Source organism: Anser cygnoides, chromosome 6 (genome assembly GCF_040182565.1).
Source record: "Anser cygnoides isolate HZ-2024a breed goose chromosome 6, Taihu_goose_T2T_genome, whole genome shotgun sequence".
Taxonomy (NCBI): domain Eukaryota; kingdom Metazoa; phylum Chordata; class Aves; order Anseriformes; family Anatidae; genus Anser; species Anser cygnoides.
The window spans coordinates 32,127,503-32,360,021 of record NC_089878.1 but is presented as its reverse complement, the minus strand read 5'-3'; the positions used below and the strand labels follow the sequence as shown (position 1 = coordinate 32,360,021).

Genomic DNA, 232,519 nt, shown 5'->3' with positions numbered 1-232,519 from the left:
AACTCCTCAGTCTAAAAGCAGACCTGACACTGACAGCTGAGCTCTTATTTATGTATTGCACCACTGTTACGACCTGTTAAAATGTTCAATTGCGGCTGTAAAGGGTGGTTTTAAATGCTTTGGATTGTACAAATCTGCTAGTAGCTTTTACTTTTGGATGATGGATTTGTTTTAAACCCTCCTGATATCGGACAATTTCAGGCTTTACTGCAGAAGGTTTTAGAGTACCTGAGAGCTGGACAGAATCCCTTTTTAAATTGAAATGAGTCTCATAGTTCTTAGGTTTTACCACTTACTGTCTTCAGGTCACTGCAGCAGCAGTATGGACATCTCTAGCTACGATGTTGATGCTGTAATCTCTAAAAGATATCGGTAAAGGCAGATTATTGAAGAGCAATTTCAACTGTAACTTGAACCAGTTCTCTACTTTCATTGTAGCCTTGCAAAGAGATTGAACGCCACTGAGAAATCTGTACCATAAGGAAAAAAAAACAACACATATTAGCTGATAGTATCATTCATAATTTTTATTTTGAATACAGGAATCTACAATGATTGGAATTTCTTAACAAAAACTGTAATAGCAACTACTGTTAGAAATCCTGAAGCCCTGAAGCATTGCTCCATATTTGTCATAACTGTGTATTTAACAGCACAGCCCTAGGTGGAAAACAACATTCACCTGATACATTTGTCCATTTCAGTCAAAAGAAGATTTAAGAATCAAATCAACCTCAATGTCTTGGGTTTCACTATTACACGCAATACCTTAGATTAAGAAAGTATATGGAAAAAAAGACAGGTTGTGTGTAGCCACATGCTAAGAATACTAAGATAGATAAATGTTGAACTATTTTATGACACTTTCCATTCTATTTTCATACACAGATGAACTCACACATTGTTCTGATCTCCTTAAGGTACCAGCTTACTTGTCCTCATAGATATATCAGAGCTGTCGAGAGGTTCTTTGATCACAACACATTACTAGGTACAGCACCCTCTTGAGGTCTAAGTACCAGACTTTGTTCTGAGGGGGTCTTCACCATAGCTACCATTCTGACTAATGCTTACTCAGGATGCTGCTGGTTTCTGCGGAGGTCCATGTGCCTCTACTTCACTTGAGAGCAAGTCAACAAGTAATGTGGGAGGGCCTGAACACTGTTGCAAATGACAAAGATGCCAGGATTGCTTTCATCATCTACTAAGCTGTCATACATCTTAGTGGCATGTCCCTCCACTGCTGGTGGTATAATGTAAGACTGCCTGCCTCCAGTATATAAGCCTGTTAACACATCAGCCTCAAACACATACATTTTAGAGTCTTTTTCCCAATCCCCTCCATCCTCAATGAGGCTTCTTGGGTTCCTTTTAAAGTAGATGCCAGCTCCGTATCTTTGATCTGGAAAAGAAAAAATATTTCAAGAAAAAAGTCATTAACAATTGGTTCTTTTGGGGTGGTAGTACTAAAAGACTGCTTTTTTTATTCAGTATTACATTTAATGTTTTTGCTCAGTGTGTCAGCCTCTTGGAAGTAAATTTACATTAAGTGGCTTTTGAGGCTAGTGCTGAATTCCCGTTGAAATTGCAAGCAATGACAGCTGGTGGTCATTGTGATTTACTATTACTCCAGTGATGACTATTCTGATTTAACTGGTAAGCCAGTAATAGAAACGTGAAGGTATAATGTATTTATATAAAAAACTTATGTCACCATGTAGTAGGATTCTGATACGCACCAAAGAAGGTAAGATTTTAATAATGTAAGCTGCAAAAAAGCTTTGGAATTTATAAGGAGAGTACTGCATAAAAATGCTACTATGTTGTTGTGGAAAAATGCAGAGAAATAAATGAGAGCTTCATATTTATTATTTTGAAAGTGTGAATACATGCTATTTTCGTTGCATAGATAAGGAAAGGCAAATACAGGTTTATTTAGTTTATTGCCTGAAATCCCAGTTCTGCATTTGACAAGCAAAAGTGTCACATGCTACTGCCCTTCATCTGTTGCAGGGCGAGGCACTAAAAGCTTATTCTTTCTATTTCTGAAGTCATCCTGAACACCATCTATTAGAACATTTCATATAAACCATGACAACGAGCTTTCTGTTTGAGAGTTTTTACATACTTTCTTCCTACGTGTCCTCTGCTCTAGTTTGCCTGGCACTCTGCTCAGTCACTGCCTGCTTCCTCCGATCGCACCTGCCTTGGGCAGGGCATCAGACCAGGCCGTCAGCAGTACCTCCCAGCCTCAATTCAGTGATAGTTTTGAACATGTTCTAAAGCATCAAGCTGATAACTGCCTGTTTGCAGCAAGTAAACATAGACTTGGACCTTTACAGAGTGATACAACAAAATAAAACTTGGACGTGGTGTTACATGTGGATTAACAATTCTGTCAGCAGCGGCTGGGCTAGACAAGAATCCAAGTTTATCCTCCCAGAGCTTTACTGACTACAGTATCAGGAAGGGAAAACACAAAAATCTTGGCTATATATATAAAAAAAGAAGCTCATAAGACTCTAGTAAGAAGCATTCCTTGTGTAAAACAGCCATTCTTTCTGATTTCAATCCAAATTCAACAGTAAGTCACTGTTCATTTTGATCAAAGGTGCCATAGCAAGTTACATTACCTGTTGGTGGAGAATATATTCTATGAAATCCTGTCTGGCATACCAAGGTACAGAACTCCGCAGGAACACGTTGATACAACTTGTGGGATACGTTGGAGGAACCTCCTTTTTCTTCTATATTTTTTTTCATTTGTTGGAACGCAGCAGACAGGAGAGGATTACGGATTTTTTCAATCTGTAACATAAGTCTAGTGTAAGCAAACAGAGCGGTATCCATGACATGCATAAGAGCTCTTGTTCAGGCTACGTTCTTCAACGTAAGAACTTTAGATTTAAGTTATATGCACTGACCATGTAGCAGCCATGCTGTCATCCAATGCCTCGCACTGAAATCAGCAGGAATGTATCTTACCGTACTGATTTCCTGAAGTTACGTTGTGCTGAGCAGACTGAGTATCAACTATACGTGAAAATAAGCTTTGCGGGTGCTTACAGCCTAATCTTGTAAACAACTGCAAGTGTCCTGGCAGGCACGGAGAACCTCAGCTCTCATTGATCAGAACTGTACAGCTGATGTAAATTGGACTCTCGGGGAAAAGAGGTCCATTGATAAGACAGCCTTTATATTAGCTTGTGTCTTGAAAGCACAGCTGCATGCATGCAGCATGAGGAGCACCACAAAGAACTTCAGGCGGGTTGGGACCCCTGAAGACCTCACTGGCAGAGCAGACCAGACCAGTAGGCTACTCACAGACTTAGGGCAACGGTGAATACCAGGGGCCTGTGCGGCCTCTTCTCCAGTAACTGGTTTATGCCAGGCGTGTGACAGCTCAGCTAAAGACAAGCATGTGCTGAAGCACGATCAAAGTTCTGCTCTACTAAAGCCATTTAACTGCTTTTGTGTTGAGACTTGACAAATTAATTAGTTCCGCAGATCAAAAAGAACTTGCTTTCACCTGGTTGCTACCTGCTATTATTTCAACGTTGAATACTTTCCTCATGTTGAAAGGCAGTTAGTTAGGCTTGTGGCAGTCTGCTTTCCAGTTACCTGCTGTTATCATTAGACAACTGTTTACAAATTTACATACTTCCCTGTGTTGCACAACCTCATGCTCCTTCCATTAAGTAAAGCAGTCATAATCAAGCAAGATCCCAACTTAAGGAAACTACTCATTAAATCATAACTCTGCCAAATTCAATTGCTTTTTTTTGATGTCAAGATCACAAGAAGAAAACAGAGATACTGCACTAAGGTGTCCTGGAATACTGTACTTACATAACATTCCAATCTCATATTTCTCTACAGTCCTTTTGAGGAACATCTGAAGCATGAAATATGAGACAGAACATACAGAACAGCTAAAAGGACTTCACAAAACTTAACCATGCTTTTTTTCAGTGATTATTTGCAGTATGTTCAAAATACTTTTTATAGGGAGTACAACTACATCTATTTTAAGGATTAGGCCAAGTTGATCTTAATTTTAAAGGCAATATATTGAAATAGTTCAAGTTTTTAAAGCATCTATTAAACAAGTTACTTCAAATATATTACTGAGATTTAATTTTGCCATGAATACCCTCTTTACCTTAAGAACATGAAGCCCAGCCTTTTCAAATTGTTTCTGTCTGTCCTTAAACTCCTGAAGGTGTGGTTCTACCTGTGAAATCTGGAAGCATTTAGTAGCATTTGTCTTGTGAAGGTGTCCTTCTGAAAGCTGATCTGCTTTTGGTTGGCCTGGAAACAAATAAGGAAGTAAAATTTTTATATATGATAATATCTGAAGCAAAGGAAAAGAAGGATCTGATGCATTATTTTGGTAGTTTAGTTAAGAACAAAGAATATAGTCTCCAAAGCAATGTCAGAGGCTAGTATCGAAAGGAAATTTATATATATATAATATATATTCATACTATTTCTCTGTGTTTGTTAAGAAAAAAGAAACAGAAAAAGAAAATCAAAAATAATGTATCTTTTCCATTACATCTCTTTACAGCCAAATTTTCATACAGTGGTATCTCTATTAAATTACTATACAAACACAAGGAAAAATGGATCACTCAGTAGCTTTTTGTAATTCCACTAATTCTGTCGACTGTTAATGAAAGTCAAGCATGCAGCCCAGTGGTACAGCTATAGCTAGCAAAAGAGCTCAGCAAAAGTACGTGTTAATTAAGCGTGAATTTTGTAAGTCTCCCGTGGTCAGGCTTTAAAGTTAAGCTGTTCTGAAGGAAGCCAGCATGACAGCTGGCTGTGCAGCCACGGCCAGCCCCTGGAGAAACCGTGCCCTGCTGGGAACACTGCCAAGCGAGTGACTGAAGGCAGTAAGCTAACAAATGGTCTTTCAAGGGCTCGTACGACAGCAGTACAGTAATATCAGTAATTAAAGCAATGTTCAGTCAATGTGTGCACTGAATATACATCTGTCCGCTCTCAGCAATGCCCAGGTATACGTTGCTTCATACTTGACCCTATTTATGTGCTTATTTACTTAATCATTTATGTACTTTACGCACCCATTAACTGCAGTAGCTCCTCTTGTTTGGCTGTAGTCTTCTCTTGCATACGAAGCAGCAATTTCTCAGTTGCAAGCACTGCATCAATCACAGCATCAGGGGGGCCATGAAATTCCAGGCTCGCTTTCCCACCTCTAACTTTTTCTGATACACGCACGCTAGAATGCTGCTCTCGAGATAGTTCTGCAAACTCCTTTTTACCAAGGCTAAAGATGAAGTTGTTCTCAATACTGGCACAGCGACTCTCCTGAGCTCGTACTATGCGTTGGACCCACAATTCTGCTGCTTTCAGTGCAATGTGTGTGCTCCCCTTAAGTTCGATAGCCGGTTTGTTATTGGGAGTCTTCTTTATGCTTTGACTGTCTGACTCTGTACCTGGAACACAAATGGTTTATGTAAGCGCATTGCAAGAGTGACAAACTTTCAAGTACTGTTACAAACTCCGATATATAAACCAAGACATGCAGTGCAAAAAACATTCTACTATTCTGATACACTCAAAAAAAGAGATCAGATACCAGAACTTTTACAGGAAAAATAAAAACAAACAAAAAAGCACACGCAGATTTGTTGTGTCTTCCTCTAGATGATTTCCAGTAAGTTTGGCACTGGCTGTCATTTTTCATTGTTTAAAAATTTTCTAAGGGAGCATCTAGTTTCGTTCTTATCAATGTCAAAATGGCAAATCTTGTAAGCGAAACGGACAAGTAATGCCAAAATTAACAAAGACAACATATCCTTCTGAAATTTTGCTCTGGAAAACAAAGTTATCTGATACATTTTAGATTTTTTCTAAGCAGGAAGTAAATCAGTGTCATTATATATTTTATTCATGCATATCCTACACGGTTACATTTCAAGTAACAGCATGTTTTCTCTTTTCAAACTTTTCCTACAGTGGATATAATCACTTTAGTTATTATTTAGGGCTTCTCTGCGTAGGCTTGGCACATGGGTGACTTGTACCCTGAAAATATATAACTATTCCCAAGCCTAAGGGAACAACTTCACTTCCCTGAACTGAAAATACAGCCATAAGCTCCATCATGTGTAGTCATCAACTCCCCTGCCTGCCAGCAAGGTCCCAGCCAAAAGTTAAACTACGATGGAACCCAGTAGCAATAACACAAAGGACGTGCTTCTTGGCGCTGAGACTTATCACATTTGCTGAACACGATGAAGGTGTGGGACGCAGTTATATGTGCTGCCTAAAATGTAGGCAACAAGGGCCAGCCTACGTTTTATTGCATTTCTTTTTAAATTTAGCCAGAAGTAAATATCTGGGAAAAGAAAAAAATCTGGAAAAATCTATAAAAACAAACGATTTCCAATGCTAAAACCCCAGAAGAAGGAGACTGGTAAAAAGCCATAGAAAACCTTCCATTTAAAGCTGTCTTAGCAATACCATTTTGGCTATGTTTGCTCTCAAAATAACTAAAAAAAATGAGTATGTGTAACAAACATCCCAAGCAAATCCAAGAAATGTAGTCAGACTCAGCAGACCTGACAATCGCTACTTTAAGGTGTCCACCTCAGATACTTTCATATCCTCTACATGAATCCCTGCAAACACGGAGAGGAGACGCTGAATGGAGCCTGCCCAAATGTATCTGAAAGTATCTGTCAGAGCAGGAAGGAGTGGCGGTCATCGCTTAAAGATGCGGCTGGAGGCTGATGATAGCCATCTACAAATTTGTGTCTAGCTTGGTAAACACGTTTGAAACGACATCCCTCATTCAGTTTTTATGATATGCACTGGGTTCCTGGCATGGTGGAAACTGTGATGAAAAATGACTACTTTGAAGAAAATATGTAACTATCACAGATAGGTTCTTCAAATTTAAGGAAACTTCAAATCTAAGGAAACATCATTTTGAACATAATTATCTCCCATCTTGAATCTAACTTCAGAAGACAAAACACTGCAGTTTGAGGAGTTTGAGGAGTTAACTTGGCACTTGTAGTTCCTTTGTATAGTAACCTAATAATAGTAAAAAGCAGACTAAATTATTAATCTAGTAAGTCTTCATATAACTTTTACAAAATATGGTTTCAGAATAAGTGTAACCTTCTCCCTTGATCATTACACCCCTTTTAGGGTTTACCGAACACTAGAACTATCAACAAGCAAAGTTCTCCTGCATTTTTTCCTTTGCCCATGACACATACACAAATACAAAGTTATGTTTAAAGAAATGTGATTTCAGATCCTCAAACCTGGACCGCTCATTCACTCGCAATGCCCCTTCTGTTCATTACTTACTCGGATGATTGCTTCCATAGTTATACAGCTTTTCTTTCTCTCTTCTTGCTACTGAATTAAGTTTTCTCTGGAAAGCCTTGAAAGAGAAAAGTTCAGGAGCAGTTTGTAACCTCTGTTATCAAACATGCAATTAGTCTCTTCAAAACTCTGTTCGGTAAGCAGTTTACAGTTCTAATTACTCAACAAATTCTGACAGCATGTTAACAGATTATTTATCAGCTTTTGCCAAAATTTTACTCCTGGCTATCAAATGCATTTCTCCTCTTCTAAGTCTCCTAAGGTAAGACACCTTACACATCGAATGGCACCTTTCCCAATACCTTGTGGCTGTGGCACATGCAAAACTCAGTAGATGAAGGTGTCCATTACTCGCAATTTAATGTGGATGAATCTTTACTAAGTTTTAAAGCTATCTCCCTACCTTTACCCCAAAGCTCCTCTTCATGATCTCACTTGGAAAGCCTCAGAAGCACTGCTCTGCTAGGCAGTGGATTTGGCATCTGGTAAATTGCTATCAGATCACAGGGTGATGACTTTTGGATTAGTGAAGAAAAAATAAAGGTTTGTAAAGATTAACACCCGTTGATGAAAGACAAATAGTTTGATAGGGAAACTGCCACTCACCAATACTGTAAGTAGTATGGAATTCAAATTATTTTAACTTCTAGTCATCTATAGAAGTATTTTTTACAGTTATTTTGGGTTCACCTTACTGGTAGTTAACAACAAATTTATTACCTGATAGGAAGCACTGTCATCTGGGCAAAGGACAAACTGCACATCTAACATCTTCTCAGGGTATTTTCTGGCAAAATTTGAGACCTCTTCAATCATGATCTCTGCCACTGTTTCCTCAGGCAGCATTACTGACCAAATCCCCTTTGCCGGAAAAGAAACTGAGGGCTGTTTCAGATCCTGAATGTAACACAAGCATTTGGTAACTGCTTCTTTTAATTGCTGCAGGAAAAAGAAGTGTTTTACTCCTCGCATCACTCAACATGAAAATCTTCAATTAAAACCCAGTTTAACCGATCATCACCTCACACAGTAACACCACGTGTCTGTACTGTTGCCATACAACGTGCAGCACATGATTGCAGGGTAGGTTATACCCTTTTGTTATTATGAGCTCCTTGTAAGATGAAGAATGCCAAAGCTGAGACCGAAGTTCCTCTTGAAGAGCTGGACCCGCTTTCTGCACCATTGGTGATGAAAATGGAGAGTAAAACTTGCCATCCAAATACACAGAGCTAACAATGGCTACAGTCTGGAAGAAAAGAGTTCAAAGTTTCAGTATACCTTGAGTTTTGTACTTGCAAGTTTTGCTACTACAGAGAGCATTCTTTCCAGGAACAGTTCCTTGAAAAAATCCCAGCTGCAGCAGATCAGCTGTTTGAAAGGTTCTCTCACTACTGCTAAGCACAGTGATGGAACACATCAAAGCATACACCTGCTAGCGGCAGTGAAGATATATATTTTTATTCAGAAGCCAATAGTGTGCATAAGGCTTGTTCAATTCATCTGACCATGGTCAACAGTTATTACTGCAGCCATAGAAGTGATCCACAGGCACCTCATCAAATGCAAATCTGCAGCCCGCTATCTCTGAGCAGGAGAGAGCTATGGCTACGTCTGTTACCCCCCTCTCACACCGATGCTCACAGCTTAAGCGTAGCCAGCACTGGTAGCCAAACTACTGGGGTCAGTGCACGCTGAGGAACTGCAAAGCTATGGTTGCTTCTGTTTCCTGTGGAAACAGCACATCCCCATCACAGGTCTGATATATTTCAAATTAAATATGTGAAATGCTAACGATGCGTTTACAGAACACTGGTAACAGCAGTAACTATGCTGATGTTTATTGATGGAGATTATCCAAAAATGCAAGACTTTGGAGCATATTTTCCTAGTAGCTTTGAAATTTTTTAAGGTACAGTATTTGCTAAAAGCAAATGCCTTTCTTGTGATAAAGCTTTCAGTCCAACAGCTCTGTTGGAATACTATGACTAAGCTCACATATTTTGTGTCAGGTTTTCTAATGAAAAATGTTAAACGATTCAATTTTAATGATGCACCACTGAAAGGTGAGGCGCACACCAACTGTTTAAGTTATTTTCAGCTGACAGCTATGATGATATAAATTATAGGGAAAAAGACAAGGCAAAGAGTAGACTTCTAGGGAATGCATGATAAAATGTGAACTCCTATGATGTTACAATAAAAAGAGAAAACATAAGGATATATTATTATTAATCATCCAATATTTAGCTGCTTACTATTATCCCATAGTAGCATGTATACAAAAAAAAAGAAATAAAAGCTTTCTAACCCATTTAAAAAACTAGCTCCTTGCAGATATAGCTTATTTATCTTTCATAAATTTTCATCAAGATGAGGAGACAGCTATTTTGTGGACCAGTACAACGTGTTCTGTACTCTTCGACTCCAAAGCCCGTAGGGACTCGGAGGCAACTCCACGTTCAATATATTGCAGGATGGACTTACCTTTTGCTCTTCAATGCGTCCTCTTAAGATACGCAAGCGAGAGTTTCGAACTATGATGACAGGTACAGGATGGCTTGGCAAAGCTGGAGCAGTTTCCTGAAGCGAACTGCTATCACCCAGAAACTTTTCACAGGCCTTTTTCATTTCTGCTACTGTTTTCTCACAAATGTTCACCAGACGGACTTCCTTGAGACTTCCTGGTGGACTTGTCTTAAAAAATCCCTTTATAGCCATTACAATCACTTGAGCACACAAATTGAGTGGGAAGCCGAAAATACCTGAACTCACTGCTGGGATAGCCACAGACTTTATACCATTTTCTGGAGCATTAGCGTATTTCAGGACATTCACAATAGCTTCCTCAAGCAGGAAACAACATTCTGCCTTTTCAGGCATGTACCACCTTGGACCAACTGCATGAATAATTTTCTTACATGGAAGCTTCCCTCCACCTGTCACTGCTATTTTGCCAGCTGCGAGTTTTCCGTACTTTTTAATATAAATACTGCTTTCCTCTTTTATTTCTGGCCCTCCAGCACTTGAAAGAGCAAAAGCAAGGCCTCCTTCATGTCCTAGGTATTCATTGGCTGCATTCACCAAAGCATCGGCTTTGTGTTTTGTAAGATCATCCTTACAAACTGATATGTGAATTCCCTGCTTTAGTATTGTTCTGTATACTTCAGCAGTGGATTTTACACTTTCAAAGGTGAATGTACAAGCAAACTTTTTCTCAATGAGATTACTTAGGCAGTGCTCTCTTTTCTTAAGAACTTCATAAGCATCTTTGTTGATGGGGATCGTCAAGCTGTCCTCATCCATTCTTGGCTCTAGGATACAGAATAATAGAAAGTGAAATCCAAGAAACCACTGACAAAACTTTTATGTGTGTGTGTGTGTGTGTGTTTTAGACCTCCGAATTTCACCTTACTGTCACTGCTTACTAATATTTTTTGTTATAGTCTGATCTTTTCTCTCCCTTTTTCAGAGGCTTAGTAAGCACAACTAAGCAAAGAAATCAAGGCTTTGTGTGAAAATACATAGACTGATGACTTTGTCTTATGGGAGGGATTGCATTAATATGCTATGGAGAAAACTATGAAGTAAACTCCAGTTGGGCACTAACTCCTTTCCTCGGAGTAGTTTTGTTCACTATTCTGTCCAAATCAGCCACCCCATCTAGTAGCTCCACAGTTCCTCAAGACCTTCTCCTACCTTCTCCAATCTTTCCTTCTGATCCCTTACAAATCACAGCAGTGTAAGTTTCAGGGAAGTGAAAGCTCAGCTGCGCTCTGTCAGCTCAACACATCTGGATTCTGAAAAACAATCAGCATTATGCTGTCTGCTGTTTCCTGTAGGTCTGTGAATGCTTTCAGTTACACTTCTCAACCAACAGGCAGCCCCCGTCCCATAACTGAATACAGGTGGACAGGAGAGCAGCCAGCTGCTGATCACTGTCCTCAGACAGACCACGCACCCTCCACCCCCCGAAGCTCCCTGTCTTCGTGGTACCTTCTTCTGACCTGGCAATAGCAAGCCCTGGTGAAATACAGCCTGAGCCCCCAAACAGCTTGCTTTTTTTGTTCAGCCCCCAGAATCCTCTCAGCGGAGGGACTACCAGTAGGTCCCTTGGGCAAATACCTTTTCCTTGGAAGTGACTTACTGCTTTTCTTTCCCTATCTTTCCTCCAGAGGCACTGAAAGATGACAATAACAATACCACTGAGCCCGTGGTGACCTGAGGGTTTAGATTTGCCTTATTGTTTAACCAAGAATGAAGCCTGGTTAAGATATGTCTCCTCTTGCTACTTGTTCTCTCTTTCTTTCCTACTGCCTATTATCCCCACCATTAGGTTAGCACAACCACTGTCAGGGACATATTCTTAAATAATTCAGTAGCATAATCTGCATTAAAAACAAAACAAAACAAGCAAACAACAAAAAAAACAACACACACATAAAACTTAAACTTATTTAAAGCATCAACCTTAAAGACAGATGCAGCAGCATGACTGAATGGGCCGCGAATAAATGGTGAGGAGAAAGGACCAGACAAGTGTGAGAGAAACACCTCTGAAACAGACATCAAAGGGCTTTGCTAACTGTCCGCAGTGCCACTGTGCTGCATTTACCACTAAGACTCCAGTTGAAAAAGCAAATGAGAAAAGCCTTGCCATAATCAAGGCTTCAAAACGCCTGCAAAAGCAGAAAACACTTCTCCCCTCTGAGCTTGTTTTGAAGGCTGGCCTTCTCTGCCACCTTCAGGGCACTCGTGGCATTTTGTTACTGATCTCCAATAAGGTCCAAGGGTCTGTACAGCACCTCAGGCCCTTGCAGAGTCTCTGACCCACAGCCACGCTGCCAGAGGAAGACTCATCAGCCTGTTCGTTCTGTCATCAAGTGGTCTGCACTTACATCCCGAGAGCAAGTTCTTTCTTTGGTAGAAACTTAGGAATTCAGAAGGGCTTTTTAAACCACTTTTTTTAGGAAACAAAATTAAGGTAACAGAGTGGGTAAGTGTTTATGTTGTTCCTAGGGCTATATAGTCTCCTGATCGCAGGTGTCAACAGAACTACATGCAGTAGCAATTTCAATTAGCGTAAATCAATTTGTATGAGTTTAATTAAACTTTCATTGGAGTATGCTACTTGTAAAAATAGTTTAACAGCATGCACACCAATTCATCAGGGCACTTCTGAGCTCTGCTTGATGAAAGAGATGCAAGCAAATCCTGCTGAAGTAATGAACAGTAACGCTGACTCACAACTATGACCTATTTATACATTTAGGATTGCTTTTAGCTGTCCCATGCCAAAGTTTTCCAGCCTGCTGGCTATAGCTGCAGTTTTCAAATGAAATGCAGGAATACGCTTTCCAGATGGCTAAGCGCGAGGCTTACCTGAACTCTGAGTGTCTTCTGGGGTCTGTGACAGATTACTTTATTGTAAAAACATGAAAGAGAAAACACACGTTACTATTGAATGCACTGGGTTCTTGCAGAAACAGTTCTGTTACAAGCCAAACCAGCACCACCAGCTTTACAAAAAATATATAGAAAGCCTCCTAACACCTAAAACGCCGCTCAGAGATGAGCTTACGATGAGCGGCCCGCCGCAGCTGAAGCATCCACACCTTTGCCTAGCACAAGCTGAGAGCTGTGGGTGACAAGAAGCCAACTCCAGCTCTTCACGAGTCCAGAGGACAGCGTTACTTGCCCGGAGGACAGAAGCACTTGCCCAGCACTTGCTTGGCGAGCCCGACGGGGAAGTGCTCCTCAGGCTCCCGGCGCTGGAAACGGGGCCGGGGCTGCCGCCGCCCGCTTTTTAGGCCCGGGACGGGAGAAGACGGCCGGGAGGCGGCTGCCGCGCCTCGCTTTTACCTCAAGTCGCGGCGGTCCCGGCTGCGCCCCGGGGTCGCTCAGCGGCAGCGCCCGGTCCCGGTCCCGGTCCCGGTCCCGGCCCCGCTCCCTTGGCTCCGGTCCCGGCCCCGGAGGCGGCGGCGGCTCCCCAGCACCTCGGAACCGGGGAAGGGCGGCCCCGAGCGGCGGAGCGGGAAGCGAAAGCGAAAGCCGGCAGCGGGAACCATGGCGGCGGCGGCGCCGCTGCTGGTGAAGCTGTGCCCGGCGCCCGACGACGGCGAGAAGGCGAAGCTGAAGCTCCAGAGCTACTTCCAGTCAGGGAAGCGCTCAGGGGGCGGCGAGTGCGAGCTGCAGGCGGGCCCCGAGCCCGGCACCTACCTGGTGTACTTCCAGCGGGAGCAAGGTAGGGGCTGGGGGGCGTGAAATGGCCGCCCCCGGGCACCATCTTGTGCCCGCTGTGCCGGGGTGGGTGGGCGAGGGCTCCGCGCGGCCACACGGGGTTCGTTGCCCAAACGTCCCTCTGCCCGCAGATAAGAAGAGCGTGGAGTCCCGCACGGACCATGTCGTGGAAATGGGTGCCAAGTGCCTGAAGATCAGCATCCAGCCCGAGAAGGGGGGCCTGAGTGGGGGCCAGTCGACGTCGCAAGCCTCCGCCAGCTGCTCCCAGCCATACCACATCTCCCCACCGCCACAGGGGCCCGGGGCAATGCAGGCGGCTGAAGGCCAGCGAGACACCGCAGCAGAGGTCGTGACCAAAAAGGTAGGCTAGAAAGAGGTGTATAAAGCAGCATCACAGCCTGCCCTGCTTGTAGTCCTGTGACTCCTTTGGGAAAGGCCAAACAGTGCTGCTTCCTGTCACACTTCAGTGTTTCATACCACATAGACGTTAGTCATGCTGTCTTAGTCAATAAAACTGGAGTAGAGAGCAACTTTTGATGGTTTTGGTACTGCTGCTCCATAAACGGTGCCGTGGCAGGTTTCAGGGGGTAGCATGCACCAAAGACTGTTGCCAAAAGGTGGAAGAATTGCATGAGGTTTGGATCTCTTCCTGATACACAGACCACCAGCGCTACTTCAGCATGTTTTGCTCCCTCAAACAGCTCTAATTGCTTCCATCCCATACCTCAGTCTTACAAAAATCTGCTCTGATGAGACATTTCCGACACTTTGAACTAGAAGTCATGCGGAAAAGCCCCAACTGTGCGTTAGGGGCATGGTATAAGCTGTAGGGCCAGTCTATGTCTTACATGACGCTGATGCTGCTCTACTGAGACATTGACACCTGGCCCAGAGAGCTCGTCTTGTTCTGCATCGTAGCATAGATGCAGCTCTGGGGTATAGCATGTGCTGACTTAATGGTTATTTGATATCTGTAGCAGTTTAATGCAAATTCTCTTATCCTTCTTTCTGTGCGAAGTAGAGATGTGAACATGTTTGTTCAGAATCCTGCTTTGTGCCTTAATCCTGAGTTACTGAAGCATTTCTTTTGGAAATTTTTTTTTAAGGAGTGAAAATGACTGGAAAGTCTAATGTAATAAAAAAGAACAACATAATATAACGTTTGTGCTGTTGAAATGTGTTGCCTGTCAAACTAAGTAGCAAAGTTCCTTGTTCTTTGTTCCTGTAAAACTGATGACATTAACAAACTTCAGTTTTGCTGCTGATTTAGAAGCAGATTGCTTTACTTAGATGTAGTGTCTGTATACATGACATAAAAGAAACACTGTGCAAATTTCTCTATGCTAATCTGGCCCTATGGAATTGTGTCAAGGTTTTCATTACTCAAACTATAGAAGCACCAAGCTGAGAACCTTAGGGAAAAAAAATAATATCTTCTTGTCTTCTCTTTAGATTTTTCTTACAGTATCTGCGATTTTGAATACCAGTATGTTCACTGAACAGCAAAGGGAGAAAATTGCTCTTATATGTCCAAACCTAAAAAGAGAAAGAAATCCTGATATCAACGGCTATGAGAAATTAACAGGAGATTACACAGATATTGAAAAAGCTTATCATTACTTTAAAGATATCCTTGCAGGCTATGACCAACACCATGATTTTTCACGTACTGGGAGTAAGAATGGTTTAGAAGATGGGAATGGTGTGAAAAATGGAGAAATGAATGAGCTTACAGTTCCATCAGCGAATGAGCTTACAGTTCCATCAGCTCTCTATGAATATTTCTGTCATATCTGCAAAGATCAAATTAAAGAACTGGATGAATGTTTTGGTGTGCATGTAAGAAGTAAAGACTGTAACAATGGGAACACATCAGTATGCTTCACTTCTAATAAAAGTTCTGCATCAATACAAAAAGCTAAGGATTTTTTTACCAGTGCTTTTCAGAAAAATATCAAAGATGTGAAGCAGGAAAAAATTTCCCTAACAAACAGTTACCAGTTAAATGAGACAATAATGAAATTAAATAATAGGTTTAGTAATCTTCTTGCCAAACAGGAAGAGGATCAATTGCTCCTCCGTGGTCCAACAAATGAAATTTTCAATGCCAAAAAATTTCTAGCAGAGGAAATGCAGAACAGCCAAACTGAAAAGAATGTGGATATATCATGTGAATTTTATACCTACAGGAACGAAGTTGCAGTTGATGCTTCTGTGTTCAATCTGTTGGAAACAGTATTAAGAAAAGAAATTGAGGACATTAAAGAAAATTTTGATACTGTAATGGAAAAGAAACACAGTTCAGATAGCCAGAAGATGCTCATAATATTTAGGCCTAGGACCAAAATTTCTGATTGGTCTTCACATGCTACTGAAACTTTCATCAATGCATTTCAAAATGCCTTTGCAATGTTAAGAGAAAAACTCATCAGCTGTAAACTTTCAGAATATCAGGAACAAAGGTTAAATATGCTTGATGGAAAACAATTGGAAAACCTGCACGTAAAACTTAAGAAGAAGGAAGACAAATTAATTTTATATGGTTTACCAAACCATCTAGATGCTGCTGAAAAGCACATTATGAAGCTTCTTAATGCTGGAGGCTGTGCAGAAACTAAAACCAGGACCCCACTCAGCAACCAAGAAACTACAGGAGTGTCTGAGAAGAAATACGGTGACAGGCAAAAGGGTAGTTTTTCTTCCAAAGAGCAGGCTAAGGCAAAGACAGAAGAAGACACCGATGGTGTATGTCCTATTTGCATGGAGAGCATGAAGGATAAAGAAATACTGACAAAGTGCAAGCATGCATTTTGCAAAGGTTGCATCAAAAAGGCCATGACTTACAAGCAAACTTGTCCTGTTTGTAATACTGTCTACGGGCTCATGCAAGGAAATCAACCAGAGGGAGAAATGTCATTTCAATTTGTTTCTTCATGTCTTCCTGGGTATTCCAGTTGTGGTACTATTGTGATTCGCTATGATATGAAAGGCGGGATTCAAACTGTAAGTATATTTAAAGGTCCCTAAAATACACTTTCCCCCCAGCAAAGCCAATGTTGAGTGTAAAATTCTGTACTTTTCCATCTTTTTTATTTGTTCTCTACAAATGTATGGAGCGGTATCATGTAAGTAGAATCTGGTATGTTTAATGAGGCTTTTCTGAGACATTCTCTTAGCAAATGACAACGATTGACAAAACTGAAGAGCAGGTTGGCTTCTAAGTTTTCCAGCTGAGAAACCAGCTTATGCTCCATGTTTGGAGTCATGACTAGGAATGAAAATGGTATGAATGAAGAAGTCAGGGGTGGGGTGACAAGTATTTGGGAAATCAAAGAGGAGAAAAATAACAACAATAGCGATGTGATGGATGCATGAGTGATGAAAAGTAAATGAGAATGAAACGTATATGAAAGAAATTGTACAATGAGAAAAAAAACATTTAAAATCAGTCATGCTGTGTCATTCTGAATGGATCAAAGAGAGATAAAATGTACTGTGAAAGCTGGGAAGTGTGATTTCCACACTTTCAAAGAATTTATGGTAACACAATGCCTTTTTGTTTTGTTTTTCTACAAAACAGAAAGATCATCCAAACCCAGGGGAACCTTATCACGCGATTTCTCGGACAGCGTATTTACCTAATAATAAGGAAGGGCGAGAAATTCTGCAGCTCCTTCAAAGAGCCTTTCGGCAAAAATTGATTTTCACAGTGGGGCAGTCACACACTACTGGTTTACAAGGTGTTATCACGTGGAATGATATTCACCACAAAACCTCCATGTATGGTGGACCTACAAAGTAAGTAGTCTTCTCTTTAAGTAATTATAATGCTGGTCAGATGCGGCAGGATGGCTACCCTGTATACTTTCCACATTAGAGCTTTCAGATTTTTCATTGTGCTGCAAGCCACGGGCAAATCTGATGCGTCTGACCTGGTTTGTTACTAACAAGGTGGGTGTGGAAGGTTCTGTGGCTTCAGACTTGAACCACCTTTGTGGCCTTTGAGCGCTGCTAGTGCAAATGGTGATAGGAAAAGCACGGGCAGCACTGCATGCAGCAACAATAGTGCATCACAGGGACTATTTTGACAGTTGGAACAAGGATGAGTTTAGTCTTCTGTTGCCCCTTAGGCCACTCATTCGCCAGTCAGTTGTGTGAGGTACTTAATCAGCTAATACCTGCTATGATTAGAAACTATTTGCAGTACAGGACAGGAGGGCAATCTCTTGAGAGCAGCTAAGGCTTGGCTCCTGATCTCAGCCTCTTCTGCTACCAGCCGTTACCAGGAGGTGCTGGTCCAGTACGACAGCAGAAAGAAAGGCACTCAGACTCTGTAAAGTATCACTTGAAATTCTACTTGGAATTAAAGGTGTAAAGAAAGAGTTAATGGTGTAAAGAAAGAGATGGTAGTATAGAAAAGGTCATGCCCCTTTAAATACTTGAAACCCTGAGATGTGCAGCATCCAGGAGGCTTCTGATCAGGGCACAGCACACCACTCAGGCTCTGTCCCTAGAAAGGGTTGCTCCATTTTAGCCATTTGAGCTATAACAGGGTTTTCTTAGAAGAAAACAACCCTCTTCAGCATTTCTTGAGAACGTCTTGCTGCACTGCTGGATAAAAGCAAGGCCACGCAGGTGGTGTAATCGCTGGGTCTGAGTGGGAGCTGCCCTCAGGCTCCTCCGTTACGGTTTGCTGGCTGAGGTTGTCCTGCGGCTGAGGGATGCACATGGCACAACAGAAACTGAAGGCTGTGCTGTACGTGCAGCACTGGTACGTGGATCACTAATTCCTCAATCTGTAACGGCCTTCTGGTCAGGATCACGACCTTCCACCCCTCGAGGCACATACAGTTGTCCTTTCTTAAAGGTGTGCCTAATTACAGATAATATCAGTAAGCTGTTTGGTGCTACTTGAAAAATTGTTATTTTTCAATGTATTTATACGCAGTCGCTGTAAATAACACTACAAGAAAGATGACAAGTAAAGCAAATACTGACTGTGAGAATAAGTGTAGGGTAGCAGTGATGGGAGGGCTGGGACGACAAAGAAGTCTTGCCATCAGGCCATACCCCTTGTTCCATGTCCACTTCAACAATTATGGTGCAAATTTCACCACACAAATTTCACAGCTCTGAGTTGTGCAGCACTGACCGGGCCTCTAGTCAGGGCATGGCATACCACGCAGCCCCCATCCAGAGCTGGGATGATATTTTGGTCTGTGAAGCCATTACAGGATTTTCTTAGAAGAAGGCAACTCTGCTGAGCACTTCTGCTGTAAAACAGAAAGAATGTTCACATGAAATCTTGCTGCGCTTCTAGATAAAAGGCAAGGACACGCAGGTGGTGTAGTTGCTGGTAACAAGTGGGAGTTGCCTGCAGGCTCCTCTGTTACAATTAGCTGGCTAAGTTAATTCTGTGGCCAAGGCTTGTGCACAGCACAGCACAGCACAGCACAGGCTGGTCAAGGTTGCTGCACCTACAAACCAGCCTCCAACGCATTCTCAGTCGCGCAGGCAGTTACAGCCCTCCAGGGTGTTCTCTTGTGTTCCCAGGAAATTTTGAATCTTTCCAAGAGAGAATCACTTTGTAAATAAAAATATGATGCTTCTGGGTTATTTTAGTGCTGTTGCCTCTGAAAACAGACTTCGGAGCACAGCTGTCTGTTGAATGTGGCAGTCGTCACGGTGAGTAATATGAAAGCCCAGGAATGAATTGTCTCTAGAATGAAATAAACTAGATTAAACAATCCTGCACCCCTCACACATGTCTCAGGAAGAACTGTTTTTTGATGACATTTTCTGCCTTTAAGTCCTCCTGTCTTTAACCTTTTCTTGGAGGCCAATATTGACGGAATCATTCATCAGTGAGAGGCTTTGGTGTTTTGAATATTGCCACTAGAAACTGATGTGACCAGTAAGTTTTGGTGCTAAACAGTGCGTGGCTGGTACAGGCTAGCACTACAATAAGACCTACAAGGTAGAAAAGAATAGCTTGCATTGTCTCTTGCCTTTTCCTGTCAATCGTACAGTCTTCATATTTGTTTTGTTTGTTTGTTTAAGGTATAAAATACTAGCCTTTGGAAGTAATGTTTTATAGAGACACCTTGGTTAGAAAACTAGCAAGCGAAGCAAAATGCTTCTAACGAGATAAACAAAAATAATGCTGTCAAAGCTCAGAATATAGAAGAATTGGATGCTGGGTTTATTTTTCATTTTTTTCTATTCTTTTTGTCACCTGAGGTTTTATGTATATGAAATATATCTAGGTTTGTTTAAAACGTTTGAAAAAAAAAACAAGAACACGCACAGCTTACATGTACAATAGTCAACATCTTGGTTAAATACTGGTTATTTCTGTAGTAACATGCAAACTTGCTTGACAGAGCTCTGATCATGTTGTACTACAGAGAACAAAAATATTTTGCTTTCGCTTCTCAGGCTCTATCCGAGAGTTGAGAAGGAGGCTTGGAGCAGTCATTTTAAGCTTGTTGAAGCCTCTCAGGGTCAGGCGTCTTCCCGCAAGCTCTAAAGATCTGTGCCTAGAGTTACATATTCCCTCCTGGACCAGGATCATAAAAGAGCAAAGAGTATCAATTATGGCTTATCCCCCACTTTGCTGAATGCTCTCCCTTCTTATTGCTTGCTATGTATACCCTTTTGGTGACATGCTACTTAAAATTCAAAGGTGCTATTACCTTTGTGTTTTAATGCTCACTTGGAGACACTTCTGGTCTGTTTTTTAGAAAGATGCATATCCGAGTGCCCTATAATTTGCAAGGCCTGCCTTCTCGATAGGGTGAGAAGTGTGTGCATGAAATTTGTAAAGTATTTTAAGAGATTTTGATGTAAAGGTTCTGTAGAACTGTCAAGTGCTGCTTTGCACAAGTATCCCAAACAAGTCTTTTCTTCTTCTTCTAGTTTTGGTTACCCTGATCCTGATTATCTGAAGCGGGTTCGATCAGAATTGAAAGCAAGAGGAATTGAATAGAGAAACTTACCAGCTGGCATCTTTTAAGTGTAGTAACTGAACACGCAGCAGTTAATTCACTAATCGGGCTCTAAGAAGAAAGAAGTTAGTTTGTTCAACTGCTATACTTAAATCACTTGTATTTCACAGTCAGCTAAGACAAGTAATCTTTTCTGATCAAAACATATATGTTGTTTTCATGCGTTATTTGCTTCTTTGAACAATGCTTCCCTATATGTTTTCCTCTTTGCAGAATTTGGATCTCGTGAGTGCAGCATCTGTACTAGCATTTGTCAAATAGCAGTTTGTGTATCTTATTCTCATTTTACCAATGAATCTTGTCTGTAGTATTTCCTACAAGTCTTCAGTCTGACCTCCAAAGTGGCAAATCCATTACTAGCTTTTCTTTGACCACATACTTCTGCTTCATGTTTTTATATCAGTCGTCATGGATAGCATCATATAACCTGTGTGCTGGAGGATTTTTATGCAGCTGTTACAGTATCGGCTGTGTATGGCCATGATCTTTTGCTTCTTTTCCTTTTCAGGGTAGATATGGCATTAATGGTTTGGGTTTTAAACGTGAAATTGGCATGGATAATGTTGTGTGATAGGTTTTGTGGATGCTATCTTTTCACCTGTGTCCAGAAATGCTGAATGCTCAAAGTCTGGTTGGGACAAACAGAAACTGTTTGTGGTCATCTCTGGTAATGAGTTCCTGGCTCCATGCCCTTCATTGTATTTAAGCTTAAATACTGCTTTTAAGTCAGTTTTGCATGTAACCCTATACTTCCCATCGCTTCCAATACGATTTAAATGTTAATATAAAGATACTTTGTCACTACTTTGAGCTGTCCGAATAGCCTGCCAATTACCTCTGTGGTGGTAGAAAACAAATAGGTTTCACTTGATGTACCCTAATTTTAATGAGTTAAACTATTTGTGTAAGCTATTACATATAATAAATAAAATATATAGTTATCACATGATCATTTTTGCGTTCTTCTGTACAAGTTTTTCCTCCTGCTTTAGAGACATACATTTCTGTAATCTTTTTGATTTGGGAGTTTCCCAGCAACCTCTCCAAAGTGATTTGGATCCCACACATGCTCTTTTTAAAAAGTAAGTAAATTCCTTCCATGGTTAATAGGCAGCACTACTTTACCACCATGAATTTCAGATTTCCTAGCAGTGGGCACAGTTTGGTTCCCATGTGAGCTGAGATGATTTTCCCACTGTGTTTTTTTTTTGCTGTATTTAGTTTCACGTTTAATGCTGTTGCAAGCTTTCTCCATTTTCTGTGCCCTACGATACCAATATACCAGTTGCTTCTAAATGACCGTGTTTTCATGTGGATCTGCACACTGAAACCAGCTGTGAAGATCAAATCTCCCAGGTTTCTTCATTAGGCCCGTCTTTTCACTTTCGAGCCCAATAAGCCAGTTCATCAATTTTAGACCCCTGTCTGAAAATTCACCTGCCTCCATTTTATCTATGGCAAGTGTTGCGGGCTGATGGCCAACAGAGGAGTAAGAGCCCTGCCAGCTGTCAGGGAAAGTTGCCAAGCCTTTATCCTGTAATCAGAGCTGCACAAGACCTTTATCTTCTAAATCACACCTGTACAGTTGAGGAATAAATCTATCTGATTTAGTCAGATATTTTGCCTGGGCTCCGGCAAGGGAGGAGAACATGTACCCAGGCTACCTGTTGAGAGAGCAGCATGCTAGGAAACAAAAGATTATTTGCCCACCGAGAGACAAGGGAATTCCTTTGGGGTCCGCTCAGTGGTGTGTCTGACAATACCTATATGTATCTGACATCCATCTGTGCTTGTCATATTTAAGGACATTTGGTTTTTAGCCACTTCCTAGATGTATTCTCAGTGACGTTAGGGGAACGTGTTTCCATTCCCTACCCGCTGTTTCAGTGCCTCATATTTGGGCACAACAGTAAAATACACAGCAAGGAGCTTGCAGTTAAAAACTGTAAGCTCTGTGACTGGGTGCTGCAGCTTGAGTACTGTGTTCAGCTTTGGGCCCCTCACTACAAGGACACTGAGGCCCTGGAGCGTGTCCAGAGAAGGGCAACGAAGCTGGTGAAGGGCCTGGAGCACAAGTCCTGTGAGGGGCGGCTGAGGGAGCTGGGGGCGTTTGGTCTGGAGGAGGCTCAGGGGAGACCTTACGGATCTCTGCAACTGCCTGAAAGGAAGGTGTGGGGAGCTGGGGGTCGGCCTCTTCTCACAGGTAACCAGCGATAGGACTAGAGGGAATGGCCTCAGGTTGCGCCAGGGGAAGTTCAGGACGGAAATTAGGAGACATTTCTTCTCAGAAAGAGCAGTCAGGCACTGGGACGGGTTGCCCAGGGAGGTGGTGGAGTCACCGTTCCTGGGGGTGTTTAAGGAAAGGTCGGACGTGGTGCTTAGGGACATGGTTTAGTGGGTGACATTGGTAGCAGGGTGGTGGTTGGACCAGATGGTCTTGGAGGTCTCTTCCAACCCTAATGGTTCTGTGAATCTGTGGGTGTCGTGTGTGGGTCAGGAGGAGGAGAGGCCGCTGCCGCCTGGCACGGGGTTAGCAGTCTGTCCGAGGCAGAGTTACGGAAGCAGGGGATTTTACTTCGCAGGAGGAGGAAAACCTGCGGTACCCCATCCCCGTTACAAGCTCAGCCACCGAGCGGCTCGGGGCTCCCCGCACCCCCTCCGTGCGGCGAGGAGGGGCCGGGAGCCGCCCTTCTCCTCAGGGCCGTCTCGTCCCGTCCCCTCGCCGGCGGCGGGGCGGAGCCGGGCCCGGCTGCGTTTCCTCGCCGGAGAAATGAAACCGAAAGCGGCGGGGCCGAGGGAGGCGACGGCGGCGGGGCCGAGGGACGGGACGGGGCTGCGGGGCGGCCATGTCGGGGCCGCGGGCGGCCGCCTTCCCGCTGCTGGTGCGCGGCGACTGGGGCGCGGGCGAGCCGCCGGCCGCCCTGCGCAAGAAGCTGCTCCTCTACTTCCAGAGCCACAAGCGCTCGGGCGGCGGCGAGTGCGAGCTGCGGGATGGGCCCGGCCACCTCCTCGTCTGCTTCGCCCGCCCCGACGGTGAGGGGGGGGGGGGGGGGGGTCCTGAGGGGCGGTGGGGATGCGATGGCGGCCGCCTCTCACCTCCCCCCCCCCCCCCTCACCATCTCCTGTCGTGTTGGCAGTGAGGCAGCGGGTGCTCGACCGGCAGGGACATGAGCTGGACCTTGGGTCCCGGGGGAGGTTGTCGCTGCTCGTCACCGAGCCCCCGGCGGACGGCGACTTGCCGCAGGTGAGGTGGGACCGAGGGGGGGACACCCGGGGGGCTGCAGCCGCTGTCTGTCTCCCCCCCCCCCCCCTTAACCTCTCGTTCCGCCTGCAGGAGCCGGGCCCGGCCGAGGAGCCGGGGAGAGCTGCGGGACGCCGCGGGGGTAAGCGCCCACCGTGCTTTGTGCCCCGCCCCGGTTCGTGTTTGGAAGGGAGATGCAGTCACAAAGCGCTGCCCCGAACCGTTAGCTCCTCGCCGGGCCTAGGTGGAAGGGACTGGCGCTCCCTGCGGGCTTGGGTGCGGTTCTGGCCGAGATCCGCTCCTCCAGGCTGGAGTTGACTCGGCAGCACGGCCACCTCCGCGCGGGAAACGCTCCTTCGTGGAGCGATGCGCAGGGCGGGGGTGAGGGTCTGCTGTCTGTTCCCATTTATATTTCCCGTTTATGTCTGTTCCCATTTATATCTTCTCGCTTGGCTGCGTCCCTTGGTGTTTTAAAGCAAACGGCAGGTGGGGAGCTCACCGGGAGTCAGAAAAACCCTACCTAAGCGCCAGGTTTTTCAAGGCGCTTCCCTCCAGAGGAGGGTCGTCCTGCAGGTCCCACGTTCAGCAGCACCGTAGCTGTGGCTGCGTGCGCGGAGGCTGAGAGCGGTGTCATTTATCTCTAGTTAACGAGCCCAGCGCGTCTCTTCCCACCTGCAAGAATGAGGATGCTTCCGCGCGCCTTCAGCAGGAGAAAACAGGTAAGGATGCCACTTATCAAAAGACCAGCGTGTGCTTGCCTCGAGGGTTTTCATTGACCTTTATGCTGCAGCAGTGCCCCGGTCACCTGCGTGGCTGCTGGTGTTTGTCTGATCTAGTGCAGAAATCATTGTCTTAGGCTAAAAGATAAAGATACATAGATCTCCTTCTCCCAAGATGATCACTTCCTAAAGGGACTCACATAAAGGAAAAAATATATATATTTGAGTCTCTTTAAGAAACTCTCCTGCTTCACTGACTATCTCAGAAAGTTCAGCTCCTCAGGAAGCGCGCAGTGGACGCTGACCCCTTCAGGGTAAGGACGTCGCTGCCCAGACCTTCCCAGCCGCCACCATCGCCACCCGTGAGGCAGCATAAGGCCTCTCATCCCACCTAGGCGACCGGTGGCAGAACGTCATCGGCTGCGTACCCTGTGGCAGCCCGCAGGTATAGAGCCACGGTGACCCGCAGCCGTGGTGGGAACTGCCGATGGGGAGAAAGCGTGGGCAGAAGAGTGATGGTTCTCCTCGCCGTGGATTTTGAAGAAGCTTTCAGAGCCGTTATTTTGCTGTCCCTACCAGGGACAAATTTTCTCCTCATATGTTGGTAGGAAAACTCACAATAGTGATGCGCTGGGTTTGTTTGGGCTTCAAAGGATGTTGTGTAACAAAACTGAATTACTGGTTGTTTGTTCCCTTAATTTTTGCCTAAGGCATCAGGGTGTGATCTTTCATTTTAGAAACATGTGCAGATCTGGAAGCAGAAACGGACTCTAGGAATTCTGTCATAGTAGTAACCACTGCCCCTGGGGAAGAAATAGAAGACGAAGTAGTGGAAATGTACTTTGAAAATAAAAAGAAGTCTGGTGGGGGGCCCATCAAGTCCTGGGTCAGAAAGGATCAGCAAATGATCATCACCTTTCATGATAAGGAAGGTATGATTGAATCTTTTGGCTGTTATATTAATAATGCTCCCTTTTAAAAACAGACCTTTGCTGGTGGTGGATTTCTTTGTGGGCATTGCTATGATAAAATGTATTATTCTGGAGAGTGACAGGATGTAAAAGCAGTAGGTGTACCCGTCTGTCCAATTTAGATGCGGGTTTCTGACAGTGTTTGTAATAACCTGCAAGGAAAGAAGTGGTTCTCTAGACCTGTCCCAAGTGCTTGATCAAGGCTTACGGAGAACAATACAGGAAAGCTCATGTCAGGAGCACTGCAGAACAAGTCAGCTTTAGTTCTTGCTCAGGAAACAGGATAAAGCATACTGCATAAGTTAATTGCAGATCATATGAAAGAAAAGAAAAAGTATTTACTTATTAATTTCAGTTGCCAGAGGTTTGGGAGACTGGAAAGAAAACAGGCAGTAAATTCCAGGTATTTATAAGACAGAGGTGAATGCTTGCCTCTGTTTACAAAAGAAAAAAAAAAGAAGTTTAAAGTAGTCTCAATTTATCTGTAGTTTTCTTATGCTTTGCTCCAGGCTAAAGTAGTGTTGACTACTTGTTAGCAAGTGAAGGACATGTACAAAAAGACGAAACTGTTTCTGCAGAAGAAATAGTCATATCTGTTAAGTGCACAGATAAGCAGGATGAAAACCCCTTTCTTTATTTGCTATTATATCTAAAACAGATACCTAGAAAACAGTTTTTTTGCGCTTGAGGACAGTAGTAGAAAGGAGGTAGCACTCAAAAATAACTTCTCCCCCCCCTTTTTTTTGGCCTTGTTTCTGTTTCTTCTTTTCTTCATATGAGGAAAATACGGCTGGCCAAACTTTAGAGTGTAGCTTTTCAATATTGATCCGCTCTTGGGAGAAGGGAGGAAGATGAAAATCACATCTTTCTTGTTTGTTTCCATGTGGAACTAGATGCCCAAGAAGTCTTGCAAAGGGAACATCACTCAGTGAAGAAGATCAATCTGTTCGTGAAGCCTTGGCAAGTGGAGACTACCCAGGAGCCGTTCCGAGTGGAAAACTCTGAAGCACCCCTGCATTCCCCCTTAGTTGTGCTTGAAAATGTGCAGGAGACAGTAAAAAATTACATGCTGATTATGCTGGTAGAGAACATCAGTGGCTTGTCAGAGGAAGATGGGGACTTCAGTGTGGAAATGATACCTGAAATACAGGCTGCTGTAGTTGCTTTTACTGGAAGTACAGGTAAGGAGAAGTCCGGGTTGCAGATTTCTCTCACGAGCTACTTTTCTGTTTGTGGGAGGGAGTGGGAAATGAAGAATATTTTGTCATTGGCTTAAGGAAAAATCTGATCCTGCATCACTTTAAATGAGTAGCGGCTCTAGGAATGTCAACGATACCTTTTATCTGTAAGGTATAAAGGCCAGTGTAAATGAGAAGAGTGAACAGAATGGTAAGGTATAAAGGCCAGTGTAAATGAGAATTATGAACAGAATGGGTAGGGCTAAAAATAAACTATATGAAAGCAGCAAAAGTATATGGTGGGTCTTAAAATAGATCAATGGTAAAGGTTCCGCTTCCCAAAAGGTGATAACGTGTAATAAGTTTGCATGGGTTTAAGGGAAAATTGAAGAACTGCTTAGAACAGAGCCTTTTATGGTTATTAAATAGACTGCATCATGCTTGGGAAATCTTCTGTACTAAGAAATTGGAGGTTGGTAGAGACTTCAGGAAGCAGCAGCATCTTACAGCTGTTGAGATACCTGCTGTGGCTGTTGCAGGAGACAGGATACTGGGCTGGATGGACAGGTCCCTGCCAAGATTTCTGGGTGATACTGTTAACAAATCCCATCCCAGGACAGGGGCAACAGTAAGTGGTGTAAGCCAGTGCCATAACTGATGATGTAGAGAAAACAAAGCTTCATTTCCAGGGGAACTGAACTAAACTGACAGCAGGAAACTGGCTGCAGCATTCTGTCAGTGCTGCTGTGCTTGAGCACACTTAGGGACAAGGTGATTTCACGTGCGCTTGAGTTTGGCTGAGGAGGGGGGACAGGAAAGCAGAGAGAACTGTTTCTTCTGTGGAGGAAAAGCTGGAAGTCTCTTTAGAAGGTAGAATGTGATGAAAACAAGTTACATGCCAGTTTAAAGCAACCTTGTGGGAACGGTTGTAGTACTGGTAATGTATAAGAATGAAGTTGTTCAGAAAATTTAAAGTTGTGAAGGGATTAGTCAGTGGTATAACTGAACCAAATAAGCTTTTAAGCTTTGACAAGGCATGGAGTTTTCTACTGTAGAAGTTGGATAGAATTTGCCTCTCATTGTGATCTGGTCCCAGATTTTTGGTGTAGCCTGGAGGAAATAAGTAGATCCTTAAAAAACAGGTCTGTCAGGCAAACGTGCACCTAAAAGTGACTTGTCTGTCTCTTACCATGGTGATAGCAGGGTGGGGAAGGGCCAGAATAATAGGACGTATTTATCATAAAACTGAAAGAATCTGAATTAAAACTCTTGACTTCTGTCTGATTAATTGTGTATAAATGAACCTGATCTTATTTTCTTTCGGGGTTAAAGAGACCAAGTGCTACTCACTAGGAAAACTAGTGATGAATTCTGTCTGCAGTCATTGTACCTCAATAATTGCTATCAACCTTCTGGTGAGGAATAGGTGGCAGAAGCTGAGTGTGTGGAAACAAGTTAGCTTCGTGGGCACCACCGTTTTGACAGATGCTTCATAATTCAGTGCTGTGGTCAGTGCATACGGTGATAGTCTGCTCACATCAGAGCAGAGAATGAGCTACTGGTTTGATCTTGTTTCTTTCCTCCCTTCTCTTTCTAGATACAGAGGAAATTGTTAAGAAGCTAAACCAAAGCCAAAGAGTAAAGAAACAAAATATTACTGCACGTTGCCTTGACTTAACAAAAAGTGTTAGGGCTGAAAATATACCACCTCACACACCCAGTGACTACATAACTATCTACTTTGAAAGCAAAAAGAATGGAGGTGCACAAGTCGTGGATGTTCAGCAACTGCATGACGAAGGAGCAGCTATCATTACGTTCAGTGATCATAAAGGTAATGCAGAAATGCAAAAACCTTATTTCTTGCAGTCCTCTCACTTAACAATCAAAATGCAGATTTTCTGAAGGAATAGCGACTTCACCCTCATAAAACGGCAGATCTGCTGCTTTGTAAGCAGATCTCTGCCAACCAGAAGTGCAAACTAAAGTTTTGGACCAGCTGGGCATGATGTATAGAACTCTTCTTCTTACGCAGTTTGTTTTTCACCCAGGTCTCTCCCCTTACAGAATTCAACTTACAGTTTAAATTAATTTGAGGAAAACACAGCCCACACAGTGCAGAGCCTTCATCACCAGTTGCCCAGTGGCAGTGTGTGCTGTCTCCCTCATCTGAGGACAATTTATTTGATGTTTTTTTTGGCTAGACAACAAGTTATGTGGCTTGTCCAGCCAGTGCCAGAAACATGAGCTTCTGTGGAAGGTGGAGGAGAAGGGGGAAGGTGGAGCAGCTGCAGAGAAGAGGAGAGCTAAGGGAAGTGGAAGAAGATAGCTCCTCCATTTCCCCCCCCCAAAAAGTATCTGTGATTTCATACTACTGAGTAATAGCCCAGACAACTACTGAGTTGGCCACTTTGAGTAGAGTGTAACTGAGATGGGGACAAAAACAGCCCTGTGCTCTACTTACTTCCTCCTGGAGGTGGACATTGTTGGTTCTTAACTGGCTCTTCCTAGTTTAGTTTTTGTCATTTAAAACTAGTAACTCTTCAATAATTTGGAATTATTTTTATCTGGGAAGGTAGGAAAACTCATGTAAGACTCTTCTTACATATAAGCATTAATATGTAGTAAACTTTTTGTTAACTGTTGCTTTATTATTTTTCAAAGTTCCTTGGTTTTAGGTGCTAACGTTAATTTTTTTGTCTGTTTTGTTTGTTTTAGATGTAAACAATGTCTTGGCAAAGCAACATTTACTCAACAAAACACCAATCTCTGTCTATCCTTACTACGTGTCACTGGGAACAGCTCTATACGGAAAGGAAGGGCCGCCAATAAAGATGCCAGATCCAGTTACAGTGCCACTGGATCCCTATATCTGTCAGTTCTTATGGAGAAAAAATGGCCTAACTGAGGCGATAAGTTCTGAACTGGCAAATTATAACTGTGAGATAACATGGCCTAAACCCAGTTGTGCAGAACCAGAAGTTATCTTGAAGTTCTCTTCAGCTGCTTTGTCTGAGTCAAAGAGATCAGTGGCTCGATTGATCAGGACATGGAATGAAACGGTTTCCACAGCATTTTCACGTAGCATATCAAAGTATGTAGCAATTAAATATCAAGTAAGTGCAGAGGTGTGGGAAGCCATTAAAAACAGCTTTGTCCACGATGAACTTTTGTTAATCCCAGGTGTTTCCAAGGATTTCCTTGTCCTAGTAGGTGACAAAGATGTTCTAAAGGATGTTGAACAGGAACTGAAGTTGCTCATAGAAAAAGCCACCAGAGAAATTGAAAGACGAAAGAAAAGAACTGAAGAAATATTGTTGCTAAATCCAGGGGACTTTGCAATTTTACAGAGTACTGGTCTTGAAGAAAAAATTCACACGGAATTCCCAGCTCTGCATATAACTTACGATAGTACACAGAAGCTAATTAACCTGTGTGGAGTGCCTGAGGAAGTTTATAAAGTCAAAGGGGAAATACTGGTTAACATGCACAAAATGGCAAAGAAAACCATTAGTATCCATCCTTACATTTTCCAGTTTTTACGAAGTGTTGATAACGAAACCCTGTCACAGAGCCTGTTTATGTCAAAACAAATTAGTGCCTTTTATGAGCTTGACAAAGATGCTGTCATCTTGAAAGGGAATGGTGCTGAAACTCTTCTAAAAGCGGAGGAAGAAATAAAGAAGGAACTGGACTATAAAAGCATTGCTTTGGAGGATGAGTCAGTCCTTGAGAAGAAGGAATGGAAAATGCTCACCCAGCAGAACTGCTCCAATGAAGCTGTAGTGGTCACTAAGATAGGGAGTGAGATCGTTGTTGCTGGTTGTTCTCAAGCAGTAGCAAAAGCCTTTGAGGAACTCTTTGGCTTCATAGATGAAAACACACAAATAGAAAAGGTCATCGGAGGAAAGCCCACCGTAGTCATAATGTACTTTGAGAAAGAGAAGACCTCAGTTTGGGATGACTTAAAGAAAAAAGGTGTGAAAGTTGACTTTGGCGTGCTGGAGAAATGCAGAGTTATATCCTTGAGGGGGCCAAGAAGAGAAGTGCTGAAGGGAGCCACCCTAGTTGAGCAAATTCTGTCCAGCCTGCATTATAAGCGTGTGGTAATTAATGAGCCAGGAGCAAAGTCGTATTTCAAAGAAAGAGAACACTTTTTTGTTGCCTGTTTGAAGCAAGAGTTTAACTGTCTAATCAAGCTGGAAGAAGAGCCAGAAGAACATCAGGAAAAACAACAAAAACACAGTGATGTAGGCAAGCCCCATATGCAGGTGACCATGGGTGGAGTTTCAATAGCGGTTTATCAAGCTAACTTGTGCACTCATCATGTTGATGTTGTGGTGAACGCATCAAACGAAGACCTGAAACACATCGGTGGCCTTGCTGAGGCGCTGCTACAAGCAGCTGGTCCGGAGCTGCAAACGAGGTGTAATGAGCTGGTGAGGAATTATGGCCGATTGCAGCCTGGGCGTGCGGTTATCACAGGTGCTGGGAAACTCCCCTGCAAAAACATCATTCATGCTGTTGGGCCCCGGTGGAGTAGGGATGAAGCAGGAAAGTGCGTGTATTTATTGAAAGAGGCAGTTAAAAAGAGCCTACAACTAGCTGAAACGTATAATCATCGTTCTATAGCTTTCCCTTCTGTAAGTGGAGGGATCTTTGGCTTCCCGCTGCAGAAGTGTGCAGATTCAATTGTGTTATCCATCAAGGAAACCTTGGAAGAGTTCAGGGGGGAAAGCAGCTTGAAGGAGATTCATCTTGTGGATATCACAGAGGATAAGGTTCAGGCTTTCACCGAGGCACTGAAAAAAGTGTTTTCGGATTATGAACCTTCTTCCAGATCAGTGCATCAGCCCAAGACAGTTCGTCAGCCCACCAAAAGGAAAACTCAGACCAGCATGAGCTTCGCATCGGTAACAACTGAGGAAGGTCTTAGCATCATGCTGAAAAAAGGAAGCATTGAAGATGCTACAGTAAGTATTTTAAGTGATAGGCTGTTTGTCCAGTTTGAAGTAAAGCACATTTTAAAATATGGGAGGGAGGGGAGAACAAAACAAAATAAAACCCTTAGTCCATCATCTGTAATTAGCAACATAACATGCTTGATGTGTTACTGGAATCATCTATCACTGCAGATATTAATTGCTGTTAAGATGACTGTCGTTTATGATAGAGATGGCTGTGTAGCACTGTGTTCCCTCATCTGCTAACAGAGACACAGGGGATCCCGTGGTGTGGAGCAGTATAGTTTTGTAGAAACAACTGGGGTCAGCAGAAATTATTCTGGGCTACTCCTGACCCTACCTTGCTGTGCAGGAGCCACCTGCATGCTGCACTGACCTTCCTGGAAGTGCCGATTGCAGGAATGCAGTAAAGAAATGGTGCTTGCACAGAAACAAAACGGGGTGCTCAGCGCTGGTTAACATGAATACCCTGACAAGTGGCTTGGCTGCTGTCGGGTCCATCGTGTCCCCGAGGCAGCGCAGCCAGGCACATCTGATCCTGTGCCTGTACTGAGCCCTCTGCCCAGAGCCAGCCAGGCTTGCCCTGTGTCTGTAGGATATTGATCTGGGAAACTGCTGCCCACTATGTCTCTGGTGAAGGCTGGTATGCTGTGTATGGCTGCTGTTGCTTTCCCCGTGGAGAACTAACTTTTCTATTCATCCAGTTACTTCCAGCATTGAAGTGCTGTTAGGTGGCCTGGGAGCTACTCTACTGGCATCACCGATTCTGGAAGCAGCTTCTTGCAGAATCCTCTCTCTAGCGGCCAGCTGACCCTTTCAGGAGCGGATGCATCCCACTGCTTGTGCATACAGCTCCTCCAGTTGTCCAGAGCAGAATAAATATTTTAAAATGCATATAGAGGTCTTTCCCGAAGACCTGAATACAGTGCTTGACACGATGCCTTTTCTATTTCTCTCCCTTCTAAATGAGTGCTTTTCTCACTTCTCTTTTTCCTTACATTTCCTCCAGTCTTGTTCTTTCTCAGCTTCTCCTTTGCACCGACCAGTCATGTCAGCTGTGCTCCAGGCTCAGCAGACACGGGTTGAGCTGGAGCTTTGTCCTGCATTACCTCTGTGATGCTGGGACGAGGGCAACTTGAATGTAGTCTTCTGGTCTGTGAGTCTCTTAGAGACTAAACTTGCACGAATGTTTTTCAAATGGAGGTAGAGTTCCGCATTCTTGGTCTGCTGATTCTAATTTTTTCTTGTCAGGTTGAAACAAATTTCACTGTTAACTCATTTGTTGTACGGTTTCAGGCACGCTCATGGTGTTAGAACTGAGCGCAACTTTTCTGTTTTATTCCAAAGCTTTGTTCATTCCAATTGCTGCCCCAAAACTTTTCCTTGTAAATCAGCAGACAGGCTGTATTTAATTAATCGATGTAAAACTTTTTAACTTGGTACTTAAGAGCTGGAGTTTTTGCTTGTGTGTCTTTCAGACAGACGCTGTTGTCGTCAGTGTTGCCAAAGATCTACAGCTTAATAACGGGCCACTTGGCAAAGCTTTGCTAAGCAAGGCAGGGCCAATGCTTCAGGAGCACTTACGTGGAGAGGGCCTACAAAAAACAGCTGATGAAGGATCTGTGTTCACAACAAAAGGTTACAATCTAGATTGCAAACTTGTATTTCACGCTGTCGCACCTGGATGGTCACAGGCAACTGCATCTCCAAAGACGGTATAAGAGTTTTTATTTGCCTAAACTCTTAATTTGACTGGGCTTTGCAGTGGATTTAATGCAACCTCTCCTTTGAAATGGGGGAAATGAGTGAGTTTGGGTTATTCTTTTTTCTAGCTGTGTGGCTCATCCCTTGTTGTCTAATACATTCCTTTTGATGTATGTAATCGCTGTAGTTTAATACCAAGAGATAGCAAAAAAGGAAAGTGCTAAATTGCATATTCTGGAAAAAATGTCTTTCAGTAACTGAAAAAACTAATTGTGCTTTGCAGGTCTTGGGCAACATCATCACAGAATGCCTGCAGATGGCTGAGAAACTGTTTTTAAAGTCAATTACTTTCCCAGCAATTGGGACAGGGAACTTGGGATTCCCAAGGTCTGTTGTTGCTAAATTGCTGTTTGACAAAGTGTTTGAATTCAGTAGTAAAAACAAAGTAAATTCTCTTAAGGAGGTTCACTTTGTGTTGCATCCAAAAGACAAAGATAATATTCAGGTGAGTTACCATGTTTTTCTCTCTCTATTTCATGCTGTTTTATTTGGGTCTATCTGACGACACTTGGCTATCTGACGTTCTCCAAAGAATCTTCAGGCTGCTTGTTCTCATACTCAAAGAATAAAGAAGAGCACAGTTTGCTGACGGTCTCTCTACCCTATAGTGAAAGTTCTCTTAATGGTGCTTCTCCTGATAGTCACCTGCTTGTCTTGAACAGCCCTGCTTGTTTGCTGTCCTTTCTATTCCTTGGCAGTAATACAGATAAAAGTGTAGTTACTCTTTATCTTGTGAAGTCACATAGGGCTCACCTACGTGCAAATTTGCTGCAGCTTCTGCATAGGTGTCTTCACTCTGGGGGGAAAAAGTAGTGATTGCCATGGGTTTAACTAATGTCTTTCAGGAAGAATAATTATGCTAGGACTGTGTGCAGGTAAACTTCTCCAGTAGAAAACATACCAGTGTTCTGCATCCCTCTTTCTTCAGTATCACATTAGTGCAGATTTTCGATGTCTGTGCTCAAGTTGCTCATTTAACACATCAGTCTTTCAAAAGAGGGCAGTCACATTGTGAAGTAACGTCCAAGTAAATGTTTTGGTATCTGATGAGTTCTGCCACTTAGTGCAGTATCTAATGCTTTTTCAAAGGCTGAACTTGAATGCTACTGTGCCAAAGCCTGAGCTATTGTGCATAGAGAAGAATGGAATTAGCTGCAAGACCTGAGTTAGAGTGTAAATTAGTCCCTCGATGTAAGGATGCCATTTGTTGATGTATTGCTCTGGAATGGTAACTAGGGCTTTGACTTAGTTGTTTATCAATTCTGTCTGTTGCTCGCGTAGAATAACCTTGCTCTCTGAGAGCATCAGTGTGTCAAGACTTGCTGTCAGCATTGTGGCAGATGTTATGAAGTAATTTGCATTGAGCTCTTTCTAAATGTCTTTTTAACTTTATTTTACAAGCCCTTGTTTCTACTGTGTAACTTAAACTTCTACGGCAGTTGACTGTAATTTCCTTCTCTAGGAATTTTCAGACGAATTTCAGAACCGATATGGGAATAGCGTAGACAAGACTGTTCCAGATGAGACTAGTCAAGCCACAGGTAATGTTTTCCTTAAAGAAGTTGTGTCCATGGTGGCTTGTTTTATTTATTTATTTTGCCCTTAAATATTCCAGAGAATGTATTCATTATAGGTATTTAGATATTGGTGAGTATGTCACTCCCAAAAGCCAAGCAGCAGTCAAAGTGGCTGCTGTAAAAGCTGCATATAGTGTTTTCAGGATGAGTGTCTGTGATAGCTGAAACAGTGTCAGAGATGCTAAGGAAAAACGTACTTGGGATTCATTATCTGGATAAAGTGCCCCTACAATAAGGATAGCAGAAGGCACAAGTGAGGCTTCTTCCTTTTGCTGCTGCAGTCTCCTCTTGTGTCCTGGGAAGGCTGGTGAGTTCCTGTTGATGTGTCTTATAGGGGCCTCTTTGGAAACTCTCAAATCTTTTACGTTCAGATCAATAGCAAAACCAACCTGAAACTTCTTTGGTGCTATCCAGTCCAATCAGACTGCAGAGCATAGTAAAGGAGCATACGTTGGAAGCTCAGTCAAGCTTTTACAAATAATGCATAGGTAAAAAGTTCCTGTCATATAGTAGAGAACTTGCCTGAACACTTTGTGTGACAGAAGCAAAAGAGTGAGACTTGAAAAGTTTGTTGCTGAAATACTTCCATGTTTTGCAAAGGCTTTTACAGTAAGATGCTGCAAAGAAGAGTCTCAGGTGTGCAATGAAATATGTTTTTTCCGCGCTCTCAGCATAGATAGCAATGATGGGAGTAGGTGAAGGCTGATCTGAGACTCCCATGAGAAGGAATGATTTTCAGTTAACAATGCAGGCAGTTGTCTTCACAGGCAGCCTGGAGCCAAATTGTGATCTGTAAGGATTGTACCCATGAACAAGTCCCCCGTCTTTTACCTCATCGCTCCCTTCTGCTCAGTGTCTGTATCTCTTTCCTGCAGCTTTCTTTGGTCCCGTTTCAACCCCAGCACAGGATGTGTACGAAATGACAATTGGCTCCATCGTGTTCCAGGTAGCTGCTGGTGATATTACCAAGGAAAAGGGAGACGTCATTGTAAACGTAACAAACCAAAGTTTCAGCCTCAAAGCAGGTACTTTTGTTGGTATTACACGTGAAAATAGTACTTGTGGGCTGAATAAAGGGAGCAGGGAGCGTGGTTTCTTTTTCTTTTTTTTTTTTTTTGTCAGTGTTTCAAAACTTCTTGTTTCACAGTGTGGTTTCAGTTTTGCTTCTTAGGGTACAAAGGTCCTATTAGGAAGTGTCTGAAACTTTGTTGTTCTGTGCTACAGGAAAACATGCTAAAGACTAGCAGAAAATTGAAACTAATAACGTTAGTATTTCAATAGAATCTTTTTATAGAACGTCTCTTGGACTAAAGGAGAAGACTAACCTCACTGAGGTTTTGATCACAGTGAAGCTTTTTGGTACTCTAGACATTTTGAGTTGAAAAGCCTAACTTTTAGACAACAACGCTTCTCAGTTATAACCTGTACTGTTATCAGAAATGAGAGAGTAAGTGGTATCCAGTTCTGCCTTAGATAGGGCTTTAACAGGAGTAACAGAAGAATCATATGCCTCTTCTCATTTAAGGTGTTTCTAAAGCAATTCTGGAAGGTGCTGGGAAAGCAGTTGAAGATGAATGTGCTCAACTAGGTATGGTGCAATGTTTCTGACCTTTCTGAAGGGGTTCAAGCACGGCAGGGAGTTTGTTGGAAAGCATATGTAAAGAACTAGATCTATTGTCACATCTTCTTATTCCAATAAAGCTCTGAGTGACATAGACAAATCAAGTCTACAGAGAGCAGAGCCATGAGCAGGGGATGATGCTGGCAGAATTGCTAATAGAGGAAGTCATACCTCATTGGGAGCAACTCCCTACCTGCAGCTTCTTTCCTCTTCCCCGAGTGAGAAACTATATGTTTACTGTTGTCTTCACTAGCAACCCACTACCATATCCTCTGTGTGACCAAGAGGGAAAAACAGTGAATTTGGGTTCTTGCCTCAGAAGAGGCATTTATTTGTAGACCGAATTCAGCTAGTGAACAGCAAACCCAGTGAATGGGGAGTAAGGATGAAAATGTGGTTTGAAAGCCTGCAAAATAAGGGAAGTAGGAAAGAGTCTGGTGTGGAGGTCCACTCAGAAGACCAACCAAAACAAAAATTACGTGGAGGAGATGGGAGTTAAACCCCTGTTGTGCAGACCAAGAGGAAAATTCAGGCGAGGCAGCCTGAGGGTATGCCCATGAGGGCATGCTTCTTTGTGTAAATACTGAGTATAGTACCTAGTCTGTGTGAAGTTCTTCGCATCTGCAGAGCAAGTTTGACAAATAAAGGCACACAAAACTTATTTGCCTAACAAGGCAAGTGTTTCTTAAATATAAAGTGAATCCTAGAAAGTAAAAATAAAGAGAGGGGGCTTGATCGCATGTGGAAGGATACTTGAAGCTTATCCTGGGGCTTTGTCATGATTTATTTTCTTATCCTTTGTCATCGTTTGTTGTCTCCTAATGAGGATTGGTACACATCTACGTTGTAGATAATTGTTGATTGTTTACTTTCTCCTTCTTGTTTCAGCCTTGCAACCTAACAATGGTTGTATAACCACCCAAGCAGGAAGCCTGCCATGCAAAAAAATAATTCATGTTGTTGGCCAAGATAACATCAAGGTGCCAGTCTCCAAAGTGCTTCGGGAGTGTGAAATCCAGCAGTATGCCTCTGTCACCTTCCCAGCGATTGGAACAGGTTTGTGTCTCCCTTTTTGAACAGGTTCAGTGCGTGCGATTCTGTTGATCTCATGACTCAAGCAATGAGTTTGATTTGTCTGGAAGGGTTGTTGTTTGTTTTTAAAAACAAACAAACCAAAAAAAAATAGCCAAGAACAAGAGCATTCAGACATCAAAACCATCACTGGAATCTTATGAAGTCTTAAAGCTTCACTCTGCAGTCTGCTCATACACGAAAAGTATGAGTGATCTAGAGCTGATGCTTCCTTAGCTGATCCCTTGCTAACAGGGGTTCAAAGGTACGTCTATACTTTTATGGAGAACCATAAATATTTGTCACAGCAGCCTGATATGCGTGGGCAGCTCATCAGAGAACGCCCAGGGAACTGATTCTCCATTGGAGAAACCCATAGACGATAGAATTCCTTCTAGCTGATGCACAAGTGGGGCTGATACAGATGGAATGTGAACCTATCAAAAGTGGCAAATTGTCCTTTTTTGTTTCATATTGTTTTCAGTTAGTTCAGTAAAAATCCGCAGTTCTGCATCCTTTTACTGTAGGACCTCATGCATGAATGGACCTCTTGCATGAATAAAAATAGACCTGTTCTTGGAGCAAAGGGTTGCCTACTGGCCTATTGAGTGTCAGCCCTCTGGCCTTTCAGGTAGCCAAGCCACAACATCTGCATCATAACCTTATCAGTTGCCATGTCAATAATAGTAAACGTCAATTTTTTCCCTTGCTGGAAAGATGGTCTTGAACTTCCTCTTCCTGACAGATTGAAACCTTTTTTAAATTGCCAGCCCAAAGTTACTTGTGAGTTGTTTGTGATATAAGTGATTGTGGGTATGATCATAACTGTTCTTTTAAAGATCTTTTAGTCTGCTGTAAGTTATTAATTGTTTTTAAAGGCAAAATATTTATAACTTGTTCCAGGTCAGGCAGGCTGTCTTCCAGATGTAGCAGCTGATGAGATGATGAATGCAGTAATTGACTTTGCAAGGAGTAACACCGCTCCATCTGTGAAAACTATTAAAGTTGTCATCTTTCAGCCACATCTGCTGAGTGTGTTCCATACAAGCATGAAGAAAAGAGGAAGTCCTGGTAAAACTAAATCCAAATCATTTTTTTCCAAGTTAGCATGTAAGTAGATGTCACTCTTAAATAGAGGTTACAGATCAATCTTTAATGTTAACCATTCTCAGCTGGTACTAATTACAGTATTTGTATATTTCAATGTAGCACTCCTGAACTCTGAGAAACAGTCCCCAAAGGGAAAACACAAAGCAGTTTTGGAAAAGAAAATTGATCAGGCTGTTATTCAGATTTGTGGTGAAAATAAAAAACAAGTGGAAGAAACAGAAACCTGGTTGAAAAGTGCAATTTTAAAGGAACAGTTTCACACAGAAATCAAGGATGACTCTATCTTCGATTTTGGTGAAGCAGAGCATGAGGAACTGTGTGACCTACAGAAAAGTCGAAATATTGCTCTTTACTTGACAAACAACATTATTCAAATTTCGGGAGTTAGTAAAGACGTCTGGTTTGCTTATTCAAGTATTCAAGACATGATCCACAGGGTAAAAGCTGCTAAACAGGAAGAGGTCAAAGCAGAACTTTTAAAAAACTTAATTGAGTGGAAATATTTAGAAAACGATTCCTATGTGCCATTTGACAGGCTGACAAATATGCTCTTGGAAAATGCTTTTGAAGAAAAGAAAGAGATTTCAGTCATGATTCAAAAGAAAAAATACACAGTGAACACAGTTGGTAAATATGCTATAGATGACCAAGGACAACGTAAACCCATTATGCGTATTAATAAATCTGAAGGTAAGTAAAAGCATGTTGACAGGTTGATACTCAAACATGAAACCAGGTTGCATCTAGCCTAGTAAGAGAAAGAAATAAGAATATGTGAAATACTGCTAGGAGCTTTGTGCGGGTCAGCTTCTGGAGAATGTAGATAGGAATTAGTGGGAAATGAAAATAAAAGAATCATGCAGTTATTTGAAACTGTTAGAAATACAGATAATGCCATCAGAGTTTCTTAACAGGCTGACTAGCAATAATTAGATATGCTTGTAGCAGTTTTCATTCTAGATCTGAGCTAGTTCATTTCTGTTTTGAGATCTATCCTCTCTATTTACTTTCAGACATTTACATTACAAGGAGCTCCCTCGTGCACTCTCTGTCTCGTCCATACAGGACTTTTCCCAGTGGGTTACTTTTCCTCATCCTGCTGTCACTCAGTTTTCCAGGAGCACATTTTTAATTTTAACAGGAACAATTTATTTTCCATTCAACACTTGAAAATGAAAGTTGACAGGTTTAAGTAGCCATCCAATTCCCAGTGCCTTAATAATTCAGCCTGCACATTCTTTCAAGTATCTATTTATTTTTGTTTTATTACCAAAAAATGACACTCTTGAAAGGATGAGGCCCTCTTCATTTGATGGAACCTAATGTGCTGGATGTTCTTAGTGTATCCATCAATGTTAGTGTTTGACAACAGAGCTCAGTACTAGGCCTCTCATGAAATGATAGAGGGGAAGAATTCTGCCTTACAGACAGTATTTTCTTGGAGTTTTTAACTTAAAATCTCCCTTGTTCAGATGTTTTGCTCCTAGTTGAGAATTAACAGTACTTGTTTCCTTCCTAATGTGGGCAGAAAGCAATTAAAGAATGGATTGATTGATGTGTTGTGCCCATTCCCAAACCCTTTTAAGTACTCGGTATTTTTGAATTTGACCCATGTCCTTGAAAACTTGTTTTGCATGTAAGGCTACTGGTAAAAGATGCTGCAAATGGTTCCTCTTCAGTTGTGAAGGAGAACAGGTTCGTCTAGGAGCTACCCATTCAGGCACATCAACTGCCAATGCAATGACAACCTGGGAACTGAAACGCCCTACTCCTTTGGTTGGTTGGTTTTAAAAGAAATACTCTTGGGTGACAAAAGCCAACAGGCACTAGTGGTAAGCTAGGTGTACAAGTTTTCAGAGGGGGTTGTAGCAGAGCATATTTCTCGTTAAGCAGGGGATTTGGGTAATCGATTGTGTTTCTCCTGCAGGTCAAGAAACCACAGTGCTCCCTGAAATGTGGGATGATATGCAAAACCAGCAACTCAAGGTAGTGGAACTAAAACCAGAAACAAAGGAATACAAAGAGGTGGCAGAAAGGTTTCTGAAGACCATTCGGTCTCTAAAAATTGAAAAGGTAAAAGCATGTCATCGTTTCTAAGCATAAATACTTTGATAACAACTCATGAATAGCCACCAGTAAACAGTGGAAAAATAAATTCTGTTAGGATTTGTGGGACAAGACTCTATGGGAAGAGAAACAGTTTTATCTGCTTTCCTAATTGACTTATATGTTTTTAATTAATTGTCTGAAGAGGATGCACAAAACTTTAAGTACCTGCACAGGTATTTAATGTGATGTTTATGACCTTCAAATCTGTTGCAAAATATCTCCACTCTCAAGAAGAAGCTGCTTCTGACACTAAGACTTACGATGCTTGAAAACATGTCAAGTAGGGTGATTTTAATGGAAGTGCCTGTGTGTATGCTCTCTGTTCATGTAGCTACTACTCATTTCACTCTTCTGCTTATTCAAGTGTCAGAACAGCAATCAGAGGGGATTACTTACCCAGGAACAAGTGAAAAGCAATGTGCTAATGAAAGCTGTTATTGCTTAGGTCTACACAAATACTCTTCCTAAAAAACTTCGTGTCTCAGCAGTACTGACAGTTCGCTTCTGGTAGTATAGGAGCATGTGCCAGACTGCTTGCCAGTGTGTTAATCCTCAAGAGGGTACCCCTGATTTGAGCTGGCTTGATTATATGAAGCCAGTTTTGACATTATGTCGGTATCCAGTACATTTTTTGCAGTCAAACTATTAGCTTCAAGCATTAGCTACTCCTGAAGCGGCAAGGCTACATACCTCTGCATGTGTCACTTACATAGGCATCAACTACTCAGCAGTCAAGTTGCATGAGAGATTATTCAGGACATTTCCCCAAAGAATAAGAGATTAGTGGCAGTAATATAATCTGTTTTACCAATTTTAATCAGCATCAATTTGATGTTGCATCAAGTTAAGGTATTTGGAGCGAGTCTTAAGCAATTGCTTCTAAAGTTTCATTAGATCACTTTTGCTATAGTAGAGCAGAGCATTTTCTGCCTTAACCCACATGTGCTTGGCAGGTAGGTGTTTTTGCAGGTTTCTGGGTCATACACAAAACTATCCCATGTTATTTCCCTGTTGCGTTTTGGGTTGGGTTCTGCTGTCTGTAGTGCTGAAATCTGGAGCGATGTGGCTAACTTATTTTATAATGTAGCCTACACGTGTTGTAGCTAGGAGTAGAATCTTGGAACACTGAATCGTTGATACAATGATGCTTTTTATGACGACAAGCTAAAAAAAAAAGTCTTATTTTCAAAATGTCTTATTTTCAAACTTTGCAGATTGAAAGGATACAGAACCCATTTTTGTGGAAGGCCTACCAAATAAAAAAGCGTCAAATGGCTGAGAAAAATGTCAATGGAGATAATGAGAAGATTTTGTTTCATGGGACGAGTAAGGAGTCATTAATCTTAATTAACAACACTGGATTTAATCGGAGCTATGCTGGAATGCACGGTAATGTGAATTTCAAAACTGCTCATTTCCCTGAATAGGGCTAGGAATAACTCATGTCCTCTGTGTAGTCCTACCTTGTATGCAAAGTGTTTTGTTTTGTTAAATCTCCCTATTGCCATCATTACAGCCTGTGAATCTCTTGGCGGATAAGTGATTGTTATTAATGAAATACATTTTTTTTTCTGACTATAGCTGCAAACTTTGGAAATGGAACTTACTTTGCTGTTAATGCCAGCTATTCTGCCCAGGACACCTATTCTAAACCAGACGTGGATGGAAAGAAGTACATGTACATGGCTCGAGTACTTGTTGGAGAATATTCTCAAGGCAAAAGAGGATCAATTACTCCAGCACCAAAAAGTGCTAGCAACTCCGTGGATCTGTTTGATAGTTCAACTGATAACGTAAACAATCCATCCATGTTTATCATTTTTAATGACATTCAGGCTTACCCAGAATACCTTATCACTTTCACTAGATGAGCAGTTTGATTGCAGCAAAGTTTGTATGTCTCTTCATTTTATAAACCTGTCCTGCACATTAAATACATATATATAGATCAGTGAAAACAAATAGTTTTATCAAATTAATTTCTTAAAGCTTGTTTATATTTAAGCAACCTTTGGCAATTTTTGATAGCACTGCCATAGACTGCTTTTTTTCCAGCAGTTGAACGTATCTAACAGGAGTTCAATTTGACATGTAACCTAACAGTAGTTTTCAGTAGAAATCCTACACCTGTCCACCCCCTTTATGCTATCTTGGCCTTTCCCTGCAGCATTCTGGCCATCCTAGTTGCAATAAAGAGTGGGTAGTGCTGTTGGGGGATTGAAAGAGACATTCTTTCAACCACTGACTGCATGGTGTTGCATTTCTGATAGAGTATGAGAAGGTATCATAAATTATAATGCTGTCATTTACTGTGGATTTCAATAAAGGAACTAATTGTAGTTAACGGCTTGTGTTTGCCTAAAACAATCTCTCGAGATATTTAGCATTGGTTTTCAAAAGTTCACTTACAGGCAGCTACTTGGGGATTGAATTCTCTAATAGGCTGGTGCTTGGTTTTAATACGATAGCCCTCCCGGGCATGTCAGTAAGAGGTTCTGTAAACCTCACCCAACCCCTTCTGCAATTAGTTAATACCCAAATTAATTAGGTATAGCCTAAGAGAGCCATGAAAATAAGCATAAGGAAGGTGTTCCTGCTCTTGTACACTACCTGTAGTGCCCTTCCTGTGATCTTAAGGAGAAAAGAACAGGACAAAGAAAGGCAAGGGGTGTGTGTGTTGGAAGAGAGGAGGGGAGGTTTGTTTGTGTGTTTGTTTGTTTGGTTTAAGGCCTTTTTGATAAGGCTTGAGGAAATAGGTTATTTCAAAGAGGTAATCATTAACCAAGCCAAAGTTCAGAGTTTCATTGGGGGTGGGGTGGAAGCAGAGCAATATAATCTCTGTAGCATATTGATAGAATAAAAAAATACTTCTGACAGCATCGGGTGGCATGAGGTCTACTGAGAAAGCGGAGTGCTGCAGCACCTCCAACTTTTTAACAGTTCTTGGCTCTGCTGAATTCATCAGGTAACCTGTACTGTTCTCAGAAATGAGAGAGTAAGTGGTATCCAGTTCTGCCTTAGATAGGGCTTTAACAGGAGTAACAGAAGAATCATATGCCTCTTCTCATTTAAGGTGTCTCTAAAGCAATTCTGGAAGGTGCTGGCAAAGCAGTTGAAGATGAAAGCATTCAGGTATGGTGCAATGTTTCTGACCTTTCTGAAGGGGTTCAAGCACGGCAGGGAGTTTGTTGGAATGCTTTCTCAGTGCCTACTGCACATCCATCTGTCTTATGCGTTGTGTCACATCAGCTAGTATTTAATCAGTTAATGTGTTATTTGTCCAATATCTAAGGGGTGAAGGAAAAGACATTTCTCAAGAAGAGAGCATCTAAGCCTATGTAAAGAACTAGATTATCACATCCTCTTATTCCAGTAAAGCTTTGCGTGACATAGACAGATCAAGTCTACAGAGAGCAGAGCCACGAGCAGGGGACGGTGCTGGCAGAATTGCTAAGAGGAAGTCTATTAGAACTCCCAAAATGGGGGACCCCCCCGGGACTCCCCTCCCAGGCACAACACACAGCTGGGCTCCCCCAGTGCGCCCCAGTCGCCATCCCCATCTCGCCCCAGCTACATGCCCTGGAACTACTCTGAGCCACTGTAAGGGGTGTACGACTTTGCTGGGGACCGGGACATGGAAACCTTCCTGGACCTCAAAACGGAGCTAGGGCTCCTGGTGATCCTGTGGCCGGGTCCCTATATCTGTGCTGAGTGGGAGATGGTGAGCCCCGGCCCCGCAGCCCCCTTTCCCTTTCTGTGCTGCCCTGCAGGCCCCTGGCTTTGTGCTGTACCACACGCAGCTGCCCCACGATGTCCCGGCCCCAGCCCTGCTTTGTGTTCCTCCCCACGGCATCTGTGACCGCAGCTACGTGATGCTGCAGAAGGTGGGGTGCCTCTGGGGAGGGACGTGCTGGGCCAGGCCCTTGGGGCCAGGCTGAGAGCCCCACTGAGCCCCCGAGGGGCACCCCTCTGGCCCATTTATGTCCCCTTGGGGGCAGCAGGCAGCCCTGGGCTGGCTTTGGGGGGAGAAGGCAGGGGGATGCTGTGCTGGCAGCATTTGGGGCGGTGGGACTGGGGTGCGGGGAAGGCAGCGCTGACCCTGTGTCTGCAGGGGTAGCAGGGGACGCTGGAGTGGGACAGGTACCATGCTGCGTGTGACCAGCAGGGCAGGGATGTGCTGGATGTGCTCCTGGAGAACGTGGGCAGGCACAGCCCTGACCACCTTGCCCTCTGAGGCCAGACGGGGTCTGCACTAGGGAGGAAGGAGCCCAGACTCAGGGTGTTTTGCATTAATCCCACAACACAACCCAAATCGTTTCCCTCACACACTCACCACAGGGTTCAAGGCACCTCTTTATTGACAACGCAGGCAGAAGAGGTAGTTACTAACAACATGATACAGCCAAGATCCAGTGGCATTTAGGAGAGGAAAGGGTAAAGCACAGCCTAGGGGGTGCCTGCAGGCACGAGGGCTCAGGACCCCATCCGTCCTCTGGCCACAGGCAGCAGCTGCAAGGTAGCCATGAGAAAAGCAGGCAGCAGGACTGCGCGGCCGGGGCCAGGCCCCAAAAGAGCACCGGCCCTGTGCAGCAACCCAGCCAGGCCTCCCTGCTGTAACGTCCCCCGAGTCCCCACCTTGAGCAACACTCACGCTGTGGTGCCCACTCCTGCCAGAGCTGCTGCGGTGTGATGTGACCAGCTCAGTCCCTGACCAGCGCTGCTCCATGGCTCTCCTTCGGTGCAACGCCAGTGCTCAGCTGTGTTTCCACCACCTTGGTCCTTGGCAGATGGCAGCTGCCCACAGCCTTACGTGTGGCCAGCCCGGGCCCGCCGGTGGGTTTGCAGGCAGGCCGTGGAACAGAAGGAGAAGTCGAGGTAGTGGAAGGGAATCCGGCCCAGCAGGGACTCCCCGCAGTGCCAGCAGCGACTGCAGGGAAGAGCAGAGGTGGCCCTGAGTGAAGGGGATGCTTGCAAGAACAGCAGGGGGACAGATGAGGTACATTTAGTGGCTGAACTAGGGACTGAGACGTGAAGGAGCAGTCCTACAGCGCCAGCGTGCTCAGGCGCAGGGTTTACCTAGCGGCCTGGCCAGGGCATGCTCCGCGGAGGAAATGCTCTGTGGAAATATCACAAGGTACCTCAAGGCAGGCTGAACATGGTGGAATTTGGCCCCTTACGGGGTTGTTAAGCCCCCCCCCAGATCAGCACGTGCAAGGTTGGCTGCCCACAAGCCGATGGGGTGGCAAAGGGAAGGGACAGTGCAGGTGGGGTGAGAGAGGGGCAGAAGGGAGGCCGGGGGCCTGGCTTGCCAGAGATCTGGCTGCAGGTAGACCGAGCTGTCTTCTATAAAATATTTTAGGGGGCAGGGGAAGAAAGTGAGAGAGCTTTTATAAAAACACTACTGGGAATAGAGTGGACAGCAATAGCTTTAGACTGGAAATAGGAACTGGAACAAAAAGGGCAGGGCACAGCTGTGCTGACAGGGGGAGTTTGTCTGCAGTGATGACTAACATCATACTAAAAGCAAGGGCCAGGGCCTGGTTGGAGGGAGCACTTCTGGCCAGGACTGACAGCAACCACCCTCCTCCTGCCACCTCGTGGCATCCAAGCTGCCTGGGCCGTTACCTGATGTTGGAAATTGTTGTGCCACCGTCCTGATTCTGTTCAGCCAGCCTCCGCTCAGCAGCCAGGGCCCTCTGGGGAGCAGAGAAGATAGGTCAGACCCGCAAGAGCCGCTGCGTTGGATCCCACAGCATCAGCACAGCCCCAGCCAGGCTGGATCCCCTTCTCTGTGCCAGGCATCACCTTCTCCCTGTCGGACAGGGCTGCAAACCGCTGCTTCTCCCCCTCCTCCTGCTCCCAGCGCTGCCGCTCCTCCCGCTGCGCCTGCTCCCTCTGCTTCCGCTGGGCTTTCTGTGCCCGCTTTTTCTCCTGCTTTTTGGCCTCCATCTCCAGGGTCAGGGGCCCTGGCACCTGAGGACAGCACGGGTTGGGGTGAGTGTCAGCAGCTCCCACGGAGCTGGGAGCAAAAGCACGAGTGGGTAAGAACAGGACTCTTTGCTCTGGGTCCCCCAGAGGGTGAGGGCAGGCACGCACCTTGGCACGGCTGTAGTCGTACTTGTCTGGATGGTCCACCATGAATTTGCGGAAGGTGTTGCGGGTCGGTTTGTCAGCAGAGACACAGTAGGGGGTCCTCTCCTGACGGTCTCTGCAAAACCAGGGAGAGCGGCTCAGCCCTGCGATCTCCTTGCCCATTGCTCACTGGGCTGTGAGCACAGCGACTCGCTGAAGGTGTCCAACGGGTACAGCAGGCCAGCGTCTCGCAGCCAAGACGGGGAAGGCTGCATATCCCTACACCACAATCTTCCCCCGTCCTCTCCTCCTTTCATCTCAAAACATGCCGCAAAGGTCAATTTTAGCCCAGCCCTCTGAGCTGCCTAGAAATAAACCCAGATGTCCTGGCTGGGAGACACCAGGCTGCCCGACAAGGCTGGCATCAGCCTCTAGGGGCAGGGACAGGAGTAGCCGTGCTCCCCCAGCAGGGGCTGTGCCCATGGACCGCTGGGTGCCCTGCGGCCATACCTGAGCGCAGGGTCGGCCCCAGCTTCCAGCAGCAGGCGCACAGCCTCAGCCTTCCCCGCACGCGCGGCCACGTGAAGCAGGGTGAAGCCGTGCTCGTCCAAGGGCTGGTTGAGCAAGGAGCGAGGCAGATCCAGGTGCTGTGCATCCTTCCCGTCCTTGCCTTCCTCCAGGGAGCCCCTGTTCTCTGGCACGCCAAGGAGGTGCTGTAGTGTCCCCACATCCCCTGTCTTGCAGGCTGTGAACAGGGTATCGCGGAGCTGGGTCTGAGGGTCTCCTGTGAGGGAGGAACAGGAGAGGAGTTTGATGCTACAGGGCCGTTTGGCTGCCAGGGTAGAGCAGTGCTCAGGTCTGACCAGAAAACCAACACGTTGCTGTTTAACGTATCATCCCGACAGCTGGATTTGGGCACTGCAGGATCCCCACACCTTCAGCATCTGTGACAGGGCACCACGGCGATGTTGACAGCAGCCATGCTCTCTGCCGAGATGAGACCTACCCCGACCCCATACACCTGGCTTAGCCAAGCGCTGCCTGCCTCGCAAAGCAGGAGCCGGGGGAATGGACCTGGTGTCCCTGGGTACTTTCCCTTCTCCCATCAGCTTGTACTCTCTGCAGGGGACTGGCCAGCTGCTGACCTGCAACAGCTCAGGCCTGCTGTCAGCACAGACGCCTGCTGCTCTCAAATCCCATCCAAGCCGTGTTGTTTCTGCTGGGATGGTTGCTCTGCTCACTCGAAGGCAAGTGGCTGCGCTACAGCCGCCCCGGCACCCAGTGCGACAACTTGTTCTTTGTGCTGCTGCGAAGGCCCCGGCACACGGGGCAGGTGCCCAGCTCCAGACCCCCCTCACCTCCAGCCCAGGGAAGGGGCTCAGCCCCAGCCTCTTCCTGCAGCTCTGCCACCAGCTCCGGGCCTGGCTGCCCACCCTGGGTGTCAGAGCATCCCGTCTCTTCGGCGTGGGGCCCTGCACAGGGAGAGAGTGGTGAGGGAAAGGGCCATAGCCCGGCCTGCACCCCAGGCACAGTTCTCCCCCCTCACCATTCTCCACTTTCTTGTTCCTCTTCTTCCTCCGTTTGCGGTTTCGCTTGGGCATCACTTCGAACTCCCGGAGGTCTAAGGTCCCCAGAGTCACTTCCACAGTCTCCAGTTCCCCTGCAGGGCTCTCTTCCTCCTCTTCTTCCTCATCCTCTGGGGCTGAGGGGGGTGAAAGGACAAGGGCTGAAGCCCCACACAGAGCTTGAATCATTTGGGACTCCCAGCCAGGCACACCTTCCCCTTCTGCCCAGCACGAGGCCACTCTCCGCAGAGGACCCGTTGCAGGGATGCAAACCCGTTGGCCCTAACACCAGACTCCCCTGCTTGCTCAGAGCCACGTCATCCTTTGTAGCTCAACTCACCACTCGCGTCCTTTTGCAGGGGATCCGCTTCGGCTGTCCGCTGCCGCTTCTGCCACCCTTTCCGGGGGGACCCGACGATGTCCTCCAGTGGCGTGTCCTTCCCTGGGCAGTAAGGGTGCTCCTGTCATTGCCCAGGGACAGGGTGCACCCCGCGTCCCCGGGGACGGAGGGCAGGAGAGCTGGCACCTCCACCCCGTGGGGCAGCACCCCGTAACGCACACGGGGTCACGCGAGGGACCACGGCACCCCAGCTGCTCTGAGCACCGGGGCCGGGCCGACTCACCGTACACCTGCAGGCTGGCCAGCGTGGTGTGAACTCGCAGCACCTCCCGCAGGGTGGCCCTGCGGGTGCTGAGGGGGATGTGGCAGATGCGGGGGTCGCCCTGGCTGAGCGGGGGGTTCCTGCCGCCAAAGAGCAGCGCCCGGTTGTGACGGGGGGCCCGGAGAAAGATGCGCTGAGCCTCCTTCAGGTGATGTGCCCAGGCTGTCAGCAGGTCCTGAATGTCCTGTGTAGGAAGGGGAGGCACCGTGGGGTCGTAAGCACGCAGCGTGGGCATAGGCAGCTCTGGAACAGGCACAAACCCAGGACAGAGAAGCCCCAGTTGGGCCCTGACCCCCCTTGTGGAGCTCACAGCCCGCACACGACCTCCGGCAGTGGCGCAGCACCCTCACACAGAGCTGGCCACGACCACCTCTCTCCGCCAAAAGCTCAGGGCTGCAGTCCTCCCCCACCTTGAGCAGCGCGGCCTCGTTGTAACGCCGCAGGGAGGCTCCGGCCGACCTGGGTGCTGCCCCTGGGGTCTGGGCGTCCCGGAGGCTCTGGGCTGTGCCCCGCCGGGCTCGCACCGTGTAGCGGTGGAAGGTCTTGTGCTCCTGCACCTGGGGGCTGCAGAGAGGGGCAGAAATAAGCAATGGGACCTGTGCACAAAGAGGAGGAGAGCTGCTGCTCCCTGGGACCCTGGAAGATAAGTTGTTTTCCCCCTGGGGCCCCAAAGATTAACATTTCTCCCGCAGTGCAACTGGGGTTAGCCAGCCCTCGAGAGAAGAGGAGGAGCTGCTGGTGCCCAGGGTGTGGTAAGCACTGCGATGGAGGAGTAAGGAGGTGCTGGCCTTCAGGGAAGGGCCCCTTTAATGCCCGGACCCACTTGTCTCTGCCCAGAGGGGCAACCCCAGCCCTGTGCCCCTGTACTCACCCCCGGAACACAGCTCCTGCGAAGTGCCCGCCACCCATCATCAGCACAACCCAGCACGTGTTTGTGCTGAGGCTCTGCAGTGATGCTGTCAACTCCTCTGGCTCCTCACTGCCACCCTGAGACAGACACTCCTGCTAGCACCTATGGGATCACCTTGCTGTCCCCCAGGACAGAGGCCAGCCCCCCTGCTGGTACATGCATAACCCCAGACACACTCCTGGGAGCATCCTACAGCAAGCCTGGGGCTCTGACCTGGCACCAGAACCCACCCCTCCCATAAAGGGACACCAGGGACTTTCAGGCAGGTATCTACGCCCCAGAGCTCCCCCTCTTCTCTCCATTCCCTCTCCCAACGAGCAGGACTGTGACTTGCCTTCCCAGTGCTCAGCACGCAGCGGTAGGCAGAGATGAGCTGTCCGCTTGCGTTGCGGAGCAGCACCTTGTGGGAGCGGGGCAGCTGGGGGGTCCCGGGGCTGCTGCTGGCAGGGGGCTGCAGTTCTGACTCGCTGCTTGCATCAGAGCTCTCTGAATCAGACCCTGAGATGCTGGAAATATCACCTGCAAGGAAAAGAAGATAGGACAGCTGAGCCAGACAAAGATTAACAAACAGCCTCCCCAAAACTTTGGCTCTAAGAACCTGCCCACAGCCCTAACGTGTCTTGTGCGATACCCTACATATCACAAGGAGGCTGTGGGCAGGGGAAATAGGCGTCTGGGGCTCTGGACCCCCAGATATACACCAGCAGGGGCTCAGGTAGACCACCTCCTGGCCATGACAAGTCAGCAGGGCTCGGGAGCAGTGCTGGGCCCCCGGAAGCCCCCCGAAGACAGCACAGCAGAGCTGTGAACCAGCACAGCGAGCCGAAAGCTTCGCCCCTGGGCAGAACAGCCCCAGAGAGGCCACTGACGGGCTCTGGGCCCTGCTGGGGGGCATCTCCATTCCTTACCAGCGGTGGTTTTCTCCTCAAACACCTCCATCGGCAGCGCCCGGCGCCCCAGGAGCCGCTGCTTCAGGTTGAAGCGGTGCCAGTCGAGGCGGTAGTGCTCGATCTGTTGGGAAAAGAGGGGTCGGCCGGCAGGGTCCCGGTGCTCCGCAGCACCCACCCGCACCAGAGAACCGACACGTCCCACCAGCCCCGCGGGGCGCTCGGACCCCCCTCACCTGCTCCTCCCGGCTGCCGAAGCGCTGGGCGCAGGCTGAGCACCACATCCCCTCGGGCACCTCGGGCACCCCGCCGCCCTTCTCCTCGTCGGGGCTGGCAGCAGCTCGCCCTGAAAGAACCACAGAGGGGCTGTGCGGCGCCTCCAGGGGCTCCGGGACCCTTGACGGGCTGCCGGGCAGGAGCAGGACACCGGGGACCCCCGCAGGGAGCCCCACGCACCGTGCCCTGCCGCGGCGAAGCGGGTGACGAGGGACAGCCCGTGCAGGAGCGCGGCGTCCTGGGCTGCGAGGAAAACGGAGCGGCTGCGGGGCGCCGCCATCGCCCCGGGACCCCCTCAGGACCCCCTCAGGACCCCCTCAGGACCCCCCCGGGACCCCCCCGGGACCCCCTCGGGACCCCCTCGGGACCCCCTCGGGACCCCCCTGGGACCCTCCCGGGACGGTCCCTCCGGGGTCCCCCCCCACGCCGGTGACGGCCACGCTAAGCCCCGGCCTCCGCCCCGCTCCGCCGGCAGCGCCGCCCCGCTCCGTCACATCCTTCTCCTCCCCTACCGGCCGCCGCCGGGCTCGGCCCCCTCCGCCGCCATCCACTGGTCGGAGCGGCCGTCAGTCGCGGGGCGGGCCCGGGGAGGGGGCCGGTGGTGGTGGTGGAGGAGGTGGGGGGGGAGGTCCCGGCCATGGCCCAGCTGGAGACGCAGTACCAGCGGCTGGAGAGCTCCTCCACGGAGTCCCCGCCCGGCGGCGGAGACCTCCTGGTGCACGTCCCTGAGGGAGCCAAGTGTGAGGCGGGGGGAACGGGGGCACCGGGGGGAACGGGGGTGGGGGTTTGGGGCCGCAGGGGACGGGGGTGGGCGGCTGTGGGGCTGCTGTGGGGTCAGGGGGGACCGGGGGTAGGGGTTTGGGGTCAGGGGGGACCGGGGCTGTGCCGCTTTGCTCTCTCACCGTGTCTCTCTCCCCTCAGCTCCGTGGCACCACATAGAGAACCTGGACCTCTTCTTCTCTCGGATATCCTTTCCCAGCCCGTGCTGACAGAACGCTTGGCTTGGCGTGGTTTGGAGCCAGGGTGGGGGCTGCCCCGTCCCGCAGGACGCCCCGTGGCTCCATAGGGGCTGTAGGGTGGCAGACCCTCTGTCTGTGGGTGTTCGATGCGTTTTTGCTTGTCCCTGCGTTGTCCCGCACCTGAGAGCTTTCCTGAGGGCCAGCTGAGTTTGTGCCGTGTGCTGGGACATAATCCTTCTCTGAGGGCTGGGTGGGGGAAGAAGGGGTTTGGATTGGGGCCGGTCTTGTTGTCCAAGGGGAGCTTTAGCACGGCAGCGTGTGTTTCCATGCCAGTAGGGAACCAACTCCCTGCTGAGGAGGTCTGGGAGGCCTGTAGGTGATGGAGATTTGGCTGAGAGCCTGTGGTTGCCCGTGGGACAGCAGCCTCTCCGTCCTTGGTCAGAGGAAAGGGGTCTCCAGACTGTTCTCCTTGACTGTAGCGTTCACGTCTATAACCTGCATCAGAAGAATGGCTTCACCTGCATGCTCATCGGGGAGATCTTTGAGCTCATGTAAGTGCAGGCTGCCCCTCTGTTTGGACTGTAACAGCTGCTGGGGAATAGTTACTGCAGTTGGGTGGGCAGGAGGATTCCCTTTACAGTCATCTTGTCCACCCCTCGATAGAGTTATCCATGCCGAAACCTTCGGTTCATTTTGGGGAACTGTTGCTTGTGAGCTTTCCTGCTGCCGTGGCTGTGGGAGTGCGTGACCCTGCGTCTCCGTGACGTGTGACCCTGTGTCCTGCCTGCTTCACGTTTTGCGGGGGCAGAAGTGTGATTCCCTCACGGCTTCTCCCTTTCTCCACAGGCAGTTCATCTTCGTGGTGGCGTTCACCACCTTTCTTATCAGCTGCGTTGATTATGACATCCTCTTTGCCAACAAGGCAGTAAATCACAGCCAGCATCCAAGTGAGCCCATTAAGGTGACTCTGCCAGATGCCTTCCTGCCTCCAAATGTCTGCAGTGCAAGGTAGGCGCTAGCAAGGGCACGTTAGCCACTGCTCTTGCTTTTTCAGGTACTGAGATCTCCTTCCCTGGGCTCGACTCCCACTCTGTGCTCTTCCTGCTTGCAGAATCCAGGCAAACAGCTTCCTCATCTGCATCCTGGTGATAGCTGGAGTTTTCTGGATCCACCGGCTTGTCAAATTTATTTACAATATTTGCTGCTACTGGGAGATTCACTCTTTCTACATCAATGCCCTCAGAATCCCCATGGTAAGTAGCTGGGACAGGGGCAGCATGTGGTGCCGTTGAGGGAAGTGGGAGGCACGTGGTGAGAATCAGCTCACCTTCACTCCTCTCTGTGGTCAGCTTCTTCAGGAGACTTGTGCTGGGCTCTTGTCCCTCTGCTTCATCCCAGTCTACGTGACTGCATGGCTCCCCTTCCAGCTTCTTCTCCAGCAGCCAGCTTACTGCCTGCTAACCCCTCTGCCCAGCCTGCCACTCTGTGTTGGCACAAGCTTCTGCCATCTGCCACCCAGTATGTTTGTTCTTCTGCGATGGCCATTTCTGCGATGCCTTTCAGCAGAAGAGACATAAGTGAGGGTATTCTCAGACCTCCTCGGGAAGTAGAGAGCATCAGCTTCCTTGTTTACTGATGGGGAAACTGGGGCCTGGAGCTGCTTAGTTGCTGAAGACACCCTGATCAGTGTGTCAAACTTGGGCTTTGAGGCTTGCACGTACATCCTCGTCCAGAGTCCTTGCTCTGACAGACAACACTGAAGGGTGTTTTGAGGAGAGATCGTGTCTTGAGAAAGATGGGGTGGAGCCACGGGGCTTGGGTTGTCCCCAGCTTTTTCACAGGCTCCCTCTGGGATGCTGGTTGAGTTCCTTTCCCTGTCTGTGCCTTGCCGGTGACTCCAAACACAGGACTGTGAGCTCTGGGAGGACCCACACGAGACTGGGCCTGTGTTCCTGCCTCCCAGGCGGCTGGTGCGTGAGTGGCTGGAAAACAGCCACCTCCACTAAGTGAGGGGGAAAGGGCACTGGGGCAAGGCGTGGGGGTTGCTCACTGCTGCAGGCTGAAGCAGTGCAGGAAGAGGTGCCTGATGCCGGGATGTTGCACGTGGCTCATCCACGCCCCGGGGTGTGCGCTGGGACCCGCTGTTCGAGCGGGCGCAGCCTGCCCCTAACCTCGCTGCTTTCCCCTTCCAGTCCAACCTGCCCTACTACACCTGGCAGGAGGTGCAGGCCCGCATCGTGCAGATCCAGAAGGAGCACCAGATCTGCATCCACAAGAAGGAGCTGACAGAGCTGGACATCTACCACCGCATCCTCCGCTTCAAGAACTACATGGTGGCCATGGTGAACAAGTCGCTGCTGCCCATCCGCTTCCGCCTGCCCCTGCTGGGAGACACAGTCTTCTACACGCGGGGGCTCAAGTACAACTTCGAGCTCATCTTCTTCTGGGGGCCTGGCTCTCTCTTCGAGAACGAGTGGAGCCTGAAGGCCGAGTACAAGCGGGCTGGGAACCGCCTGGAGCTGGCCGAGAAGCTCAGCACTCGCATCCTCTGGATTGGCATCGCCAACTTCCTCCTCTGCCCTCTCATCCTCATCTGGCAGATCCTCTACGCCTTCTTCAGCTACACGGAGATCCTGAAGCGGGAGCCGGGCAGCCTGGGTGCCCGCTGCTGGTCTCTCTACGGCCGCTGTTACCTCCGTCACTTCAACGAGCTGGACCACGAACTGCACTCGCGCCTCAGCAAAGGCTACAAGCCAGCTTCCAAGTACATGAACTGCTTCATCTCCCCGCTCCTCACCATCGTGGCCAAGAACGTGGCCTTCTTTGCTGGCTCCATCCTGGCGGTGCTCATCGCGCTCACCATCTACGACGAAGACGTGCTGGCTGTCGAGCACGTCCTGACCACGGTCACCCTGCTCGGGGTGGGCATCACGGTGTGCAGGTGAGGTGGGTCCCCGCTGCCCCCGTGCTGCTGCTGGCGGCACGGTGGGGAGCAGCGAGGCTGACCCCGTGCGTTTTGGTGCGCTCCTAGGTTACAGGTGGACGTGGGTCTGTGTGAGTGAAGGGCACGGCTGGGGAGTCAGAGCGGGGCAGGCAGGAGAAGGGGGAACTGGGATGCAGTGGCTGTGGCGATGCCTTCAGGGACGATGTGATGATGTGGGGGTGTTGCTGGAGCTGGACAGTGACACCCCAGGGCTGGGCTGGCAGGAGGGTTTGGGTTGGAGTGAAGGCCACAGGTGAAGCTGCGATGTGGGCCAGTCGCCCTGCCATCCCAGGACGAGGTCTTCCAGGAACGCTGACGTTTTCCTGCCCTGCAGGTCCTTCATCCCCGACCAGCACCTGGTGTTTTGCCCAGAGCAGCTGCTGCGAGTCATCCTGGCGCACATCCACTACATGCCTGACCACTGGCAGGGCAATGCCCACCGCTATGAGACCAGGGACGAGTTTGCCCAGCTCTTCCAGTACAAAGCGGTGAGCCTGGCACGCGAGGGGCTGGGATGGAAACTCTCTCCCATCCCTGGGCTGGCAGAGGATGGAGGCAGCTTTCTCAGAGACGCCCCGCCCCGGAAGATGGGCTGGAGCTGGCTTTGGGGCTGGCAGGTTTCTCGACACCCTCAACCTCGTGCTGAGCCCGTCGTCTTTGTGCTCAGGTCTTCATCCTGGAGGAGCTCCTGAGCCCCATCATTACCCCCCTGATCCTCATCGTCTGCCTGCGGCCCAAGTCCTTGGACATCGTCGACTTTTTCCGCAACTTCACCGTGGAGGTGGTGGGTGTGGGCGACACCTGCTCCTTCGCCCAGATGGACGTGCGCCAGCATGGCCACCCGGCGGTAGGTCCCGCGGGCGGCGGGAGGGCAGTGTGGGCCCCACACATCGTATCTGGTCCTTTAGGCACAGAAAAGGCTGTAAATCAGCGCTCTCGGCAGCCCGCAGCCTGGCTGCCTGCGTGTGCCTCTGTGTCTGGGGTTGCCAGCACAGGTCCCCAGCCCCAGAAGGCTCCTGTGGCCCAGCTGTGACTATTAACCTGGTGTTTCGTGAACCAGGCTTTGCCATTTCTTCATGTCCTTGTCTGTCTGCATGGCTAGGAGTCCTTTGTCCTCTTGAGAGAGGAACAGGGATACTTGGACATCTGCAAAGTGTGAGAACTGCTTTTTAAAAGCTGGGCTGCTTTTGCCCAGGAGACAAGGAGCCTAGGGGAGATGGGAGATAGTTTCCCTTTGTACAAAACCTATGCGGGAGTGAAAGAGGATCGGTCTGTTTGCTGTGCCTGGGAATGTAGGTTACTCGTCAGGAAGGACTCCCTAGTGAGAGGGACAAGGGAGGGGTGGTCTCGCTGTGGCAGGCAGCTTTTAAGAAGTTATTTGTTGGCTGTAGTTGCTCTTGCTGCGGGTTGGAGCTCTGTTTTTTGTGACTGGCCCTCATCTCTCGAGTTCCCTTGCATATTCTGGGATGGAGGTAGAAGGTGGGCTGCAAGGGCTGAACTAACACAGGGCTTTTGGTACAGCGCTCGCCTTCTGCACGGAGCCGTGGCCCAGCTTGTGCTGGTTGCTGCGTGCTTTGCCCAGACCGGCCGCGGGATTCCTGGGCTTGGCACGGGTATAAAGCAGGTCCTGACCCTCGTTATCTCTCTGTGCTCCACAGTGGATGTCAGCAGGAAAGACGGAGGCCTCCATTTACCAGCAGGCGGAGGATGGCAAGACGGAGCTGTCCCTCATGCACTTCGCCATCACCAACCCCAAGTGGCAGCCACCCCGCGAGAGCACGGCCTTCATCGGCTTCCTCAAGGAGCGGGTGCACCGCGACAGCAGCGTGGCACTGGCCCAGCAGGCCGTGCTCCCCGAAAACGCCCTCTTCAGCTCCATCCAGTCCCTGCAGTCAGAGTCGGAGGTGCCTAGGATCGGGGGGGGGGACGTGGGGTGTTCTTAGGGTGCTTGCTGCGTGCTGACAAGCTGTAATAACCAGACCTTCTGGGCAAATTTTGCCCTTGGCTGTGCTGTAGCCAGAGATGCGAACGTGGTGGATCAGCACTCATTGGGACTGCTTCAGACTCTCCAGGGAAGGGCAGCTGGGTGTTGGGGGCCCTGTGAGGTGGGAGAAGGGGCTAAAGAGTGCTGTTGTCAGTTCTCGGTGGTGGGGATCAGGCCTCCAGGTCTGCGCAGGGCAGTGATTCTCTCTACGTTTTGACTCTGCAGCCTCACAGCCTGATTGCCAATGTGATCGCGGGCTCCTCGGCGCTGGGCTTCCACATGGGCCGTGACGGACAGGCTTCTCGCCACCTCTCCGAAGTGGCCTCGGCCCTGCGCTCCTTCTCCCCGCTCCAGTCTGCCCAGCAGCCCCCCAGTGGCTTCCAGACGGCAGGAAGGGACGGAGAGGGCACCCAGCCTCGGGGCGCCAGTGCCATGACGGCCTCTGGGTAAGGGCGTGTGGCAGCCTCGGCTGCCAGCTGCAGGCTGGAACGGGGTGGTAAGACCAAGCCAGACCTTGCAAATCCCTTCACCCCTTGTTGTCCTAGGTGCGTGGTCGCTGTGTGCGCTTGTAGCTTGGGACAGCAAGGGCCATCTTCACAAGGAGAGTTAGGCCCAGGTGCTTATGTTGTCCCCGAGAGGCGGCGCTGGGGCTCTGGTGTTCTCCTCTAGGAACCACAGTGTTGAGAAACCCCTGGTGGGGAAGAGGCAGCTCCGAGCATCCCTTCCTGGGGATGCAGGGTACGATGGAATAGGGCCTGCCCTGGTGCTGAATGCTGCTTGCTCTGGCAGTGAGAAGCTGATGAGCTCTGTGCCCTAGCACAGTGGCACGGTGTGATGGTGTTCCTGGAGCGGGGGACCTGGGGAGATGCTGCAGAGGTCCTGTTCCTATCCAGCACGGGAGTGGACGTCTGTGAGCCCAGTGTTAGAGCAGAGAGGGGTCTGGGGGGTGCTGGGGGCCACCTGGGCGGCAAACATCACTCGTGTTTCCCGTGGCAGTGCTGATGCGAGGACCGTGAGCTCGGGGAGCAGTGCCTGGGAGGGTCAGCTGCAGAGCATGATTCTCTCAGAGTATGCCTCCACCGAGATGAGTCTCCACGCGCTCTACATGCACGAGGTGAGCAGCCTGAAGCTGGGCTGGCCAGAGGGGTGCGGGCCCAGGGCCGGCAGGACTGGGGTGTCCTGCCTTGGGGGGTTGGAGTGAGCGGAGCTGCGTTGCTGGGAAGAGGGCGCGTGGGGGCATTTTGGGCTCTCCCCACATAGTTGACCTGCTCGTGTCTCGGCCCTGCAGCTCCACAAGCAGCACGCCCAGCTGGAGCCCGAGCGGCACACTTGGCACCGGCGGGAGAGTGACGAGAGCGGGGAGAGCACCCACGAGGAGCTGGATGCTCAGCGGGGTGCCCCCGTCCCCATCCCTCGCTCTGCCAGCTACCCCTTCTCCTCGCCGCGGCAGCCTGCCGAGGAGACGTCCACGCTGCAGACTGGCTTCCAGCGGCGCTACGGTGGCATCACAGGTACGAGAGCCAGAGCGGGAGGGCTGATCTGCAGGCCAAAGTCCCACAACCAGTGTCCTGTGCGGATTGGCACGAGCGACCTGCTTGCCCCAGAAGACTGACAGTCCCCCAGCTAGCTAACCTCCCTCCTCGCCTCTCCTGCAGACCCAGGCACAGTGCACAGAGCCCCGTCACACTTCTCCCGCCTCCCGCTAGGAGGCTGGGCTGAGGACGGGCAGGCAGCGAGACACCCGGAGCCCGTGCCAGAGGAGAGCTCGGAGGATGAGCTTCCACCGCAGATCCACAAGGTAGGGGTGAAGGCTGCTGCGGCTGAGAGGGGCAACGCGCACCTGGATGCCGGGTGGGGGTGCCGGCAGCTGGTCCCAGTAAGGGCCACATCCCTTCTCTGTCTTGCAGGTATAGCCTTGTAGACTGGGGATCTCGTGGGGGATGCAGACTGGGGGCCGTCTGGGCAGCAGGATGCGGCGTCAGCCTGGTGCTTCTCCTGTCCCGAGGGGACGGGGTGGTCGTGGGCTCCATTCTGTTGCCATCAATTGCCGAAGAGACAAAACTGCCGGGCCAGCGGCTTTGCGGTGGCGCCTTGTGTCCAGCCGTGTGTCAAGCCAACGCCACTCTGACTCTTGTGGGGTGAATGCGTGTGTGAGTACATACCTGTGTCTGTGTTCACATCTGTGTCGTCTGCGCCGGAGGATCGCTGCAGAGCCTGTGACAGCAGACGGGACGGGACGAGCAGTGACGGGCGTGGAGGTGGCGGCAGCGGCTGCTGTTGGCGGAGACGGGAGAAGGCACCAGCTCCAGCCGTCCACGGGGAGCTGCCTCCGAAATGAAGGCAGGGAGCTGGTGTCCCCTGGGGACAGCTGACTGCAGCAGGAGCCGTCGAAGGGGTCTAGCGCAGCCTGCAGCGGTGCTGGCACCACACCTGCCCTGCCTGCAGCCCGGGGAGGTGCCCGGCGCCTCGTTCCCCCTCCCAGAGAGGACCAACGTCGCACCCCTCCAGGTGGAGCAGGACAGCAGCGGGGCAGTCACCCACCCGTCTCTGTGTGCAGACGTGTGCTGCCCCAGCACCCTGCAGGAGGATGCCCCCAGCTGCTGCCATGCGTGTCGGGCTGGGATCTAGAGCTGGTGGGAACAGCTCCGGGGTGCGGGGATGCTGCAGCTCCTCCCTGGCTCCCGTGACAGCTGCCCTGGTGCAGGCACACAAGGAGGGGACCTTGGGGTGGCAGTCCTGGCTCTCTGCTGTCCTTCCCTGCCCTGTCCTGGGGGGCTAGGGTGGCACCTTCTGCCCTGCACAGCGCCCGTGGGATGTGGGCTGCTCACAGGCCCTCTCGCAGTGCCAAAGAGCCCCTGGCGTGGTGCAGCCCGGTGTTACCCAGGAGTGCACGCAGGCTGCTCGGAGCCCACGGTGGAGGTCTTGTGCTCTGTGTATCGATTCCTTTCCCCCTACGCCCGCTCTGTGATGGGTCTGTTTTCCTGATGCGGCCATTTCTGTGGTATCCGGCCTTCCCTCCTGCCCAAACAAAGGCTTCAGTGTGTCTCGCATCTCCCCCAGGGGCTCCTGGCTCCTTCCTTCCTTCCCGAGGCAAGCCTTTTGCTTGCAGCGTGGCTTCAGCTGCTTTGGAGACCACATGCAAAGCAGCTGGCTAGTGCCTCGGGTGGAAAGAAAGGGTGCCCTGAACCTAGAAGGGAGAGGCAAACCCTAACCCAGCCCTGGGGGGGTGGAGGAGGATGTCAGGATCCTGGCTGTGCAGCGTGACCTTGGCCAAGGCCTTCCCGAGATCATTCTGGTTTCCCTTGCCTCTCTTCCAGTGGCAGCTTGTGAGGATCCGCATCTCGGCTCCCCCACTGCCAGGCTTTGCTTCCACCCTCCCTCACCCCCCTCGCAGGGCTGCCTTGCTTTTGCCATGCCCGGCACCAGCGCTGCGGGCCCTCCTCTCCCATCCCTGGGGCGCACGGGGTGACCTTCCTTCCCCTGCCAGGTCATTGCCCCGTGCCCTTTGAGCCCGGGCCAGGCGCAGGGTGCTGAGCCAGCTGCTGCTCGCGCTGCTGAGGACAGGGCGGAGGCGGCGAGCGGGGCTCCTCCTTGAACCCTGGGCTTCCCTGCACCCCGGGGACTTGTGAGTGATGGGGATCTCCGCCAAGCTCGGGAGCAACCAGGGGTGGTTCTCACCAACCCAAGCTTTCCAGCTGCTGCCCGTGCCGCCTGGGCTCCCTCTGGGCACGGAGGGGACGGAGGGGACCAGCGGCAGCTGGTGGGTGGGCCGGCAGGGATTTCACGGGCTGAGCTTCTGGAGGAAGGGTGAGCACGGGTGTCCTTGAAGGCAAGCCCAGCCCCGAGGGCTGCGGGACGCCGCGTCTGGGTTTCCTGGCATGGTTGCCGCTGGTTTCTAGGCTGGGCAGGTGGAGGCTGGCTGCGTCTTCGGGGCGGGGGGGGGGAAAGTCCGTGCCTTTCCCCGGGCCAGCGGGAGGGAGAGGCCGGCCAGGAGTCCTCGCCGCATGTTGTGCTTGTGTCGTCCGTGTCCCGTGTGCATGGCGAGCCACTCTTCCTCAACCCGTGGGCACGGGGATGCCCGGGCGGCCCCGCGCCCTCGCTGTACAGCCGCCTAGCCATCGAATAAAGACGGGGTGTATCATCCGCCTCCGTGTCTCTGTTCGCGCCCCGAGGAGGCCGCACGAGCCGGTGCGGATGCGGGGGGTGGCGAGGTGGTCCGCGGGGGGCTGGTGGAGAGTCCCTGTCACCCTGCTGTGACAGCACGGGGGCTGCAAAGGGGGGGGTCCAGCCCCCCGTGGCAGGAGCACCAGGGCTTGTTTTGCCCAGGGACTGGCGATTCCCTCGGGGGGATGCTGGGCGGCGGCGGGGTCCGGGCTGGGGGGTCCCTTTGTGCGGGTGCTTTTGGGGTGGCAGGGGGCACGGGGAGCCTGGAGGTGTGCGGGGCCTCCCGTGGGAGCCAACAAGCGCGGGGCACGCAGCGGCTCGCTGCCAGCCCGAGCGGGCCGGGGGCCAGGCGGCGGCTGGAAGGAGCTAAATATAAATTTCTTTATTTATATCTATCCCCGTCTGCGCCGGGGGGGGGGGGGTGAGCGGCGCGCCCCGTCCTGCCCGACCTCCGCCTGGGGGCTATCTGCGGCCCCAGGGCCGGGCTGCCCGCGGCGATAAGGGGGAGGCCGGGCCGAGGGGAGGGGAAGAAGGGAGGGAAGGCGAGGGGAGGGGAGGGAGGGCCGGGCCCGGCGGGGCGGGGAGCGGCGGCGGGGCGGCGCCAGGGCCTGGCGGAGGCAGCGGCACCGGGAGGGACACCGGGAGGCGGCGGGGGCCGGGGGCAGGTGACCGGGGCCGGGCCGGGGGGGGGGCGGGCGGGGGTCGCGGGCTGGCAGCGGGGGGCCGGGAGCGGGCACGGCGTGGGGCAGGGGGCGGCACACAGCCCGGGTGTGATCCCCCGGGGCGCCCCGGCACCGCCAGCCCTGCCGGGGCTCCGTCCAGCCCCGGGCACACCGCGGGTCCCTCGCGGCATCCATCCGCACCCCTGAGACCCCCGTTCCCCGTCTCTCCGCAGCCCCCGAGCGGCGAGGATGGGGCTGCTGGGGGGCTACTGCGAGGGCAACAGCTCGGTGGCGCAGGCGTGGGTGCAGCAGGGCTTCCAGCCCTGCTTCTTCTTCACGCTGGTGCCCGCCGTGCTGCTCAGCGTCTGCCTGCTGCTGGGCGCCCTGCAGTACGCCTGCTACGTCCGCTTCGGCCGCGCCATGGAGCCCAAATACATCCCTCGCTCGCCCCTCTACCGGGGCCAGGTCCTGCTGTCCCTGCTGCTGGCCCTGCAGCCCTTCGGGGGGCTGCTGTGGCAAGTGGGGGGCCCCGGGAGGCTCTACGGGTACATGGTGCTGCACGCCTGCCTCTGGGCCCTCAGCTGGGGCTGCGCCGTGGCCCTCCTGCAGCTGGAGCACACGCGGGTGCTGGCGCACGACCGCACGCGGGGCCACGGCACCGTCCTCCTCCTCTTCTGGGCGCTGGCCTTCGCCGCCGAGAACCTGACGCTGGTGTGCTGGAGGAGCCCGCTGTGGTGGTGGGCGCTGGAGGACACCGGCCAGAAGGTAGGTGGGCAGGGAAGGGGGCCGGGGCACCTCGCTGGGGGGCTGCAGCGGCGCGGTGCTGGGGGCGGGTGTCGTGCACGGCACCGCCACGCTCCCGGCACGTGGCTGCTTCACGCCCGGGGCGTGCACGCTTCCACGTTGCACCTGCGCATCTCAGCCCTTGCTCCCGCTCCTCTCCGCCCCTGGTCCTCGCCTCTCCCGGCTCACGCCCATCTCGAATCCGGCCGGGCCGTGCTGAGGGCAGGCTGCGGCGCTGAGCCTTCTCCACCCAGGTGCAGTTCGGCCTCTGGCTGCTGCGTTACATCTGCACGTTCCTGCTCTTCGTCCTGGGCATGAAGGCGCCGGGGCTGCCCCACAAGCCCTACATGCTGCTGGTGAACGAGGAGGAGCGGGACGTGGAGAACAGCCAGGTGAGTCCCGGGGCACCCCTCTGCTGGGGAAGAGGCTGAGGACGGAACAGAGACCCGCCTCCCCCCGGGACCGGCATCTTCAGGAGCTGGGGGGAGCGTGGCTTCGGGCCGTGTGAGCTCCCTGCGTGCTGGGAGGACGGAGCGGGGACCCCAGGAGGTCGGGGCTGGTTTTCTTGCCGGTGACCCCTCTCTCTCTGCGCTCCCCCAGCCGCTGCTGCAGGACGCGGGCAGGAGCACCTCCACTTGGAAGGATTTTCGGAGGAAGCTGCGGCTGCTGGCGCAGTACATGTGGCCTAAAGGCAACCGCCTGCTGCAGGGGCTGGTGCTCTTCTGCATGGCGCTCATGGGCCTGGAGCGGGCCATCAACGTCTTCGTCCCCATCTACTACAAGAACATCGGTGAGGTGCCCGGGGATGGGTGTCCTGGCTCAGGGACGCCCTGTCCCCACAGCGAGGAGGCCTGGGAGAGCCAAGGCTGGGGGGCTGCGGTTGGCCCCTGAGAGCCTGCATGCTCTGGGAATGAGCCCCCCGTGTCCTGCCGGGTGGCAGGGGGCAGAGGAATTTCTCTGGGGACTTTTCCCAGTGCTCCTCTCCTGCCTGTGCTGGCTGCCCAGCCCCAGGACGCTGTGCCCGGAGATGTGCTTGCTGCCACATCCCGAAGGTGTGAGGTCTTTGAGTCCCCACCTCGGCCGTCACACTGCTCCTCTGGCACACCCCAGGGGATGTTGCATTTCGGGACGGCTGCCCGCTGCTTCACCAAGTGCTGGGGAGGGGGGACACAAGTGACCTGGGAGGGTGCAGGGACCTGGCAGGAGCAGCGTCCTGGGGCTGGAGCTGGGTGCTGGGGCTGGTTCCCGTGGGGCACCCAGCGGTGCTCCCTGCCCCGACACGTGCCGCCATCTCCCCAGTGAACGAGCTGACGGAGGGTGCTCCCTGGCACACCCTGGCCTGGACCGTCTGCATCTACGTGGGGCTGAAGTTCCTGCAGGGCGGAGGTGCTGGTAAGGACCCGGGGGAAGGACGGGGTGCTGGGGAGAGACGGCGTGGGGCACGTTCCCCCTGGCTGGGGACACCGCGGGGGGGACCCGATCCCCGCCGACCTCCCCGTTGGCCCCCCGCAGGCTCCACCGGCTTCGTGAGCAACCTGCGCACCTTCCTGTGGGTGTGGGTGCAGCAGTTCACCAACCAGCAGGTGCAGGTGCAGCTCTTCGCCCACCTGCACGGCTTGTCCCTGCGCTGGCACCTGGGCCGCCGCACCGGCGAGGTCCTGCGCAGCGTGGACCGCGGCACCAGCAGCATCAACAGCCTGCTCAGGTCAGAGCGAGCCCGCGGCAGCGGCTGGGCTCACCCCGCCGACCGGCCTCGTGCGATGTTCCCCCTGTCCCCCGCAGCTACATCGTCTTCAGCATTGTCCCCACCGTCACGGACATCGTCATCGGCATCGTTTATTTCACCTCCGTCTTCAGCGCCTGGTTCGGCCTCATCATCTTCGTGTGCATGAGCCTCTACCTGAGTGAGCGCGGTCGGGAAGCGGGGCGCTGAGCTGCCGGGGCTGCGGGCACCCGCCACCGACACAGCCCCTTCCCCCCGCAGCTCTGACCATCTTCATCACCGAGTGGAGGACCAAGTACCGGCGGGACATGAACACGCGGGACAACGAGGCCAAGTCCCGCGCCGTGGACTCGCTCCTCAACTTCGAGACGGTGACGGCGGAGGGGCGAGGGTGGGCGCCGAGCATCCCCCGCCTGGCGCTGGGCAGGGTGCTGAGCCCGGCTCTGCGTCCCGCAGGTGAAGTACTACAACGCCGAGAGCTACGAGGTGAACCGCTTCAACGACGCCATCGTCAAGTACCAGGTACGGGGCGCTCAGCACCGGCTTGGAGGCGAAGGAGCCAGGCCTTGCGGGCAGCTGGCGGGGCCTTGCCGTGGTTCGGAGGGGCTCAGGGAGGACCTCGCCTCTTGCAGCTGTCCGAGTGGAAGGTCAGCGCCTCGCTGGGCCTCCTCAACCAGACCCAGAACCTGGTCATCGGCCTGGGGCTGCTGGCGGGGTCGCTGCTCTGCGCCTACTTTGTCACCGAGAACAAGCTGCAGGTGAGGCTGGGGCCGCCCCTGCCTGGGGAGGGGGGTCCTGCTGCTGGGGGGTGACGGGCACATCTTCCCCCGGCCCTTCCAGGTGGGGGACTTTGTCCTCTTCGGCACCTACATCATCCAGCTCTACACACCGCTCAACTGGTTCGGGACCTACTACAGGTAGTGCTGCCCCATCCCCGGGAGCGCCTGGGTCAGGGTGTGCTCCCCAAACCCTTCCCTCTGCTCTTTGCCCCCCGCTTCCAGGATGATCCAGAACTCCTTCGTGGACATGGAGAACATGTTCGAGCTCTTCCACGAGGAGCAGGAGGTGGGGGCCTCCTTCCTGAGCCCGCTCCCTGGCACGGCCCCCGGTGCCGAGGCTGGCGCTGAGGCCACGTCTCTCTGCACGGCAGGTGAAGGACGCGGTGAACGCCGGAGACCTGCGCCTGGAGGCCGGGCGCATCGAGTTTGAGAACGTGCACTTCAGCTACGTGGACGGGTACGGGGTGCTGGGCCGGGGGGGATGAGCCCAGCAATGGGACCTGGCACGGGGACGTGGGGCTCGGGAGGTGGCCCTGAACCCTGCTCCCTCTCCCAGGAAGGAAATCCTGCAGGACGTCTCCTTCTCCGTGATGCCTGGGCAGACCCTGGCCCTGGTGAGAGCAGGACCGTGGGTGTGGGATGGGGGGACGAGGGGGTGGCAGGGATGGGGTGTGAAGGACTGGCCTCAAACCGGGACAGTCCTTCCTCGCTCAGCCCCTTGTGTCCAGCAGCGGCGGGGGGGGGGTGTCTCTGGTGTCCCCAAATCCTTTGAGCGCAGGTGGGACCTTCGGGCTCGGGGAAGAGCACCGTCATCCGCCTGCTCTTCCGCTTCTACGACGTGCGGGGTGGCTGCATCCGCATCGACGGGCAGGACATCTCCCAGGTGAGGTCCCTCTGAGCACTGCAGGGCTGAGGGCAGGGTGGGAAGGGGGCAGTGGGGCACGGGGGGGGGGCGAAGGTCTGGCTGAGCCCTCAGCCCCCCCCCCCACCTCCCCGCAACCTCCCCAGGTGAAGCAGGCGTCGCTGCGCACTCACATCGGGGTGGTGCCCCAGGACACGGTGCTCTTCAACGACACCATCGCCAACAACATCCGCTACGGGCGCATCCTGGCCACCGACGAGGAGGTGCAGGAGGCAGCCCGGGCTGCCGACATCCATGACCGCATCCTTTCCTTCCCCGACGGTGAGACCCCGCAGCCCCTTCCCCGCTTCCCCGCCCTTGCAGCTCACGGGGTGGGCGCTGCTGGCCGTGCTTTGCCTCTCCCCGCCGTCCCTCTGGGCCCTGTCCCTGTCTCGGAGGGGACCACCACAGTTCCTTCCTGCCCTCGTGCCTGCAGGGTACAACACCCAGGTGGGGGAGAGGGGGCTGAAGCTGAGCGGGGGGGAGAAGCAGCGCGTCGCCATCGCACGCACCATCCTGAAGGGCCCCCGCATCATCCTGCTGGACGAGGTAACGGCAAAGCCCCCCCCCCCCGCAGCAGCCCCTCTGCGGCGGGCTGCCTCCCATAGCCCCCTCCCTCTCCCCCAGGCCACCTCCGCGCTGGACACGGAGACTGAGAGGAACATCCAGGCCTCCCTGGCCAAGGTCTGCGCCCACCGCACCAGCATCGTCGTGGCACACAGGTAGGGACGGGCGGAAGGGGCTGATCCAGCTCACAAAGCCCTCCTGCAGTGGGGTGGCAGGATTTTGGAGGGCACGGGGAAGGGCAAGCCCCGCAGCCGCGCCGTGGCATCCTCCAGCAGCGCTTCCCGGGGCTCGGATGCTTTTCCTGGCCAGCTTGGGGCATCGCCAAGGGCCCTTGGGCTGGCTCAGGAGGAGCAGGGACTTCCCTCGCCCCCCCGGGACAGCAGCTCCTCGCGCCGTGCAAGCCCCTTTTTGCCAGATCGAGCCCTGCCGCAGCAAGGCCCTGCCTCTCCCCGCAGGCTCTCCACCGTGGTGGGCGCAGACCAGATCCTGGTGCTCAAGGACGGGCGGATTGCAGAGCGTGGGAGGTGAGCGAGGGGGCCGGAGGGGCTCGGCGCCGCCTGCCCACGGGGACCCCAGCTCTGGGGCCAGCTCGGGAGCCTGCAGCCCCCCCGCTGTCCCCGCAGGCACGAGGAGCTGCTGCAGAAGGGCGGCGTGTACGCCAGCATGTGGCTGCAGCAGCAGCAGGCCGGGGACGAGGGCGAGAGCAAGGAGCGGCGCACCGAGAAGCCCCCCGGCGGCAAGAAGGGGCCGTGAGCACGGCCGGGGGCTCCGCTGTGACTCCGAACCAGGGCTCGGGCACCCGTGGTGCCGGGGGACCCCCCGCTGCCAGCTGCGGCTCCGCGTGTGCGCCAGGAGCGGCAGGGACTGGCTTGGACACTCCGCTGCGTTTGTACGCGTTTGGTTTGCTGTTGTGTAGCTCCTTAAACCAGGTCCCTCCCAGCTCCGTGCCTGCGTGCTCTGGGCAGGGTGCCTGCAGGGCCCCCCGGGGCAGGGGGCTGCGCTGCGGGCAGGGAGGGGGATTGGGGGGGTCACCAGCAGCTCTGCCACGGGGCTCAGTCCAGCAGCCTGTCCCTGTCCCCATCCCGCCAGCACCAAGGGCTGCTCGCTGCTGAAGGAAGCAAGGAGCAGTGCAGCCGGTGCCCGCTTTGTCCCCCCCCGTGCTGCCACCCCCCCGTTGTGCCCCCATCCACCCCCCCCAAGCTCGCAGCTCCGAGCCCGCAGCCCCAGCACCAACCCGCTGCTCCCGCACAGCCACTCTGCACCTTGTGCTATGCCTTTATTTTCTCCCAAGCAGCACTTTGACACGTTTCAGCACTCCTCCAGCCCGCCCCCCCCCCCCCCAACCCAGCTCCAGCCCCGGGGAAGGCGCTGCTGCCGGGTGTCCGAGCCCCGCAGAGCCAGGCACATCCACACAGGCGGGAGCAGGTCCAGCAGGGAAACCTGAGAGAGCCGGCGAGAAAGCAGCACGGGGCAGCACCGACCTCCCCCAGGGGGCTGGCAGGACACGACCCCAACCCGGGGATCAGCTCCTGCCCGCAGGGATTGAGGGTGCCGTGCTCCAGCCCTAGCTGCGTGCTGCTGCTCCCGAGGAGGGGATGACCTGCAGCATGGCTAGAGAGGGGGGGGGAGCCCCCCCCGGCCAGCCCTGCCCTCTCCCCACACCCCCAGCGGTGACAGGACACCAGCTGCGGGCTCAGCACCCTCCGTGCACCGCTGCTCGCTTCAGCCAGCGTGCGCTCGGGCTCGCCCCCCCCCAGCCTGCACCTCCGCGGGAGCACCAGGGGTTTGCCGCACCCCCTGCACGCGGGGCTGAGATGTCCGTGTGTGTTTGGTGGCTGGCCGACAGCCCCCAGGGAGATGAGATGGTGCCAGGACGTCCAGGATGCCCTGACGGCATCCCCGCGGGGGGCCACGGCTGTCTGTCCCTCGTGCGTGCCCCAGCAGGACGCCGCCGCCTCCGCGGGCGCACGGGCGCGTGCCTACGACATGCTGCAGTTGGACGGCTTCGAGCCGTGCGCCTGGGAGGGGAAGGAGCGCGGGGTGAGGGAGGCAGGACGGGCGTCTTCCTCCGGCCTGCAAGGGGCATGGGCAGGGCTCGAGCCCCCAGGAGCAGAACCTGGAGGGTGTTCGGGGGGGGTGGTGTGTGTGTGTGGGGTCCCAGGATCGGCCGCGCTCACCTGCCGCTGCAGCTGCTGGTACTCGGCTTCGCTTGCCGACAGCGCCTGGGCCAGCGCCAGGTCCTCCTCCTCCTGCGTGCTGTGGGGGCAGCGGAGCAGCGTGGGCCTCGGGCCCCCCCCGGGGGGCTGCACCAAGCGGCGTGCCCCAGGACTCGCCGTGCTCATCGCTGACAGGCGGTCACGAGCGCATCCCACCCCCCGCCCCTCGCCATCCCCCCCCCAGCACCCGTGGCACAGAGCACAGCTCAGCGACGGCTCTGGACTCGTCCCTGTTCCCCCCCCCCAACCACGCAGGGCCATCGTCACCCCCCCAGCCCCAGCCCCGTGACTCAGGGTCCGGCACCGCGTCCCCGGCCGTACCTGGGCGGCTGCGCCGAGCCCTGTGCTGACTCCGCCAGGGACAGCTCCAGAGCCCGCTGCAGCGCTTCCTCCTCGCTCTGAAACAAAGCCCCCCCCGTCAGCAGCCGCGCTCTGCCCCTGCTGCCAGCGCAGGGAGCAGAAACCCCCCCAAACCCCCCCCAAAAAAGCCCAGGCCAGCCCACTCACCAGTCCGTTCTGCAGCACGGCAGCCGGCGGGGAGGTGCTGGGGGTCTGGGACGCGGCCGCTCTACAAACAGGGGAGAAGCCGGGTCACCGCCGGGGGAGCGCCGGCACAAGCGGGCACAGGGAGCGGGGAGCAGCTCCTGCGTCCCACGGGGAGCCAACGCCGAGTGGGGTCGCCACCAGACCTACCTGGCGGAGGGGCTGTCTGCGGGCCGGGCGGCTCCGCTGCTTGGCGGGGTCACTGCTTTGGAGGAGGACGCCTGGGCCCTAGCGAGCGCGGCATGCCTAGGGCAGAGGGCGGGCCTGTGAGCGAGCGCTCCGCCATCACGGGGCGCCCCCGGGCGCTGAGCACCCAGGGCGAGGATGCCGGGTGAGTGAGAGGCCTCCCCGGCACCCTCTTCCTCCCAGCCACCCCTGGCGGTGGGTAGTTAGCTGCAGGACACGGGGTGTGAGCACGCAGCAGTCCCAGAGAAGGGGCCAGGGGCAGGAGGAGCTTGGTTCCTTCTCTGTCACCCCACCAGCCCTGCCGTGCCCAAGCCCTCACCCAGCTTTGGAGAGCGAGTGCCCGGCCCCGCTGCAGTCGTGGTCCAGGGGGTGCCGGTGCTTCAGGCAGTAGTTCCTGTGGCACTGCTCGCAGATCACCTTCATCATCTCCTTCTGCTTGCAGCCGGGCTTCAAGCACTTGTTGGTGAAGATCTGCAAGCAGCGGTGGCGGCGGTGAGGAGGGACGCACGGGGCCGTCCCTTGCCAGCGGTGCCGCGTTTTGGGGGGCCCTGGGGCCCGTCTCCCGCTAGGGGCTTTCCACAGGCACTTTGTTAGCACGCGCTAACGCTTCGCTCCTTACGGACAAGGGTCGCTGCGAGCACGGAGCAGCACCAGGAGACTCGCAGAGCCCCACGGCAGCACCAGGGCCGGCTCTCCCTGGCGAGAAGGGCAGCAAATTGCCCCCCGCACCTCGAGCAGCGGCGGGCTGCTCACCTTTCCTCCAGCCCCACGGGGATGCCGTGCCGCCCCCCCCCCCCCCCCCAAAAGGGCTATCCCAGCCCCGAAATCGCCCCCGCGAAGCCCTCCCACCCCCGCCGCCCTCGGGCTCCCACCTTGCGCTTGCGCTGCGCGGGGTCGGCCTTGCAGTGGCGGTCGATGTGCTCGCCCACCACCACGTCGGGCATCTCCCCTCGCCTCGCGGGCACCGGCGTGTTGCAGAGCGGGCACACGGGGACCTGCACGTCCTGCGGGCGGCGCGAGAGAAGGCGTCGGGGCCGCGAAGCCGCGGGCGGGCGGGCACGTCCCGCCGCCTCGCCCCACGTTTGCGGGGTGTCGGGGTGTCGGGGAGGGGGGGGGAGCTGGGCACAGCCCCGCAGCCCTCCGGGTGTTCCTTTGGTCCGTGGTGGGGGGGTCGGGGGGAAGGAAGGACCCCTCCCTTCGTGCTCACCTTCTTGTAGGCGGAGGTGCAGGCGTGCTGGGCGTAGGCGACGTGGTCGGTGCAGAAGATCTGCTGGCAGGCGTCGCACTTGAGGGGCAGGAAATCTGGGGCGGGGGGCGAGGGACGGGGACGCTCAGCGGGCACCGCTCCCCCCCCCCCCCCTTCCCCTCCGTTCCCCCCCCTTCCCCTCCGCCCCTCCTTCCGCCCCCGGCCCTCACCCAGGCGCTGGCAGGGCCCCCAGGAGCAGTGCTCCCCCAGCTCCGGGAACTCCATGGCGGCCCCGAGCCGTTTCCGTGCCGGCGTCACGCGGGGCGGGGATGCGCCCGGCGCCACCCCCGCGCGGTCCTGCCCGTGTCCTCCTCCTCCTCCTCCTCCTCCTGCTGCCGTCGGTCACCCTTCGCCACCACCACCCCCCGCCAGGCTGCCGCACAGGGCACCGCTGGGTCCCCCCCCTGCAGCCCCCGGACCCCGCCTGGGGGAGGGGGGGGGTCCTGCCCAGGCTGGGGGTCGAGGTGCTGAGCGTCCCCAACCCATCCCCAACCCGCAGCCCGAGGGGTTTTGCCCCATGGAGAGGGCTTCTTCTTGCTTTAAATATCGGGGGGTTCCCCCCCCCCCGTCCCCCTTCCCCCCCTCCCCCCCTGTCCCCCCCCCTCATTCATTGCGCCCCAGCCCCAAAGTTCCCATCCTCTCCCTCGTAACTGAGCTCCCGGCATCTCTTCGAGGCGCTTCCCAGTCTTCAGGCGCCGTGCCGAGGCGGCTGACCCAGCGAGGAAGGGCTGAGGAGGCAAAGGGAGCTCGGCCAGCCGGCAGGGTGAGGGGGTCTGGGGGACAGGAGGGACACGCGAGGGGGGGGGGCGGCGGCAGGAAGAAACTGCAGCACGGAACGGGGCCAGGAGTGAATTTCATTGATTGCAAAAACTCCACAGCCACCCAGTAGCACAACTCAAATCAGACAGGGAAAAACAGGTATCGCCCGACGCCGTGCTCCAGCAGTGATATGCAAGATGCCAACAGGCTGCAGAAGGGGTCCCTCCGCTTCACAGCTGCTCCCGTCCCCTTGCTGCTCCGCCCTCCCCTCCGAAGACCCCTCGCCCTCCCCTAGCCCCTGAGAGCCGTGTCCGACGGTGCTCCCCATCCCTCCCCCCAAACTAAACCAATGGGAGTTAAAATTATTTACACTTTTAGCCATTTAAAAACCCAATAAAATAAGATTGCATATGTCCTACTGGGGATTTGGGTATTAGCAGCAGCTACAGCTAGCTCGGTACTCTGCGTGCAAAACGAAAGACAAACAGAAGACAGACCAAAATACTGCACCATTACTAGGAAGCGTTTGCTGGGGTTGGTGTTTCGATTGTGGCGTAAGGCTTCTAGGAGCCGGCTCCTCCCCAGCCGCGGGGCAGGGGCGTCTCCCGCTCAGCCAGCGAAGGCCGGGCTCTAGAAGGATGGAAAGGATTCGTTATTCCAGACACAGCACATTAACACTGACGCGTTTCCATCCCAGTCAACACAAACATCTAAAACCCGCTGCGCGTTCGCCACGTGAGCTCTTCCTTCTTTCCAGTGACGATGGAGATCAAGGGGACGCGTGAAGAAGACCTAAGACATAGACGCTGCTGTCATCACTGCCTCCTCCTCGTCTCCTTGCTTTGGCAGCTCAGCGAGTGCGGGAGAGGGGGAAGCCGGAGCCGGAGCAGCAGGAGACTCTTGAGCTTCCTGCTCCTCCCCAAGCCCCAGCTCTACATCCATTTGCTCCAGCTCCCTCTGATCCAGTAGCTCAAAGTCTTCCGCTTCCTCCTCGTCCTCCGGTGAAGCCGCTGTCTCCGTCTCCACCGCTTCGGTCTCTGACAGCTGCGCTTGGAAGCTCAGTTTCTCTTCAGGCTCAGTGGGGAGGAACTCGGAGAGGGAGGGCCCCTCGCTGGCCTCCGAGGACCGCAGCAGGGCAGAGAGGGTGTTCTGCACCGCCGTGGTAATGGCAGTGGTGACGATCTCCTCGCTCAGCGTGTCAATGCAGATGCCCAGGCCCGGCGCAGGGACAGTCTCTGGCTCCGCGTTGCCTCCTGCCACTTGCCCGCTCCCGTTGAAGTGCGTATTTACAAAATGGAGAGGAGACGCGAGGCGAAGGATGGAGAGGTCGGAGTCCGCAGCCTCCTTCTCTGCCGAGTCCAGCTCACGGGCAGCGTGGGCAAGCTCGGGACCCAGAGGCACACCAAATGCATCTTCATCGCTCTGTGGTCCCAGATCTCTGGAATGATATTCTTCCACGGAGGGAAACTCTGCCAGGTCCTTGGAAAACGACTCCTCTGGCTCACTGTGCAGACTCTGCTGATCCAGGTCTGGAAGGCACCAGCATTAACATCAGCATTAAGGCACGGGTCACCTTGTCTTGACCCAGAGCACTGACATCTCCCATCTACCTGCTCCCAGCTGACACATTAGGGCTTGTTTTTAAGCCTTCTCCCAGCTCTGGGAGCACAGCAGGAAGGCGTCTGCAGTTATTCCCTTCTCCTAGTGGCACAACTCACCTACAGCGTTCTCTTTTTTCAATCTGTTCTATGTGCTCTGTGCCGAGGGAAGACCAGCTTCCCCAGCTCACACTGCATCTAGAGCACTCCACTAAAACCCATGGGCTCAGGGAAATCCCCCTGCAAACAGCTGGGTTCTCTCCCTGTCCTCCCATTCAGAGGAACAGTTGTTCTGGGACAGGACACCCAGGGGAAGGGAGGCAGCAAACTGTCCCGTCATATACCTTCAGAAACGTCCGTCAGCTGTGGGGTGGTAGCCCTTGAGACAGAAAAGCCCCCGCTCTCCAGGATGGAAGCCTCCTCATCAGAGAGCTCAGAATCTGTGATCGACAGTGCCAGGGCAGTTTTCTTCACATCCACCTGCATGGGATGAAAGAGGGACATGTTCCTGGATGTGTGACTACCAGTGCAAACCAGAGCTTCCAGGCAGAAGGCTGGAAAGACTCTGCGCAGGGACAGTATGATAGCAGGAGGGATCTGGGCAAAGCGCTCACTGCATTGCCAGCGAGGGTCAATCTTAAATCACTGGCTTTCCTGCAGTAATTCATTGCCTGAAGCTTTGCCTGCTCTCAGTGAAGAGCCTGAAAGAGCCAGAACAAGATGGGATCATCCTGCAGGAGTATAAGAAGGCTTCAATCCTTCTCATGGCAACGTCAAAGAGCAAAATACCCCTTCCCTCTTACTTCCACACTAGGCCCAAAGAAGTCTTCTACACGTAGCAGTGGTTCAAGTATCTGCATTCCTTTGGAAGCTAAAGCTTCCCACCTCACAGCCCCAGCTCCATGCCCAAACTCCTGCAAAGGCAGACACTGGGCCCATTTCTGTGGTGCATGCATAGAAGGGTCCCACCCAGTCTGAGCTGAGAGCAGGGGACTGCGTAAGACTGCTCTAGCACTGCTCATCTTCTTCTTCTAGTAGTGAGCAGAAGGGAAGCCTCCTGCACGTGACACAGGGCAGCTGATTTCTTCAGGAGACTTCTGTCTTCTCTGAGCGTGAAGCATAAGCGTCAAGGCAATTCTGCAGGTCTGCAGGTGCCTGGAGCATTGATCCCCCCATCCTGCCTCACCAGCCCTGGAACACTAAATTCTCAACACCCGGATCGGAGACAGTGTCCTTCATCAGACCAGCACCCTTCTCCCTCGGGATTCTTCGAAGTGACTTGTTGCTCTGCTGGTTAATATTGTGGCTGCAGTTGGACCACACCTTGGTCCTCAACCTGCAGCAGCCCAGAGAGGAGGGGCTGGTTCCTGCATAGCTCTGCTGTGCTCTTACCACTGGGGAGAAGCCTGACAGCTCTGCCTCGCTCTCACTCTCCGTCTCTGCCGTTGGCTCATCACCTGCTGCAGGCTCACTCTTCCCTTGGCGCTCTATGAGGAAAAGAAGAAAGGCTTTCCATGAGACTGAAAGAATTTTTTATACATCACTCACCCACTACTTCTCCGTAAAACCATGCGGGTTTCCCAGAACCTAAGAGTTCCTAGAAACAATTAAAATTTGCTGCTCTAGTTTGCTGTTCCCAGGACAACAGGCACTTACCCGCCCAGTTACTCTCCCCCAGACCCACAAGTTTCAGCCTGTTTTCCCCTGCTCTGTTGGAGCCTTTCAACACAAACTGGTGTCAGACATTGCTCTCCCCTTGTCCCTTTGCTAGGGCTCCACCCTGGGAGCACAGCGCCAGGAGGAGTCAGAGGGAAGGTGAGTCCTTACTCTTCTTCTCATGCTTGTGGTGCAGCGTCTCTGCCTTCATACTGTAGTCCAGTTTCATCAGGACAGGCTCCAATCGCGTGTACATCCTCTGGATCAGCTCGTGATAGACCACCAATGGCCAGAGAAGAATGCTGAGCACTGCAAACACAGGACGCAGGGAGCGTGAAACAGACCAAGCACGACGCAGCAAATTCACGGGGCGCCAGCAACTCTGCATCGCGGGAAGCGCAGCTGAACGGGATCTGCTTTCCATCTGACTGCCTAAAATCCTCACCCTTGGCTATTCATTCCAAAGCAGCTTAATTAGACAGATTTTCTTAACCAATCCCTGTCCTCCTTCATGTTGCGATACAGATTTTTGTTGAGGTGAAGCAAAAGCCCTCCGCTTCAGCCACTGTGTCTCAGCCCAAACATGCAACAAAGGCCCTGAAATGGGGCATTTACAACTGAAAGTCGCTGAAACCTTTAGAAGGGGAGCAGCACAGAGCTCGTATATAGATGCGCTAGCAGCAGAGCACCCGAACCATCTTCAGAGTTAGCAGGGAATCATAATGCAGTTAAAAAAGCCTCATTTGCTAAGCATGCAGTTTCTTTAAAAACTCTCTCGATATGGGTTTGCCCACTCTCGGGAATGAGAAACTGCAGCTGCCTGCTTCTCTAGGACCTCACCAGCACAGCCCCGTGGGTAGAAGAAGAGGAAAGCGACGTTTTAATGGTGGCTCCCTCTCCTGCCTTTGCAGTTGTACTGCATGCGCACACCTAAAGCGAGACTTCCCAGAGCTCCCTGCTTGTATTGATTTGTCATCTAGCGCAGATGCCCGCAAGAAAACCACATGGACGCTTCTACCAGAGAATCAACAGCACGGTTAGGTCATGTTTCAGCTTAAGTCACGAGGGAGAGCTGCTTATACTCACAAATGATGTAGGAGATCATTATGCCTGGAACATAGTGTCCAACTACAGCCAGAATCAGGCAGCCTGAACAGACACTCATGCAGAACTGAAGGAAGAGAGGAACAAAGAGAAGTGACAAGAGGCAGAGATACATCTACGCAACCCGTGCAGGAAACCCAGCTAGAGCAAAGAGAGGGATGCTCCTTACAAAGTCAGCACACCAGCCCTCCCCTCCTGCCCCTGCCAAAAGCAGTTGAAACCGTTTGTTCTCTTGCCCAGCCTTGCACTGAGTACATTCAAACGCTGGTTGTCACAACTCAGACAGGCTGGCTGGGTTAAGCTGGAAGCATTAGAGGTTCAAGCGCAGAAAGACCGAGGTAACCCGAGACCCCAGTAAAATGATTCAAAACTTTCATCGGACGCTTCTTTCTGAACTAAATGGTGTTCCTCGAGGCTAGGGTGGGATATCACAAACTGGCATTTTAGAGCACATCTCCTCTGCAGAGTTCAGCATTTTCAGAAAAGCCCAAACTGTCCTGACAGAGCCGGAAAGCTGTTACGGAGTCACCAGATGACGTGCCACTGCTACGCAATAAACCAGCTGGCAAAAGCAGCAGCAGAACCCACACTCCCACCAGGCCAGGCTCTTCCTCCTCCGGAAAAAGTGGAAGCATAATGGTGCAGCCCTGCCGGCTTGTCCTGCGTTCTCCTGGGGACGGGGAGAAGGGAGAACAGGCACCCTGCACGCCAGGGTACGGGTTAAGATCCTGACTACATCCAGCAATAAAGAGGTTTGTTCATAACGGAGAGGCCCTACAAAAGCTAGGGCCCTCGAAGGGCTTTGCTTCCTACTGTCGTAGTCCCCTACCAGCTGTCGTTGGGACAGCGCTTTAACAGCAGAGCAATCAACAGAGACAAAAGCCCACTCCTGGCGCCCTGGACCCCAGCAATTCGACATAATCCTCGTGGCTCAGCTGTCCTATTTTTGTGCTAAGGTAACTCTTGTCTACAAACCTTTTCCAAACAGCACGTCACAGCCATCACGGCTCATGACCAGTTTCCATGCACTCGGGAGCACTGCTGCATGTGGGCTTGGCTAGCTACAGTCTGCCAAATGGGCAGGACCAGCTTACAGGGTTGAGTGGAGCCTACGAGAGGGGCAGAGCCTGGAGGCTCCCCTTTCTTCCTCCTACTCCCAGTCTAAGAGCTTTCTTTGCACACTAAGAAATAAAAATAAGCCTAGTTAGCCATTCACAGAAGGCACTGAGTTCTGCTCCAGTTTACAAACACTGGAAGCCAATCACTCGTTATTTAAGCTTCCCGTGGCACAGAGTCTGAAAGGAAGGAACAGCAAACGTTAAGCAGGGATAGCAATTGTAAAAACATTGATTTGACATTCCTCCACCTCCTAGGCAATGGAAAGAAAAGCCCCTGCACAGAAGAGTAGGTATCTCCAGCTTACCTTGGCAGGATTTTGCCTCTTGTACTGTAGCAGTTCCTGCAGGTACAGCCTGAAGGTGACCCAGCTCTCTGCCAGGCAGTGGCACAGCTCAGGGACACTGAGCAGGTGAGGCTGTGCCCCTGAAGTCACCCCCTCACTAGAGACAGACAAGAGCAAGAAGACAACCTTTGAACACGATCTGCTCGGTTTGGGGGTACAGCCGCACAGGGAAGTGGAGATCCCTACCCGAGGCTTGGCAATACCGACTGCATCTGCAGCTGAACTCTGGAAGACGCTTGATTTGTAGGCATGTTTTGCTTTTAACCAGGAAGAGAGCCAAGAGACAGCTGAGCCAAGCAGCAGACACCATGCCACAGCATTCCCATGCCACAGGCCCAAGACGCACGGCAGTTTTTGCTCCAAGCCACACAGACAGAAGCGCTGGAGGTGGAACCAGTTACGTGGCCTTCTCTGGCACCAGGTCCGAGGTGAGGGAAGTGCAGTGCTCGGACCTGTAACCGCGGCCAAGCATGGGCTGCAAGCTACGCTGCCACAGGCAGCACTTAGAGCCTGCAAAAGTCAGTCTCAGGGATTTCCTTCTCTCTGGAGGATTCTTAAAACAGTCCAGGATAGATCCAGGAAAGAAACCTGAGAGGTCCTAACATCAGAAGCACCTGAGCTTTATTGCCACTTCAAGAACATTAACTTTCCCCCCGACTCTCCAACTGTGGCTCCTGAGCTGCTAAACAGCCGCCAGCGCGGGAGAAACGCCTACCAAGGTTTCACGGAAGGAGCCATGCAGTCTACTGACAACAGCAAAGAGGGCAGGTGAGACCACCGCACCGAGTTAAGGCATCTCCACTCTCCCCTTTCACCACGGAGCACGTTACTGAGCTTACCTGTCCCCTCCTGGCTCCTCCGATGGCTGTGCTGTAGGGAGAACAGAGATCGGTCAGCCAAGTGAAAAATAAAACCTGACATTTTTACCACTCGAGCAGAGCACAGCTGGAAACGCGTCGCCTTTAGCCAGGGACGCACCCTGGGGACCTTCTCCGTGCTCTCAAGCAAGCAGGAATCACTGGCGTGCAGTTTGCACCGCGCAGGCTTCAGTGAAGTCTGAAGCCCCACACGCCTGGGCAGCGCCGTCCCCTTGGGATGCGGAGCCATCCCTGGAGACAACCGCAGCTGCCCAGCCCCTGTCATCCACACAGGACTGCCAGCACCACCCGAGCTGGGCAGCACGTCAGCTCCCTCCCCGGAGCTCCACGCGGAGCTGCCTTTCCCTCCGACCAGCCCACAGTCCCTGGCAGGATGCTGCGTACAAATGCCAGAGATCTCCCTGCTGCCTCTGCCCTTTCCCATGGAATTAAGTACCAAATAGCAGCCTCATGCATAATTATCTAATTTTAGGGCTCTTTTGTCTCCTGACAGCCCTCCGTGCCAGCAAGGCACGGATATAACTACCCTGCTAAGTCTGGGTAAGAAAGCTTCTCCCATTCCTCTCTGCGTCCTAGCCAGCAATGATCAAACAGGGGCTCCACGCAGCGCTGAAGGGAGGAGCGGTGCTTCAATGGCAGAGGTCACATGTGATTATGCTCTGCTTCTAGATGTACAGGGGGAAAAAAAAAATCCCAAATATTTCTGTGACAACTGGGACTCATAAGCCTGGCTGCCTGTGGATTTGGGTGTCCCGACGACGAGTGCCTAAGGACGTACAGGGCCCAGAGTTCTTCCAGCAGCAGAATCTTTACGAGGATCCCCGTAACAAGGCCTTGGTGATGTTGTGAAGGCCTCTCAAGGTCCACCCAACGAGGGCTTAAAAACGCGACATGAGCAAAAAGGGGTTTGGAGCCTCCCTGGAGCCACCAGCAGGCGACAGGCCCGAGAGCGGCGGCGACTTCCCCAAGGAAAGCGGGCCCCGTCGCCATTTTCCCAAGGCGGAGGACGCCGGGCCAAGTATGTCGGACTCCTCCTATCGCCGCAGGCACCGCACCAGTGCAGTGGAGCGGGAGGCCATCCGCAGAGGGGAGGAGGCAATTCTTTGAGAGCGTGACCCAGATTTCCAGTAATCGGGCCTGACAAGAGGGAGCCAACCGCCCTCGGCCCGGGCTGCCCAGCCCGTGCCTGCCCGGCGTGGCTGCCCAGTCAGCCAAAAAGCACCGCTCACAGCAGGCGTCTGGCCTCTGCGTGAGGAAAGAGTGTCGTGGATGCAGCTGCACCCCTATGGGGCACTCGCTTCTCTCTCACAACCGCCGCTGCTGTGCTCTGTTATTGCGCGCCGGAGTCTAAAGCTGCTTAATGGCAGCGCGCAGCAATCCAGCCGTATCTCAGAGCCTCATCTTTCATCTGCAATAAAGCACCAAAGAAATTGCATTTGGCATCCGCCCAGCTGCGACTGCTGGCTACGCCGGTTGTACCAGCTACCGAGCGAGGCGCGGGGATGCTCGCCGCGAGCAGGGTGGCACAGAGCTCCTCTCCTCTCGGACTGCCTGCCTCAGTCCGAGCCATCCAAAATATGCCAGCAGAGGGAGCGAAACGGTTCTCAGCCGCTTCCGAAGGCTTCAGAGAGACTTTTGGGAGCTGCAGAGCGTTCCAGCGGGCTGCAGAGCGCTCACGTGATTTAACCTCCCTGGCAAAACGCGGCCTGTCATTAAAGCCGGCAGCGCCTCGCTTCCTGCGAGAGCGTAACCTGCCCGCTGCCCAGCTGGAGGGACACTACGACCACCACAAATCCGGAGCTTGCTTAGGTGAGGCCTAACTCCAACCCGTGCCGCAACACCGCCTAGCTGCAGGACGATCGGGCCAGCGAGCACAACACCCAGCCGGCCTCCCCCCGTCAATAACCGGCTGCAACCTCGCTGTCAGCATTTCGCAGCGGGCCGCGGATTAATACGAACCGCTTGACACACACCAGACTCTGCTGGGAGAGAGCAGCCAGCCACGCAGGAGTTTAAGTTACACGGTGGTACTGACAAATCGTCGCCGACGGATTCCTTGGCTCTCGCAGGTTTTCAACGCTTCCCCAGGCAGCGTTCTTCACCCGTGTGCGCGCTTTAGCTAGAAAGCAGGGGCCCTTTTTAAGGAGTGCCAGCATCCAACTGCAACGCAGCCATCGCTGGAGCTCTTCTACGCTAAACTCTCACTGAACCACAGCTGCCGAACGACAAGGCTACGAAAACCATCCCTGCTTGATAGCTATTTCAGGAGAAAACAGGAGGTGCTTCCCAAGTCCCTGAACGATATTTAGGTGGAACCCCACACAGTGGTGACTACACATGGAGAAAATACCCTGCATTCAGGCTGAAAATATGCAGTCCTGTCCGACAGGACCTGTAAAGGTGGTGCACCTCAGTGCTATTAGCGTGCCCCCGATCACAAAGCGTGAGTAACTGCAAAATATATGCTGAGGTTTTAGCATTCCTTCAGAAGTGATGTTATAAGCAGTCACCTGAGAGACGCAGAACTGCCACAAGCTGAGGTTTGTGTATATACGTGCCAGTTCTTCAAGGTGTGGTACTGACCTACTTCCAAAATGCTCCTGGAAAGGCTTACAGGAAGCACTGAGGAGGAAAGCCACAACGCTACAGCCCTGCTTCAGTGGGAGTCACACAAAAACCCCTAAGTATTTAGCAGGGTCAATTCCACAGGAGGCCCCTCAGGAACGCAGAACACTGCCCCTTCCTTGTGGAGGCTGGGGAAACGTGGTCTAGTGGACTCTGCCGAAACTGGGGCCGTGACCTAGCCAGGTACGCCAGAAAGGTGTCCCCGTTCTTTGCTTTCAGCAGCTGGGAAGCTGCAAGGAGCCAGAAGGGAGTGAAGCGCAGGGAAAAGCACCACTGAGGAGCAGCTCAGCAGGATGTGCACTGACTTCTTACAGAGCTGGTGTCACAGGAACTCCTGGTGGAACTCCCGGCTTTGTGCGTTGCTTTTTTTATGTGCCTTTGTTGTTTTTGGTTTGTTGTTCTTTCCATTCCTCGCTGCTCTGTATCACACAAACGGATTTCAGTACGGATTTCCTATTCCCTCTGTGACAGCACAACTTTTATAGGCCTGGTGCTTTCTGGAGTGATTCTACCCCTACCTGCCTCAATAACACCATTCTGTACGGGACACCAAGCCTTTGCATTTCTGGCCACGTTTCAAGCGAGATGTTTTGGGTTGGCTTTAAACTATTCCCTTAAAAAAACAATGTGAATAAGCAGGAAATTAAATTGGCCATTCCAGTTTGGCTGCCTAGTTACCTCAACCACACAAAGCAAACAGTTTTGAGACTACAGCTGAAACGTATCTAATCTTATCAGGACTTCTGTGAAAGCACCCTTTAAGTCAGTACCCTTCTAGGTCAAATAAAGGGCACCTTACAAACACGCATATAGAGGGGCTTTCATTCAGAAACCCTCCCCAGAGCAGAGGGGCAAGGATGGAGGGCCCCAAGCTGCCTTTGAACAGCAGCAGTAGGCAGGTCTAAGTCCAGTTGTTTAAAAATAAACTCCGGTGAAGGAGGCACTCGAAGCAGACAGCAGCCTGCCGTGCCTATCGTCGCTTTGAGACTACTCCTCTCGTCGCTTTTGTGCCTGACGTTGGCAAAGACCCTTCAATAAAAGGGGGAGATAAGCCAGATTGGGCTCCCTGATTAGCCGGAGGCCAGGTGCCGCGCAGCACAGCACAATACGCCGACTGTCCCGGACCTCACCGCCCGCTCTGCTACCTGCCGCCAGGGGAAGCGGCTCTCAGCCGCTCTGCCTCTCTTAGGGCGCGAGCCCACGCTGCGCTTAACCAGCACCAGCGTAATTCAAGCCCTCCGTTTCCTTCCCCCAGCTCAGGGCTGAAGCGCTCGTTCTCCGTGACACCTGCAGGAGAGGAAGGATGCAGCAGAAACACTGCATCATCCCTGTCACCGGCCTCCCTGACACGCTAGCCTGGGCGCCCTTAGTCATGCTCACCAGGAACTACTGGCAGCGCTGCGAGCAATTCTGTCAGTCCTCAAGGGCTCGGCACGCTGCTTTCCACAGGCAAAGGCTTGCCCAGGGGGTGCCTGCTGGTACCCTGACACAAACAGGCAAGAGGCAGCAGCGGCAAAGCCTGCGGTTACAGCAGGAACAGGGCTCTAGGAGAGCCAGGAAAGGGCCGGCTGCGGCCACGAGACCTGTGTCGCTAGCTCCATTACCTACCTGAGAAGTCAAACAAGAACCTGGGCTTCCACCTCTCCAGCAAGAGGATGCCAAGGAGGGACATGCTGAGGAGAAAGAGGGGCCTCAGGGAAGTGGAGGAAAACAACCTAGAAATCAAACGAGAAACGGTTAGCTGGGGGAAGCGAGCAGATCCGGCTCAGCGCAGGGCCGAGCAGACACATCCGACTGCCACGGAGCGATGCAGCGAGCGCTGTATCACCCCCCCGCCCCCGGGCGCTGTCAAATGGCGCCTTTGCCCACGACCAGACAGCTGCCTGCCCGCCTGCCATCTCCTGGCACTCTCCTCCCCTGCTGCCGAGCTCCTCCTCCAGTTGTAAAACACGGCTACCGCTCCCTTGTACTAGTACGAGTCCCTCCAAATCCTCAAGGTGGAGGCTCCAGATAACGTAAACATGAACCGCCGTGGCAGGCGCTGCAGAAGGCTGCCCGGGAATCGGCCTCTTTTCTGGAAACGCGCGGCCCGTTTCTCCTCGCCAGGCCCAGCACCGCCCCCAGGTAGCACCAAAGCAGCCCCTGCACCTGCTCCGAGGGGCCCGCTCTTTCGCCACGAGCCTCTCCCCGTTTATTCGGGGCCCAGCACTTAACCGGCTTAGTCGCTCACTTGACTCTTATCGTAAAACCTTTCACGGCCCTCACCAACACGTCGGCCCGAGCCCAGCGCCAGCTCACACAGCGCTCACGCAGCCGTGCCATCCCAAAGAGCCCACCTCCCCACTTCCTAACGTTATCTGTAACATCTGACTTCACGAATTCAGCGGCGGAGGTCCCGGGCGGCCGTCCGCATTCCCCCTTTTCTCCGAGGGGAACGCCAGCGCTTCCCTCCAGCACCCAGCTGCTTTGAAGGCACCCCCAGAAACAACCACCAGGGAAACGCCTTCGCCCTCCGTCCAGCGACAAGAGCTCCTCTCCGGGAAGGAAGGGCAGCTCCACTGCTTCACCTTCCCCCTCTCCAACGAGCACGCGTCTAAAACTGACACCAAACACACCAAGAACTGGAGAGCGCGTGCAGTGCAACGAGGGCTGCGCTCCACAAGAAGCCACGGCCGGCTGCAGGGGGCTCAGGGCCACGCGTCCCACCGAGGACACCCACACGCCGTCCGGCGACACGCCGTGACCCGAACAACAAAGTTTTCGTCCTTTCTCGTGGGACAGCCGTTCTGTAGCCGACCACGTCAGCTCCGGAAGAACTTCCTCCCGTTCCTCTTTGTTCGTGGGTTTCAGATGAAGGACGCTGGCCGAATCCTCCACGGGACTGGAAATAATTCCTCCCCATCCACGGTTTTCAAACCTCTCTCCGCCGTCGCCTATTCCGTATTTCTCTCCCAACCCTCTGGCCCAACCCTTTAGCCATCGCCCGTTGACCACCCCTGCGGTCTCAGGGCGCTCGTCTCCCCCCTCCCGCTAACTTCAAAGCCCCCTCTCCCTCCTTCCAGTCGCCCGGCACCGGTTCAGCACCAGAAAACCGTACGGATGAGGGGGGCAGAGCAGAGGCAGCCCCTTCCGCGCAGCCCTCCAGCTCCGGCCTCGGCTCCTGCCCCCTGCCTGCCCCCCCCGCAGCCAGCCCCCGGCTCCTTCCCGGGCCGGCCGTGCCCGTTTTCACGGGGGTCCCGCCGAGGAGCGGGCTGAGCCGTCCTCCCCCTCCGCAGCCTCATCCCCGCTGCCTCCATCCGTCCGGCGGGGTGGACGGGCAACACCACCTGCGCTTCCAAAGCACCGTTTGGGGGGGGGGGGGGGGGGAACGAAGCGAAAACCAGCAGTTAATTTTAAAAATAAAGACCGAATTGAAGCAGAAACGGGCCTGCGGGGTGCCCCGGGGGGTATCCGGGAGGTGTCCCGGGGGTGCCTTGGGGGTATCCAGGGGTGGCCGGGGGGTACCCAGCGATATCGGGGGTGCCCCAAGGGTATCGGGGGGGGGGTCCCGGGGGTACCCGGGGATATCAGGGGGTGTCCTGGGGCTATCTGGGGGTATCCGGGGGTGCACCGGGGGTGTCTGGGGAGGGGGTCCCGGGGGCAACTGGGGGGGTCCCGGAGATATCCGGGGGTGTCCCGGGGGTACCCGGGGGGATCCTGGGGGTATCCGGGGGTGCCCCGGGGGTATCGGGGGGGGTCCTAGGGGTATCGGGGGTGCCCTGATGGTGTCCAGAGGTGCCCTGATGGTATCCGGGGGTGCCCTGCGGGTACCCGGGGGTGCCCCGGGGGTACCCATGGGTGTCCCGGTCCCGTCCCCGTGGTGTCCCGGTGCCCCCCACCGCCCCCCCACCCCCTTTCGCTCACCAGAGGCCCCCTCCGAGCGCGGCGGCGGTGAGCAGGCTGTGCAGCGGCCTCTCCCACACCAGCAGCCGCTGCGCCGCCGCCAGCGCCGCCTCCCAGCCCCGCAGCCGCTGCCGCAGCGCCGCCGCCAAGCGCGCCGCCGCCGCCGCCGCCGCTTCCTCCTCCTCCTCCTCCTCGGCCGCCGCCGCCACCGCCGCCGCTTCCTGCCCCTCGTCGGCCCGGGCGCTCGCCATGGCTGCGGGGGGGCAGCGGCGGGCGGGCGGCGGGACCGGGCGGCGCCGCCTCACCGGGACCGGCGGCCGCTGGCGCCGCGCGCATGCGCAGCCCCGGTAACGGCGGCGGCGGCGGCGGTGGGTGGGTGGGATGGGGTTGGGGGGGGGTGCGCATGCGCCGTGCGAGCGGCGGCGCGGAGCCGTGTGCGCAGGCGCGGGGGGGCGGAAGTGGAAGGGGAAGGGGAAGGGAGGAGGCGGCGGAGGGGTGAGGGCCCGGGATGGAGCTGGGCGGGCTGCTGCTGGACGAGGAGGGCGCCTTCTCCCTCAGCGGCTTCCAGGAGTTCACGGTGAGGCCTCGCGGCGGGACAGCGGGAGCCCTGCGGGGCCCTGGGCCCCTCACAGGGACGGGGGTGTCCGCCCGGTGATGTAGGCCTCGGGGGGGGGGGGGGGGGGTCGGGCCTCAGGGGGCGTTTGCCTCACGTTTGTGTTCGCCTCACGTCTCTCTTCCCCTCACGTCTCTCTTCTCGAGGCTTTCCTCAGCTTTCTCGTCTCTTTTTTTCCTCTTCCAGTTCCTGCCCCGGCACCAGCAGCTGAGCGAGAGGGTGCGCAAGCGGCTCTACTATGGCTGGGATAAGGACTGCGGCCTGGACAACCTCTCCAGCCCCGTGGCGGGTGAGCGCCGGGCGGGAGCGCTGAGGCAGCAGGCCTGGAGGTAGCCCAGGGGCCGGGAACAACAGGCACCCGCTTCCTCCCCTGTGCCAAGTCCCCCCCCGGCTGGCCTCCTCGCTGCAGGCAGCACAGCAGGAAGGGTGCCAGGGCCTCGCAGCCCTCCTTGTTTGTTTTATTGCTGTGGCAGCTCGCTGGCTTGCAGAGTCCTTCGGGTTGCTCGGCAATGAGGGCTGCGTCCCTGTCCCTAATCCCTGGCCCTTCGACACGTCCTCGCGCTCCCCGAAATACCGGGGCAGCAGAGGGATGAGGAGCGCCTGCTGTGTGGTTGGCTTTCCTCCTGTTGCTCCAGGAGTGCTTGAGGGAGCAGAAGGGTGGTGCTGGGTTGAGGCTCAGGTGATGGGGGAGAGGGGCCGTCGAGGGGAAGCAGTGGTTTGCTGGAGCAGTTTTGCAGTGGGGTCAAGTTGCTGTTTCTGTCAGCTGCGTGGGCACTGCCAGGAGTCACGGTGGCTGACACAGGCAGCGCCACAAGGGCACGAGGCCCTTCCCCGGGGCAGGACGGGACTGCTCTGCGGACGCTGCCAACGTTGGAAGTTCAAAGGGCGCATTCTCGGAAGGCGCTGTTAAGGGCTGTTAACTCTCGAGACCGCCTCTAGCCCAGGAAATGCCTCAGCTCCGGCAGCTAGGGAGGGGGGGGAGGAAGACGTGTGGGGAATATCAACGCGGGCTTACGGCCGTCCTCTGCTAGCTGCTGTCAAAAAGCAGGACGTGGGGGTACTGGGTCTATCGTGGTACAGCTGTGCTGCTGCTACGCGGGGAGTTTATGGCACAGCTCTTGAAATGAGGTAGGAGCAATCACGGGGAGAGCCCAGACGAGCAGGATGGGCTAGGAAAGGGCTGCAGCACTGGGGGCCAGTCGCAGGGGGATGCTGTGTGAGGAGAAAGGGGTAGAAAAGTGCTTTTTTTTTGCTTCTAGAAAAGAAAAAAAGCATAATCTCCCTCAGCATGGTATGGCTGTGGGATGGGGCAGCGCTCGGCTGATCTCTGGGGCATGACGCTTCAAAGGCAGGGAGCTGCTGGCGTCGGGGTTGGAGCTGCGTCTGCTTGGTGGTGGCTGCCAGCAGTCGCGGGGCTTGACCGAGCCGGGAAGGTCCCTTTCAGCCCCGTGGTTTTGTGCTCAGTGATTGTCACGGGCCCACAGCCATTCTCTCTGCTGCCGGAGCGGTACAGAAAGGAGAGGCGTGGTGCGGTGCTTCCCCTGGGAGCTGGAAATGCCAGGCTGCTGGAAGGAGCTCTGTTCCCGGCCGTTCCCGGCAGCAGAACGGAGCTGGAGCTGCCTGTCAGAGACGCCCCCTGCCAAGCGGCAGCCCGTGGTGCTGCTAGGGCTGCTCCCAGCTGGTCCTGTCGCAGCGGGAAGCCAGACAGGAGCTGCTGCTGCCGCCCGTCTGCCAGCAGCCGTCAATCTCCGGCCTTTTTGGTGCCGGAGCGCTGAGGCACACGGCCGCGAGCGGGGCAAAACAGGCTGAGAGGAGGAGCTGCGGCGAGGGGAGGCCGTGCGGAGTCCCTTTTGTGGAGAGCACGAGGGGCTGAGGCACGAAAACGTGCGTGGTGACACTGCCACGCACCTGCCCTGCGCGGATCCTTGGCGCAGAGCCGCCTGTCCTGGCTGCGCTGCTCCTGCAGGAGCCTGCTCGCTGTCACGGCCTTTGGTCTTGGCTGGTTGGTACCCGCGAAGCCACACGGGAAATGAGGCGTGCCTGAAGCACGCCGTCCTGCCTGGAGCGAGCTCTCACGTGGCAAACGGGAGGCAGCTGGGCGTGCAGGTACGCCACAGCCCCGCTTCCGTGCCCTGGTAGTCCCTTTGCGCTTGCGGATGCACCGTAAAGGAACCGCCGAGACTCGACGGGCTTGTGGGGGAAACGGGGAGGGGTGCAGGCGGGCTGAGCCATGCGGGGCTAACCCTCCGTGCTGTTTCTCTGTTCTAGATATCGCTGTGGAGCTGCTGCAGAAAGTGGCTCCCAGCCCCATCCGCAGGCTCCAGAAGAAATACGTGTCTCACGTGTCTCGGTAAGAAGCAAAACCCGTCCCTCGCCGTCCCGTGGCAGCGCTGGGAGCTCTGGTTTCGCCGTGACTTGCTTCTGGGGCCGGCGCTGGCTCTGTGCTTACACCCTTCTTGTACTTTTGCTGCGGCTGAGGGCAGCTGGCACAGAGCGGGCAAGGCTGGGACGTGCCGCAGCCACGTGCGCTGTCACCTGCCCGTGTGCTGCACCTCCCCGTGCGGCTGCGTGGGGAGGGAGCGGTCGAGTCGTGCCGCGGTGGCTGGGACCTCTGCAGCCTGTAAATAACTTCTGGGATGGGTCCTGCCTTGTCCCCACAGGGAAGCTTGCATCTCGCCCTGCTCCATGATGCTGGCGCTGGTTTATATTGAGAGACTCCGGCACCGGAACCCCGAATACCTCCAGCAGATCTCGTCTTCAGACCTCTTCCTGATCTCCATGGTGAGCGGCGCGGGCCGGGGCGTCAGTGGGTTGGAGGGAGGCCCGCGGGAGCGGACTGAAATCCTGTCCTTCGTGCCGTTTTTAGATGGTTGCCAGCAAGTACCTGTACGACGAGGGGGAGGAGGAGGAGGTGTTCAACGACGAGTGGGGAGCAGCAGGGAAGGTGGACGTCCAGACCATGAACACGCTGGAGATGAACTTCCTGAGTGCCATCGTAAGTGGGGCCGTTGCCGCGGCCCCTCGGTCTCACGGAGAGGGGGCAGGAGGTGTCGAGCGGACCCTGGGTTTCTGCTCCTCCCTCAGCCCCGCGAGGGGCTGGAGAAGGATGTCTCCAGGTGCTGGGCGGCCTGGTCTGACTGCGCTGACCTGTCGCTGCCATCCCCACAGGACTGGAGCCTCTACACAGACCCCCGGGAGCTGTTTGAAGTGCTGAGCTGGCTGGAAGGACGGTAGGTGTAGCCCCGAGCCTGCGGTAGGCTCTGCGGCTCCCTTCCGCAGCCGTGCTGCCTTGAGCGGGGTCTTCCCCAAGCCCACCTGGGCCGAAGCTCCTTCGGTGAGGAAGGTCCGTGCCACCTCCGTCGTTGCCTTTTTTCCCCCTGCAGCGTGGCAGAGAAGCAGGGCATGTGGCGCGGCTGGTTCACCTACACGGACCTGTGTGTCCTCATGGAGCAGTCCGCGTGGCAGCAAGCCTTGGGCCACTTCTACCAGCAAGTGCTGAAGGTAGGGGCGCGGGGGAGCGGCCGCTCGCAAGGGCGTAAAGCCCGGGAGGCGATGGGTCTGGGGCGGGACCTTCTTTTCAGCTTTTTAGTTTGGTTTTAGCCCTTGGGGGCTCTGGGCTAACCCTCGGCCTCCCCGCAGCTGGCCTGCCTCCTGGGCGTGGTGTACCTGACCGGCTTCGCCGCTCTCTTCGCCTCCGCCGCCGTTGTGCACCGGGCTGTGTGCACGAGGAGCGCCGGCCCCGCGGCCTTCCGCCCCGCGCCGTTCCCCGTGGGGGGCGGCTGCCAGCTGGCCGCCCGGCCGGCCCCAAACCCCGAGCGGGAGCAGCCCCGGCCCCAGCTGCCCGACAACGTCCCCCCAGGCGGCGGTGGCGGCAGCGGCACCCGCTGCCTGAGGGAGAACGAGACGGCCGAGGAGCCGCGGCGCGGCGGCGTCACGGCCACCGCGCTCTACCTGTGGGGCAGCGTGATGACGGCTCTGTCCTACACCGAAGCGCCCGACCTAGCCCCGCACCGGAGCCCTCCGCAAGCCCCTCTGCGCAAAGTCCCCGGCGCCTGTGAGAGATCCAACCGCACCGCCCCTGCCGCAGCCCCCCGCCGGCACGGCCCCTTCGGACTTGCCGCGCTGCCGGCCCCTCCGGCGCTGCACTGCCGCGCCTGCTCGGCTGCTGCGGGCCCTGCGTGGGCCGCGGCCCCCGGCCGCGAGGACTGGCTGGCCCCCCCGGGGCTGGGGCAGTGCTCCTTGCACACAGCCCTGGATCTCGGCAGAATCAAGAGCTTCATTTTTCCCAGCTAGGAGCGCGGGGCGGCCCCTCTCCCCTCCCCTCCTAGCGTGGCACAACTCACTTCTTGCACTTCTGGGATCCCCGGTCCCTGGGGCTGCGCGGGGCTGGCGTCCCCCACCTTAATCCCAAACCAGCATTCGCGTGTCCCCCGCCCAGGGCAGGGGCGTCCTTCACTTTGGGTGCTGCGGAGCATTGGGGCCGTCGGGACAGGGTGGGGCGGAGTTGGGGTGCCGGAGGGTAGGAGCGGGGTGCCCTTGGGCTGGGACGATGCGGTGAAGGGGTGTTGTACATCGTCCTATAGCAGGTGGGAGGCCCTCGGTGGCGCTGGGCAGAGGTCGGTGTGTGGCGTGTGGGGTGCTGGGGCTGCGTGTGTGGGGCGGAGGGGTCGGGGCGGTGACCCCAGCGAGGGCACGGGGTGCCCTGGGAGGAGGCGAGGGGAGAGGAGGCGGAAGGAGGGGGAAGCGAGCAGCCCTACGCCAGGCTGGCCGCAGCAGCTCTTCTGTTGGGGCTGCCGGGCCGCTTCTCCCCAGGTAAGGGACGCGCCCCGCTGGGCTCGGAGGTGTGCTGGGGCTCAGCTTTGTCCTGTCCCAGGGGCCGCTTGGCAAGCGGGGTGTGCCGCGCCCCCCTCCCAAATCCCAGCTGCCCGCGGCCGCGAGCGGCGGCGCCTGACTGCTCCTCGGGGCGGGGGGACGGCACCCGCTTGCCGAGCGGCCCGGCTCGTTGCGCCCCTTCTTTTTACTGTGGATTTTACACCTCTTTTTTCACTCTTTTGTAGATGCCTATCTCTTCCAATAAAAGTAGTTCTCGCTGTGCGCCCGTCGTGTCCCGAGCCCCTCCGTGCTGGCGGCTCCTCGCTGGGGGTGCGTGGGCGCACCAGGCGCGTCCTAGCCGCTGGCAAACGACCTCGGGAGAGCCAAGCCCTGTCCCGCAGGGCCCCAGAGGGCCCGGGCTCTGGTGGGGGGTGGGGGGACAGGAGGGACTGACGCCTGGGGAAGGCAGGGGTGGTGGCAGAGGAGGTTCCCCGTCCGTGGGAATGCGTGGGCTCCGCTGCTCGCTGCCAGCCCTCCGGTTAATGAGTGAGCCGCGAGGGCTTTGCGCGGTCACCGTCGTGGTCGCTGCCCCGTGACAAAACACGGGCATCCCCCGCTCCTGCTGCCTGCAGAGCCCTCCCGCTCCCGGGAGCACGGGGCGTGCGGTGGACACGCATCAGAGACTTCCCTGGGTGCCCACGGAGGGGAACGGCGGAAGCTGGGGATGCCCGTGCGGATTTTAACAGGCCCCCCGGGGCGCGATGGCAAAGAAGGGCCAGAGCAGGAGAGCCGGGAACGCTGTGCTGGGAGGGACAGCGCGGGCAGGGGCCGGAGGGTGCTGTTGGGGATGCTCCGAGTGCGTGAAGGAGGCGGCCGTGCTGTGGCGCAGCCCCTGCCCGATTGCTGCCAGAGGCAGGGACGGACACGGGGCCCTGAGCGGGACACAGGCAGCTGGCACTGCAGCCGCCTCCGGTGTCCTGCCCGCGGGTGGCTGTCACCTGGCCCTCGCGGTCCCATCCCAGTGTGACACTTGCATTCCTGGCCGTGAGGGCAGGTTACTCACCAACTCGGGTTAATGGCCAACCCCGGGGCAGCTCCCGCGGGAGGTGGAAGTTCAGCCCCGCAGGGGCTGCGCGGAGTCCTCGGGGGGGGGGGGAGGTGGGACCCTGCCCCACAAGGTGCGTGGCAGCAGCGGGGGGTGGCAGCGGCATGAATGGGGGCCGCCGCCGAGCGACTGGTGCCGGGAGCCCCGCTCTCGCGGCCCGCTCCCCACCGAAGATGTGCTCCCGGGTGCTGAGCTGCTGCTTGGGCCTGCAGGTGAGGGGGGACTGCAGCGAGCGGCCGGAGAGACGGGATGATGGCAGAGGGCTGGGACCCCCGCGGGCGGCGGGACGAGGATCCTGCCGCACCAAGATCGCTGGGGGATCTGCTCCTGGCGTGCCGGGAGGAGAGGGGACAGCCGGGCAGGCCGGGCGCCCACGCAGGGTGCTGCGGCACGGGGTGTCGCGGCCACCCATCCTCTTCCCCACGCAGCACCTCGCCGTGCAGGCCTCCCTGCTCTGTGCCTTCCACCTGCTCCTGCTGCCTGCCCTGCCCGAGGGGCAGCCCCGCGCCCCGGCCGCCGGCGAGCTGCTGGCACGCAGCCTCTTCGCCTGCGGCGTCTCCGCGCTGCTGCAGACCTCCCTGGGGAGCCGGTGAGGAAACGGGGAGGGGGGGACGCAGCCCTCGCCCGCAGGGTGATGCCGGGGCAGGGCATGGCTCTGTGCAGCCGAGGCTGGGGGAGACGTGGGACGCACATCTTGGGATGTGCTGTGGCACGTTTGGGACAGGGGCTTCCAGCCTCCTCCCGCTCCCATCCCTCACTCCTCCGGCACCCAGCATCTGGGGAGGCCCCCAAAGCCCCTCTTCCCTCCCCGACGTGCCCTTGCCGTCCCCTTCCCCAGGCTGCCGCTGGTTCAAATCCCATCGTTCGAGTACCTGGTCCCCGCCGTGGTGCTGAGCTCCCACCTGTCCCGCGCGGACAGGAACGGTGAGTGCAGCCCCGGGGCCTTCTCCCCACACCTTGTAGGGCCGTGTCTGTGCCCAGGGCACCGCAGTGACAACGTGCCACCAGCCGGGCAAGCACCCTGGGCTACTCCCCCCTAATTACATCCACAACCTGTTTGGGGGCCACAAACGCAAGATTGGGGGCCCGGAGCCACCTTCCCTGGGTACGGGTTTGCAGGGATAGGGATGCTGTGCCGGCCCTTCCCCAGCCAGCAGCTGCCGTGCTGCACGCTCTTGGGCCTGGCGCTCTGCAAGCTTCGTGCCGGGCGGGCTCCCAGCGCCCACGCACCTCGCATCCCTCCTCGATTCCCTTCCAGGCACAGCTGTGGCCATCGCGTGCCCTGCCCCGCACTGCGCCGTCACAGGGAGCCAGGCCGCCTCGCTGCAAGAGGTGGGTGCTGCCGGGAACCCATCCTGCTCCCCCTGCACCCCAGTTCCTGCCGGTCCCCCCAGCCCCTTTCCCAGCCCTGCCACGGGGTTGCTGTGAATAGGGGGGCAAAGCTGCACGTGGGTTCCCCTACACTGGGAGTAAGCGGGGCTGGAGCACAGGGAACGTGTGCTCTTACTGGGGTGACTGGGAGGGACTGGGGGTGCTCTCCACGTATCCTGCCCCACGGGTCTCGTCCTTTCCCCTGCAGGTCTCCGGAGCCGTGGTGGTGTCCGGGCTGACCCAGCTGGCTCTGGGGATGTCGGGCGTGTGTGGCTGGGTGGCGCGGCGCTGCGGGCCCATGGTGCTGGCCCCCAGCCTCTCCATCATCGGGCTGTCCGCCTACAAGGAGGCCGCCTTCCTCTGCTCCGCGAGCTGGGGGGTAGCGCTGCTGTACGTCAGCCCGGGGGCCGCCGCGGGAACGGGACGTCCCCGTGGTGCAAGGCACGCGTTCGGGGCCCCGTCTCCGTGGCACTGCGTCGTGACCTGTGCTCCTTTTCCTAGGCTCATGCTCCTCACCGTCACCTTCTCCCAGCACCTGGGGTCCTGCCGCCTGCCCTTCTGCGCCCAGCCCCGTGCCCCGGGGGGCTCCGTGGAGCCAGCCGTCCCCACCCTGCGCACGCTCTCGGTACCGCCGCTTGCAGCCCTGCTCCTCTCTCTGTGCGCAGGCTCCTTTCTGATCCCATAAGGGTTGGGCGGGACCCAGCGGCCCCGGAGCAGAACGGGGTGCAGGGGGCGAAGGCAGGGAGTAGGAAACCCTGGTGCAGTTTTTGGGGTCTTGTGCTGGAGCAGCAGAGCCTGGGATGCTTCCTGCGGGGGGGCGAGGGGGGATGTGGCACAGCTCCTTGGGAGAGGCGATGGGGCAGCGGCCTCTTGTCTGGGGCACAGCAAGCAGGGGGACGGCCAGGGTGAGCAGGGGAGGAGGGGGCCCCCTGCTCAGCCTCTCCTTGCGGCCTTGCAGGTCCTGCTCCCCTTCGCTGCTGTCTGCATCGTCTGTGCCATCCTCCAGCACCTCCGCGTCCCCTGGGACTCGCTGGACGCGGCCGCGGCACGCTTTCCCTGGGCCAACAGCACCTTTCACCCCCCTTGGCTCCAGCTGCCCTATTCAGGTGGGACGGCAGCCGGGCCGGGTGAGGCCGTAGCACCTCGGCAATGTCACCTGTCCCCTCTCCTCCGCCGCAGGCGAGTGGCCGCTGCTCACCCCCCGGGCGCTGGCGGTGGGCATCGCCATGGCCGTCGGCTGCAGCGTGAACTCGGCGGGCTGCTACGTGCTCTGCGGGAGGCTGCTGCGGGCCCCCCGGCCGCCCCAACACGCCTGCAACCGGGGGCTGTGCGCCGAGGGGCTGGGCAGCCTCCTGGCCGGGCTGCTGGGCGCCGCGGGGGGCACGGCCGCCAGCATCGCCAACACCTGCGCCGGCGGCCTCACGCAGGTAGGGATAGGGGGGGGCAACAGAGAAGGGGATGGAGGGGGGCTGTCGCTGCCGCACCCCCGTCCAGCCCCCAGGATGGAAGGGGAGGCGTGTGGCAGGGTGGTGCTCCCCCATCCTCACCCTCCCTCCTCGGCGCCAGGACGGCTCTCGCCTCTCGGTGCAGGTCAGCGCGCTGGCGTGCGTGGCGCTGGGCATGTCGCCGAGGCTGGCGGGGCTCCTCACCCGCATCCCGCTGGCGGTGCACGGTACGTGTCCCCTCCTCCCGCTGCCCTACGGAGCACCAGGGTGTTCCCACGTCCCAGTCCTGCCTGACCCCTGCCCCGCGCAGGTGGGGTGCTCTGCGTCACCTACGCTGTGGCCGTGGGCACGGGGATCTCCTACTTCCAGCACGCCGACATCGACTCCGGGAGGAACATCTTCATCGTCGGCTTCACCATGTTCATGGCCCTGCTGGTGCCGCGGTGGCTCGGCGCGGCTCCGGCGCACTTGGCCACAGGTATTGGGGGGATTCCCCAGGGATGGCAAAGCCTCAGCCCCGGGGGATGGCAGCCACACATCCCCAGGGCTCTGTGACCTCTCCTGTCCCTTCCCTGCTGCTGGGATGGGATGTCCCGGGTCATTCTGGCTGTGTCCCTCCAGGCTGGGTGCCCCTGGACCTCCTCTTCCTCTCCCTGCTCACGGTTCCTGTCTTTTTAACTGGCTTCTTGTCCTTCTTCCTGGAGAACACGGTCTCAGGTGAGGGGATGCTCTGGGTGCCGCAGCGTGCCCCCCTGATACCCGCTCCGGGGGCCGGTCCCCGGGTGCCCCCCCCGCCTCCGAGCACTGCCAGGACGGGGATGGGCAGGGAGGGTGCAGCGGGGAAGGGCTCCCATCGCCCTGCTTGCAGGAACCCCGGAGGAGCGAGGGCTGCCGCAGAAAGCCGGGGCTGGTGACGGAGAGAGGGGCGAAGCCAGCCCCGTGTACGCGCTGCCCGCCGGGCTGAGCAGGCTGCTGCCCTCCTGCAAAGCCTTCCCCTGCTGCTTCCTCTGCCCGGGGCACGAGGAGGAGGAGGAAGAGGAGAAGGAGGAGGAAGATGGAGAGGACGGCTGCCGTGCGGCCGAGGAGGGGGTTGTTGCCGCAGGGGAAGGGACACGGCTGCTCCTGAAGCCCGGCACCGGGGAGGCGCAGGACAGGGAGCCAAGCCAGGCGGAGACGCTTGCATGGCACACGGGGGCCTGACCTGGGTGGGGGGGGGACACACCTCGTGGGGGGACCTGAGCCGTCCCTCCAAGGCAGCTCGAAAGCCTCTCCACTCAATTTCTGAAGCCTCAGGAGAGACCTGCACTTTCACACTCCCGTCACGGACCTCATCTCCCTGCTTTGTGAGGGAGCTATAAAAACCTTCAACCAACTTTGCCCTGGGGGTTTCCTTTCCAGCCAGGGATCCGTCTATCACCCCGTGGCTGCTGTCACCCTACGGATGCTGCTGGGGAAGGGCTCAGTGCTTTGGGCAGCCCCAAAGGGGCCGTGGGGCCCAGCCTCTGCCTTCCTGCTAGCACCTTGTAAGGCCGGGGCGAGGCATTGCCCCTCGTGTACCCGTGCCAGGGCGCTGGGATCTGGTGGGGGGTCGGGGGGGGCACAGGGTTTTGCTGCTCGTCTCCCACACCACCCAGCCTGCTCCCGAATTTGGCCATGCAGCCAAGAGCACGGTATCCACCGCCTGGCTCTGCTGTGCGAGGGACGGAACCCCCCCCCTCCATGCACCCGGAGCCCAGCCGCCCGCACCAAGCCATTCCTTAGCAGCAGCAGCGCGAGCCAAAGCACGGTTGCTCTCCACAGCTCTTTGCACAGCGTCGGGGGGGGCTGCCGGAGGGGGACGAGCTGCCACAGGCCCCTCTCCTCTCCCACGGCCACGCATCCGGGCCCTGACCGTCCTGGGGAAGCGGCGAGCCGTGCCCGTTTTCCCGTGCCGGTGACAAGCGTGGCACTACGCGTCCCGGCGTGCACCAGCCGCTCGCGGCGCGGAAGAGAGCAGCATGCTGGGAGCCGTAGTCTGCCCCTCGCCTCCGGCCCGGCCTCGCTCGGCTCTGCAAAGCCGTCTCCCCACGGCTCTGGGCTTCCTGCTCCTCTTCTCCTCGGGTAACGGCACCCGCGGAGCCCCGGTGCCGCCCGGTGCCCCAAAACCCCCCAGGGCACCCGCTCCCCCCAGGCAGAGCCAGGGTGCTGCGAGCTGCAGGGGTGCTTGTGCTGAGCTGGGCTGGGAGCTGCCTGCACCCCGCTCCCCGAAACGCCTGTCCCAGCAGAGCTGCGTGTCCCCGGGCTGCGGGGAAGGGGGCTGGCATCGTGGAGGGGGCGGCAGGGACCGAGGGTCCCTGCGAGGCCACCCCGCGGAGTGGGCTGGGGGTGAGGCAGAGACCTGTTTGATCTCTTGCAGATGGAGGGCTCCGAGGAGCTGGAGAGCAGGCTCCTGACCCAGCCCTGGGCTTCTGTTTGCTTTGGCGAGTCCGCTTTGATTGCCAAAGCTTGCTTCGGGGATACTGGCTACGTCCTGCTGCTCTCCGACCTCAGCAGCGTCTGGTACGAGAGTGCCGACGCGGAGGCCGTGGGGCAAAGGTCCAAGGTGAGTGTCTGGGAAGGCCAGGGACCTCCTTTCCTCCTCACGCCAGCTGACAGCTCAGCACAAACTGCTCGCTGCCACAACGGCCCTCGGGTCCTGCAGGTCTGAGGTGCACACACCCGGGGCAGGCCCTGTGCGGCTGCCCCCCAGCACTGCCGCCCTGCCCGGCCCAGCACCCTCCTCCTTGCAGAACGGCCGGGCTGTTGTGCGTGCCCTGCACGCTCGTTTCGCTTGTGGGCTGGATGGGAAGCAGCTTTCCCGACTCCAGCAGGAGGTCAAAACAAGGCTGCCTCGGCTCCCAGCCAGCCTGTGGCACGTGGTGGCGTGCGGGGGAGTTGTGCGAGTGGGGACCACCGCACCCTGCCCACCACCCAGACCCCGGGCTTTTCCAGGGTTCAGCTCTCCAGGGCCCCACTGAACACCTCGCCTTGCCTTTCCCCAGGAGCTGAACAAGCGGCTGACGGCCCATGTCTCCTCCTTCCTGCACCGCTTGGCCAACCTCATGTCCCCCTTGCTGGCCGGGCAGCCCGACTCCGCCACCTCCTTCTCCTGCCAGCGCACCGCCGGCAGGCTCAGCCTGCGGGTGAAGAGCGAGCTCTCGGGCCTGCCCTTCTACTGGGACTTCCACTGCTGCCCCGCGCCCGTGGAGATGGTGAGATGACCCGCGGGGGCTTTGGGAAGGTGCCCGGTGCCAGCTCCGCTTGCTGGTGCCCCAGCAGGAGAGCCGGGCCCCCCTAGGCGCACCCCACCGGGCTGCAGCTCCGGCTGACCGGGACCGAGCCTTCAGACCCGGGACCCATCCCCGGGAGGGCTCCCGGCCCCCAGAGGCCATCCCCGGGAGGGCTCCGGGCCCCCCGGGGCCGTGCGCCCTGCGCGCACCAGAGGGCGCCCGGCACCCACCGTAACGCGCCGGGCCCCGGCCCCGCGGCCAAAACCAGGGCTCCGCTGGGCTCCCGGGGCGGGGGACGTGGGCAGGGGGCGGCTGTGGGGCTGTGGGGTCTGGGCGGAGGTGGGCTGCAATGGGGGGCTGCAGCCTGCCTGAGCCCCAGCGGGGGACCCCATTCTGCTTTTGGTCTCCCCTCCTTGGGGGGGGGGATTTCTCCTCTCCCTCCAGCTGCAGTGTGACATCTTGAGTCCTGGTTTTTCACCCAGCGTTGCCTGTTTCCTGTGTAGGAACGTGGCTCGGGGTGCACAGAGCTGTGGGGAGGGCCTGCTGAGGGCTAGGGGACATGTAGGGGGGGGCTTTCTGCCTCCTGCTGCATCCCAAGGGGTATGCGGAGCATTGCCACTGCACCCTGTCCCCACTGCGCTCTTCCCCTGCTGCAGCCCCCAGCCGTGAAGCTGGGGATGGAGGGCCATGGGGCTGGGATGGAGGGACGTGTCCCGCAGCCTCCTGCCTCCCTTCTCACGCCTTTGGACTCCCCCCCCAGGTGTGCCGCCACCTCGTGCGGCCCCTGATTCGGATGAGCCTGGCGCTGCAGTACCAGGTGCAGGAGCTGAGCTTCCTGCTGCGTCAGAAGGATGCTGAGATCGAGGACTACAGGGAGAGCGGGGCCACTCTGAGCAGAGGTGAGGAGGGACGCCCGGGCCAAGCGAGGAGCGAGCAGCGAGCTGGCATGCTCTGCTCCCCCTGGCTATCGCCCAGCCGGGCTTGTGTTTCATCTCCAGCCGCTCCGGCAGCAAGACGGTAGCCAGGAGGCTGGGGAGCAGCCCCTGGGGAGAGCGCGGGGAGGAGCGGCCCTTGACCGGTAGCCGGAGGACTTGGGGAGTCGCCAAGGGGCTCTCCGCTTTGCTGAGAGCACCTGGCTGCTCCCCAGGAGCCTGCGCTGATGCCAGCGGGGGCTGGCCCTGGAGCCGAGTCAGGCTCCTTCCCGCAGGCAGCAGCTCCTGGAGAGCAACCAGAGGCTCCCAGCTCCGCGCTGCTGGAAGCACAGCTGTGCGCGTGGGCCCCCGTCCAGCGCGCAGCCCCCTGCGGCCAGCGGGGATGGGCAGGCAGAAGCCCCCCTCCTGTAGGACGTGGGTCGGGTCCTGCCACCCCCCCCCCAGGTGCCCCCCATCCCCGAGGGTGGCCGGGTGCACTGGAGCTGCCCCAGCGATGCTGGTGGGCAGGTGGCCTCTCTTGTCTCTGTTGTCCTTTTGCTGAACAAAGCTGGCCGGGTGCTTCTCCAGACAGCACCTTTGCAGTGACGGGGTAAAACTGGCACTCTGAATGAGGCAGAGCGAGGTATAACAGTGGTTTGGCCCTGTCCTGCTCCAGAAGCTGGGAGAAGGCACCAAAATATGATCGCCACCTCCTGCCAGGGCAGAAACCAGCCCCTGGGGATGCAGGGCTGCTACGGAGGAGCAGCTTGAAGGGAGTCCCCGTGGGCAGGGGGAGGTGGAGGTGGGCTGGGAGGTCTGGCCAGCCCTGCCCGGGCTGATCCCCGCTCTCTCCCTTGCAGACCGCCTGCGGACAGAGCCCTTCCAGGAGAAGGCGTTTCTGCAGACCTTCATGGCCGGGGTAAGGAGCAGTGGCCGTCCTCTGGCCGAGGCGTCGTGGGGAGCCAGCACCAGCAGCCCCAGCGCATGCTGTGCCGGGCTGGATGGGGAGCACTGGGGGGTGGCTGGACTCGGCTGGAGAGGGGCGATGCTCGCTGGTCTTGCACAGCCAGCTATCTGCAGAGCTTCTAAAAATTAGAGACGGTCCCACTCTTACACGAGAGGCACTGCATCCAGCACAGGCAACTTTCGCTTCCCCCTGGTTATGATGGATAGAGATGAATTCATTGCTGGACTGAAACTCGGAGGTTGCCTAGGGACCGATGATCACGACCAGATTACATTCACCCTGGGCAAAGAAAGGACATTCCTAAACAGTAATTTATATCCTTCGTGCTTTGAAAGGGCTAATTTCCCAAAGCAGGGGGAAATTATGAGTGAAATCAGCTAGGAGGAAACATTTAGATAGAAAAATGTGAATGAAAATTGTGAGCTCTTTCAGAAGAATCTCAGAAGCCACAAAAAGCCACAATTCCACAATCAAGAAAGAGGGCAGCGCTGGCCGAAAGCCCGTTCTGGTTCAGCGGCGAAGTGAAGGTAGCAATTAGAAATAAAAGAGCAGTTTATAACAAATGGGAGAGCGGGAGTAGATAGCAATCAATATAAATTAGAAATTATGAAGTGTAGAAAATGGATAACAGAAGCTAAAGACATCGGGGAAAAATCACGGCGAGGGACAGGAGGAAAGGGTTTTATTTAGTGCATTAGGAGAAAACCCCAAAGTCCGGGGAAGGGATAAGCCTATTAGTAGCTGGAGGTGGTGAGATGATAGATACTGAAGCAGACATGGTAGAAGTGCTCGGTAAATGTTCCCGTGCCGGCGCTGGGAGGATGCGGGCGGCCGTGCCGGCATCGGGGGATGATGAAGCGTGTCTTTGTCCTTGGGATGGACGAACGACGTCTGCTAAAGATGAAATTGGGCTTGAAGCTCGGAGCCCTCCAGGAGCTGGGAGGGTGCTGGGCACGGGAGGGGGCACGTGGTGGTGCTGGGGGGCTCGTCTCAGGGAACGCGGAGCTCCCGCGGAAGAGATTAATGATCTAATTAGCTCCGCGAAACGGGCAGGTGTTTCAGGACCACCGCGCGATTTTGTGCTCGATTTGCAAGCTGCAAAAAGGAGCAGCTAAGAGGGGCTGGAGGGGCAGGGGTCCCTCTGAGCAGGGCACTGGGAAGGCTGCCACCGAATCCCGTGCCTGGGTCTTAAAAAAGACGCCGGGCAACGAGCGCGGAGTCGCAGAAATGAGCTGAGGGCTGGAGAGAGAGCCCGGCACTGGGGGACTTGGAAGGGAAGAGCTTCGTCGAGCTTATCAGCAGGAAAATTGAGAGGCGCCCTGATTGCGGTGCGTGAGGGTCTTTACAAGGAGAAAACGCTGGTTAGCGAAGGGCTCCCTTTAATCTGGCGAAGAGCAGCAGGAGGCGAGCCAGGCGCTGCGAGCCGGAGCCAGGCAATTTCCAGCGAGGACGCAGGCACATGGTTTTGCTTCCGAGGGCGATTAGCGACTGGGACGCGCTCCCAAGGGCAGCGGTTGCGTCTCCATCTCTTGATGTCTCCAAAAGCGGGCCGGGAGCCCGCTGGGAAGAAAACCAAGATGCTGGGCTCGGTATTGGGGTGCGTGTGGTTAGACGCCAGCGGCCAGGAGGTCAGACGGAGAGCTCCGCTCGTCCTCCCAGCCCTCCCCTCCCCGCCGCGCGAGCTGCAGATGTTCGACGACGGGAGCCGTGAGTGGCGGGGCGCAGGGCTGGTGGGATGCAGGATCGGGCTCTGCTGCTTCGCTCGCAGCTCGGGAAGGCTCCGCTTCCCGGACCGAGGTCGCATCCCCACCGTGGAGAGGAAAGGCCCTGCGCCGGGGGCCCTCCCGCTTGCCTTCCACATGCCCTTTCACGGGGCCTGCCATCGCCCTCCCGTCCAGGGAGTTTTAACCGATCGCGGGGAGTTTTCCAGCAAAGCCCTGGGAATATTTATATGTTTAGGAAACGACGCTTTCACACACGCAGTTTTTTGGCAAGGGTTCACTTCTGAGCAGCTGCCTGGGCTCAGGCAGTGCTGGAGGGAGAGCAGCGGCCGCGCGCGAGGCGAGGCAAAGCCGGCAGCTTTTATTGGCAAGCCCGGGGACTCGTGCGGGAGGGGAAGAGCAGGCAGCCGGAGAGGGCTCAGCGCCTCCCAGCAGCACAGGGCCTGGCAGGTCCAGGCCAATTTGTCCCTGGATATCCCTGTGAGCTGCAGATCCCTCGGGGCAGCACGGGATGCCCAGGAGTAGCACGGGTTCCCCAGCACGTCTCCAGGCTCCAGCATTCGGTCGTGCAGGATTTAGCAGGGGAATTTTCCTCCCGTAGGAGTTCTGGGACCCAGGCGATGCCCGTCCGTGGTCCAGCTCGGAGAGGGGTCAGCGGCAGGGGCTCTGCCACCACCGTGTGCAGGGCAGGACAGGGACAGGTACATCGGGGACTGTGTCCGCGGTGACGAGGGTTGTGTCGGCTGCTTTGGCCCGGCCGCGCGGCAGATCGAAACCTCTGGGATAAACTCGCAGATACGATCAGTTCAAATATAGCCCCCTCGCCCCAGGATGCTTCACCCTGTGTATTTTTATCTCCCGTGGCCGGTGAGCGCTGGGGTGGATGCTCCGCACCTCCGGCCGCCCCATGCACTCGGCTTGCAGCGCAGGGCCCCGGCAAACAGGACGTGGAAGGTTCACGGGTCGGCCTGGCCCGGCGAGGAGGAGGATGTGCCATCAAAACAAGCAACGCTGGAGAGGAAGACAAACAAACACCGGCTTCCAGCGTGGCCGAGGGCGAGCGGGAGCCCCGGGCTGGGGCTGGCGGGGCGGCGGGGCTGACGTCAGGGAGCGCGGGGGTCAGCGCCCCGTCTCATTGTTCCCTCCCGGGACCGGGGTGTGCCAGGTGCCCATCCCCATCCCGCCGGGGACGGGGGCGCAGGGGCAGGTGGAAGGCAGCCGGGGCGGGTGGGTGCCCACCGGGGCCACCGGTTCCCTCCTGCCCGGTGCCGCCGGGTGCAGCCCGGCACCTGCCTGCGCTCTGCCTGCCCGCACCGCGCTGCCTCTCCCTTTTAACGGGAGCTAAAAATAAGCCCGGGGAGAGGAGCAGCCGCCGTCTGCCCACGGGTGACGGCAGCGGTGGGCCGCGCGGTGGGCAGGGCGGGGACGGCATCCATCCCGCAAACCCACGCCGGCCCCGTGCGGTGGGGCGGCGGAGGAGGAAGCGGCCTTTTGGCTCCTTCCGACGAGGACTGGTTTTAATTAGCGCAAGGTAGCTGCGGCTCTGCAGCTGCCACCGGGCTGGAGCGAGGCCGGCGGCATGGGCACGATGTGGGGCGCGGGGCCGGGGCTCGCACGCGTGGTGCAGGGCACGGGGTTCTGCATGGGACTGGGAAGGGGTTGGTGGCCACAGCTCTGCGTTAGCAGGGACCAGCACTGCAAAAGCCACGCAGGCTGGGCTCGGAGCAGAGCTGGGAGCATGGGGCTGGCTCTTGGGATGCTTGGATGAGCGAGCAAGCCGACATGTGCAGCCAAGCCTCGGCACGGCGCTCATCGTTGTGCAAAAGCGTGAGTGTGCATGCCGGCACCGACGCATGCACGGGGCAGAGCGCAGCATCCCATTTCCCAGTGCAGGGGCCGGGGTCAGCGCAGCGCACCCATCCCCAGGCGGTGGGCAGAGCAGCATTTTGGGGCGACTGCGGGTGCCCAGTGCTGCCTGGGGGCCGTCCGCTGCGTGGGCACCGGGCCCTCCCCACGTGTTTGCCGCGGAGGCACGTGGCGGGCGGTGGTGCGGCTTTATTTATTTATTTGCTTAGGCATAATCAGGTGAGGGGGGCCGCGGCCAGGGCGCGCTTTCTGGGCTGCCGCCGGCAACCACAGCCCGCTTACACAAGCAGTGAGTCAGTGGAGCTGCACGCTGCTAAAACCAGACTGGTAACGGGCGCCCCGGGGCAGCAGGCTGCCCGAAATAGAGCCCAGACCGTGGGCAAGGAGCAAACCCTCCCGCAGCGGGGCTGGGGCCGGGCCGATTGCTCCATCTGCCCGTCCGGCCCCGGGGATGGGCATCACCTGGTGGCTTGTTTGGGGGTGGAGGGTCAGGCCAGCAGCGCTGTGGCCACCCTCCGTGGGGCACGGCGTGGGCCTTGGATGTGCAGCAGTGTGGCGCGGGCAGGAACCCCCCCTTTGCGTTACGGGGTCTTCCCCATCTGCTCTGCACCGTGTTATGGCACGCTGTGAAGTGCCGTACGATGCTCTGCCGTGCCGTCCCCTGCCTCGCCGTGCAACGCGATGCCACTGCGTGCCGCCGTGCCGTGCCGTGTGTCACCGCAAACAGGCAGAGGGGTGCCACGGGCAGGCTGGCAGCGGGGCCCAAAGCCCCTCCGGTGCGGCAGCGGCCCCAGCCCCTGCGTGGGCACCGACCGCGCGGGGGATGATTGATCTCGTGTCAGCGAGCGGTGGTTTGAGCCCGTGCCAGGCCTCAGCTCAAACGGCGGCATTGAAGGGGGGGAGAGCCCCTTCCCCCTCCGGAAAGCGGAGCGACTGCAGCGCCTTGTGAGGGGTGAGCCCCCCGCCCCGGCAGCCCCCGGCCCCGCTGCCACGTGCTGGGGGCAGCTCCTGGCCCCGCATCCCAGCCTTGCCGGGCTGAGCTCGCCACGGCTGCATTAGGGGCAGAGGAGGGAAAAGAAGGGGGTTGCTGGCGGGGGGACGCTGCGCGGGCATCGCCCGCTCCTCTGCTCTGTGCCGGCTGGAGCTCGGTCATGGCAGCGCCGTTCCCAGCCCTGCAGCTCGGGATGTGGCAGCAAAGGACCATGTGGGGAGGAGAACAAGGTAGACTTTGACGGGGCTCTAAAGGAACTGCTCTGTGTCAGCGAGGCACGTGGCGGCTCCTCCATCCCCGGCGATGGGGTCTGGGCCGGGGCGGTCCCGTCCCCGCTGGCCACGATGGGCAGGGGCAGGGCAGAGGAGCGGTGCTGGTGCCGCCTGCCCCCCAGCTGCGCCCAACACGGGCTGCCAGATTTCGCACCTGGGTGCTTGCCAGGCCCCTGCCATCCTCACGCCCTCGCGACATCCCTGCGTGGGCCTGGGCCCGTCCCCAGCTCCCCCACCCCCTGCAGCTGCAGCCCTTCCCCTCTCGCGTTCACAAACAGCTTTTTTTTTTTCAAAAAATTTTTTTTGGCATTTCGGGAGCTGCTCCGATGCCCCCGTGCCCTGTGCTGGTGGTGCCAGCCAGGCTCCCTCCAGCAGCAGCCGGGGCCGTTGTGCACCTAGGGGCACATCCTGCCCCCAAGGGCGCACGCCCCGGCAAAGCCGTAGCATTCCTGAGGCTGCCTGCTCCCTCTCGGCTCGGACCTTTGTGTACTATTTATCTGTATGAGGAAACAGGGCCATTCATGTATTTCTCTGCCTATTTATACCTCTCCCTTTCCGTATTTAGTGTGTGCGCAGGCAGAGGGGGCAGCGTGCGCCGGGGCGACTGATGTTCTTGGCTCCAGCGCTGGCTGGAATTTCGTCCTGGAATGTCTCCTGAACCGCTCTGAAAACACGAATAAATCTCTGTGTGTTGTGTGTATGTGTGTACACAAATATATAGACAACTTATAGACACCGGGCCCTATGGGGCGTTTGTGAGCTTTGCTATTTAAAGGCACGAGGAGTTATAGGGCTCTCGGCGAGCCCAACACCTCTGTATCAAAGGGATGCGGGGCGTTTTGCTAGCGGCCAGGTATTTGGGAGATATATGGCCCTTGCCCTGCCCTCTCCGGGGAGCTGGAGCTGCCCTGCTAGCAGCACACCCGAGGTAGCACACCCGTTGCTCTGATCGCAGCCCGGGGCTGTGTTTCATGGAGGTGTCCGTCCCATGATTTCCCGGTGGCAGCCCCAGAGGGCCGGCTCCAGTTCCCCCAGTACCCCAATGGGGTGCCCGGGGTGCAACCGGGTGAGTTACGGCACGGATTTGGGCTCTTTGGAAGCACTGCGTGGTGCGGGGCCCCTGGAGGGGCCGGGGTTGCCCCCTGAGCATCACCTGGTGCTCGCGGCTGTCTGGGAAAGATGAGGATGAGCAAAGGGGAAAATAGGCAGCGGGTGCTCGTCCGGGCATCTCCTTGGGAAGCGCCGGAGCAGCTGGTGCTCACGGGTGCCTGGGGGGATGATGAGAAGCAGGAAAGGAGAAAATAGCAACCGGGTGCCAAAACTGGGTACCAAACACGATGCGCACAGCCCGTGAGGGCATCTCCTTGGAAAGCGCCGGCAGCTGCCCTGCTGGGGGTGCTGGATGAGGCCAAAAGCCGCAACCCGGAGGGCTTCCCACCCTGGGGGTGACAACGGGAAGGGTGCAGAGGCTGGCGCAGGCAGGTGGGGCAGGATCAGGCCCTGTGCGGCACGGCAAAGCCTGGCAATGCCGGGGGTGGCGGGGAGCGGGAGCGCTATTTGGCCCCGCTCCGACTAACGCCAGCTTCTTGCGTCCTGGGTGCTGAAAAAAGGGATATTTTGGGCTCAGAATGCCCACGTTTGGTCTCCAGCCAAAGGAGATGTGTTTGTGGGTGGGGGAAATTTGAGCAAATTCCTGCCGTGAGCTCTGCACGTGTGTGCGCGCGTGCGGGTGTGCGTAGAGGGGAAATACAGTTTTCCTTTTTAAAAAAGCACCACTTATTTTTATACAGAACTCCAGAAGGGCTGAACGTGGAAACTTGGCCTGTCAGCAGCTGTCACAGGGGAGCGGGTCCCTGCCTGAGTTTGGGGGGAAACCACAGCTGGGTGTTAATGGGACTGTTAATGAATTAATGTTGGCTGCCGTGTGCAGGGGGGGGGGGGAGCGCGGAGCCCTTCCCGGCACACGTGCTCCAGCCCGGTGCAGCTCCACGCTCGGCACGGCTGTGCTTTTCCAGAAAGCCCCGGCTCTGGGAGCCATGTGCTGGGGCAGGTGGGACTCTCCCCGTGTGTCTTGGCTCTTCCAGTGCTCCGGGTCGTGGAGAAGCTTGGGGACGTGGCCCCGTGGGGAGGAGAGGACCCCAAAGCGCGCAGCCGGTGTGGCTCTGTTACCGTTCGGCTGCGGGGCTCGGCTGTGTTTGGTGGTGTTGGCAATGCCTAAACCAAATCTGTAGGTCAATCTGAAGGAAAACGAGGGGAAAGTGAAATTGCAGCTGGTTTATTTCTAGGCCGGGAAGCGGGTGCTGCGCCATCGGCGCGGTACCTGCAGCGAAGCCGGCTGCTGCCCGGCGCTGCTCCCTGCAGCCCTCCGGGGGTTTTTCCTCTCGCTTATCTCCCCCAAAATGCAGAGGAGCACCCCCAGGGAGGTAAGAGCCAAGCCGTGGGGCTCAGAGATGTGTTTGCACAGCTTGCACACCCGGTCTGGTGGGGATGGCTCAGGAGGTGGAGCCCATGCAGGGACACCCACCCGACACTGGCACGGCAGGGAGGAGTAGCGCCGTAACCGGGGTGAACTGGAAATGGGGAGAAAGCAGAGCCTTGGGGGAGAGAGAGCAAATTCCTCTCCATGAAGGTCTCCACTCTCTTCCATGGACATCTCCATTCTTCGCCATGGATGTCTCCAGCTACGTCCTTTGACTTCAGGCTCTGCGGGGGAGCAGTCAGCCGTGGGCACCTCCTGGGGGTTCACCCTCTGGCACCAGGCAGCCGTCAGGAGCGTGAGCCAAGAGGAAGCGTGGCCATGCTGAGGGAGGGATGGCAATGATGAAGAAGGGCTGGCCGTGCTGAGGGAGGGATGACCACCCTGAGGAAGGGGTGGCCGTGCTGAGGAAGGAATGACCGTGCTGAAGTAGAGGTGACCGTGACCGTGTAGAGGCGCCCAAGGGGCAGCGGGGTGGACAGGACTGCCACCTGAGGATGCTGGTGTGGATGGAGCCTCGGATTAAGATCGAGGCTGCGTGTGCTGGGAGGAAGGCTGGAAGAGCCCGAGCTCTTGGGAGCTCTGCTTGCTGCAACATCTACAGCTTGGTGCCAGACCTGGCCCACGGGATGGGGACCTGGGCCCTGCTCTCAGCCCAGGCTGGGCTCTGCCTGCCCCCCCGGGCATGCAGGAGGGCCCCCGGAGGTGCCCAGAGCCCGGTTTGGAGGGGCTCTGAGGCTCCCCTGTGCCTGGCCACCGGCTCCCAGGGCCCGGCTCAGCCTCTGCGGGGCCCAGAGCCTTCCCGGCCCCATCCCAGACAGACGGATATCCCAAAACCCACTGGCCACAGAGCCTGCCCCAGGGGCCCCCGCTTTCGGTCCCTCTGTCTGAATGGGGTGGTGTGCGTGTGCCCAGTCTGTCCCCTTCTGTGACTGTACAGTACACATGGCTAAATATACGTCTGTGCAGATACAGGAGCTCAGAGGGGCTGAGGGATGCTCCCTTTCTATACCTCTTTTCATGGGGAGAGCTAATGAGATTCATGTCATTAAAGGGCTGATGTTTTGTGGGATGGGAGCCTTTTAAACGGGATGTGTCCTGGCTTAGTCATGGCAAATATTTACCAAAAAAAAAAAAAAAAAAGGAAAGAAAAAAAAAAAAAGGGACTTGCCATATAAAATTAGAGTTCTGAAAATAGTATTCAGAGCAAGTGAGAGAGAGGAACCTAAAACAGAAAATACAGCCCAGTCTGTTCAGGAGTCAGGGGAAAAAGAGAGAGAGAAGGGGAAAAAAAAAAAAAAAAAAAGCCAGAGATAAAACGAGAGAAACCTCGGCAGTAAAAACAGCATCTTGGTAAATAGACTATTAAAAAAATTCTGACCTGCTTTATGGCTTTCTTGGCTGCCGTTCAGCTGTGCTGCCCTGGCCGGCACGGAGGGAAGGTAGCAGGAGCCGGCGTCTGTGTGGATGCTCAGAGCCCTGGGACGCGGGGCGTTAAATTTAGCCACATAATGATGGCCCTGAGGAGGCAGCCTTTTGTAGCCACGCTGTAATTACCGCCTGGCTTATAAATTTTATTTTTCTTATTATGTTTCCTCCTCCTCCGCTGGGGAAGGGGTGTGTGTGTGGGGGGGGGGGGGCTCCCACACCCCCATCGAGCTGTCTGGGGAGCGAGGGGTACGGCCGCGGGGACGGAGAGGGTCCCCGTGCCCTGTCCTGCTCCCCGTGCTGGTAAGGGGCTCACCCTGCATTTGGGATTGGGGTGAGATAACCCCATGCTGGTAGGGTCCCCCGTGACTGTCCCGGCCTCCCCGAGCCTCCGCACGGGCAGTGGGGAAGGTGGAAAGGGCGAAGGCTGGCCCCGTCCCCCTCCTCCTCCTCCAGCCGCCGCGCGGGGATGGGGGCAGAGGGGACGGCCGCCGTGGGAGCCAGTGCAAGTGGGGTGGGGGGGGGGGGCAGCTTCAGGCCGGGCAAGAACGTGCCAGAGAAGGTCTGTCCCCCGTCTTGTTTTCCCAAAACAAAGGAAGCAGCCTTGCATTGCTGGAAGTCGCGTGCTCGGGCTGTGCTGCCTTGTTATCATCCGATAACCCGGCGACCCAGGAGCTGCCCCGCTCCTCACCCGCCGGGCTCGCGCTACGGGATGCGAACAGCTTCCGCATTAGCTGCCCTTCGCGGGGGGACGTTTTCCGCTCTCCGGGCGGGGGGAGGCAGCAAGGGGGGGGTGCCGTGATGGCCCCGGATGCCCTGGGCTCGCCCTGTTATAGCCCCGGCACCGCCGTCAGCACAGGTGAAGGCGGAGGGCAGCGGCGGTGAAAGGGCAGAAGAGGCACAGGGGTGGCAGGTGCCTCTTGCTTTGCCCCGCGCAGCTTCCCCGCTGCCCCTGTCAACCCCGCGAGGTTGGGATCAGGCTCCGTCCCGTCTCCTCGGGGTGTATTTTTTGGGGGGGGGGCTGGTGTCGTGAGGAGAGGGCTGGCTGGAGGCACTCAGAGCCCCGTGGCCAAGCCGTGCTGCTGGGCAGGGCGTGGGGCTGGGGTCCCTGAGGACCGCCGTGGTGCTTCTGGGGAGGGGAGCCTTGCAAAGCACTGCAGAGCTGGGAGCAGCGCCTGCTTTCCCTGCCAGCTCTGCCTTTTCTCCCAAATTTATGAGCTGGGCCAAGGCACCGTGGGGACCTGGGTGGTCGGGGTGACATGTGGGACTGCAGCGGTCCCGCCAAGCCGTGCCCAGGGGAACCACCTCATCCCAAAGCAGCCCCTTTCTCCTTCCCCGTCCTATAAGGGCTCTGTTCAGCGCCGGGGTGACCCTAGGCAACCTCCATCCCTCGCTCAAGCGCCCGTTTCAGGGCAGGTGGGACAATACTAAATCAGCTCCTTTGAAGCCTCCCGGCCCGCAGCCCCACGGACGTGCTGCTCTCCGTCCCTCCCTCATCAGCTGTGGGCACGCCGGGGCCAGGGATTCAGCACCGAGGTGGTCGCAGGAGCCCTTGGGGCTGCGCCGGTGGCTTGGGAGCCCGGGTGGGGAGACAAAGCGCCCTTTGAGCCCCAGGAAGAGGTGTGTGCATGGAGGTTAGTGCCCTCGGCCCCGGAGGAAAAGAGCAGAGCAGAGCTGAGCGGGGCTGGCAGCGTCCATCCCCGCCGAGGACCGGCCCCGCACGCGTGCCGCTGCCCGCTCGGGCGTGCGCCCGCGTGCGCAGGAGGCTCACGCCTTTCCGTCTCGGTGTGTTTGTGTACGTCACACGTGCGTCTTACTCATCGGGGTGTTTTTCTTTCCTTGTTCTCGGGTCTTTCCCCCCGCCCCCGTGATGGATCTGTAATTCTTACGGCTTTTTTGCTCCTTTTTTTTTTTTTTTATTTTTGATCGCCAATTTTGGACGTCGCGGGCTCCTTTGGAAAATAAGCTGTATTTTTAGTGCTCGTCTGCGAGGCCGCCGATCCCGCCTGCCCTGCTCGTCGCTTACTCACTATTTGTTTAAACTTTGGTTCTCCCCCGCTGCTGCGTCCCTTCGCCCTGCCATCGGGCGCGGGGGCAGCCGGCGGCGCGCAGGAGCTGAGCGGCACGGCGGGAGCGCGCCGAGCTTGTAAACGGGCAAAAGGCAGCTCCAATCTGGCCTTTATTGAGGTCTGGGCTCGGGTAGCGCTGGAGCAGCCTGCCCTGTAATCAGCCAGCCACCAGAGCTGGCCAGCCTTGTAATAAAGCAGCTCTATATTTATTTGTTCTGTTTATACCCTGCTCTGTAATAAGTTGGGAGCCCTCCCCAACCCCCTTTTTTTTTCCTTCGGGAAGCTCCTCTGGGTCTCCAAAGGGATCAGCCACCCCGCTCTCAGCGGATGCTCTGGCCCCGCATCCTGCCCCGTGCCCACCGCCCTGTCCTCTCCCCATCACCCCAGTCCCGTCCCCTTCATCCCCACTCTCTCCCCGTGCCTCTTCCAGAGCCCCTCGTCGTCCCCCCGCCCCGTCCCTGCAGCCCCCCTGCCCTCCTCCCCCCGCTGCTGTTTCAACCCTGGGTCTTTTTAAAAATGTGTCCATTAAAGGGAGCTCAGTCGCCCTTTTGCCGGCGAGGCTGGAACACTGACAGCCTGTTCGCCCGCGTGTCTGTAATTAAACTCAATCTCTGGGTGAATACAACAATGTGACTGCACAGAATAATTCCTGGAGATCCTGACGCCGAGGAGGAGTGTGGCCTGTGAGCGGCCCATTCACGCCTGGATTTCTATAAATACTTTACTATGTGGCACTAAGAAAACTTCAAGCCCTCCCCCCCCCCCCCCCTTTTTTTTTTTTATTAGTGCTACATAATATAGTAATTGTGCGACTAGAAGGTTCCTCCTGTGCCTGCCCGGGGTTCACAGGCCTGGGTGTGACCTCGTGCTGCACCAGCTGGGCGCAGGAGCCTGCTGCCGTGCCCAGGGACCGCTGCGTTGTGACCAGGGCTGCCACCGGGGCCACCGGCCTCGCCAGGGGGCTACAGGTGGCCCGTGGCACCCCCAGCCCGGATCTGGGGGCTTGGAGCCCGAAGGAGGCAGGCTGGTGACATTTGTGTCCTCATCCTGCTGCTGGGAAGCGGGTGCCCCGGGTGCCAGCGAGCCGCGGGGAGGTGGCCGATGCTCCCCGAGCTGCAGGAGCTCTGCATCCATCCATCCATGCAGCGTCCCCCCCGTGCAATGCAGCAGGGCAGCGCCGCTGGCTCTGGGGACGCGCGGTGCATGTGGCAGAGACGCGGCAGATGGCGCCCTGCCATCGGCTAGCACAAGGCTGGTGGCCTGCAGAGCCTGCCCGCGTGGGGCTGCGGCGTGGCATCTGCGTCCCTGCGCTGCATCTCCGCATCCGTGTGCTGCATTGACATCCGTGCGCTGCATCTCCGCATCCGTGTGCTGCATTGACATCCGTGCGCTGCATCTCCGCATCCGTGTGCTGCATTGACATCCGTGCGCTGCATCTCTGCATCCGTGTGCTGCATTGACATCCGTGCGCTGCATCTCCGCATCCGTGTGCTGCATTGACATCCGTGCGCTGCATCTCTGCATCCGTGTGCTGCATTGACATCCATGCGCTGCATCTCCGCATCCGTGCGCTGCATCGCCGCATCCGTGCGCTGCATCTCCACGTCCGTGCGCTGCATCTGCAGCCACGTGCTTCATCTCTGCATCCGTGCGCTGCATCTCTGCGTCCCAGGCGCTGCAGCCCCTGCACCACGCTGCTGCTTCGCCCTAGCTGCGGCCTCCGTGGCGGGGATGCTCCCGGGCAGCAGGGCAGGTGCCAGCGCCGTGCCTCGCGGAGGCGCTTTGTCCCCGTCGGCAGCACGGACAGAGCCACTTTGCAGCTGCCATGCGGTAGAGATGTGGGGTGGAGCGACCGAGGAGCTTTCCCCCATCGCTGAGCATCAGCCCTTGTCCCCTGAGACACCGCCTGTCCCCTGTGGGTGTGGGTTTGGAGCAGGGACGTGCCTGGGGCCGGTTCCTGCCCGGGGCTTCCCGGCTGCGCGAGGGCTCGAAGGGCTCACAGGTCCCTCCGTGCTCAGCTGAATGGATCAGGGTCGACGAGCAGCGTTAAGTCCCAAATCTGGGGGTTCTGGGCCTGTTTTCTTCCTTAGGAAGGCTGTGAGGAGTTTTGATGGGACTTGCGGAGGGCTGGCTGCGGAGTCCAGCTCCCGGCCTCTGCTGGGGCAAGGGAGGAAGGAGCGGAGCCAGCGGGGTGCTGCCCGGTGCTGCGCAGGGAGCAAACATCAGCGGTGACAGCAGCCTGCCACAGCTCAGCTGCTCTCATGATTTATTGCTTAATCCTTGGCAAGGGTCGCTGTTTGCCTATTTATTTATGATCTTGCTGCAAAGCCTGTTGATATTTGGTGTTTTTGTATCGACCCCAGCTCTCGGAGTCATGGGGTTGTAGGAAAAGGCGAATCGGCTGTATAGGGTCGTAGGGTCTCACCTGGCTCACGGCAGCTTCCCACAGCAGGATGCTGATGGCAGCGGGGCTCTGCTAGCTGGGGAGGCCATAAATGCCAAGCAGAGACCCCGACAGCTCCTTGTGCTGTGGGCACACCTCTCGAGCTCTGCCCATCTGGGGTTGCACACGTGCTTTGCATTTGGTGCGGGTGCCCTTGGACTAAAACTAGAAGTTGCCTGCTCTAACTGGTGCCATGCCATCTTCTTGTGCCGACAGTTCCCCTCGGGATGGGGCATCCCCGAAGGGACGTATGGGTTCCTGCATCCCTGGTGGCTCTCAGGCATCGATAACACTGTGGGCTGCTGTTTCTCCCAGGTATTTGGGTGATCCCCCCGCTGCAGAGCCGGATACAGCCCGGTTTCCCCACTCACAAGCTGCCCCCTCCGTGCTTTGGGGCTGCAGCGGGATGCCCCCGGAGCTGAACAGCCTGGCGTAGGGCAGAGCTGCACCGAGATATCCCAGGGCGACCAGATCTGGGGTTGCTTCCCTTGCTATCAGCTGGATTTTGCCAGCTGTGTGCTGGGCTCGTGCCAAGGGCTGGCTGCGGGCGCTGCCACGCGCCTTGCCCCAGCAGATGCTGAGCGGCCCGAAGGAGGAGCAGCAGCATCCCCGTGGGGCGGGTGCCAGCAGCTCAGCGCGAGCAAAGCTCTCCAGGAATGAGCTTAAATTCCACCCCTAGCACCAGCCCTTGTCCACACACCCTCCTCGAGCCCCCCTTCCCCAGCGTTTCAACCCCAAAACCTTTGAGTGGTGCTGCTCTGGCCTGTCCTCCCCACCGTGGAGCCCGTTGCGCATCTCACAGACCACTTGGGTAGCTCTTCTTCACCCCGCTGGGGTCTCCCCAGAGCCTGTCCCCAATCCTCCTGCCCCCCACCCTTCAGCGAGGGTCCGGGGTGCCGGAGAGTCCTGGCAAGGGGCTCTGTCCCCGCGCCGCCCTGCAGCGAGGTCCCCGTGCCCTGGTGGCACCCGGTGGTGCAGGTGGCCGTGCCCCACGGAGCCGTGCTCCAGCCGGAGCCACGGGGCCCTTCCCCTGGCTCCGGGCAGCGCCGGCCCGTCTGCACGGCTCCCGGGGCTGCTGCCCTCTCTGCCTCTCACCGGGGCGTGTTTACGGCTCGCAGGGAGCCAGCCTGCCCCAATTCCCCCCCGTGCCCTTCATTTCATACATCCACATATATCCATATGGCATTTGATAGAGGTTTTATGGGCATTTCCATACGTTTTACAGACACAGCCATTACAGAGCCAGGTTTCACCCGAGAAACCTCAGGGGAGCGGAGCACTGAATCGCCTTAGTCTTGGCCCCAGAACAAGGCTCTCTTCTCTCCCTCGCCGGGGCTGCCGCTATCAGCGCGGCACAGGGCTCGGGGACGGCAGAGTGCTGGCAGCACCCTGCCCCGAGAGCCGTGGTGCTGCCCACAGCCTCGTCCCTCCACCCTCTGGGCTCTGCCTCGTCCCACGCAGCCCGGGGACCGCCGTGCTGCCCAGTCCTCGCCCCCTGTCCAGCCGGAGGGTGGCAGCTTGGGGCTGGCTATGGCCAAAAACACGAAGCTGGGGCGTCCCCGCTTTGGGCTGCCGGGGGGGGACGGACTGGGGCGAGCGGCAGCAGGGGTGAGCCCTGGCTTGGCACCCCCTGCCCGGTGCCGCATGGCACGGGTAAACGTGGCAGCACCAGGCCCTGCTTTTGGGCCCCGATTCCCCCAGCTTCACGCCGCGCTGAGGAATTTTCCACTGCGTGGGTGAATCCCTCTTTGCGGGGCGATGCCCGCTGCCTCCGGCTGGTGCCGCGGGGACCTGCCCTCACCGCGCGGCCATCCCGGGCACAGCCATAGCATTGCCCAGCCCGGCTCTGCCTGGGAGCAGCGCCCTGCCTCTCCTATTAATAGCAGCTCCCCTCGCCCCTTCCCAAAGCCGCCGGGAGCCCAGGGTCCGTCCCACTCTGTTTTCTTGAGCAGGTCCCGAAAGCAGGAACCATTTGTGGCTTCCCCGGCCGGCGCGTCTCTGCTTGGCCTCCAGCGTGTGTTATTTTCTGTGCTGTTTACTGTTCTTCTGCGGGCTGTCAGGTTTCCGCACCGGGGGAAGGCTTGTAAATGGGGTGGGGGGGGGGGGGGGCGGCGAGTCCGCACGGAGGGGCTATGGGCGGGGGGGGGGGGTGGGGGCGAGGAGCACAGACATGGCCTTTATCGCAGCCTAGGGGATGTGTGGCTCATAAATCCGACCCAGGCAGATAGGGGATAAATCATCCCCGCTCGGGCATTGGTGGTTACCCATGGTTAGAAATTAACTTTGTGTTGGATGGGTCCCAGGCCGTGGGATGGGAAGGGGAGGCTGCTCCGGGCAGCGTGCCTCCCGCCCGGCCCCGGGGCCAGGCTGCAGCCGCCGAGCGGGTGCCCGGGGCCTGCCCCAAAAGGCAGGGCCGCTGGGGGCAATTAGAGCCCCGGCTGACGAAGCGAGAGGGATGCTGCGGCCGAACCATGCTGCAGGCACCCGCGCCAAGCTGCCCGGGCTCTGGGAGGCAGCAAAGCCCCCAGACCCCGTTCCCCATCCCCTCTCCGGCTGCAGCCCCAGCTCCCCCTGCTCCCGTCCCAGAGCTCCTGGTGGCTCCGCGAGCATCCCCAAATCCCCCCCGCAGGACCAGGACGTCCCGGGGGGCTTCGACAAGTGCGCCCACCTCTCGTCCTTCTGCTCAGACCCTTGGGGTCCCGCTGTGCCCACCGAGGGGGCCGAGGGGCATGGCTGTGTGTGGGGACATCCCTCCCACCGCCGGGAGCAGCCAGCTCGGCTCAGCTCGGCGGGGCTCGCCCCTGGCCCGCTCCCTAATAGCTCCCCAGCTTTCCTTTCTAACGAGGCTCTAATTGGAAGCCGGTTGCGCTTCCCTTCCCCTCTCCTCAGAGCTCTCCAGTCCCAGCGCTGCAGGGCGATTAAGCTGAGGTTTTGGGTTTTTTTAATATGGCAGAATTATTTTGGAAGGGCCAGGATCGTTACATGACGGGCTTCTTGAAAAACCCCAGGCTTCGCCTTTCAGACGGGGCCTTTTCAAGTGGTTTTGCACAGTACACGTCTCTGGGCAGCGACCGTCTCGAACAGTTACTGTTAATTATAGATGCCTCTTTCCCGCTCGCCCATTACTCAAAGGATTTTTGTGTGTTTTAACAGTGTTTTACATCAGCCTGAATAAGACTCTATTCAGTATTTCCGAGAGCTGGAGCTCGGGCATCCCCTGCTGCATGTGCCGTGCTCTCCCCTCCCTCTACCTGCCCCCGGGGGCCGGGGACCAGGAGCCGCCGGGGGCTCGAGCAATCCCCACCCGGCTGCACCACGGGCACCCTGCCCTCGTCCCGGGCTCCTCGGGGTGTGCAGGGTCCTTCTCCCTGCTGCCCAGCCCCAGGCTGGGCCTTCCCCTTGTGTTACCCCAGGGATTTCTCCCCTGGGCCGTGCGCCGTGTGCCCGGGGTTGCTCTCCGTGTCCTTTGTCGTGCTGTCACCTTCACTGCCCGGTTGTGCAATTGCAGCTCGTGGCACTCGGTGGTTTTTCAAAGGCTCCCGAACGGTGAAACATCACTGGGGGGTAGTGTTGCCTCCTGCTGACAAAGGTGGGTCCTAGGGAAGACCTGCGTGCGCCCCGTTTGTACCCTCGGGCTGCAAAGCCCACCGTATCTTCCAGCTGGCCTCCTGCGCTTGGCCCTACGCCTATCAGAAGAGCTTGCTTCTTCTCCTAGCCAAGCTGCTTCGTCCGCCCCTGGGGGCAGACCTTGCCCCAGGTCCCTTCCCAGTCCCGGTGCCATCCCCCCGTGTGCTGAGCTGGGCGTGCGGGCCCCTTCCAGAGCTCAGGGGGGGGTTCATGAGATGCGAGTCCCCACCACAGCACAGCGCTGTCCCTTCTCCACGTGCCATTTCTATCCCTACCCCTCATTTCTCAGCTCCCCGGCTTCCTCCCCAGGGGCTCGGAGCCCAGCCGTGGCTCTGCTTCCCAGCTGCACGCTGGGCAGGGGCAGCTCTGCTCCGGCACCCCGCTGGCCCCATAGCTGCTGGGGCCACCGAGCTGGCTCCTGCAGGCACCTCAATGCCTGGTGCCAAAGTCACCGTCGCAGGGAGGGCTCTGCCACCCGGCACAGCCCACTGAGGGATGGGGCAGCCCCCGGGCAGAGCCCCACGTTGGGGGGACACGGTCTGGGTACCTGGGCAGCCCTCGTCTCCTCCAGCTCGGCATATAGGGCACTGTGGTCAGGCCCATTTATAAAGCTGGTAAATATATCGGCAGAGTTTGTGTCCCCTCCAAAGGTCAATATTTGTGCAGAGTTTAATTTTAACTTAACAAGCAGTTGTTTGCAGAGGCTGCCCTGTTTGTGTGTGTGTGTGTGTGCGTGTGTGTGTTTTCCTTGTGTGCTTCCCCGTGGATCGATGCTGGCGGGGAGGCACGCAAGGGGCGTGCAAGGGGCGTGCGTGCGTGCGTGCACCCGCTCACGGCGCCCGGAGAGGTGGCAGCGGCGGCTCCCCGCGATGCTCCGGGCTGGGGGATGCAGGGGCAGCACCGTGCGGTGCAGAGCACGCAGGCGCTGTGGGGACAGGGTCTGTGGCCAGGGCTATAAATGCAACCCACAGACCTCTGCTGGAGGTGGCGGCAGGCGAAATGTGCCCCGTGTGGCTCGGGACGGCAGCAGATGGGGACGGTGGCTTCCCAGCCTGTCCTGACCGGTGCCGCAGGCTTGGTGCGGCTGGGCAGCCGCGCGGCCCCTGGCCTTTCCCTCGCCGTCCCCTCGTGAGCCCCTGTGGCTTTTGTGGCTCTCGCCCATTTTCTGGCAGCCTGCAGCCCTGAGCTGAGCACGTCGGTCAGGCCGGCACTGGCTTCGCACAGGGCTCAGGGTCCCAGCGCTGTCCCCTGGCTCCAAAAAAAAAAAAAAAAGCCGTGGTGTTTCTCCCAGGGCTCTGCCAGTATCACTGCCCGCTGGGTTTCATCCCCCTCTGGCTGCACTTCCACCTGGCCGTGCAGGGATCATGGAGAGGTCTAGAGGCAGAGTGCCCTGGTGCTGGCAGGGAGAGGGGAATGGCGCTGTCCTGTGCGCCCGGGCAGGGAGCTTGTGTTCCTGCCCTTCTAGCCAAAATCTGGTGCCACAAAACTCTTCGCATGTCCCCAGCTAGGACCAGGAGGGCTTGGAGAAAAGCTGTACGTCCCCCCCCTCGCCTCGCAGCCCCGCGGTGCATCCCAGCACCCTGGGGAGGAGGGGATGCTGCCTGGCTCCGGCACCCACCCTCGGCCCATCTCACCGAGGGCGCAGAGCGCATTGCAGCGGGAGGATAATGGGAGGATAACAGCCCTGGCCCCCGAGGAGAGCCGGGCAGGCTGTGCGAGCTGCAGGTGGGGTGAGGGCTGCGCACCCATGTCCCCTCGAGGTCGCCTCTTTTTCAGGGCCAGGGCGGTTTTGGGGCAGGAAAAGGGGGGACGTGGCCGGGAGAGGCAGCAGGGCCGGGAGGGAGCTGCTGGGGCTCCGTGTTTTGCAGCCCGCCTTGTGGGCGCTGAGGTTTGGTTTCCTCCTTTCTGCTCTTTTTCCTCTTCCTCGCCAGGCCCCGGGGCTGCCAACCTCAAAGGGAGAGCGGGCTGCGAGGGACAGCGGCGGGGACGGGCAGGGGTAAACACGGGGCTGGGGCCGGCCAGGCGGTGGGTGACGGAGGTGAGCTCATGCCCTGACGTCAGCCCTGTGGCTTTGGGGACAGCCGTGGTTAGGCTGCCCAAGGAGGGGCGGCTGTTTTCCTGCAGCTCCGCCGCGCGCTCCTGGTGCCCGTCTAACTTATAAACTTTAATGGCCAGTTTAAGAGGTTCCTGCCATGGGCACCTTGTTGCCAGTTTTAGGTTTTTAATTTGGAAACTTTCCCCTCTGTGGTCGGGGGAGGAAGGACTTGGGTCCGCTTTGGGGCCAGTAATCAGGACTCGCGGGTGCCGAGGAGACGGTCCGGAAGGGCTCTGTTCCCGTCACCGGTGTCGGGTGCTGGGATGTGCACCGCGTGCGGGGCGGGCCGCTGGACCCCCGTGTCCCCTCGGTGCCCACAGACCCGTGGAATAAATTTAGCCCCTGGCTGGGGGAGCGCCAGCAGCAGCCGCCTGCTCCTGATCAGCGGCGGGGCCACGCGTGGCTGCGGGAGCATCCTCACCCCCAGCCCTCGGGAGATGCCGGGAGCCCCTGCACCTCTCTCCAGGGCATTGCGGTGGAGCACGTCCCTGTGTTCCTGCGGGGTGTGCTGCCTGGCCAGGCGTGCTGCGTGCAGGCCGGCTGGAGCAAGGCAGCAGCCCCCCCGGGCTGGGTCCCGGGTGCGGCAGGGAGAGCCCTCCCGAGAGCATCCTGGCTCCTCGCTGGGTCTGGGGCACTTTGCAGACCTTGCCGCGGCTCCTGGGAGCTACAAGGCAGAGAGGACAGCTGGCTTGGCAGAATTTGCACCCCAGGGATTGAACTCCCCCGGGGTGGGCACCCGGAGCACTATAAATAACGCCCGGAGCCGGAGGAGCAGAGGAGTGGCCCTGGTTTACCAGCGCGTTCATACCAGGGCTTTCAAGTGGTTCCCATGCATCTTCCCCGCCAGCCATTTGCACATCTGCTCTCCTGGGGGGGCCGCAGGGTGTGCCGGCGGGGAGGTGGGCAGCGCTCAGCCCGGAGGCGCGGGGCCCGCAGGCAGCCCCCGGTGCGGCGCCACGTGCGTGCCAGCATCGTGCCGCCACCGCGGGGGCCGGTGCCGCTCGCCAGCCCCGGAGCAGCCCTGCCTTTGCCAGCCCTGTAATTGATTCCTGCTCTCCTGCTCGGGCTGGGGCCGTGGATGTGCAGGCATCCACTTCTGGAGCCGTATTTTGAGTTTCGAGGCGTTTGGAGAGGTTCTCTCCCAGCCAAAATGGGATCTGGGGGGACCTTTGCCTTGCCCAGCTCTCTTGGAGGCTGGCAAAGATCAGGGCCATGGGGAAGGTGGGGTTTTAAGCTGTGGAGGAGGACTTCCTAGCCTGGCACTTCGTAGGAGATAGTAAATAGTGTAGCACGTTAAGGATAAGGTTAAAGATAAACCCGTTATTAGACTGGAAGGTGGTGACGGCTGGGAGAGTCACCCAAGCACAGGGAGCTGCAGGCAGGCGCCCTGGATGCTCACCACGGCCCTGTTTCACAGGGCTGCTGCTGCCAAATAACGCTGCACTGAACAAAATCAGGGTAGAAAAATAGAGCTGAAAATGGCGAGGCTTTTAAAATAGATATATATATGGCCAAACAGCACGGTTTTGCTGTCCGGAGACGGCAGGGGCAAGGCAATGCGGAGCACAGAGAGCGGTGCGCGGAGCGGGCAGGGGCCGGAGAGCAGGGATGCGAAGGGAAAGCAGGGATGTGAACAGAAAGCACGGAGCCTCGGCAGCCCCGGGCACCGGGACAAGCCGGGAGAGAGGAGCAGGGAGGAAACGTCCGCGCGGCAGGAGGAAGAAAGGCTGGCAGCGCTCCAGGCCTGATGCCGGGGTGGGTGTGATTTCCTCCTCGCTCCTTTCATGCGTCGCGAGGATCCCGCAGCAGAAGGACGCTGCCGTCCCGCGGATGAAAGTTCGGGTCCCCTGGTCGCTAAGAGGAGTTTAAATGCCCGACAGCACTCAGAGGGTGGGGACGTCCTCGGGGACCCAGCTCGCAGCTCCCCGAGCCCTCCGTGCCCCCCGACAGCCCCGCCGGGACCCCGTCCCTCTCCCGGAGGGCGAAGGTGCCCTGACAGGCTGTTTTATTAGCAGCAGGTGCCTGAAACCCAACCCGCAGCCCCGCGCTCCCTCCTCTCACCTGGGGATGAACCCGGGCGGGGGGCACGGCTGCACAGGGTCAGCTCCCCCCGGCCGGGATGGCCCCCAGTAAGCAGAGCGGTGCCGGCAGCCTGACGGGCTGCTCCTGCCGCGGGCGACAGGCGCGTAATGCGTGATTTCACAGCACCGCCGTGCCGGGCTCGCTTGGGGCAATGATCTCCCCTGCTCCCGGCCAGACCCTGACCCGCAGCTCTGTCAGCTGGGATTAGGGGCAAGATTTAGGCTGAGAGCCCTTTGCTCCTGGCTGGAGCGATGACGGGGATGGGAAAGCCCAGCCCAGCACCTGCAGGGCTGGGGCGCTGTCCGGTGCGCGGCGGGACCAGCACAGGTCCCCGGGCCGCCTGCAGCAAATCGAGGGGATGCTCAAGGAAGGCAGCCGAGGGCAGCCTGCCCGCGGGGGCCGAGGACACTTGTCACCCCCCGCGACACATATCTAGACCCCGGGCAGCCCTCCTTTCCCCTCCGCCCTCGCGCCGTGTCCCCGCAGCCCTGTCCTCTCCCGTCGTCGCTTCCTGCTCGTCTCCCTGGACCCTGGCGTTGTTGGCTGGGCTTCTGCAGCTTTGACTAAGTTTACGGCGGGCTGGAATGCAGGGCTGCTGCTGGCCTCCCTCCAGCCTAAACATCCCCACCCCGTTGTGCGACACGAGCTGATAAGGGCGAGCGCCGCGAGCGGGCAGGTATCTCGTGCCCAGCCCGCGACCTTACAGCCGCACGGCCTTGGAGGCTGGCATTTATCTCCCGCGTGCGCGCCGTCTCCCGGCCCCGAGAAATGTTCTCAGCATCCCTGGTTTTCACTCCGGGCCAAACCCACATGCACGTTGCCCGAGACCGACTCCGAACAGGCTCCTTTGATGAGCGGGGCTTAAATATATATTTGGCATTCCAGCGGCAGCGTGCCGAGCGCGGCCCAGGGTGTGAAAGTGTTTGCTTGACAAACTCCGGGGGCTCTCGCCTCTCTGCTGGCCCTGGGGACTCGCAGGAGAGAAATGTCAAGGAATTTTTCACCTCTCTGTTTTGTTTGGTGTTTTTATTTTGTTTTCCTGCTGAGAGCACATTTTTAGCTCTGGCGAGCGGTGCCTGATTGACAGCCCCAGAGCCTGAGCCCCCCTCTGCAGAGCCACAGAGGGAGCGAACATCACCCCCTGGTCCTGGTGGGGAGAGGGGACAGCCCCACGAGCCTGCCGCTGACCGGGGGCTGCTGTCACCTCCCTGCTGGCCCTGTCCCCTCCGTGTTCATGGTGCTGCAGTGCTTTGGGGGACGGAGGCTGGATGTGGGCACCGGCAGGATGGAGATGCCCCACAGCCTTCTCCGAGATGGCCCAGCCACGTGGTGTGGGCTCCACGGTGATGGACCAGGGGGCTGAGATGCGGGGTGCGGAACCAGGGGTCGTCCCACATGGGGAGGAGGAGGAGGAGGAGGAAGGCAGAGCCTCCCCTGCCTGTCCAGGGACCTGCGCCTCTGGGAAATGGGGAGGGGATTGGCAGCAGATTCAGTTTCAGAGCCCGTGTCTGTGGTGCCCGCCGCAGCGGGTCGAGATCCTGGCCGGCTCTTGGGGAGTCTGTGTCTGTGTGTTCCCAGCTGTCCTTGGTGTAATCCCTCCGGAAAGAGAATCCCCTGCCCTGCCGCATCCCCGTTGTCTGCCAGCAGCACTGCCTAGCCCTAAATCACCCGCTGCTCCCAGCTTGATGGATGCTCCCAGCACGGAAATGGGGGTGCTGTCCCCCCAGGCCAGAGGAGAGGGAGGGTCTGGCCTCTATGGGGCAGGGCATGGGGCCCCCAGGGACTATGTGTGAGAGATTGGGATGCTGGGAGGCTGTGGGGTGAGTTTTGGTGCTCTGGGGACTGCAGGACAGGGGTTGGTACCCAGGGGGGATTTGGGAGCAGGGGTTGGGATGCTGGGGTCTGCGGTGCTGAGATTTGGGTACGGGGGGACTGCAGAGCAGGGCTGTGGTCCCCGAGGGCTGTGGGGCAGGGGGCAGGCTCTGTCCCCGGGGCAAAGGCGGGCTTGGTTCGGGCTCCCCGAGGTTTCCTTCCCGGCCCAGTGAAGAATCGCCGGCTTGTCTGGCGGAGCGCGGGCCCGTGGATTTCCTGGGCAGCGAGTCCCTTTCATGTGGCCGCTCGCAAACTCTCATGACATCACCGGGGGCTGCTCCTCCCGGAGACAAACCCGGTGCTTTTTAGGGGTTTGCCACCCCCCACCCCCCTACCCCCCCGCCCCGGCCTGTGTGTTTTGGCCAGGGGGGGACCCGGGGAACCGCGTCCAAGAACGGCCGCTCTGGCACGGAGACGGCACGCGGGGCCGGCGGGCAGGGGGAGGGCAGCGCGTCCCCCTCGCTGAATAAACATGGGCTGGCCGGGGCTGGAGGGGGCTTTTCCAGGCTGGACCACACCCCGGGGGGCTATTTTTTGCCATGAATGAAGGGGCTGTGTGCTCGCCGGGCAGCCTGGCCTCCTGCCGCTGCGCGGAGAGCAAGCCCGACACTCAATCCTGCTGCCTGGCCGGGGCCCAACATCTGCGCTGAGCAGCTGGGCACTGCCCGTGGGACACCTGGGCACCGCGGGGACACCTGGGCACCGCGGGGACACCTGGGTGCCGCGGGGACACCTGGGCACCTGCACGGCTCGGCACTGCCCGTGGGGACGCCTGGGCACTCTCCCCACCTGTAGGGGCACCGGCTACCAGCCCCAGGTGGTCACCATCCGGAAGGGCCACCTGTCTGGAGGGGACACCTGCCCCCCTGTCCCCCGGGCGCCGTGGTGCCGTGCCGGGCACGCTGCTGGCTGCAAAGAGGAAATTGAGGCTGCCACCAGGCAGGGGGAAGCGGCAGTGACTCAGTGGCGGTGCCAGCAGCGGTGCCAGGGCTGCCGGGGCGCGCCAGACCCAGTCCTGCTGGCCCTGTGTGCCCGGTGAGACGCCTGAGTCAGCCTGGGGGATTAGCCCTGCTGCTCCCCCTGCGTTTCCTGCTGCGGTTTCGGGTGAGGACGGGGCAGCGTCCCCAGGGGACGTCCCCATGGGCTGCCCCTCCGGCCGGGTGCGCCCACACCTGGGAGGAACTGCGAAGCCACCGGGGCAGGGCGGCCCCTGCCTGCAGCTCAGCCCGGTCCCGAATGCGCCCAGATTCCCCCCAAAGCCCCTAATCTCGCTTGGCTCAGCCCAGGGCTGCTTCCGCTCCGAGCCCTGTTATCACAGCTAATCCCCTGCGCGCTGAGTTTGGGGCCACGCTGGGTGCAAGGTCCCCTTGGGTCCCCCTCGCCACCCCCAGGCTTTGCTTTCCAAGAGGTCCAGGGGCTGTTCTGCTCATCCCCCCTGCCGCTGGCGCCAAGCTGTGGTTGTGCCCCCCCTGCCCCGTGCTCCCAGCTCCTTGGCCAGCCTCGTGGCCCCAGGGGAGCGGTGAGTGTTTCTTGCCGTGAATGCATGGCCTGTCTTTGCCGGGTGGAGCTGGGGTGCAGGATCCCACCCGCCGCCGTCCCTTATCGCCGTGTGGCACCCATGTGATTCATCAGGTGTGGCTCCGTTTCCATCACCCTACTTTGCAGGAAGTTTCCTGGCCAGCCCCCCGCGTGCCCTGAGCAATAACAAGGCAGGATGAGCTGGCCAGCCTTCCTGAGAAACCCTACAATAACAAACCGGCGCAATGTGTCCAGTTTTCCTGGACAGACAATAATAAACCGGCATGAGCTGGCATGCCTTGCCGAGGAACCCTACAATAATAAGCCCGGGTGATGTGTCCACCTTTGTTGAGCAACCCTACGGTAACGAGCTGGCACAAGCCGCCCGGATCCCTCGCAGAGAGGGTTCCCTGAGCTGTGCCCTGGGAAAACCTGGGGTGCTGGGCTGGGGCGGGGGGCTGGCCAGCAGGTCTCCATGCCTCCTGCATCGAGTCCTCCCAAGTCCTCCTGCCTTGCCAGGACCTGGTTTAGGTGCCTCTTTGCCAAGCCAGCACCCGACTCACGGGCTGGGTGCCTGTGGTGGGCAGCATGGCTCCTCTCCGAGCCGTGCCCGCGAGGACCGGAGCATCGTGCTGCTTGGGGAGGATGCCAATGCCTATGCCCTACGCCTGCGCTGCCGTCAGCCCTCCTTTGTCCCGGGTTTGTCCCTGGGAGCTGGAAGAGCAGCGGGAGGGCAGGGCAGGGGCAGGACCCCCGGCATCCCCGTGGCCGCCCCAGCGCGGAGGCGGCACAATGCGGAGCCCCCTGCGCGCAGTGTCTGCGAGAAAGGCTGTAACCCAAGCCGTGAAAGCAGCACAAGGGGGGGAAAGAAAAGGGTATTGAGCAGCGGGCTGCTGCGGTCGCCGGCCAGCATAGACCGCCGGTTGTTAAGCGGGTGCCTCGCTTGCAAAGGCTGCCTTGATGAAGTGTGAGCCGGCACTTACGGAGGGACGCGGGCAGGCATTCTCGCTCCATCTTCCGCTCACAGTGCCGCTCTTTATGCGCCTGACATTTGCTCGCTGGAAAGGCCAGCGAAAATCGGGGGAAAGGAAAACATCACCCGCAGCGGGGCCCGAGCAGAGCCGGGAGGAGCGCGGGGCCGTGCCGGGCTGTGCCGGGCCGGGCTGTGCCGTCAGGCTGCCCCGGCTTCGCCGCCCGCTCTTCCCCGGGGTGACCCCGTCACCTCTCGGCAGCTCCGGGCTGCCTTCCCCAGCCGGCACAGCCGCTTCCTGCCAGGTGTGCGCGGCGCTGGCTCCGTGCCTGGGAAGCCCTGGCCATCCTGCCCCTGCCTGCGCCGCGGGACGAATCGCAGCGCCCGGCGCCAGCGTCGCTGCCGGCTGCTGCTCCCCGTCCCCCGAGGGCGGGCATGGCACGAGGTGCTGGGGGCCGCGGGGTCAGCCCTCGGGCAGGTCCCTCAGATGTCCTCTGCCGGGTTGTGCGGTGCCCGGGGCGTGCTGCAGGCTGGGGTGGGTGGGTGCGGGTGGGTCTGAGATGGGGAGGAGGGCTTGAGGTGGAAAGGGTGTCAGCGTCCAGTGCAGGGCAGGTCGGGGTGCTTTGGGGCAGCTCGGGGTGCTTTGGGGAAGCTCTGCCCCAGTGGAGAGGGTGACAACCCCACAGGGACAGGAGCCCAGACTTGCTGCATCCCAGGGGGATGAGCTGCCCCTTTCCCTGCCCGTGATCCCAGCACAACTCCCCCCCCTCCAGCTGTGTCCTCCCGCAGGTGGGATCCCTTGCCGTTGGTATAGGCTGGCCAAGCGGCTAGCACAGCTCGGTGCTCATCTCTGTGGATCCCAGGGTGGATCCCAGGGTGGATCCCTGCCCAGTCTGCGGGACGCCGGGAGGACCACGGGCAGCGATGCCCAGCGCGCCATGGGAGCGCACAAAGCCCGCGGCAGGGGAGGGTGACAGCAGCGTGGCCACCAGGCACAGGGACGCCCCAGCCGTGGGGCCATCCCCCTGCCCTCCACGGGCTGCTGCAGCATCACCAGCCCCTGCCCGTGCCAGCAGGGCAGAAGCAGCCGTGCCCATCACCGGAGAGCCAGAGTGCCGCTCCCGGACCACTGCTCCACGGCACCGCCGGCGGGGCCAGCCCGGGGAAGCCGTGCCCCCCCCCCCCCCCCAGGCCCACACCCCTTGGCTCCCAGCCCCGGCAGGAATTATTAAGTGTGCCCCTGTGGAGCATGTGCTGAGGCTGGCCACGGGAATGTGGGCAGATCTGACATACAAGCCACAGCAGCCAGGCTGTAATTTCCAAACAGGCCCCGTTCGCTCTGTTTTCCAGTTAAAAATATATTAAAAAATAGGAATGTGGGGTTGGGAGCAAAGAATGTTGGTAACCGCTTCGAACGTCTGGTGTGATAATGAAAGGGTCAGTCCCCGGCTTTGAGCACGACCGATTTAGACTCTGGTGCTTGGCACCGGCGCGGGGGCCCAGCCAGCCTGCAGCCCCGTGCCAGGGGACGGCGACGCTCCTGCGCCGGGGGCACGGCGCTGGGCTGGGTGACGTGAGCCCCTTGGCCACGCTGGATGGCTGGGGATGGCTCTGGCACCCTGCCTGCTGCGTCCACCTCTCCCCACCACCTCCCCACAGCAGAGCCCTGGGATGGGGGCACCGTGCGAGGCTGGGTTTCGTCTCCCCGTGAGCTGCCCCGCACCGTGCCGAGGAGCGCAGCCCGACACGCATCCCAGCCCCGGCACCAGCCTCCCCTTCCTGGGGCAGCCCCCCCGCCCCGGCTGGGCTAATCGTGGTTCAGCGTGTGCTGCCGAGCCTCCCGTGCCGGTGTCGCAGCCTTGAGTCGCTCCTGATACCGGGCACGGCGCTCGGCCTTGCGGCCAGGTAGTCATAACACGACCGGAGGTCGGTCCGCCGCCGTGCCCCCCGCCAGCTCCCCGGGTATCGCTGCGGGGGGAAACCCTGCGGGCACCCCCCCCCGCCTCCCAGCACCCTGCTCCTGCCTCTTCCCGGGCCTCGGGCGTTGTGTTTATCCCGCAGACAAGCGATCAGAGGAAAACAAGGCACCGGCAGCCAGGGCTGAAGTCGCAGCGGGGACAGCAAGCTGGCTGCAGCAGGGTTTGGTCCAGGGATGCTCTGGGGATGCGGGGCAAGGAGGGAGGGCAAGCGCCCGTCCCCAGGGCTTGTCCCCCACCTCTGGGGACACCTCCTTGTCCCTCTCAGCCTCCAGGGCCATCAGGCGGCCGGTGGCTGGCACAGCACGCTCTGCTCCCTGCCGAGGCAGGGCTTTGCAGGGAAACGCTTCCAGCCCCGGTTACAAACCCGTTTCCCTTGGGGTCTGCGTCGCGAGGGCGAGCTCCGGCAGCCCGCTGGCTCAGAGCCGGCCGGTGACTCCCAAATTCCACCCCGGGCTTGTGGCGGCTGCATCCGGAGCTGGGCCCTTCCCGGAGGCATGGGCAGGGGGTGCCCTGCACCTGCGGCCCCGTTTCCCCCCCGGGGACCCTTCGGCGGTGGGGACACGCTGTGAGCAGTGGTGCCCGGGGGCACTGACCCGCGCGGTGCTATCTGGTACACTTTGCTCGCTCCGCCGCCGGTCCCAGCTTTTCCTGGGAGCTGCTGTTTGCTTTTCTCTGAATTATGACTCCTGCCTTTGATCTGGGCTGTGTCGGCCACCCGATGCCAGCCCCTCTGCTGCCTTTGAAGTGCAGTCGCCTTCCCAGCGTCGGGCGCTGCTTTTGCAACCTCGGGTGCAAGCCTGGCACCGTGGGGCTGAGCCATCAGGGCTGGCGCATCCCAGGGGTGTCCGAGGTGCTCAGCATCCCTCCTCCTCCCTGGCACCTCGTGCTGCCCGCAGCTCGGAGGCCGGGCAAAGCAGAATCGGGAGGTTTGCCCTCTGGCTGGCAATCCCAGGGCTGCTGGCAGGGCGCTCGGACCAGAGCATCGCTCCCTCCTGTGGCAGTGGGCAGGGCCACAGGAGGTCCTGCGGAGAGGTTGGCCAAAAAGCAGACCCCAGCGGCGTGCGTGTCCTGCAGCCGAGCGTTTTTCACGCCTCTGCTTCCAGCCGGAGGGCTGAGACCTGCGGGGAAGGTGCCTTTCTGGCCACCAGCACCGGCACCAGCTCCCTGCCCGGCGGGGAGCACCGGGGGAGGTCTCAGCCTGCCCTTTCTGCCCTTGGGAAGCCGGGCCCACGCTTTGGACTCTGGCCTTGAGTGGGTCTGAGCGTCCCCATCCCCTCCCCGCTCCCCTGGCCGGGAGAGGAACCGGCCTTATCTGTTACACTTTGTTCTCCTGCTGTCTGGGTGTGGAGCCGAGCAGAGATTAGTGCCAGACCTTTGACACACACACACACACACAACCAACCACACATGCACCACTAACCACACTCACCAGCACGCGAGTCCAGCTGCGCACGCAGCCCCGCGCGCACACACTCGCTCACCCGCACACCCGCACAGCTGCCCGTGCACGTCCCTGCCCCGAGCCCTCCCTCCGCTGCGCACAGGCGCTTCCCCATTCCTGTTGGTGCACCCGCTTGCTTGCATCCCCTTAACGTTCCTTGCAGCCCCTTCCCCTGCCGTGCCCCTGCCCGGGACCAGCAGCGTCCCCGGGGTGATGGGAGGCTGAGATGAGATGTGGCGAGTGCATCAAGAAAACGTGTGCACAGCACCAGGAGCCGCTCGGGCAGGCGGGGAGCAAACCGGGCACCCGCCACATCTCCATCACCATCCCCTGCCTGTGCTGGGGCAGCTGCTGGGGCCACCGGGGCGGCTTGCGCTGCACGTGTAAGGAGGTGGCTGTGGCGGGGCAGGAGCTCCCCGTCCCCACCGCGTGCCCGGGGTCCTGCCCGTGCCCAAGGCTTGTGCTCCTTATCGGCTCATCCTCTGCGCTGCTCCTGCTGGGGAAGCCGCGGCCCTTCCCGTGCGATCTTATCGCCAGCGTTTCATGAACGGCTTGCAGGCAGCGGCTGTGCTGTCCTCCTCCTAGCAGGAAAGCAGCCGGTGGGCCGAGCAGGTGTGTGTGCGTGTGCATGAGCGTGTGCTTGGCAGGGTCCAGCTCCTGGCGGGTCGTTTCCCTGTCCCAGCGCTGGCGGCTGGTGATGGTGTCCCCGCTCTGTCCCGCAGAGCCTGCCCCAGATCTGCGGTGCGGGGGACGGGCAGGCGTTCGCCTCGGCCCTGCAGGAGCTCTACACGGCGGTGACGCTGCAGGAGGCCAAGCAGGCTCGGAAACGGCACTGCTCGGGTGAGGAGCTCCTGGATGCGAGGCGGGGGCGCGTGGGGCACCCTTTGGGTGAGCCCCCATCCCCGGAGAATGGGAGCGGGGACCTGGGTGGGGGCAGCCCGCCCCTTGCACGTGTCCCCCTTTGCTTTGGGCCGAGCATCCCCTTGTTCCCGGTGTGGGTTTGGGCGCTGCCGCGTGCTTCCTTGTCTCAACCCCAAATTGCATCTCTTTGCTCCTGGTACCAGAGGACGCCGAGGGCCCGGCGCCCGCTGCAGAAACCTCGGGGCACCCCGACCCGCCACCGCAGTCCCCGGAGGACGAAACGGCGTCTGCGAGCGAGGGAGCCACGGTGAGCACGGCGCTAGGAACGGCCTGGCCGTGCCAGGGGCTTCCCAGGCTGGCAGGGAGAGGGAGCCAGACACGGTGTGCTCCTCCTGGCCCCAGCGCCCAGCCTTTGCCCCCCACACCACAAATCCCAGCCCCGTGCCCGTCCAGGGCATGCTGGGGGGCTCAGCTCGCTTCCCACCACATCCTACCCCCTGCACCCTGGTTGGGGAGCGTGTGGGCTTGTTGCACACGTGTGTGTGATGGTGCACATCCACCACATGGTGGGGGGGGTGTCACTGCTTGCACACGCGCACCCATCCCGTGGGAACCCCCGCGGGGCACTGACGCTGCCCCCCCTCTGCTCCCAGCTGCCCTCCTCCCCGGTGCAGAAGCCCCGGCTGCCCGTGGCCAAGGCCAAGCCGAAGAAAGCGAAGGGGCTCTTCGGCTGAAAGGTCGCTGCCACCACGCGAGGACATCTGAGAGAGGCGGAGCAGAGCACGGCGCACCCTCCGCCTCGTCCGCACCTCCCCGGGGACGCTGCCTGGGCCGTTCCCTGCTCCCGAGCTGCCTCCAGACGGGGACGTGGGCACCTCGTCCCCTCGCTGATGTCTCAGGACACTTTTCGGTGCCTCTCCCCGGGTGCAGCTCCCAGGCTGCCCACATTGGACAAGAGGGGAGCGGGAGGGCTGCTGCTGCGGGGGTGCCAGCAGGGATGCTGCGGGGCTCCAGCAGGGCACGGGCTTGGGCTAGGAGACAACGCACCCTGCTCCCGTGCTGGCTCGCATTAAAGGGCTGTGTCCGGGTGACGTGTCCCCTCCTCCTGCTCTGTCCTCCCTCAGCCAGCAGTGCCCAGACAGGGGTGCGGCCCCCCCCTTGCAGCTGGGTCCCTCAGGCTGGTCCCACCATCCCAGGGGCTTGCGGTGGCTCTGGATGGTGAGGAGCAGACGGGAACTCAAGGCTGTGGGGCAGAACGGCAGCTCCCAGCCCCTGCTGAGCCTCACCCTGACCAGCAGGGTATGGGGTGGGTGCTCGTGAAGGAGATCGCTGAGTCCTGAGGGCAAAGCATGGGGCGGGAGCCCAGTTTCCCCTTGTCCCAAGCAGGGGACACACCGTGTGCCAGGAGCCAGGCGCAGCCCTTCCAGCAGCTCCCCCAGGGTCAGCGGGCAGGCGCGTGGGGTTAATCCATGCTCCGGGCTCCAAGGGGCAGGGGACAACCAAGCACTGAAAGCTTCCAGGCCTGGGAGCAGCCCTGGAGTGGGTTACAGATGCTCTCTGGACACAAAGCACCACCTCTGCCCTTCCATTCCCTGTCCATCCACCCATCCACCCATCCATCCACCCATCCACCCATCCATCCATCCATCCATCCATCCACCCACCCACCCACCCACCCTCTAACCCTTCCTATCCTCTTCCAGCCCTTGCGTCCACGTGCTTCCTTTGGAGCTGGGCTGCCACTCCTGTGCCCAACCAGGTCCCAAAATAGGCAGCAGGGCTGGGCAGCACCGCGCACCGCAGGGACCCCTGCCCCTGCCTGCCCCCGGCTCCCCGGGGCTGGGCTGGCCGCAGCCTCGCTGCCCGCTCTCACGGGCGGCGAGGGGGAAACAAAAACATCCGGAGCAGCCCCCGTGTCTGTGGAAGGGGAATGAAAGGGCCTTTGCAGGGCCGCAGCCGGCCAGTCCCAGGGCGAGAGGTTTTTATATTTCCTCTCCGAGGGAGCAGCGTGCGGGGCAGGGTGGGTGGTGGGAAGGGGAAGCCGCGGGATGGGGAGCTTGTGCCGACAGCCGTAGCCGCCTTGTGTCCTGCCTTCTGCCATCTGTCAGCATCTTACACGGGCAAAACAGCACCCAGGAGCTGACCCCCCCTCGGGACAACCCTTGGTCTGGGGCTTGGGGCAAGGACCTGCTGCAGGGACAGATCCTGCCCCGCTCCCCCCGGGCACGGGAGGGATGGGCCTGCAGGAGCGGGGATGAGGATGGGCAAAAGCAGGAGATCGGAGATGTCAGCAGGGAAAAAGAGCTCTGCTGATGCCCCCCAGCCCCAGCCAGGGCAGGGCAGGGACCCCAGGCCCTGTGGCTCCGGCGTGGAGCCCACCGGTGCCTGCCTGGCCCAGGTCGCCGCCGGCTCCGGGGAGTGTCACCGCTCATTGTCCCATCCCCGTCCCGCTGGGGTCTCCTGCCCTGTCCCCACCCCCTCCTCCCTGGAGCCGGCTGGATTTGAGCTCCCGACACACATTAAAGGCCACAAGTTCGGCCTCGGCTTCCATAAATTTGATTCCATAAATATTAGTTTTCGCAGGGTTTAATGAAGCCGTTATGCCGGGCACGGCCCAGCACCCCGACCCGTGCCCTTAATAAGGGCTCTGTGGCCTCGATTAAAGGGACCTTTCAATCGCTGTCAAGTATTTTTAGAAAAGGAAAAGAAAAAAAAAAAAAAAGAGGGAGAGAGAGAGAGGAGAAGAAGACGACCAAGGCAGCGAATAGGGAGAGGAAAATCCCAAACCCGTCCGGTGCAAAAATAGAGAAATAGCACCACCTAGACCGACTGCAGCGCCCGGCTCCGCGCCTGCCCTGTGCAGCGCCCGGCTCCGGGCAGCCCTGCGGGGCCTTGGGGCAGCCCCGGGGCCTGAGGGATGCGGGGATGGGGCTTTGTGGGTCTGGGGGAGAGGGGTTTGGGGATGGGGGCCTTTGTGGGTCAGGGAGAGAGGGGCTTGGGCAAGGTGAGGACGCAGCCGGGAGCAGCGCATGGGGACCGTGCGTCCTGGTGGTGTCTGAGAGTGGCCGAGTGATGCGGGAGGTGCTGTGGGGCACGGGGATGGAGCCCGCATCCCTCCCACCTCTGCTGGAAGGTGATTCCTCCCCGTGCCCCAGTGCTGCCGCTGCCAGTGCCCCTTCCCACTGACAGCCCTGGTTAGACAGACCCCGATCAGCCAGCAGCCCCGTGCAAGGTCCCCCCCTCACCATGCCCGGGGGTCCTGTCCCGCTTGGCCCCATGTGCCAGCAGGCTCTGCCCAGCAGGGACACGGGCTGGCATCGGGAACATGGTGCTGTGGGCGGTGCTGAGCTCACAGCTCGCTTTGGCTCCTCTGGAAGGTGTTGCAGAGAGCTGGCAGTGTCCCCAGCACAGTGCCACCCCTGTGACCCACCCGAGGGCTGGGGCAGGACCTGGGGGGGGGGGCTGCCCCTCATCAGCAGCAGGTGTCAATGGGCAGGAGTGATTTCGGGTGTCCCCATGCAGGAGCCCTGCAGTCTCTGCTGCGCGGGGACACAGCGGGCTCTGCAGCCACACTGTCGCTGCTCACCACGGCCAGAGCCAATGCGGGTGCTGGGGCCCCTGCATGGGCAGGAGCCGTGGTTGCAACCCAAGTCAGCTCCCCGTCTAACTTCGGCTGTGTCAGGTCTGGGAGAAACAGCCCTGCGTCCCCGTGGGGAGAGGGTACCGGTGAGGGCAGAGCCAGGCTGCTGTCACCCTGGGGCTGCGGGGGGGGGGGGGGGGGACAGGCACATGTGACATGCACGCTGCGTGTTGCAGGCTGCAGCGCTCCTTCGGGTCTGGGTTCGGGTCACCGGGAGCCGTAGGACGCTTCTCCCTGGCGGTGTGCTGCACCCTCAGCGCTGCCCCCAGACACTCCCGTTCCCCGCTCCTCGTGGCAGCGATGAGCACGGTGGGGAGCTGGGCTCGCTCCTCGTGGCAGTGCAAAGCAGCCCGGGGGACCTTGCGGACTTAAGCCGGGCTCTGCTTCTCCTGTGCCTGTGATGCACGGAGAGCCGTGCCCTTGCTGCAGCCCCAGGGAAGGCAGAGGCGGGGCTGGGGAGTGGTGCTGGGACAGGTCTCTGCTCTGCCTGTTGGCTGCCTTAGGATGCTCTGCTGGAAGAGGCAGCTGAGATGTGCAAGTGTTGTGGCTGGGGGGGCTGCTGGCCAGCCCCTCTTGCTCCACCACGTGCGGGTGCAGCAGCAGGACGCCCACGCCGTCCCACGCAGCGGCAGGGCTTCGCAGAGCTCTGGGCACGGCTTTTGGCTGCGTGGCTGCGGAGTACAAAACCCAGATGGAGAAACCTCCGGCCGGCTTTGCTCCCACAAGGGAGATGGTCCTTTGGGGCCAGTGGGCAGCAGCATCCCAAGCACATGGGTGCTGCTGGCTGCATCCCTCTCACCCGAACCTCTCGGTGCCGATGAGGCCAGCGCAGACCTGCGGGCAGAGCCGGGCTGCTGGCCGGGCCGCTCCAGCCTGGCCTTCCCGGGTACCCCTTGGAGCTCCCCGTGCCCACCAAAGGGCACCGTGGTGAGGGGGCATCCCCCCGAGGGCTGCGTGTGCAGGGGTGTCCCAAGGCCACCGCCTCACCTGGGGAGGTGCCGGGGAACCAGCGGGGTGCGCGCAGAGCCCTGCCGGACCCCTCCCCAGCGCACAGCTGGGGCAGAACCGGGGGGGGCCCCGCGAAGCCTCGCTCCTGAAATCAGGGTGTTGTATTTACTTTCCCCTTTTGGCAGCTAGAAGGGGAAGCCCATCCCAGCCCCTCATTGTTGTCTCAGCGAGTTAATCAGATGCCATAATCCTGTTGTGGAAATATCGGGCCTCCCTGGAAACAATGGGGAGCGAGAATATTGTGGTTAAATTTCAACCAGCTGCCTCCCTGCTCTGTTTGATCCCCGCCCGCAGGCCCGGGCCCCTGGCGAGCAGGCGGCGCGGCGGGGGCCGGAGCCCCGGGGGTGCCACCCCGTGCCCACGCCGCGCCGGGGGAGCCCCCGGGGGGGCGGCCGGGGCAAAAAAAGGGGGTGCGAGGAAGGGGGGGGGGGAAGCTTGGCGGTCCGGGAGCGTCCCGGGGCGGCCCCGGGGGGCAGGTGGCGGCGGGCGGCCCGGCGGGGTGGGCTGCGGGCCCCGGGGCTCGGCCGGGGGGAGGAGGCTGCGGGCGGCCCGGGGCAGGTTCCGCGGGGAGGAGGCGAGGGAGGGAGGGCGCAGGGAGGCTGGGACACGGGCAGGGTGCGGTCCTGGCGGTTCCCGGTCCCGGATCTCTTCAATTTCCCCTCTCACTCCTGCCCGGGGAGCGGAGGCAGCGGCGGCTCCGGTCTCCTGCTCCAGCCCCGCCGCGCTGACCGCCAGGGCGCAAACCGCGGGGGGCTCCGGGCAGCGCCGAGCCCCGCGCCCCGCAAGCGGCCGCTCTCCTGCCAAAACAAACGGCCCTTCGCTATTTATTGCCGCCGCCGGGGCACGGCAGCTCAGAGCGGGCCGACACCGCCACCGGGCAGCCGGAGCGCACCCGCGCCGGGCACCCGCTCCTCGCCACCGCAAGGCACCGCCGCCGCCACCGGCACCGCCACCGCCACCGCCGCCGCCACCGGCACCTGCCCGCCGGCTGCGCCCCGCATGGGGAGCCCCGGGGCGGGCGGAGGGAGCGGCGGGCGAGCCTAACGGGGCCCCCGGAGCCCCCGGAGCCGCCGGTCCCCCGGGCCGCCCCGGGGCCGCCGGGCGCGCCATGAAGCCGGCGCGGCTGCTGCTGCTGCTGAGCGGGTGCGCGCTGCTGCTGGCGCCGGCCGTGCGCGGCTGCGGGCCGGGCAGGGTGGTGGGCAGCCGCCGCCGGCCGCCCCGCAAGCTGATCCCCCTCGCCTACAAGCAGTTCAGCCCCAACGTGCCCGAGAAGACGCTGGGGGCCAGCGGCCGCTACGAGGGCAAGATCGCGCGCAACTCGGAGCGCTTCAAGGAGCTCACGCCCAACTACAACCCCGACATCATCTTCAAGGACGAGGAGAACACCGGCGCCGACCGGCTCATGACCCAGGTAGGGCCCCGCCGCCGCTCCCTTCTCCCCCCCCCCTTCCCCTGCGCCGGGCACCTGCGGCCCCGCTCCGCTGCCGCCGGTGCCCGGCCGGGTGCCCCGGCGCGGCACGGACGGGACGGGGAGCTCGGGAGCAGCACCCCGCCTCGGCTCGCCGAGCACCCCGTCCGTCCCCCGAGGTGGCAGCGCCCTGCCCGGCTTGTCCCCGGCCCGTGTCCCGCCGTCCCCGCGGTCGCAGCACGCTGCCGCGCCGTGCCTCCGGCCGGCGGCTCCGGGACGCGGCGCTCCCCGGTGGGGCAGCACCCTGCCCCGCTGCGCCCTGCCGGCCCTTGCCCCTCTGCTCCGCGTAGCGGAGGGCAGAGCAGAGCCTGCAGGAGGAAAGGGGGCACGCAGAGGAGCCCCAGGAGCGCCTTGCTGGCCTCGTCCCGCGCTGCTGCCGAGCCCCCGTGCGGCGGTGCCCCCGCTTCTCCCGTGCCCCCCGGGTGGGATGGTGCGGGGAGCCTGGCGGGGGGCAGCCCTCGGCTGGCAGCGTCTGGGGAAGGGGAGAAGCTGTCGGTGCAAACGCCCTGCCGAAGACGGCCTGCAAGTGTCCTGGGCCGGGGGAAGGAGGGGCACGGGGACAGAGGACAGCAGCGGGCGGCGGGGGTGATGCTGGACGAAGGTTACTCTGTGTTTTAATATTGCCAGGAGAATGCCTGAGGGTTTCAGGAATGCAGATAAGGAGCCGCACGGCCTTGCTAAGAAACCCGGCCACCAGCTTCAGCACCGGGTTACAGCCCGAGCGAGCTCCTGGGGGAGGCGGGGGGGAGCCGGGGCTGCCCGCTGCCCACTGCACCCCCTGGTCGGGGGCTGGCAGGTGGGTGGGTGAGCTCCTGGCGGCAGGAGCCAAGCAGGGCTCTGGCCGTGGACTCTGCCCGAGGTGTTGGTAACAAGGAGAGAAGTGGCTTGGGTGCCGGCTTGGCAGCTCTGTAACCTCATGTGCCCCAAGGGGCAGGTCCCTGAGGGCAGACGCTGTGGCACGGGGCGGTTTTCAGACCGGGGGCTGCAGCAGAGGGGCTGAATCCAGCCCCCCCCCGTGAGCTGCACAAGTCGTGACTGCTGGTCACTGGAGCCTGCATCTCCTGATGCAGAACAGCTCCTGGGATGCTGAGGAAGAGTGAGCTATGCTGAACGAGTGACATCGCATGGCTTGGATTAGAGGCAGGAGAGCACCTCTGGCTGCGTTTGCCCATGAGACTGCTCCCACCGCCTGCCCTGCCCCAGGCAGTGCCCCTGCCCACCCCCAGGACCATGTCCCAGGCTCCGTGTCCCACCTGCCAGCCCCCTCCTCCCTGCTGCCTTGCTGGCAGGGCACCTGGAAGCTCCCTGGGTCTTCTCGAAGGTTACGTGCGCTGCCCAAGTGAGGGTTCTCAGCCCTGCACAGTCCCTGCCGCTGCACATCTGTGCACGGATGGGCACCGTGGTGCCTGGGGCAGCCAGGCAGAGGGCTGTCCCCGCCGCCTGGCACGACTTCTGGCAGCTCGCTTTCATCCCACAGCCCTCCGGGCTCGTCCCTTGGCCCCTGGCTGTGGGAGATGCCCCCAAGCGTGGGAGCTTTGGCACCGTGCCCCGCGTAGCTATGGGCTGGGAAAGGCCATTGACCCAGCTCCTTGTCCCTTCCCCCAGTGCCTTGGCTTTTACTGCTGTTGACTCACTTCAAACCTGTTTTCTTTCCCCAAGTCCAAGGGTCTGGGTGTCCCAGGCAGCCTGACGATGCTGCCTGCTTGGGGGGGTGGGTAGTGCTGCTCTCTGCCCGCCTTCCCTTTATCGTTTCATCTTCCTCAAGAATTCCAGTGTGTTTGCTCTCGCTGGTCCCACTCGGAGGTGCTGAGATAAGGCTGGAGGCAGAGCCTGCCTCACCTCTCCGCGACAGCCTGGCCCAGGAATGTCCCGGGCCCCCTGCCCCCACGGTGTCCCTACCCCAGCCATCACCCCGTGCAGACACCGGTGTGGCGACTGTCCTCAGGGCGGTGACAAATTGCTCTTGGGGACCTCAGGAGAGGATCTTGGCTCCCTCTGGGCGAAACTCCACCTGGGGACAGGTGTAGTGCGATCCTTCTTCTTCTCCTGGCCACGCTTCGGGCACGGGGGGGCGGCTGCGAGCAATCGCATCCCACCCACAGCCCCTGCGTGAGGCTGTGGTCCCACCTGAGTGCCCCAGGGTCCCCGGTGGCCGTGTCATCTTGGCGCTGTGCCCTTCCTCCAGACCCGCTGCCTTCCCAAAAGGGTGACACCCCGTGCCGTGGGACAGTGCAGAGCCTTTACGTGTGGCTTGGAGGCGTCCGGCCGCCCGTGACACGACAGGGACGGGCTGTGCCCTCCCTCACACGCTGCCACCACGCGCCTTCCCCCCAAGCCCCGCTGTCTGCCTGTCTCTCGGGTTTTCAGCTTGGACATCCCGGCCCCTCCCTGGTCCCCAGGGATGTTTTAGCCCCCCTGGGCTGCGCGCTGGGGACCGCAGCCTCCTGGATGAGCCCGGAGAGGGGACCAGAGGCTTCTTGCGCCGCTCCCCGTCGCCGCCCGCTCCCTGCGCATCGCCACCTGCCCGCCCTCGCCCACCGCTGCTTGTCACTGCTCATCCCCGCCCGGTCCCTGCCCCCCGTACCTGCTGGCTGCCGGTCCCTGCCCGTGCCCTGACACCTGCTGGCCGCCAAAGGCACAGGCACAGCCGGTGCCGGGTGCTGCGGGGACCCTGACAGCCCAGGGAACAGGGGTCCCGCTGGAGGTGGCACTTCTGGGGACAAGGGTGGCGCAGCGGGGTCCCGCTAGGACAGGCTGGCCTGTCCCCAGGGGCTGGTGGCGGGCGCTGTGCCCCACCAGGGGACAGAGGTTGGAGGGTCTCGGGGGGCGTGCAGGGGCTTTGTCCCGCAGGGAGCACCCGGAGGAAGGAGGGGTCGGCGGTGAGGGCGCAAGGGGGGACCGGAGCGGGGTGGCGAGGGGACACCTGGAGCGGAGACCGTGCAGGGGATGCAGCGGGGTGCTGGGGGCTCGCTGCCTGCCTCCGCAGGGCAGCCCCCGGCCCCAAGCCCCCTCTCTGCCAGCAGGAGCCTTGGGAGCTCCTTGTGCCATGCGCAGAGTGGCACCACGGTGGTGTTTGGTGAGGACAAAAGTCGCTCCCCTCCCTCCTCCTCCCCTCTCCTGGGCACTGTTTGTCCAACACCTTCCCGGCTTATCTCCCCACACCCAGGGAGCCACGAGAAGAGGGCAGAGGCGCTCCCCCGCCCCATGTGGGGCAAAGACCTGCCTGGCACTGCCCTTCCTGGGGCCTGGACCATGCCAAGAGCAAGCGGGGTTCCCCGGGAGCGGCAGCACCCACCTCCCCCGGGGCAGGAGCTGGTGATGGGGGACAGGGTGAGGGCCCACGTGCTGGGGGCAGCTCCCCGCAGGAGCGGTGCTAGGGCCTTTCTGAGCCAGGGGTTGGACCCAGCGCCAGGTTTTATAGCCTTGGTTCATGCTCCCTGGGACAGCGTCTCATGACCTGCTTGTGTCGCTGCCACCGTGACGTCCTGCGGCACGGAGTTCCAGCTCAGCGGTGACAGCACGAAAACATCCCCCGCGGTGTCTGCTTTTAGTCTGCTGCCCGGTTCTTTCGTTTAATGTTTCCCAGGACTTGCCCCGTCTGGGACCTTAATGGCTCCGTCCCCCCCTCTGGTTTCACAGAGCTCTCCTGTACCCCCCCACCAGCTCTTCCTGGCCGGGCAGTCCTAGCCTTGCTCACCCAGTGCTGTCAAGGAGCTCCTCAACGCCATGAATATCACTTTCTTTGCACCTTTTCCGTCCTCCGTCCCCTTTGCAGCCAGGGAAGGGGCCAGCAGTGCGGGCTGTACGTGTGAGTCAGGTGCACAAGGGGCTGATGCAAGGCTGGAGCAGGTCTGGAGCTGCAGCTGGGGACGGAGATGTTGTTCTGGGGGAAGCGGCCGGGGCGCCCAGGCATCCAGGGCTGGCATCCTTGGGGTTGTGCTTTGGGGTGAGAAACCCCGGCAGGGCAGGACGAGGCAGGACTCAGCTCGCTTGTGTGACCTCTGTGGCAGCCCTGGGGCTTTGGGACCTGCTGTTGTCCCCCGGGGTTTCCTTGTCAGCTGCTTTTCTCTGTCCCTTGGCTTCGTGGAAGCATGGTGGGGCGCAACCTGCGAACAAGGAGGGCAAATCCCCCATCCCAAAAGCTTTTCCTGACTCTGTCCCTCTGCCCTGCAGCGCTGCAAGGACCGCCTGAACTCCCTGGCCATCTCCGTCATGAATCAGTGGCCGGGGGTGAAGCTGCGGGTGACGGAGGGCTGGGACGAGGACGGCCACCACTCGGAGGAGTCGCTGCATTACGAGGGCCGAGCCGTGGACATCACCACCTCGGACAGGGACCGCAACAAGTACGGCATGCTGGCTCGCCTGGCCGTGGAGGCCGGCTTCGACTGGGTCTACTACGAGTCCAAGGCACACATCCACTGCTCCGTCAAGTCAGGTAAGGCTGGGGGGGACGGTGAGCGGGGCTGGGGGACGGCCCCCCTGTTGCAGCGTGCCATGGGAGCCCGGCTGCTGGCTGAGGGGGGGCTCCTGGGGGGGTGCTGGCTCCCGCAGCCTGATTTCCCTATCCGGGGCAGGCAGCGGGGCAGGGAGCGAGTCACACCCCTGTGGGAGCAGTGCCGTGGGGCAGATTTGCCGTCAGAGCTGTCTGCTGACCCCCCCAAATCCACCCGCCTCCTTTTCCCACCCCGCGCCCCCTTTTCCCCCAGCCTGTCCCCCCTGCCCTTGCGGTCCCTTAGCCCCCATCCGGGGTCTCCTGCGGCCACCAGGGCATCGTGCAGCAGGGACAGGGACACCCAGGCAGGGACAGGGACACCGAGGCAGGGACAGGGCAGGGTGTTCTGGGGTCAGCTCCATGCCGGGGAGCAGGGCCGGGGGGGTGCCGGGGGCAGCGGGAGCTGCGGGAAGCCGGCCGGGGCCGGGTGCTGCGGTCGCTGCTGTCGCTCGCTTCTCCCGTACGGTGCTGAAAGGGGTTTCCGAGGTGTGATTTTATGGGGTGCAAGGCCCCCCCCCGCCGAGGGAGGTGGTGATGGGGAAGCTGTGCCCGAGGCCCCCGGAGCCCCCCCCGGGTCCCTTCCCGGCTGCGAGCCCGGTGCCGGCGGCGCTGCGGGCGTGCGGCAGAGGGCAGCAGCGGCACACGCACGGCGGGGACGCGCAGCCGGCCCCACGCCCTGGGGCCCTGGGGCAAAAGGGCCGTGCCCACGCGTGGAAAGAGCCTCGGCGGTGCCACACGAGCCCGGCCTGCCCACGGTCACGGTGTGCCCCCCCCCCGGCTGCGCGCACGCCCACGCCCGAGGAGCCGCGGTGGCCGGGGGCTCCCGCAGCGGTGCCGCTCGGTGCCCCTCGTCCCCGCGCTTCGCCCGGGCGCTGCGGGGTGGGGTCCCCACGCTCGGCTCCCACCGCACTGTGCCTGTCCTGCTGCCCTAGCCCGCGGCCAGCGGCCCGACACCCCCAGACGCCAGGCTGGCCCCCCGCGCTGACCCGCTCCCCCGTGCCGATGCCAGGACGGGCGCATCTCCGGCCCGCGATGGACGTGGGGCGACCGCGGCGCAGAGAGGGAGCGACGCACCCCCGGAGAAGAGGGACGAAGCGTGGGCCGAGGACCAGGGCTCCCGGTGCCCGGAGGGGCTGGCCGGAGAAACGGGGCCGGGCTCCGAAGCGAGGACCGTGACCCCAGTGCCTTGGGGCTGGCCGGAGGAGTGGGGCTGTGCCCCCGGAGAAGGACCAAGGCTCTCGAAGCCCAGGATGCTCCCCTGGACTGACCGAAGACAAACGCCACGGCCCAGGCAGCCGAGCGGGGCCCTGAGACCCTGGAGGGCTTCTGGAGGCTGGCCAGAGCCTCGTGGCTCACAGCGGCTCCCCGGGGCTCCGGGTCCCCCCAGATTTATCCCCAAAGCTGTGGGGTGTGTGGTGGAGCCTGTGGGGTGCCCATCCTGGCCCCCTCCAGAGCTGTGTACAGAGGGCAGCCGGGCTGCCCCTGCCTCTTAGTAAATGGCTTTTATTTTTGTACGGATGGCCGCGTGGCCTGTTGTATGTATTGCGTCTCGTCGGGTCCCCCCTGCACCCGCACATCCCTCCGTGCCCGGTGCCTGTGCCCCTGCTTCTGCCAGGTGCCCCCCTTGCCCTCCTGCCATCCCCCCCCGCCCCGTGGCTCTGACGCCTGCCTGGGGACGTGGGGTGCAGGATCTGGGACCTGTCCCTTGCTGGGGAGCAGGCACGGGGCGGACGCTGCACCTCGTCTGAGCAATAAAAGGATTCTGTCCCAGAGATGGATGCCTCTCTTCATGGGCCTGGGGGCTGGGATCTGGCTCTGCCCGAGGCTGGGGAGGGATGGGGGGGCAGTGCGACCTGGGGGGAGGCTGAGGGGTCAGGTGGGGACCCGGGAGAGGGCCCCAGGGGCTGGGAGCTCGAGGCTGGGACCGTGCAGGGCCAGGAGCTGGAGCCTAAGCGAGATGTCCCTGGCAGGCAGTGGGGGGGCATCGAATAGACCCCAGGACAGGGCTGGCTGTGCCCTGGGGGAGCCGGGGCTGCTGGGGGGCTGAGCATCGCTCCTTGGGAAGCCGGGGATCCCCTGCCAGTGCCAGCACCTGGCTGGATGTACCCTGGGCGCTGGGGACACCCGGTGACTTGTTTCGCCTGGAGAGGGGCAGTCCCCCTGTGCCACCGCCCCAGGGGACATGTCCCCAGGTGTTCGGGTGCTTTGCCTTGTGATTGCTGCTGGCGTGGCCCTGCCCAGCAGCCTGGTGGCTTTTCCCTGATGCTGGCCGGGGGTTTTGACACGTCCCTGCAGCTGAGAGAGGGCTTTGGTGCAGGGAGCGCGGGGCGAGCGGGCAGGCAGGGGGAGGAGGGGGCTGCAGCAAGGGGTGGGGGCGAGCTGCGGTGCCGGGCGCTGCGCCCTGCCGCCCTTCCTTGTTGCATCCTCCCCGGTGGTGCCGTGGGTGCTGCACCGCAGTGCACGGGCAGGCAGGGAGCGCCCTGGCACCCAGGGAGCGGCCACGCGCTCTGCTTCTCTGCCTGCCACCAGCACGGGGCTCTGCACCCGCTCTTCAAACTTCGGGTGCCCCCGCACCCAAGGGGTGTTCACCCTGCGCTTTGCAGCGGGGCCGCACTTTGCGCTGGCTGCTCCCTGGGCCAGGCAGGTTTGGGGACCCTGCTTTGCAGAGTGGTCACGGTGCCCTGGCCCTGCATTGGGAAGCAGGTGCTGGCACACACAGCAACCCCCCCGAACGGCACGGGGGGGTGGGACCCCAGGACTGTGCGCGGGGGAGCTGTGCAGGGTAGCGACGCCAGAGCAGCGGGCAAAGCCGGGCAGCACGGGGGTCTCTGCATGTCACAGGGGAGATGCTGGGGGTCTCGCAGACGGGTAACCCTCCTCTCCTCTCTCTCCCCGCGCAGAGCACTCGGCTGCTGCGAAGACGGGCGGCTGCTTCCCCGGCCGGGCCCTGGCGACGCTGGAGAACGGCGCCCGGACGCCGCTGTGGGCGCTGCGGCCGGGCCAGCGGGTGCTGGCGATGGACGGGGCCGGCCGTCCCACCTACAGTGACTTCCTGGCCTTCCTGGACAAGGAACCCCGCGCCCTCACCGCCTTCCACGTCATCGAGACGCGGGAGCCCCCCCGGCGCCTGGCCCTGACGCCCACCCACCTGCTCTTCGTGGCCGAGAACGCCTCAGCGCCCGCTGCCCGCTTCCGCCCCACCTTTGCCAGCCGCGTGCGCCCCGGACACTTCGTGCTGGTGGCGTCGGGCTCGGGGGGCTTGCAGGCCGCCGAGGTGGTGGGGGTGAGGGGCCGGACAGACGTGGGGGCTTACGCCCCGCTGACGAGCCACGGGACGCTGGTGGTGGACGACGTGGTGGCCTCGTGCTTCGCCCTGGTGCAGGAGCACCAGCTGGCCCAGCTGGCTTTCTGGCCGCTCCGGCTCTACCACAGCCTGGTGGGGTGGCCGGGGGCGCAGGGGGACGGCGTGCACTGGTACTCGGGGCTGCTCTACCGCCTGGGCAGGCTGCTGCTGCCCCCCGACAGCTTCCACCCGCTGGGGGTGCCCCGGGTGGAGAGCTGAGGGTGCTCTGGCGGAGGAGGTGGCCGCGGGGCGGCTCTCGGGGGGGGGGGGGGGGGCGGCACGGGGACGTGCCCCCGGCAGAGGGGGGGCAGAGTGGGGGGGCTCCCCCCGCACGCCTCCTCCGCGCCCCCTCCTCGCCCCCTTGCTGGTGGAGGGCGCCCCCGGCGGGATCCACATGCTGCTATGTGTGTGTGTGCGTGTGACGTGCGTGTGCGTGTGCAGGGTTAGCGAACGGCGGAGGTCTGGCAGACGAGGGGGAGCAGGGCCCGGAGGGGCTGGGGGGGCAAAGGAGGGAGCTCCCGGCAGCTTACAGCCCGGCTGGACCCCGCGGGGAGGATTTGGGAGGGGGGTCCCGGGGTGCTGGGGGGGGGGGGGCGTGTGACATTCCCCCTGGGGCTGGCACATCTCTGGCACGAGACCCGGGACTCGGTGGCACGGGTGCTGCCGGTGGAGAAGGCTGGCCAGCGTGACCCAAGCTGCCCCATCCCAAATCCACACCTTTTGCACCCCAAAGCTCAGAACCCCCCCCCCCCAGGTGCTGGAGCAGAGCCCTGCCTGGCCTGACCTCCCGCCCCCCCCCCGGCACCCCAAACCCTCAGGGTATCTCATTGCTGCTCACCCGGGCTGGGGGTCTGGCCAGCGCCCCCAAAAATCCCCCAAAATCCCAGTTAGAGCCTCGGCCTCCCCGGCAGTGGAAGTGCGGAGGGGGCCGGGGGGGGGCTGTGACCGGCACCCCCCCCCCCCCCCGCGGAATCACGCGCCTTTATTTATTTATCTGCTCTTTGTATGTACCATGGCCGGGAGGCATCGCCGGCGCGTGCAGGGGAAGGTGGGACCGGGAGGGGCAGGCAAGCTCTTTGTTTGGGGGCGGGGGTGGGGATTTATTATTTTTTTTTATTATTATTATTATTATTTTAATGAAAAGCAGAAATTATTTAAAGATTATTTTAAAGCACAGTTTTTATGGTGATTGTTGTCCGGGGCAAAGCGAGGGAGCACGAGTGGGCAAGTGCATGTTTGTCTCTTCACTGGATGTACCTTTCCTGGTCGGGGGCACGGCCCAATAAATCTGTCATCTCCCAGGAGGGTGCTCCGAGCTCTGCTGTGGGGGGACTCAGCCTCGGGGGGGGGGCATTGCCTTCAACCTGCAGCCCCCAACTTAGGGCAGAGCAAGCTGAGAGCCACCCCCGGGTGGCTCCCCATCACCGCAGCCCCCGTTACCCCGGTGCTCCCCTGGGGATGGACCCCCCCCCGCGTGGCGCATGGGGTTCTCCCCATCGGCTTGGTGCTAACAACCTCCAGCTCTGTCCCCCCCACCCCGAGCCAGCCCCGTCCCCCCTCCAGCCCACCCCACACCCCCGTGCCCCACGCAGGCTCCCCGTGCGCCCCTGCCCCATCCCCAAGCCTCCCCGTCCCTGTCCCACAGCGGGGCTGGGAGTGGGGTCCCCCCCCCTGGGGTCTTTGCCCAGACCCCAAAGCACGGCGAGCGCGGAGCAATCCGGCGGCGGGCTGTCAGCGAGGGCCCTCCTCACCGCGGCTAATTTAAGGGCTCGGCGAGGCGGCTGGGCTAATTTAATTAGGTTCTTATTACAGAGAAGGACAAACTGGTCCCCCGGGGGGGGGGGGGGGGGCGCGGGGTCAGGCCTTGGAGAGCCGCTTTATGGAGTGAAATTTCCATCGGGCTGCCGGCGGTGCCGCGGCCGGGGGGAGCCCGAGGTGGGGGGGCTCTGCTCCAGAGGGGATGCTCCGGCCGTGCCCCCTCGCAGCTCAGCACCAGCCCAGCTGACGGGGGCAGGCCCCCCCCAGCAGCACCGGTTGTGCCCTTCGGGGATGTCCCGTGGTGTTGGGGGCATCTCCAGGCCCGGGGTTTTAGGGTATCTGTGGGCATGGGGGAAACGATCTCTGCCCCGTTAGGAGGCTGCTGCAGGGCACTGCGGGCTGCTTTGGGGTGGAAGCGGGGGAAATGTGGGGTGCTGGCTCTGGGCTGCCCCCAGGGCATGAAGAGGAAGGACCCGTAAATAAAATTTTGGGCTCTTTGCCCTCCTGAAGCCCTGTCAGCTCCCCCAGAGAGCTCCGTGGAAAGCACAGTGATCCTGGCGGGGATCCCACCGGGGCCCCCACCCCGTCCCGTCCCGTCCCACCCCGAGGTGGTGATGGATAGGGATGCTGGTGGGTGGCCGGCAGAAGGGCCGGGCTGCCGGGGGGGTACCACAATGGATGTCCCTCCATCAATTTGTCCCCATTACCATGTGAATGGTGGGCGGGAGGGAGAGGGAGGGCATGTGGCGGCGGGAGAAGCCCCACACATGCTCCCATCTGGGGCAGCGGGCGTCCCCCCTCCCTAAAATCCAAGCCTAGACCCCCCCCCCGGCCCCAAATCAGGGGAGGAGAGGTTCCCACCTCCCATTCAGCGCCTTGTAAAGGTTACAGGGCCCGGCCTTGTTAACAAGGGGGGACCCCAGCCCCGTCCCCGCCTCTCCCGTCTGTCCCTCGCCCCCCGGCCTTCTGCCGTCGCAGCGCCCGCACAACCCCGGCTGCGGGGTGGCAGCACCGGGGGGGTGATGCCGGCGGTCCCCCAGGCAGCGGGCACCGACGTTACCTCGTGCGGGGTCCCAGCGCCGCCCGGGGAGCCGGGCACCTGCAGGATACGGCCCCGGGAACCCCGCCGCCATCCCGCAGTCACCTCCTGCCAGCGGCTGCGGGGTGCCCCGGGACGGGGTGTTGCGAGTATGTGCTCGCGAGGGACCGGGGAAGGATCTAATCAGGGCCCTTTTCCTTAATAAATCATCCCTCTGCATCCCCCGCCCTCCCTCCTGCTCCAATAACTCCCGGCGGCGGGGGCCCCCCAGCCACAACAATGCGGCTAATGGAACGATTTATTTTCCTAATGGTGCTGGTGGGGGAGACGGGGCGGCCGGGGCGGGGGGCAGCACGCTCCGGGGCAGGAGTTTCTAATTAGGGAATGAAATTTGATGTAAGGCTGGAGGAAGATGGATTCGCCGCCTGACAAGGGGCCTTTCAGCTCATCAAAGCGCCCGAATGGGGAGGTAAATTAAATTATTTCTAATTCGTCGCTAACCTCCAGGGAGTCACCCTTCCACCGGCGGAAGGTGGGACTGCTCCCGAACCGAGGAGGTGCTGGGAGGACTGCGGTTAAGTGGAAGGGACTGGGATCTGCGAGGGGAAGAGGCTGCCGAAAAGGGACGGGACAGCGGAGCGGGACAGGCTGCCGCCAGCTTTGCTGCGAGGATGGGGAGGGAAGCGGTGGTGGCAGAGGAAAGAGCTGCGAACGGCCGATAAATCAACAAATGGCTCACGTGGGGCAAGTCCCCCACCCACGGTCGTCGGTCCTCGTCCCAAAGAGACCTGGAGCAGGGCTGAAGCACGGCCAGCCCCGGGGTGGGGTGCTGCAGCCAGCGGCGAGGAAATGGCTCACGAACCCTTGGGGCATCTGAGCAGGGCCAACATTCGCTTTTGAAGGGGTGGCTGGTCCTGAAGCAGGGGCTGTTTCGGTAAAGAGCCTTCTCAGGGCTCCACATAGGTTGAAGCCAACACCAGCGCTGTTAAGGCATGAAAGCACTTTTGGGGGTGTTCTCCTAAATCCCCCGTTCTTAGTGTCCTGGGACGGAGACTGTGAGGTGCTACGGAGAAAACGCTCACGGCCTTCCAGCGGGCTGAGCCACGGAGAGGTCCTCGCGGTGCCACCCTGCCACCAGCCCCCACAAACAAATGCCAGGGCTACAGCTGGCACCAGCCCTGGCCGAGGAGCTTCTGCGCCAAGCCACGGTCTGCATTCCCTGCAAGATCTCCTCCCAGCACCCAGGGAAGGGGAATGGGGAGGGCAATGGGGGCTGTGCCTCATCGCGAGGGGCTGGGGGGGGGCCGGGCTCTGCGGCAGACCCTCCCCGTGGCTGTGCTGGGCACAGGCGCAGAGCGGTCGGTGCTGACCCAACACTCCAGGAATTTAATTTGTTTAATATATTCCCTGGGAAAGGCAGAAAATAAATAAGTGGCACCTCGCGTGCCCCCATGTCTCACTCTCGCAGCGGAGGTGTCAGCTTAACGAGCCGAAGCCCTCAGCCTGATTAACCAGCCGCTGCTCCCGCTAATAGGGAGCCACGGCGCACCGTGATTGATGTAACGACAGCGTGAGCCCCCCGGGAGGGGGTACCGTGCCCTCCCCAGCCCCCTTGGCACCCCCTTCCCCAGGGCAGATCACCCTGCCCCACTGCTCCGTAGGGCCGGTGGGGCGGCAGTGCCGGGGGAGACGGAGCCGGGGCTGCTTTTGCACCTAGAGGTGAGGACACGAGGGCCTTGGCTGTAATCCATGGACCCCTTTTCTGTGCCAAAAGGGGGAAAACTCTGCCACGCACACACCCACACAAACCCTGTCCCATCCTTTCCTCGCTCAGCCCTAGAAGCCCTGCCTGTCCCCCCATCCTCCCGAGGCACCCCTGGGTGTCACTGCAGGGACGTCCCCAGCTCCTGCCACCCCATGCCATCGCCACCCCCTGCCTCGGGAAAGGGTTAATCAGCAGCCAGGGAGACAGGGTAATAAATGGCCGTTATCTCGTTAATGAGCTGACATTAATTAGAGCCCAAGGTCCTGGGAGGAGCAGCTGATTTATCCAGTCACCCTGGGAGCGGGCTGGGAGCTGACTCCATGGAAAGCCCATTAGCAGGAGGTGAGGCTGTGCCGGGGGTCACCCTGCACCCAGGGCCCAGCCTCGCTTCCCTTCCCTCTGGGGGAGCAGCTCAGGACCCTGCGAAGCCAAATGGGAGCTGAAAATCCTGGAGCTGACGGGACAAATCAGGGGTGCGGGGTGCCCCAGTGCCCTTTGCTGGGGGGGGCAGGGGGGGAGAGTAGGGCTGTAGGCACGGGGCGTGATGTGCTGGGAGCGAGGACACAGGGGTGTACCAGGAGGGTGTTCCCAATGGGCTGTGCATCCCGTCCCATCCCTCTTAAGTGATGCCAGGCCGTCGGGTACGACACCTGTTCAGCCTTTTCTCCAAAAAGCCAAAGCCTGGGGCAAGGACGGGCAACGAGGCAGAGCCCGGGTCCTTCCAGAGCTTGTTTGGTGCACCAGAAGGAGGGGATCTCTGGGTGGCTGCTGTGGGTTTTGGCATCCTATTGCTTCCTCTGGCTCGTTCCACTCCGAGCAGCCCTTCTTGCATCCGTTTGCCATCCCCCTGCTCCAGGAGGGGAGCTGCTAACACGTTTTTCTGCTCAGCCTTGCCACGTCCCATCAGAGATGGGGCTGCTTATTTGAGGAATCGCTTGGCTAAATAAACAGCAGCTCAGAAATCCCTGCAGGAGGCCTGTCTGGGAGGGACTGCGCGGTGTTTGCTCTCCCTGTTAACCCCTTCGCTTGGGGCAGGTACCCGGGCTCAGCACCACGGGGGGATTGTGGAGGCTGGATGCGGTGAGCAGGGGGGGCTGCGGAGCTCCCCACTGAGCCCGTGCAGTGCTGGGGGATGGAGACGTGGGGATCCCTCTGTCCCTTAGGGCAGAGCTCTGCCTGCTGATGGCACAGCCTGGAGAAGCCCTGGGCAGCCTGCAGCTGGCTCGGAGACCCCCGGGATGGGCAGGAGCAGGCAGACCCCGAGCAGAAGGGGGTGCAGGCAGGGACAGAGGCGCACGGCGCAGCCCGGGAGCAGGCGTGCAGGTGGCTTTGGTGGCACTCCTGGCACTTGCTCCTGCCATCGCTGGGAGACACCTCAAGGGGTTTGGGGAGCCCTGGGGGCGCTGGGCTGTGCGGACAGCTGCTTCGGTGCCTTCTGCAGAGGGGACGGCCACCAAGCAGCCTGGGACACCGGGCTGGCCGTGCCAGGTCTGACCCCGCAAAGCCCGGCTCCCACCAGGAGATTAGGAGCCATTATCTCACCGGGCCACCCGCAGGTGACTTCGGGGCTGTTCATTTTGCCACAAATCACCCCGGGGCTGGCAGTTTATTTACCTTCCCCACCAGCCTCCTGCGGCTTCCCAGAGCCCGGAGGTAGGGGTGGCCTGCGAGGGGCAGGGGAAGGGCTGCAGCGCTGCGGGTGATGGTTAGGGCTCCAAAAATCTGGGGAAGTCATTTCCAAAGGCAGAAAGCCCTGGCTGGAGGAGCAGTTAATCCTTAGCAAGCCTCCTGGGGACAGGGAAGCTCCTGCAAGACTTAGAAGGTCAAGCCTTGGTGGGAGCAAGGTGGTAGAAATCCGTGCCTGCCACCGCCCAAACCCACCAGAACGGCTTGGTGTTAAACCACGGCCTATGAGCGGCCAAAATTATGGGTTAATTGGAGATTAAAACAGCCTCAGCACGGGTCTTGTCTTTGTCTGAAGCCTGGGATAAGGACCTGATCCTGGGAAAGCGAGAGTCTGCTCCCAGTCGGCGGTTTTTTATCGGGGTGTGTGTTTTCCTCGGCACCCTGGGCTTTGATCTCGGGGCAGTCGGCTTTGCTGAGGGGTGTTACGTTGCTGCCCAAGGTGACAGCGAGGAAACGGCGGGGCTGTAAAACTGAACTGTGCTCCCAAATGCTACCTGTCCCCCTCCACGGCTCATTTCTGAGAGCCGAGGCACCGCTGGCAGGTGGCTGGGGAAGGATGCGAGTCTGCAGTGCCCTTCTTGCATGCCTGGGCCGTGGGGTCAGGCTCTCTCTGGCTGATATCCTGGGGGCTGTGGCCTTCGGCTGACGCTCGGGGTTGTGTTATCTCCTGTGTGCAGACCCTTCTGCAACGGGCAGAGGTAAGGGACCAGGCCAGAGCCACGCTCGCTCATTGCAATCCTCAGATCTAGTTAGCAACCAGGTGAGCTGTCGCCGGAGGACCCTGATGGATGGGAAAGCAAGTTCCCTCCTTCCCGAGGCGGGAAATGAAGCTAATCAGACCTCGGACACCTTAATCCAGCTCTGATCTGATTAATGACCCCGAAGACTGTGAACTCATCAGCACCCTGGCATCTATCACCGCCCGCATCCCGCCCCTTCTGCTGGCCACCTCCTGGGGCGGCTCTCCTGGGCTCTGCTCCTGTCCCTGCCTGCTGGGCGCTCCTGCCCCAGGCGCATCTCTTGCAGGGCCCCAGCTTCTGGGTTTGACTCGCCTGGAGGAGGGATCTCCCTCCATTTTCATCCCAGATATCTCTTGTTATTGGGAAGTGAAGGGCCTTGCTTGCTGTTGGCCTGCAGAAGAAGAGTTGTCCTACCTCTCTTGCGCCCGTGGTTCCCAGGATACCTGTTGCAGCTCTCCCCTCTGCCCGGCAGCCAGGCTGCTCCGTTCCCACCCCAAATTCCCTTCTGTTCAATCTAGCCCTGGGCTGGCCGTGGGGCTGACTCCTGTCCTCCTGGGGAGGCAGGTGGAGGAGGGCTGTTGCGTGTCTGTTCCCACGCAAAGATTTGGGGCCGCTCAATGGATGGAGTAAGCTCAGGCAAAGGAAGGAGGAAGTTATCCCCCACGGGGGACCTTTGGACCTCGGTGCTGTGGGTGCAGGGAGCTCAGTGGTCTCCAGGCCAGGCTGGATGGGCTTGCGGAAGAGAAGCCCCTGGGGCTGCCGGGCAGAGGAGGCTGGGGAAATTCCCACGTGCTTCTGCCTTTCTCTTCCCTGTGTGACTCCTCAGAGCCTCTGTGGGATGCGGGATACTGGGGAACAGACTCTTGCTCTAAAATCTCAGGGAATCCAGCAAGGATAGAAATGGTGAAGGGGAAGGAAATACAGGGGTGGGAGCTCTCTCTAGCTCTGATAATCCTTAAGCAGAGCTGCAGTAGCTGCCTCACTTGCCTTCCAAAGAGCAGGACCCATTGCTGGGCACAACCAGAGGCTTGTCTCGTTGCACCAGCATGACACAAGGTGGGACCAGGAGGCACAGACAGGCACAGACCTGCTCCCAAATGTTCTGCCTCTTCCCAAAGGCCACTGGCAGTGGAGCGTCGGTAGCTCTGCTCCAGCTCACCCACATCTCGCAGAACAGCCGAGGCTCTCCTCTCTGTCTGTTCCCGGTGGTGCTTTTCAAGCTGTGGCTTGCCTGGATAAGCGAAGCCTGGGCAAATGAGTAAAAATCTCCCTGCCTGCCCTGTTGGCATCTTGGATGGGTGCGGGCGATGCAGGGAGGTGGACACTGTGTGGAGCCAGCTCAGGTCCACGGATCTCCCTGTCCCAGAGGGGTGCAATGGGAAATGGCAGGGGGACATGGAGCCCTTCTCCTGCCTTCCCAGCCCTGAGGCGCCCAGGGCAGAGCCCCTCAGGGCTGGGGGTTCACGCCACTGAAGCCTGTCCGGTCTCGCCCTATCTGAGCAGATCCATGTCCTCTGCAGCCTCTATTTCCCCACCGAGGAAACCGAGCCCGGCTGTGGGTCAGCGCTGCGAGCCCCGCAGCCTGGGGACCCCCTGGGCACGGAGCTGGGCCGGGTTACGAGGCCGGGGAGGTGCAGAAGCCTCCGGATCGGGCCCCACCGGGTCCCCCAGCGCCGTGCCGGAGGCTGAGGACACCGGAGGCTGGAGGCCCGCGGGGAGGGAGGCCGGGCCGGCGGGGCGGGGGGCCCGCTCGGAGCCAATGGGGAGCTGGGGCAGGTGGAGGGGGGGTTAAAAAAGCCCCCCCTCGGTGGAGACGGGAGAGCGAGTGCCCGGGAGGAGGAGGAGCGGAGAGGAGAGGAGAGGAGGGCTGCCCCCGAGGGCAGCCCCGCGGAGCGGAGCGGGGCCCCGCGGGTGGATGCCCGCCGGTACCGGGGCTGCCCGGCCGGGCTCTGCCCTGGCAGGCGAACCGTGCCGTGCCGTGCCGTGCCGGGGGCGGGGGGCCCGCCATGCACAAACCCATGGAGAAATCCCAAAACTTCAGCATCGAGGCGCTCCTGGCTGAAGAGCCGCCGAGGAGCGCATCTCCGCCGGGGCTCAGCCCCGCGGGGAGTCCCGGCCCCCCCGGGCGCACCGACACCCCCTCGCCGAGGGCTCCCCAGGTCTCTGCGCCCCTCGCCCCCGCCGGTTTCGTCCCCAAGCCCGGCTTGCTGCATCTCCCCGGCCCCGGGCTCGGCGCCCTGCCGGCCCTCTACCCCCCCGCCGTGTACCCGCTCCCGGCCCTGGGGGGCCAGCACCCCGCTTTCGCCTACACCGCCTTCCCCCACCTGCCGCCGCCCGGCGCGGAGCACCTGAAGGCGGCCGTGGCCGGCTCCTTGCCGCTGGAGCACTGGATCCGAGCCGGGATGCTGGTGCCGAGGCTCTCCGACTTCCACGGTAAGGGATCCGGGGCCGGGACCGCCCCCCCCCCCCCACACACACCTCGGGGCTGGGGCCGGGGGGGCTGAGGCTCGCCGGGGCCGCCCCGTCGGAGGTCGGGAGCCCTCGGGGCCGGCCCTATTGCGGGGTTTTTGCTGTGCCCGGCCCTGCTCCCCGTTGCGGGGGGCACTTTGCGGGGTCGCACCCGCAGCGCTGAGACCCCCGAGCAGAGTCGCGGGGGGGGGGGGGAGATCTGGCCCCGCCGCCAGCCCTCCCCCGGCCCGGGGCTGTAGGGCGGCACGGAGGGGGGGTGCCGGCCCCGGGGCCGGTAGGGCAGAGCTGCTCCCGGGGGGGGTCTCTGCCCGCACCCCCCCCAGCCGCCGGCACCGCACGGCCGCCGCGGGCTCGTTGCGCGCCGCCGCCGCGGGAAGGAAACGAAAAGAAAGAAACGGGGAGCGGGACCGGCACCGGGAAACGAATCAAAAGCGCCCCGGGCCGCTGGAAACGAATAACAACGCACAAATGGAGAATTAACGTAAACCAGCCCCTTCTTTGCTCCCTCGTTAAGTTACACCTGGACAGGCTGAAGGGAAAGGGGCTGTCCCCCTCCCTCGGCCGCTCTCCTTTCTCCCCGGCTCTCCCCGGGGCTGTGGGTTTTGGGTCCAGCTGCAAAGTGGTGGCGGCACCTCAGGGTGCAGAGTATGCCTCCGGGCTTGGCTTCTGGCTGGGATAACGTGGACAGGTTTGTGCCCCAACGGGAGTAGCTCAAGGGGGGAAAAGCGGCTGCTGACCCCAGTGTTGGTGGGTTGGGACCTGGAGAGCTGGGAGAGCCAAGGCAGACGCAAGGAGGTGTAACAAGGATGTGGCAAAAACTGCCAGGGCTGTAGATTTTTAAAGTACGGTGACCACTGCCCCAGTCCATATCCTGGTCAAAAGGCGCTTGGTCCCAGTTCTGGGGAGTGTGTCCTCTTGTGTCCTCTTGTTCTCGCTGCTGCGTAGGCTCTGCCATCAGGCCCTGGCCCTCGTTCTGCACCGGCTCATTCATCTCCAGGCTCTTGTTCCAGTCCCTTGGGATCGTTTGGGTTCTCGAGGGTGTCTCCAGCTCTTCCTCTTGTGGGCTTGCTGCAAGATTCAAAAGCAGGTTGACTTCTTGTAGTCACCACCACCACTTGCTAGATTTTGCCTCCCGCGTGCTGGCTGTTGTGTGGGGGTGGGGACCGTGGTGAGGGTATGCAGGGACAGGAGGGGACATCTGCGTCCTGCCTGGGGCATGCTGCCTGCACAGCCCTTCCTGAAGAGGATGGTGAGCTGGGCAGGAGCCTCCCGCTGTTGGCACAGGGCTCTTGGGCTGCCTGTGGTCTGTGTGTCCCTGTCCCATCACCCGGCCCAGATGGATGGACAGACAGACCTGCCTGGATGAGGTTTCCGGAGTGTGTGAGCACAAGTTTCTGTGCTGCTGGTGCTGCTCATGTTTAGCTCTCGGGTAGCACTGGGCAGATACCTGGGGGAGACACATCTGAAAGCCTCCCAGTGCTTGTTCTGGAGCACCCCAGAGAGAGGTCACCCTTGTGATGTATTCGTGGGAGATTCTAGAGCCAAATCATGAATTCCTTCTCTGGCTTCAAGTGTAGAGATGTTTTGCAGGCACGGCGTTGTTTGCAGGCCTGCCTTTGTTGTAGGGGAAAGCAGGGTGCCGGGGGGTGGCTTGAGACAGTGGGCACCTGCATGGAGCAGGGCTGGGGCTGGGTGCTGGTTCTGCTCTGAAAAGCGCTCCCGCTGCCATATACACGGGTGCCTTCCTTGCCATCTGCCTCTGCGGAGCCGCAGCCAGCACCCGTGTGCCTCTGCTGCAATGCGGAGTGAGAGGGCAGGCGGGGAAGGTCCAAGGAGCAGGCATGTCCTCGCTGCGGCCACCCGGGCTCCTCTGCTCCCAGCACGGGTCCCTGTCCTGGGGGCTCGGACTCGCTGTGAGCAGGTGGCTGCCCTCCTGAACCGCTCAGGGAGAGCGTTTGGCACCTGGGTGCTGTGTGTGTCGGTATTGATGGGAGCTGTGATTTATTCGCCCTGGCTGGCGGTGTGAAAATGCAGCAGGGTGCTGGGAGCTGAGAGCAGAGACCTGCCCGGCAGACATTTGTAGGAGCAGAGCGTGGTGATGCACAGCTGCAGGTTGGGAGACAAGGCAAGGCTCTCGGGAGGAACACACGGTTCATTTCTGGGGACCTGGTGCTCAGACCCCTTTCTAGGGGCTGCAGGGACTGCTCCTGGCTGGTGCCTTCTGAGGCTCCCGTGTGTGCAGTGGGCTGGCATCGGCAGGAAGCACGAGCTGGGAAACAGCTGGGAAAAAGCAGGCGGGAGCCAGCGATGGAGGAAACCAGGGGGTGGAAGATTTAGGAAGGTCCCTTACACACACTGTCCCATGGAGAGCAGTCGGGGCTGCTGGCAGACCCCTGGCCGTGGGACCACCTCTCCTCCTGCCAGCCCTGACATCTGCAGAAACACCTCCAGTGGGGGCGGGGGTGCTAATTTCCTCTCCTTTATCTGCTAGCCCACAAAGCCAAGTGAGCTATAGCTAAACAAACCAAATTAAAACCAAGTGGGTTAATATCAACCTTGGATTAGGCTCGTTATCAAGTAGACGGAACTGTATCAAATAAGCTAATAATTCTTTATAAGCTTTATCTAATTATCCGGGAGGCAGCTGTCCTGTACAGCTCCTGGCCGCAGAGTCGGGGGCTTTCTCAGCTCCAGGCCAGCCAATATATTCACTGATTTTTGCAGCCAAATGCCAGGCACCCATCAGAGGGGCATGGCCAGGCTGAAGGGATACCGAGATGAGCTGTGATCCCACAGGAGATGTACAGGCAGGTAGGAAACCCTTTGTCAAGCAAAGGCATGGTGCTGAGGCAGGAGCTGGGTAAGGGGGAGAGCCTTCCTGAGGGGTTGCTCTTTCTGTGGGGTGGTGGCGGTGACGGAGAAGTGTTCGCAGCTCAGCTGGCAGGGAACTGAGAGAGGCGAGCCCTGGGGGGCTGCTGTCCGTGCCACAGGGCAGGGGAAGGTTCCACCAGGCACACGGTTAGGACAGGCATTTCCCCTCTGCACGGCAAACTGGAACATACCTCCTACCCTCAGAACCCCCGTGCTGGTGGTGGTGGCTTTTGGTTTGGCCAGGACTGGGACAGGAGGTATTGGGGGTTTCTAGAAAGTCACGGTCTGTGGTGGGCACCGTTGTGCCGAGCCCAAATTGGAGGCACTGAGGTGAACAACCTGGGGCTGCCAGAGGGATTGTGCTCCAGTGGCCAGTCACCTGTGTTGGTAGTCATTTGGTCTACATCCCTTTTAGATTTGTCTGGATTTGGGCAAAATTTCTGCTCTTCCTTTTCTTGCCTGACCAAGCTGTCCTCAGTGTCTTACCTTATGGAGAGCAAGTCCCTTTTGGGGGTGCTGCTAAAGCAAGCCGCCTGTCAGCATCCCCTGAACCCGAGCAGACAGAACTACTCTTGCTTTTGGGGTCAGGGCTCACTTCTCTGCCTCCACCCTTCCCACATCTGGCCTTGCAGGAGGCAGCACAGAGGAACCTTTCGGGGAGGTCTGGAGGATTTCTGTGTTCCCTAGGGCACATGTTCGGGGTTGAGCTCAGGGCTCTCCATGTTGAGGTGGGAGAAGCCAGTCCCCCTTTCCTTAGCAGATGGGGCCCTGCTTGGATCTGTTCCATCCCGTGTCTCTGCTGAGGGTTTGCACAGACCATCCACAGCCCAGACCGCTGCAGAGCTGAGCTGTCCTTCATCTAACACTTCTTAGATGAAAATATTGCCCCGTGTGCATGTCAGAGCCATCGGCACAGCATCCCTCTAATCAGTCCCTCGTTTAAATGGCCAGAGGCTGCGAGGCGGGTCATGTCCACCCCTGCTCATCACACAAGGAGTTTGCAGAGCCCCAGCCCAGCCCCACCTCTGCCTGTTTGACCTGTCCCACCCAGCATCCAGGTACCCGGGATCAAACCTGGATGGCGCTCAGTTAATGCCCCCTTCATAAATTCCTGCGCCGTGCGTCACCGCTGTGTTTGTGAAGGGCTCGGTGGACACCTCGGGAGATGGGCAGGTCGGGATCAAAGCTGGAATCTGAGGAGATAACGTGGCTGCTGGTGCCCTGTGCCACGCAAGGAGGGCGAGCCGCGGTGACCCTCGCATGTCACGCTCGGCCAGGTGCTGCTGGCAAGCAGAGGCGTTTTGGAGATGGATCCCCCTCTGACAGCCCTGCCCCGTCCCGAACCCACGTGAGGCTGCGGGGCTCCGTCTCGCTCTGTCCCACGTGTGTCCTTATCCCGGTGCCCAGCTGGGCAGGAGTTTTCCGAGCTGGTGCCTGGGTTGCCGATGAGCTGGAGGGAGAATCGGGGCTCTGCAGCAGTGCCATGGGACGTGGCGAGGACTTTGTGGCAGGGGTGATGTGCCAAGGACCTTTCCCGTTTAATGCCCCCCCTGCACCGCTCCGGCCCTTTACTCCCAGCTGCAAACCTCTGGGTTTGATTGCCGCTGCGGTGCTGGGAGAAGCAGTAAAAGCCGAACCCTGGGGGGGGGGAACGACAATAAAGCAAGCGGAGAGGAGATAAGCAGGGATCAAACACGGCGCGAGAGCCACCCCAGCCGGCCTCTCAAAGGCCCCTTTGTTCCCCAGCCTCCTGCTCGGGGCCGAGGGCGAGCTATCAGCCCAGCGCGGGGCGCACGGAGCCCTGCGCCGCAGCCCTCGGCAGTTGGGCAGACACCTGCGTGTCCCGGCAATAAAAGGAGCTTTAATTCCAGTCACAGGACTGATCCCAGTTGCACACCGAGGCCTGATAACGTATCTCGCCGGTCGGTATCAGCCGGGCAATAAAGCCATTATTGGGGCGGGAGGCGATGGAAGAGGCGCTCGCCTTCCTCCTCACGCCGGGCTCGCCGAGGGGGTGCCCCCGGCCCTGCTGCCCCCGACCCCATCCCGCTGTCTGTCCCGCAGCCACCCCGCAGGCCGGCTTGATGGGGAAGTGCCGCCGGCCCCGCACGGCCTTCACCAGCCAGCAGCTCCTGGAGCTGGAGAACCAGTTCAAGCTCAACAAGTACCTGTCCAGGCCCAAGCGCTTTGAGGTGGCCACGTCGCTGATGCTCACCGAGACGCAGGTACCTTGGTCCTGGGGGGTGGAGGGGGGCTCCTGGGGATATGGGGGTGGGAATTTGGGGTGATGCTGATGCCCCTCGCTTGGAGCTGTGAGTCCTTCCCCAGCCTCCTGGCAGGGATGCCTGCAAAAATGGAAGCCTGGGGGGGGGGGGGTCTGCGCTGCAGGGAAGGCAGCGGGGGGAGTGGGGACAGGATGGGGCATTGGGGGCACAACTGCATGGGGCTGGGTGCCCGTGGCCCCGGTGTCACGGGTGCTCTCCTCACGGGCAGGTGAAGATCTGGTTCCAGAACCGCCGGATGAAGTGGAAGCGGAGCCGCAAAGCCAAGGAGCAGGGGGCCACGGCGGAGGCTGAGAAGCTGCGGGGGCTCGGCAAAGCCTGCGAGAAGCTGCTGCCCGGCGAGCCCCAGGGACAGGCGGGCGAGGGCCCCGAGTTTGTGGGGCGCAGCCCCGGCTCGGGCTTCCTGCACCGCAGCACCGCCGAGCTGGGCTACGGCCCCGACTCCTCCTGCTCGGGGGGCGAGGAGGATGAGGAAGAGGAGGAGGACGAGCTGGGTGCCACGGAGAGGAAGATGGGCTCCATCTTGTGAACCGCGTCCAGGGAGAGGGGCTGGGCTGAGGCGTCGGGACCCTCTTTGCTGGCAGCCACAGACTGTGCCCGTGAGGGGCAGGAGGGCCGTGGGGAGCCTGCCCCCCACTTTAACTTATGTGTGTTTGGATCCTATTTAACTCGTAATTATTCCTCTGTGTGTATCTGGGGGAGTCCCCACACCCTGCCCCTATAAAGCTGTTATCCGGATGCCTGTGCTCTTCCTTAGGGGACAGGGGCTCTGCCCTACCAGTGCCCCCATGCTGCCCTACCTGGGGCACCGGGGGGAGAAGGGGGGTGCTCAGGATGTGTGCCCCCTCCTGTGGCTGTAGCTTCCCTGGGGGGGCCGTGCCAGGCTCAGATCAGCCCCTAGTAGTGGGGTGACAGCAGCCACCCCCTGCCACCTCCCCAGCAGCCCTAGGCTTCGGCCGTGACCCAAAAGTGAGCAGGCTCCCCTGGTTCTTAGGATGCTGGAGGGTCCTGAGAGACCCTGTATATTATGTATGTGTGTGTGCGTGTGTGTATATATATATACTTCCCTCTATCTATATATGCAAACTTCCCAAGGTTTCTGCACCCTTTCCGGGCTTTCCCTGGGGATGCTGTGATGGCAGTGCAGGCACAGGGACCAGTTTGCTGTGCCACCCTGTCCCATTATGGGGCTGCAGGAGCGGGGTGGGCTGGGCTGCCCCTACCCCGTGTCCTGCTGTCACCCCTCAGGGCTGTGCCAGAGCACCATGGGCTGGGGGACAGAGGGGACGGGGATGCGCGTGGAGAGGCACGGCTGGGACAGAGGGATGGGCAGGGAAGGAGGTGAAGGGAGAGGGGAGCGTGGGACCGGACAGGGAGGTGGATGTTGGATAAGTCCTACACAGGGGGACAGTGACCCGCAGCGGCTGCTGGCAGCTCAGCATCTTCCCCTGGGTGCCTGACCTGGATGCCAGGCATCCCTGATGCCCGGGTCCCCTGTCCCCAGGCAGCACAGCCCCGGGCACGGCGGGACCCCTTGAGGGGTGTCCGGACCCCAAAACTGCCCAGGGGAGCACGGAGGGACGTGGGCGGAGGTGGGCACCGTGGGGAGGGGGCGAGCTGGGGGCCGCGAGGGTGGCGGGGGCAGCGAGGGAAAGGGAAAATCAGGGAGGAGGAGGGGAGCTGAGGGGATGTCACAGACTCGAAACCGTTCACCTTGACGGGCCCTGACAGGTTTAATTTCCAGAGTACAACCATTAAAGTGATGGATGGGAGGCGTTCGTCTCGCGCCTGCCGCGCGCGGGCCCTCCGCGGCCGCAGGAGGGTTTGTTTTGCGGCTGTTATTTATGGGGCTGTTTCTGCAGGAGCCAGGCACTCGTCCAGCGCTGGGGGGGGGGGCGGAGGAGGGGACGCAATGGATGCCGGAGGAGTTGGGGTGCTGATTTACGGCTGCTTAGCCGGATGACTCACGTTGTAAAGGCAGACAAACGCCATTAAAGCTGCATCGCCTCCTGCCAGCCCTGCTCTGCGCCACGCCGCCGCTAACACCCCCCGGGGGGCTGTCTGGGTGTCCCCACCGGGGACACGAGGGCCTCCCGCACCTCGAGGGACATCCTGGGAGGATGTAGGGGTGACCCACGGTGGTGGTGCTGCCCCACGGGACTGGTACCCGGGATACCCCGTGGGTTTGTGCCCATACGGCTGCCTGGCTTGCGCCCCCCCGCCCCTTCACCAGCCTCAGCCCCGTGACTTTTGGCACCTGTTATGCGGGTCACTGGTGCTCCAGGGGGTGACCTGGCCGCACCGAGGGGCTCCCCCGTCCCTACGCCAGTGCTCCCCGGCCTTCTGCACCCCACGCCCCCAAAGCATCCCACCCCTGAGCCCCACAGCCGCCCCCTCCATCCCGGACCCCTGCAGTTCTTCACCGCAGCCCTTGCTGCCAGCACCACGAGCTTCTCGTCCTCCAGGACCCATCCTCACCTCCACGTCCCCTGGGCTCCCCCCTGCCCCCCCCCCCCCCGCCCCCTCACGCCCCAGCTCCCCCCGTAGCCCCCCATGCGCGTCCTCCTGCTGCCCCCTGGCGGCCCCGGCCCCCGCCGCCCCCCGTGCGCGGGCTGACCCCGGGCGGCCGCCGTCGTTGCCACGGGAGGCGAGGAGGCCGCGCGCGGTGCCCGCAGCAACGGCGGCGGGACGGCTGCGGGCCGCGGCGGGGCGGCGCGGGCGGGGAGCGGAGGTGGGACGGGACGGGACGGGACGGGACGGGGAGGGGGCGGGATTGGTGGGCTGGGGTCGGGGTTGGGATCGGGGTAGGGAGTGGGATTGGGATCGGGATCGGGGTAGGGATCGCGATTGGGATTGGGATCAGGATCAGGACTGGGATCAGGATAGGGTTTGCGATTGGGATTGGGATTGGGATTGGGATCAGGATCAGGATTGGGATTGTGGTCAGGATCGGGATTGGGATTGGGATCAGAATCAGGACTGGGATCAGGATAGGGATCGCGATTGGGGTCGGGATCGGGATCGGGATTAGGATTGGGATTGTGGTCAGGATCGGGATTGGGATTAGGGTTGGGATTGAGGTTGGGATTGAGATTGGAATCGGGATTGGGATCAGGATTGGGATCAGGATTGGGATCAGGGGTCAGGATCATGACTGGGATCAGGGTTGGGATCGGGATTGGGATCAGGGTTAGGATTGAGGTTGGGATTGGGATTGGAATCGGGATCAGGATCGGGATTGGGGTCAGGGTTGGGATCGGGATTGGGATAGGGATTGGGATAGGGACTGGGATTGGAATTGGGATCAGGATTGGGATCAGGATTGGGATCGGGGTCAGGATCATGACTGGGATCAGGGTTGGGATCGGGATTGGGATCAGGGTTAGGATTGAGGTTGGGATTGGGATTGGAATCTGGATCAGGATCGGGATTGGGGTCAGGGTTGGGATCGGGATTGGGATAGGAATTGGGATTGGGATAGGGATTGGGTTTGGAATTGGGATCGGGATTGGGATCAGGATTGGGATCGGGGTCAGGATCATGACTGGGATCAGGGTTGGGATCGAGTTGGGATCAGGATTGGAATTGGGGTTGGGATCAGGGCTGGAATCGGGATTGGGATCAGGTTTGTGATCGGAGTTGGGATTGGGATTGGAATTGGGATCGGGGCCAGGCTCCATGGACTGGGGCTGCGCTGCAGCACGGGGAGCTGGGCAGCGCCCCGCTGCAGGGAGCACTCTGCAGGCACCTGTATGGGGCTGCGGCGGCCATACAGCAGGGCTATAGGGCACAGCCTCACCCTGCCGGGCTGAGCAGGGCCACCGTGGGCCGGGCAGGGCTGTGCTGTGAGAGCCCGAGGAGAGCGCGGCCCCACGGGGTCGGGGGGCTGTGGTCAGTGCCGGGGGGCTGCTGAGTGCACAGCGGTGCCAGCCCTGCTGTGCCAGCTCAGCTAGCAAAATGGGGGCGTTGCTGGGGGTGCTGCAGCACAGCCTGTGCCCTTCGAGGAGCTGAGGCACCCAGAGAGCTCTCAGGGCTTGGCAGCAAAGGCTGCTTGGGTGCTGGAGCAGCACGTGCAGAGTTTTTCCCCTCGTCTTTCAGATGCTTGCTCAAGTGCATGGGGAGCCCCCAAACTCGGGCTCAGTTCAGAAGCTGCACTGTGGCTGTGTCAGGAAGGTGAGTGGTGGAGCAAAGGGTGCCGCGGTCATGGGTGGGTTTACTGGCAGAGAAGGAAAGAGGAGAAAAACAACAACAAAAAAAATAGCTTTTGCTTCCCTAGTTCGTGACATCCTTCAGCACCCGTTGTTTGGGCTGCGGCCGGGAGGTGTCCCCTCTGGACTCACGGAGCAGACCTGGAGTCCCCGACAGGGCTTTGGGTGACTCCTGGAGCTTTTCCACGGGGTGGCTCTTCCCACCCTTTGCCAGAGTCAGAGACTTTTAGCGCAGGGAAACAGCTGTTTGCGTGATTTCTCCTCCCTCCTTCACGAACTGCTCATGTGCCTGTTGCAACTCCCTAAGCTGTCTGCAAGAAAGGGAAGGAAGAAGAAAGGCGTATTCTGGGGCATTGAAGTGGCGGAAACACTCAGGTGGCGTGGCTGGGAGCTTGGAAAAGAGACGATCAAACATCTGATCTTGAAAAATGTTCACGAGAAAACCCAGAAGCTGAGCTACAGGTGCGTGGCAAGTTTCCTTCTCCTTTTCCTCCTCACGCTCTCGCTGCGTCTTCATCCCTCCTGCTCCGTCAATCACTTTAGCGCCTTTTCTCAGATCCGTTTGCCCCCCTTCCCTTGGGCTGTGTGCTGCAAACAGCGCACGCACGCTGGCGTGGCCGGACAGAAACATGCTAATTCAGATGCACAGCCCTTGTTCCTGGCAGGAGTATTTTAAATGAAATGCCTTTTTAAAATTCTGTTTTGCTGATACTTCTGTCTGTGAGGCATTTCCAGTCTAGTGAGATTTTAATTGTGGATGTGTGCCAGCCCGTCACTAGTGTGTCCTGAAACCATTGCTCCCGGGAGTCCCACTGGATGTCGGGACTCCAGCACTCCCTGTTGTGGGATTACGGAGCACTGCCTGCTCTGAGCCTCAAATGTTTCTGCCCTTAGCAAGTGTTTGGCTCACGCTACACGGCCTGGGAATGTAAAATATTGTTCTAGGAAGGGGTAGGTATTTAGAGGTGGGAATCAGTTTTCAGGACACTTGGGTTCTGTTCCTATTTTTGCTGATTTGCTAAGTGACCTTGGGGTCGGGTTTGTAAGTTCCTTCTGATAGTGGGGGGTGGCGTTGCTGGGGCCTTTTGATACTTTATTCTCTTTTCTGCTAAATTAATGTCGTTTGTATGGCATCAGACAAAATCTCTTGTTTTGATTTCATTATCTAGGTGTCCTTCCACGCGGTTCTTCATCACTGTTTTCCCGCAGCCAATTGCTCTGAGCCCTGGTATGTCCTTAACTCTGCCCATCATTTTCCGGCCCACTGAGAAGGTAAAGTGGCAAAACATCAAAGCTGCTCTCAGTGCTCAGGTTGGCTTCCGTGGGGGCAAGGGGCCTCTGCTTCTCTTATCCTTTCTGGCTTGTTTTCACTTGCAGGAACCTGTCCTTAGGGGAGGTTCTAGTGTAGAAACACAGAAAGCGTTCCCAGGTCTTCGCGTGCTGCCTCCCACCATGTCAGTAAGATAACCAACCCTATTTGAACTGCCTGCCCCTGGTTTGATCCCAGGGAGCCTCAGCTGGCTGGCTTTAGTGCAGTACCTAGGCTGAGGGATTCACCCTCTGCTATGTCACAGGAGACCCCTGTCTTGTAAATTGAAAGGCTGATGATCTTCTGTAAGGGATTTTCTACAAGGGATAGATGATTTTCTATAAGGGATACTTCAAGGACCTCCCTTTTAAGCTTAATTTTTGGCAGCAATGATTCTTATTACTGGCCCCTTTTCTTGGTCTTCAGCTTGTGACGGGTGTCTGTGTTGCTCTGAATGTCAGCCTCTGGCTCGTGTCCACAGCTACATGCCTGTGAAGTGTATCTCCGTCCTGGCCAGAGTGTGATCACTGGGTGGGGCCCTGTACCTTGGTCTCTTAGTATCTTGATTTTTTTCTGTTGACTGTGGAGTGTTTTCCTTGTAAAATAAGCTGCTGGCCTCGCTCCATTTCCAGCAGATAGTTTGTACCACATCAATCACTAGAGCAGGAGACTTGCTTTCTCAGAGGGATCACCGCATGTGCTGCAGTGCCCGAGGTCTCTCCATACCTGTAAAAGTGGTGCCCAGGAGGAGTGAGGATGGGGGGGAGCATGGAAGACACATATCTGACAATTTCTTCTGTCTTAGCTGGCCAGCAGATGCCCTGGGGCTAGTTGTACACGGTGCTGTCAACGCTGCATCTTTAAGTTGTGTGTTATCTGCTTAGGTCTCTAGCTGACAAGGCACTTAATCGAGGACTGATATTTCTGTGCTGGTGGAGATCAAGGAGAGGCTGCACATGCTTCAGTTAACCTGAACTGGGAGCTTGAAAACACTGAAACTATCAATCTGCATCAAAACCACTCGGGTGAAACAAATGTGGCCTCAAACTGCACTCTCAGAGGGTGTTCGTGTGCTCCCTGACACAGTGAGGAGCGTGCCTGAATGCCTTCCTTTCGGAGTGCTTCACAGGCTCTCTCTCCAGCACAGAAGCTTTCCCTGGTGCCCCTCTCACAGATGTTTTTGTTCCCAACAGCCTCCCAGAGGTGAGGGTCGGGTGACGGGTGTTCGCTGGAGGAGCTGCAGTACCTGCAAGAGGGACCCCCATCTAACTGCTGTCTCCCTTCGCTCTTCTGTGCAGAGGGACTACGAAGACAGCATCTGCTTTAGGAAGGCCGAGGGCGAGTTCTCTGTCACCCTGCGTGCTACGCTTCCGCGCCCGTGTCTGTCCTTCCCAGCGACTGTCCAGCTGCCCGTCTGTGCCGTCCACAGTGTCACGGAGACAACGTTCACCGTGCGCAATATTGGGTGAGTGACGTGTGGCTGAGCAGGCCCTCCTTCTGTTTTGTCAGATATTTGGCTACCTTCTCGGGCTTTCAGCTCATTTCAGTTGTTATTAGATCTTCTGGCTGTCTTAGCGGTCAGCAGACCCCTGCCTCCTCTGAGATCGGAGCAGAAAAGGCAGCAGAGGTGGTAGTACAGACCAGATCTCACTGCGGGCACATCTTGGCATTCCGCATCTGTCTGATTCCAGCGTGCTCTGAGAACCATTCATGCGCAGGAAATAGTCAGTGACCAGCAAGTGTCCCGCAGAGAACATCCCGTGTCCACAGGAAAGGCCCGGGCTTCTGCTTAATCAAAGGCAGCATGCCCACAAGAGCAGGGAGAGATGAAATACCAGCTGGAAACATTTTAGTCTTTCTGTGACTTGGCCTCTAAGCAGCGGCAGGATTCTGTGGTTTGGACTCATCCTTTAGGAGCAAAGATGCTCCCAGTTAGCAAGGACTGTCTTGTTTTAATTGAAGCAGTTTTATAAATAGGAAAGCAGAGGAGAAGTTTGCAGGTAAGAAGGAGGTGTACTTCAAAACATTTACGGTGAGTGACAGTGAGAGCAAAATACCTTTTACTAGCTGAAAAATAGCCTGCGCTGCCCAAAATGTTCGGTTGATGTGGTTATGAGGGTGGAAAGTCAGCGGGCACATGTACCTTCAGCAGAGCAAGGGATCAGCCAGAAACCATTTCAAATGAGTCATTTTCTCCTTTGAGAAATCACTTGCACTGAGGGACCTGGGGTGGTAGAGGATATGGATGGTGAGCAGCACACTGCTTAGGATCAATATAATATAAAAGCCAGTGTTATGTCATGTTCTTTGCACAAATCGAACAAGCAGAGCGAGCTTGCTCCGGAGGAGAACTGAATGAGGTGTTAGGAAAAGAGTTCAGTCCTCTCGTCTCACCTGGGCATGTAACAGAGGAACAAATGTTCATTTGGAGTTAAGTAGCAGCAAATGTAGATACAGGAAAAGCATATGCTTCATTCCGGAGCTGATTTGTGTGCTGTCACATGATGAGGCTGAGAGATTTTTTGGCCATTAATTAAGTTCTAGGATGTAACGGCAAAGATTAATTAAAGCGTAAACACAGCATTTACAGGCATTAGAGACAAATTCCTTCCCAGCATCACATATTTGGCGGGATGCGTGAGGGGTTCTGACGTTCAACACTGGTTGCTTAACATCCTCAGTGAGCAACCCACTGGGAAAGGCCCATCCTCTGCACGATTGCGCAGGCAGCAAAGGTTTCATTCATCTTCAAATGTCTCTCTTTGCTAGTGATCTCATCACTGTGTTTGCCTGGGAGACGCCAAGCCCTTTCTACATGATTCCTGACCACGGCATGCTGTCTGCAGGTGATGAGTGCACGATCAAGGTGGTCTTCCAGCCCAAGGTGGCTGTGGTGTGTGACGTGGCAGCAACCTGCTGGTTTGGAGGTGAAGAGAAACTAAAGAGGACTCTCCAGCTAAAAGCCCGGGGTGAGTCATTTGTGCAAGTAGTACTCAAAGTAATGTGTATTGTCCCTAACCGCGAAACAGCATTCCGCAGGGATGCAGGAGGCTACTGCGTTCGCAGGCTTGGGCCGTAGATGGCTCACCCACTGATGAGCAAATGAAGCCCGCGGTTTGAAAGTGGCCTGTGAAATTCTCTAATAGACTGTTGTCGGTTTGGAAGTGTGATCTGAAGAGACAACAGAGTCTAACGTGCCCCGTGGCATGCTTTGGCCAAACTGACGTTTCTGCTCCCTGCTTAAACCAGCAGATGGGAAGAAATGAGATGAGTTCACTGGTGGAACAGAAAAACCTCCAGGAACTCCTTGTCTTCCTGCACTCAGTTTCTCATGGCTGTCTTTGCCAGCCAGAGAGACAGAGGGATATTCTAAAGCTTTCAGGATGCGAGCAGGCTATAATCTGGAATAACCACAATGGTTTCATTAACAAGCCTGTGCCTGAAGTGCCTTATACGGCCACTGACAAAGAAAAGATGTGACTCTGTTTGGTAAATTGAGGTCGGAAGGGAGCTCATTTGGTTTAAAGCAGGGCCAGCTTTGAAGGCAGATCCAACCTCAGAGTTATCTGAGGTTAATTAGAGGCTTGTCTAATTGAGAGTTGAATATCCAAGGGCGGAGATTCCACCACGCTTTCTTAACGCAGTGTATTATCTTCTTTAACAGCCAAATACCCCTACCTGCGGGTGAATGTGCCAGGGGAACAGTATGAAGGTGTAAAGCCTGGGAAGTTTCGGGACGTGCTGTGCTTTGGATCCGTGCCAGTGGGCACTACAGTGGAGAAGTGTGTAGAAATCTTCAACTTGTCTGTGGTATGTGGAGAGGGAGACTACTTCTTGTAAGAGGTTGACATGCTGGCATGTTTCCCTGGGGGATGTGGTTCTGAGAATATCCCTTAATGTTGTGAAAATAGCCCAAGTGGGAGTTGGAACAAAGCAGAAATGATGAACCTTCCACCGCCAACAAGGCCATTCACCCTTGCCCTCTGCCTTCCAGCTACGACACTAGTAACTCATTCATTTGCAGCACGGTATGGAAGCTCCTGCCTGCTTCTCACTGCACTTGGTGCAGATCAGGCAGCCGCTGCGGTCCTTCCTGCAGCTCTCCTGCTCACACCGGCCATGCCCATCAGTCCTGCGTGGCAGTTGTGGCCGCCTCAAATTGGTCTGCATGTGTCCCAGGCAGCTGATAGACCTTCTGGTGTCCTCAGTGGGCTGCAGCCTGGCAAATTGCTCTGAGTCAAATGGGCTGCATTTGAGAACCTTGTTTATGTGCCAGCTCAGCCCATTCCAGACCCCTTAAAGGCTGGGTGCACTCCGACTGCTGGCATGGGTGACAGCAGTGCTGGGTCTTCAAAAGACTATGAAACCTAGGAGTGTCAAAAGCTTAATCATTTGTAATACTGTCATTCATTCTGCAGCAGTGCCCAGCATACCCAGCTAAGAATCAGGACCTTCTTTCAGGGGCAAGAGGACGGAGTTACAGCATCATTCTTTTTTTTTTTTAATTTTTTTTTTTTTTTTTGTGAAAAGAAAATCCCCAGATGAAGAGGGAGTGTAGATGGAACGAAATAAGCTATTTGCTTGCCTGTTCTCCTGGCCGCTGCGGCCACTTTGGCTACACTGGCCCTTGAGGACACCTTGAGTCAGCTTCACCCCCCCTCCTAGCAGGAGAGACACTCTATCCCTAGAGTTCCCCAGGACATTTTGCTGCAGCCCGCTGATTTCTGAGCATATGGTGGGAGCCTGCTGCCCATAGTGCCCCAGCAGGACTGGGTTGCATGTGTCTGCACAGTGTTTCTGTGCTGCGCCACAGTAGATTTGGTGTTCTTGGTGATGTTGGCCTGTGCTAAAAGCTGCAATTCTTTACTGATTAGTGTTCTGCATACAGAACGACACCGTCCTCGCTCTTGTGGGTTCCTGTGTTAACCTATTTCTTTTCTGCTTGCAGGTTGATGCACCGTGTAGGATAGAAAGAGCGAAAGACCCTCTGCTCCAAGATCATGTCTTCTCCTGCGATGTGTCCCACAGTGTTGTGCCTGCCAAAGGGAAGCTGGTCTTGTGCATACGATTTCAGCCACGGACAGTAGGAGAGCACAGCACCGATTATTTCACCATTATATCGGCTGGATGCCTCCAGCAGACCGTTCTGAAGGTGGTTGGCTCATGTAAAGGTATCACAGTGAAATCCTTTCACGTTCCTCTCCGCCTTCCTCCCAGCCCTGAAGGGAAAGGGCTAATGCCTGGAGAAGGACTGTCATAACCCTCAGTCATAGACTTACCTTCTGCTGCCATCCAGGCTGTCCCTGGTGCACTCTTTGAAGTTTATATTTGCCTGAGACGGATGTAAAGTTGTTGGAAGTGAATATCCAGCTGTGTGCTAGGACTGGTGGGTTTGCTAATGAGATCGTTCCAGTTTGGGGAGATCAGTTAGGCGCAGCAGTGGTTTGTGACATCCTGATAGAAAGGAGATATGACAGGTCCAAGATCTGTCTTGCACGTTTTTGTTCTAGGTCCTTTGGTGTCCTTGCACCAATTCTCTGTGGACTTCGACTGGATCAATCTTGGGGAAAGTTCGATGCAGATACTGAAAATCAGCAACATCTCAGATGTCCCTGCATACTACCAGTTTGATATTGATGGCAGGGGGAGTGTCTTCTCTTTGGATCACCCCTGCGGCGTCCTGGAGGGCACAACAACACGAGCACTGAAGGTGACCTTCCGACCTGCTCACCCCATCAGCTATCACCGCCGAGTGGTGTGCCTTGTCCACCATCAGGTACGAGAGGCAAAGGGTGGTATCGGAGCTCTGACAGCTCAGAGGGCTTTCCCAGTGTAACCCACCAGGGCCGGCCCCTCTCAGTTAGCAGCCCCTGGAAATCTATTCCCACTGCATTTACAATGATGCCCGTCCTGGGCTCTTGCTCGGCAGACTCTCCATGGTGCAGGTTCCTCTCATCAGTAGGGGGCTGATGTGGACAGGCACAGTAGTACCTGCAGGAGCAGGGTGGTGGCAGGGGGAGTGAGGTGAGGTACGTCCTCAGAGTCTCGTGTCCACTTAAGCATCCAAGTGATATTTTGCTGCACAGCTGTGCACGGAGTGCCTTCAGCGTTCCTTCCAATTGCCTCAAAGTTCTTGGGCCACATCAAGACAGAAAGTAACTGGCAGTCTAAGAGAGCAGACTCTAAGGCTTTCCCAAGCACGCTTTTGGGAGTGAGGTGCTAGGCTAGTGTAACGTTCAAAGCGATCACAGAACGGCAGCTTATTTCTTACAAACCTTTCTGGTGTTTTTTCCAGGGACCCTTGTATGTGGACTTCTTTGGTACCTGCCATTCAGACACAGCTAAGCCAGCCATCCTACAGGCAAGACATCTCTCCTGGTTTCGAACCAATATGGTGAGGGGGCTGACCTTCTATCCCCCTGATATCCTGAGTGCGATGCTGAAGGATGGGATGCTGCAGATGGATGAAAAAAGAGCCCTCATGCTGCCTCCTGAGGTAAGAGTTGCCCTCCCCGAAGTTTAAGATGCCCCAGTGCTGTTCTCTGCAGAGGCTGGGCTTCTGTTGCACAGGCTAGACAGACCTAGAAGGACTTGCAGGTGCCACCCTGACCTCCTTAGCGTCTCTGCTGGTAATGTTCCCAGCACACACTAACAATATCTGCGTTGGTTGGGTCTTACCAAGGCTCTGCTGCTAAGCTGCTGTCTGGCTTTAGCTCAGTCACGGGGGCTTCTTTTGCCACGTGCAGCTTCAGAGTGAGGATTGGCTGCAAATGGAAGCATCCTTAAAGCCTAGACTTTATGCTGTCCTGGGAACTGTTACTGAAGAGCATTTTGCATGTTTTTTTGCTCACGAAGGCAGTCAGGACTCTAGTGCCTTCTGTCTCCCACAGGCACATTTTCCCTGCTCACACTGAGACCTTTCAATCCTGCAGATCCCACTGGACAAGCCCCCCAAGGAATACACTGAAGCCAGCTCCATGACTGAGTATTTCTATGATGGCATAAGCAGCGACCTGGCCTTGTTTCCCCCCCATGTTAGTGTCAGCCCCAGGGAGTATGATTTTGGTTGCTGTGTGCCGCTCCACAAGGTAGAACCGCTTCCTCTCTGTGTGACCAACCACACCAAAGGAAAGATCACTGTTGCCTGGACTCCAAGCCACAGCAGTGCCTTCCAGGTGACACCCGAAATCTGTGACATCCCGCCTTTGAAGTCTTCAGCCTTCCGTGTCCTCTTCCAGCCCACTCAGCTCAACAGCCTTTATGCGGCAGAGCTGGAAGGCTTTGCCTTCTACAAGGTTAGTAGAAATTACTAGCACCAGATTCAGGTGAGGGATTAGCAAGAGACTTTGCAGACCTTTTCGGGAGTTAAAATTCGAATGGAGCCTTTCATGTTGAATTTAGCAAACCTGCATCCTTTCTAAGATCCTGTGGCCACTGCCGCAATACACTGGTGGGTTAACATTTCTCCTTCGTCTGTGTCCTGGCAGAGATAAATCAGCAAAACAAGCCATAGCTCATGCGTATAGACAGCTGTGATTACTCTTACTGTGTAGTGAATGTGAAGTAACGCACGCTTTGCTGAAGGAGAAATTGCTATGAATAACTGAACTGATATTGTGGACGGCAGTCTGCAAAAGGATGGGTGTTGCGGCCGGGGTGATGGGCAGTAACTTGTTTGTGTCTGGGCCTCCACAAGAAGAGCACTGCACGCGATGGCACTGTGCATCATTGCGGCCTCTCTTCCCGTGTGATGTGGGATTCACACCTCACGAAGTTGCAGTCACAGGAGTGTTAGCATCCTAAAATGAGGATGCTCCGTGGTAGGATGCTGCCTGGTAGGAGGGAGATCTTCGTTAGGCTGCTGACTGAATGGGTATCTGGGAATAATCTTCAAGTCAGGAGTATTATGGGCTCAGGTAAAGGATGAATGCTTGTTTTCAGTGACTTCCTGTAAAGTGCTAACTCTGGGATCTGCACATATCTCAAGCTGCACAAGAGGGTCTGTAGACACTCCTTCCCTAAGGCAACCCTTGTGGTATCACAGAACAGCTTGGAGAGACCCTTCTGCTCAAAAGTCACTCAGTGGTCTCTCTGCTCTGAAATGTAGCTGTTTGGAAGAACAGCACTCACGTTCCTCATCCTGCACCAGCCAGTCCTTCCCTGAAGAAGTCAGTTCCTCAGGCCCAGGGGTGTCAGTGAAGCAAACTGCTGCCTGCGATGGTACTTGCTCTTGTAGGCACCTTGCCACACTTCCTTCCCACGTGCACTCAGCTCTGTCTCTCGTGTGCCTGCAGGTTCTGAGGCAGTACAGCAACATCGAGGAGGATGCCACCATTTGCCCGCCCTGGTGCCTGACTGTCAGGCTGAGGGCGCACACGTTCGAAGCAGAACGGGAACACTTCATCCCACAGTACATCCTTGACGTCCCCAAGGTGCGTGACGGGTTGATGTACTTAAAGAAGTTTGGATTTTGCAGAGATGCTCAGTGTTTACCTCTGAACTTTCCACCTTGTGCCCCACTGCACCAACCTAAGATGTGACTTAGGTGATTTATGATGGTGTGGAGGCTCCTGATTTGGGACAGAAGTAGGATGCCCCTTCTCCTGTGTTATCTTCCCAGCCCCCAGTGTGACAGCTTGCACTGAGCATCTCATCAGCTCTGAGAGGAGAGCTGTTGGGTTCTCCTTCCTTCCTATTGGAAGTGGATGTAGGCACTGACAAGGGTGCTTAGTCCCTTCTTAGGTGCCTCAGACACTCTGCACACACTTACACAAGTGGAGAGCATCTCACAGAATCCATGCTTCTGGAAGAGAAGTGGCTTGCAAGGTGGAGTGGAAGTTTTCCTGTCTCTTGTTGATGTATTTGTAGCACAACAAAGTATTGATTCTGTGAGGTAAAGTGAGCTCTGATCCTGGGAAGTAAGAAGAGTCTTAAAAACCTCTTAGAAAATCTCCTCACCTAGTTCAGGGCACACAGCCTGCACCTGATATGCATGAACTGGAGCAAATTCCAGCCTGTTGGATTTCTTAATCCAAGAGATTACTATACATGCAGAGACTGCAGGTCCCAGCAAGGAGCTTACTTATTGGCACAGAAAGCCTTGCATAATGGAAAGTATATTCATTAGTCACACGCATGTATGAAAGGTGAGAAGGGAAAAGACTATACATTGTGTACCCTTGGGTGATTTGCTTCCTTTCCTTGAAGAGAAGCAGTTACAGAGTTCTCCACAGGCTCAGGATGGTGCTTATTGAAACCTGGAATTCAATGGGAAAAAAAAAAAAAAAAAGCTTTTTCTTTAAGCTGGCTTTCTAAGCCTAATGCAAACAACCCTTTTTGCTTTTTTTCTTCTAGACCTTTCCTCCCGTGGCTTCTGACACTGACACCTACTGCAGTATTCTGCTCTTGAACACAGGCCCCTCACTGATAACCTTCAGTGTGAACCAAACTGCTTGTCCCTCTGTTTTGGTCAAGCCCCACTCAGGACACGTCATTCCAGGAGGCCACCAGATTTTCTTTCTCTCCACTCACCCAGTTAACACGATCTCACAGCAGCATGTCCTGCCCTTGCAGCTGAACTCCTGTCCTGGATACACCAAGGTAGGGAGAGGGAAGTAGAAGCTGGTAAGAAAGGTTTCTTCCCTTGTACTCTTTTTTTTTTTTTATCAGTGACTTGCACTGTGACACCTGTTATATCTCCTAATGGTTAGTTTGGATTTTTCTCTTTGGAAATAGGAATGAAAGAACACTTTCAGCATTTAAGGTGGGAATCCACATTGCATATAGAAGATGCTTGCGATGCCAGACATCCTGTACCCCTTGTTCCTTGGGTCTCTGTCACCTGTAATGCGCTATACTGTGCTCAGGGACCTCCTTGGCAGCCCACTTCAGAGTCCTTCCTGTCCTCCTTCAGCCCCAGTTTGTTCTTGCTTTCTTTTTGGAAGGAACAATATCTTTGCGAGGTCCATCCAGAGGTCAGCTGAGACTTCTGGTCTGTTACTTTTCTCTGAATTCCACAGGAGATTGCCATCAGGAGCTGTGCGGAGTCCCTTCTCTTGCTCTTAGAAGGTGATGGGAATCTATACTTCAAGCCCATCTATAAAGGGACCTCCTCGACCCGTATGTACACCATAAAGAACTGCACAAGGCTGCCCATGGCCTTCACATGGAAGATCCAGCAGTCTGACAGCAAGGTCCTGTCTGTCAGGCCAGCCACAGGCTTCCTCCAGCCCTGTGAAGCCATGGTAAGTTCAGGTTCTACCAAAACTGTATTTTGCTCTCTGCAATGCAGCTGTGGAGTGTTTAGAGCAGAAATATGAGGGCTGCTGATCGTTTGGTCATTAATGCCAAACTGGGAGAATATCCCCTTGTCTGTGTCTTAGCTTGGGTTGCTAGCCAAAATCTGCAGTTCTGCGGTTTCCCATGATCTGGATTTGCCCAAACGTGATGACATCCTCCTTGACTACAAGACCAAATGAGTTTTAAACAGGGACTAGATAATGATAATGAGTTTTAAAGAGGGACTCTGGGTGGGTCTGGGTAACCACACAGCAACAACTGTGTTTTGCACCTGGATATATTAATAGATGGAGGACGAATGAGAACACAGGAGAGTTCGTTATGTTCTTCTGCTGTTCTTCTACCTGTAAACTCAGGTTCTAAATCTTTACTGCATTCCCTGAGTGCTTTTTAAGAGTAGTGAGGATGAACAGATCTCCAAGGGCTGACTTTGAAGATCTGAATGTGCATTCCTGTGAGCCATCAATATGAGCCTCTGACACAGACAGAGGTGATGGAGGACTGAAGTGAATGTCTCCAGTGCTCTCTGTAGATCACTGCAGTGGAGGAAAGGGCTCTGCATTGAATGCCAGGAGCTCCAGACCATTGGCTCTGGTCTGGAGCTTCTGTGAGCTCTCTCCTTCCCTCTTGTAATTCCAGGCTCAGGAATGGACTTTTACTCCTGACAAGGTGACCAAGTATCTCCTGCGAGCTGTGGTGTTCGTGAGCTGGAAAAGCCCAGCCCCTGCGTCTCCCAAAAGCGTCCATTATACCTTACGGATTGTTGGGGAGGGAGCACTGGGCACCATCAGGGTAAGGAACTGGGACCCACTGGGTAGCAGGAGGGGGACTGGGTTGGGATAGTCCACAGATCTGTGCAGCTGCCTTAATTTTCAGGCAGGTTTCCTAAGGAACCAGAGCTAAATAAAATAATATTTTGTAAGTCAATTCCCAATGTCAGTGATGTTGGGCAGTTGGATAGAAAGGTCTCAGAGATGTTTAGTCACTATAAATTGCATGCAAGTGGATTGCCAGCTAAAAGAGAGGAGGGCTTTTGGTGCAGTCATGGAGGGGCTGGCAGACAGAGACACACTGGCAGCCTTTGTGCCAAGTGCAGCTGGCCAGCTAGTGTCCTCACAGCCCCTAACATGTTGCATCCTACCCAGCTAGCAGCCCAAATAACGCTAGGAGAAAGCCTTTGGAGTCCCTTGCAGCCCTGTTCCAGCATCTCCTAGGACATGCGAGGCCCTGCACAAAGTAGGGAGCTCTTTACACTGTGTGTTGTGTGCCAAGGGATCAGCACAGTGATGAGCTGAGCAGTGACCACACTTGCTCACTCTGTGTAACAGTGACCTTTGCATGGTGGGCTTGTGTTCCAGGCACTAAAGGAGCACCTGGACCTTGGAAATGTTCTGGTTGGTGACCTGCAAAGCTGCAGCATCGTACTGCTGAATGATGGCATCTGTTCTCTGAAGTTCATCCTCAGCGTGGAACAACTGATCACCAGGCCTTGTGACCCTGAGGAAGTCTGCAGCGATCCACTGGGTACTGTGGGAGAATTAGCTTGGAATGGGGCCGTGGTCTTCCCTTCTTTTCTGCAAAATCACACTAGTATGAACGTAGAGGTTGGGCTGCTTGCTGGCTAACATGCAACTATTGTCATAAGCACCTTAAGGAAACCATATTTTAAGAGGTAAAAGTATGCTTGAGAGGACATGAGGCAATCTGTGTGAGGGTACAGCAAAACAGCTTATTTTGTACTGTGCAAGTGCTAGAAACATTTCTGTGTCGTGTTAACTTTGCAAAACCTTTCTCAGGAAACACACATACCTTCCTATCCCCATCACTGACTTAATCAAAAATATCTGTGTTGGCTTCTTGCTCAAAGTTAATTTTGTCTGTGTGTGTGTGTGTGTGTGCATAATTCTGAGTAAAATCAAAGCAGCGGTGTTTGTTCTACATGTACTAAGGACTGAAGAAAATGTTTTTCATGGGCTATTAGACTGTTACATTTTAAAGATCCAATTTGAAGTACATATATTTGGCTAAAATAAGTGAGAAGAAATGCTGGGAGACTCATTGGAGGGAATTCCCACTGCATGGGCACCTCTTACAACCCAGTGGGAAGGAGGCTACCCAGACGCTGGGATGTGGAGACCAGGCACATCAGTCAGAAGTCAGAGGGAGCTATGCCACCTAGCGCAGCCCTGGTAAGATGGCAGGTGCTGGTGCTTGCACTGCGCAAAGGATGTGAAGGTGCTTCTGCACGGAGGTGCACAGGAGGGCAGAGGGCGGTTCTGGAAATAATGCAGGCAGGGTGTGCGCTGTCACTCGCCCTGTGTGTGAGTGTGGTTTACATCTTATGTTTGCTGAAAGAACAGGTCCCTCAGTGATTGAGAAGCACCTGCTGCTTTGCTTAGGGATTTGCTACAGGTGACTCTTCTATCTTGCTGGAAAAAGCAAACCTCAGAGCCTGGTGATTGAAGTTAGACCAACTGAGACCTTGAAATAAGTTGTGAATTCCCAGCAGAGAAGGGAGTTAAACAAAGCGGCTTCCCAGAAGAAATGGTGGAGTCCAACCTTCGGCTGCCTTTCCAGAGGGCCTCCTCTGGGGAAGTTCTCTGCACTTTGGCTGCCTGGGGAGCTGTGCTGAATGCATGTGTGGTGTCAGAGACACCAGTGGTACCAAGAGCTCACGCCACCTCTTTTCTCCCACAGCTTTAGAGCTGGAACCCTCCAGAGGGACGATCCCTGCGAGGTCAAAAGCTTTTGTGAGAGTATCGGTCAGGCCAGCCCGTCGGCTGCATTACACCTGGTCAATCAAATATAATATTTGCACCCCCACAGGTAAGAGATGGGCATTTTGGGGAAGGGGGAGAAATTCACTCCCTCCCAGCCAAGTAGACTGTGCTTGGCAGCACAGGCTGCAGACAGGCTGTGCAGCACAGTTTCCAATGTAACAGCACAACATGCAGAAATCCCTGTGCTGAGCAATTTGTCAGATCCTGCATGCTGTTTCCCTTTTGCTTCACCTTTTGAGATTAGATATGATAGATTAGATTAGATTAGATTACATATGATTGAGCCACAAGGCACAGAAACAGGGAAAGCTCTAACTTCCCTGCTGCTGTGCTCACAAGGTTGTGTGCCCCTCTGCATAACCATGGCTTCCTATGATATATCCTGAAATATATTCTGAGAACTTCATGCAACCAGTCCTATGTAGCAGGGGTCCTTTTTACAGGTCTGGATTGGTCCATGTATGATACAGAAAGTACTAGAACTAGAAAGGCGTGGAGAATGGCAGCAGGGATATTCAGAGGTGAGGAGCAGTATCTGTACAAGCAGGGAGTAGTTGGAGAAGGAGTTTTCACCTTGGAGAATAAAAAATGGCAATGCCACATGGATGGTATGGAGAAGACAACATAAAATATATATATATATATATTGTCTGTTTATTTTCTTCCCAGTGTGCAAACAAGGGGTGCTTGGTAAAGTGATTGGGCTGTAGGCTTAAACCAAAAAAAGCATGGAGTTGCACAGAACTAAACTGTGAAAGTACCCTGTTGACAAGGACCATATTCATAGACTTTAGGTGATTTCTAAAAGCAGAATTTAAGTTATGGCTGGAAGTGGGTGGTTCAGAGGTTTTCAAACGCTGCCAAAGAAAAGACTGTGTGCAAGTTCTGTGCTTTCTTTGGCCCGGGTAGCGTGTCTATCCGGTCTGCTGTCGTGGACAGCTGCCCCTTAGTGGTGTTTCTCTCCCAAGCTCCGGATCTTGCAAGCACGAAAGAAGAGCCACAATCCCTCTGCCGCGTAGAAGCAACAGGTGTCTACCCGGCCTTCTGCATCGCAGATGCCTGTTCAGCAGGGAGTGCTAGCGGTGTCAGCACGCTGTACCTCTGGAGGCTTTTCTCCTTGGACAAACTGAATGAATACTTGGAACAAGACCCAGCTCCCAGCGAGCTCACGTACAGAGTTCCTACAAGGCACAGGTGAGATGAGGAGCTCTCGGTTGCTAGCACAAGCCCTACGTAGATGCTGTGGCTGTGGGCCTGTTTGGCAGCTTACTGCTGCATAGCACTCTGTTATTTTATTCTAGCTCCTGCAGGCTGTTCCACTTCTCTCCCTTCCTAGAGAGGAGCAGCACAGACAAAGAATAATTAAATTTCAAGGGATCTCTAGAAGTCTTTGCCCAACCTCTTGTTCAAAACGGGGATAACTACATCAGGTCACTCAGGGCCTTGTCCATTTCAATGCTGAATATCTCCAAGGATGGAGAAACCACATCCAGAATCATTTAGGCTGGAAAAGACCTTCAAGATCATCAAATCCAAGATGGACTTTCCTGGACGTTTTTTCCTAATATCTAATTTGAATATCTTGTGTTGCAGCTTCATGCTGTTTCCTTCCTTGAGCCTTTGCTTCGTAAGGCTGAGCAAGTGCAGGTTTCTAGTTACTCCTTGTAAGTAATGTGCTCCAGTCCTCAGCCATCTTGGTGGCCCTCCACCAGACCTGTTGCAGTATGTCAGTGTGTTCCTTGCAATTGGGAGCTAAAAAGAGGCCTCAGCTAAGCAGGACTCTCAGATCCTCCATGTACACCACTCACTCTCATTAGTCATATATAAAAGTTGGGAGAAAATCCAAAGGCATTCCTTACACCCAGGATCCTTTCTCCAAAAATGGCCAACAACATAAAGTCAGGGAAGAATTATAAGGAAGGCAAATGGTGTAGAACGACCCTTTCCCCTGTCCTGCCCTGCCAGCTCTTCCTCCTGTCTCAATTTAATCTTTTCTTTCTCTCCTGTAACCAGCACATGCTTGATCCCTCCAGTGTACACTCCTTTCATGGTGGATTTCAACTTTGGGGCTGCCCCGGTAGGCTCAGAGCCTAGCCTGGTGGTGCTCCTGCTGGTGAACAAGGGTATGGTGCCCGTGGAGTGGTAAGCAGTGCCTGCCGGAGCCCAGCCTCCTCTCGGGGGTCTCTCTGGGGATATGGAAATGCTCAGAGGGGCCGTGAGATGTCTGAATATTAACGGGGTGGATTTTATTGGTGTAGCTTGTGTTGTGGGGCAGTGGGTGAGTTCGTTGGTGGGTCTGGGTGGGGAAGCCTGGCTGGACTGGTGGCCCTGGGCAAGCTGTCTGTCCTTGTTGCTGACTGGATCCCTAGGGCCTTCCTCTTTCCTTCTGATCAGAAGATGGACATGGAACACTGGGCAGAGGATGCCGAGTTTAGCCCCCGTGAGCTGCACCAGATGAGAATTCAGGATAACCAGCTCTTCACTGTTTCTCCAAAGTCAGGGAAGCTTCTTCCAGGACAGGAGGAATGTGTCCAGCTCTCACACAGGTGATGGCAACTATCTGTACTTCAGGGCCTCGTGCCGCATGACAGGACAGCAGAATCCCCTCTTTTTCCATACCAGATCCTTTCCCTTCACATGCCACTTGCCCATTTTTAAAGGCTTTGGCCTAGAAACTCAGGTTCCTAAATCGGTGTATGACTAAAATCAACATTGCATCACTTTTTCCCACCCAAGCACAACTGTCCCGCTCCCTCTCTCTACGGCCCTTACGCAACAGTGACTCTTTAGCAGGGAAATGAGTTGTCTCTAATGTACTGTGTGACCCTGATTCTATCACCATGGACACAAGGCTGGTGGCTAATGGTTTTTCTCTTTCTCCTCTTCTCGTGCTGCTAGACATGACTTCATTGGCACCGATCACCTCCCCGTCCTGCTGAAGGCTTCCTATGGCCATGAGATTCTGGTAAGGTAGCAGGTAGCTCTTGCTTCTGTTTGCAGAACAGCAGGTAGGGACCGAATTACCCGTTATTTTTCCCAGAAGCTAGGTGGCAGGAAGGAGGCTCTGGCCTCCCCCTGGAGCCTGCACTGTCCAGGCAGTAACACAGGGCCAAGCAGAGACATAAAAACAGCGTCCTGACAAACCCGTGGTTTCAGCACAGTGGGCTGGGGCAGTGCATTGGCAAAACGGCCCTCGGATGTAGCATCTGCTGGTTTCCCCAGAGCACAAGTTGCAAGAGGATATGTATATGTGTATATATGGATACATATATATATATATTTTTAAATATATTCATAACCTGTATATTGTATCAGTGGTGTTAGTACAGAATGGCTTCCTCCTCCAAACAAAGTCCAAAACAGCCCTCCTGGGTCTTAGCATCCCTGTGTGTTTTCCACACTCAGGTATAACTCACGGACAGGATCTCTTTGTTTCTTCCCCTCATTTCATCTGCTGCACAGTGAGTTCTTCCGTGCAGTGATCCCGGAGTTCAGCTGTGCAGCCCATCCTGCTTCTCTCGTATGAAGTTTTCCTGATTCTCCCCACCTCATCAGCTCTCTCCTCTCTTCAAAACCCCTTGGAAGGTGCTTTTCTCCACAAGTACCGCCTGCAGTGGCTGCCGTCTGGGGACACGCGCTGGCACAGGGCTGGCAGAGCATCCTCCGGCTCTGGAGGCATGGAGGCAGCTGCTCCCACTGGCCCAGGAGGTGCTCCCTGCATCCCTGCTTGGTCCTCCCACTTCTTTCTCCTTGCCAATAGCTGAGGCGCTTCCTACTCATTCTCCCTGCTTCGCTGCTTGCTAAAGCATCCCCGAGCTGATCCGCTATGTGTTTTCCCTGGGCATTTCCTCAGGCCTGGAACTAATTTGCCTCTCTCCCTCCCTCTCTCAAACTGTCAGTTAGAGTCAAAGTCACCTTGTGCTCTGCCGGGCACAGCTCATGCCCGGCTGAGCCTTCCTGTCTGTCTCTGAAGTTTCCTATGAGACCATTGTGTTCACACATCTCTTTTATTTTTCTTTTCTTTCAGGACTGTTGTCAGCTGAAAATCCAACCCTTTGACCAAGCTGTTCAAACAGTGGCTTAACTGTGCCTTCTCTCAAAGCCCTTGGACGGGCTCCCTGTGCTCTGCCTGCCTGGCACAATCCTGAGAGTGGCAGCCAGCATTTCACCAGCTGGCCAGTGAGGGATTAGGCTTTGGAGTACCAGAAGCCTATAGGGCACACACCTTCCCTGGCTGCATTGCCAGTGGCTTTGGTGGCCACCAGAAGCCACCACCCTACCTCACGCTGTCACTGCAGAAGGGGCTGAACAAGCATGGGATGCCAAAAGTCCCGTGGGTGCACTGGAGCTCTGGCAGTGGCAGCTGCAGAGGCCAAGCCAGGGACCTGGAGCAGTGCAGGGGGTTGCAACACAGTTCCGGTACCAAAGCACTAATATCGGAAAGTAGGAGTGGAAGAGGGGGCAGCTGAAGGGCCAAACACAGTGTGCTTTCACTCCCTCCAGCCCTGGCATGAAGAGATGGTGGAGACCACCGTAACTGTGCTCACGTGCCAGGGTTGTACCAGTCCTCACCTGGGAACTGAGTGAAACTTGCAGAATATATGCTGATCTTAAGGGAAGTAAATGCTGTAATGACAGCCCAAAAATTAAGTTTTGGGAAGGTGATATAGCAACAATAAGCAGAGGTGGAGACTGTCAGGCTACGGTATTGTCCGGTTATTCTGTCGAAATCCAAATTGCCTGGCTTCAGAGCGGTGATGGTAGCCAGCTGCAGGCTGATGCATCATTTTTTTGGGGTTGTCCAAACTCAGCTCTGCGATGGCTTTGTACGTACGGGCAGTTTAACCTCCCACTCTGCTTCCCCAGCAGAGTGTCTGCTGCTTCTTCAAGAGTTCCCATCACTGCTTCCCCCCTGCTTTCAGTCCTGTGGTGACGGGGTTTATAGGTGCTCCGAAGGAATCAAACTGATTTCCCACAAGCAATTTCTTCTGGCTGCAGGATGAAGTTTCTGTGGGACTTGTTTGTCACCCAATTTCTTGCCCAGGAGGGAAATACGGCCTCAAGCTGCCTAATGCTCTCGTGGGTTGTCCTTTGCCTCATCTCCTTAGCCTGCCTGTAACAGTGCAGCTGTGACCTTGTTCTCAGAGCTCAGGGACAGTTTTGGCTGGGCACAGTCTGCACCCTCAGCACTTTTAGTAGGAAAGGCCCTGCTGCCTGCAGGTGTTGCACGACGAGGTGGCTGTAGGCTGGTTCCCAGAGCTCGCTGGAGGGGACGGCCGGATCTCAGGGAGAATCCCCTAGCACACAGGATCCATAAACTGGAATCGTTTGCACTTCACTTCATAGCTGCTAATTAGGTATAGTGAGATGCTGTCACATGCAGCACGTGTTCTCCGGGCAGCTCTGCTCCCTGGGGCTCTGGCATCCCTGTCCTTGCACGCTCTAAGTCATTTTAGCAGGGTGAGGTTTGTGCTCTCTGGAAGGGGAACTGATTGCGGCAGGTCTTCACGTTTCTCCGTTCGTTTCCCTGTAATAATAGTCCCCTAATTGTCACATCCTGTGTCTAAGGAAACTGATGACAGTTTTGCCTCAGCAGTTTTGGTCTGGTGGAATCAAAGGCAGCCTTTTGACACAGGTAGTACAAACGGGTGTTTCACTCCCAAAGCTCGGGAAGGTTCCTGACCCTTTTTCCCTTGCAATTTGAAAGTGTCAGCTATTGTTCCTTTATTTGCACTGTATCTGGCTTGCTGAGGCCCTTAGAAGCTGAACACTCATGTAGTGCTTTGAAAAGATGAAAGAATGAAATCCCACGTGGGACTTTGTTAGTATTGTATTTCTAGTCCTCTCTCCCTCATCGCTTTGCTTATGGAGTTGAACTGGAAGGGGTTCTTTTGAAGAAATCGGCAATCTCTGCCTTGTTTAAACAGCTGGTATGGTATCTCCTTCAGGTGTCTGTCCAAGGCATCCACCCAGCATCACAAATGTCTTCATCTTCTGTGTATGAGCTTGAAAAGTAGGCATGTCCTAGGCTTGGCTAATTGTGAACTGCAGTGAGTTAGCTCCCTTTGTCCGTGCAGAGACATTATTAGCTCTGTGACTGCTTTGCAGCCTCTGTCTCTAGGCAGCAGGCAGCTCCGGGGTGCTTTGGGGTGATCCTGCTGGAAACCATGCACCATGACTCACCTCTAGCCTGTGCACAGTCTTCTCAAAATACAGAATCCCGTGTCCCTGCCTTTCCATGAAACAGCTCTTACAAATCCCTCTGCTTTGCTTGGCGGGGTGGCTGCTCTGCTGACAGGTTACTGTTAATCATTACTTGATCACCTAAAATTCAGCTGGGATCTTCTTGCAGCCTTTGGACCCTGTTATACACAGTCTTGGAGTAGCATGTTCTGCAGAGTGAGGACATCCAGATGGTCCCTTCCAAGAGGGGGTCATTACTTAGCTAAAATTCTGGCTCAGGATTTTATGGCAAAGGGTTTGGATGTCACAGCTGCACAGTCTACCGTGTACAGACACTTTCATTCATGCAGAATTTCTACTACATACTTGCAAGGAGAAGCACTGAAGCTGGTGCCTGATATAGAATGGAGAAAGGTACCATGTTGCTGATAAAAGATGCCAACCTCCCAGAGAAAAGCTAACAGCTGAGTAGGCTCTCCATCTCCTTGCCTCTGTCTTAGGACTCACTGTCCTGGTATTACCAAATTTCAAGCTGTAAATGCATTGCTCTCAGTTTGCAAAGTCCTTCAGAGTCCTTGTGTAGTTGGTAGTGACGGGGCCAAGGCTTTGTGAGAAAGTGACTGTGTTTCTTCCTGCTGTAGCTGAACTTCAGAGGCGTGACGGTGAAACAGGACCAGCGGTACGTTCATTTTGCATCCGCTAAGCACCTCTTCACCCCCATCGCGATTGGGACTTCCCACCCCCCGACACAGGTGAGCATCCTGGGGCCAAACCCAGCAGCAGGCAGAGGGAACGAGCTAGCACGTTACTGTGTCCAAAGGAGCAGCAGTGTCTGAAGCATTTCCCAGGAAACAGAGTGGTCTCCGCGGGAAAGCACCACATCAAAACTCTGCACTTGGTACTAGGCAGAGCCTGGAAATTGGTGCCAGGAGCTTGTAGGGAAAGTACCGCTCATCATCTCCAGTTCTACAGGATTTGGCATTTACTCTAGCCAGAATGCACGTGAGCTGTGTTGGGCTCTTCCCCTGTTCTCTTGCGTTGTATCTAGGTGAAGGCTTGTCTAGCTGCTCCAGGCACTCTGGAAATGAATGCTAATTAGTTTCTTAGTAAATTAATTCAACTTCCTTAAACACCTATTCAGCAAGAAAAGGTAACTTTGATTCTGTTCTGCCTAATTTACTTGGAAAATGAACAAGTCTGAACTGAATTGAGATCACTTTAACAAGAGGGTTTTAGCATTTCAAGTAATCCACTTTGCAGTGATCCCTTTAGCTAATTTGTATTAATTTCCTCCTAGCCTGAATTCACAGGGTGCCACATGGAGAGGCACTGTAGTCATTAACGTACCTGCGTGGTGATAAACCTTCAGCACAGTCGCCTATTAGTCTCGGGGATAACTCCTGACACTTTGAGGTCTCCTCATGCTTAGGAGACAAGCTGGCTAATTCGTGGTTATCAGAGTCCTCTGGGGAAGTGTTAACTGCTTTAACTTGTGCAGGGTGTAACAAGCAGTGCACTATGATTCCCTTCAGGTTTATGAACTCTATAATGGTGGCTCCATGCCAGTGATGTTTGAGGTTCAGCTGGACAGCATCGTGAGGATCCAGAAGGACAATTTTCAGCATCCTGTGTTCGTCTGCTTAACTCCCAGAGGTGAAATCCCCCCTGGCACAACAGGTCAGATAGAGTGGATCTTCTCACCACTGGAAGCGAGAATGTACTCGGTAAGGCCCTCCTCATGACTGCCAGAAATGGTTTCTTTCTGCTATCCTGTGCCAAAAATTCTTTAGATCTTGTATTGACGGCTCCATTCCTCCAAGAAGCAGAATCTGAGAGCAAAGAAGTGACTGCTCTGGTCAAGAAACAGAGCAGATCATCTCATAAGTCTCTCCTTCCCAAAGGACACATTTCTTTCACAACCAGAGTCATCCCAGCACATATTTTTCAAAGATCTAATAGTGTCCGTGGGGGTATAAAAAGTTCTCTGGAAACAGCCTTTCCAAAGGCTGCTGACCTAGGCTGCAGGAGGCAGGCATGGCCAGAGCTGGAGCACAGCTCCACTAATGGTGGTTGCATGAGAGAAAAAGAAAAGAAAAGAAGAAGAAATAAAACAGAAAAAAAAAACACCCTCCAGGTTTTGTTCTGAAAGGGAGTCCCTGCCCATCTCATACAGAAGTTGCTATTTGCCTGCTTGACTGACCTTCCTGGGTAAGCAGGAAAGGCCAACAGAGAGGTCAAAGCCTAAAAGAGCAAAGAAACACGGAGTTCTCTTCACCCATGAATGTGGTTTACATAGAGGCAGTCCATTAGCAAGTACACTGCCCTCTTGCACATCTCTCCCAAATATGACTCTGGTCTTAATATTTTTATTCTGTCCAAGGCAGGTTGAAGTTCCCATCCACATCCTGGGGGGTGATTCAGCTCTGATCACCTTCCAGGGAGTAGGCTACGATCCGAATACCACAGGAGAGAACGCCACATTCAGCGAAGTCTTGTCTCCTTCTGTCCTTCTGGGTTCTACCAAACTGACTGTGCCTGGGCAGGTAAGGCCAGGTATGGTGATTTGAGCAATATGATCGGCCCAGAAATGAGTGAAAAAGACTGAAATATGCAAGTGGCCCCATCTAGCAGTAGCCTGTATTGCAGAGGAGTCCATTGCAGTGTGATGGGCAAGATATTTCCCTTCCAGCAGGTCACCTAGAGCCTGATTCACCAAAGCTGTTGCTCTGAAAGGTGCCTTCTTTCCAACTTGCTGATTCTGCCGCCATTTGAACGAAAAAGGCTTTAGGCATTGTTCATTTTCTGAAATTTCCATTAAAAATTATCCCCATTGCAGCTACCTTCCTTGTCTGCAGATATAAAACCTTGTCCTTGGCAATTCATTCACGCATTAAGAAAAAGTCCTACTGCTGACGTGCCACGTCTGAGGCTCAGCTGCCTCCGCTTCACGGCCAAAGCCAGACTGAGCGATGCATCGCCTGCACCCAGACTGCAGGAGGGTCGCTGCTTCGGGTGCCTCCTGAGGAATGTGCCTGCCCGACCTGCTGCTGGCTTGTTTGGCCTGGGCAGAGCCGTCCTGCCAGCCTGGATGGTTTGTTGTTAAACTCAGCCGCAGATCCCAGTGCAGTAAGTGCTACACAGCACCGGCGCTGGCGTACACCAGGCAGGTAAGGGGTTCGTTCCGTGTGACGTTAGCGCACCTTCCCCGGAGCCCGGCCACAGCTACGTATGCTCTTTGACTTCCTGCAGGGCGGTTTGCATTGCTGGCAAAAGCAACGAGGTGATTAAAAACCTGTCTCCGAACATTTCGTTAGTTTTTTTGAATTTCATAAGTTTTCATTAGCTTAGAAAATGATCGCTGTAATGAATTTGGTCTGTGCCTGGGGAATGGGACAGGCTAGCAGCATGCTAGTAACGGGGTGAGATAGGGAGCAGTTTCCCAGAACTCACAGCTAGGCTGAGGAGAATTTTGCCCAAGCACAGAGCTCACACTTTTTCCAACTGAAGTGAGGAAAAGGCCTGGACTACGAGTGCTGCAAAGAGAGTCTGGGTGCTGCTGGTCCTCCCCCGCTGCAAACGGGCTGTCCTCTTGCTGCAAAGAGTTATTGCAGCCAGAGTAAACTGAGAGAAACGTGACACTCATTCCAGTTGTTATGGTAAAGGTAACCAGCAAATATTTTTATTTTTTTTTCCTGGACTTTGCTGTACAACCTGAAGATGAACGTGTGGCTGCCCTTCCCCGTATGCCATCTTCCTTCACTGTTGCTCTCCCTGGTTTCGCCCTCTTTCCTGCAGGCGGCCACCTTATCACACCACAAGATTTGCGTCGGAAATATCCCAGACTGCACCAGAGTGTCTCGGCTTGTCTTTCTCAACAACATCTCGGAGAGCAAGGCTGTTGTGTTCACCTGGAAGACGAGCACTGTTAAAGACAGTGGGGTGAGTCGTTCCTTCTTTCTCCTCTATTCTGCACGGGGGAGAGGGGGTGGATCTCCGTTGTGCCACAAAAAGACCTTCCTCTACATTTTCACCCAGACACTGAGAAAACATCCTGGAAACTTGATTTTGTACTAGCTGTTGAAAGGAAAGGGCAGAGGAAAGTGGAGGCAAGGGTAGGATAGGAGGAAAAAAGGCAAGAATTCAGAAAGGGTGTCTGAAGATTTTGGTGAGGATAAGTGAACCTCGGGCTAAAGGATGTGATGAGCCTTAGGACTCCATCTACCAGCAAAGTCTACAGTCATTTCTTGAATACAGCAGCTGCATCTCCTTCATGCCACCTGCCTTTCAGAAGGGCACAGGGAGAGAAATCTCACCATTCTGTATTTCCCGCAAGGAGAGGGCACGCAGCAAGGGCACAGGACAGAGACACAAATCGTCTGTGGATTTTCTTTTCCCCAGGTGTTGCAGATTGCTCCAGAGCTGGGGGTCATGCAGCCTGGAGAGAGCATCCCCTGCTTCATCACGCTGCAGCCTTCAGGGATCCCTTCCTTGTACAGCGTAGATGTGGTGTGTGAGGTGAGACCCGGCAGGAACGTGTGTATTCCCATCCCCTGGGCAGGTCACTGCAGTTCCCAAACGGCTGGCCCCAGCAGTCAGCTGCCTGCTGGCTTCCACCTGAAGGAACCCTTCGTAGCTCCGTAACGCTGGCCAGCGCTTCTCCTTGCTGAGGAAACGGAGCTTCTTCTCTTCTGGTGCTTTGTGTCCCCCTCTGTCTGTGTGGCTCACCAGGTGAGGTGTAATTGTGCAACCTGGGGCTTTGTGAGTTGAACGGAGGTACGAGAAGTCACCGTTTGAACAGAACGGGCTTTCAGTGGGAGTCAGACACTTAAATATCAGTGAAAAGCAAGTCTTGCTTCTGTGAGACTGGTGGGGGCCCAGACTGGCAGCACCGTCCCTCTGGCCAGTACTGGCCAATTTTCAGGTGTCCTTTGGCAGAAGACTGTCTTCTCCGTGTAAGCCGTACAATAGCACTGCTCTCTCCCCTTCCTGCCACTGGAGGACGTGACGGGGAGGAAGGACTAACAGGCAGGAACTTGAGCCAGAGGCTCTGTTGTTTGCAGCTCCTTTCTCGCCCTGCTCCCTCAGTCATGCTTTGCTCCGTAGGTATACAGCCAGGAGTCCCTGCGTCAGTATGAGAGCGACCTGCAGGAGTGGGAAAGGGAGAAGGAACGGCAGGCTGTGGAGTTCACCATCACGGAGAAGGACCTCAGGACTGAGAAGAAGCCGAAGTCACCTGCAGGGGTAAGTGCTGCCAGAATATCGCAGCAGCTCGGAAACAGCAGCCAGGTGTCAACAAGAAACGTTCCTGAAGAAAATCCAGGCGAGAGGACGTAGGGCTCTGATCTACTCAGGTTCTCTCAGCTGGTCTGCGGACAGTGGAAAATGTGATTTTGACTTCTAGCCAGGAATCCTCTTGCATTCTCTTTAATGTTGAGAGAGGGGATGGCAGATGTGGAACTTGAAATTAAAAATCATTTTTTCTAATCACCTTACAAACTCTGAATTTGCTAATGATCATCTGAAATTTGGGAGGGCATGAGAAGCCTTAGGGAAAACAAAGCCAGTGGCTCTGGAAACTACTGGTTGGATTTTTAAACATGGATGAACACTGGAGTGAAGCATGTAACTACCATTAAGAATGGGGCACAGTGAAAACTGGGAGGATGAGATAGATCATTGGGTTTCAGCTAGGGCAAAGCAAAACCAAATCCTCAAGAAATCCTCAAGACTTGTTCTGCTCCTAATCTTTCCCTACACTGTGACTTCTCCATTTATTCTTTTTTTCTTATTTTTTTTTTTAAGAGATCATCAGATTCTGCTGAGACAGAAAATCTCCCTGAGCCCCCAGCTGCGGTCAGGAAATACAAGGTAAGTCAGGCCTGTCTCACCCCCAGTGGAATCAAACTGACTGCTTTAGAAAAGAGGCAGATGCTGGATCTCACAGCGTGGGAGCCTGGGCAGAGAGCACGGCAGGGTTTGTAGCTTCAAGGCTTTGGGACACAGACTGTTTGGAGGAGCCAGAAGAATCAGACTGTCTGGCTGTGTCCCGTGGGCAGTAACTTTCCATCTGGGGTGAACGGGAAGGGAAACTGGAAGCATGCAGCCATGACCGGAGAAAAGTGGAAAGATTTCAAATGAGCAGAAAAGGTGCATATGGGCAGGGGGGTTGGTTTCACACTGGGGGTGGAAGGGCTGGAGCGCAACAGCCCTGAGGGCCCTGGGGAGATACCCAAAGCCCTGCTGGTGCTCGGGGCTGGTGCTCTGGGCAGCAAGGAGGGGGCAGGCATGGTTCCCAGCGTGGCTCTTTGTGCCTGATCGGGCTACTGCAGTGCCAAGGCCGTTCGGGTGCTGTCTCCTGAACAGCATCTGGTGGCTTCTGGGCTTTCCAGTCCTCACGCCAGCGCTCACACATACCCCAGCCTACCTGTGGCTAGAGGAGCAACTGAGGGCCTGCCATTTTTCTCTCCAACAGACGCTGCCCCCTATTAAAAACCACCCTGTGCCCAATCTCCCTGCTGGACACTTGGAGAGGAGGCTGTTGCTGGACAAAGAAGCCAGCGGGGTGTGGGTCAAACCAGAGCCTCCCAAGCCCATCCTTTTACACCTCGCTGTGACAGCCAGGTCCCACTCTACTGAGGACTTCTTCAGGAACTTCCCCTCGGAGTTCCCCAAGTACTTCTTGCCCCGGTAAGAGATCTGTCCTTTTGGCTTGGCATCTTCATCTGAGCCAGGGCTGCCCCTGACCTGATACCCACTGAAGCTGGAGCTCTGCTCTAGTGCCTCAGTATCGGCAGGAGGGGCTTTGCTTTCCCTGATATTAGCTGACGTGGTCTATTTCTCTCCCTCTCTTGAGAGAATAGCCTGGTGTGGTCCAGGTCCCGATACTTATGCACCCCAGTATCAAGGCCCTGATATTATGGGACAAAGCCCAGGCTTAAATCATTGTCAGAGGTGCCATGCATGGGAAGGGCAGGAGTATTTAACATGTACACCTTGGAAACCACTGGGCTTGGGAAAGCCTCTATGGGATGCTGCAGCCACTTGTTGACACTAACGTGAGCCAGGAGCCGCTCTTTGGGGTGCTGGGAGGAGAGGCAGCCCATCAGGAGATAGTCAGAGCTTAGTCCTCCTCTTCTGCGAGTGTCCTTGCTGCTATCGCGTGTAGCAGCTCTCACGCCTCCCCCAGCACCCTGCACAGCTCCCTGCTTGCCTGCAGTGCTGCTGTTCAGCCAGGAGGCTGCAGGGCTGCAGGAGCTCAGTTCAGCAGCAGAACCACTGATGGAACAAATCCCTCTTTCCCAGCCCCTTCAGCCACCTACTGCTGGAGACCAAGCCTGTGGATGGGAGTAAGGTCAGCGACAGGATGGAGATGGACCCCAAATGGCTATCTCTGGCCGCTGCCTCCAAGCAGGAGCTGCAGATAGTGACTGACATGCTCACAGGCGTCCTCAGGTGCGTGTCCCTTCACACTCACCCGGTTCGGAGCCCCTGTCCTCCAGGTGTGTGCGTGTAGCACGGGCAGCCACCTGCTAATCCCACGGGATCCGTGCATTGACGCTGCTCCAAAATAAGGGACGCAGCTTGCCTAAAGCTGCCCTGGGGTCTACGAGCTCGGGAGTCCTGGTGTGACAGCCAAAGGCAGGGTCTTGCTCCCCAGCTCTCTGCGCAGTGGTCAGTGTCACTGTCCTGAACCACGGTGCTCTGCCTGCTGTGGTCTTGCCTTGCCAACAGGCAGCACCCTGCAAATAGGCAGCATTGGGGTTTTCCTATTCTGTTTGTAAGATGCAGATGTCTAAAGAAAAAATACTGGGGAAGCAACGGTAGTTTCTTTAGCTCAAGCCATTGATATCAGCCACGGTTTTCCCTCTGACTTGTTCTTACTTGTAATGATCCCCTGGGGTCACTCAGATAACTGATTTTCTGGGACTCATCCCTTATTTTCTTCCTCCCAGTGGCCTCTTGGAGAACACCCAGTTCCAAGACGCAGTGAAGAGAAGTTTGAATGAACCCATCCCATATTTCTCCCAGTTCCGTTGTAAAGAATCAGTAGAGACACAGGACGGGGGACAGTGCACCACGGTCCCATCCAGGGGCTCTGCTTCCCCAGATCTTTACACTGAGGAGAATGGAGAGAGAGAAGAAATGAAGCAAGAATCTTCCCCCAACAAGGAATTTCTGGAGTCCTGGGAGAGGCTGAGTGAGGTTTTTCAACACGAGCAGTTGAGGGAGCAGAAGGAGTTGCTGAGCAGGTGAGGAAGAACTCACACAGAAAAGATTTAAATTGCACTGCCTGGCCAGAAACCCATTTCTCCATCTTCCCTGTAGCCTTCCTGGCGTGTTCTGTGTGCTCTGTGGGGAAGCCCACGCTAGCCCACCCTCCCACCCCCCTCCCCAAGTGCAGTCTATGAAGAGCGCAGGCTTGCTGCGTCCTGGCGCTGAGCACCGGGCAGCACCAGGATGCTGATGCTGCGTGACGTCTGCTTTACACCTGGATGCTCCTGGCTACGTTGGACGTCAGAAGGCAGTGTGTGCTTACCTCGCCTTTCATTTTTACTGCAGTGTTTCATCACATCATATTTACTGTGGCTACACCCTGGCACACTGCTACAGGCCACGAGCACATCCACGAATGCTAGCTACAACACAGCTTGGAGGGAAAAAAGCAGTAAAACTGCTGTTATCCTGCTCTGACCAAGGTCAGGGCTGAGTGCCAGCTGGTGGCAGTTCTGGGAGAAGGGTCAGCACCCGATTGCTCAAGGCTTTGGTTCATTGGCCTCAGCATGCAGGAAGCAGCGTGCGCTCTTCTGCTGTGCCTCGGGGGAGCCACAGCAAGCAGCCTTCCTTATCGGCTTCCTGATAACCATCCTCTGCCTGTACTCTTGTCCCTCCAGGCATCCAGCCTGTGGGACCCTGGCGGAGCTGGTGCTGGAGAACACTCTGCAGAACATCCTGATCGAAGCCAGCCGTGGGGAGGTGGTGCTGACAGCCCGGCCCAGGGTCATCGCTCTGCCCCCCAGCCCTTTCCGAAGGTAGCAGAGCGTATCTGTTCTGTGCTGGGGGCCAGGAACTGGCCTTAATGTGTCAGGTTGAGGCACAGCCCGTGTCAGGCTGGGGAGCCCGGCGCAAGGAGGCTTTCTTGGGAGTGTGCTCAAGGAGCAGGCAGCACATCCTCTGGCAGCAGGAAGGGGGCAAAGCTGCCCCGGTCCGGGATGGGGTGGGATCTGGTTGGGTTGAGGGAGTGAACACATGTGGGGAAGCAGATTTGGGACTGAGGGCAAAGAATGAGGATTTGTCCCGGCCTGGGGATAAGTACAGGGAGAGGGCATCAAGGGAGGGTTGTTGAATGGAGGTGTCATCTCCAGAGTTGCAGAAGTCTTGTCCAGATGGAGGGTGGATGTTCCCTGTGGTCCCTCAGGGAGGGATGGCTGTCTGGGGGGAGGCAGCAGCAGCCTGCACTCTCCCCACTCCAAAGGCAATCTCTTTTCCTTCAGAATCACCAATCCAACGCCCCAAAGCTCAAGAACGTAGCTGTGACACAACGCGCTGCTTGAGCTCTGCAAGCACACCTAGTGCCTGCACCCTTCATCCCACCCCTGTGAAGTCCAGAGCAACTCTGACCCTCCCACACCACGACTTGAACTCGGCCTGCTGGCCACCTCCAAGGACATATGTCCTGCCTGCGTCCTCAGCTCCAGCTTGAATCCTCCAGCGGCTCCACAGCAGAGTTCACGAGGTCTCTTCTTCCCGTGGCTGGCCACACCATCAGAGAAGGACCTCGCTGCGCGGTGGGAGCACGCGGACGGCCCCTGTGACTGCTCCCGGTGCCCTCGGTCTGTGCCAGCTGGGAGAGGAGTGGAGCCTGCTTTGGAATATCGTTGAGGAAGGACTAACAGCTGGGCACCGAGGTGCTGAGCCCCCGCTGCCCCCCAGCAGGGAGCAGGAGCTGAATCCTCCTCCCCTCCTTGCTCCCGTGGCTGCTCTGCGGGTCCCATATGCAGCAGCCCAGCCCGTGCGTGCAGCTTCTGGCAGGCTTGGCAGCCCAATAAAAGGAGACTGGCCTCTGGGGACACGGATACTGATGCGTAATATAACGCGGTCGGTGCCTCCGGGCTCGGTAGCGCCCTGGACCAGCTCCCCCCCTTTTAAAACTGCAAGGTCTCACTTGGGGAAGGAGCGGGGTTTGTCACAGCCGGGAGGTGGCAGTGTGAGTTCTGGGAAAGCCCCGGTGCCAGCCCCGAGCTGAGGGCTCTGCCCGCTGCTCCCCGCGGAGGCTGCAGGCTGCGGGCTGCCCGCGCCGGGCACCGGGGGCGGCCCTGGGGCATCTCCCCCCTTCCGCAGCCCCGGCGGGCTCTGCTGCGCCCAGGCGCCCTGCTGGCGTCCCTCTCCGAGCCCTGCCTGCCCTGCCTTCCCAGGGCCACGTCTGCGCCTTCTCCCCTTGCAGCCCGCAGGAAAACCACGCGCCGCGGGGCTGCTTTTGCCCTGCTTGGCAGAGGGCAGGCGCCTGCTGCGCCCGGGGGTGCCGCTGCTCTCGCAGAGCTCTGCTCGGCGCAGGAGCCCTGCGTGCGGAGCCCGTTCCTGAGCCCCAGGGCTGAGCTGTTCCTCTTGCTGCAGATACAGCAGAGGCACCGCCAGCTCCCGAGCTCAGCCCCGGGGGGCTCCACGTGGCTCCTGGATCCTTCTCACCAGGCGTGCCGTAGACCCTTTCCTCCCTTCCCAGCACGCTGGGTGCCGGATCTCCCACGGCGGCTTTTCTGCTTCCCTCTGGGCCCCGGCTGGTGCCGAGCAGGGGCTGGGTGCCACCTCCCTCCTCCCCAGCTCAAGGCAGCAGCAGCCCAGCCTGGCTGTTCGGTCCACTTGGGGTGAATCTGCCTGGTCCCGGCTCCTCGCTAGGATTTTCTTAGCACAGATCCCGTGACTGGCATCCCAAAACGGGTAACGTGGGCAGGGGCAGGAGCCTCGCCATCCTCCCAAAGCGGGTGGCATCCAGCAGGAGCCCAGGGGCGGCCTGGAGCGGTGGAAACGAGGCGAATGAGTTTGCCCATCCTCAGGCTGGCTGCATGATGATGCCCTCCTGTCTGCACTGTTCCCTCCTCTGCCTCGCAGGACAGATGGGTTGATGTGGGGAACACTGTGTGTTCCCCCCCACCCTTTTCCTTGTTCTCCCGTGCTGAATACGACCTGGACAAAAGAGAGGCAGCGCTGCACTTGGCAGCTGGAGCAGTACGAGGGCCCTGAGACAGTGTCTTTGGCATCGGGTGAGTCAGGGAACGAGAGGCCTGGGAGCTACCTACGGAGCTGTGAGAGAAAGCTCTCCCCCCTCAGCCCTTTGCAGCCGCTGTGAGGTGGTCGTGTGCCGCCTCTGCTCTAGGTCTCGTCTGGTTCCTGTCGACCAGAACCACCCGGCGTGCACCCGTCACACACTTTTCTCCTTTCCTCCTCACCCTATTTACGAACACGCTGGGAACAGCCCCCTTTCTGGGGTTGGGAAAGTCCTCTTTCTTCTCCTCAAGCCGAGAACAGCCCCCCCGGACGATTTCGGAAGACACACGCGTGTGTGCGCACAGCCTCGTGTGCTCGGGCTGGCTGGGCAGAGCTCACCCAAGGGCCACAAATCCCTCCAGTGCTCCCCTGCTGCTGCCTCGGCGCTGGGCCACGAAGCGGCGTGAGGCTCCTTGTGGCGGGGATGCTGGGGCTGGTGCCTGCAGAAGGAGGGTGGCTGGGGGCGAGCCTGGCGAGCAGCGGGCTCCCCTCCTCCTGCGCTGGTTATCGGCAGCCTCAGTCAGCAGGCAGTTAATGCAACGCACAAGGGGCCTTTTCTTCTCGGCTGTCGGTCCTGGCTCCTAGGGAGGGGTGGGGTGGCCTTGGGGCAGGTGGGCAGCAGAAGCTATCCAGAATCCCGTTAAAACATTTAACACCTGCTGAATCGTGCCATTGTCTGGGAGATAAAGGGAAGGGAACAAAGCTGCTCTTGGTCTTCCCTGCCAGGGTGTCTGCAGGGCTCCGCTTGTCCCACTGCAGGGGGAAGCCTGAATCCTCCACCCCCACCCGGTGTGACCCCGTCTCCACCTGGGAACGGGGACAGTGCCGGGGGACAGCCCCCCGGGCCCCGGCTGGCTTCAGCCCCTTCTCCCCCCATACTGAGCGTTAGGTAGGACTGCTCCTGCCCCGAGCAGCCTGCAGCATCTGCACGGCCAGGGCGACGTCTGGAGAGCAAAGCGGTGACGGTGAGCTTCCCCGGCCCCTTGGCAGAGCTGGGCAGAGCCCCCTCACCTCTGCTCTGCCGTGCCCGAGGTGCCGGGCTCGGCTGGCTCAGCCGTGGTGCTTTGGTAGCTGGGAGCGGTGGCTTTTTCGGGTCAGGATGCTGCAGGCGGCCTCTGACGGAGCCAAGAGGTGCTCTGACGTGAGCCAGCCGTTCCTCGTGGGGCAGCACAAACCCGTGGCTGGTGTGAGAGGAGGCTGAGCCTGCCCGCACCGGGGCCAGCCCCGCTGGGTACGTGCGCAGGGGCTCAGTCCCTGGTGCTGCCAGGGAAGAGCACACGGAGGCAGTTTCTTTCACTGGCAAAGCTCCTGGAAAAAAGGGTAAGGGTGGCCAATGCCAGCACCCCCCAGCTCCTTGCTGTGCCTGGGCTGGGTGGGCAGCCTGCAGGACCCCCCCCCCCCCCAGAGACAGCAGCAGGCAGGAGGGACGGAGCCCGCCTCTCAAAATCCCGACTCTGCCAGGGACGAGCCTCCAAGGAAGGAGAGCTGGGTGGCAGTGGCTGATAAGGATCCGCCACTATCCACTTACACTTGGGAATCCATTTACTGCCACCTGCGAGCACGCTCTCGGTCCGGAAGGGGTGACAGCGGCAGGGTCTAATGCGCTCCCGGGAGCCAGGATACCTGCAGGTGTCTGCCGCGGGGGTTAAAGCAGTGTGACGCCCTTCCCCACCCGCAAACGCTCCCATCTACACAAACAAACACACCAGTGCACTCGCACAAAGGAGCTTCTCCTGCCACCGCAGTCCCGCTTCATGCTCTGTTATCCAGGGAGCTGCGGGTGCCAGAGGCACCCGGAGAGATGTCCCGGCTCCTGCCGACGACTGGCAGGGCTGAGGAGTATTCATAGCTTATTTCTGGCCCCCACGGGCTCTGCACGCTCCCCAGAAAGCCAGCATGGGGTCTCAGCCCACGTTTCCCTGCCTGGTGGCTGCGCGGGCTGGAGCAGCTCGGGGCTGAGGTGACCCCGAGGCGAGGCGCACGGAGCGAGACGCGTCCTGTTCGCACCGCTGCGCCGGGCGAGCTGGCTGCCGGCCGATGGGGCTGCGCCGGGAACGCTCCCCGAGAGCGAGCGGAGGCGTTCCATCGAGCTCTGCCCTGCCGCCCAAACCAGGGGGCCGGGGGCTCCCGGGAGCCAAGCGAGCATCGCCCTGGTGTGCCCGAGGTGCCTTCGGCACGAGGAAGGGGCCTGGGGTGGGCACCAGGGGAGTCCTCGCCGTCAGCCAGGCTGCAGGGGGGAGGCGGCGGCTTTGCTTTCCTGCCCCAGGACCTCGCTGCTCCCTCACCTTTTGGCAGCCCAAAGTGCAGCAAAGAGCAGCTCCCAGGCGGGGCACCCCGCACCTGCCTCCCCCGGCCCCCCTGCTCCGCCGGCCTGCTCTCCCCTCACCCCTGGCTGCAAAGTGAGCCGGGCAGGTGGGTGGAAAAGTGACAGCTGGTGTTGTTCCAGTGCAGGTTAATGAATGTCTCCTCCTCTCCCCCCCCCCCCCCCACACCTCCTCCTCCTCCCCACCGCCCGCCCCAGCACCCAGGCTCCTGGCTCCTATCAGCCCATCAGGCTCCCATTAACAAAGGCAGCCCTGGAGAGTTTGCATAGAGACCTGCTCTGCCTCTAATCTAGGTGGGCTAATCGCCTCCCTTGCCCAGCCTGCCTTCCCTGGGTCAATATTTGCTCTGAGCAAACACAGAGCCGTGACAGGTGTGCTGGGGAGAAGGCTCGCGGCGGGCAGCCCAGCCCTCTCGCCTGTCTCTGCTCAGCCACATCTCTCCGGCCCCCCGACCGCCGGCCAGCCAGCGCTATTTTTATCAGGGCTATAAAAGCCCCATCCAGCCGGCGTCACCCTCATTTTCTGCTCGTGAGCCGGAGGGGGAAGGCGAAGCCGCTCACCTGCGAGCTGCCAGCGTGTCACCGGAGCCAGGTGAGGTGCTGCAGCCCGGCACGCCTGGGCCGGGGTCCTGCCCGCCTGGCTGGGAGCAGGGAGCTGGGCACGGGGGTCCCGCTGGGGACACCCCGGGGGCAAGCTCCGGGAGCCCAGAGGAACCCCCCGGCGGGAAGGGGACGGGCTCAGGGGATGCCGTCCCGGCTGTCCCCTTCCCTTAACTTGCCTCTTCTCTCTCACCTGTATTTTCCATTCCGTTCTGTTCCCCTCCTCCATTTACTTTCCTCTATTCTTTCTTCCTTCTTTCCGTCTTTTTTTTTTTTTTTTTTTTCCACGGTCCCTCCCCACCCCGCGGTGCCAGTTTAACCCGCCCCTGCTCTGTTTGGCTTTCCCAGGCAGCAGGTGTCGAGCATCCAACCTTCCGGACTTTACCCCGCCGGAGCTGGCTCGGGGCAGCGGCTGTGGCGAGGACATCGGCACCCGGCTGGGGATGCGGGACGGGGAAGGGGCTCCCGGCAGCACCCCCACCCCGCACGGTCCGAGCCCGGAGCGACTTCTGCACTTGCCTGGCGTCGAGCCCCACGTGCAAGACCTGACCTGAACGTTTTGTTCGTTCGGCTCGCGTTAGGCAGGTCCAGCCCGTCTGCAAGCACCCGCGCCGTGCTGGGGCGGCACGTCCCCTGCGCCACGCGGCTCGCAGCCCACGCGGAGCGTGCACACCCGTGCGGGACGCGCGGGCTGGTTTGCAGCGGGTGCGACCCCGTGAGCATACAGCCCGTGGGGCACGCACGCAGCCTTCACCCACACGCACGGGCGCAGGGTGGCACGGGCGCGAAGCTCTCAGCAGGCAGTGCCCGCAGAAGACACTGTGCGTGCAACACGTGCGAACGCCACGGGACGCGCACGCAGGACACGGGACCCGCGTGCCGTTTGCACACGTGGCGGCGGTGACACTCGGCACTGCAGGCAGTGAGACGGGGGACACACGCTAGGTGTGCCCAGGGCACGAGAGGAAAGCCACCCACCCGTGACACGCTAGGCACACGCGTCCCGCCTGCCGGCAGCAGCCTGGCCGTGCGCCCGCCAGCAGCGGGGCGCAGCTCCAGGTAGGTCTCAACGGTCTGCTGGCACTGAGGGAGCCACAGGGGAGGGAGAGCAAGAGCAGGGCAGAGGACTTGGGGGGGGGGGGGTCGCATCCTTTCCCTGCCTGTGCGCTGGGCTGCCCGGGCCAGGCACGTGGTCCTGCTGCTGCCCACGCTGCTACGGAAGGGTCTGGGGGGGATGTGGCAAGCTGCGGGGGGCTCCTCCAGGACAGCCCGCTCAGTGCCTACCCCATGCTCAAAGCACGCTGTAGGGCTTGACCTGGACTTCTGCTCCCCTCCCTGGCCAGCACAGAGCCCAGGGCTGCTCCTTGCCCTGTGGAGCTAGCGGGGAGTCCCGGAGAGCTGGGACAGCGACGGATCAGCCCAGGATGCGCACTGTGCCTCTGTGCCTGGCCATGCCTGGCTCTCTGCGTTTTTCCTGAGAGCCCTGAGCAGCTCCTGCCCTGCCCTCCGGGTGCTGCTCCCAGGCACTCCCCGCAGGCGCTCGTGCTTCTTTTTTGGCGTAGGACCCAGCTGTGCTCAGGGATGCTCTGAGCCTACCGGTGGGTCCTGAGCCCTGCCTGCAGCATCGGCGAACGCCACGAAGGCTGAGCCTTGTGTGCTGTGGGACGAGGCGATTCCTGCTGCTTTCCCCCATCCCCACCTGGTCCCTGCATGGGATGAGGCTCAGCAGCCCCTGCCCCAGAGCAGGACAGCCCCGCTCCATCCTGGGGTGCCTCTGCAAGGGATGGAGATCAGGCACGTCGCTGAGCAGATGCTTGGAACATCTCCAGCAGGTGGGGGGGGAAAGCATCAAAAGCACGGGGCGAGGAGCCCCCCCCTGCCTCTCGGTAGCCAAACGCCCATCCCAGCCCGGGGACAGCCAGCACGCGGCGTGCTGACACTGCCCAGAGGCTGCCCATCACGGCCCTGCGGCCACGGGCTGCTCCGGGCCGCGTCTCTGGGCTCTGTCTCCTGCCACCAGGCCGGGCAAAGTTGAAAAGCTGAGAAAGCACAACACACGCCCCGGTACGCACAAACCCCTGCAGCTGCCCCCAGGATCAAACAGAGCACGATTAGCAGCGCTGAGCAAAGCCAGACCCCGCCGCCCGCGCTGCTCCAGCTGCCGCACGTGCGTCCCCGCGGGGGCACAGCCCGGCACAGACGCTATCTGCTGCAGCGGGGCACGGGAGGTGCTGCCCCGCCGCCTCGCCCGCCCTCGGTGACTCTGGGCTCTGTGGGGCTGCGTGGTGCCCTAGCACAGCCCGAGTCCGTTAGAGACCACACGGGGCACCCTGTGGCTAGTCCAGGTGCCCCAAAAAAAGCCTCTTTGGCTTTTCAGGGTATCCTGGTAGCGGCTGGAGCCAGACCCAGTGTCCCAGTAGGAAAAGGGGACACCCTGCAAGCACCAGCACCACAAATTGCCCCCAGCTCCCCTTCCTCACGCACCATCCCCAGCTCCCGTGCCAGAGCCGGTGGCAGCAGTGCCAAGGCTGTGCCATTCTGGCAGGTGACAAGGCGCAGGGGATGTGGTGGCACCACGCACTGTCCCCCACCCCACCAGCCCAAAAATGGCCATTTACATCCCACTGGGCTCCCTGGGCCCTGGGCTGGGGATTTGCATGGTGCGGGAGGATTTGCATAGGGAGAGCAGGGCGCGGGAGGAGCGCTGAGGAGGCACGCGTGCCCCAGTGTGCATTTGCATAGAGGTGTGTTTGCATGCAGGTGCGTGTGCATGTGTGTGTGTGCGTTTGCATACAGCTGCGAGTGTGTGCACGGCTCTGTGCGTGTGTGTGCGTGTGTGTGCGCCCTCGCTGGGCGAACCGCGTGGAGCTGGCGATGCCCTCGCCGTGCTCGCTGCTCCGTGTGCCGGTGCGTGTGCGTCGTGTGCAGGGCTGGGTGTGCGTGCGAGGAGAGGTGTGCGCTCTTCCTGGTGAGCTGCGTGTCCTGCCCAGCCCGGATGTTTTGTGCCATCCCAGGATGTGGTAAAGGCAGCCGGCTGCCCTCTGCACCCCAGTGCCACACGGAGGGGGACAACCCAGGGACCTGCCACTGCACCCAGTGCCAGCGGGGATGTGTAGGGACAAGCACAAAGGGAACCAGGGGCTGACCCCCCCCAACAGCCCACCTCTCCCCAGCCTGTTCACCATGGCTGTGCCATGCCTGGCGGAGATGCTGGGGTGAGCAGGGGCTCCCTGCCCCAGCAAGGTCACCGTGTCCCTGTGCTGGCACCACTGTGGGTACCCAGCCAGCTTGCAAGGTCTAGGCTAAGGAGACTAAAGCTGCTTGTGTCCCCAGGGCTGGGCTAATCTGGAAGGTGGGGGTGTTGCTGAGCACCCCTGGTTCTCCCCAACCTGTTCCTGGGCAAGGCAGGGACTGGGGCACGGAGCAGCAGGGACTGTCCCCGCTGGGGTCCTGCGCTCCCCATGGCAGGGCTGTAGCCTCAGATACCTTCCCCAGGCACTGGGGCTGTCCCACACATCCCCTCCACCACTCGCCTCCGTGGAGCCCAGCTGGGACAAACCCCTGGCTATTTGGCAGGTGGGGTGGAGGGGAGAGCTGGGTCCCAGGCACGGATCTGCCCCCAGCCTGCTCCTGGCCGTGGGGAGCATCAGACACAGAGTGTCACCAGCCTGGCATCCTCCCCCCTGCACCCACAGGTCACCGGGACCCCAGGAAAGGGCTGCGAACCCCTATGAGCAAACGGGTTAAGGACTGAAGGTGCAGGGCAGGCAGCCTGCCTGGGGACGAGGTGCTGAGCGGCGTGCTGGGGCTCCTGTCCCAGCTGTTGTGCTGTGCCGGGGAGCCCCAAGGCAGGATGTTCTGTCCTCGCCGCGGCGCCTGGCTCGGCCCCTGCCTGCGCTGCCTCCTAATAGCTGCTGGAGGAGGGGAGCCGCAGCTGCCAGGCTCTCATCCCGCTGCCTGGATGAACGTCAGCCTGGCTTGGGGCAAAAAAAAAAAGAGCTGACAGCTTTGCTGGTGCCCTGCCTCCTTCCTGCAGCTCTCTAGGGCACCCTCTGTTCGTTCAGTGGGTGTAAATCCAGGAGTGAGCCTCGCCCCCTCCTCCCCGGCAGTCCCCAGCCCATCACTGCAGCACGGCCAGCTCCGGAGGTGCTGCACGGCTTTTTGGGGGACACCCTGGCTGTCCCCAGACACCTGCAGCTCAGGAGAGCGGACGAGCACAAGGTCGGGCAGGACCTTGGCCAGGCACGGGCTGACCTGGCACCCCCTGGGTCTGAGGGAGATGGGAAGGAGGAGAACCTAAAGACAACTCAAAGAAACCCAAATCCTTGCAGCTGGCACCCCCACGACAACCCCCTGGTGCTGTAGGGGAAGCTGGGACGTGGGATCCATGCTTACCCCACGGAGCCCCTCCAAACACGATGTGATGCACCTGCAGGTGGGGCTGGGGTCAGGCTGGATGTGCTCCCTCGGAGCATCCTGCCCCGGCCCTCTGGGCCGGGCTGGGTGCTGGGAAGGGGACCAGCACCTCCCTCCGGGACGCTGTGGGTATGGGGTGCCCTGGGGGGGACAGGCTGGGGACCTTTGGGGTAACAGGCAGGAGGCTGGCACCAGCGGGCTCCGTTTCAGGTCAGAATCAAGATCCCAGGGCCAGCCACCAGTTCCTCTGCCCTGGTGCCAGGCAGGGTGGGATGGGCGTGAGGGGACCCCTGGGGCTGCGAGGGACCCGTCACCGGGGCCCCTTTTGGAGCAGCCCGGCCGGGTTTTGAAACGCTGTCAGCCCCGCATCGGGGCCGGGCTGGCCCGGGGACGCAGCTCTTGCCACCTGCTCACAGGCAGGCTGTAATCCACGGGCAGGAGGTGAGCAGCTGGCGGAGCCTCCCTGACCTTCAGGTGGGATTAATCCCCATGGGAACAGCGGGGAGCAGGCAGGTGAGGCCACGGCTCCCTGCGGCAGCGTGGGGACCCGGCAAGGCTGGCGGGGCTTGGGGGGGGGGGACCGAGCGTCCCCGCAGCGATGGGGACAGCCTGCCCCCAAACTCAGGCAGGGCATGTGCTGGATGAGGGGCTGAGCGCGGCCCCCAGGAGCACAGCGGAGGAGCTCCACACCCCTGGGGGTGGCCGCTGGGGACAGCGGGTGGCCAGCTCCGGAGCGCGACGGGGCCGGGCGCAGCGATGCCCAGGGGACCCCCGTACCCCAGGGGCTCGTGGTGTGCGTGCATGCTGCGTGTGGGAGCTAATCCCGGGCACATCTGCCGGGCTGTTTGCCGTCCCGGGGAGTTTCCGGCTGCGGGGACGGGTGTGCAGGGAACACGTGCGTGCGGGGCGGCCGGCGTGTGCCGGGGCTCCTGCTGCACCAGGGTGGGCGCCTGCAGCCGCCAGGTGGGTGCCTGCACACGTGCGCCCTCGGCCAGCCAGCACGGAGAGGGGACAAGCGGCACCGGGGTGCAGCAAGCCTCAGCTGTGGGGTTTGGGTGCCTTTGGGCTTGTACGGACCCCGCTGGGGATTTATGCATCCTCGTGTGGCCGTGTTCAGAGCAGCCCCGGAGGGGAGGTGCCTGGGGAGGGTTACCTGCGTCCCTGCTGAGGAGGGGGATTTCCCCCGGCCTCGCTTCTCTGGGGGAAAAAAGGAAGGAAAAGGGAGCAGCGGGGCTGGGTAAGGGGAACGATGCGCTGCCCCTGCTCTAATCAGCCAGACCCTGCAAATAAAAGCCACCTGTTTCAGGCCTGGCAGCAGGAAGCCAGCCCCAGAACAAACAGAGCACCAGGCAACTGGGAAAAAGGCAAACAGGGGCCGGCACCGGCTCCATCTGCTCCCTCCCGGCCCCGGCCCTGGATCTCCAGCCCCTGGGGGCGACAGCGCAGCCCCGAGTGGGACTGGGGCAAAGCAAGGGGACACCGGGGGGACTCCGGGGGCGGCTGTCCCGGTCACCAGCCCAGATGCTCACAGCGACGGTGGGAAGGGCGGCGTGCTGCCACGAGCCCCAGCAGTGCCCCAGATGTGGCAGCAGCACCGGGATGCCCGGGCAGAGCCACGTCCCCTCCTGTGGGGCTGTGCCCGCAGGGCTGGGGACCGCAGCGGGGGAGCGACCCCATCCCGGGGCTGGCAGAGAGAAACCCGATCTGTTTTGCTGCTGCAGGGAACAGGCTGAGCCGGGAGGGACGCGGGGCCCTTATTAAATTAGCCTATGCAGCAGGCCCTGGGCGAGCAGCTGCCCTCGAGCAGGCTCGCTGCCTGCCCCCCCCCCCCCCCCAGCCCCTGTCCCCCTCCTGCAGGGGGTCCTGGGGGCTGGCAGGTGACCGAGCCGCCACGTGGGGATGCTGGATGGGGATGGGGATCACCCAGCACCACCGGGGGTGCTCGGGGGGGGGGGCAGGCTGTGTCAGCACCCTGGGGTGCACGGGGAGCCCCCCGCCAGCTGCGCCCTTCTGTGGGTGCCTGGTGTGCCGGGGGGGGGGGGTGCGAGGCACGTCCCGGCGAGTGGGACAGGGCAGAGAAGCAAGGACGGGGCACGGCCTGCAGCTGGGGGTGGCTTTCTCCCCTGTGCCCCCCACTTCCCCAGACGCTTCTGCTTAAAGGTCTGTACGGGGCTGCCTGTTAGGGCTGCCTCTATGCCCGCATGGCACAGCACCAGCGCCCTACAGATCCTGCAGCACCATATCCAGCATCCCACGTGCTCCATAGCACAGCCTGCATCCCAAATATCCCACAAAACCCGTTGCAGGGGCAGGGACTCCACCACGTACCTCACGGCGCCCCCCCATCCCGTAACCTCAGGCTGTCCCCACACCCCACAGCACCCTGCACTGCCCCACACCTCTGCTCTGCATCCTGACCCGTCTTCCCCCAAGCGACGGGGCTGCCCAAATCCATCCCACAAGAGGAGCCACTGCGCACGCCTCTTAGTGATGGGGACAAATGGGGACACGCAGGGGGGGCAGAGGGGGGACAGGGTGGAGGGGAGGTGGACGGGGGGGGGTGTGTGGGGGAGCCGGATGGATCCGTGCCCTCCCCAGCCCCATGGGGATGGGGTTGGGGTTTGGGATGAGGAATCGCTGCACCCCAGGGTCTGCTGCCCCCGGGCACCCCCTGCCCTCCCCGGGGAGCATCCCCATCCTTCCCCCACCCTCTGCTCCTTCAGCAACTCCCACCCAGGGTGCTGCAAGCGGAGGGGGTGTCGTGTGTGTCCCCCCCCCCCCGCCTCCCGTCCCTCCGCTGGAGCCAGCTCCAACCGCTGCCGGGCTGCACCCTCTGCTGGGACCTGGAGGCATCGGCACAGGCGGCAGGGCTGGGGACAGGAGGCAGCTGCAGGGGACAGCCGGGCTCCCCTGGGGGGGACACGGGGGGGGCTCGCTGCGGGGAAAGAGGTGCTGCCGGTGCCTGGGGGGGACGGGGACACGAAGGTGACCTGGGGTCCTGGTCCCTGCTGTCACCCCTCGGTCCCCGGTCCTTGCTGAGCAGGGGACAGAGCCGCCAGGCGCAGCTGTGCGGGGACACGGCGAGAAGCGCTGCCACCGGGACCCCCGTTTTGTCCTCATCCAGCCCTGGTGGGGCTGGGGATGTCCCCGTGGCACCCCACTCCCAGCTCTGGTCCCCTCCTGCTGTGTGCCAGCCCCTGCCTGGCTGGGAGGTGCGGGGACATGGGCACGGGGACGTGGGCAGGCAGTGGGGTGCACCAGCACCCGTATGGGGGTGGGGGCCGCACGCCTCCCCGAGCCCACCCCGGCCAAGCCCTGGCAGTGCCACGTCCTCGTCCCGCTGGCACCGGCGCCCTGGGAAAGGCAGCAGCCCCTAATCCCCGTGCCGAGCGGGGACATTGTCCGGGGGCAGAAAGGAAAGCGGTGCGTCAGGCCCTCGGCCCATTGTGCCCTGAGCCCCTGCGCAAACACAGCCCAGCACTTGCATTGTCAGCTCCTGGGGGGGGGGGGGGCACATGGGGGGGCCGCTCTCGCCACGCTGCCTGAGTGGAATGGACAGCGGCAGCCCGGCCGGGTGGGCGCCCCCCCCCCCCCCCCCGCTGACACAGCGCCTGACCCCCCCACCGCCATCCCCATTTCGCCTATATAGGGCCCGGGGAAAAGCCGGCCCCGGCACCGCCACCTTCACCTCTGTGCCCTGCGACCAAGTAAGTACCAGGCTGTGACCCCCCCCCCCCCCCCCCAGCCCCCCCAAACGCACAGCCGCTGCCACGCCACACTTGTGTGTGTCATCCCCCCCCCGAAGCCCCCCACCCTGTGTGCACCCCAGGGAACGGGCAGGGTGCGGGGTGCTGTGCTCCGTGCACGGGTAGTGGGGGGGGTCAGCCTTGTGAGAGGTGCTCTGCTTTGGGGTGGGCTGTGTCTTGGGGGGGGGGGTCACGGCCACAGCCTGCTGGGTTCGGTGAGCAGGGTGACGGCACCCAGGTCACTCATCGCAGGGGGCTTGGGAGCAGAGAAATGATGGCAGCCCCGGGCACCGGGCGTATCACACGGAGAGACGGGGTGCTGCGAGTGCAGCTAGGGGGGAGGGGGGCCGTGGGGTGTCCCCCCCAACCAGCCTGGGAGGGCGAGGGGACAGCGGCCCGGGATGGGGACCCCCTGCCCGGGTGACGCCTGGGCTCTGCCCGCAGCCGAGCTCCCCGCATGACCAGCGAAGCCATGGACACCCTGGGGCAGCACAAGATCACGGTGTGGGAGGAGGAGAGCTTCCAGGGCAAGCGCTGCGAGTTCCTCATGGAGTGCCCCAGCATCATGGAGCGCAGCTTCCGCAAGATCCGCTCCATCAAGGTGGAGTCGGGCCCGTAAGTGCCCCCCCCCCCCCGGCACCCTCCCCGCCACCCCTCGGTGCGCCACGCTGCCGCGGGGGGGGGGGGGGGGAGCGCAGCCTCCCTCCCTTGCGCCGTGCCTCGGTTTCCCCATCTGCCAAGCAGGGCTGCGTCCCTGAGCGCCGCCCTCCTCTCCCCTCCAGCTGGGTGGGCTTCGAGTACCCCGAGTACCAGGGCCAGCAGTTCATCCTGGAGAAGGGCGACTACCCCCGGTGGGAGGCCTGGAGCGGGAACAGCGGCTACCGCACCGAGCACCTCCTCTCCTTCCGGCCCGTCAAGTGCGCCGTGAGTGACGGGGGTCCCGGCGGGGCTGGGACCGGGGGGCGGCGGGGACAGAAAGTGGACATGGGACAGACGGATGGACGTGGGGATGTGGGGACGTGGGATGGAGGGGCGGCTGAGCTCACTGGCTCCCTGCGAGCATCCTGAGATGCGCTTCAGGTCCAAAACGCAGCCCCGAACACCGTCCCAACTCCTGCTCTGCGCATCGGGGAGCCACCTCCCAGGATGGGGTCCCCATATCTCACGTCCCCCTCTCCCCCCACCCCAGACCTGGCTTCCCGGGGCTGGGGGGAGCAGAGGGGTGCTGAGGAGATGTTTGGGGTGCATCCTCCTCCCTGCTGGGGTACCCGAGCCGCGCCGCGCAGACTCAGCCCCTATCGCTCCATCTGCAGCGATGCGGGTGCCTGCGATGCCGGCATGTCTGCGCCTTGGCGCGGGGCGTCCCCCCCCCCCCCCCAACTTTTAATAATCACCAGGCAGATATGCTCGGGCTTTAATAAAGGGGCTGCGATAAGATCGCTCCTTGCTGGCAGGACTGCTCCCTGGTGCAGATGGATGCGCATGGGGGCTGGGCACACGGGGGGGGGGACAGGAGGGGGGGACAGTGCCGCATTGCTCAGTGTCCCAGCCGTTAACTCCTGGGTGCCCAGCGCCCATCCAAACCCTACTGAGCTGGGGGGGGGGGGGGCTCTTTCAGCAGCCTGCCTTGCCCTGCAGCCTTGGGGAGTGGGAGGATGCTGGGGGCAGGAGCCCGTGTGGGTGCAGATGATGTGGCTGCTGTCACCAAAGCTCGGTCCCCCCCCCCCCCAGGAGCTGTGCCTGGGGGCCCACAGGGACACAAGGGCAGCATCCTCCTGGCAGCCCTGGGGTGTCCTGGCGAGGCTGAAGCCCCCCCCCACCCCCCCGTGGGCTCACAGCCTTGCACCAAAGCCGGACACGGTCCCAAGGTGTGCCCTGGCACAAGTACCCCCGCGCCACGTCCCCCAGCCGTGCCCCAGCTGCCCCGCTGACCCCGGCCCCGCTCGCTCCGCAGAACCACAACGACAGCAAAGCCATCCTGTACGAGGCGGAGAACTTCCAGGGGCACAAGTTCGAGCTGAGCGACGACTACCCCTCGCTGCAGGCCATGGGCTGGGGCAACAAGGAGGTGGCATCCATCAAAGTGAACGCTGGAGCGTGAGTCCTGCTGGCGGGGGGGAGAGGGGGGGGGTGCAGAGAGAGAGGGGTGTCGGGGAGCGCAGCCCCACGGATGGGGGACCCCAAAATGAGGGGGACTCTGCCTGCTCCCCTTCCCTCGGAAAGCCATGCCGTGGGGGTGTCCCTGTGCTCCCCGTCCCCACCATGGGGCCGAGAGGATGGGAAGGGGGAATGTGGCGCGGGGGGCTCTGAGCCGGGGGTGTCCCCGCAGGTGGGTGGCGTACCAGTACCCAGGCTACCGGGGCTACCAGTACGTGCTGGAGCGGGACAGGCAGAACGGCGAGTACAAGAAGTACAACGAATACAGCAGCCAGGCCCACACCAACCAGATCCAGTCCATCCGCCGCATCCAGCACTGAGCAGGGGCAGGGCGCGCGCCCCCCGCGGCCCCCCGGGCTGCCGTGCCATAGACCTGTACCTGGTAGCGAATAAAGGCATTTGTCAAAAAAAAAAAAACAACAACACGACGGGTGTTCCTGCCTCTGCTCTGCTCCTCGGGGGCTGTGGGACCCCCCCCCCCCGTGGGGCAGGAGGCAGGGTGCCTGCCCCAGCCCTGCCGCCCCCCGGCACCATCCCGGCCTGGATGCAGTTTCCCGTTCCCCTGCCAGGATCGGGCCCGTGGCCACCTCTGCCCCCCACCTGGGTCCCCTGGTCCCCGTGCACGGGGGGCAGAGGGGGTACAGAAAGGCTCCTACCCCTCTGATGCTCTGGCTGGGGAGATGGGGGCATATTGGCCTTACTGGAACTGGGGAGGGGGGGACCTGGGGGGGGGGGTCATGCTGCTCCCAGGCTCTGTGCCGGGGAAGGTGACTGCCACAAAGCCTCTGAGCACGAGGTCCCCGGTGTGGGAGAGGGGTCCCCGCCCCTTGGGCATGGGGAAGAAGGGGAGCACGGGGCTGGTCTGGGTGAGGGGGGGCTGGGACAGATGGGGTGCCCCAGTCGGGGCAGCGCTGGGGGGCGCTGGCTTACGGAGGGGGCGTACTGGGGGGTGCTGGGGGCACTGGTCAGCAGGAGAGGGAGCAGGAGGGGGTGCAGGGCAGTGTCCTGTTCAAGGTGGCAAAACCCAGGGCTAAGGTTTTGATTCCAGGGCAGGAGGACCTGGGGGCAGGCGAGGGGGCTCAGCTCGCTGCTGCCAGCACCCCCAGAGGCCTGTTCCCCCGTGCCCCCCCCCCCCCCCCAGCCCGGCCACGCCAGCACATCCGTGCCAGCATCCGGCTCCGGCTCCGCCTGGGCACACCGGGAGCCCCACCCAGCCTCCTCCTCCTGCACCCTTTCCCAGCCTCCCCATCCTCTTCCATCTCGCTGCAGCACCCCCAGCTCTCCCGGGGCGCGCACCTCCCTCGGCACCCCGAGGTGCTCCCCGCACCGGGGGGCGTCACCTGTAAAGCCACAGGAAAGCAGAATCGCTGGGTGCTTGGGTGCCCGGCTGCCTGCACGGGTGGCCTCGGGGCTGCACCCAGTAGGACGTGGGGCTGGGGAGGGTCTGGGACGGGCTGGGGGGGGGGTCTCGGCCCCCGCGATATCAGTGCGTGCACACCCCTGCACCCTGGGCTGCGCGCGTGCACGTGCACAAGCGCGCGCGTTGCACGCAGGAGCTCGCACGCCGCTGTGTGCGTGCACGCCCCGTGCTTCCACGCTCCCCTTGCACCCCCGTGCGACCCGTGCAAAGGTCCCGGCACCCCCCGCATCCTCCCAGGGCCGTGCTGTGGGGCTGCGTGGCCGCCGCCGAGCCTTTCCCAGCCCTCCCCTGTCCCCACCCCGCCACGGCCCCACGCAGCCCGGCCTCTCCCCCTGCACAAACACATTCCTGCACACCGGCCGGGCCGCGGCCAGCCCAAGGCCACGTCAGCTCGGCGCTCTGCTCCACGCCGCCGGCACGCAGGTGAAGCTGTCCCGGGCTCTGACCCGCAGGGCTGCAACGGGGGAAGTTCTGGGGGGTGGTCACAGGGAAATGTGGGGGCTGCTCTGCCCTGTCCTGAGGGGGTGAGAGAGCTGGGTGGGGGGTCGGGAGGGCAAACCGCCCGGTTGCAGCTGTGGGTACGTGCTGCTTTCTGCCGGCCTGGTGCTCCAGGGGTCGGGGCCCCATGCCCAGGAACCCCACTGACCTGAGCCCTCCTCTCCCCCAGTACCTGAGCCCCCATCCCCTCCCTGCCCCACGGACCTGGGCCCCTTCCCTGGGTTTTCTCATGTGCCCTGCCCTCCCCATCCCACGGGTCTGCCCCGGCTTCCCCACGAACCTGGGACAACGCCTCTTGGGTCCCCCAGGTTCCCCCCTCCCTGCTTTTCCCATCCTTCCCCATCCCCTGGGTCCCCACCCTCCTTGCCCCTCGGCCCCCAGGCCACCCCCAGCCCCCAGCCCCATCACACCCCAGGTCTCCTGCAGCCCCCACTCTCAGGGCTCCCCATCTCTCGTGCCCCCGGTCCCCCCCCCCCCCCCCTTTCCAGCTCCCACAGCCCTCCCACTGCCCCGCGGTCCCCAGCGCGTTCCCTCTGCCACGCAGGTTCCCCGGAGCAGGATCCCCACCACCGGGGCCAGCTCCCGAGGCTGCTAGAGGAGAGGGGTGGCGGCTGTGCCCCCCCCCGTCCCCACCCCACCCCGCTGTGTCCGGGGCTTGTTTTCCGTTGCCTGCGGTTTGTTGCAGTGACTCAGGCAGCGAAAGCAAGTCTGGGAGGCTGCGGAGAGGCTGCACGGTGGGGGGGGGGGGCTTGGGGGGGGGGGCTGGAGACCATCCTTAAGGGCTGGGGGAAACGTGGTGGGGGCGCACGGCGGGCTGCGCTCAGCTCTCCCCACCAGCACCTGCTCCCTGTCCCTGATGGAGATGGGCGGTGAGGGTGGAGGGCGGGGGGGCTGGCTGAGCACCCAAGGGAACCCTGCTTTCAGCCCATTTCCCAAGGGGACAGGAGGAGCCCCCAGCCCCCAGCCGTGGGACTTCCCAGCCTGGCGCCCCCCCCGCGCTCCCCCGGCGCTGCTGGTGATGCAGGGCACGCGTGGGCTGCGGGATGAATAACAACCGCGGGCCCGGCACGAGCGCGTCCCGGTTCCCACTGGATTCACGCCTCACGAGGAACATCTTGGAGGAATTCTGCTGAGCCTGGAGCGAGAGCTTTAATGGACGTCAGCGCAACACCGCAGGAGGCTTCGCGGGCTGACGAGCGGCTCGCTTGGTACGGCGCCGAGCTCCTGCTGTGCTCGGGGCAGGACGGCCACCAGCACCCTCAGGGTCAGTCTGGCGGGGAAGCTGCAGCGCCCAGCTCCTCCCTCGGTGCCCCTGGGGGTGCCCACCCCCCGGGCAGAGCAGGGCTGGCCGGGAATGCTGCTGCCCGCTGCTGTCACACTGGGCTGCGCGGTGACGGAGCAGGGTGCAGTCCTGGCCGTGGGGACGGAGCTGGCGCTCGGAGGTGGCACCTGTGGCCAGGGGTGTCCTTTGGGAGCCGAGACTGCCCCAGCCCCTTTCCCCGTTGCGAGTTTCTCCCCGAGTCACCCTCCTGTCTTCACACCGCTTGCAGAGGCTGGAGGCACCCGAAACACCTCTGTCCCAGCCCCAAACCGGGCAGCGCACGGCCAGGGGGTGCTGGCATCTTCCGGAGCCGGCAGAGCCGCCCACAAAGCCCGATGCAGACGAGGCCGTGCGGGTTTGGGATGGTGTGTGGGGCCACCCAGCTTGCGCAGACCCTAACAGAGAGGGGCCAGAGGTCGGGACAGGGCTGAGGACCCCAGGATGCACCAAGGAGGCAGGGAGGGGACAGAGCTGAGCTGTGCCCCGGTGCCGTGAGTGGCTGGCGCCGCACCGTACCCTCCCCAGGGCTCCGGGAGCTGCAAGGGGACGCAGCACGGGGACGCGATGGGTGCCCGACTTCACCCCACCACGGCTGCAAGGGGACCCCGGCGCTGGGAAACAGCAGCACAGGGGGGCACGGGGACGATGCTCGGCGGGGCGACACGGAGGGCACGGGGGATGCGGGGACGGGGAGGCCGGGGGGAGGCCGGGGGGAGGCCGGGGGGAGGCCAGGCCACGGCGGTCTCCAGGCAGTGTCCGAGCCCCGCTCGCAGCTGGGATGGCAGCGCCGTGTTTGCGAAGAGTTAAGGAGGCGGAAGAGGCAGGAAGCGGCCCGAGCCGCTCTCCATAGAAACCCGCGGCCGTGATTAAAGTCTGATGCGGGCCCGATAGCGGGCTGGGGGGGGGGGGGGGCAGCGCCCGCTTTAATTACAGCGGAGGAAATTGCTGGAGCCGGGGCCCCGAGCCCCTGCGAGTTGCCTGGAAACTCCCCCCCCCCCCTCCCGCCTCCCCCCGGCCCCTGCCCGTCCCCTGCCCGTCCCGCTGCCATTTATTCGCCATCAGCTGCTCCCTGATAAAGTGGAATAATAATAATAATAATAGGGGCAGGAATATTAAAACATGCAGCCCGCGGGCCGCCCCCACAGCTGCCATGAGACACGGCGCCGGAGCGGTGCCACTGCTGCTCAACATGTACCTGCCAGGTACGGGCGGACCCCCCCCCCCCGCACCGCAGCGCACCCCGGCCCTCGCCCGCCCTGCCCCGCCGCGGCCCCGCGGCCCTTCCCCTGCCCCGGCCCCCTCCAGCGCCCACCCTGCCTTCCCCGCTCCCTCCCTTCCAGCCCCACACACGCCGTCCCGTCCTCCATCCCCACCGCTGCTCTCGCAGCCCGTCCTCCTTCCCGTCCTTCATCCACCTGCCGTGTCCCCGTCCCTCCGTCCGTCCGTCCTCGTGTCCTTCCAAGCCATCCTGCCACCCACCTTTCATCCAGCTGCCCTTCTTCCCCTGTCCTTCCAGCCACCCCTCCACCCCACCCACCCATCCCTCCGTCCTTCTTTCTGTCCCCACCGCTGGCCGTCCCCTCCATCTGCCCACCGTCCCTTCCATCACTCCATCCCTTCCATCACGCCGTTCCCCCACCGCCCTACCCGTTGCCTGCTCATCCTTCCACCCTTCCACCTCCTTCTACCCTTCCCTCCGTCCCTCCATCCACACGTCCTCCTTTCCAGCCCTCCACCGCCCACCTCTCCTGCCTTCCACCCGCCTCTCCACCTACTTTTCTTTCCCTTTCCCCACCCGTCCGCTCCCCAGCGCCCTTCCCTCGCCACTCGTCCCTCCGTCTCCCCGTCCACCTCTTCCCCCTGCCCCGCAGCTCTCTCCCTCTCTCCCTCCCGCTGCCCTACCCCAGCCCGCGGGATTTTCTATTCCTATTTAAAAGCTTCCCCGGCTCTGTCGGAAATCGGATTTCCTTTTTCCTGGACGCGTTTCCTGGCTTCGCCGCGGCGGCGGGGCAGGCGAGGGGGAGCGGCCGCCCGGGGGTGGGCGCCGGGGGGTCTCGGTCCCGCCTGGTCCTGGCCCCCCCCCCCACACACCCGCTCCCCTTTTGTCCCGCAGATCCAGTCGGAGAAACTTTGTTCAAAGACGGCAAGAGCCAGGCGTGGGGGTCCCTCAACCCAGGCGTGCAGAAAGGTAAGAGCCCGCCTGCCCCTTCCCCGCCCCCCCCCAGCTCCCCGGCAGCAGGGACCCCCGGGGCACACGGACCCACCCGTACCCCGTAGCCAGGCCACCTTCCTCTCCTTGTGCCCCGTCCAGCGGGGCTTCCAAAGCTCAGGCCAGGATGGTTGCGATCCAAAACCAGACGGGGAAGGAGCTGGGCCCCCTGACAGCCGTCCTGGTGCAGCAGAGGGGAGCGCCGCACCCGGTGCTGCTGCAGCCCGCAGCCCGTGGAGCAGAGCACGGTGACCCCGGGTCCCCCCCCGGTGCTCCGGGAATATCTGATGGAGAGGGAGCTGCCGGCCAGCCCTGGAGCTGCGAGGGCTCATCTGGGCTTGGGAGAGCCGGTCCTGGGAGCAGGAGAAAGGGGGTACCGCCGGGGAGGGGGGTGCTGGGGCATGGGGTGGCCGGGAAGCGATGGATCCCCCGGGAGCTGGAGCCTTCCCCTGGGAAAAGCCATCCGGGGACAGGAGGGAGCAGCCTGGGGAGCGCTGGGCGTGGGGTTACATGGGGCCAGCACCGGTTCACCTGCCTGGCGAGGGGATAGGGGCCAGGGCTTGCTCTGAGCAGGAAAAGGGGAGCCCTGGTTTAGGGGTGGGAGCAGGGCGAGGCTGGGGCTGGGGCTGGCCCTTTTGCCTCCGCATTGCGGACTCTGTCCAGCCACGCCGCGTGAGCAGGGCCTTTTAGGATCACTGCAGGTTTCCCCGGGGAGCCGCAGAGGCAGGACTGAACCTCGCCACCCCACCCAGCCGCACCCCCGGCACGGGGTGGGCACACCATGGTGGGGGGGGGGTAGAAACACCAAGAGGTGCAGGGATCGAAGGTGTGGGATGGCTCAGGGTGAAGGCACAGCCTTGGAAAATCCTGCATCGGGATGTCTGAGCGGGATCTGGTGGCGTGAGGGTGGGTGGGGAGTGGCTGCTCCCTGCTTCTTCCAGAGGGAGGACGGGGGGCATCGGGTGCCCGAGGTGGGTGCAAGCAAGTGGGAGAGGTGGCTCCGGGCGAAACCCAGGTGAGCCACGGGACTGCCTGCTGCACAGAGCACAAGCATTAGGTAAAATAGTGGCAGAAAGGCATGGGGGGGAGGACGAAATGCAAAGGCAGCTCCTGTGTCACAGGAAGACCTTGTGCTGCAGCGGCCGGGGATGGGAGCTGGGACGTGCAGGGGTGCTGCGGGGGGAACGGGGTCTGGGCTGCAGGGTAGGTGCAGGGCTGCCCTGCAGGGTGGCTGTCCCAGGCATGGGGCTGCTCGTTCCCCTAAGGCCCAGGGACCCTTTTCTCCCCTGGGCAGACCCGGTGCAGCCTGCCCGTGGGCATATCCGGGTGTGCCAATGTCCCGTGCACACCCGCATCCCGCCTGGCGCAGGGGCACCTTGGGCATCGAGGGTACTCGGTGCAGCCTGGAGATGCGGTGTCCCCAGAGGGGACAGATCCCCTCTGGAAACACGGGACATTGGTGCCCGATTCAACCCCACAGAGGGCCCTGTCTCACCCGGTCTCACCTTTCCCTGCACCTGCTGGGCAGCCAGGGCTTGGCTCGGAGCAGCATTGCTCCCTGGCATCAGCTCCCCCGGAGGGATCCGTGCCCCTGGAGATGTGCTGCGGCACCGGCCCCTTTGCAGGCAGAGGTGGAGGTGGGGGATGTGGGTGCTGTTGGGGTCTGGCTGCCGCTGGGATACCTCCTCCTGGGGCTGCAGACCAAAGAACCAGCCCAGAGCTGGATGGCAAAGCAAGCGGGCAGCTACTCGTCCTCAGTGGGGTGGGAATGAGGCGGGGGGGTGTGGGGACACAGCATCAGGCCCCGCTGCAGCTTCTTTTGCCCTCCAAGCCTCCAGAGCCCCAGGGGGGTCCTCTCCTCCCGCCTGGGGCGCAGGATGCCGCAGGGATGCTGCTTAGGAGACACGACGATGCTAACACCCGCATCCTGAGCGCAGGGAAAATGCACCTGGGGGCGGGAGGGGGCAGCGTGGCAGGGGGTGAAGGGGCACATCCCGCTCCCGTGCCCTGACGGGGAGCTTCGACCTCTCCGGGGCAGGCAGCGGGCAGATCCAGCTGTGGCAGTTCCTGCTGGAGCTGCTCTCGGACCGGGCCAACCTCAACTGCATCGCCTGGGAAGGCACCAACGGGGAGTTCAAGCTGATCGACCCCGACGAGGTGGCGCGGCGCTGGGGCGAGCGGAAGAGCAAGCCCAACATGAATTACGACAAGCTGAGCCGGGCGCTGCGCTACTACTACGACAAGAACATCATGACCAAGGTGCACGGCAAGCGCTACGCCTACAAGTTCGACTTCCACGGGCTGGCGCAGGTCTGCCAGCCGGCCGCCCCCGATCACGCCCTCTACAAATTCCAGGGCAACCTGGCCCCGCTGCCCTTCTCGGGCATCTCCAAACTCAACCTCATGACCTCCGGGGTGACGCCGGCCGGTTTCTCCTACTGGCCCGGCTCCAGCCCGTCCCTCTACCCCGGGCACGGCCTGCAGCCCTCCGCCCCGTTCAGCGCCATGGCAGCCTCCCACCTCAACAACATGAACAACCACTACCATTAGGGGCTCGGCCGCGCCAGGCGGTCCCCGTCCCGATCCCGGTCCCGTCCCGGGCGGTGTGGGGCTGGGGAGCTCGGCGGGGAGGGGTGCGGGGGGGGGGGGTGGGATGCTGCTGCCCTGCTGGCGGCCGCCCCCGTTGGGGTTTGGAGAGAGGCGCGGGGTGGCCGCGGGGCAGTAGGGTTTCTTCTCTCTGGTGTGGGTGGTTGGAGGGCAGGAGGTGTCTGCGCTTAGGGTGAGGGGGGAGCCACGGTCGTGGGAACGCGCAGGGATGGCTAAAGAGGGGTGTGAACGGGAGGGAAAAGCGTGCGCCCTCCCCTCAGCCCCCCCAACCCACGGCCCCCACTGGTGCTTAGCTCTGCCCCCAGCCCGTGCTCACCCTCCCCTCTCCCCACAGAGCCGCCTTGCCCGGGGGTGAGGGGCCCTCCCTGCAGCTCCTTGGCCCCCCACCCATCTCCAAGGAGCGAGGCTGGGTGGAGGTGGAGCAGGAGAAGGGACCCGAGCAGGGCCGGGAGCCCAGGGCACCGAGGGGTGGGCTTGGAGCTCTCCCCCCCGGGGTCCCAGGAGGTGCCCCCCCCTCCAGAGCAGGACTTTGACCCAGTGGCTGGAGAAGAGCCGGGCGTGCCGGGCTCTGCCAGGCAGGGGAGGGATCTGGCTTCAATAAAACGGAGAGGTGCTGTGACTGTGTCTGCTCGTGTGTGCAGGGGGCTGGAGCGGGGGACGCAGCCCGGCGCACCCCTCCTGTCCCCAGCCCCACTGCAGGGCGGGGACGGGGAGGATGCGGCCACCCTGCCTCGCTCTGCACCTCGTCTCTTTCCCCAGCATCACCTCCGGCTCTTACAGCCCCCTAAAGTTAGGGGGAACGCCTGGGCTCCTGGGACACCCCCCTGGGGCAGCTGCCTGCCCTGTCCCGGGCTGGCGAGCTGGAGACAAAGAGGAGAGGCAGCCTGCCTGCTGGGACATCTGCCGCCTCGCCGCCACCCGGGGATCGGCCCTACAGGCAGGAGCCAGACCTCTCGTGGGCTGCAGAGCCCTGTGCGACCAGCTCGAGCAGTGCACCGTGCCCAGCATGGCCCGATCCTGCTGCGGGCACCCCAGGGATGTGCCAGGAGCACCCCGGGGTGCAGCGGGATGACCCTGCTGCGGTGGCCTCGGGGCAGCCACAAGGTGTCCCCCGGCCCCAGGCAGGGCCACCAAGCCCCGGGGTGCTCAGGGGGACAGCCCAGCCCGCAGCTGGGTCCTGGGGGAAGCATCCAGCCCATGGGGGAGGTGGCCAGCCCCCAGCCCTTCTCCCTGCCCCCCCCAGATCAGGGCAGCCCCGGGGGTGGTGGCTCCGTGCTGACCCCTCTGCATCTCTCCGGTGTCCGGTCACACTCATAGCCCCGGTGGCATCTGCTCAGCTACATCCTCGCTGCCCTAATCAGCTTAAGGGAGGGGGATCTGATGGCAGTGTCTCCTCCAGGGAGGGCACAGGGGACTGATGCTGCCGGCACGGAGCCCACGCGTGGGACAGGAGGGAAGGGAGATGCAGGGGGTGCGGGGGTCCCTTCCTCTAGTGTCCCTGAGCCCCGCACAGGCTGGTCCCGAGGGCTGCGGGATGTGAAGAGGGGGAAAAGGAACAGCTACCCCCAAGCAAGACGCAAACAGCCTCCCCCCCCCACCCTATTATTCTGGCCTCGCAAAGGCAAAATGGGAAGGGGGCGGGGGGGAGCTGGCCAGAGCTGGGCACCTCAGACCAGTGCAGGGGGCTGTGCCCCCAGCAGGGAGCCTGCTTCAGGGCTTAGGTAACAGCGTGACGCAGGGCAGGACGGGGATTAAGGGATGTGGGTCACTAGGAGCTCCCCCCCCCCCGCCACCACCATCCCGCTCCTGTCCCTCTGCCAGTGCCCGCGCCAGGGAAGCCCAGGTGAGCCCAGCTCCCTGCTCGCTCCCGGCCCCAAAAGGTCCCTGCTGGATCGGAGCTGGGGGCACCACGGCGCACCCACAGGCTGATGCTGGGGGCTTGTTCAGCTCTGCTCCGTCCCCAAAAGCAGGGAGGTCCCCCGGCTCTGTCCCCAGACGCACCCGCCGGTGACGGCAGCCGGCAGGAAGGTGGGGGCACCCACGCAGGACCCAGCGATGCTCTGCCCGAGGATGCAGCCAGCATCACCATGGCAACTCGGGATGCTCCCACCGCACGCAGCCCCCTCCACATCACACTTATTGGGGGGGGGGGGGTGTGTGCAGAGCATCGCCCCCACCCCAGCGCCCCGGGCTGACCCTGCCCAGCGGCAGCGCTGCTCTCATCGCTCACCCAAACCGCCGGCTCGGAGCAGACTGCAGCAAAATCCTGCCAATGGGTGAGCGGGGCCGAGCCCGGCACGGCTCCGGTGGGCGGCAGGGACCGGCCCGGGGGTGCTTGGCCCGGGGGGGTGATGTGGGAGCATCGCCCTTGGCAGTGGGGGGCATGTGGGGAGCACAGCCCAGGTGGCTTGGTGCGCCCACCAGACCCTACCTGCTGCCTCGGCTGCCCTGCTCCTCCCTGTGCCCAAATACACAGCTCGGGGAGGGACTGGTGCCTCCTGGAACCGGCTCTGAGGATGGGAATGAGCTGGAGGAGGGGACAGGGCTGTCCCCCGGCTCTGCTGCTCACCAAAACGTGTCCCCCAGCCTGCCAGGGGGTGGTGCTGGGTGCCCTGGGTGGGGGAATGGGTGCCCAGAGGGCCTCATCCTGTGCTGAGCTGGGAGCAGAGCACATGGCCTGGGAGCTTTGTGTGCTGCTTTGTGATTAAAGGCAGGAGGAGGTTTTTTTCCTGCTTTTAAATATATATATATATATCTTTTTTGTCTGGCTTTTCTTAGCCAGCAGGAGGGGAGGGCTGAGCCCTGCCTTGGTCTCAACACCTTGACCAGAAGGCATGGGGACCCCTCCAGCCCCCCCACATCCTCCCAGCCCCAGAGAAAGGGATCGGAGCGGGGGGGTGGAGGAGCCCCTCTCCTATTTTAGCAGACCCCCATCGCGTGTATCCTCCCCCGTGCTGGCCAGAGCCTTCGCAGCACAGCCAGGTCACATCTGCGTTAGGGAACCGTGGGCTGACGGCGTCCCCACCCTCCTCCCCCCCCAGTTTTCCCAATTCCCACTTCTATATCCTCCTCCCTGCCTCCTGCCCGCCCCGCGCAGCACCCCGCAGCAGGCTGCTGACTCACGTCCTCTCTCCAGACGCCACCTCCCCTCCGCCTGGCTCCCTGCGCACGCTTCGTGACTTAGTGGGGCTCGGCGGGAGCAGGCACTGGGGCTCCGGAGCCCCCCCGTAAAGCTCCTCCGGGGAAGCAACCGTGGGGTTTCCCAAAGGGTGCTGCTCTCCCCTTCGGCAAACGTGCGTGGGGTTGGGGTGCCGGGGTCTCCCTGGGGCAGCCCCTGCCTGCTTGGTGCTGCCAGGGCTGAGGGGAGCTGGTGGACATGGCCCCATCGCCTCCTGTGCCGGGGCTGGGACCCCGTGGTCCTCCCCAAAGCACCGCCTTGCTGCGGGTGCTCACCCCCTCGCCCCATTGCTCCCATCCAGTGGGCTCGACCCCAGCAGCCTGCCAGGGACGTGCCCTGGGCTCTCCTTGTCTACAGCCTCCCCCTGCTCCCAAAGCCTCCCCGTGTGCCCGGGACACCTTTTGCAGAGGCCGGCCGGGCCGTGCCTCCCTGCAGAGGCCCAGAAGGCAGGGAAGGAGGCCAGCCAGCACCCAGGTGTCCGGGCAGGGGCCGCTGGGGAGCACCTCGGTGCTGCTCCTGCCCCGCTGCAGCGCTGAGACCTTGGGCCGGACTCCGCCGAGGGCACGGGCTGGGCCGCGGGGAGGGCAGGATTAAGGCGCTAATGCCAGATTAAGCTGTAACGCAGGACTTCTGACGAGGGAGAGGCACCCGGTCCAGCCCTGCGCCCCTCCAGGGTCCCAGCTGAGCGCTGCTCGCTGCCCTGCCAGGAGCTGGCTCCCCGGGGTGACACGGGGCAGGGAGAGGGGCAGCGCACGGCCACCGCTCTGCTCTGCCGCGCAGCACAGCGGGGCTCCCAGGCTCTCCCCCGCCTTCCCTGGCTTCTCTGGGGCCAAGCAGACATCCGTGGCTGAAGCTCACCTGCACCCACAAACCCTCCCCAGTGCAGCAGAGCAGCAGCTTGAAGCTGTGGTGCCCAGGCTGCTCCCCCAGAGGCGGGAGACCTCCACCTCCAGCTGCCCTCAGGAGCAAGGTATCCATCGTCCTTGCAGCCCACCTGGGCGCGGGTTCAGCTCTGGGCAGAAACACCCCTTTCTTGGGGGGCTACAAGCCCCTGGGCTTGTCCCCCGTTGGCCTTGGTGGCAGCAGGAGCTCCCCGCTCCCCCCGGCAGCCGCGCCAGGTCCCCTGGGGGAAGGGAAAGGCAGACGCCTCTCCCCCCAGCAAGGCTCCGGCTGAGCCGGCGATGCGTATTTAAATGCACGGGAGCATCCGAGCTCGTCTCTCATTCCTTGACATTTCCAGAGACTCCAAGCTGTCTTCAATTACCAGCCTGCAATTAGCTCTTCCTAATTCCCCCGACGAGGCCTAGCGCTCTTAATCAATGAAACACAAGGGAGGAGGGGAAGGTGCGGCCCCTCTGCAGCTGGAAGCCTTTTAAAAGGCCAGGACTTGGGGCTGGAAGGACCCCGAGAGTGTCTCTTAGGGGATTTGTAGGGTGGGAAACCTCCGTGTGTGTTAGCCCTTGGTTCAGCTCCGGAGCAGAGGGGCTGAAGCCCCGCTGCTAGGGTCGAGGAAGGAAGGGGTATAGCCAAATGTGGGGTGGGGAGGGGTTATGGGTATATTTTAGCCCAGACTGCTCCCCCCAAGGTCACATAAACATCGATATAAAGGAAGGAAAAGTGCACACGGTAGGGACGGGGAGGGTGGGAGCAGCGCAGGTCCCTCTGGGTGCGCGCAGCCACGGAAAAGCCTCGCCCAGCACCCTGCCAGGTCGGGCCCCGTCACAGGGACATCTGTGCCGTCTTCCTGCCCGCGCAGCTTTGCCTGAATGAGCCAGATTGGGCCTAATTAGCAGCTCTGCTGATGCGCACAAAGGTGGGGAATCCAGCTTACCCTCCGTGACCTGCAGAGCCAGCGCAGCCCTTCCTGGCTCGGGGGGGGGGGGGGGGAAACGCGAGCGCCTGGCTCGGAGGGGCTGGGGGGCACTGGGTGCAGACCCCCGCCGGGGGAGCGCGTGCTGGGGAGCCTGCTAAAGAAAGCCCGGAAAAATTGGTACCTGGAACGGCAGCAAGCAGCCGGGAGGAGGGAAAAAGCCTTCCCCCTTCTCCACCCCTCTCCCCTGGGGCGTGCAGAAGTGCAGGGCTGGTAACTGGGCTAGCAACAGGGCTCCCCCGGCCCTGCAGAGCAGAGGCAGGAGGCGAGGGTGGGGTTGCTCGAGGCGAAGGGAGGGGGGGGCCGTGGGCCGTGGGCTCCTGGTTAAATTCGTGGCAGCAGGCAGCCGGCAGGCAGGCGTTTCCATCTGCGACGCAAGAGGCCTGGAGAGCACCCAGGGAGCCGGGGGGCACCCGGGAGGAGCAGGGCTGGCCTTGGGCACAGCGGGCAGCAGGGACATTGGGGTGTGCCCCCCCCCCCAGCTCACACTGGGGAAGAAAATTCTCTCCGAGAACGGGCTCCCCACATCCCACTCGGGCAAGGGCCACCCTCCAACACCCCCCCTTGCACCCCAGCAAGTCCAGGGAGCCACCACCAGGCCCGTCCAGGCCGCCTCTTTATTCTCCAGTGAAGCAAAGCAAGAGGAGAGGACCCCCCCTCCCCAACCCCAGCAGCCCCCCCCCCCCCCCAAGCCCTCCTCTGGCACATACACCTTTCCCCGCAGCAAGCCGAGGTGGGGAGGGGGGGGGAAGAGGGAAAAAGGGAACACCGCTCACCCCGCAGGTGCCCTAGCTTTGGGGAGCTTGGGGGGGGGGGGGGCTGCACCTGGGGGGGGGCTCAGCAGCGGGGGGGGAGAGGGGAAGGGACGCTGCAGCCCCCCCTCAGCATCTCAAACAAAGGGGCGAGCGGGCTGCTCCCCCAGGCTGAAGGACCCACCGCACCGGGGGGACCCCCCCACACCCCGCTGCCTTCCCCCCGGCGGGGAAGGAGGCAGCGGCGGGGACACAAAGCCCCGCGCCCCCCCCCCCCCCCCCCCAGCACCCCCCGGCCCCCCCCTTTCCCCGCCGCCCTTTGTCTGCCCGGCTCCGCCGCGGCGGCTCCAGCACCGCGGACAGCTCCGGCGGGGGGGGGGGGGCCCTTGGTGTGCACGGGCTGCCGGGAGCACCCCCCAGCCCCCCCCTCCAGCTGCATCCCTCCTTCCCCTTCCCCCCCATTATTTTTTTTTTTTTGTCCAAAGAAAACATATTCAGGAGCCTCCGCTCCTCGGCAGCCTGCCCCCCCCCTCCCCGCCCCATCGCCCCCCGGGTCCGTCCCTTTCCCCCCCCCCCCGGTCTTCTCCGCCGTGTCGGTGTCCCGGAGAGCTGGGGTCGGCAGGGGGTGGAGGGGAGGGGGGGGGGGGAAGCGGCCGGATCCGGAGCAGGGAGGGTCCAGGCAGCATCTCCACGGGGAGATTTTTTTGGGGGGGGAGGGGGGGATCCGGCAGTCCTTGGCCTCCCCCGCCGGGGGCCCGGTACCTCCCTAGCGGTCCAGGCTGATCGTCCAGTGCTTGGCCCCGTCTCCGGCCTCGCCCTCGCTCTTGAGGTCCTGGAAGAGCTGCGTGAAGTAGTGCGGGTCCGCGTTGATGCGCAGCATCTTGGCGCTCAGGCGCTGGATGATGCCCAGGCAGCGCTCCCAGAAGCGGCCCTTGTCGCCCTCCACCAGGAAGGGCTTGAGCGGGTAGGAGATCTCGTTGCCCATGTAGGAGTAGGCGAGGTAGAGGCAGGTGAGGAAGGCCGCCTGCAGCTCGGCCTGGCTGCCGATCTCCTCCCCGCGCAGCGCCTCCCGGCACAGCAGGTAGACGAACACCAGGTTGGCCGGGGTGATGAAGCCCTGGTCCTGCCAGCCCTGCAGCAGCAGCGAGCGGTCCACGCTGCGGAACCAGGCGATGAGCTCGCCGGGGCTCAGCTCCTTCAGCCGGTAGCAGCGGCGGCACACGAAGTCCCCCAAGCAGCGCAGCAGCTCCCCGGTGGACGCCTGCACCACCACGCGGCGCGGCGAGCCCGGGGCCCGGCTGCCGGGCGGCGGCAGAGGAGGCGGCGGCGGCGGCGGCGGGGGGGGCGGCGGCGGTTTGCCCCCCCCGGAGCCCGGCTGCGGCTCCTGCGGCGCCGCCGAGGGCACGGTGGGCACGGGCACGGCCAGGGGGCCCTGCTTGGCTCCGTCCCCCAGCGACTTGCGCAGGTTCTCGCGGTTGCGCTGAGCCACCAGCGGGTCGGGTTGGCCCCCCGGGACCCCCCCCGGGGCCCCGGCGCCGGGCTTGGGCGTCACCTTCTTGGTGCTCTTCTTCTTCTTGGCCGAGGCGGCCACCAGCCGCTTCCAGGTGAGAGCCGAGATGAGCACCCCGGGCCGCTTCAGCCTGCTCTCGCCCTTGCCCGGCACCCTTCCCGGCGGCGCCTTGTCGGCCAGCAGCCCCCCGCCGCCGCCGCCCCCCTTGCCCGAGGAGGCGGCGGGGGACAGGGAGAGCACCGTGCCCATGCTAACGCCGAGCGGGGCCCATAGGAGGCCGGCGGCTGCGGGGGGGGGGGGGGGTGTGGGGGGGTGGGAAGCGGAAAGCGGCCGGCACCGGGGCCGCGGTACCCGAGGATGCTCCGCCGCCGCGCCCGCTTCTGGGCTCCGTGCCCGCCGCTGCAGCCAGCCGCGGCCCCCCCCCCAGCTCCTCCGCCTCCCCGCCGCCAGCCAATCCGTGCCGCACCGGGCCCCGGTGAGTCCCGCCCCCCCCGCCCCCCCCCGCCGCCGGTAGGCGGTGGAATTGGGGGGGGGACAGGGGGATCGGGGGGTGCCGGCCCCGAGCGGCTGCCGCCCCGCCGTGACCTTCACGGGGCGCTCCCGGTCCCTGTGCTAGGGGGGAGCACGAGGGTGGGGGGGGTGGGCACCGGTGGGGGGGGCAGGGGGCACGGCTGAGCCCTGCCAGGTCCCGTTCCGGTGGTGCTGGGGGGGGGCACGGCTGGCTGCGGGGGTGGGGGAGAGCCCTGGGCAACGCCACGCTTGGGAAGTTGGGGGGCAGGCACTGGGGGGGGCAGCTGAGATGGCCCCCACCGAGGGGCTGGTCCCGGTAGGAGACCCCCCCAGCTGGTGGGAACCAGCCCGATCCCAGCACGGCTCTGCAGGGAGCCCCCCAGCCCCCGGCCTGTGCTCGCACCCTGCCTGGCTCCCCACGGCCTGCTCCTGCAAAAGCGGCCCAGCGCCTGCTGCACGAGCAGCTCGCTGCTTCCCCCACCCCAGCCTGCCTCTTCAGCCCTTCAGGGGAGATCTCCCCCCACCGGCATCCGGCAAAAGTCGGGGATTTTGGAGACAGGGGTAGGAGGGAGGGGATGCTGCGCTCCTGCATCGCTGCAGAACGGTGCGTGACAAACCAGCCGGGTGCACGGCCTGCTTCTCCCCCCTCCAGATCTGAGCACGGCGCTGATGAATCCAGCCCCCCCCCTGCCCCCGTGCCCCTCGCAGGAAGGTCCTGCCGTATTTCGCGTGAGCTGGGGGACGGATCCCGCAGCTCTCATCGCCAGGCATCCATCAGGAACAAAGCGCCCCGATTGCCTGCGCTGCTCCCGCATGCAAAGTGCCCGAGAGCAGCTGGGAAAGGTTTCAGGGAGAATGTATCGATGATGCGTTTTGATACAGCATTTTTATCTGCGAAATTAACACGTGTCAGTGCCAGGATGTGGCTGCTGCTGGGTGGATCCAGGCTAACAGGCGGTAATGAATTATCAGCCAGGAGGAGCTAAACGAGCCCCCCCCCCCCCCCCCTTCCTCCTGCACTGCTGATGCTGGAGGTGTTTGAAATGGAAGCGCAGGCTCAGAGCTGGGTTTCATCCTTCCAGCCGGGCCTCCTCGTGCCTGGGGCTGATGTGCCACGCCTGGGGCAGGGCAGAGGCTGTGCCCTTTGTGCCAGGGCAGGGAAAAGGGCAAAGCCCTGTTCCCACATATCACCCACTGCTGCCAGCCTCACGCCTCTGTTCCCTTGCAGAAGGCCTCTGCAAAAACATGCGCGTATGCACAGAGGCACAGACACGCAGATTTGCTTTGGGAGAGGCCAGAATCAAAGAGGGTCTGGGCCAGCATCACCTACCCCAGGCCTGCTCAGGCTGGGCTGAAGAAAAAAAATCAAAATGAAAAAAAAAAGCCACACACACAAAAAACCAAGAGGATTTGGTGTCAAAACAAGGATACAAGGTACAAATGAAAAAGGAACAAACTCAGGACAAGCTTCTTGATGAAGATTAAGTCAGCTTTTCCGGATGTACAAAGCCTAGCAAAGAGGATGGAGGAGCCCTAGTCCTAGGGAAGGGATCAGGAGCCTGTGGTCCTTGCCCTCTTTGCACGCGTGAGGATGGACTGATTTGCCATGCACAAACACGGTCTCCCAAGAAACCCGCAGCTGAATTTTGCAGGTGAGGAAGCAGAGCCCTCCCTGCCTGCTGCCTGCTCCTGCTGGAGCAAAATTGCTCGCAGAGCCTTTCATCTGAAACGCATGAAACCGCCCCCGCCTTCCGCGAGCGCTCCCAAATTGGCTTCCCCGAACTCATTAAGAAAGGCTATTTGTATTTGGCTCTGATGAGCCGGGCTCTGCAGCCTTTCCCGTGGAGGAGCATGCAGAGAGCTCCCCTGCCTCCCCCAGCTGGGCTCGTGGTCGCCAGCCCCGAGCAGTTCCCTGCGTGTGAGCCTCCCGCTGCTCCCGGGAGGGGAGGTTTGGCTGAAGCCTGTATAAAAAAATCCAGCCTGGGGCCGTTCGGTGATGCAGCTCGAGGCTTCGGCTGGGAGCAGCAGACGAGCTCCGGGACCTGCCCGTGTCCTGCTGCGGGGTCTGGTCCCGGAGGATCAGCTCCGGGTGGGGGCGGTCAGTAAGCAACGCTGTCCTTCCCCCTGGCAGTGCCAAGGGCTTCCTGCGAGCGCCGGGGAATTACCCAGGCCCTGCAAGAGCAGAGGGACATTTCTTATGCAGGTAAGGAAGCAGCTTTGCAGCTTACTTGGGAGGCAGCTGCTCTTCCACGTGAAGGAGGAGGATCTTTTCTCCCCCCCCCTTCAGTTTTACTCTTCAGGCTCCAGCCCTGAGGCTGACAGGCAATGATACAGCACAAGCTACGTCCTCGGGCCCACCTCTGCTTGGCTCTTCCCTTTGGCCATGGCTGGTCGCTTCCCAGCAGCTTTGGGCAGCTGTGGAAGGCACAGCACAGGAGGAGAGGGCAGCACACAGCTGGTCTCAAAGCTGCTCTCAGCATCCTTCACCTGGTGGTGGTTTGGCCTTGCTGGGACACCGCGGGCACACGGAGATCCCCTGCTCCTAGGGGTCACCCCAATTGGGGCAGCATAAACATCAGCTATGGGCTAGTGCCAACAAAGGGACGACTGCTTGTCCAGGCCCTCGATTTTGAGGGCATAAATGGGTATCCCATGCTGAACCTGGGGTGTTCTGGATGGGCAGTGGGGTACGCTGGTAGCCAGCACAGCTGGCGGGGCTCCTGCAGCTGAGTCAGGGACACAGCAGCACCAGGGGGGTGAAGCAAGGGTAAAACCAGGCAATATTGAGCAAAGATCGCAAGGAGCTAGTGCCGAGCTGCAGGAGCCATGCAGCTCTCTGCAGGCGCGTGCTGTCCCAGCTCCGCAAGGATAGGAAAATGCCCTTTGGAGGGTCCTGGGGCCCTTACCCTGATGCCAGCCCCCCTCCAGGCTGCAGAGCTATCGGGCACGGGCCTTGCGAAGGGTACTGGCTGAAGGCAGCTGGCACGTCCTCCTGCCTGCTCCAGGATGATGAAGGAGCGCCTGCCTGCAGGCTGGCTGGGGCTGGTTTTTAATGGCTCGCTTGCTGTGCCGAGGTCTGTCTGCACTGGCAAAGCCAGCCGGGGAGAAGGGCCGCGTCTCCCTGGCAGCGGCTGGGCTGCTGTACCCGTGGAGACAGAGCTCGCAGCCTCCGTCCGTCTCTGGCAGGCGGCTCTGGTGGCTCCGCCGCTCCCCCCCCGAGCCCATATAGCACGCACACAACCTCTGGCAGAGCTGCTGGCTGAGCTGGCTGCCCTGGGGCTGGGGAGCCCTGGAGAGCCTGGCTGGCAGCTTGTCTGCAGCCCCCAGGGAGGAGAAACGTGCTTGTGCTGCCAGGTACCCCAGCACCTTTCCCGTCCCATCCTGCTCCCCCTCCATCCCTCACCCCTTGGCTGGTCCCCACGGGAGAAGGGCTGCAGCCGTGGCTCCCCAGACACTTCGGCTGCTCGGGGTTCACCCCGCGGTACCCCCTTAGCGTGTCTCGGGGCAGCACGGACCTGCAGGAGCTCGTGCAGTCTCTGCCCCAAGGTCAGCCCCGGGTTCAGGCAGCGGCACGGAGCGGAGCGCAGCAGCCCCAGGAGAGCAGCTATTTATGGCCTGCTATTTGCCCAACGGCAGCGCTGGAAACAGCTCCGAGGCAGCGAAACACAGCTCCTCTGGGTGGAAACTGTGAGACGGAGCCAGGCCTTGAATCGACCAGGAAACGCTTACCGATTCCTGGGCGGAGAGAGGGGCACAGGACGGCACCGGGCAGCCCCCAGGTTGCCCCTCGCTGCTGTGGGGTGAGGATGGGGATTGCTGCTGGGGCCGTGCTTGCAAACCATGGCCCCCTCAGGGCAGCTGCTGTTAAAGCCGTCGAGAGAAGACGGCTCCAGCTGTGCACAGGACGGGACGATACACCCCAAGAAGCCCAAGCGTAGCTGCAGGTGCTCAGACACCCATTAGAGCATCCCTACAGCCTTGCAGCAGGAGGAAGCCCACCCAGCTGCAGCTTGGCAGTGATTAACGGAGGGGCTAATTACCCCCACACCCTGCAGACAACCAGGAGGAGCCAGGCCCCCCCCAGCCCCCCCCCCGGCCCCCCCAGCAGCCGCTGTGCCCCCTGCAGCAGCCGTGCCGGGTGTCGCAGCCCCGGGCCGGTGCTGCCCTCTGGTGGCACCCGGCCCCCCTCCGGGGGTCCCGGGGGGGCCTCGCACCGTGCGGGAGGAAGTGTGGGGGGGTCCCCGTGGGAGGGATGCTGCCGGGTGCTGATTCCGAGGAGCATCCCGGGGCAAAGGGGCTTTGGGGTGCGCATCCGCAGGCTGCATCCCAGGTGCAGTGCAAGCCCCGGGTGAGGCTGCTGTCTCCCCCCCCCCCCCCCCCCACCTTGCTTGCCAGCGGTGACAGGGAAGGCAGAGCCACAGGCTCCAGCTCTCGGGGTCCCCCCATCCCCTGGGGTGGTGGCCAGAGGGACCCGGAGGCGCTGGGGGGCCGGGGGGGGGGTCTGGCTGCCCACCAGGTGGAGCTGCGCCCCGCGCTTTGCTGCTGCCGGGTGGCTCTGGGCCAGCTCCGGGCTCCTGCTGCTCGGCCCTGAGCTGCCAAGGAGGGATCCTGGCCCCCCCACGGGTAGTGCGTGGACGAAGGACTCCCAGCCTGGACTCATGTGCTGGTGCCAGGCCCCCAGCGCTGACCCCAGCGGCTCCACCAGCTCAGCAGCACAGCCAAAGCGCCTGTGGTGGGTAATGGCCTGCTACTCTGGGAGCTTTCTCCCCAGCAGCCTGGGCAAGGGGAGGCTCAGGACGTTGTCCTCAGTGGACTTCTGGCCTCACGTCTTCCCAGTGCTCGGAGCTCCCCGCGTTCGCAGCAGGGAGCAGGACGGGGTCAGTCCCAGCCCCTCCGAGCTCCCCGTGCAAAGCACGCCCTGGCTGTTCCAGCTGGGGGGGTCCCCAAGGAGCTGTGACCCCCCGAGGCTGCTGCTGGCCGTGCCACCAGCTCTTGTGCAGCCACCTGGGGGGGGTCCCGGGCTGCCAACGTAACCCCCAGGGTTTGTCAGAGCCCCGTGAAGCTGGGGTTAGGAAGACCCCCCCTGACCAAACACCCAGCGCCTTCCCCAGCCCCGGTCACGGCCGGGGACCTGCTCCCTGCCCGGTGGGATGCCGTCAGGCCTGGCCGGTGGTGCGAGGGAGGCAGCTGTACAGGAAATAATCACGGCTTGTTGGAGATTAAATCGCTGGCGGGAGCGCGCGAGGGGATAAAAGGAGCCGTCTGTCGTTAGAGGGAATATTAACCCGGCAGCAGGCCGGGGGGGGGGGAGAGAGTTTTGTCCCCCGTGCTTGCTGCCTGCGGTGCGCGCGGGGCTGGGCGCTGACAGCAGCTCTCAGCGGGACACGCGGCTCGGCCCGGCACGGGGGCGAGGGAGGGATGGGGACGCCGCAGTGAGCACGGAGGGCTTGTCGGGGTGGTGGGGAAACTGAGGCAGCACCCGGCGTGGTCGTGCTGCGTGCCTGGCACTGCCTGGGGGCACCGAGCCATCCGAACCCTCCTGCATCGCTCCTGCTCTGCCCCGGCCAGGGTTTCAGCCGGCTCCTGCGGATGAGCTCAGCGTGGCACAAAAGGTTCTTGTTTGGTCTGGCCCCTTATCAGGGACCTGCCTCGGGGTCCTTCAGCAGGGAGCTGCGGCAGGTGGGGCCGGGCAGCGAGGGAGAGAGCAGGGAGAAAACAAGAGACCAGCTGCACAGGGGTGAGCCGGCGGGGAGATAAGATAGGGGGAGAAATGCAAAATATGACGGGTGGCGGGCGGGAGGGAACGTGGGAAACTGCGGGGCCGCGTGGGTCAGAGACATTTCGGGGGTGCCAGCCGGCCAGCCGTGGTGACAGCTCCCAGCCCCGCTCCCAGCCCCTTGTCCTTGGGCTGGGACCTGCTTTCGGGTCCGAGACTGAGCCCCTGAGACCCCAGTGGTCCTCATCTGCTGCGGGGATGTAGGTGTGGGGACAGGGACACCTGCCCCTGCACACCTGCTGGCTGTGGCCATGCCCTGGCCAGGCCTGCAGCCCCGTTCCCCTCCCTGCAGCCCCGTTCCCCTCCCTGCAGCCCCGTTCCCCTCCCTGCAGCCCGTCCCGGCCCCGCTGCCGCAGCTGCGGTGGAGAAGAGCATCACTCCGCAGGCCAGCTGGGGGCTGTGCTTTATGGGCTCTCCCGTGCCAGGATAAACAGACCCGTGGGGTTTGCAGCGAGCGGCTCATGAAAGCCTGCAGCATTTTGCTTAGGGTTTCCTTCCCTTTGATGGAAGAGTCCCGGTGGTTTCCCAAGCAAGATCCCCCCCCCCCCCTTTCCCCTCGCCCCCTTTCTGTCTCCCCCCAGCCCATTTCCCCTCCAGCTGAGGCTGGAATAGGATGATCAGCCGTCCTTGGCTGCCTCCCCGTTCCCAGCCTCGCGGTACCCCGCGGAGCCAAGCCCTCCCCTCTGCGCAGGACGGGGCCCCCAGCGCTCAGCCTTTGCGCGTGGGGATGCCTGGCCGCGCAGGGCTTGATTTTGCCACGTTATCAGCCTGCCGCTGCTCTGGGGAAGCCGTCCAAGAACGGGCAGCGTTGGGAATAGCCCCGCACTGGGGCTGGATGGGGCTGGACATGCAGAGAGGGGACAGAAACACTTGTTGCATCCTCGGTGTGTGCCCCCCGTGCCAGTGGCACCGGTGGTTGCTTCTGGTGGCTGTCCTGGGCAGGCTGACCCCAGTACCGGTCCCAGCACTTCTGCCCCTCTGCTCGGGGGTGGGTGGAAATCCTCCGAGCTCCAGCGGGGACTCGTGCAGGCACCTGGGGAAGGGCTGGCCCCGCTGCACGCAAGCCCCAGAAGGCGGCCGTTGCCAGGACGCTGCGATTTCCAGGCTGACATCAAAAAGCAGCTGGGGATTGGCTCGGGAACGCTCCCACGCGGCACATCCTGCGTGTTTTACGGGCGATGTTTTACAACATGAGAGCTGCTATATTAAGCCGCGCATCGAGCTGGAAAAACAGGAGGTGGCGAGGCGAGCACGGCTACCTCTGCGCAGGCCGCTGCAGCGCTGCGTGAGCACCTCCTGCCCCTGCTCCCTGCCTCTCGCGTAGAACAGGGCCGATTCCCGTCCTTTTGGGCAATATCCTGGCCGGCAGCGGGGTATCACGGGCTTTGGGCAGGTGCTCGGCTTCAGCTGGGCTCTGAGCAAGGGCTGGGTGCTTGGGGAAGGGCAGGCCTGCTGGGGTCGGGCAGGAGGGGTGAGAAGGGGCTCCCTTCCCCAGGAGAGGGTGCTCGCCACCCGCAGCTGCGCCGCCGCCCCGCCCCGGGCTGGCAGGAGGGATGCTTTGGGCTAAACCAGCCTCTCTTTGCTTTTCCTCCAGTCTTTCGCAGGGTTTGCACGGGGGGAGGGGGTCTGGTTGTCGGGACCCTGGCCCCCCAGCCCTTGTCCGTGGGGACGGATGCAGAGCGTGGCTGTGCCGTGCCGTCCCCGGGGACGGTGGGGGGCTCGCTCCCTGCCTCGCACCCCTTGGCAAGCCAGGACCCCTTGCAAGCGAGCGGCGGGGGTGATTTATGCTCCTGACATTTCTCTCCCGGTCGGGCAGGGCTTTTAATAAAGAGTGAGTGATTTATGGCTCCTTTTAAGTGGGAAGGAATGTTACCTAAGGCAGTCCGCCCCCTGACACCCCCGCCTCGCTGTCTCGGTGAACCCCCAGCATCTGGGCTAGCGGGAGATGAGCAGAGAGGCTCTGTGCTCCCAGCTCTGCCCTCCCCACAGCCCCAGCATCCTGCCCCATCCCTGCCCCGGGATGCCCCAATACCCTTTTGGGGGCAGCGCTGTGTGTGTCGTCCCCCCCCCCCCCCCCCAAGACTGCCCCAGCAGCAGCAGTCCGGGGCACGCAGCAGCGACCCAAGGAAAGCTGCTGCCCCGAAACCCCTCCGTCAGGACCCCTGTGGTGGCTGGCCTGGGGACAGGATGACAGCTCCGTGCCAGTTGTCATGGTTACTGGGTATTAACGGATGCGGGCATGAGCGCTCCTCCGTGCTGAGCAGCCCAGGAGGGACAGGCTGCTCCCTCCCAGGGGGGCTTGGCCATGCAGCCCCCTGCAGGACCCTCCCCAGCCCCTCCAGACCCTGAGCCAGCACTGGCCAAAGGCAGCTCTGTAGCCAGCTTGCTGCTAAAGGGGCTTCTTGGGGCCTCACACGACTCTGGGGTCTCCCACAGTGGGTAAGGGAAGGGAGCTGTCCCCTCTTCTCCCAGCCCCGCTGCCTGGAGAGGGCTGCAGAAGGCCACCGGGCTGAGGGATGTGGTGGCCAGCGGGAGCAGGGTTGGAGCAGAGGCAGAGGATCCTGCCAGGCAGCCCCTTTCCCCTCTCCAAAGGGCTAATGAGTGAGGACAGGGGATAAGAGCAGGGGCGGAGGAAGCATCGCCCAGACAAAAGCCGCCCCGAGAGGCTCCCAGCTGCTAATGAAGATAAAGTGCCCAGTTCCTTTTCTCCTCCGAGTGAAATCTGGTGGCTAAGGGGGAAAAAATGCTTTCAAGTGTATTCATCTATAACATGGCCTGGGAGGCAGGGATTCCAGCAGCCGGAGCGGCGGCCAGCTGGGACACTGATCTCACACTTCACACACGTGCGCACACGCATGTGCGCGCGCACACACACACACACAGAGGCGCAGCGTGCGTGGAATACCTGCGGAGCCCAGCACGCGCAGACATCAAACGCACGGGCTTTCTCTGAACCAAAAACCGCCGCTGCAGATGAAGGCATGTGTTGAGCAAAAACACACCCAGCCCACGCAGAGCACACGCACCCGCGCCGGGCTGCCGGCTGGCACACGTGCCCTGCCGTGCACATGGCAAGCGCGGCGCAAACACAGGCGTGCGGCACGCCAAGGACCTGGCGCGGGCACGTGCATGCATGCACGCACACGGATTTTTTTTCCCCATCCTCTGCCTGGTGGTTGTGCAAATGCGGCTGGTGTCGTGCCACCGTGGTGGGAGCTCCTCTGCCCAGGAGCAGCAGGGCTGTGTTGCCAGAGTGCCCGTCGCCAGGTGCTCCGGGAAGGAAGGATGCTCTAGGCACAAAAGCTGTCGCTATACAGTAAATTAAATAAGCCCAGGGCTGTTCTCTGGCCCTGAGGACTTCTGCCAGGGAGCAGCCCACCTGCAGGGTGTTAAACACATCCTGCAAATGGGCAGCCTGTGTGCCAAGCCCTGCCGGGACTGTCCCTGACCCGGGCTGGTGCCCAAACCACGAGCAAAAAATTGCCTGGATCAGCGCGAGCTGCCCCAAGCCGAAATCACACCAGGGCAGTGCTACAAATTCCCATGTGGACAGTCACGCTGCCGTGCCTGGGAATGCCCTGGGACTGTTTGCTTTGCAAGTGCAGACGTAACCAGAGATTCCCTCTCTCCTTTCCTCCAGAGGCTTTGAATTAAGTGGCCCATTTTCAGAGCGGCCGCAAGGGAACAGAAGGCAAGGCGGGGAGGGGGAGCGGCTCCTCCCCAGCACATTTGGCAGCTCGATGCACCCTGAGACCCTCCCGAGACCCTGCAGGGAGCCAAGCACTTGCTTGCAGCCCCCAGGTGAGCAGGGGTGCTGCAGGGAGAGGCTGATCCGGCCTCATGGACACACTACTGCCCTGTGCCAGCAT

General features: G+C 59.1%; 17 protein-coding genes and 1 long non-coding RNA gene across 36 annotated transcripts; 13 read left to right on the top strand and 5 right to left on the bottom strand.

Annotated features, from left to right (window-relative positions):
* Nucleotides 1-850: 850 nt before the first annotated feature.
* On the bottom strand, nucleotides 851-14,368 carry PARP9 (poly(ADP-ribose) polymerase family member 9). Of its 10 annotated transcripts, none has more exons than XM_013186386.3 (11): nucleotides 13,591-13,669; nucleotides 12,754-12,791; nucleotides 11,071-11,171; nucleotides 9,859-10,685; nucleotides 8,393-8,620; nucleotides 8,092-8,310; nucleotides 7,354-7,429; nucleotides 5,091-5,465; nucleotides 4,163-4,311; nucleotides 2,634-2,808; nucleotides 851-1,402 (listed from the first exon to the last, which is right to left on the bottom strand). In XM_013186386.3, exons 4-11 carry the CDS (start codon nucleotides 10,675-10,677, stop codon nucleotides 1,113-1,115), a joined length of 2,331 nt encoding a protein of 776 aa, XP_013041840.3. In that variant the 5' UTR covers nucleotides 10,678-10,685; nucleotides 11,071-11,171; nucleotides 12,754-12,791; nucleotides 13,591-13,669; the 3' UTR covers nucleotides 851-1,112. The 10 variants fall into 10 exon arrangements, with proteins under 10 accessions (XP_013041840.3, XP_047935604.2, XP_066855925.1 ...); XM_048079647.2 differs by lacking the exon at nucleotides 13,591-13,669 and adding an exon at nucleotides 13,234-13,376; XM_066999824.1 differs by lacking the exon at nucleotides 13,591-13,669 and adding an exon at nucleotides 13,070-13,316.
* A 4,445-nt stretch (nucleotides 14,369-18,813) lies between these two features.
* On the top strand, nucleotides 18,814-21,567 carry LOC136791145 (uncharacterized). The gene is made up of 2 exons (XR_010832517.1): nucleotides 18,814-19,296; nucleotides 20,530-21,567. It is a non-coding gene; the product is annotated as an uncharacterized lncRNA (long non-coding RNA).
* Nucleotides 21,568-23,402: 1,835 nt separating this feature from the next.
* LOC106039304 (protein mono-ADP-ribosyltransferase PARP14-like) lies at nucleotides 23,403-43,287 on the top strand. Its single transcript, XM_066999822.1, has 19 exons — nucleotides 23,403-23,651; nucleotides 23,756-23,862; nucleotides 23,953-24,001; nucleotides 24,504-24,578; nucleotides 25,316-25,510; nucleotides 26,443-26,730; nucleotides 28,325-28,561; nucleotides 29,446-31,700; nucleotides 33,170-33,406; nucleotides 33,679-33,900; nucleotides 34,918-34,996; nucleotides 35,908-36,057; nucleotides 36,558-36,620; nucleotides 37,542-37,709; nucleotides 38,628-38,834; nucleotides 38,934-39,524; nucleotides 40,762-40,907; nucleotides 42,158-42,332; nucleotides 42,525-43,287. The coding sequence occupies exons 1-19, from the start codon at nucleotides 23,465-23,467 to the stop codon at nucleotides 42,812-42,814; spliced, it is 5,721 nt and encodes a 1,906-aa protein (XP_066855923.1). The 5' UTR covers nucleotides 23,403-23,464; the 3' UTR covers nucleotides 42,815-43,287.
* A 1,996-nt stretch (nucleotides 43,288-45,283) lies between these two features.
* ANKZF1 (ankyrin repeat and zinc finger peptidyl tRNA hydrolase 1) lies at nucleotides 45,284-51,707 on the bottom strand. Of its 3 annotated transcripts, XR_007169266.2 has the most exons (16): nucleotides 51,496-51,707; nucleotides 51,276-51,385; nucleotides 51,061-51,163; nucleotides 50,487-50,671; nucleotides 50,114-50,229; nucleotides 49,653-49,806; nucleotides 49,204-49,426; nucleotides 48,921-49,022; nucleotides 48,562-48,741; nucleotides 48,374-48,487; nucleotides 47,526-47,799; nucleotides 47,040-47,151; nucleotides 46,749-46,916; nucleotides 46,569-46,639; nucleotides 45,579-45,870; nucleotides 45,284-45,452 (listed from the first exon to the last, which is right to left on the bottom strand). XR_007169266.2 is itself a non-coding variant. In XM_048079650.2 (15 exons), the coding sequence occupies exons 1-15, from the start codon at nucleotides 51,593-51,595 to the stop codon at nucleotides 45,750-45,752; spliced, it is 2,133 nt and encodes a 710-aa protein (XP_047935607.2). In that variant the 5' UTR covers nucleotides 51,596-51,707; the 3' UTR covers nucleotides 45,284-45,749. The 3 variants fall into 3 exon arrangements, 2 of the variants coding, with proteins under 2 accessions (XP_047935607.2, XP_047935608.2); XM_048079650.2 differs by having other exon boundaries at nucleotides 45,284-45,870; XM_048079651.2 differs by having other exon boundaries at nucleotides 45,284-45,870; nucleotides 48,562-48,717; nucleotides 51,496-51,702.
* A 189-nt stretch (nucleotides 51,708-51,896) lies between these two features.
* Nucleotides 51,897-61,384, top strand: ATG9A (autophagy related 9A). The gene is made up of 14 exons (XM_048079638.2): nucleotides 51,897-52,055; nucleotides 52,237-52,280; nucleotides 52,761-52,825; nucleotides 53,121-53,282; nucleotides 53,386-53,527; nucleotides 54,467-55,215; nucleotides 55,592-55,745; nucleotides 55,925-56,104; nucleotides 56,916-57,161; nucleotides 57,467-57,687; nucleotides 58,238-58,355; nucleotides 58,530-58,752; nucleotides 58,897-59,039; nucleotides 59,149-61,384. Exons 1-14 carry the CDS (start codon nucleotides 51,953-51,955, stop codon nucleotides 59,152-59,154), a joined length of 2,556 nt encoding a protein of 851 aa, XP_047935595.2. The 5' UTR covers nucleotides 51,897-51,952; the 3' UTR covers nucleotides 59,155-61,384.
* A 566-nt stretch (nucleotides 61,385-61,950) lies between these two features.
* ABCB6 (ATP binding cassette subfamily B member 6 (LAN blood group)) lies at nucleotides 61,951-67,759 on the top strand. Of its 2 annotated transcripts, none has more exons than XM_066999004.1 (20): nucleotides 61,951-62,070; nucleotides 62,301-62,832; nucleotides 63,105-63,242; nucleotides 63,451-63,640; nucleotides 64,150-64,242; nucleotides 64,363-64,555; nucleotides 64,633-64,754; nucleotides 64,835-64,944; nucleotides 65,030-65,095; nucleotides 65,206-65,331; nucleotides 65,414-65,490; nucleotides 65,575-65,638; nucleotides 65,724-65,809; nucleotides 65,909-65,966; nucleotides 66,131-66,235; nucleotides 66,361-66,535; nucleotides 66,690-66,802; nucleotides 66,881-66,975; nucleotides 67,276-67,344; nucleotides 67,444-67,759. In XM_066999004.1, exons 2-20 carry the CDS (start codon nucleotides 62,317-62,319, stop codon nucleotides 67,571-67,573), a joined length of 2,526 nt encoding a protein of 841 aa, XP_066855105.1. In that variant the 5' UTR covers nucleotides 61,951-62,070; nucleotides 62,301-62,316; the 3' UTR covers nucleotides 67,574-67,759. The 2 variants fall into 2 exon arrangements, with proteins under 2 accessions (XP_066855105.1, XP_066855104.1); XM_066999003.1 differs by having other exon boundaries at nucleotides 67,424-67,759.
* Nucleotides 67,760-68,146: 387 nt separating this feature from the next.
* Nucleotides 68,147-71,338, bottom strand: ZFAND2B (zinc finger AN1-type containing 2B). Its single transcript, XM_066999008.1, has 9 exons — nucleotides 71,182-71,338; nucleotides 70,973-71,067; nucleotides 70,638-70,769; nucleotides 70,085-70,236; nucleotides 69,730-69,825; nucleotides 69,544-69,604; nucleotides 69,358-69,434; nucleotides 68,998-69,076; nucleotides 68,147-68,838 (listed from the first exon to the last, which is right to left on the bottom strand). Exons 1-9 carry the CDS (start codon nucleotides 71,234-71,236, stop codon nucleotides 68,800-68,802), a joined length of 786 nt encoding a protein of 261 aa, XP_066855109.1. The 5' UTR covers nucleotides 71,237-71,338; the 3' UTR covers nucleotides 68,147-68,799.
* Nucleotides 71,339-71,846: 508 nt separating this feature from the next.
* Nucleotides 71,847-85,313, bottom strand: RETREG2 (reticulophagy regulator family member 2). The gene is made up of 9 exons (XM_066999005.1): nucleotides 84,997-85,313; nucleotides 82,702-82,808; nucleotides 78,430-78,460; nucleotides 77,552-77,687; nucleotides 76,111-76,195; nucleotides 75,196-75,333; nucleotides 74,761-74,855; nucleotides 73,713-73,848; nucleotides 71,847-73,299 (listed from the first exon to the last, which is right to left on the bottom strand). The coding sequence occupies exons 1-9, from the start codon at nucleotides 85,224-85,226 to the stop codon at nucleotides 72,563-72,565; spliced, it is 1,695 nt and encodes a 564-aa protein (XP_066855106.1). The 5' UTR covers nucleotides 85,227-85,313; the 3' UTR covers nucleotides 71,847-72,562.
* Nucleotides 85,314-85,400: 87 nt separating this feature from the next.
* CNPPD1 (cyclin Pas1/PHO80 domain containing 1) lies at nucleotides 85,401-90,682 on the top strand. The gene is made up of 8 exons (XM_066999007.1): nucleotides 85,401-85,552; nucleotides 85,775-85,877; nucleotides 87,857-87,938; nucleotides 88,249-88,369; nucleotides 88,455-88,583; nucleotides 88,757-88,818; nucleotides 88,972-89,089; nucleotides 89,228-90,682. Exons 1-8 carry the CDS (start codon nucleotides 85,484-85,486, stop codon nucleotides 89,879-89,881), a joined length of 1,338 nt encoding a protein of 445 aa, XP_066855108.1. The 5' UTR covers nucleotides 85,401-85,483; the 3' UTR covers nucleotides 89,882-90,682.
* A 707-nt stretch (nucleotides 90,683-91,389) lies between these two features.
* Nucleotides 91,390-95,696, top strand: SLC23A3 (solute carrier family 23 member 3). Of its 2 annotated transcripts, XM_048079623.2 has the most exons (12): nucleotides 91,390-91,717; nucleotides 91,934-92,094; nucleotides 92,344-92,429; nucleotides 92,764-92,837; nucleotides 93,085-93,266; nucleotides 93,378-93,501; nucleotides 93,835-93,982; nucleotides 94,056-94,303; nucleotides 94,443-94,548; nucleotides 94,632-94,799; nucleotides 94,943-95,038; nucleotides 95,190-95,696. In XM_048079623.2, exons 1-12 carry the CDS (start codon nucleotides 91,610-91,612, stop codon nucleotides 95,519-95,521), a joined length of 1,833 nt encoding a protein of 610 aa, XP_047935580.2. In that variant the 5' UTR covers nucleotides 91,390-91,609; the 3' UTR covers nucleotides 95,522-95,696. The 2 variants fall into 2 exon arrangements, with proteins under 2 accessions (XP_047935580.2, XP_066855107.1); XM_066999006.1 differs by lacking the exons at nucleotides 91,390-91,717; nucleotides 91,934-92,094; nucleotides 92,344-92,429 and having other exon boundaries at nucleotides 92,448-92,837; nucleotides 93,378-93,533.
* A 570-nt stretch (nucleotides 95,697-96,266) lies between these two features.
* NHEJ1 (non-homologous end joining factor 1) lies at nucleotides 96,267-130,246 on the top strand. Its single transcript, XM_048079625.2, has 8 exons — nucleotides 96,267-96,421; nucleotides 96,717-96,902; nucleotides 97,342-97,551; nucleotides 98,330-98,468; nucleotides 99,341-99,399; nucleotides 129,020-129,137; nucleotides 129,362-129,465; nucleotides 129,812-130,246. Exons 2-8 carry the CDS (start codon nucleotides 96,717-96,719, stop codon nucleotides 129,890-129,892), a joined length of 897 nt encoding a protein of 298 aa, XP_047935582.2. The 5' UTR covers nucleotides 96,267-96,421; the 3' UTR covers nucleotides 129,893-130,246.
* A 4,096-nt stretch (nucleotides 130,247-134,342) lies between these two features.
* Nucleotides 134,343-144,407, top strand: IHH (Indian hedgehog signaling molecule). The gene is made up of 3 exons (XM_048079692.2): nucleotides 134,343-135,217; nucleotides 139,448-139,709; nucleotides 142,667-144,407. Exons 1-3 carry the CDS (start codon nucleotides 134,915-134,917, stop codon nucleotides 143,326-143,328), a joined length of 1,227 nt encoding a protein of 408 aa, XP_047935649.2. The 5' UTR covers nucleotides 134,343-134,914; the 3' UTR covers nucleotides 143,329-144,407.
* Nucleotides 144,408-151,931: 7,524 nt separating this feature from the next.
* Nucleotides 151,932-158,616, top strand: LOC125184807 (motor neuron and pancreas homeobox protein 1-like). Its single transcript, XM_048079624.2, has 3 exons — nucleotides 151,932-152,530; nucleotides 157,502-157,662; nucleotides 157,931-158,616. Exons 1-3 carry the CDS (start codon nucleotides 152,104-152,106, stop codon nucleotides 158,246-158,248), a joined length of 906 nt encoding a protein of 301 aa, XP_047935581.2. The 5' UTR covers nucleotides 151,932-152,103; the 3' UTR covers nucleotides 158,249-158,616.
* A 1,719-nt stretch (nucleotides 158,617-160,335) lies between these two features.
* Nucleotides 160,336-192,563, top strand: CFAP65 (cilia and flagella associated protein 65). Of its 3 annotated transcripts, XM_066999346.1 has the most exons (34): nucleotides 160,336-160,450; nucleotides 161,818-161,892; nucleotides 162,235-162,389; nucleotides 163,097-163,199; nucleotides 163,305-163,381; nucleotides 164,535-164,701; nucleotides 166,083-166,205; nucleotides 166,901-167,046; nucleotides 168,185-168,407; nucleotides 168,747-169,012; nucleotides 169,532-169,732; nucleotides 170,169-170,531; nucleotides 171,531-171,668; nucleotides 172,591-172,836; nucleotides 173,256-173,480; nucleotides 174,175-174,327; nucleotides 174,894-175,059; nucleotides 176,233-176,361; nucleotides 177,284-177,509; nucleotides 178,329-178,457; nucleotides 178,685-178,861; nucleotides 179,214-179,280; nucleotides 183,140-183,250; nucleotides 184,031-184,222; nucleotides 184,883-185,041; nucleotides 186,294-186,437; nucleotides 186,897-187,013; nucleotides 187,602-187,739; nucleotides 188,301-188,366; nucleotides 188,971-189,185; nucleotides 189,801-189,950; nucleotides 190,451-190,747; nucleotides 191,390-191,527; nucleotides 191,990-192,563. In XM_066999346.1, the coding sequence occupies exons 2-34, from the start codon at nucleotides 161,818-161,820 to the stop codon at nucleotides 192,024-192,026; spliced, it is 5,319 nt and encodes a 1,772-aa protein (XP_066855447.1). In that variant the 5' UTR covers nucleotides 160,336-160,450; the 3' UTR covers nucleotides 192,027-192,563. The 3 variants fall into 3 exon arrangements, with proteins under 3 accessions (XP_066855447.1, XP_066855446.1, XP_047935645.2); XM_066999345.1 differs by lacking the exon at nucleotides 163,305-163,381 and having other exon boundaries at nucleotides 166,006-166,205; XM_048079688.2 differs by lacking the exons at nucleotides 160,336-160,450; nucleotides 161,818-161,892; nucleotides 162,235-162,389; nucleotides 163,097-163,199; nucleotides 163,305-163,381 and adding an exon at nucleotides 163,881-164,439.
* LOC136791072 (putative per-hexamer repeat protein 5) lies at nucleotides 160,870-161,352 on the top strand. The gene has a single exon (XM_066999354.1). It carries the CDS (start codon nucleotides 160,870-160,872, stop codon nucleotides 161,350-161,352), a length of 483 nt encoding a protein of 160 aa, XP_066855455.1.
* Nucleotides 192,564-197,254: 4,691 nt separating the features above from the next.
* On the top strand, nucleotides 197,255-207,416 carry CRYBA2 (crystallin beta A2). Of its 4 annotated transcripts, XM_066999652.1 has the most exons (6): nucleotides 199,928-201,570; nucleotides 204,746-204,803; nucleotides 205,287-205,457; nucleotides 205,625-205,766; nucleotides 206,797-206,939; nucleotides 207,172-207,416. In XM_066999652.1, the coding sequence occupies exons 3-6, from the start codon at nucleotides 205,300-205,302 to the stop codon at nucleotides 207,317-207,319; spliced, it is 591 nt and encodes a 196-aa protein (XP_066855753.1). In that variant the 5' UTR covers nucleotides 199,928-201,570; nucleotides 204,746-204,803; nucleotides 205,287-205,299; the 3' UTR covers nucleotides 207,320-207,416. The 4 variants fall into 4 exon arrangements, with proteins under 4 accessions (XP_066855756.1, XP_066855753.1, XP_066855755.1 ...); XM_066999655.1 differs by lacking the exons at nucleotides 199,928-201,570; nucleotides 204,746-204,803 and adding an exon at nucleotides 197,255-197,739; XM_066999654.1 differs by lacking the exon at nucleotides 204,746-204,803.
* Nucleotides 207,417-211,197: 3,781 nt separating this feature from the next.
* Nucleotides 211,198-215,673, top strand: FEV (FEV transcription factor, ETS family member). The gene is made up of 3 exons (XM_066999625.1): nucleotides 211,198-211,440; nucleotides 212,352-212,426; nucleotides 214,486-215,673. The coding sequence occupies exons 1-3, from the start codon at nucleotides 211,389-211,391 to the stop codon at nucleotides 214,995-214,997; spliced, it is 639 nt and encodes a 212-aa protein (XP_066855726.1). The 5' UTR covers nucleotides 211,198-211,388; the 3' UTR covers nucleotides 214,998-215,673.
* A 5,125-nt stretch (nucleotides 215,674-220,798) lies between these two features.
* CDK5R2 (cyclin dependent kinase 5 regulatory subunit 2) lies at nucleotides 220,799-222,736 on the bottom strand. Its single transcript, XM_013186332.3, has one exon. It carries the CDS (start codon nucleotides 222,611-222,613, stop codon nucleotides 221,621-221,623), a length of 993 nt encoding a protein of 330 aa, XP_013041786.2. The 5' UTR covers nucleotides 222,614-222,736; the 3' UTR covers nucleotides 220,799-221,620.
* Between the last annotated feature and the right edge of the window lie 9,783 nt (nucleotides 222,737-232,519).

Bases quoted from the DNA above. Each gene is read 5' to 3' on its own strand.
- RETREG2 (XM_066999005.1), bottom strand. From the start codon at position 85,226: ATGGCGAGCGCCCGGGCCGACGAGGGGCAGGAAGCGGCGGCGGTGGCG. The intron at 78,461-82,701 runs GTAGGTAATGGA...TTCTCCCTACAG, and splicing joins GTTCTTGTTTGACTTCTCAG to CACAGCCATCGGAGGAGCCA. The intron at 73,300-73,712 runs GTATATGACGGG...GGTGCCTTCCAG, and splicing joins GCTGACGGACGTTTCTGAAG to ACCTGGATCAGCAGAGTCTG.
- FEV (XM_066999625.1), top strand. From the start codon at position 211,389: ATGAGACACGGCGCCGGAGCGGTGCCACTGCTGCTCAACATGTACCTG. The intron at 211,441-212,351 runs GTACGGGCGGAC...TTTGTCCCGCAG, and splicing joins GCTCAACATGTACCTGCCAG to ATCCAGTCGGAGAAACTTTG. The intron at 212,427-214,485 runs GTAAGAGCCCGC...TCTCCGGGGCAG, and splicing joins CAACCCAGGCGTGCAGAAAG to GCAGCGGGCAGATCCAGCTG.
- CFAP65 (XM_066999345.1), top strand. From the start codon at position 161,818: ATGCTTGCTCAAGTGCATGGGGAGCCCCCAAACTCGGGCTCAGTTCAG. The intron at 163,200-164,534 runs GTAAAGTGGCAA...TCTTCTGTGCAG, and splicing joins TTTTCCGGCCCACTGAGAAG to AGGGACTACGAAGACAGCAT. The intron at 174,328-174,893 runs GTAAGGAACTGG...CTTGTGTTCCAG, and splicing joins GAGCACTGGGCACCATCAGG to GCACTAAAGGAGCACCTGGA.
- ABCB6 (XM_066999003.1), top strand. From the start codon at position 62,317: ATGGGGCTGCTGGGGGGCTACTGCGAGGGCAACAGCTCGGTGGCGCAG. The intron at 65,810-65,908 runs GTACGGGGTGCT...TCCCTCTCCCAG, and splicing joins CACTTCAGCTACGTGGACGG to GAAGGAAATCCTGCAGGACG. The intron at 66,236-66,360 runs GTGAGGTCCCTC...CAACCTCCCCAG, and splicing joins ACGGGCAGGACATCTCCCAG to GTGAAGCAGGCGTCGCTGCG.
- NHEJ1 (XM_048079625.2), top strand. From the start codon at position 96,717: ATGGAGGGCTCCGAGGAGCTGGAGAGCAGGCTCCTGACCCAGCCCTGG. The intron at 99,400-129,019 runs GTAAGGAGCAGT...TCTGTCCCGCAG, and splicing joins TGCAGACCTTCATGGCCGGG to AGCCTGCCCCAGATCTGCGG. The intron at 129,138-129,361 runs GTGAGGAGCTCC...TCCTGGTACCAG, and splicing joins TCGGAAACGGCACTGCTCGG to AGGACGCCGAGGGCCCGGCG.
- ZFAND2B (XM_066999008.1), bottom strand. From the start codon at position 71,236: ATGGAGTTCCCGGAGCTGGGGGAGCACTGCTCCTGGGGGCCCTGCCAG. The intron at 70,237-70,637 runs GTGGGAGCCCGA...CGCTGCTTGCAG, and splicing joins CCGCGCAGCGCAAGCGCAAG to ATCTTCACCAACAAGTGCTT. The intron at 69,077-69,357 runs GTACGGCCGGGG...CTGCCCCCACAG, and splicing joins GGCTCGGCGCAGCCGCCCAG to CACGCAGGAGGAGGAGGACC.
- CNPPD1 (XM_066999007.1), top strand. From the start codon at position 85,484: ATGGAGCTGGGCGGGCTGCTGCTGGACGAGGAGGGCGCCTTCTCCCTC. The intron at 85,553-85,774 runs GTGAGGCCTCGC...TTCCTCTTCCAG, and splicing joins GCGGCTTCCAGGAGTTCACG to TTCCTGCCCCGGCACCAGCA. The intron at 88,370-88,454 runs GTGAGCGGCGCG...TGCCGTTTTTAG, and splicing joins ACCTCTTCCTGATCTCCATG to ATGGTTGCCAGCAAGTACCT.
- LOC136791072 (XM_066999354.1), top strand. From the start codon at position 160,870: ATGACTGGGATCAGGGTTGGGATCGGGATTGGGATCAGGGTTAGGATT.
- LOC106039304 (XM_066999822.1), top strand. From the start codon at position 23,465: ATGTCGGGGCCGCGGGCGGCCGCCTTCCCGCTGCTGGTGCGCGGCGAC. The intron at 31,701-33,169 runs GTAAGTATTTTA...TGTGTCTTTCAG, and splicing joins GAAGCATTGAAGATGCTACA to ACAGACGCTGTTGTCGTCAG. The intron at 42,333-42,524 runs GTAATGTGAATT...TTCTGACTATAG, and splicing joins GAGCTATGCTGGAATGCACG to CTGCAAACTTTGGAAATGGA.
- PARP9 (XM_066999823.1), bottom strand. From the start codon at position 13,890: ATGTGGTATGGCTGGGAGCAGCTGGCGGAGGCTTGCGACGTCGACTGG. The intron at 10,686-12,753 runs GTAAGCCTCGCG...TCTGTATCCTAG, and splicing joins AGAAGACACTCAGAGTTCAG to AGCCAAGAATGGATGAGGAC. The intron at 2,809-4,162 runs GTAAAGAGGGTA...CTTATGTTACAG, and splicing joins CTGGGCTTCATGTTCTTAAG to ATTGAAAAAATCCGTAATCC.
- CDK5R2 (XM_013186332.3), bottom strand. From the start codon at position 222,613: ATGGGCACGGTGCTCTCCCTGTCCCCCGCCGCCTCCTCGGGCAAGGGG.
- ATG9A (XM_048079638.2), top strand. From the start codon at position 51,953: ATGGCCCAGCTGGAGACGCAGTACCAGCGGCTGGAGAGCTCCTCCACG. The intron at 53,283-53,385 runs GTAGGCGCTAGC...TCCTGCTTGCAG, and splicing joins CCAAATGTCTGCAGTGCAAG to AATCCAGGCAAACAGCTTCC. The intron at 53,528-54,466 runs GTAAGTAGCTGG...TTCCCCTTCCAG, and splicing joins ATGCCCTCAGAATCCCCATG to TCCAACCTGCCCTACTACAC.
- SLC23A3 (XM_048079623.2), top strand. From the start codon at position 91,610: ATGAATGGGGGCCGCCGCCGAGCGACTGGTGCCGGGAGCCCCGCTCTC. The intron at 91,718-91,933 runs GTGAGGGGGGAC...TTCCCCACGCAG, and splicing joins GCTGCTGCTTGGGCCTGCAG to CACCTCGCCGTGCAGGCCTC. The intron at 94,800-94,942 runs GTATTGGGGGGA...GTGTCCCTCCAG, and splicing joins TCCGGCGCACTTGGCCACAG to GCTGGGTGCCCCTGGACCTC.
- CRYBA2 (XM_066999655.1), top strand. From the start codon at position 205,300: ATGACCAGCGAAGCCATGGACACCCTGGGGCAGCACAAGATCACGGTG. The intron at 205,458-205,624 runs GTAAGTGCCCCC...TCTCCCCTCCAG, and splicing joins ATCAAGGTGGAGTCGGGCCC to CTGGGTGGGCTTCGAGTACC. The intron at 206,940-207,171 runs GTGAGTCCTGCT...GTGTCCCCGCAG, and splicing joins ATCAAAGTGAACGCTGGAGC to GTGGGTGGCGTACCAGTACC.
- ANKZF1 (XM_048079650.2), bottom strand. From the start codon at position 51,595: ATGGCGGCGCCCCGCAGCCGCTCCGTTTTCCTCGCAGCCCAGGACGCC. The intron at 51,386-51,495 runs GTGCGTGGGGCT...TGGTTCTTTCAG, and splicing joins CTTCGCCGCGGCAGGGCACG to GGCGAGCTGCTGCCAGCCCC. The intron at 50,672-51,060 runs GTAAGGAATGGA...TTTTCCTTGCAG, and splicing joins TGAGGAGAAAACCACCGCTG to GTGATATTTCCAGCATCTCA.
- LOC125184807 (XM_048079624.2), top strand. From the start codon at position 152,104: ATGCACAAACCCATGGAGAAATCCCAAAACTTCAGCATCGAGGCGCTC. The intron at 152,531-157,501 runs GTAAGGGATCCG...TCTGTCCCGCAG, and splicing joins GAGGCTCTCCGACTTCCACG to CCACCCCGCAGGCCGGCTTG. The intron at 157,663-157,930 runs GTACCTTGGTCC...CCTCACGGGCAG, and splicing joins TGATGCTCACCGAGACGCAG to GTGAAGATCTGGTTCCAGAA.
- IHH (XM_048079692.2), top strand. From the start codon at position 134,915: ATGAAGCCGGCGCGGCTGCTGCTGCTGCTGAGCGGGTGCGCGCTGCTG. The intron at 135,218-139,447 runs GTAGGGCCCCGC...TCTGCCCTGCAG, and splicing joins CCGACCGGCTCATGACCCAG to CGCTGCAAGGACCGCCTGAA. The intron at 139,710-142,666 runs GTAAGGCTGGGG...CTCCCCGCGCAG, and splicing joins CCACTGCTCCGTCAAGTCAG to AGCACTCGGCTGCTGCGAAG.